Source organism: Buteo buteo, chromosome 11, assembly GCF_964188355.1.
Source record: "Buteo buteo chromosome 11, bButBut1.hap1.1, whole genome shotgun sequence".
NCBI classification, from domain to species: domain Eukaryota; kingdom Metazoa; phylum Chordata; class Aves; order Accipitriformes; family Accipitridae; genus Buteo; species Buteo buteo.
In genome coordinates this window covers 24,814,136-25,069,906 of record NC_134181.1, presented here as the reverse complement: position 1 = coordinate 25,069,906, position 255,771 = coordinate 24,814,136, and the positions used below count along the sequence as shown (strand labels likewise).

Here is a 255,771-nt window from a genome sequence, read left to right as displayed (position 1 = left end):
GATTGTAAATATCCCAGTGATGGTTTAACTCAGATTTCAGTTGTTCTCTTTGGTTTTATTAAATCACTGAGCATAGATAAGCCTTGCCCAGCTGCATGATGCGAAAGGCCGCCTTTAATATACGATCGATGCAACCGAGGGTTGGCACTGGTTCCTGTAGGTGACGTGTCCTCTTATCTCAGAGCAAATGCCAGATAGCAAGTCTTTCCCTTAAATTGCAGTAAATCTGACGTACTTTAACCCAGGGGCGAGAATATAAAGCACTGGTTAAGCCCTGCAGGCTCTCACCCTGGTTACCCTGCAGCAGTCTCTTGGTTCACCCCAAATATTAAGCCAAAATGTTTAGAAAAACAAACAAAACCCTCACTATAAGGGGGTCACTTGGTTTATATACCAGTTTCTGCCATTTCTTTTTCCTGTAACCGGAGCAGCAGCTTTATTTTGGTTTGGGGAGTATCCTTCCACTACTGCTGAAAGCGATAGGAGCGCCCCCCCCAACCAAAGAATATGGGCGCAGGAGGAGGGAAGGCAAAAGGTGATGCTTCACCAGCCATTCCTGGGTTTTTTGCGGGGGGGGGGGGGGATTTGTCTCTGTTTTGGTTAACTCCATCCTGCCACGGTGCCAAGCCAATGGATGCTGGAGGTTGCATTGTGGTGGGAAGCACCTGGCGCCGATTCTCGGACCCACTCTCTGGAGGGGGGGTTCCTTCCCGGCAATGAAGCACCACCAGGAAATCTTGGCTGTTCACACAGCAGAGGTTATGGGGAGCTTTGCTTTAATTTTGTAAACATGATGGAGTTGTGTGTAACACTGTCTTAGGGGAAAAAAAAAACAGGGAATGCCAGCAGCAGGTACCCCGTCCACGCATCCTCCTAGAAGAAAATCATCTCAAATCCCAAATTCCCAGAGATGCTGTCACTCTTCCTCCTCCTGAGGGTTTGTTTTTTTGGGTGGGAAAACAAGTTTTGCTTTGTGTTCTTACTAACAAAGCTTGAGTGTAGCGTGGTCCCTCTCTGAGGACTGGGTAAGCCCAGACGGCTGCACCGGGGTGGGGATGCCAACCTCTCCCCATCCCATGGGCACCTGGAAGGGAAATGAGAAGGGGGCTCGTGTGCCACCCCAGCACTGCAGTTAAGGAGGAAAATGGCAAAGTTATTCCCCAAAAAGTTGTTCTCCGGGTCTGGGGGGGGGGGGTGTTGGACAGGCAGCCCTGCAGCCTTGGCACCCGCAGGGTTCCCAGCATGGCGGGATTTTGCAGGATCTTTAGTGCCCTGCGTTGTCAGGTTTTATTGCAGTTAGTAGAATCTGTAGCTTTTTTTAAAATCCAAAGGAGGGGGGGGGGTGGAACCAACCAATCGAACTTAAGGCAAGGATGAAAAATCTTTGCAGAGTATTTTTGCTATGAAGGGTGGAGTTTTGGCTATTCCCCAAGCGCCCCATGAGCCCCAACCTCAGCTGGGTCGCACTGAACGGGCTGCATTTCTTCAGAACCACGAAGGATTTTTTCAGGTCATTTTTGTTTCCTTTATGATGAAACTAATTTTTTTTTCTTTTTTAAGGGACTGTTAAATGCAAATTATATTTATTGGAAGATGATATCTACCCTCCGCCAGGTCCTATTCATAAACACACTAAAGCCACGGCCCATGCAGTGGATATTTTTTCTATTTTTTTTAAAGTGGGAAGTGAGAGCAACTCATGCTCCAAAGTATCTTTCATGGAAGAAAAAGCACCAAACCTGCCCCCGGGAGGGTTTTTCTCCCATCGGCTGCAACGTGATCCTGAGGTCTTAAAATAAGTGCACTTAATAGTGTCGTTGGAAGAAACATTGCTGCCAGCAGGCCCTGGGTGCAGTAAAGATTTTCTTTAAGGGTGGGCAAAACCTATTAATGAGCATTTTATTTTGTCGAACGAGCATTTACCTTCATGTATGTTACCTGGCCCCTCCCTGGGGAAGGCTGATGGGATGCTTTGGTTATCACTAATCCTACAAGAAGTGACCTAAATTAATTCTGCAATTGTTTATTCACAAAAGACTTTTTTTTTTTTAATTAAATATTAGGTTGGTGATTTTTTTTACTCCCTGTGAGCACCGCTGTAGCCAGCACTAGATGGCGCGTTGCAATCGGGCTGTACACCGCATCCTTCGTTTATGCTACCATAGATTCACTGACAATAAACAACATTCAACTAATTAAGCCCTGGGCAGCGGCCGTGCCTCTTTCCTCCACTTCGCCCCGGGGATTCAGCCCCAATGAGGTCTGGGTGCCCTGACTCTTTGTGCCCCAAATTCCCTGCCTTCATTCCCTCCCACATCAAGTTAGGTTTTTTTTCTCTGCTGTGAAGCACAGCATCCTCCTTCCATCCTCCTTCCTGGGGATTGGGGAAGATTTCCTTCTATTTTGGTATCAAATTCAGGCTTTCATTTAAAAAAGAAACCACCTCCCTCCGCCTCCATCAGCATTTTTGTCCATCCTCGCTGATTTTGGAGGAACCTTTTCCCCAGCTGCATTTGAAGGCCAGCACCCAGGGATGCTTTGAGCAATTTAATACCCAAGTAAGGCTTTGCCCAGCATAAAGATAAAATCCATCTGCTTGCTGGCATGAGGTGTTTTGGATGCTGAAGCTTTAAATGGGTTCAGAAAGAGGAAAAAGTCACTCTGATGATGTTCATCAAGAGCTACAGCCCCATCGGTCCAGCCCTGGGCCTGCGAGTGGGGAAGGGCGGCTACATCCTCGCCCCGCGCTGCTGCGTTTGGGGCCTTTTGGGGCCAGTTGGAAGCCTGTATGGCGGGGAGATGGGAGCAGTTTCCCACAGGATTTCTTTGCATTGGGATTTTCTATTTCACCTCCCAGTGTTACTCCTTCCTCCCAGCATGGGTGAGTGGCTGCACCGTGCCCAGTGCCACGTCGGTGTGGGCTTGCCTGTGCCAGCCAATTTTCCTCCAGCTCTTGGGGTGGCCCGGGCTGACCCCAAGCTGGCGCAGACGCTACGCTCACCTTGGAGAGCAGTCCTGGGCTAAAGCCCTGCAGGAAATTCCTTCTATCTGCCAGGTGCCAGAGCCAAAGACTCGGCCGAGCTCCCCCAGGATGCTCCACCGGGTGATTTTCCTGCAGGAAGAAAATTGGGGTGCCTGAGCTTTGCAGCCACCAAAGCTGGACCTGCCCCCAAAATCTGGGGGCAAATACGCCAAAAATAAGATTTTTAGCTGGAGCGTGTGCTCCAACGGTGCTGGGTTTTTCTCTTGAGCCTGGTTTATGCCAGGGTTCATCCTGCCTTGTGCTGGCACCGGTGCCTCGGCCGCCCTGCTCCTGCCCCGGCAGGAGAAGCTGAGCCGAGGGGATTTGAGTTTCGGGGTCCCCAGAGGTTTTTTTGGCAGTGAGGAGGTGGCAAAGGTGGCGCCAGGGCCACCATCCACCTGCTGCTGGCAGCGAGGTCAGGGCCCCAGGTCCCTGGGCCGCCTCGGCGAGGTTGGGGCCGGCGGAAGCCAGGCTGGCTTGGCACGGGTACCGGCAGCCTGCTGGTTTTTCCGGGGTTGGGAGGCGAAGGCCGTGCTTTGGCGATGAGTCACGGAGCAGCTCGTCCTTCCCCGGCAGAGCCGTGTCCGGAGGAGAGGCCGTGGGGCTGTGCGGGGCCCCCGTGCCAGCCAGCGGAAAGGCGAGGGGATGGGCTGGGGGTCTGGGGGTACGCCCGCGCTGCGTGACCCTTGGCTGGCCAAGCCTCTACAGGGTGTCTGGAGTTGTTATGTGCACCCCCTCCAGCACCATCCGGCCCTTACGGGGTCCCTGCAGCTAGAGGTCCCCCTCCAACACCAATTGTTCCTTATGGGGTGCCTGCGGCTGGATGCCCCCCCCCCCCCGCCTCAGCACTGCCCATCCCTTACAGGGTCCCTGGAGCTATAGGTCCCCCTCCCGCAACGCCCATCCTTTACGGGGTGCCTGATGCCGCGCACCCCCCATCCGGCAACGGAGCTCCTGCCCGTGCCCCCGGGCTCTCCCCGCTAACCGAGGGGCGTGTGTGTGAGACGGGGGGGTGGGGGGGGGCCGCCGCCGGGGCGGAGGGCAGGCAGGGTGCGGGCAGCGCGGCCATCCTGCCTGCTGCCGCTCCGCCCCGCCGGGCCCGGGGCGGGGGGGGCCGGGATGCCGGGCCCGGGGGCCGGACCGGGCGGGGCGGGGCGGGCGGTGTTGCTCGGGGCTCCCGGGTTTCTCCGTTCCGGCTCCCGCCGCCGCCGGTCCGGGCCCGCCCGGTCAAAGTCCCTCCGCCATGAGCGGGGCCCCGGGCGGCCGCCGGCCGGCCTTCCCCGGCCTCCCAGGTAGGGCAGGTGCCGGGATGCTCCGGGGCCGCCCCGGGGGAGGGTTTGAGGGGGGGGTCGGGGCGCTCCTGGGACCCCCCCCGGACCCGGCGCCCGGTGCCCGCAGGGGAGCTGGTGCTGGAGGAGGCGGCCGGCGCCCGGCAGCGCTGCCGAGAGGGAGACGGCTCCGTCCCCGGGACGCTGCTCTGCACCAACCGGCGCGTCGCCTTCCTGCCCGCCCAGGTGGGACCGGGAACGGGAACAGGGAACCGGGACCGGCCGCGGGGCCCCGCGCTGCCCGCCGGCCTCCCGGCCCCCGCCCGCCGCACCCCCCCAACCCCCGCTCCGGCCCCAGCCCCAGCCCGGCTGCATCCTGATCCCACTGCGGCTGCATCCCGGCCCCGGCCCAGCCCCATCCTGACCCCATCCCATCCTCATCCCGACCCCATCCCATCCCAGCTCCATCCTGACCCCATCCCAGCTCCAGCCCCATCCCAGCCCCATCCTGGCTGCATCCTAATCCCATCCCAGCTCCAGCCCCATCCCAGCCCCATCCCGGCTGCATCCTAATCCCACTGCGGCTGCATCCTGGCCCTATCCTGACCCCATCGCAGCTCCAGCCCCATCCCGGTGACATTCCAGCCCCATCCCAGCCTCGCTCTTGCTCATCAGCTGCAGACTCCCTGCATTCACCCGGGGAACTCCTCACTGCAGGACGCGGTGGGGGACAAGGGGCAGCCATGGGGCCCAGCGCCAGCCAGGCAAAGGCAGTGGGGTCCCAGATCCAGCCCCACTGCCTTTCCCAGGGCTGGGGGGGGGCACACACCGGGGGCAGCTTCCAGCTCTCTGCCCGGCTCCCACAGGCTCCCGGCTCCCGTGCCTTCCTCCACAGCGACTACGACGTGGCGCTGTCCTGCATCCGCAAGCTGGTGGCAGGTAAAAGTGACAACCCCGAGCCCCCGTGTGATGAGTTGGGCAGGTCTCAGCCAGCGCTGACGGCCACCCCCTCAACGCCCGCCGCAGCCAGCAGCTGCACCAAACCCAAGGTGCTGACGGCCGCCTCCACCCTCAAGTTCATCCCTGAGGAGTTGGCCGTTTTCTGCCGGGATTTCCGCCTGCTCCGCTTCCACTTCCAGGAGAACGGGTTGGCTTTGCAGGCGTTTCGGGTGAGCTGGAGGGGCTGGCAGTTACGGGGGACACAGGGAGGGTTTGTACCCAGTTCTGGGGTGCTCCATGGCTTTGGGGGAGGAACTTGCAGCGGGGGGGTCATACCCGGTCCTGGCTCATTTCTGCAGATCGCCAATGCCATCGCCCAAGCACGGGAGGCAGCCGCATGGCTGGGGGACGCTGGCGAGGGACACGATGGCTGGTGCTGCCCAGCTGAAGCCCCTTTGGAGGATGAGGATGAGGATGAGGAGGAAGGCTCGGCCGCCACACTGCTCTTTGAGAGCCTGCGTGACTGGGAGAAGGAGCTGAAGCGCCTGGGTGCTGTGGGCTGGAGGGTGAGCGCCGTCAACGAGCGCTTCGACATGGCCCCCAGGTATGGCCCAAATGGACACTGGGGTCCATGGGCCCCCCAGCACCCCATACTGGGGGGGAGGGGGGGGGAGCACAGCATGAACCACCCCCACCCCGAGGGGACCAGGGAGGGTGGTGAAGGGATGGGGAAGAAAAGCCTCCCCTCCGTTTGGGAAAACACCCTGTGAGCCACTCGAAATGGCACCCTGGGATTTGGGGGGTACTGGGGAGGGGGCACCTGCCCCATGCCCCCCCCGCCCACAGCCTCCCCCAGTACCTGTGGGTGCCCAGCGGGCTCCTGGACCACGACCTCAAGCGGACCTTCGCCCACTTTGAGGAGCGCCGGGTGCCTGTGAGTGCCCTGGGAGGGTGCTGGGGGGGGGAAGGGGATAGGGGATGTGGGGGGGGGTGTCACCCTGTCTTGCCCGCAGCGCCTGTGCTGGCACCACCCAGGCGGCGGAGACCTGCTGAGAGCTGCCAGCTTCCATGCGGCCTCTGAGCCAGGCAGTGAGGATGTGAGGTGAGTCCTGCTGGGGGTCCGGGGGAGGGGGGGGTGTCTGGGGGTGTTTCCCCAACCCAGCCCCACCTGGGGGTCCCTCTGCCCCCCACCCAGGTGCCTGGAGGCTCTGCTGCTGGGGGGCCGTGGGCCTTGTGTGCTGGCCGACACTGCTGAGTTGCCCACCCTCGCCGACATCCAGGTCGCCCACCTCAAGCTGCGGGCGCTCTGCCTGCCCGGTGAGCAGGGACTGGGATGGGGGGAGGGATCTGGTGGGGACCCCCCAGTCCCACCCCGGGCGTCCTTCTCCGCTGACCCTCCCCATCCTTTGCCCATGCGAGCCAGGTGCGGCGGCGGAAGAGAAGTGGCTCTCAGCCTTGGAGGGGACACGCTGGCTGGACCATGTCCGGTGAGTGGGCGATGCTGGGGAGGGGGCTTTTTTTGGGGTGCGGGGTGGTGGAGGAAAACCTCACCCTAAAACTACCCCTGTTATGGGGGGGTGGGTCCCCACCATGGCCCGCCTTGGTGATGGGGGTGTTGCAGCAGGCGTATGGTCCTCCCCCCACCACCATCATGAGCATCCCAGGGTGGGCTGCAGACCCCCAGGCAGGTGACTGTGGCATTTTGGGGTGCCCTGACCCCGCTCCCACCTTTTGCCCCCAGCACCTGCTTGAGAAAAGCTGTTGAGGTGGCATCGCTGCTGGCGGGGAGACGCTGCTCCGTCCTCCTGCAAGGTAGCACCAGGAGGGGAGAAGCAGGGGGGTACGTTTTGGGGGGGGGGGGGTGGTGACACGCTGGGGACACCCCCTCAATGCCTCATTCCCCCTCCCAGAGCCATCAGACCGGGACCTAAACTGCCTGCTGGCCTCGCTGGTGCAGCTCCTAGGGGACCCCCACACCCGCACCCTGCCCGGCTTCCAGAGCCTGGTGCAGCGGGAATGGGTGGCAGCTGGACACCCCTTTCCCCACCGACTGGGGCTCCTCCGTCGTGACAGCCCCCGGGAGGAGGTGAGAACCCACCCCATGCCGCCACTACCCTGTCCCCATCCTCAGTTGGTGACAGGCACGCGTGTCCTCCCACCCCAGGCTCCCGTTTTCCTGCTGTTCCTGGACTGCACGTGGCAGCTAGTGCAGCAATTCCCAGCGGCTTTTGGCTTTACCGAGGCCTATCTCCTCGCCCTCCACGACAGCAGCTTCGCCCCTTACTTCAGCACCTTCCTCTTCAGCTGCCAGCGGCAGCAGGGACGAGGCAGCCCGGTGAGCTTGGAGGGGGGGCACACACTCCTGGGTCCCTTGCCAGCAAGCGGGGTTTAGGGACGGATTTGGGGACAGAGATGAATCCTCTCCCATCCCGCTTGGCTGCATCCAGCTGCACCATGCCTCAGTTTCCCCATCCATATCCCCAATTGGGGATTGACGCCTCCCCAAAAGCTCCTGTTTCATCCCTTCTCCTCCCGGCAGCACCGGCCTCGTAGCCAGACCTACACGCCGGTGAATGGTTGGCGGGACCCCCAGCCAGGTGTGCCGCAGGCGGGCAGGACAGGCAGCCCTGCCTGCAGGCTGCCCACTGTCTGGGACTGGGGGCTGCGCTACAGCCGGCACCAGCGGGCCCGATTCAGGAACCCGGCGGGTGCTGCTGGCACTGTAGGACCTCCCAGCGCTGCAGACCCCCAGACCCCGAGCAGGGTGAGTCGGGGCTTGGCTTTGGCAGGGGGGCTGCAGTGCTGGGAAGGGAGCCAGGCGTCCAGGTTGTGCTGTATGAGACCCACCTGCCTGCTCACCTGTTCAATTTGGGGTGCTCTGCATGTTAAATCCCTTCCTGGTGCTGTGTGCCCCCCAAAAATCGTGCCCCATCGCTAGCTGTGGGGTTTTCCCCTCCCGCTGGCTTTTCCCCCCCTTTTTCCCTAATTCCTATTTTTCCCCCCACCATTTCCCAGCCCACTGATGCCTGGCCAGGGCCGGGGGCCGGCAACGTCTTCGTGCTGACCAAGGGGATGTTGTCACCCCAACCCTTTCCCTGGAGGAGCGGCCGTCCCCCCCAACGCCTGTCCCGCTGGGCCCCCTCCCTAGAGAGCCTTGGCGAGTGGGGGGGCAGCCCAGGGGGTAACCGGCCCCCTGCCCCCCCCCCGGGGCTGCTGCTGCCCTGCGCCGCAGGACCTTCCGTCCGGCTCTGGCAGCGCTGCTACCTGCGGGGTCTGCCTGAGGCACAGGTAACACCGGCACCGGTGCTTGGGGTCTCCCTGATGGGGTCTGTCTGGTGAAGTCAGGGGAAACTGAGGCACGGCGGGGCTGCACCGTGGTGGGGGTCCCAGGTGGGCCCAGACCCAAGGGGTTCCCGGTTCAGAGGGGATTTCTTTTTCCCCGGCTGTGTCCTGCAGCTGAGGACGTGGGTTGAGGCTGGTGTGGGTGGTCTGTGCGTGGCTGTCCTGACCCTGTGTCTATCCATGCCATCTTGCGTCCATCCATCCCGACCCCATATCCATCTGTCCATCCCGACCCCATGTCCATTCATCCTGACCTGTGTCCATCCATCCAACTCCGTATCCATCTATCCCACCCTGTGTCCATCCATTCTGACCCCGTGCCCATCCATCCCACCCCTGACCATGTCCCCCCCGACCCTGTATACATCACCCCTGGCCAGACACCACCTCTCCCCGCAGCGTGGGCGCTTCGCCCCATCTCCGGCTGGCCTGGCCGAGGAGCTGACGTTGCTGCAGGACCGGCTCAGCGCCTGGCAGCCAGCGGGACCCTGCACCGAGGCTGCTGGCAGCCCCCTCGCACCCTCCCGGTGAGGGTCCTGGGGATGGGATCCTCCCCCTCTGTGGGGACACACGGCTGCTGGGACAGCCCTGTCCCTCGGCAGGGCTCTGGGGTGTCCCACCCCCGGGGCTCCCTCCAGCTGCACAGATTTTGGGGACACCCACCCCCAAAAACTGCCCTGTGCCTTCTGCTGTTGCCTTTGAGCAGTTCCCCGCTGCAGGGTGCAGGGCTTTTTGGGGCCGGATCCTGCGGTGCCACTCAGCTGCCGGTGCCTGGGCTGGAGGAGGCAGAGCGGGGGGGTCCCCGAAGGTGCCCCCGACTCTCGCCATGTCTGGCAGTTTCTTCGTTTTTTATTAAATTCTTGCTACCTCCACAGAAGCTTTGAGGAGCTCAGGGCTGGGATGGTCCCATCCAGCCCAGGTGAGCAGGATCAGGCCCCACCGCTGGGCATTACTGGGGCGGTTTAATCCCACTGATGGTGCGGGAGCCCCCAGTGCTTTGCAGGGAGTCCGGCCCTCGGCTCTGGGGCTGTAACGTGGGTCCCCGAGGAGGATGGGGACAGCTGGATCCTGGCTCCTGCAGCGCCCTGGGCCCACCGCAGGGCTCAGCTGTGGCCGTGGTGAGGCTGACATCCGCGCTCCCATCTCTGCTGCCGTGGGATGGCATGAGGGACCCGCTCCAGTGCCCTGAAATGCCTCGGGATGGAGGGGGGACGGGAATGGGGATGAGGTGGGAGACTGGGGAGCCACGGGCAGACCCCCAGTCCTCCTCCTGGGGGCCTGGCGGAGGCAGGTGGGATCCTCGCCCTGCTGGGGGCTGTTGGCCAGCTCCTTTTCCATGAGGTCTGTATTTTGGAGACCATTAAAGCGCAGTTTTGCAGGTGATGCCGTGTGGCTGCGAGGGGGGAACTGGGCAGGGGGCGCGGGATGGGGGACACCCGGCATGTGAGGCTGAGGTGGGGGTCTGCGGACATGGAGGCCCCCCTGGCACTGGCATTCCCCTGGTACTGGGATCTCCCAGCACCGGGATCCTTACCTGGCACTGGGATTCCTCCACACTGGGATCTCCTGGCACCTGGACCTCCCAGCACTGGGATTCCCCCAGCACTGGGATCCTCAGCGCAGGGATTCCCTCGGCACTGGGATTCCCTCGGCACTGGGATTCCCCCGGCACTGGGATCCCTCAGCGCAGGGATCTCTCGGCACTGGGATTCCCTCGGCACTGGGATTCCCCCGGCACTGGGATCCCTCAGCGCAGGGATCTCTCGGCACTGGGATTCCCTCGGCACTGGGATTCCCCCAGCACTGGGATCCCTCAGCGCAGGGATCTCTCGGCACTGGGATTTCCCCGGCACCGGCATCCCTCCACACTGGGATCCGCCAGAACTCGGATCCCCGGGCACTGAGGACCCCTACCGCTGGGCCAGTGCTCCCGGCCGTGAGGGTGATGTCGTCGCCTGTCACGGCAGGGGATATCGCGACAGAAGGGTGGGCGGGGCCGGCTCGGTCACCCCGCCCGCCCACACTCAAGATGGCCGCCGCGCCTTCCCGGCGCTCATCCGAGACGCTACTTCCGGTCCATCCCCGCCTCGTCGGCGCGAGGGGGCGGGACTGGTGCCTGCGGCCGACGTCACGGCGCGCGCGGCGTTGTGTGACGGCGGCGCCGCGCGAGCGGGAGCGGGCGGCGGGGCAAGATGGCGGCGGGGCCCATCTCCGAGCGGAACCAGGGTGATCGGCGGGGCCGGGCCGGGGCCTGCCGCGGGGGCGGGGAGGGGCTGCGGGGCGGACTGGGGCCGGGGGGGGCCGGGCTCCCCGGGGACGTGGGGGGGGCAGGGGTCCCCGGAGACGTGGTGGAGCTGGGGGGGGGGTGTCCCGGGCTCCCTGGAGATGTTTAGGGGTTTGGGGGTTGGCGTGGGCTCCCTGGGGATGGGGGGTGCTTCGGGACGACGACGACCGGGATCTCTGGGAACGCGGGGAGGGGGGGCAGGGGTCCCCGGGGACGTGGTGGAGCTGGGGGGGGTGTGTGTCCTGGGCTCCCTGGAGATGTTTGGGGGGTGTCCTGGGCTCCCTGGGGATGTGGCGGGGGGGGGCGGGGGCTGGGCTCCCTGGGGTCATATTGGAGCTGGGCGGAGGGAGTGGGTCCCAGACTCCCTGGAGATGGTTTGGGGTGGGGGCCTAGGCTCCCTGGGAACATGGGGAGTCCCTGGGGACCTCTGTGGGTGGACCCTGGGGACATGGGGTGCCTTGTGGGGTGGTCAGAGTGACCTGGAGATGTTTAGGGGTTTGGGGGGGGCAGCATGGGCTCCCTGGAGACATGGGGTGCTATGGGGGGGGCAGGGTGAGCTGGAGGCTAAGGGGGCTGTGGAGAGGACCTGGGCTCCTGAGAGATGGTGGGGGGGTGTCAGCTGGGGGGTCCTGGCCTTACTGGGCACAAGGGGGGGCAGTAGGCTTCCTGGGCACACAGGAGCTGGAATGGAGGGTTTCTGGTCTCCCTAGAGAAAAGTGGGGGGGAGGGTTTGGGGGCCTCCCCAATGGTTGAGGGCATAATTATGGGGGATCTGGTTAAAAGTTTAAGGGGGATCTCTGCCTCAGGCCGGAGCAATTTCAGCGTCAAGCCCTGAAGTTCTCACACGGCTGAGACTTCCAGCTTCCTGGGCTCACGGGTCTAAATTGGCTTTTCTTTTTACCTCTGCTCAAGATGCAACGGTGTACGTCGGGGGGTTGGACGAGAAAGTCAGTGAGCCACTGCTGTGGGAGCTCTTTCTCCAAGCGGGACCGGTCGTCAATACCCACATGCCCAAGGATCGAGTCACAGGCCAGCACCAAGGTGAGATATTTATCGTTGTCTCTCAAAAGCTGCCAGTTGAATAAAATACTTCAGCTGGGGACAGCCAGAGAGAGATTACTGCGGGAAGAGAGGTGAGGGATGGATGATCCCTAGGGGAAATCATCTTCCTTCCCGTGAGGGGAGCCTGGGGCGCTCTGGTTTTAAATCAAGTGGTGTTGGACGAGCTGTGGGAGGCCATGGGTCTGCCCTCTCCTAAAGCTCTATTTGGGGGCTCGTTGCAGGCTATGGGTTTGTGGAGTTCCTCAGCGAGGAGGATGCAGATTATGCCATTAAGATCATGAACATGATCAAATTATACGGGAAGCCAATTCGAGTGAACAAAGCCTCGGCCCACAACAAAAACCTGGACGTGGGGGCCAACATCTTCATTGGCAACCTGGACCCTGAAATCGATGAGAAGCTGTTGTACGACACCTTCAGCGCCTTCGGGGTTATCCTGCAAACGCCCAAGATCATGCGAGACCCCGACACGGGCAACTCAAAGGGTTACGCCTTCATCAACTTTGCCAGCTTCGATGCCTCGGATGCTGCCATCGAGGCCATGAACGGACAGTACCTCTGCAACAGACCCATCACCGTTTCCTACGCCTTCAAAAAAGATTCTAAAGGCGAGCGGCATGGCTCAGCCGCCGAGCGTCTCCTGGCAGCCCAGAACCCTCTCTCACAGGCGGATCGGCCCCATCAGCTGTTTGCCGATGCTCCTCCTCCTCCGTCTGTCCCTACCCCTGTTGTTACCACCCTGGGACCTGGTGTCACTCCTCCAGGTGGGTGAATCATGGCAGCGCCCGTCTCTGTGCCGCACTGGTTGACAGGAGGCTGTTGTGCCCGTCCACCACCGGTCCCGGGGGTGGCTGCATTCTGCTGTGCCTCATGTTGAGGCGCTCCTTGTCACGTGGGGAGGCTCAGGGCAGCGGTGCCACACTGCATGGGTGCTCTTTGGTGACAGTCGGTGCAAAACCCTCAGCAGAGCTGTAGGATCATGAACAGGCAGGACCTTAGGATGTCCCTGTCGCAGCTCAGCCTGCGGTGTCCCAGAGCTGAAAAGATCCTGCTTCCGTCTGCTGTTTTTTTGTTATGGTTCCTGTGGCTCTGCGTGCTTTCCCCTCCTTCCTGATTACCTGGGAGTTGTGTTTGGGTTTTTTTTTATGCTTTTGGTTTGTTTACTTTTTATACTTAACCAAATTCTCGCTGTCTCTCTTCCCAGGCCTCCCGCCTCCAGGATCATTCCCCCCGCCGGTGCCACCCCCCGGCGCGATGCCTCCCGGCATGCCTCCTGCCATGCCGCCCCCACCTATGCCGCCCGGTGCGGGTGCCCCTGGCCCCCCCTCCGGGGCTGCGCCTGCTGGGGGACACCCACCTCACCCGCACCCCTTCCCTCCGGGTGGGATGCACCATCCAGGTAAGCAGCAATCAGGTATTGAGCTCAGGAAACGTAGTTTGTCTTCTCCTTTGGGGGGCTGGGCTTGGGTAAATCGCCCCCTTCTTTGTCTTCCCTGAGGTTCCCCTTCTGTAAAATGGGGAGAAAACTGTTGCCATCCTCTGTAGGGGACTGAACGCAGCAGCTTTCCCCAGGATGTTGCTCTCTGCAGCACAGGGCAGCCTGGTGAAGAAACGGGAGGGTCTGCGTAGGAACGAGTATGTCACGTCAGCGGCACTGCGCCTAGTTTCTGGGTTTCTCTCATGGATGTTCTAAAATGTGTTAAAAAATAGCCTGGAGCAGGGCCCAGTGGGATTGATGAAGCACTTTGGTGATTTAGGAAGTAGTGCCCTTCTGGGAGGCATCCAGTTGGGTCAAGACAGTAGTTTCCTCAAGGTGTGAATGTGTGGGACATGGGAAAGCAGGGTCCGTCATGGCGCAAGCTTTTAAGGTCTCGGGTGCTGTTCTGGCTGGGAGGATGTTAATGAGACTCCAAGTCTTCGTCATTTTTCTCTAGTGTAAACTAATATGTTAAGTGTGAACCTTCTAGCACAGTCTGCAGCTCTGCCAGGCAGGAGCTAATTCAAGACATGAGAACAAAATGTTTCTTTGATTTCCTTCCATTTTTAGCCCTGTAGTACTGGGGAATGAGCAACATATACATCTAGGCTCTGGTTTCAAATGCAAAAATTAAGTGAAATTTGCAATTTAATTTTTTTGGTTTTGTTTTTGTTTAATCCTGCTTGCTCTAAAATGATCCCTGCACTGAGATGCTCTCCCACGCTGGCTGATTAGGGTGCTTTGTGTGATCGTGGCTCTGGCCGTGTGAGTGACCAGATGGCTGCTGCTTGTCCCTGATTACAAGCTGGCTTTTCAGGCGTTAGAGTAGCCAATTACACACAGCAAAGGGAAAGCCTGACTGAGCGCTTCTGCACCGCATACCCTGTGAAGCCACGCTGGGCTCTTGCGTTTCTGATGAGGAGAAAAGAATCTCTGTGTGTTTGGTTTTTTTAAAGGGATAAAATAAGAGAATAATAGAAAAAAGTAGATTTGGAGGGACCCAGGCCACTCCTGCTCAGAGCAGGGCAAGCTTCAAAGTCAGGTTGCTCAGGGAGCTTGTCCAAAATCTCCAAGGGTGATGATTTCTCCAAGCCCCTGTCCCAGGGCTGCACAATGCTTGCTGTCACATCTTTCTCAACCTTGCCCTTTACATCCAAGCAGCATTTCCTATGCTGCAGCCTGTTCCTGTTGCCTCTTGTCAGAGAACTTTGCACTTTCTCCTCATTAACCTCCCTTTTGGTAGCAGAAACCCCTTTGCAGACCTTGCTTCTGTACCTGAGGTAACTGTACTGCTGGAATTAGTGCCCCTCTGGGCTGTGGGGGCCCGGAGCCGCTGTGCCAAGCGGCTGCCCTTGTTGCGAATGTCCCTCGACTCGTTATTCCCTCAGGAATGCCTCCCATGCAAGTGCACCATGGGCCACCTGGGATGGGCCAGCATCACCCAGGACCACCAGGCTCCGGAGGCCAGCCTCCCCCTCGGCCCCCACCTGGCATGCCACACCCTGGACCCCCACCCATGGGTATGCCACCCCGAGGACCTCATTTCGGGTCGCCCATGGGTAAGTGGGTGCCTGCAAGAGGCGGTATGTGTTCTTTTCTATCGATCGTACACACTCCGTTGAGTTTAGCACTTGCTTCGGCCCTGCCGCCCTCCCTCGTTCCTAGCTTAACGGGGACGGGGAGGAGGTGATATCATGGCCTCCCTGCGGAGAGATGTCTTGGAGCAAGACCTGGCAGCTGCGAGCTGCTAAACCAGGGTCTCCTGGGGCTTTCCTCGTGTTCGTCGTGACGTGGGGCTCTGCGATTTCTGGTGATTTCCCCCTGCCATCTCTCACGTCAGGATATCGACTGGGCTTTGCCAGCAGGGAGGGTTCCTGAGACCTGTCGTGTCCACCAGCTGTGGTGGGGTCCTAGGAGAGACTCATTTCTCCAGGACCTGCTGGTAGGGGGGGAGGAACGAGGGAGAGTGTTGGCCCAAACCATGGGCACCTGCTAGAGCTGGCACCCAAGGGTGGGGGATTGTCTGTTGCTGCTTCTCTGCGCAGAGGTTGTTAATGTCTGTGCTCTGTCCCCACAGGTCACCCAGGCCCCATGCCGCACCACGGGATGCGCGGCCCTCCTCCACTGATGCCTCCTCACGGGTACAATGGTCCCCCTCGCCCCCCACCATATGGCTATCAGAGAGTCCCCCTGCCACCCCGGCCTGCACAGAGGCCCCCTGGGGTGCCACCTCGTGGCCCCTTGAGGGGCCCCCTGCCCTAAACACAGTAGTGGCAAAACCTCCTCCCTGCTGGGGATCCTTCTCTCTCTGCCCTCAGACTTTCCTTTCCCCTTGGACTAACGTACCTGCACCCAAGAGTGGTGGTTGGGTCCAGCCCTGTCACAGCTCCCCCCTCTATCTTTACCTCTCCCCATCTTTTTCCCCATTTCTTTTTATAGTGTTCATTTTCGTTACTTTTCCCCTCCTCTTTCCATTTACCTTGGCCTTGAAGATTTTTCAAGGTACTTTTAACAGGATTTGTTTTTCTATGTAAAGCAGTGATTGCCCATTTACAAATAAAGTCTTTTAAGAACCAGGGGTTGTCCCTCTGAGATCAGGATGAGGCTCTGCCTGTTTGCGATCGAGACGCTGATCAGCTGCTGACTGCTCTCGCCTTGGCGTGCAGCCACGGGGACGCCTGTGATGGAGTTCATCGGTACGTGAAAGCTCTCTGCCTCTGCTGATACCAATGCCACCCATGTATCTGTCTTGGTGAGGTGCTGAATTAGGGTGGATGCTACCGGTCTCTTGCTTTATCCAGGCTGTTTGTTGGTGGCCGATAGGCTCCATCTAATCTGGTACGCGTGTGTTGAAGAAAATGTATGATCAAGCCTTAAAGTCCATCACATCCTTGGACGCTGTTGTCCCAGAGAACACAAGTAAGTGGGCAGGACATTTGGAGGAGTATTTGGCAGTGAAACCTGCTCTCCTAAGTCCCTGCCTAGTCCCTCTCCACACAGAGAAGGGACTTCTTTAGAAATGAGATCTCATTTTGATGTTGCTTGCAGCCACAGGAAGCCGTTATAGCTGTGGTTCTGGTGATATTGTTAACTGGGAGGGTTGGGCAATAAAATTTGGGTGAAGCTGTCCAGTTGGGAGAGGAGGTAGAGCAGATCTGGTCCATGTGTTGTCTCCACACTTCCTGGGGCTGTCGCCAGAACTGTCCTGCTTCTCCTAATGAATTCAGCGTCTTTGCACCAACGAGACTGATAATTGGGGAAGTGTAAAAGTAGAGTCTGTGGATGGAAAGTTTCACACCTTCCCCAGCAGCTGGGAAGGTGTGAGGAAGGAGGGGGCTTGGCTTTCTGCAGAGCTCCCTACGGGAAGGCAGAAGAGCCTGCAGTTGGAGATAGGGAGAGAGGTGTTGGCTTTCTACATATGAAGCTTTAAATCCAGGTGATTTAAAGACAAAAAAATCAAAGTGTCTCCAGATATTTGGCCACCTGGAGTTGTTTTGTGGCTTTGTAGGGGGTTATGAATGGGGGACCATTGTGCTTTTTTGGCTGTTGTGACTCCTCTTGGAAGGCTGCTGTGGCTCTTCAGTGCTCTGCAGAGGAGAAGCCGCTTTGCTTTCAGCCTTGGTTTTACTCTTTGCTGGTTTATTTCTGTTTTATTTTAACATCCTAGGGCTAAACCTGACCTTTAGCTCCAATCTCTGTTCACCCTTGTGGGCCAGAGGGAAAGAATGGTGCTGTGCTTCCCCTCTCGTCGTCACAGGGTTGTTTGGTAAGTGAGATCTGGAGAAATTCAGAGCCTGCTTGTGGAAGGTTGGGGAAATAGCACAGCTGATTTATGAGCTTTATTTCTCTGCTCATGTTGCCTTTGGCACACGAGTACCTACTGAAGGATCTGCGAGACAAACTGGAAGAGCTCTGCGCTTACTTCAACTGCTCTAAAATTATAATTTATCAGAGGCTGTAATAAAAGTAACATTTAGGCTGTCGTTAGCTTTTGCCACTGATGTAGTCTCCTGCTACTCCTTGAATAGATGTTCCTGCTCAAATCCAGCCTTCCTGGGGTCAGTTCAGGACTGTTAGAGGAGATTTGGGGCTTGCTGTGTTGTGAACAGTTTCCAGGATTGCTCCTTGGTCGAAGTGGTTGTGGGGGGCTGATCCTGACCAGGCTGAGCACCCAGTCCTCCCACTGAAGTGGGCTGTTGATGCTCTCAGCCTGACATTAACCCCAGATGCTTAAGAGCAGTGAAGGTTCCCAATTTTATATAGGGTACACTGAAGTCCAGAGGAAGACATGTAACTTGCACAGGGTCTTCCAGCAGACCTGGAGGTACTGGGGTGCTCACTGAACCTCTGTGATTTCATTAAACCACGCACGGGCCTTGGCTGTCTCTGCTCTGGGCCTCCTCCAGAGCCAGCACAATTCCGTCAGTTGAGTCTCCCTTGCACGTGCCTTGCAATTACTGCTGGATTGTGTCCAGGCTGGAGCCATTCCACCGCATGCTGCTCCGATGGTTAAATTATGGAAAGAGCCCAATGCAGACCTCATTGTCTCACTGTGGGTAGTGGGGAGGTGGGGAAGTAGGACTCCTGGGTCTCTCTGTACCGGCTGTGGCTGATGGACGAAGTGATGGGTTGAAGTCATTGCACTGTTTGGCTCTGGTTCCTCCACCTGTGCTAGGAGGCAAATGAAGAGCGGCTTCACAGCTGCTGCTTTTAAGGAGCAGAGCTGAAGCCAGAGGAGAAAACTGGGCTCAGGTGTAAATTAACAGTAAATCGTTGCTGGTTAAGAGGCCAGAAGCTGCGAGGGGCTCTGCTGGCTGCTCCTGAGCAGACAGCAGCTGGGTTGTAGGTGTTTTTCTTAAGAGATGCCTGGTGAGTGCGTTTTAAAACATATCTAATGTTTGTGCTAATCTTCCCATGCATGGGGTTGCAGTTTGCCTTTCTCTGCTGCGGTTGTCTGCATGTTGGGAGTGTTTGTGTATGCCTGGACGCAGTTCAAGGCAATAACGCTCTTGCCTTTCATTAGGTGCAGATGAGGTAGATACTTAAATCCCCAGTTGCAGGTGATGGGAAGGGCTTTGTAACGCAGCAGAGAAAAGCACCTCTGAAGCTGAACAAATCTTAAAGCAGCAGCAGTGCTGTGGGGTTTAATCTGTGATGGATGGGGAGCGAGCTGGAGAGAGCTGAGCTGGACTCTGGTTTTGGAAGCACCAAACGGGTGCTTTAACTGTACGTAGCATGTTGGTCTTAAAGCTGGGCTGGAGACATGATGGAAGATTTTGGTGCCAAGGTTTGACCAAAGTCAAACAGTCCCATGAAAAATCCATGACAGCTACAGTAATTAAAAGCATTCCTGGAGTGGAAATACTTATGTCAAGGGAGAGGCAAATTGCCATCCATCGATCGGGTCTAAATGCCTGCCAGAAGTGAGATGTCTTGGTCTCTGCAGCCTCACTGCAACTCCGGCTGGGTGACCTTGTTAGCTTGTGTGTCTGAGCTCCTGCTAGGCGGGAAGCGTGCAGCTCTCCGAGTTGCGAGGGAGGCGATGGAGAGGTGCGTGTGTGTCCCCCATGTCACAGTGAGTTGGATTAAGCTGCTGCTGATGTTTTGTGTTCAGAGGCTGAGATACACAAACCCCTTCTGCCCTGGGCAGTGTCGGACCCTCCGAGTGAGCCTGGAGCTTGCGGTGAGATGTAAAAGTTGGGAACGTGCTGCCTCCTTATTCATCCCAGTGTCTTAATCTGTAGTGGGGCTGTGCTCAGCAGCTTCTTCATCCTCTTCCCCAATCCCGCCTTCTTCCAGCTGCTCCCTGGATGCTTTTCCCCAAAGGCAAAATGCTCCTGCCTCCGCAGGAGCTCCAGCCCCAGGACAGTCGTAGCCTGTAATTCAGTGCTGTTTGCTGTACAGCTTTGGTTTTAATTTCACAGCAACCTTAGCCTGTCACTCTGGTTAAGATTTCTGAAAGCCTCTGTGATACTTGTGTGTGCAGGGAGGGAACAACTGCTGGTTTAATAGCAAAAAAAAAAAAAATGACTCCTCTTCTTCCAGTGGGCTGTCAGGGTGGGGAATACCCATGGTCCAGACAGGCTGGGAAGGGAGTGACAAGATCTGTAACCCCCATCCCAATCGTTTGCAGTCAGAAATTTGGGGAGAGTCCAGCTTGGACTACTGGAATGGGTAGATTTAGGTATGGGAGGGGTGGGATGTGTGCTTGTGGGGACAGAGGTTATCTTGCAATGACTCTGATGCTGAGATCTGAGATGCTTTGAGATCTCGAGTGTCCAAAGAAATCAGTGCCTTCTGTCTGTAGCCGGCAAGCCCCGGCGTGGCGTTTCTGTGCTCTTCGCTCAAGGAAGCCACCGTGACCCACCCAGAGCAGCTGATCTCCCTGCCACGGATTGATCCACCTCTGATTTTATCCCATCACCCCTGGTTTTTAGGCCCTGGCGAATGTGACGTGATCCAAGACACTCAGGACAGGAAAGAGCCATTCCCTTGTCCTTGCTGCAATGCATTTTGCTCTGGTTATATGCGTTAAAGCCTTAGGGCTGAGCATGAGCTCCCGGATGCTCAGACTTAGAGACAGAAGAGAAAAGGGACAATGAGATTTGCCGGTGACAGTGTGGCACATGAGTCATAGCTTGACAGGACTTGGCGGCCCTGAGGAAGCAGTGCTCACCAGTCCGGCCCAGGCCGATGAGGCTCCGTGCTGGGGCTCGTTCCACACGTGATTAGCCCCGCAGCCCGGATGCAACGCTGTCAGAGCGGGTGCCCAGCCGTGGGTGCTGCCACCCACGCAGAGGGGGAAGATGGGGTTGGGTTTTCAGCTCGCATCCTCAGCCTCCCGCACCCCTGTCCCAGCCCAGCCTCTTTCAGCTGAGTTAAAGACCCCGATAGCTCGTCTGTGTTCGCCCTTTTGTGGTTATTTCCAACAAGATATCAATTATTTCTCAGCTTCCAGTTTCTGAAATCCTTCCCTGTGCTGGTACCACTGGTGTGGACTGGTCCCTGATCCTGTTTGCCTGGTCTGAGAGCTGAAGTCCCACTGTGTGGCTGTTAACGTGTCAGTCCGGGCGCTCATTCCTACCCTCGCTCTGCTCATTTTGGCCTTGAGCATGCTTCCCTGCTCCTCTGCCTCCTCTGGTTAAAGGATAGTCTCCCACTGGGGTCTGGTTCATGCCTGAGCTACTGTGAGCTCAGCACAACCAGGGCACAGGAAGCCTGGCCCCATACCTGGCTCTGCTGATGGCTTTGGGGCTAATGTCCTGGAAGCTGAGACCAGCTCAACTCATTGCAAGTGAGTTGCAAGAGGAGGTGGCTCAGGAAAGGTCCTGCTTGTGCGAGTTCTCCCAGCCCTGCTCATCGTGGGGACGCCCCTCTCACTCCAAACCTGGCCCCACGGGTGCTGGGAGTGCTCTGTGCCCCATGTCCCCCAGGAGGTAGCTGGGCTGGAGCACTTGAGGTCCTGATTTCCCACTGTTGGTGAGCGACCTGGGGCAAACAGGGTTTTGGTTTGGGTGCTCCGGACCTTGGTTTGCCTCCCTGCAATAACCACATTCCTCCCTGCACCCCCTCCCTGCAAAAAGATGTCGGAGGTGTTTGTGGCCTGTTGCAACGGAGGGGCCGGGTCTGGCCAGCCCAGACGGAGACGATTTGATCCAAAGAAATCCAAATTCACCCCCGAGGAGGCCGTGACTCAGATTTGCCAGGCTGCGTTCCCATTCGCCGCGCTGCCTGCGGCTGTGGTGGGCGGCAGGAGAAGAGGTTGCCATAGAGGGTCTGAACGCCACCGCCAAATCCTCACGGCTTCGCCTTTACACCGCTGCAGATCCCCGGGGAGGGTGACCAGAGGGGTGGGGGGGCTGGCTGCTCGTGCTCCCCGTTAGCCACGGTCACCTCCGCAGTCACCGGAGCACGTTCAACCCAGCAGCTCCGGCGTGGGAACCCTGCTCCCGAGGGAGCTCCCCACAAGCGTGGGCAGCCCGGAGGAGGCATCGCCCTCCCTTTGCCTTCATTAATAAGCAAAGGCGAGGGGCTAGCCCCCCTCCTCTTGCCAGTCCCCCCCCCTCTTCTCTGCCGCCCCCGGCTCGTTGTTTGCTGTAGCACAGCCCTCCCCGCCACCTCCCTTCCCTGGGTTGTTGCAATGGACTCTCCCAATGCTCAGCGTGTGTGTCGGAGGCTGCGGCGTTAACCAGGCTGGGTCTGGTACCCGTGAGCTGTTTTCCTGCCCTATCCTTGCCGGAGCATCCTTCCTCGCAGCGCAGGAGGCAGACGCCGAAAGGACGGCTGGAGCAGAGCGAGGGTTGAAACAGGTAAGGAGAGAAGGAAATGCCTTTTATATGGCAGATCCCCCTCCTCTCCCCGCTGCTTTTAATTAGCATCCTCGGAGCTGCCGTTTGATGGATTAGGGGTTCGGCTTCTTTCCACTCGGTGTGGCCATTTTGTCCTGGAAAACCTTGCCTCTAGCCTTGCTCTGTCTTTTTATGTGCGTGTTTAGTAGCCTCTTGTCATCCCTCCCGTGCCGTCGTAGGGCCGGGGAATCTCCGCTGATGGGGATTGGGATTTCGTTGCAGGGATAGGTATTTATCATGGTGGTACCGGCAGGTTTTGGGGAGGGAGAGCGGCGTAGCTCTCTGGGGGTGGCAAAGGGGGTTGTTGGAAGATGACCTTGGACACAGGCGATTTAAAACTCTTCTCCCTTGTCGCCATGTTCTTACAGTTCTGCAAAAAGGCTGGGGGCTGCGGTGGCGGGGACACGGACTCAGACGAGCCCTAATGTGGGACCTCCCGGGGAGGGGTTCAGGGTGTGTGGCGAGGAAGGGCTGCAGCAATTGCTGGCTCTGGTCGGACACATGGCAGGAAGAAACAGGTCCAGAGTCCAATAACCTTGTCTAGGGCTGGCAGTGACTACTCCGGCTAATGCCAGGATGGGGCTGGCAGGGCCAGCAGTGTGGTTTTGCAACGAGAAGAGCGTTTTTGGGACAGCCCCCAGGCTTTTGCCTATAGGGTGGCTGTACAGTCGATGAGATTTCTGACTTCCTTGTGAAATCAAACCCTTGATCTCAAAAGCATCTGTCACTGACCATTGGCTTGGCTGCTCGAGGCCCCCTGGCTCGTGCAGAGCAGCCTCTCTGTCACGGAGCTGAGCTGTGACCTTGCTTGCTGGCCTGTCCTCTTCCTCAGCAGGTATTTGGCCTTTCTCTGCTCCCCTCTTCCTTTTGCCAGTTCCCTATACGTCATGGTCCGTATAACGGCATCCCGTGGCATGGCCGCATTGGGAGGCACTGCGGGGAGCTGCCAGCCTGGCTGGAGCAAAATGACCTTGGCTGTGAATAGGCTCCTTCCAGGGGCCTCAGGTGCCAACAGATTTAATCCAAGGAGGGGGGCGGGGGGTTCCCCAGGATGGGCACAGGGCTGGGGTTGCTCCCAACCAGCCAAGGAAGAGAGGGCAATGGGTGAATTCGTGATTTTATGCTGTTTAAAAGCACCTGCCTGGCTTCATGCAGAAATTTGGGGGGCCACGCTGTGCTGCAGCACTGTCCCCAGGTTCCTGCTGGCTGCGCAGAGCCAGTGTGGGCTCCTGCCCCGGCGGGAGCACTGCCGACAGCCCTGGCTATTTTGGAAGGTCTAATTTTAGCCTCCCTGCTGTGCCCCATCCCCTCGCTTGGGGAAGGGGGGACATGGTGCCGGCTGTGTCCCTCTCCCTGCGGCTCAACTCCTGCCTCGCCATCCATGCCTGGCCACTACCAGAGATAAAAATAGCCTTTTGGGGGGTGGGGGTGGTCGCACCGGCCCCCATGGCTGGGTCAGCAGCGCCTGTGGCTGCTGCCCATCCCTGTCACGAGCTGAGCTGGGCTCTGCAAGGCTCAGGGGGTATGCTGCCTGCCCTTGGCCTTCGCAGCCTGTGGAGGGGGGGATGCTGGGCTGGGGAAGGGGGGTGCAGGATGCCTGGGATATGTGGGGACAGGGAGATGCCACCCGCAGGTTAAAGCCTCTGGGATGTATCTGGACGCCCCCTCTCCTCCCCAAAAGCCAGACACCAGGGGTGCTCAGGGTGCCCCCAGCACCCGCTGGCTCTGCCCCAGGCGACTGGTTCAGCTTCTGCCGACGCCAGCGTCTCTCACCAAACACAACCCACAGCCCAATCCCTTCTGGAAGTCTCCCCAGGGAGAGCGGCCTGGCACATGTTGTCCCCAGCGCCTGCTCCGCCACTGCAGCCAGCCTTGGGTTGCTGGATCGGAGCCGGGGACACAGCCGGGCCACTGTCGGTCAGTCTGGGACCCCTCCGAGGGACCCCCCCGTCCCAAACCTGCCTCCTCGAGTCCCCTTGGCCCAGGGTACCAACACACAGCACTGTGGCTGCCCTGGAAGGCTTTTGGGGGGGACCCCTGTGCCCTTGGGGGGCCTGGTCCCCTCGCCGTCCCTCCAGGGTTGGTGTCACTCCATCCTGCGGTCCCTGAGAAAATGGGGGGGGGGGCTTTGGTCAGGCCTAGTTTTTGGTGGTGACTTGCAGTTGTGGGTGGATGGACTGGGAAGCAGTGATGTCCCTGGTGCCCCCCACACGGCTCCCTTGTCCTCTGGCCTTTGTGGGGACGTACAGAGAAGGGTCAGAGTTGGGCTGCAGCCCAGCCTGGGGGGTGCTGCAGTGTGTCCCCCTCCCACCGGTGATGGGCAGGGGTGTCCCCTGACCTGCACTGTCATTGGGGACCCACCACCCTTGGGGTCACCTTGTTCCCTGCTGATGTCAGCTGAGCCACCTTAGAGGGGTCCCCAGGGTCCCACCCCAGCACCGTGACCCCCCTCTGCCCAGGGGTACCCTAAGATGGGGGGGGGGATGCAGCTCTATGGCCACACCCCCTGGAGCTCACTGGCTGAACAGCTGGGCCGTGCCTCCATGGCCCCATTGATGCTGGTGGGGTGGCCACACCCCCCACAGCTCATTGGTCCTTGGCCCGGCCACACCTTCCTGGCCCCATTGAGAAGATGGTGCGGCCTTTTCCCTCAATGGGTTGGGTGGACTGGTGGGGGGATATTGGGGGGTCCCCATGGCCTGGGCGGGGCCTGGCCTGCCGGGGGTGGGGGATGGAGGGGCTGTGGGACCCTCCTGCTCCCTGCTGGGATCTGTCACTGCTGGGACCCCCTGTGGGGGTCCAAGCTCAGGGGCATTACGGCCCTGCAGAGCTCTGGGCTTGGACCTCCCTGTCTCCAAGGGACACCGGGGTCCCCAGAGGGGCAGATGGGGCAGGTGGCCTTGCAATGGCAGGGGAGACGTGGGCCAACCCCCTCATCTTTCAGCTTGTCTTGTTTGTCCGTGCAGATCCGTCCTCTCTCTCACCGTATCGAACCTGTGGGTGCCGTGCTCCCTTCTCCCGCAAATTTATTTATTTAGGAAGTGCCGCTGGGTTTTGGTTCAAATAAGCAGCTGGGGAAAAGAGACAGAGGGAGGCAAACACATGCCTTGGCTTGTGCTCAGCCGCATTATCAGACATTGGAGAATACACCTTGGATCCTACCCTGAGGTCAATGGGTTTCTAAATCCTACAGAAATGTCGGCACCCATGAGAACTTTGATCCTCCAAGTGAGGGGAGAGGGCACCTGAGCAGGGGGAGCTGGCATGGACCCGGTGTCCCCCAGAGCTGTCCCCATCCCAGCCCCCGCTGCGGGTGCCTGCCCCCGAGCTGGGCTCACTGCGCCTGCATGCCTGCCCTGGGGTGAGCCCCCCTGCCACCACACTGTGGAGTGGGGGTGCCCCAAATCCTCCTCTTTCCATCTGAGATGGGAAAAAAGTGCCACGGGTGCTGGTGGGGGGAGCTCAATGTGGAGCAAACCCCGGGGTGGGGTGGGATGCGGAGCCGTTTCCACCCTAAAATGGCCCCTGCTTGTCTCTGGGCTCCTCAGGTCCGGGCCGGCATCCAGGGTCCTCCCACGTCCTCTGCCAGGTGGTGCCACGCGGATGGGTAGTGCCGTTGCCCGTCTCCCCGCATCCCACCACGGCCCCCGGGTGTGAGGGTGCAGCCCCCGACGCAGAGACACACCATCCCCCCCCTCCCCCCCAAATCCCGGTGTCCCGGACGATCCCACCGGCACCATGGATGAGAGCTTCCGAGACCGGACGGCGTTCATCCGAGGCGCCAAGGACATCGCCAAGGAGGTGAAGAAACATGCAGCCAAGAAGGTGAGCAAGGGCATGGACCGCATGCAGGATGAGTACACCAAGCGCTCCTACTCCCGCTTCGAGGAAGAGGAGGATGACGAAGACTACCCACCCCAGGATGGCTACTACCGAGGGGGCGAGGGGGCCAACGAAGAGGAGGGGGCTTCCAGCGATGCCACCGAGGGTCACGACGAGGAGGACGAGATCTACGAGGGCGAGTACCAGGGCATCCCCCGGCATGACTCACTGAAGACCGGGGAGCGGTTGGGGGCTGAGGCGGCCGTCGGCGCCTTTGATGACAGCGAGGGACAGCGACGGAAGGACAAGGAGGAGCTGGCGCAGCAGTACGAGCTCATCCTGCAGGAGTGCGGCCATGGCCGCTTCCAGTGGACCCTCTACTTCGTCCTGGGACTGGCCCTCATGGCTGACGGTGTGGAGGTCTTCGTGGTGGGCTTCGTCCTGCCCAGCGCAGAGAAGGACATGTGCCTCTCCGACTCCAACAAGGGCATGCTGGGTGAGGAGGGGACGGGGTGGGGTGCTGGGACATGTGGGGGGACAGGAGCAGGTAGAGGGATGGGGGAGGCATGAGTGGATGGGGGGACATGGGGGGACATGGAGGGGTGCTGGGAGAGGGGGATGTGGAAAGATATGGGGGGACACGGAGGGACATGGGATATGGGGGCATATGAGTAAATGGGGAGTTGAAGGGACACCAAGGGTATGGGGGACAAGAGCAGATGGGGGATATGGGGTGACAGGAGCAGATATGGGGACATAGAGGGACACAGGAGGGACACGGGGAGATGTGGGGAGGGACGAGCAGATGGGAACATGGAAGGACATAGGGGATATGGGGGGACATGAGCAGCTGAGGAGATGGAGGGACATGGAGGGTATAGGGGATGAGGGCAGATGGAGACATGGAGGGACACGGAGATGGGGACACACAAGCAGATGGGGATATGGAGGGACATGTGATGTGGGAGCACATGAGGCCCCACAGGGGGGACATGGTGGGTATGGGGGACATGGGACAAAATGACCAGATGGGGATATGGAAGGATGTAGAGGGACACGAGTATGAGGAACGTTAGCGGGTATGGGGTGACACAAGCAGATAGGGGATATGGGGGGACATGAGGGATGGGGGGACACAGGGAGAGGTGGGGAGATACGAGCAGGTGGGTACATGGGGAAACATGAGCAGACAGAGGGATGTGGAGGGACATGGAGGGTCCTGGGAGCTATGGGGATGTGGAGGGACATGAGGGCATACAGGGATGTGAGAGGACATGGGGGGACATGGGGACGCCGGGGAGCATGGGGACATGTGGGGATCAGAGATGCACAGGTGGACGTGGGGGGCATGGGAAGTGTGGGGATGGGGAAGGACAAGGGGGACTCAGGGAGATGTGGGGGGACGTGGGAGATATGGAGGGTCACAGCAGGTATGGGGGGAGAGTGGGACATGAGAAAATATGGGGGAGATGTCAGGACAGGGGGAGATTGGCGGCCACAGGGAGGTGTGGGGGGACACAGGAGATGTGGGGCTATGGGGGGACAGAGGCAACATGGGGGGACATAGATGTGGAGGGACGCAAGGAGGTACGGGGGGATGTGGGAGGACATGGGGGCACAATCCAGGGGGTATGGAGGGACAGGGGGTATGGGGGGAAACCACAAGATGGGGGAGGGACATGAGAAGATATGGGGGGCCATAAGGCTGGGGGAGGGGGGCATGGAGGTGCAGAGTGAGATGTGGGGGGCCAGGAAGAGATGTGGGGACAAGGACGGACATGGGGGTAGTGATGGGAACCCTCCCCGGGGTGTAGGGCTCCCATCATCCTCCTTCTCCCAGTCCCACACTGAGCTCCCACCTGAGCAAAGGGAGGAGGGGGGTCGGGGGGGGGTGTGTGTGAACGCCACTGCACAGTCAGGCTGTGATTCATGGCCCCCCCAGCCCTGCAGCCCCCCCAGCCCCTCCAGGTTTATCTCCCTGCTGCAGTCAGGCATGGCAGCAGGGGGGCCGAGGCAGAGTCCCCTCATCCCTCCTGCCCAGGGCTGATAAGGGGATGCTGAGAGTGGGTTTGGGGGGACTGCAGGCGGCTGCGCTGGCTGCACTGCAGTGTGCTCCCCGCTTCTCCGTGGTGCCTGCTGCAGCCTGAGCACCCTCCCCATCCCAGGTGTTACCGGTCCGTCCCTCCCTCCCTGAGACCTGGCAAACTTGGGGCAGGAGTAGGGGCTGGATGCGGAGGATATGGGAGGTGCTGGGGAGCCGTCTGGGGCTGGGGACATCTCTGCACCCCCCATCCCATGGTCCCCAAGCAGAGCAGGGAGTACAGTGCAGATGTCCGCCCTCCACCCCCCCACTTATACGTGGGGGTCGGTCCCCCCCTCCCTGCGAGGGGACCCAGGCATCCTGGCTGTGCTCAGTTCAGGGTGGGGGGTGTCACTGAGACCCCCATGGCCCCCCAGCACCGAGCCCCTGCCCCGATCACCATCGCCCTCCACCGGGTGACTTGGGGTGTGGGTCCCTGTGTGCCCCAGGACTGATGGCACTGTGTCCCCCGGTCCACCCCCCAGGGCTCATCGTGTACCTGGGCATGATGGTGGGCGCCTTCCTGTGGGGCGGGCTGGCCGACCGCCTGGGCCGAAGGCAGTGCCTCCTCATCTCCCTCTCCGTCAACAGCGTCTTTGCCTTCTTCTCCTCCTTCGTCCAAGGCTACGGCACCTTCCTCTTCTGCCGCCTCCTCTCAGGCGTGGGGTAAGGGCAGGGCACGGTGTCGTGTAGGGGACCCAGGTGTCCGGGCCCCCCATGTTGGGGGCTGAGCTCCATCCAGCTCCCTTGCTGTGCCAAAACCTCCCATTTGTTGTGGCGGTGGGGATGCCGGCGTGGGCGGTGATGCTGTTCTGCCCTCTGCCCCCCAGCATCGGCGGCTCCATCCCCATCGTCTTCTCCTACTTCTCGGAGTTCCTGGCGCAGGAGAAGCGCGGGGAGCACCTGAGCTGGCTCTGCATGTTCTGGATGATCGGGGGCATCTACGCCTCCGCCATGGCTTGGGCCATCATCCCCCACTACGGTAAGAGCCTCCTGGTACTGGAATGTGCAGCGAGTTTGGTGGGTCTCAGCACCACCACTATGTCCTGTCCCATCTCCATAGGCTGGAGCTTCCAGATGGGCTCGGCGTACCAGTTCCACAGCTGGAGGGTCTTCGTTCTGGTCTGCGCCTTCCCCGCAGTCTTTGCCATCGGGGCACTCACCACCATGCCCGAGAGCCCCCGCTTCTTCCTGGAGGTGAGTGGACCTGGGGGGATGCAGGGCCGTATCCTGCTGGGGGGGTGGTGATGGTGTTGTGGGTGCAAGCAGGGACCCTGAGAGGGTGGTGGGATGGTGGGAAGCTGGGCAGGGACCCTGAGCTGGTGGCAGAGATGGGGGGACCCAGGCAGGGACCCCAAATGCATGATGGAGATTGGGTCCCCTACACAGGGACCCCCAAGTGGGTGGCAGGACCCAAGCAGGGACCCCAAGTGGGTGGTGGGACTGGGGCAGGATTGGTCCTGGGGTGAGCCCGGGCTCTGCCTTGCAGAATGGCAAGCATGACGAGGCTTGGATGGTGCTGAAGCAAGTCCACGACACCAACATGCGGGCCAAGGGCCACCCCGAGAGGGTCTTCTCGGTAAGGTCCCCCCCACCCCAGGGCTGAGCCTCCAGGCACCTGGCAGCCTGGGGTGGGGTCCTCAAGGAGCAGGGGGCTGCAAATTCCCACCTCTGGGAAAAGCACCTCCCGGAGGGGGTCAGCCCTGCTTTAACAGATGGCGAGACTGAGGCACGAGGTGGGGGCGGGTCTCACCTGGGAGCCTTGGACAAGGCTGGTGCTTCCCAGTATCCCCAAACCATCCCCCTCTCTGCCACCCCGCAGGTCACCCACATCAAGACCATCAAGCGGGAGGATGAACTCATCGAGATCCAGTCAGACACCGGCACGTGGTACCGGCGCTGGCTCGTCAGATTCCTCAACCTCTCGCAGCAGGTGAGGCCAGATCCTGCCCCAGGGTGGACCCACTCCCGCGCCGTGTCCACTTGTCACCTCTCGTGTCCCCCCCCTCCACAGGTCTGGAGCAACTTCCAGCAGTGCTTTGCGCCCGAGTACCGCCGCGTCACGCTGATGATGATGGCCGTGTGGTTCACCATGTCCTTCAGGTGGGGCTGGGGGGACCTGCCAGCTGCGCTGGGGTGGGACGCTGGGGTCAGCCCCAGAGGCGGGGGGGCATCCAGGGGTGCTGTCAGCCCACAGCATGGCCAGAGCCGGGCAGTGCCAGGATGGGACTGGGATGGGACTGGCTGCACTGGGATGGGACTGGGAGTGCCGGGATGGGACTGGGATGGGATGGACAGCACTGGGATGGGAGTGGGATGGGACGGGCAGCACTGGTATGGGACTGGCAGCGTTGGGATTGGATGGGCAGCACTGGGATTGGACTGGGATGGGACTGGCAATGCTGGGATGGGACTGGCAATGCTGGGATGGGACTGGGACAGGATGGACAGTGCTGGGATGGGACAGGCAGCACTGAGACAGGACTGGAATGGGACGGGCAGCACTGGGATGGAGCCGGACAGCACTGGGATGGGAGTGGGATGGGATGGGCAGCACTGGGATGGGACTGGCACGGGGACAGACAGCACTGGGACCGGATGGACAGTACTGGAATGGGACTGGCAGTGGGATGGACAACACTGGGATGGGACTGGCAGTGGGTCAGACAGCACTGGGACAGGACAGGCAGCACTGGGACGGGACGGGCATCGTGGTGCCCGGGTTCAGCCCCTCTCTCCCCGCAGCTACTACGGGCTGACGGTCTGGTTCCCTGACATGATAAAGCACCTGCAGAACATCGAGTACGCCTCACGCACCAAGCTCTTCACCCACGAGAAGGTCCGGCATTTCACCTTCAACTTCACCCTGGAGAACCAGATCCACAAAGGCGGGGAGTACTTCAATGACAAGTGTGTCCTGGGGGGTGCTGAGGCTGGGCCTGCTCGTTGCATGAGTGGAGGTGATGAGCCGGGCTCTTTCCCCCCCGCATTCCAACCCCACCAGGTTCATTGGCCTGAGGATGAAATCGGTGACGTTCGAGGACTCGCTCTTTGAGGAGTGCTACTTCGAGGACATCACCTCCAGCAACACCTTCTTCAAGAACTGCACCTTCATCTCCACCGTCTTCTACAACACGGGTAGGAGAGGGGGGGGGTCAGGATGGTCCCCAAGGGGGTGACAGAGATGGAGGGGGGGTGACCCCACCAAACCCCTTCTCCATCCCCACAGATCTCTTTGAGTACAAGTTCATCAACAGCGAGGTGGTGAACAGCACCTTCCTGCACAACAAGGAGGGCTGCCAGCTGGACTTCAGCGATGACAACAACGCCTACATGATCTACTTCGTCAGCTTCTTGGGCACCTTGGCCGTCCTCCCTGGGAACATCGTCTCGGCCCTCCTCATGGACAAGATTGGCCGCCTTCGCATGCTGGGTGGGCATTGAGGAAGAAATGTTTTACGCTGCAGGTGGTGAGACACTGGCCCAGGTTGCCCAGAGAGGTGGTCGATGCCCCATCGCTGGAGACGTTCGAGGTCGGGTTGGACGGGGCTCTGAGCAACCTGATCGAGTGGGAGATGTCCCCGCTCATGGCAGGGGGGTTGGACTAGGTGACCTTTAAAGGTCCCTTCCAACCCAAACCAGTCTATCATCTCCTGCCTCAGTTTCCCCTCCCCGATGCGGCAGGCGGGAAGGATGCTCATCCCCTTTCCCAACCCTGACCTGTCCCCATGTCCCACCACAGCCGGCTCCAGTGTGATGTCCTGCGTCAGCTGCTTCTTCCTCTCCTTCGGCAACAGTGAGTCGGCCATGATTGCACTGCTCTGCCTCTTCGGCGGTGTCAGCATTGCCTCCTGGAACGCCCTTGATGTGCTCACCGTGGAGCTCTACCCCTCCGACAAGAGGTGTGGGCAGCCCCCGCAAGGGTGCTGGGGGCGAGGTGTGGGGTGCTGGGTGCAAGATGTGGGATGCCAAGTGGGAGAGTTTGGGTGCCAGTTGGGAGGTTTTGGGTGCTGGTTGCAAGATGTGGGGTGCCAGGTGTGAGGTTTTGGATGCTGGATGCCAGATTCAGGTCCTGGGGGTGAGGTTTTGGTTGCCAGGTGCAAAGCACGGGGGGTAGATGCAGGGTTTTGGGTGCTGGTTTGAAGATGCAGAGTGCCAGGTTTGAGGTTTTTGGATGTCAGGTGTGAGGGCTTGGGTGCTGGGTGCAACAAGGTTTTGGGTGCTCGGTGCAAGGCATGGGGTGCTAGGTGCAAGGTTTTGGGTGCTGGTTGCAAGATGTGGGGTGCTGGGTGCAAGGTTTTGGTTGCCAGGTTGCCAGGTGTGGGGTGCTGGCTGCAAGGCATGGGGTGGAAGGTGCTGGGTGTGGGGTGCCAGGTGCAATGTTTTGGGTGCCAGGTGTGAGGTTGTGGGTGCCAGGTGTGAGGTTTGGAGTGCTGTGTGCCAGCTGCCAGATCTGGGGTGCTGGGTGTGGGGTACCGGCTGCTGGATATAAGGTGTTGGGTACCAGCTGCAAAACATGGGCTGCCAGCTGTGAATTTTGGGGTACCACCTGCACGCCATGGGTGCAACCCTACAGGATGCGGGCCAGAAGCGATCCCTTGGGGCCACCGGCTGCCATGTCACCCCCACCTCTGCTTTGTCCCCATTCCCCCCCCAGGACGACGGCCTTTGGCTTCCTCAATGCCCTCTGCAAGCTGGCGGCCGTGCTGGGCATCAGCATCTTCACCTCCTTCGTGGGCATCACCAAGGCGGTGCCCATCTTCCTGGCCTCCGCCGCCCTGGCCCTCGGTAGCTCCCTCGCCTTGAAATTGCCGGAAACTCGGGGGCAAGTCTTGCAGTGATGGGGGGGGGGGGGAAGGCTGAGGGAGAGGGATCCCCCCCCCCACAACTGCCACCACCACCACCACCTCCCTGTGCCAACTGCCCCCCCCCCCCCCCCCCCCCAAATCCCAGCTCCCCTCCTTGCCCTCCCACCCTGGGGGATTAGTCTCGTTAGACACTGTGAAACGTCTTCTTGGAGCATTTGGGATCTTTTTCATTTGCACTTGGAACCCCCCCAAAACCCCCTGTCCCCCCCTTTAAGCCCCCCCATTTCTTTTCTTGGTGTCATCCCCTCTGTGAATAGCTGCTCGCTCCTGGGGGGCTGCGGGGGGCTAAGGGTGGGGGGTTGGGGGTGCCTTGGCCTCACAGGGTGGGGGGGACAGGCCCTCTGTCCCTGCTCCCGGCCAGGCCTGGGGAGGAGGAGGAGGAGGAGGAGGAAGGCTCCATCCTCAGCCCCATGGCAGGGATGGGGCGGTGGTGGCTCCGTGACTCAGTTTCCCCATCCAGAAGGATGGTGTCCAGCGCTGGCCAGGGTGAGGTCAGCGGGTGATGGGGTCTCCATCTGCACCCCAGGAGGATTTGGGGGGGGAGGGCACCTTGGGGTGCACTGCCTTTTGGGTTGCAGGACCCCTTGAGGCACACAGCACCTGGGCATGCACAATGCCTCGGGGTGCACGGCACATTGGGGTGCTCGAGCCTTCGGGGTGCACAACCTTTTTGGGTGCATGGCACTTCGAGATGCATTGCATGTTGGGGTGCAGATCCTTTTGGGGTGCATGGTTTGTTGGGTTGAACTGCACGTTGGGGTGCAAAACCCCTTGGGGTGCACGGCACCTTGGGGTGCACAATGCCTTGGTTTGTGTGGCGTTTTAGGGTGCATGCTGCCTTGGGGTGCATGGTGCCTTGGGGGAGTGCAAAGCCCCTTGGGGTGCACGGTGCTTCAGCACGCACAGCACCCCAGGGTGCCCAGCACTTTGGGGTGCACAAACCTTGGGGTGCAGAGTCCCTCACTGAGCACAGCTCCCTGGGGTGCCGCTGGCCCGTTGCACCTCAGGGTGCAGCAAGCCCTGACCACAGCCCCTCATTTAATTTTGGGGTGCAGAGCCCCTCCCCACACCTTCACCAGGCACTGCCTGGCTATGGCTGGGTGCCCTGAGGCATCACCCATGGGTGCTGCCGGCCTTCGCGTGATGCTTCCCAGCTCACCGATTCGGGTGCATGGTGGGGCGCAAGGGCTGCCCCAGACACACCCCCCTTGGATGGGGCGGGGCGGCATAGCTGCGTTTTGGGGTGCAGTGGCGTGAGGACTCCCAAAACTGCCTTTTTTTTTTTTTAAACTCGTTTTTAAAGGATTTTCTTTCTTAGGGGTGCTGGGGGGGGGCGTGGGGTGCTCCCTGCACCCCCTTTCCCCCCCGCGCCCCCTTTCTCCCTAGCCCAGAGCACAAAACCACCAGTGGTTTGCAAAGCACAAAGCAGCGCCCGGATGCAGCACCGGGGACATCCCCCCCCCCCCCCCCAAAAGGTGGCGTATGGGGGGGGTCCCAGGGCTGTGCCCCCCCCGGATCGGTCCCCAGCAAGAGATGGGAAGTGTTGGTCTATGCAAAAGCACTTCGGAGGCCCCAGCAGCCCCTCAACATCACAGGCAGCCCCCCAATATTTAGGGCAGCCCCCACCCCCCCAGCATCACGAGCAGCCCCCCCTCTAAGCGATCGAGCGGCGTGTGCTTCTCCTCCTCCTCCCCCTCCCCATCCTTCGGTGTAGCTGGTCCTTTGGGGAGTACCCCTGTAGTTCTGTCCGTATGCAGTCGTGCCGTGCTGTAGTTTTTAGATGTTTGTAAATTAATTAAACAAAAACAATCAAAAAAACAAACAAAAAACAACCCACCCCCACCAGAAAAAAAAAAATCCCCCCCAAATGACTGAAAATACCCCATCCCACGCGGAAGGATTATCCAGCTGCCATTTCCAAGTTGCTCCTGAGGGAGCATTTATTTTTTGGGGTGCAAGAGATTGGCAATCTACTTAAAAATTAAGGTAATCTGGGGGGGACACGGACACGATACACACCCCTGAAATCCTCCCCCAAGGTGGGAGCGGGTGGGGGGGGAGAGGCTGCGTGGTTGATGGGGTCAGGGTGGGATCCATGGGGTGGCTGGGGTGATGCGGGGTGGGGGGTCACCCCAATATTTTTGCCCCCCCTCCCAAATTTGGGCTCTGTCCCCACCGTGGAGTCACCGAAGGAGGGGACAGACACAACACCTGGTGCTGCCGTCACTGATTCCTGGGTGACTCCCTGTCCCCACCAGCCGCATCGCCATGGCGCTCGTGCTTGGAGCCCCCCAAACACGGGGGTCGGGGGGGGACATGGGGGTCATTTTCCCATTGCTGGGGGGTCTTGGCGACGATGGCGAGAGCGTGCAGGGGTCCGGCCAGTTCAGCGTGAAGGGCGGCATGGATCAGGCGATGCCGCTGCAGCGGGGGCAACCCGGCGAAACGCCCCGCTCACCACCACCACCGCAAAATGGGTTTCAGCACCGGGGGGGCCACCGTGCGGGAACTTTCATCCAGGACCTGGAGGTGGGTGGGCTGCAGGGCTGCATCCAGCTTGGTACGGATGGTGCGGGCCAGAGGGCCGTCCCCCATGGCCCACAGCCCCCGGCCAGCAGCCGCCAGGAGGGGACCCCGCATCCGGAGGGGTGGGCTGCAAGGGAGAGAGAGAGAAAGGGGAGGTTTGGGGGAGCGCTGGGGGACCTGTAAGGAGGGGGTGGGGGGCTCTGCAGGATCAGACGTTGTAAAATGGGGGTGAGAGGAATGGGGGGATGGGGGGGGTGTCCATGGGAGGGGTGGTTAAGGGTGATGCTTTTGGGGGGGGTCTGTGGACCCGACCCCATTTATGGGGGGGGGGTTGTATGGGGGAGGTGAGTCTGGGGGGGCTTTGCAGGACCAGACCTTGTACATGGGGGCAAGAGGAAGCAGGGGGATAGGGGGGTCCCATGGGGGGGTGGTTAAGGGTGATGATTCTGGGGGGGACTCTGTAGGACCAGACCCCATTTATGGGGGTGGCAGGAAGGGGGATCTGGGATTGTATGGGGGGGGGTTAGAGGAGGGAAGGGAATCTGACGGGGGGGGGGGCTTTGCAGGACCAGACCCCATTCATAGGGGTGGAGGAGGGAGGGGGTGGGGTTGTATGTGGGGGGTGAGTTTGGGGGGGCTCTGCAGGACCAGACCCTGTAAATGGGGGTGAGAGGAAGGGGGGGGGTGGTGGTGAAGGGTGATGATTTGGGGGGGGGGGCTCCGTAGGACCAGACCCCATTTATGGGGGTGCCAGGAGCAGAGGGGTGTGGGGTTGTATGGGGCGGGGAGTCTGGGGGGGTCTGCAGGAGCTGAGGCTGTAAGGAGGGGGGGTTTGGGGGGCTTTGCAGGATCAGACGTTGTAAATGAGGGTGAGAGGAAGGGGGGGATGGGGTGGTCTATTGGGGGGTGGTGGTTAAGGGTGGGGGTCCTGTAGGACCTGACACCATTTATGGGGGTGGCAGAGGGGTTGTATGGGGAAGGTGAGTTGGGGGTGCTGCAGGATCAGACCTTGTAAATGGGGGTGGCAGGAGGAGGAGGACATGGGGTTGCATGGTGGGGGTTTAATGTAGGGTAAGTTTGGGAGGGGGCCTGTAGGATTAGACCCCCATAAGTGGGGGTGGCAGGAAGGGGGGAAATGGGGTTGTATGGCAGGGGGAGTTTGGGGGAGCTCTGCAGGACCAGATCCTATAAATGGGGGGTTGTTGCATTGGGGGGGGTGAGTTTGGGGGGCTCTGCAGGATCAGACCCTGAAACTAGGGGGGGGTGGTAGCAGGATGGGGGGATAAGGGGCGGTGAGCTTGGGGAAGCTGTGCAGAAAAGGGGGGTGGGGGGACACAGGGCAGTGCAAGGCCCGGAGATGAGTTCTGGCTTTTGGGGGGGGGGGGGGGGGGGAGCCTCGTCGGCCCTCAGCCCCCCCACCAGAGAGGAGGAGCACGGAAAGAAGGGCCCCCCTGCCCCCCTCGGTGTGTGCAGTGCAGGACTGCACCCCCGACACCCCCCCCCCCCCCCCCCATGCAATGCAGGGGAGCACCCCCGTCGTCCCCGTGTCCCCCCCCCCCAACCCGTCCCTCACCCGAGCGCCGCTCCGGCTCCGGCTCCGCCGCTGAGCACGCTGGGAGATGGAGTCCTGCCCAGCCCCGCCCCGTCACGTGACCCCGACAGAACTACAGCTCCCAGAAGGCCTTGCGGCCCCTTCCCGCCTGCCGGGCCTGCGGGGCGCGTGCGGGGAGCAGGGTGCAAGGTCCAGCGTGTGGGGTGCTGGGCGCGCAGTCTGGGGTGCTGGGTGAACCGGAGAGGCCCCACAGGGTGCCGTGCCCAGCTGGGAGGTGGGTGAAGGGACAAAACCCCCGCCTTGGGGCGGGGGTCCCCGAGCCCTGTGTCACAGTGCCGCGGGACACCCCGTGTCACACCCCGTGTCTCACCCGTGTCGCCCCGTGGAACGCTGCCTTACACCTACTGCAGCGCCTGGGGGGGATGGTGTGCCTTGTCACCCCGCGTGGGGCCACCTGGGTGCTGGGGTCCCCCGTGGGTGCTGTCACCCATCTGCAGTCCTCTGTGTCCCCGTACCCCCCCACTGTGGAGGAGCCCCCACCCCAGAACCATGTCCCCACAGGGTGCGTGTCCCCATGGGATGGAGGAAAGTGCCCCCACCCACCGGTGAGGTGGTCACCCTTGTGTCCCACTGGTGGGGAGATGACACCAGTGGGGATGTCACACCAAGGGCGATGTGATCGGACCCGTGACTGCCACCCCTGTCCTTCCCGCCTGGCCTGTCCCCAAGGTGGTGGCCAGTGCCGGCTCCTGGGGGGCCCACGACCCTCCAGCCCCCACCAAGCCACCCCCTGGCACGGCCCACTCCACTGTGACCCCCATTGCCCACCCCAGCACCCACCTCGCTGGCCCCATCCATCACCTGTCCTGAGTTTGGGGGGGTCTCAGCATGGCTTGTGGGTTTCCTGCTGATGCCCCCCCCCGCCCCCAGATTTGGGCTGCACACACCCCCCTCTCCAAGTCAGGGGATGCTGGAGCTGCACCCATGGGAGGAATGGCCCCATAAATGCCCCCCAGCCCCATAAATCCCCCCCCAGTCCCATAAATACCTCTGCCCATCCCATAAATCCCCCCCAACCCCATAAATACCGCCCCCCAGCCATGCCAACTTCAGCCCAAGGATTTTTGCTCTCAGGTGGTAAAAGTTGATGAATTTCCCCCCAAAAAGGGTCCCGGGGGATTTATGAGGATGGTGTGTGTGTCCCCTTGTCTCCCCCCAGGAACGACTAATGAAATTGGGGGGTTTATGAGCAATTCCAGGAGCCAGGTTATTTACGGCGTCCCGCATGTTGGGCTGCAGATTAAGGGAAAATGAATTAATCTTGGGGTGGAAATTAATTGATCTTTTTTCTCTCTCAGCCCCTTCAAGGCGCCATGGCCTGGCAGCTGCCGCAGTAGCACTGGCATGGCACAGGTCACCACTTGGCTTTTTGGGAAGCACGTGCTCGGCAGCCACCCTGGTTATGGCCACCTGGGTGCCATTGGCTGTCCCCATCTTGTCCCCTCCCCTGTCCCCTGTCCTCACTGATCTCCCCAGTGACACGGCCCTGGACCCCCCTGTCCCCATCCTTGACCCTGGGGACCCGGCGCTGGACCCCCTGTCCCCATCCCTGTCCCCATCCTCATTCCTGTCCCTGGGGACATGGCCCTGGACCCCCTGTCCCCGTCCCTGTCCCCATCCTCATCCCTGTCCCTGGGGACACAGCTGTCCCTGTTTCCATCCCCGTCCCCTGGGGGACCCGCCTGGCCCTAAACCCACGGACCAGCCAAGCCCCGCCCCTTTCCTCAGAAGGCCACGCCCCTTCTTTAGCCCCACCGCTTTACCCCGCCCCGCCTCTCCCTGATTGGCTGCAAGCCCTCCACCCCTCCGCGGCGGGGAGGGAGGGGGTGACTGCGGCACGCCCCGCCCTACATACCCTTATATGGCACAGCGGGACTTCTACGGGCGGGGCGGGGTTGGCGGCACCGCCGCCACGTGACCCTCGAAAAACTCACGCGCACACACCCCCGTTGCACACTCCGGTCCCTGCACACTACCCCCCCCCCCCCCCCCACTGCACACACCCCCCCGCACACACGGACCCACGTGCACACCCCCCATTGCACACTCAGATCCCTGCACACACCCCCGTTGCACACCCAGGTCCCTGCTACCCCCCTCCCCCCCGCTGCGCGGAGGTCCCTGCACCACCCCCCCCCACGCACGGGGGGTGCCCAGGGCTCCGTGCACCCCCCGCGCCCGGTTCCTCTCCCGTGGCGGCGGGGGCGGCGGGCCGGTTCCCCGCGGGGGGCGGCCGGGGCTGGGACAGGGACAGCGCCAGCAGCCCCGGGGCTGCCGGTGCCCCCCCCATCCCCCGCCCCCCGGAGCCGCCCCCCCCCCCCCCCCGCCGCTGCCAGCCCGGCCCCCCCGGACCCTCCCGCGGCGCCGGGCAGCCCCCGCGGGGAGGAGAATTAACTTTTCTCTTCCTCCTCCTCCGCCGCCGCCGCCGCCGCCAGTCCTTCCCCGTCCCTCTCCCGGAGCCCGGGCGTCCCTCCCAGGCCGGAGGGTCCTTTCGGGGAGGGGCTTTTCCCCCAGCCCGGGGCTCCGCTCCCCCAGCCCGGACACTCCCTGCTCCGGGGCTCCTTTCTCCACCCCGCCATCCCGGGGCTCCCATCTCCATCCCGGGGCTCCTTTCCCACCCCTCCATCCCAGACTCCCTTCTCCATTCCCGGACCCCCTCCAAATCTCCACCCGGGACCCCCTTTCCCACCCTTCCACTCCGGACACCCCTCTCCATCCCGGACACCCCCCTTTCCCATCCCGGCTCTCCCCCCCCCCCCGCCCAACCCAGCTCTCCCCCTCCATCCCTTACTTCCCCTCCAACCCCATCCCTCCCCCCCAAAGACACCCCATTTCACCCGGGGGGGGTGGGGGCTCCCCCCCCAAGCATGGCCCTGACTGCGGGGCCGTGGCCGGAGCCTCCCCTTCCTCCTCCTCCTCCTCCTCCTCCTCCTCCCGGTGGCCCGGAGGTGGCGGGGAAGGCGGGGGGGGACTGCCTGGTGTGCGGGGACAAGGCGAGCGGGAAGCACTACGGGCAGGTGACCTGCGAGGGCTGCAAAAGCTTCTTCAAACGCTCCGTTCGTCGCAATCTTTCCTACAGCTGCCGGGGGGGTCGGGATTGCCCCGTGGATCAACCCCACCGCAACCAGTGCCAGTACTGCCGGCTCCGCAAGTGTCTGCGTGTGGGGATGCGGAGGGAAGGTGGGGGTCTGGGGGGGTCTGCGAGGGGAGGTGGGGGGTCCGGGAGGAAAGGGGAGGGAAAGGGAAGGGAGGGTGAGTGGGGAGAAGTCGGAGAGGGAGAAGGGATGGAGAAGGGGAGAGGGGCTGGAAAAGGAGGTGAGGGGCTGGAAAAAGAGGGAGAGAAGGTGGAAGAGGAGGAGAGGGGCTGGAAAAGGCCACAGGGTGAAAAAGTGGGAGAGGGGCTGGAAAAAGGGAAGGAATAGAAAAGAACAAGACAGGATGGAAAAGAACAGATGCAAAAGGAAAGAAGGTGCAAAAGAAGGACAAAGCGTGGAAAAGAGGGAGAAGGGCTAGAAAAGAAGGGGAGAGGGTGGAAAAGGGGAGAGGGTGGAAAAGAGGGACAGAGGGTGGAAAAGGCGAAGGGATAGAAACGAAGAAGAGATAGAAAAGAAGGAGAGGGGATGGTAAAGAGGGAGAGAATGTGGAAAAGGAGGAGAGGGGCTGGGAAAGGACAGAGGGTGGAAAAGAGGGAGAGGGGACAGAAAAGGAGAAGGGGTAGAAAAGGAGGAGAAAGGATGGAAAAGGAGGAGAGAGGATGAAAAAGAAGGAGAGAGGGTGCAAAAGAGGGACACAGGTTGGAAAAGAAGGAGAGGGGCTGGAAAAGGGGAATGCATAGAAAAGGAGAGGGGATGGAAAAGGAGAGAGGGTGCAAAAGAAGGACAGAGGGTGCAAAAGAGGGAGAAGGGATAGAAAAGAAGGAGAGAGGGTAGAAAAGGGGAGAGGATGGAAAAGAGGGGCAGAGTGGAAAAGAAGGGATAGAAAAGAAGGAGAGGGGGTGGTAAAGAGGGAGAGAGGGTGGAAGAGGAGGAGAGGGGCTGGGAAAGAAGATGGGATTAAAAAAGGAGAGAGAATGGAAAAGGAGGAGAGAGGATGCAAAAGAATGACAGAGGTTGGAAAAGAGGGACAGGGTGGAAAAGAAGGAGAGGGGATAGAAAAGGAGAAGGGATAGAAAAGAAGGAGAAGGGATAGAAAAGAAGAAGGGATGGAAAAGGAGAACAGATGCAAAAGGAGAGAGGGTGCAAAGGAAGGGCAAAGGGTGGAAAAGAGGGAGATGGGATGCAAAAGGAGAAGGGATGGAAAAGGAGAGAGGGTGGCAAAGAGGGAGAGGGGATGGAAAAGAGGGAGTGAAGGTGGAGAAGGGGGAGAGGGGATGCAAGAAAGAGGATGCAAAGGGAGAGACAGTGCAAAAGAGGGACTGGGGGTGGAAAAAAGGGAGAGAGGATGGAAAAGGAGAGAGGGTGGCAAAGAAGAAGAGAGAGTGAGTGCCAAAGAAGAGGGGACGGAAAAGAAGGTGAGAGGCTGGAAAAGGACGGAGGATGCAAAAGAGGGAGCGGGTGCTAAAAAGGGAACAGCGAGAGTGAGGAAGAGTGAGAGTGAAGGCAGAAAAGAAAGGGAGAGGAAAAGTGGAAAAGAGCAAGAGGGAGCAAAAAAAGAAAAGAAAAAGGGGAAAGGGAGGAAAAAAGATGAGGAAAAAGTGCAGGAACAAAAAAGCGAAAGTGGAGAAGGGAAGAGGGGGGAGCAGAGCAAGCCTGAATGGTAAAGACAAAAGAGAAAGAGAAAGGTGAGAACGGGAGAGAGCAAAAAAGAGAAACCAGAAGGAAAAAGAGAAAGAAAAAGGGAAGGGAGAGAAAGAGAAAGGAGTGCCTGGAGAAAGAGAAAGTAAAAGAAAGGAAGTGAAAGAGGGTGAGAAAGGGCTGGCAGAGAAGGAAAGAGAAAGAAAAAGGAGGAAAAGAGAAAGAGAAAACTCCTCTCCCTCTTCTCTTTCATTTTTCTTTCGCTCTTCATCTTCCCTCTGTCCCTCAGCCCCATCATTTTGGGGCGAGCATCCCCAAATCCCGGCAAAACTTCCCTCGGCGGTGACCGAGCATCTCCCAACGCCACCAACCCCCCCGCACCTGTCTCCGTCCTCCTCCAGGGCTTCAGCTCGTGCCTTCTTTTTGCGACCTCAAATTCAGCATCACTCCCCCCACCTCCGGTTAGAGATTTTGGGGCTCCCCCTCTCCCTGACTTTGCCTTTGAGGGGATAAATCCCCACATCGTTATTTTTTTGGCTTTTCCTATGGGAAAGGCTCTGAAAAGGGAACCCGTTTCTTATTCCGCTTAATTATATCATCATAGAAACTCCTCGTTTCAACTTTAAATTTCTTTTGGGTTTAGCTTAGGCTCAGTTTATAGGTCCAGGTCTATGCCGAGATGGGGACAATTTACTTTTCCCCTCCATTATATGTAGCCCAGGGATGTGGCTGTTAAAAATCCTAGGGATTTGAGGGAAATAATACAGATATTCTTCAAAAGATTGCGAATTTGGCTTTTTGGGATGAGTGTCTGGTAAATCTGAAGTTAATTAGTCTGAATATTTAGCGTGACCGGGATTAAAATCACATTTCAAGCTCCCAGCGATACACCATGTGCCTGTGCCTCTGCCTTCAACCAGCCGATCATCACATTTTTGGATCGATTTTATCCCCCCCTCCCCAAAAGCAGCAGTGTTAAAGCAGATTTGGGGGGGTTTAAGCCCAAAATGGGGTGTTGGGGCATCAGCTTTGCCACGATGCCGAAACCTCAGTTCCAAATCTCTGCCATGCAGCATCCTCCCTGCTTGAAAAAGGACCTGGGGGGGTTCTTATTTATATTCAAGGTCCTTATTTATAAATTTAGTATTTCTAAATAATTATAGTGAGGGCCCAGGCTGGGCTCAGCCAAATGGGGGATTTATTCTGCAACCCCTTGAGTCAGCATTGATGAGCTTGTCCTTCGGCAACAGAGACGGCAGCGATGCTCCCACCCGGAAAGTCACTTTTTTTAGCATTAAAAAAAAAATCACAAAAATTCAGCAGTTGCCTTTTCTAGCAGAGAAAAAATCCTGAAAATTCAGAAGTCACCTTTTCTGGCATTAAAAAAAAAAAAAAAAAAAAAACCAACACAAAAATTCAGATAAGGTGGAAAATTGTGGTGGGAGGTGGGAAAGGCACCCCCCCAGTGTCCCGGCACAGCTGCAGTGGCGTACCATGGCTTGCACAAATAAATGTGAATTAGGTGGGACCGGGCTCAGGGACAAAATCAGCTCAAGCCTAACCCTCAATTTTCCCTTTTCTTCCCCCCAAAAAGGCCAGTTGGATGTCTGGAGGCTGGGGAGGGGATTTTTGCAGAGGTCCTGGGCGCAGCGAGACCCCCTCATAGCAAATCTCTGCCCGCTTCATGCAGCTAGAGCTGGGGATTAATTCCGTGGGTTAAAAAAAAAAAAAATCCAGGCGAATTCCCATTTCCCTGCCCTGGAGAACCCCTGCTTAGCGGGATCGTTTGGGGTCAGATTGGGGCTTTTTGGAGTGGTTGTTCGGTTTTGGTTTTGGTTTTGGGTTTTTTTTAATTTTTGTTTTAATTCAGAATTGCCACAAGCTGCTGCTGCTGCTGCTTAACGCCAGGATTTGGCGCGATGGGCCCGGTCGCAGTGGATCCCCTGGCGTGGTGTTAATCCCCAGGCAGGATTCCCCATTTCCTGTATGCACCCCCTCTTGGCTCTGATTTTTGGGGGGCTCCCAGCTGTCCTGAGATGTGCGTGAAGCCATTGCGGGATGCGGCACCTCCAGGCATGGGAAATGTTGAAAAGCATCCGGGCATTCAGCCTCTCCGGGGATTTAATTTACTGGGTCTGGCTGCTCCATGCCTCGGTTTCCCTGTCTGATCTTGGCATTGCTGGCCGTGCCAGAGCAGGGATGCTCCAGCTCAAATTAGGGTGTCCCAAACCCGCCGGCTTATGCTCCTTGTGATGCTTCTTATCCCGGCGTTCCCAGCCGGGAACCAGCACTGAGTCCAGCACCGAAGCCAGCACTGAAACCAGCAGCTCAGGAGCCGAGCGCTGCTTTGGGCTGAGTTTATTCCCTAAGGATGTTGGGGGTGCAAACACTGGGAGCAGGATTTAGCTGGGAAAGGTGGATTAAATTTTGGTTTCCCCAAAATCGTCCGGGATGAGACACGGGGAACGTGAGGCCTGATCCTGTGGCGGGGCCAAGGGAGCGGGTGTTGGGGGTTATTGGCTTGTTTAGCTCCTGGATCCGGCCCGGTCAGAGGTGGGGTGAGCCAGGGGGGGCGGATGGAGCTGGGGGGAGGAAGCCATCCACGGCTGCTCCTGTGTCTTTTTTTGGGCTAAAAAAAGCTCGTTTCCTTCAAGGACACACCAGTGGGTTGAAGGAATTGTTTTGCCCAAAAAGGAGGAAAAAAGGGGTTGGGGGGGGTCATGGTGATGCAAAGGGGGGGTCGTGGTGATGCAAAGTTGGGGGAGCGTGGTGATGCAAAGAGGGTTTGGGTTCATGGAGGAACAAAGAGGGTTTGGGGGTACATGGTGATGAAAAGGGGGGTTGGGGTGATGCAAAGGGGGGGTTAGTGGGAGCGGTTGTAGTATTGCAAAGGAGGTTTGGAGGTTCGTGGTGCAAAGAGAAGGGATGTGGGCGGCGAGGAGGGGGCCGCACCTGGCAAATGCTGTTGGGGTGATGCTGAGCAGAGGGAGGGTTTGGGGGGAGCCGGGGCCACACACTGCACCCCCAGGGCTGGGTGAGAGCAGGAGGAGGCCCCCAGCACCCCCGATCCTGGGGGACCCCCCGATCCTGGAGGACGCCCATTCCTTGGGGACCCCCGTTCCCACGGCCCCCGATCCCGACCGCTGGCTGACACTTGGGACTGTCACGCTGCATTAGGCTAAGCCTGGCTCAGAGCCTGCCCTCGCCACGGGGGGCGGCGATGCTGGGGGTGGGGGCCGGTGAGCTGGAGGCGCTGGGGAGGAGGAGGCTGGACCCCCCACCCACTGCACAGCATCACCAAGAGAAAAAAAAAAAAAAACCAACCAAACACCAATTTGGAGTTTTTTAAGGCAAAAAACCCCAGGGGTGGGACCCAGAGGGGAGCTCCTGCCCCCTCCCCCCCAGCATCTCCTTGGGGACCCCTGTTAGCACCGTCCCCTTGCAAGAAGGGGGTGACCCTAAAAGTTTGGGGGGGGGGTGTGCAAATCCAGTGTGCCTGTGAAAAGCTGGGTGGGAGCTGGCAGACGGGAGCCCCAGTGCATTGCGCTGGGGGGGGCCAACAAGGGGGGGGGTTAGTGGTAAATTTGTCCCCTTCCTGGGTGGCATGTCCCCCCTCTAACATGGGTGGGGGGCACACCATGCCCTGGGGACCCTCTAACAGCCACCCTGCACCCCAGCCTCTGTATTTAATCCCTGGGGAATGGCCGGGGGGGGGTGTTGGCCAACACAGAGGGGTGATGGCGCGGGGGGGGGTGGGTTGGGGTGCTGACCTCCTGCTCCCCTCCACAGCCGTGCAGCGAGGCCGCATGGCGCACGCCCCGAGCAGTCCCGGCCAATATCCCGTGGTCCCCGGGGATCCCTATGGCGGTCACAGCTATTTAAGCGGCTTCATCTCCTTGCTGCTCCGTGCCGAACCGTACCCCCCGGCTCGCTACGGCTCCCAGTGCCTGCAACCCAGCGGTGTGGTCGGCATCGAGAGCATCTGCGAGCTGGCCGCTCGCCTCCTCTTCAGCGCCATCGAATGGGCCAAGGGCATCCCTTTCTTCCCGGATTTGCAACTTTCCGATCAAGTCGCTTTGCTCCGGTTGGGTTGGAGCGAGCTCTTTGTGTTGAACGCGGCGCAGTCGGCTTTACCGTTGCACGCCGCCCCGTTGTTGGCCGCCGCCGGGCTCCACGCCGCTCCGATGGCTGCCGACCGCGTGGTGGCTTTCATGGATCACATCCGCCTCTTCCAGGAGCAGGTGGAGAAGCTGAAGGCGCTGCGCGTCGACGCCGCTGAGTACGCCTGCCTCAAGGCCGTGGCCCTCTTCTCCCCCGGTGAGGAGGGGCGAGGCCGCAAGGGGGGAGGGGCTTAAGGGGGTGGTGTCGTGGGTGGGGCTTATTGGGGTGGGGGGGTCCAATGGGGTGGCATTTCAATGGGGTGGGTGTCAAGGAGTGGGCAGGGAATGAATGGGCTGGGGATGGCTGGGTGTGGCTAAATGGGGTGTGGCTGAATGGGGTGTGGCTAAATGAAGGGGGGCTTGGTGAGGTAGGGGGGTGGGCTTCCAATGGGGTGGGGCTTAATGGAGTGGGGTTGCAAGGGGGTGGGCATCAATGGGTGTGCAGGGAATGAATTGGCTGGGAATGACTGGGTGGGGCTAAGTGGGGTGGAGCTTTGGGCGGAGTTTAATGGGGTGTGTCTTAGGGTGGGGCTTAATGGGGTGGGGCTCCAATGGTGTAAGCCTAAGGGGGCGGGCTTGATGGGGCAGGTCTGGGTGTCAAGGGAACGAACGGGCTGGGAAATAATGGGTGGAGCTAAAGGGGTAGGGTCTCCGCGGGGCGGGGCCGTGCCTCAGTTTCCCCTTGCCCCCGGGGCAGACGCAGTGGGGCTGTCGGACCCGGGGCAGGTGGCCGGCCTGCAGGAGAAGTCGCAGTGCGCACTGGAGGAGCACGTGCGGCGGCAGCACCCCAGCCAGCCCAGCCGGTTCGGGCGCCTGCTCCTGCGCCTGCCGGCCCTCCGCAGCGTCTCCGCCCCTGGCATCCAGCAGCTCTTCTTCAGCCGCCTGGTCGGCAAGACCCCCATCGAGACCCTCATCCGCGACATGCTGCTTGCCGGTGCCACCCTCAACTGGCCCTACGGCCCCATGCAGTGACACCCTGTCCCGGGATGGGGACCCCAAGGAGGAGACCCCAAAGATGGGGACACCAAGGACAGGGATCCCGAGATTGAGACCCCAAGGATGGGATGCCAAAGATAGGATCCCAATGATGGGACCCCAAAGACGGGGACATGAAGGATGGGGACCCCAAGGATGGGTTCCCAAAGATGGGGACCCCCAAGGATTGGCCCCCAAGGAGGGAACTCCAAAGATGGGGACACCGAGGTTGGGGACCCCAACAATGGGGACCCAGGGACAGGGATGCTGCTGGGGGGGGATTTTTTTTTTTTCCCCTATTTAAGGGAGAAAAGCAGGTTTTGGGGCGCTAAACCATGAGTGCTGGGGGAAGCAGCCCCCAGCTGGCGCCTCCCCCTGCGGGGCACGGGGAGAGGGGGGACTATTTATAAAGAGAAAATAAAATAAAAGCCTATATTATATCCTCATTCCCTCCAGTGGGCAAGGCAAATGTATATTATTATTAATTTTTTTATTCCATGGTTTTTTTTCTTTATTAGCTGTGTGCTTCCCCCCTGCTGCTCGTGGGCTGGGTTGGGTTTTTTTATTATTATTATTTTTTATTTATCTTCTTTAAAAAAATGGAATTTGACAACTTCCACACCTTTTTTTTTTTAAATCTTTTTTGGCTGCAGTTGGGATTAGAAGGAAAAGTGGCAGCGGCTGAGCCCAGTGGGCTCCGTCCTCTCCCAGTATGGGCATGGGGTGGTCCCAGGCTCATCCCAGTTAAGCCCCATCCACCCCCAGTGTGGTCCCTGTGCACTCCCAGTATAAGCCTCTCCTGGTCCCACCAGTATGAGCCCCCAATGAAAGCCCAGTGCAGCCCCAGTCAGATCCCAGTGTGGCCTCCAGGTTTATCCTGGTGTGCAGCCTCAGTCTCATCCCTGTATGCCCTCCCAGTCTGATCCCAGTATCATCCCAGTATGCTCCCCAGTCTGATACCAGTCTCATGCCAGTATGTGCCCCAATATGAGCCCTATATGGTCCCAGTAGCATCCCAGTATGCTCCCCCGTCTTATCCCAGTATGGTCTCAGAATAACCCCAGTATGCTCCACCACTTTGATCCCAGTATAGTCCCGCCATCACCCCAGTATGACCGCCCAGTAGCTCTCCCCTCCCAGTCTGATCCCAGTGTGCTCCCCAGTCTGATCCCTGTATGGCCCAGTGGCAGAGGCTGGGTCCCCCTCAGCTCTCAGCCTGGGGCTGAGGGGGAGGGCTGTTTTATTGCACATTTTTAACAGCCCATTAAAGAAAAGTCAGAAATGGCCTTTTCAAAGCAGCGGCACGAGCCCAGCGCCATTTCACCCCCCTATAAATAACCTCCACTGGGAATATTTTAAATAAACACCAAGCGGGACACGAGGCCTTAATTCAAGGACAAGCTGGAAAAGGCCACAGGGAAAAGTTATTGTCCTGGGGGGGAGCGCTGGGACCCCCATGGGAGGAGGGGCTTAAACCCTCCCAGACGGATGCAGATTCCTTATAAAAATCCCAATTATATTGATAAAGGGAGTGGGAGCTGCAAATCCAGCAGTGACTCCCGTTGAAAATGATGGGCAGCACTGTCAGTCACAGTCAATCAGAGCTAGGGAGCCAAGCTGGTGGGGGGAGAATTAAAAATAATAACAACAAAAACAACAAAAAAAAATTAAAATTTTTGAGTGCTGCTGGAGCAGCGTGGGGGGTTGGCACAGCCGTCAAGCTGCAGTCTTTCTTTTTTATGTTATTCCTTCTTTTCTTTTCTTAATAGTGGAGAATATGTCCAGGGAAAATATAAAATTCCCGCCTCGTGTTCCCATTTCAATTCCCTTTTCCCTGTTGAGTTGCAGCTAAAAGCAGCAAGTCTGGCCCCTCTGTGTCAGCCCAGGGAAACTTCATGTCCCTCTGGCCCCAAACTGTCACCTTAGGGGGTGACCCGGGGTATAAAATTAAAATATATCAGTTGAAGCACTTAAAAAGTCCTTCTTTGATTCCAAGGGGCAAATAAATGAGGGGAAAAGCAGCATTTACCCCCCCCTTCCCCCCCAGGGAGCTCCCAGGTTGTCCCTGCGGTGCCACCACCCCCTGGTGGGTTGTCCCCAGGGCTAGTTACAACCTGCCAGCCTTTAGCTGCCACGGGGATGGGGTTTATCCTTCTTTTTCCCCCAGTTTGGAGTTGCTCACGGCTGGCTGGGTCTGCCCGAGAGGGAGCTGGTGGGGGGACAAGCAGGGGCCCGGCTGCGTCTCTCTCTGCTGCGTCCCTGTGTGTGCTTCCAACCCCATCCCTGGTGCCTCCAAGCCCATCCTTGGTGCATCTGATGCTGCTTCTGGTCCATCCAACACCATTTCTGGTCCCTCCAACCCCATTCCTGGTGCAGCTGCTGCTGTCCCCATCCCTCCTACATCCCTGTGCAGGCACCTAACATCAAGGTGCACCCTCCAGCCCTCATCCCACCAACCCACGCCACCATCCTCGATGCTCCTCAAACAGACACCCTCAACCCCTCTTCCCGCTGTGCTTCCCCCTCCCAGCGCGGCCATCGCTGCTTTGACGGCTTCTAATTTTAGCGACCTGGAGGCGATCCAACAGCAATGGGTGGTGGGAGGGAGGCAGATAAATGTCTCAATCGATCGATTAAGTAGCTGTTTGGCTGCCATGAGCTCAGCGCCTGGCAGTTGGGCGAGCGATGGCCAAACATCCCAGCCCTGGGATGCGCTGAGATGATGATGGGGGGGGGGGGGGTGTCCTTCCCCACCCCAGGGCTGGTTCCTCCTGGGGAAGGGCAAGGAGACCCCCAAAAAGAGGATGGGAAAGGGATGGGGGTGCACAGGATATGGCCACCCAGCACCCACTGGGGTGCTCGCCCAGTTCACAGCGGGATTTGCACTGCAAACGAGCCCCGTGCAGTGTGTGCACACCTGAATGTGCATGCATGTGCATGAATGCACGTGCGTGCACATATGCATGTGTACCTCTGTGTGTGCACATAAGTGCTTGCCTGAATGTGCATATATGTGTATGCGTGTGTACATGTATATGCGTTCATGAAGGTGCATATACATGTGTGCATGCACGTCTGCCTATGTACCTGGGTATGCATGCAAGCACCTGTGTGTATGTAGACGCACACATGCGTGTGGCGGTGCTGGGGAGGTAATCGATAACTGGGAGGTAACTTTGCAGTCAGTAGGTAGATGTTAAGCGAAGGTGCTGCCCTGGCTCCTTCACCTATTGTGTGCTGGAGGTGGGTCAGAGCAGAGATCCCCGCCAGGAGGGTTTGACTGTGGCCGTGACCCAGGTGAAGCTGCTCCCGGGGGTTATGGATGGGCCTTCTCCAGTCCCCATCTCCTTGGGATCCCAAAGGTTGCTTGGGATCTGCCAGGATCAGGGGTCTTTTGGGGACCTGAGGGTTGGTAGCGGCCACACCGGCTCTCAGAGTTGTCGCTCCTAATGCCGACATGGAGGTGACCGTCCCCACAGATTTTGGGGGATTGCAGTGGTGATGGGGGCTCTGGCAGGACCTGGGGCTGCAGCAGCCGGCAGGTTCAAGTTCAGAGTGCACTAACCTCCGCCAGCACAGCAGCATCCCTCCCTGCACTGGCAAAACTGAGGCACGGCTGGGCATGGGGCACCCACATGTGTCCTCCCCCCCCCCCAGCTCCACTCCCCCCGATGCTAAACCCTGCAGAGAACTCCTCAAGGTCGCCTCGGTGCTGGGAGCTAATTTACAGTCCTGACATTAAGGCATCAGACAAAATCTGGCAACCTGGCGCTGGGGTGGCTTATATACGATGGGAGGATTTATCAGGCAGCACGCGGGCAGCAGACGGGCAGCAGTGCTCACCAGGGCCGGCAGCACCCTCCCGAGCATCGCCTGGGGCACCCGCGCCCCTTGCCGGTGTCCCTCTGCCTGTCCCCTGCCCCACTCTGCTGTCCAGACCCAGTGTCCCCCTGGCCCTGCCAAGCTCTGGGAGAGGGTCTGTCCCCTCTGGACCCTCCGCCCGAGGAGGGCCTGCAGTGCCCCTGCACAGCTCCTTTCCCTGCTCCCTGTGGCCGCTGCATGGGGCTGCCCAGGCCAGCTGCTCCCATCCCCAATCCCGTCCCGTCCCCATCCTTATTCTCATCCTCAACGCTTTCCCATTCTGATTCCCATCCACATCCTCGTCCCCATCCCATCTCCACCTTCATCCCTGCCCTCAACCCTGTCCCCATTTTCAACTCCATCCCTGTTGCTGTCCCTGCCCATCCCCATCTCCATCCTCACTCCAATCCCATTTCCATCCCTGAACCTTTTCCCAGCCCCATCCTTATCTGAATCATCTTCACCCTTTTCCCAATCTCATCCTCACCCCTAGCGTCATCCTTCTCCCCATCCCAAATTCTCATCCTTATCCTCAGCACTTCCCCATTCCCATTCCATCCCTAACCCCATCTTCATCTCCATCCCCATCCTCACCCCAAACCCATCCCCATTCCTGTCTCTCTCTCCACCCCGCAACACAGCCCTGCCACGTCACCACCAGCCCCTTGGGGTGCAGAAGAGGGGGACTCTATCCTGCCCCACTGGGGAAACTGAGGCATGCACCGTTCCGAGCCCTGGTAAATCACCGGCAGCTCTGAACCCGCTCAGCAGGGGAACAGCTGGTTTTTTGTGGTGGGCTCCGGCACTGGTGGAGGATCTGGGAGGTGTAATTGCACGGGGGGTGTTCCCAGGCCTCTGCAAAATATGAAGACTTTGGGAAAAAATCAAACTGACAAGAGAATAATAAGGGTTTGATGCCAAGCTGCGAATGAGGGAGCAGCAGACTCTTGGAAGTCTCTGGCGAGGGAGATGCCAACACAAAGGGAAGAAGCCTGTGTTGGTGGCACGCTGGCAAGGCTCAGCTGACAGCAGCGAAGGCGTGAGGGCTGCAAGGGGAAGGGTGGCTGGGGCTGGCTGCAGGCGGGGGTCAGCGGGGAGGGGGGACAGTGGTGGCCTTGGGACAGGCCATCAGGGGAGACTCAACCCTTGTATTAGACACTAGAGAATCCACCCGGACACAAACCCATCACCACCAAACAACCCCAGGGGCAATAATCCCCCGGTGCTGATGACCCCCCCAGCTGGGGTGAATAACCCCCCTCCCCACCGGGACCTCCTGCCCTGGGGTCTCTCCCCCACTGGGCCCCAGGAAGTTTCTAATGAGCTTAATTCCCTGTTGAGTCAACACCATGGTCCAGCACTCCCAGCCCCAAAGAGCCCTGGACCCCCCCCATGCCAGGATGGCCCGTCCGTTTCTGCTGCGGTGAAGAAATCACCCCTTCCCACCTCCCTGCCTGTCTGCCTCCGTGCCTCAGTTTCCCCACCAGCCCTGCCCAGGAGAAGACCAATACGGGCCGGGGAAAGGGAGGTGGGAGTGAAAATGAGAGGTCCCACAGCACCCATGTCCCCTCCCTCACTGGCTGGGTGCTTTGTTAGGCTCAACGTGCCCTCGGGACCCCACTCCTGGCACAGGACGGGATGTCCCCCGGCACTGGCGTGTCCCCATGCATGCTCCGGAGGTAATCCATCTTCTGGAAAAGCGCAGTGCTAACTCCGGCAGCCGACCCTTCCCGTAAGCACTCGTTAATTAATGCCAAATCGCCGCACGATTACAGGACGTGGAAATCAAATGACTTCATTGTGATTAAGGTTTATTGCTGCCGGGGAGCGACAGGACGAAGAATCATTTGCCGCTTATTGGAAAGGGCCGTGGGGAGCATTCGCCGGTGCCGTGCTGGCGTGATGGAGCCGCCCACGCCGGCACCAAGGGACCTGCCAGGCATCCGTCGCCTTCGTCCCAAGGCCGTCATCCCCCAGCTGGGGAGGTGGGACATCAGGGTCACCGGCGGCATGGATGGGACAGTGATGCCGGTGCTGTGGATGGGATGGCGATGCTGGCTCTGCTCGAAACATCCTCATGGGGCAAGGTGGTCTCCATCCCCAGCAGATGTGGTGACATCGAGCACCCTCACGGTGATGAAGTGCCCATGTTTTGTGGCTAGGGGGGACCTCAGGCACGTCCCCGTCACCTCCGCAGCATGGAGGACGGTGGGGTTTTTTGTGGCAATCACCAAAAAGCACTCCCTGGGACCTGGCACTTCGCGGGTGGGGCGCACCAGGCAGAGAGTGGTGATGGGTAACACTGTGGGGGGCGGAGGCCGCCCCTTCCCCAGTGTGGGGACAGGAAACCCTCAGCCCTGTCCACTCTCATTAAACGCCTTTTCATCCTACTTTGATCTCCCTCCTGCGCCTGGGGTCAGCACAGGCGATGATGATGACGGCACCCAGGACTGGCACCGGTGGTGGTGGTGGTGGTGTGTGTGTGGGAGACCCTTCTCTGAAACTGGTGCCCCCCCCCCCCCCAACCCTCTCAAGCTCAATGAATCGTGCCTGAAAAGCCGGGAACTGGTCAGGTTAGGGGAGGAAAAAGGATACTGGGCTTTACAGTAACGCGGACTATAGAGCCACTGTTTCGGCAGTGACCCCCTCGGTCAGAGGTGAAGGGTTTCCCAGGAGTGTCTTTGAAGAGAGCCATCTTTGATGAGAAAAGAGCCTCTATACAGATGTCTCATAATTACCATGAGAATGTGGAGCACATGGCTGCCGTGCCAGCCCCAAAGGGAGCTTTAATGGAATGTCATTAAAACGCCCCGTTCGGGAGGTTTCTCTTCCCCCTTGCTTTGCCCCACTTTAACCTCTTTCAGGCTCAAATCCTGCCCCCACCTCCTCGATGTGCCTCGTTGCATTGATGCCGGGCATCCCAGCATCCACCTGAGCCCCCTTGGGTTTGGGTACTCTGGTGCTGCACAGGGATGCTCAGTGTTCGAAGGCATCTGTTTGGGTCGAACGAGGCAAATTCCTCCAGCCCAGGGGAGGTTTTGTGTGGCATGAGGAGGGATGCACCCAGGCAGGACAGGACTGGCATCTCCATCCCCAGCAGAAGCTGTCTCAGTGCCTCCCAAAGGGGATTGATTTATTTTTGAATCAAATCTCTCTAAACCCAGCCCGGGGTGGTGCACAGGGGCAGCCCTGCCTGCAGTGAGGCCAAAGTCTTCCCTTCTCCCTCGCTGTGGGCACCGCAGGCATCACCCATCAGCACCACAAATCTTAGGGAGTTGTACCGGGGCCAGGCAGAAAACACTGACCCCAGCCCAGGTCTCCTCCCAAAAATTCAATTAAGGCCTCTCTGTGATGCTCTGGGTCCCTGGAGGGTGGCTGGGCTCCTCCGTCCCCTGCCCTTGGCTGACCCCCTCCACGTGATAAACCGCCACTAATAAAACCAGTGGCGGGGCTAATATATCTGTAATCCACCTTTGATACATGGGGGACCCAGTGTCAAGGGCAGCAGCAGCCCCAGCGCAGCGCGTGAGGTTAATCTCCGTGAAATCGTCCCTTCATCCCGGCTTTTATCCGCGTGTCAAGACGTCGGGGCAGGGAGGGTGAATGCAGCTGGGGGCACCACTCGGCACAGCCGGGGCAGCACGCACTGAGACGTCCATCCCCGCTCCTGGAAGATTTTACTCCCTTTTACCCTTAACTCTGGTCGTCGGCACATCTCTCTGGTGTCTCTCCAGGCCGCAGCGAGACAGCAATGTCCCTCCCGGCCAGGGAAATCTTTGGATGCAGCGACATCAACACACACATCTGAAACAGGACCCAAAAAACCAAACCTGTGTAAAGAGTGCCAATGGGAAAAATCTGAGCTGAGCAGTGAAACCTGAGCCTGGAGGTGGTCAGGGGCTTCATTTCAATGGTTGTGGGTTTTATTTAGGTCAAGCAGAGGAGGCAAAAAGTGTTTTAAAGCAGAAAACGCCATTTTTTATCATTTCATATACCCCCACCATGGCTTGGCAGGGAGACACTAGGCTGTTGCCCTCCACAGTGTGGTGGGGAGGTGGGGATGAACAGTGAAAGAGATGGAGGAGAATAGAGAGAGGTGGAGAGAGGGAGGGAGGGACGGGTGGATCTGAGGAAGGATGGACAGACAATACAGCATCCCTGGAAAACCAGGACATTTCAGGCTTGAGGGCTCCTGTGCAGCCCCCCAGGACCCTGTTCAGCTTGGCTATGGGTGAGATTTCTCACTGGAAACATATTTCAAGTCCTCCCCAGATAAAAAACATCAGACCCACTTGCTTTGGCCCTCCTGGTCATGGTACCACGGGCTCAGGCACTCGGGTCCCTCCTGGGCCATGGTACCCGACTGTGGTCATGCCGATGCAGCCCCAGCTGATGGAGCCCAGAAAGGCGACGTGCAGCGGGGGCGAGACCCTGGGGTGTGCAGGGATGTGGCGTCCTGCTTCTTCTGTACGCGGGGCCAGCTGGGAAACCATTTCTAAGGGGAAAAAAAGAGAGTGATATTAAAAAAAAGAGTGGTGTCTTGGCTGAAGAAACATCCCCATTAGACACCCCGCAGCAGCGTGGCTCCCGGCCCCCTTCCATTGTCAGAGAAAGGTCAGCCCCTGACTAGTTAGTTATCATTAGCTAAGGCCAATTTAATCACAGTGATTGTGTATAAATCACTGTGGACAGACAGGGCACTTTCCTCCCTCCCCGCCTCCCTGGCTCAAAGGTTGACAAATCTCCTGGCCGTCTCCCCCCCACCCAGCTCTGTCGGCTGCCCGGGGCTTTTGGCCACTTTGCCAAATATTAAAGGACGTCGTAAATCACTGGGGCACTGCCCATCCATCAGCCTGTCAGCCTGAAGATCAGGGTCACGGGTATGAAAGATCAAGGGCCGAGCGGGAATGGCAGTGGGGCAAGAGTGGGGTGGACAGGCAACGTCGGAGGCCGGGAGGTAGCGAGGACGGGGGATGCAGGGATGAGCTGGGAGGGATGGAGCCGCCCGAAAACAGCTCCCCTGCACCCAGGTCCTGCTTGCAGCGACTTTTCCCACCTCCCTTGTGTACCAGCAACCCGATGTGGCACACGGGAATCAAAGCCGGGGTTAGAAACTGGTGTCTGGCAGGGAAAAAGAGAGCTCCTGCCCATCCCAAGGCTGCCTGGACCGTGCCGGCAGGATGCTCAGGGCTCAAGGGATGCTCGGGACTCAAGGATCTGCTTTCATCCACAACACCCCTAATGATGCCTCTTGCCCTGCTGCAGCGGTTGGCTTCTGTACCCTGCCAAGTCAGTGACCGCAGCTGGCTGCCCCCACCGCCAGTACAGCTGAGGGAAACTGAGGCACGGAGAAAACCTCCTCACCCCGGCAGCAGCCACAAAGCAGGACGGTGCCAGCAACCAGCAACCAGCATCCCCCATCCACAGGGACCAGGACGCGGCCCAGAAAGATGAAGCCGGACAAGGCGTCCAACTTTCTCTCGCCTCCCTCCCTCCCCACCTTCCTTTTCATCCCTTTTTATTTCCCCCCACTTTTCTTGCTTTTTTTTTTTTTTTTTATTTCAATCTAATTGAAGGGGGGGGTTGGAAGATAAGAGCTGCCAGGGCTAATTACACCTCATTATTCCAAAGGATCTCTCACGCCTCACTTCTCCTCAAATGCCGGCAAAAGCGAGGGGGAGGGGGACGGCTATTAAGGGAAAAGCCTTGGTGGAAAACAAAGTTGGTTAATTCACACGGCGTGGCCCCTCAGTGGCTGCGTGGGGGCTCCCCTTCGCCTCCTGAGGCACCATGTCTGGCTTGTCCCCACCATGGGGCCGCTGCCGGTGGGGCTGAACTGGGCTTGGGGGTCCTTGGGGTGGATGGAGACCACCCTGGGGTGATGGGGCTGGTTTGGGGTGCTCTGAAGGCATCAAGGCCATGGCCTTGGGTGGCCCCATGTCCTTAGGCATCCCCACGTCCCTGGGTGTCCCCACCTGGAGATGGTCGACTTTGGCAGGTGGGCTTTGCACCAGGTGCCAAGGATGTCACCACCTCACTCCCTGTCTCCATTTCCCCTGCTCTGTGCGTGGGTAAAATTCCCCATAACCGCCTAAAGACCCTGCAAAAAACCATGCACAGCCCCAGGAGCCAGGATCCTGGCTGGGGTTGCAGCCTCCCCATGATTCAGAGGGAGGGTTTTAACCCCCAAATTTTGGGGGGGACCTGTTAGAGCAGGATGGATACAGGGGCTGATTTTTTTTAAGCATTCCCCTCTACAGCCAGAAATTTCCCTGCCTATTTTCCAGCTCTTAACTTGCTTCCCAGGAGCACTTTGGGGAGAAATCCCACCTGCTCCAAGCCCCAGCACCCCAAAATAAGAGAAGGGGAAGCTTTGGGCCCCGGCAGACATGAGGATGGGAGCATCCCTCCCAGTGTCAACACCGGGGCAAGAGCACAGCTGATGCTGACCTTTCCCTCTTGCATTAGGAAAAGTTACAGCAGTGACTGTTTTCCACAGACACGCATCAAAGGTCTGGACCAGCATCGCTGCAGCCTCTTCCACAAACCCAGTTTGCTTTCTCTGCACCATAAAATCCTATTTTTACTACCTCTAAAATGCATTTCCTCCATAAAACCACACACTGCAAATTTGCTCAGCTCTCCAGGACAGTTACTTATTTATATTAAAAAGGAGGGATTTGATCATAAAGCAAGAAATTTCCCATTTGGCTTTGCCAGTGAAGGCTTCAGCCCTGCCTGCACGGAGTAAACCACAAATCTTTCCATGAAGCTGAGGATGGTCCTAAAAAGTTTTTGTACATGGGATAATTAATAGTGGTAATATCTGAAGGATGAAGCTGAGGGTTGTTAAACTCAACTGATGGAGAGAAATAGGGATTTTATGAGGCATTTTGGGAATACTGTCCCTCGGCAGCTCCCGGCCGCGTCTGTAGTGCAGGCGTTTCGGCAGAGAGAGGTTGAGACCTTCCTCTGCCCACATGCACAGCCGGATCCAGGAGACGGAGAGAAAACTCCATCCCTGAGTGCCCATCAGGTACCACATCCCCTGAGAGACATTAAAACAACTATTGATAACATCCCTGTTTTCCGTTGCTGAATCCTTACCCCGTTTCTCCCATCGGTTGCATTTTCTCTCACCTCCCCGTGCAATTTTGGTGGTCCCTGCTCAGCCTTTCTAGCTGGGTATCTTGTCCCGTGGGAGACATGAGGATAATTCAGATAATTCAGGCAATTTAGATAATTGCAGCTGCAAACCCGCTTTCTCATTCTCCTGTTTTTTGCCCCAAAAGTCCTGACACCTTTTATTTGAATCCAGGAGGGCTAAATCAATTTCTTTCTTCTGTTTAAAAATCAAAAAGTAACCTTTAGCAAAAGCCAGAGAAGTTGATTATAGGAAATCTATAAAATTTCTATAAAATAAGGCCAGGAATACATCACTTCCTTGGGCTTGGAGGGATGAACTCTGAATTTACAAAGAGGAGCCGTGGCTTAGAGCAGGCTGTTAGAGGATGCCACCAGCTTTCGGTCATGGCTCTTACCAGGTATTTCAAGATAACAACAGATGAAAAAAAAAAGATATTTATCTGGAGCTTGCACATCACCCCGAACAGCCACTGAGCTGCAGGACTGTTGATTCACCCTTATTTTTCTAAGCGCAAAAGCAGGGAGAAGGGGAAAAAGGAATTAAACCTGATAATCCTCCCCAGCAATGGGAACGAGTCCTCCCCCCCCGCCCCCGAAAAGCCCCCAAACGAGCAGCTCCCTTCTTCGTTCTACCCGTAAGTGCCTGCCGATGCCGATGGATTTTTCCCAGATAAATGATATGTTGGTAAGAAATTATTTCAAACCCACCTTGCTGGACCGTAACCTTTCCCCTTTAAGCTGGTGCAGAGCGAGGAACCCTTGTCAGATCCAGCAAGCACTGAGCAGGAAAACGAATGAACAAGTAAGCGAATTAAAAAGGAAAGATTACCATCAATATTGCGTCGGTCTGAAGTTCATTAATTTGTGGTTTAAAAGGCTCAGAGGAGTGTTAAACAAATCTCAGCTATGCCGTGTTGCCGACACCTTTGTGCTTCTAATACCGCGGCAGAGAGCTGCTTTTATCCCAAGGAATTTGTTTTTCTTCTGTGTTGCTCCAGCACAAGCCAAAAGCAAATGTTGATTAAGCAAATGCAGGGTTGCCTTTAAAAAAATTAAAAAATTAAATCACTCTTATCACTTTTAGATTCCAAACTTATTTCTAAAAACATAAATGGTTTGGCTTGAACATTTTGTTTTTTCCCAAACCCAAGGATGGGGTAGTGCTCATAAAGCTGGCTTTTATGGCTTTATAGCTCACCGTGTCTAGCGGCAGCTGAAGTTTTGCAGGCTGCACATTCCCCGCTCGCTCCCAGCTCCCTCCGCTGCTCCCAGCCTTTAACTTTTCCCTTTGCAATAGTTAACAGCATTTTCTGCAAATATTGAGGCCACTTTGCCTATTCCTCGAAGGAAAAAAACAGTGAGTTCTCCAGCCCGGCGTGCCTGTGCAGCTATGTTGGAAAAGAACAGAAAAGATACTTGCAGATTAATACTATTAAGTAGGATTTAAAAAAAATGAAAGCAATTGAGGTTGGATAATGCCTTCCATAACAAACCAGCTCTATTCTCCAGCGCCTGGCAGGTCCTTGTGTGCTCAGGGGTATTTAGCATGTCTTTAATGAAGCTGAAAGCTTTGTATTGAAATTGTACTTTAGGACTCTCCACGCTGTGTGCACTCATTGCCACCTGAGGAACAAGCAGTGGTGTAAAACCCACGGCAATTGGCTTCGTAGGCAAAGTAAACGGCCACACAGGGTGCAAATCAGTGCAGCACAAGGATAAAAACTGTGAAAAAGAGCCTTCAGCCAGCCCAGAATGGGCATGGGTTTTGGGCGAGCTCCTCTGCCGTGCTTGGGTCTCTTATCCAGCTCAAATCCGGCATAAATTCACCCTCCATGACCTGCTGCCGGGTGTCCTCCACCAGTGGGAATGGGGGACTGGGGGAGATAGAAAGGGGATGGAGGTGGATTTAGTGGATCCAATATGCTCACCAAGCAGACAAGGTGATTTTTCCTAAAAGGAACATGCTTACTAAATTTTCAAGTATCTTTAAAAAAGCATTTATTTTCCTTCCAGTAAGTAGCTAAGGCTTTAGCTGAGGCTTTTATAATTTGTTAGAAAAGCTTTTATAATTTGTTAGAAAAGCTGAGACTTTTATAACTGCTGCTTAAGCTTCCCTGAACCCTATGCAAACAACGGATCAGTATTGCTGCAAATAAATTTAGTTTAAAACACCAGAAAGCTTCTGGATATAATCAGTGTAAAGGACATTTCAAGTCAGTATTTTTTGCTATGATATCTCTGGAATAAGGATCTTCTGCGCCCACAGCGTTTGTATCATCCTTATGAGCTACAAGCCATTGAACATTCAATCCCACCGCCCCGTTTGCTGAACACCGGGTTTAATTCAGGTCCCTGAGAAGGCGACACAAAAAGGGCTTTTGGCAAAAGGAAAAAAAAAAAAAAAAAATTGGAAGCTGAGGGAGGGTCTTTGTGGGGCGTAAAACAGCTCCTGGGAACGGCAAGTGAGGGATGTTATCGGAGGGAAATCGTCCCCGGAAAGTGCAAGGATCTGCTAAGGGGGAGACAGAAGGAAGTGAGGGAGCAGGATTCCCTGGGAAAGATGGGTCCTATCCTGGGAAAAACAGCCAAGAGACCAAAAGCAGAGGAATTAAAAATGCACATGGCAGCATCAGAGGATGTTGAACATATTTTGCAATACTTTCTTGCGGGGAATGAAGATATATTCATGGCCACCCCAAAATAAAACCCCTGTATGTCCCTTCATGGTGATTTGGGACTCAATTATTTGTTTCATTTTAGAAGGCAACTTCCCAAATATTTTCAGTGGCAAAAGCTCCAGCCAGCAAAGTCAGCCCAAATTCAAACTTTCCAAGGGACTTCTTCTCTGTCCTCAAGCAGTCCTAAGGAAGACTCACTTCCCTCGCTCCGTGAAAACAATGCTGGTTTTGATGCCAGCTCAATATTCCCTTCTGAAATCCCATTTTTCAAGCCTTCATTCCATTTTCTTGACAGCATTTGTTTTGTGGTCATCGGACAATATATTTACCGTGCTTTCTTATCGTCCATTTTCTGGCAGACCTGATTGCATTAAAAATCTCTCACAAAGGCAAAACCAAGCAGATGATTAATTCAAATCCAACACAACCTATTTGGGGGTGTTTCTTTTACAAGATCCCTTGGCCCAGAGCAGCTGTTGCACAGCAAAGCTGGTTGAAATGCAGTCGGAAAGCCTTCAGCATGGCTAAGGACACTATATAGCTCTATAAAATCTAACTTATTTAATTAACTTATTCCCCCCTCTGTAGAAATGAAAAACCAACAGGGTCTAACCTCAAGGTTAGCAATAGCGGGGAATGAGAAAATAAGCTGCAATGCAATGGGAGGATGCTTTCCCAACCTGCTGCTGCGAATGCCGGGCACAGCGGTGAAGCACCATGTTCGTAGACACAGGGTTGTCCCCCCTCTGCCTTTTTACCATATTATTTTCATTTTAAAAAGGCAGTAGGATAATGTTAGCCAAAAAGCTTAGTAGAACAGTGTAAATCTGGGGGTGGCTCCTTTGATGCTGGCAGGTTAGCCCCAGTGCAGCTGTGCATCTGGGGAGCCCTGGGGATGTGTCGAGGCCACAATCCTGGCAGAGGATGAACCTTCCCGGGACTCAAGATGGTCCCGTTTCTCTGCACCACTGCAGGATGACCTTTGGGATTTGCCTAGAGTGTCTTGGAGGCAAAAACATAAAGCACCCTAATGACAGCTCCCAGGCCTTTCCTGTCGTAACAGCTTTGGCATGCTTTTATTTAATATTTTTAATTCCTCCTCCAAACTTGCAAAGACCCAGGTGAAGAGATGTGTAGGAAGGGCAGGTGGGTGCCAAGCACAGAGGAAGTTTATAGGGTTACCCTACATGCATCCCACGCTGCCTGGCATCCTTGGCCCAGGGACCTGCATCCCACTAAAGTGCTTTAGTCCCCGGTTTGACATCCCCAGGAGCATCACAGCAGCGATGAGGGTGACCTGGGATGCTGCTGCTGCCCAGTCCCTGCCCACACCCAGCTCCGGCTGACAGCATCCCAGCACATCTCCCTTTCCCAGCCTGTTGCTTTTGTATCCGCAGCTCTCTTCTTAGAAAGTCCTCTTTCCGAGGGCTCCCGTTCCCATTGGCGCCTGTTTCTATCCCAGCACTTGCAGCCTCTGAGACCCATTTTAATTCCTTTCACAAAGAGCCTTGTGGCTTTTTTTTTTTTCTCTCTTTCACTTGTTTTCCTTTGTGGGGGCATCAACGCAGCCTCCTCCAGCCTCTCAAGAGCTGACTTAAACATCCCTTAAACCACTATTTTTTTCCTCTGGTTAGGAAAAGCCACACAAAACACGAGTCCCAGGAAAGACAACCAACAGATACAAACCGAGAAGTTGTCATGCTCTCCCCACCTCTTCCCCACTTGCACTTTTCCTGCCAGTGATCATATTAATATTATTATTATTAATAATAATTTCTGGGCTGAGGTGGATTTTTGCTGCCTGCCAGTTGACACTCCAGCCTTGGCCAAAGTGAGACGTGGTGGGCTGGCAGGCCAGCAAGTGGGCGCTGATTGACAAGTCTCTTAAATTAAAAATAACCAACCAGCCTAAGGTCCATCAGGGTGGATCCTGACGGATGGGCCACGTCTATTCCATCTTTTCCATATTAACCCCTTGCTGTCCTGCCCTAGGGAAGTACAAAGGAAACACGTTCTCGTGCGGGGACACTCTCCCCCTACTCTTGTGCCCGGAAAACCAGCAAGGATGCTTTCACCAAAACAATAAATTGCCACAGTTTCCCTCCTCTTGATTTTTTTAATGGAAAAACAAGAAATGCCAGAAAATTGTGACTGAGAATTTCCATGGAGGGAATGGATGAAAAGTTTGCAAGGGAAGTCGTGGCGAGCACAAAGAGGCTACAGCCGCTTCCCACTGCTGGCCAGGACAGCAATTTGCCACTGGCACTGAATTTGCTGCCGGAGGTGGGATAGCTCCTGGTAGGATCCTGTTAGGATTTCTCATGTGAAAGCAAAGCAGCTGTGCTCTACCTCTCACACCGGAGCTGCACAGGTTTGCCTGCCAGCTAATGCAACAGCATTTGAAGCTTTTCTTTCCCATGCGGCTGGACACACTCGTTTCCCTCCCCAGGCTAAAAATCAGCTAGAGATTAATGACTTTCTCGCTGGAAGTATTCAGGGACAGAAAAAGAAACACTCCCTCCCCAACCACTGTTTAAAAATAAATAATTCCCCACTGCAAAAACCAAGGAGAGTAAACCCAAGACTACTGCGCTGACAAACTCTTAGTTAATCACAGAAATCAATTAACCATCCCTCCCTCATTTTACCTCGCTTAAAATAGCCCCACAAACCCCCAGCCAGTGTCTTACCCCCCGGGGAGCTCCTGCTCATCCGAGTTCTAACGTTGCCTGCAAAAGCACTGACCAATTTGCATAGCCGTGCTGGAGAGCTGGACTGGGTCGAGGTGACAGGGACAGCCTTTCCAGGCCCTGAATGACATTGTGGAAAAAACAAAAAAACAAAACAAAAAAACCCCACCAAAACCCAACCCTCTAATCTCCAGGGATTCACGCCTTTCAGTGCTACAGGCCCGGATTCAGAGCCCTGTTTGCTGCTGGCGAGCTCCAATGTCACAAAGGAAGCCGCCCGAGACACCCTGCCTGATTTTTACAGCAAATTGCAAACCCCTGCAAGGGTGAAGCAGGTTCAAGCCCAAGAGACATTTAGACATGTCTGCAAGAGAGACAGGGCTTTTAATCTGCTAACATGGAACAGAAACCTCAAGGACTTTGGTCTGGACAACACCCCCCCCCTTCAAAATGGCCAGGTGACGGATGCTGCAAGGTGGGTGATGGAGAGCAGCGTCTCCACTGCAGCCATGAAGTTGAACCCACGTGCCGAAGGTTTAGCAGGAGCGAGGTCCATGCTGCAGGCATCTGCAACGTGTGTGGGGCTGTGTTTTTCCCCCGTGGCCTTTGCTGCAGTCCCCACATTACCTGGGAGAGGAGAGGAGGTGGCGAAAGCTGCAGGAGCATCTCCCAGTGAGGCAGCCGTGTCAGATTCCTCCTGCTGGTGAGCCTGGCCGACGGTTTTGGTTGCCTTGGCAGGAACCTGGTTTGCAAAGTGAAGTTCAACAGGTCAGTGGGGGCACCCGGAACCCCCCGATTTCTTCCACTCTTCCCAGCCACCCCCCCGCCTCCTTGGGGAGGAAGGCCTCTCGACTCCTGTGTCACAGCCACACACTTACACCAAATTCGAAAAGTCTCTGGCTGATTTACTCCATTTTCCAATCCCCCACGTATTGCAAGGGATATTTCTCTATTTCCCTGTGTAAAGAAGCCCATAAATTGAAGATTAGTTTTTCCCCCTTTGGAACCCAACCATTTCCAGGTATTCTTGGGCTGAGCTGGCACAGGCAGGAGCTCAGCTGGGAGTTCATTTCCTTCTGCTTGGGAGCAAGGAAAAATCATTCCCTGAAGGTGACCCCCCTCTCCAGCCCATCTTCTCCCCAGACCTCTGCTAAAGGCAACAAAAAGGTCATTTAAAATCCCCCGCCGGAGCATTTTGGAGGCCTGGAGATGGACAGGGTGACTCCTGGGAAAGGGTGTTATTCCCATTTATGGGAGCACACCCATAGAAGCGATTCCCCAGCTCTTTACTAATTCATCTGTGCCAAGCCAAAGCCTCTCCATCTCACAGCTGTGGAAGCAATGCTTCCCAATTGGAGGGTAGAGGAAGCCCAAATTTGCCACCATCTCAGAGCTGGTGAGGGAGTTTGGTGAGGCAACGCGGCTGCCCCAGGGTTTGGAGAGGGGGGGGAACTCTCCAAGGGACACCTGGGGTTGGTTTTTCCAAGTCCCTTGCTCTCATTTGACCTGTTAGATGGGCCGCAGCATGATGGAGCGAGCTCAGCCTGGGGGACCCCCTAGGTGATGTAAAAGCAGGAGTGGAGAAACTGAGGCACAGAGTGGAAACCGAGGGTCCTTTGATGTCCTTTTGGACATCAAACCCGCTGCTCCCCGGACGGCTCTGACGCTGAGCTTGGGACCAATCCGTCCCGCAACCCCCGGGCCACCTTTCCTCCCCTCCTTTCAGGCAGGTGGGCAGCAGAGCAGGCAGGGGAAGGGGGCCGGGGCAGGCAGGGATGGCCCTGGCAGCCCCCTCCTCCTCGCAAGCCCCACTGCCACTCGCAAAGTGCTGCTGCCACCTCGTGGTACCGTGTCCCCACTCGCCTGCTGTCCCCGCGTCCCCAAAGCCCCCCCCCGCCCCGGCAGCTCCAAGCTCCGGGCCGCATCCTGCACTCGGTGGGGCTGGGGGTCGAGGGTAGGGGGGGCTGGGGTCTCACCAGTGTCCGGAGGGTCCATACGCACCCAGTGACAACCTTGCACTGAAGCCACGCAGAGCCCAGACCTTCCTCTCCCACCACTCTACGTGGACACCAGGACGCTGCATTTTAGCTGCTGGGGAAACTGAGGCACGCCTGAGCTTGCTGGTAGTCCCCAGCACCCCAGCTGCGTGCGCTGGGCACTGCCACCATCACTCACGGGGCTGGCATTCGGCAGAGACCGAACAGGGCAGGGGACAACTCCTGGTTCCTCTGCAAAGCAGTGGCTGTGTCCAGCCCCATCTGCTCCCATCTTTTTTTAGCCTCAGTGCTTCCCGGCCCTGCAGCTGCCCGGCCTCGGAGCAGGTGCTTGGGGCTGGTGATTTATCTGCATGTCAGCATCTCAGGAGCGTCTCCACACAGCATCCAGGGGAGTGGGATGGACAGTTTTGCTCCAGAGGCAGCTGAGGGATGCCAGCCCCACATGGATGTGCTGTACCATGGTGGAGAGGACCATGCGACTTGGGTTATACCTTCAAGCAAGGCGGTTAAAGGATGCAGCTCCTTGATTCTTCCCCGATCTTCTCAAGATCTTCCCTCTCCAGAGGTAGCATTGAGATTTCTGGTCCTCCCAGCACCTGCCCTTCTCCGGGACCTCCTGAGCTCTCCAAGCAAGGGAGAGGGAAAGCTCTGGGCTGGAGAAATCTGGAGGAAGAGTTTAACTTGACTCCAGACTTGCATCTTCATTGGTTTTTCCATCTCCTTCCTTGGAGAGCTGGGAGAAGAGCAGTTGCTTGCAGGCACAGGTTCTTCACTCCCAGCCCTGCTGTGGCAGGGGAAGGCACCCAGGCCGAGTGCTCCCGTGCTCAAGGAGGCAGGTGCTGCTGAAAGAAGAGCCTGCCTTGAATTTCCAGCAGTGCTTTGCATTCCCAACCTGCTCGTTTTTCCCAGAGCTTGGAGAAACCTGTGAGATCAGCAGCTCTGAGTAGTCCAGCCAGGACCCCGTGTCCATCTCACACGCAGTTTGCTCTGCCCACAGATTTGAAGTGCGCAGTTGGGAAGCCTTTGGCTCTCCCTCCTTTTCCCTTCCCCTCCCCACTGGAATCTGGCTTTCGGGATCAAAAATACTACTGGCTATTTTTAAAGCATCGACTTAGCCCCCTCTCCTCCAGCTCGCGGTGACGGATCGGGCTGTCGTAAAGTTCAGCTGTTTTCTGCTCCCTCTGCACTGAGCCCAGGGCGTTAACAGCCGTGATTCCCTCCTCACTCCTGCCCGGAGCCAAACCCACGCCGGGTACCAGGACTCACGTCTGGAAGGTCTGGGGGCATTCAGTGGCCTGTCCTGTGGCTGGTCAGAGTGGCATTTGCTGGGGTAAGTGGAGCACTGGGATCCTCGGCAGAGGTTTGGGGAGGGAGGGATGGGAGTTTTATGCCAAGCACGTTGTGGAAAGAAGGGTGGATGCTTTGAGTTCGAGCAGGCACTGTGCAAACAACCCGTCCGCTGCTGCGCCTGTACCTGGAGAGAAGCGAGATCCTCTCTTCCAACTCTCCAGCAAATCCTGCCTTCCCCAGGCCCCTCTTCCAACTCCGATCCCAGCCCTGCAGCTTGGCTCAGCTCTCCCCTGCATCTCCCAGGGGATGCTGGCTGCTGTGCTGTGGTCCAGGGAGTGCAGGGATGACATTCACAGCTTGGCTCATCCCCTGCCTCCAACCTGAGGAGCCTGTCTGATCCCACTTGTCCAGGGATGCTCAGGAAAGGCTGGCAGAGCTCTCCAGGACAGTGGCTTAAACGAGCTGCGTTCAGGAGCAGCGTGGATGTGCTGTGCACAGGCTGTACGCTCTCACCTTGCAATGCTGGTGGGTGGCAGGAGGGTTTGCTCGTGTCCACAGCTCTGATGGAGGCAGCCAAGCTCCTGATGCCTCTTTAGGTATGTTTTGCCATGTTTCCCCATCCACACAGGCCATTTTGGGTGCAAATCCACCTCCGCTCGGACCAGGGCTCCTGGCAGCAGTGGGTTTGCAGACAGGGCTGATGCCAGCTCAGAACCAAGCTGGGGCTGGTCTCCCTCAGCAAATTAAATCTCCAAAGCACTTGGGTTAAACCAAACTCTTGCTAAACTCATTGTGTTAGTGATTGGGCTAGATAGGGGCTGGAGCTGAGCTGTGACCATGCTGTTCCAACCTTTGGAGGGATGGCATTGCTCCAGACAACAATCCATGTGGCTGATGCTCACAGGCAGAGCTGCACACTACCTGCTTTGCACCAAAAATTACACAGCTGCCACGATCAAGGTCTCTTCCCCTCTTCTGGGGCATTGCAGTGCTTGGGAAAGCCTCATCTTTTTGGGCAGGAGGATCTGGGTGAGGCCAGCTGCTCTGCAGCCCCCTCAGTGGCAGGATCCAGTGCTTTGTGCCTCCTAGATCTCCAGATGATTTTGCTGGTGGGAAGGAGGGGGGAGTTGGCTTTCGGAAGCAGTTTGATCACAGATGCTTTTGTCTTGGTACCGTGACTCCCTGCCAGCTTGGGAGAGATTCCCAGCCTCCTCAGTCCAACATATGCCTGCAGCCCCCAGCTTGGAGAGCTGCTGTGCACTGATGGCGTTAAAGCAACGGATGGCCCTGTTTCATCGCATGGCTGGGATCCAGCACATCGCCAGGGACGTGCACCCATAACACTGAGTCTCAGGGCTGTGAGGACAGCCCCACAATCTGGCCTCCGGGCTGCAGCAACCTGGATATCCCATTTTGGTTTCGCTATTCCAAGTTTCCCCTCCCCTGTCCAAATGAAGCGGGTGGGTGGGATGCCGAGAGGCCTCTGCTCTCAACAAGCCCAGATGGTACCGTCTGCTGTTCCAGAAGAATTCCCACCTGCCCACCCCTGCTCCCACCCTGCATGTAACCGATTCCCTCGGTGGGTGTCTGTGCCTCCCTGCGCTGGGGGCTTGCTGTGGGGAAACCTACGGCAGCAGATGGGGAGAATACCAGGCGTCCAAGGCATGGCCAGGGTGGACCTTGGGAGGCTACACTGAGATATGGGTCTTATTTTTTAAACAACATTTTTTCCACTCCCTGGTTATCCCTTGTTACCAGGTAACAGAGAGCCAGTGCATAAATACTGGGCAGGGAAAAGAGCTGCAAAGCCTCCATGCACCCCAGGAGCAAAAAAAAAAAACCAAACGGGCATCTAAAGCCTTCCTCCTCCAGTGGCTGCTGATGTAAATCCCAGCTGGGATTTGAACCCAAGCTGGTATTTATTGTTTGCTTTCCTTTCTTCTATCCATTGCGCCCAAGATGTACTGTTACACTTAAAACAAGAGTCTGGCTATAGATTAAAGCTTGTTCTGCAGTAAGCAGCAGTGATCCCTCCTTTTCTCCCCAATTCCCTGGGTGAAGAGCAGTTCAGCAGCTGCGATGACCCACACCAGTGCTGGCTGCTTGGTTCATGCAGCTGGAGAGCTTGTGCCAGGGTCAGAGCAGAAGAGGAGAGGGTCAGAGGGGGAAACCCCTTTCCCTCCCATCCCTAAACAAACCAAACTGGTCTCAAGATGCACTGCAGAAATCGGGAGTGATTCCCCCAGGAGGAGCATGGCGGTACCTGGGGGGATTTGGTTAAGTTCCATCAGCTCTCCTGGGCTCAGTTAACCATGAGGCTCCTGGTGCGAAGGCATCAAGGGCACTGTGAGTCTGGGAGGCTTCGGTCCCTGCTGTGAGGAGCAAGACCTGGAAAACAGCAGGAATTTGGTTTAGGAGGCAGGAGGCTTTTCTGAATGGGTTCCCAAAGGGGTTTGTGGGTGCTGGGAGCACTACAGGACCTGCTTTCAATCCTTGCCCTCCAGCTATAACTGCCAGGGATCCTAAATGGACAGGCCACCCCTGCAAAAGCCTGACCTGGACATTTCCCCACCATTTCTCCTCCCCACAGGGACAGGGGTTTGCACAGCTGCTTTCTGCACCCAAGCCCTTGCAGGTGGGCTTTCCGGAACCCAGCCAGCACGGCCCAGCATTCATCGACCCCAGGGGACACCGGCCACCTTTGGCCCATGCTGTTTGCGTTCAGGACTCAGCTGTGCCCCAGGAGGGGACGCTATGAGAGATACAGCTGAAAAAGTATTCCCTGTGGGGTTACACCCCATGGGGAAAAGTACAGTGCTTTTCCATGTGGACTCACTCCACAGGGGTGCAGGCAGGTCGTTACAATATCACCCAAGGAAGGAAAACCAGGTAGCTCCAAGAAAGCCAGCTCCTGCAGCCTGTGCTGCACCCCACAAGTGACGTGACCCCATACCACCAAGTAGGGGGTCTGGGGCCTCCCACCTCCTCCTCAAGCTCCTCTGCCCCCCACCCTTGCCGCACACCATCTCTCTCTGCCCCCTCTGCTTGTTGTTCTTGGCTGGGATTTAGCCTATCTAAATTTAGGCAGATCTATTTCAACACCCATCCTCTGCCCTGCAGGGGGAAGAGGACAGAGCAAAGGTAGCTGGGGAGGAAGAGCAGGGACTGCAGTGCCCTGTGGTGGGGTCTGCTCCCCGTGCCCCTGGCCAGGCTTTCCCCACCAGCACCCTGGATTTTATCTGACTGCAAGGCCATGGAGGTGCCCAGGACTGAGGTTGGCATTTTCCCAGCTGTCATCCCATGGATTTCTCTGAGTGTCACTTGGGGTAGAGCTGGGTGACAAGGACAAGCCAGCCCATGTGTCCAGGCAAGGAGCTCCCTGCACTGGGAGCCAGCTCATCTCCAGAGGAAGCTGATGCAGGTGAGTGGGGCTGCAGCAAAGCAAGCATGAGGGTCCGAGGCACAGGACATCGGCACTGGCACCCACGGGTGCTCCAGGGTCCGGTCCCATGGGCAGGTGGCCCCAAACAGAGGGAGAACTGGGGTGCCCAAGTACCCCTCGCTGCCCTGCCTGGCACAGCCAGAAACCATCCATCTCCCCGCACAGGTGGCATCACCTTGGGCTTGTGGAGCATCTCTAACTGCTGCTACTGCCTTTCTCCTAATGCCACTGGGGTCAGGACATCCCAAAGAAAGTCCTGCTGCCTGCACGACCCATGGCAGGGCCTCTCCTTGCCCCTGCCATAGCCACACTTCTCTGCTACACATTAACCAGCTGTTTATCTGCTAAGCGTTGCGCCAGGGACAGGTCACCTCCGCGTCATCACCTCCAGGGGATTGGGGGGGGTAGTGCTGAGGGGTCACTAGCTCCTGTGAGCCCCAAGAAAGATGCTCAGCCTGGTCAAACAGGGTCAGACCAGGTAGGGTGGGACATGACAGAGCAAGTGCCAGGCATCGGAGGACGATCGGAGCAGACAGTCAGTCTGCTTTTACCTCGCTCACCAGTATACATCCAACACGAGCCTAGTTCCCAATTCCCAGTACTGGGTCTCGTGTCCCCATGCCCCAGGGCTGCAGAGACCACTCTCCCCCTTCCAGCATGGTCAGCTCAGCTTGTCCTCACTGCCAAGAGCAGCTGGTGGTCAGAGCATTGCCAGCAGGTCTGAATCATGTTTTCACTCCAGACATCTGCCCTGTTAGCCATTAATCCAGCTGGCAGAGGAACGGGGGGCCGCCAGCATTCAGCTATGTCACCATGCCAGCCAGTACAACTAATGGCGGTTGTTCGACAGCTGCAGCCATGGCAAAGGGAGCTGAAAGGTGCTAGACAGAGCTGGTAGAGCTGTGATTTCTCCTTTTCTGAGAAAAAGATGAGAATTCCACCTCTTCTCCCCAACAGTTGCAGTTTACACTTACTAGCAATCACAGTGTCAGTAATATCGACTCCTTGGGCTGCTCAGGGTACCAGGCACAGGCATATCACCGTGAGTGTCAGCCTCTGGCAACCAGCACCTCACACAAGCTAAAGGGAGAAAAAAAAAATACTGATTTCACATACAGCAGTTTCAAAAGGACCTTTGCAAAAGGCTATTTAACTAACAAGTGACTAATAACTGGCTGTTAAAATAAGCCACCAAGGACTCAAATCCCCAGCACTGATGAAGCACAACAGCAGTTCAATTTTTTCCGTAGCTACACTTCCTCCTGCTGCAGCCCACTGTCTGGATGTGTGCAGCTTCTTGCACTCCCCCTCCAGCCAACTCAAGCCCCCCAGCACCCAGGGAGCAGCCAGAGCTGGCACAGCAAGGGGGAAAGGTGGAGTGTGGCTGAAAGCATGTTTCCCAGCTTTGAGGGGAACCTGGACACAGGTTTTTTGAGGGAGCAGGAGGTGCTGTTATCACCCAGTGGTGCTGGCTGTGGATGTCATGACAGTCGCACTTATAATTTGGCTTTTCAACTCCTATCCCCTTGGATGCTGTGCACCAAACCTTCATTTTGGTGGGGGCAGCAGCAGGCCAGAGGCAACCCACACTGCACCTAACATGTAGGACAGTTTGGGTCTTCTCTGCACTCATTGGCTGCTCACATCCCTGCTGTGCAGTTTCTCCAAGCCCCTGGAGCTCACTGATCCTCTCCAAGGGCAGCTGGAAGCTTTAACTTTTTGACACACTGAACTACACAGCACAGCTGCCTCAGGGTGGAAGATGAGAGCTGCAGTGGTTGAAAGCAGTGAAAAACCCAAACCCTCCGGGATTTTCTTCAAAAGCTTGCCTCCCCCCCGACAGCCAGTAGTGCAGCCAAGCCCTGCAGGGCTACCTTTGGCAGCTGCCTGGATGCTGGCAGCTCCATACCTGCAGCAGCTCACATTTAGTGGCACCTCTCAGATCCCACCTCTGCTTTCCTTCTAGGGGACCTGCTGAATGAAGCTGAGACAAGCCAGTGGGTGAGCAACTTCCCAGGCGCTGCATGGACTGGAATGGGGAAACCTGCCTGCAGTGAGAGCCCAGGGCAGCTAGAAAACCCCAGCTTCTTCCTTCGAGCTCTCTTCCTCCTCCTGTTCTGCAGGCATGGTAAGGAACTGCATGGGCAGAGCCATGCCAGAGTCACATCCCTGGCAAGGATATCCGTGGGAGCTGCAGCCCCAGGGTGCAGGGAGGGTACAGGCTCCTGGGACGTAACTGGAGTAAGCAGAAGCTCCTCTCATGGCAGCCGTAAGGCTCAGGCAGTATCAGAGTGCCCTTGGCCCACCACAGCCAAAGGGAAGGGCAGGCAGCATTCTCACCAACATCACCTGCCCCTACCAGGGTAGCCTCCCCAACAAGAGCATCCCCCTGCTCTCCTGCAGCAGGCACTTTCCCTGGGAAAGCCCTTAAAGCCTCTATTACCTCCCAAGATAAGACAGGGACAACAGGGTACCAGGACCAGCCAAAGTCCAAGGTCTTCTAGCAAAAGGCACCAGCCATATCCATCACTCGGTCTCTCACTTTCCTTCCTTCATCCCAAGCACTCTGCTAGGGGGACTGAGACCCACATCCTGCAACACCTAAATTCACTTCCCAGCACCTTGCCCAACCCAGCTTATGTTCATCTACTGTAAGGGCAGCTATCCCTTATAACCCCTCTGCTTAATGAGCTAAATCATCCCTGCTGGAGTGAGTTTGTTAGCTCTCCTGGAGCTGTGGTACATGGCACTGCCTTCTGCAGCATGGAGAAATCACGTCTGAGGGGTGCAGGCAGTCAAGCCTCTTGTGAAAGAGCGATTGCATGGCCCAGCCAAGGTTGAAATGGGAAGAAGGGATTTCCCAGCTCAGAAATTCCTGTTTGTCCCCTGGCAAGCCCTGGGGTGAAGAATCTCCATCTGAGCCACGTCCTAGGGCCACAGTCACAACTGCTGCCCTGTTTCTTGGCCACGCTCCTGCCCCAGGTACGATCTCACATCCCAGTTGCTTCAGGACACCCCTTTGTTCCTATGACTTCCCACACACTGTCCTCTGCGCTGGGCTCCAGCCTGCTTCTGCAGCAGGCAACCCTGGACTCATTCCTCTCAGGCACATAAGAAGCAGGTCATTTAAACCGGCCACTGAGTTTGTTAAAACAGGGAGATAAATGCTTCCAGAAACTGTCTCCACCATGAGATCTGGAGTGGTCCAGATGATGGGAGGTGGTGGGAGGAGAAGGGGCTGCCCTTCCCCACCCCTACAGCTCTACTGGGATGCCCTGAGCCATCCCGTCTCTCCCAGTTTCTTCCCAGTGCAAGATCCTGCGCTGCAATTCCGAGTACGTGGCTGCCACCCTCAACCTACGTGGCTCCAACAGGAATGCAGCGTACTGCAACGCTCTCCGCTCCTACTCCCACTGCACCCGCAAGACGGCTCGCACGTGCCGGGGCGACCTGGCCTACCACTCCGCCGTCCACGGCATCGAGGACCTCATGATCCAAAACAACTGCTCCAAGGAGGGTCCCACATCACCGCCCCGACCCCGGCCCCCGGCCCCCAACCATCAGGGCTTTGAGTCTCTCGATATCTGCAACTATGAGAAGAGTTTTCTCTACAAGCATGGCCAGCCCCCCAGCTACCAGCACTGCGCAGCTTTCGGGGACCCCCATATCCGCACTTTCCATGATGACTTCCACACTTGCCGAGTGGAGGGGTCCTGGCCTCTCTTGGACAATGACTACTTGTTTGTGCAAGCAACCAGCTCTCCGGTGGCAAAGGGGTCCAACGCTACGGTCACTAGCAAGGTAACACTCATGCATAGGGCTTGGCAGCAAAGCCACACACCTCTGGGATGCAGCAACAGCTTAGGGCACTCCCTAAAATATCTGGGGAGGGCAGCAATAACTTCAGCTAAACCCACATGGAATCAGGAACGAACGTCTGCAGGAACAAGTGGGATGAAGGTCCCCAAGGGGACCAGAGAGGCTTGCAAACGCTCCCATTGCTGCCTGGGGATGGGTTACAGTGTGGTTCATGGGTTACCTGCATGCAGCCCAGCCAGGCTTGGCTCCATCTCAGTTTTCAGTTGCTTACATGGTATTAAAGAAAGCAGGGAAGGTGCTGCTTTCCCAAAAGGACTGCAGCAATGTGGGAGAGATGGTTTGGGGCAGAGGGGGATGCATTGGTGAGGCAGACGTGTGTGATCTGCTTTGCCCTCCCCTAGATAGCTGTTACTTGGGGTGGGGACATGGCTGCCACTCTGACACCCGGCAAGAGAAATCAAACCCCCTTTGATCTGCCCTCTGCAGCTCACCATCATCTTCAAGAACATGAAGGAATGCATCGACCAGAAGGTCTACCAGGCTGAGATAGACAACCTCCCAGCAGCCTTTGAGGATGGCTCAGTGAATGGGGGCGAGAGGCCGGGTGGGAGCAGCTTGGTTATCCGGGAGCGCAGTCCCGGGCAGCATGTAGAAATCCAGGCAGAGTACATCGGCACCACCATTGCTGTCCGTCAGGCCGGCCGTCAGCTCTCCTTCTCCATCCGGGCAGCCGAGGAGGTGGCACGCGCCTTCACGGAGGAGCAAGACCTGCAGCTCTGCGTGGGAGGCTGCCCCCGCAGTCAGCGCATCTCCCGCAGCGAGTGTTGCCGCGGCCGCATGGCAACTGAGGCGGCCCGGGCACTCTGCAAGGAATTGTTGCCTGTGGAGGATGTCTACTTCCAGTCATGTGTCTTTGATGTGGTGACCTCGGGGGATGCCAACTTCACCATGGCAGCTCACGGGGCCCTGGAGGATGCCAGGGTCTTCCTTCCCAATGCTGAGAAACTGCACATCTTCCAGGCTGGGGCAGGCTGCCCACACATCTCTTCTTCCTTCCTCCTCCTCCTCCTCACCTCTGGTCTTTGGGCTGTTTTGTTGCACTTTTAACTCTCACTGGCATTGCATAGAGCCAGTCCACAGGGGTAACGCGAGAGAGCTGCTGACTCAAGTCCCATGCCTTGCAGATCAAGAGGGTTGCCTTACCTAGGATCAAGTGTCTCTGTGGCAATAAGGAATCAGAGACCCAGACCTTTGGAGACGGGAGTGCTGCAGATGAAAGACTGCGAGACACTGGCTTGCATCCACTGTTCTCGCACGTACGGCACCAATTGAACCTGGTTCCTCTCCTGAAGGCAGATCACAATTTTTTCTGTTGAATTTGGATGCATTTCTTCTTTCTAAAGATGAGGACATTGCTGCTGTATCAAAGAAAAAGAAACACCAAGGGTGAAGATACATTTACAAAAACCTCTCTGCCCTTCAAAGCCTTTCCATAAACTTGCTTTACACCTTTCTTCCAGTGTTACTGCAGCAGACTTTTACTCAGGAACCTTACAGATTCAGAAATAACTGGCTCAAAGCCTGGATCCCAGTTTTTAGCAGTGAAAACAATGTTGTTTGGTGGATTTGGGGCCCCTTGACCCAGCTGCTACCAAAACAATGCAAGAGCAAAGCAAGGCAACAAGTTGGTTATCGGAGTGTTGTGACCAATGTTTGAGATTTTTGACCTAGAAATCAACCATTTTGTACTGTATTCTCCTCTCTCTGGATTAGTAATGTGCTCATTTCCAGTGTTGGGAGCTGCGGAGCATCAGGTCTCTGACATTTCAGGCTATCGTTGCTATTTTTCCTTGTTGTCTTGGCACCTGTCTAGGACTCAATATAGCCAGTTCTGGACTTTGGACCAGCGTTGAGTTTCAGTGGGGAAAAATACCCCTTGGTATTCCTCTCCCTTGGGCCCAACTTTCTCTGTCACTGTCACAACCCCGTTCAAATCCAACCCAGACTGTGGGTTTCACTTGCAAAAGAGAATTAATAATGAAGACATGGAGCTGGCAAAAAGCCATATGACTGTATCAATGGGCAGGGGAACTGCTAGCAGATGTACATAAATACAGAGGTAAGGCCAAATTAGATTTTTAGTATATTTAAGAGGTTTTAAGTAAAGCACCTAGAGTTCTATATGATAAGAAATATTTTGCATATTGAAATACTTTTTTTTTAATAAAGAGGGCTCACATTAAAAACTTTGCCATTCCTGTCCCATGGAGCCATAAGAAGAGCCTTGTAAAGCCTTGTGGAGGCAAAGTGAGCTGGCAGACATGGGCAGGATTTGGGCATGCAGCTCGGGGAAAGAGAACTGCAGATCATCCAGGTACAGAGGATCTGTCACGATGTAAAGCAAGGTTTTACAATTCATTTTTCAGTGTATCTGCAGTTTCTTTGGTCATTTTTTTTTTCTCTTGCTCTTCTGCCAAGGGCACAAAGAGTAATTACGGAAACGTTTCTTAGATATCGCAGCATATTTCCTCCTCCAACATGCACTCAAAGCACATGGTGACTAGCATGAGAGTTTCTCTGTTTCTTGTATGGTGCTCTCGCTAATCCCCGAACGTTTTGACATTAAAGGTGTCTATTTTTGAAGTCCTCATTTCCTGTCATCTGTCTCTTTATTTCTTTGGTCGGCAGCAGCAGGTGAAGATAATAATATCTCGCCTTCCACCCACTGCTCCTTTTACTCTGGAGCACTTTGTGGTCTATATATACATGCACTGAATGAGGAGAGGAAGCCAGCCTGCCTTGCTGCTCTGCTCCACCACTTTGCAGGAGACTATAAGTCCCCCTCATAGCAATGTTCCCCATAGGGGTAAAATCCTCAGGAGCTCTGAAGAGCTGCAGGGTTGATAGATGCTGGACCTACTTAGAGAAACAGGAGTGACTTGATCTAGTAACAAAAGGTAGCCACTCCCAGGGTGTGAAACAGCAGCTCTTCAACAGCATGCAGCGATGCTATGCAACTGCCAGAAACAGCGTCACAGTCAGATGTTATGATGCAGAATATAATTACCCGTTAGATTATAACCAATGGAGTCAATCAACAAGAATGCCATGAGGAAAAGGGGGCTTCCCTAAGGGAGAGATGAGGATCTCGCTGGCTGATGACCATTGCAGGTGAGCAGGGCCACACTCACCACCCAGACCCAGCCTCTTGGTATCTCCACAGTCATAAAAGGAGGACAGAAGAGTCCCCAGGATCCACCAGCAACGTGAAGGTGGTTGGAGAGGTGATCCTGCGCGAGCCCTGGGCACATGGGTATGGCAGGGAAGTGGCACAGCAGAGCCTGGCCCACCACGTCTCTCGTAGCATTGTGCTAGCTCTGTCCTGACCGAGGAGCGTGTCGAGTGCTAACCCAGAGCTTTGCAGGAAAGCTGTTATTCAGACTCACTCTTCCCAACCTGCTCATGAACGTCCCACCTGGGAAGGAGGCAATGAATTGGGCTCCAAGGGCTTTGCTCCCATTGAAAAGAAAAGCAGAGTTTCCTGGGTCCTGTAAAAGGTGGATTCAAGACCCCGCACACATCATTCACCTGACAAACCCCAAAGCCCATGAGAACCATAGAATATCTCAAGTTGGAAGGGACCCATAAGGACTATCGAGTCCAACTCCCCACAACTAAAACTAAACCATATGGCTAAAAGCATCATCCAGATGCTCCTTGAAGAGAGGACTTTGGCCAGTGCTCTCTGGAAAAGGTGAGCTGCACCATCCTGAGCAGCTCATGGAGGTCTGAAGCTCTAATTCTGGTTGGAGCAGGTATTGGGGAGTCACAGCACATCACATCACAGCCAAGGCCTCCACCTCCCTTACATGCAATGCAGATGCTTAAACCTGAGCTGCAGCCTAGCTAGGGTCCAGCAACGCAGAAGGAACATGCACAGCGTTGAATGGGTTTGCGCCTGTTCTCCAAATTGTTCTGTAGTCTGCATCCTCAACGTAATGATTGCCGAGGAAGCAAGACCTTTCAAAGACGTGCTAAAGTCTGTAAGTAGAAAAGAGACCTTTCCACCCCTGACAGATTGCAGTCTGAAATGAAGAAGTGGAACGTAGGCGTGGATCCAAGCCCCACTGATGTCAACAAGAGTAATTCCATTGACGTCAGTAGACTTTGGATCGAGCCCTTAAATTTCCTAGTATGTGTCACCTGCTAAAAAAGACTCTGGCAACACTGCCCAGCATTTTCAAAAGCAAGCCCAGCTTGGGCCATTCTGCATCCAGATGCCCAACCTGGGCAACTGGAGCAAGGGAATTCCCAGTCTGGATCAGACCTGGGGTTTGCCTACCCTGGTAGGCGGTTGTCAACAGCAGCCAGCACTGGATCTCGCAGGAAGGTGTGAGAAGTCTGGGACAATCTGCTTCTCTTGCATCCCGCCTCACTCTGATTTCTAGTAGTTAGAGAAATGCCAAGGCCTTGGGGCATGAGGTGTAGTAGCCAAACCTGAATCTTCATTAGCAGCTGCTTCTACATATCATAAACCAGCCTGATCATCAGAGGTGGCCAGGTTTGCCACCTCCCAGTGTAGCAGTGAGAGCACATAGCTGTGTCAGTTGAAGCTGCCAAGCCTCCAACCTGCAAACCAGAGCTCTCCAGATCAGAAGCATGTCTTCAAAACAGCAGTGATGGTTTAAAAGCCACCCAAACGTGTTTCCTGCTAAACTCCAGCATGTTTTGTCAGCAAGAAGTTAAGGCCAAGGCGAGAACTTCCTCCACAATGTTTAGGGTTAGATTCGGCTTCCTCATGTTCCTAATGGCCAACGCCTTGAGCAGCATCACCAGCAGAGAATAGGAACGGGGACAGCGGCTGAAACGGGCGTGTCTCGGTGTGGGATGCTTCCTCATGTTCCTCCTCATTTGGCATGAAAAATAATCTCAAATCACAGAAAAAAAATTAAAAAGATATAAGCTGCCACTGGCATTTGGGCAGCAGATGCACAGAAGCCAGATGTCTGGAGGTCCAATCTCCCCTTGCCCTCATGAAGTGGCAAACGCCACAGTGTTCAGCCTCTTACAGCCATTCCTCCTCCTTCTTGTAAACACAGAAAGTAAAGATTAACACTCGTTCTCACTTTTACAAATACACAAGCAGCATGCTCAAAACACGAGGAATTGGCTCATAGCAGCCAAATCTAAAAGCAGCTTCACTCGCCTCCTCTTAAGCTTTGTACCTAGGACTGGGCAGGTGAAAAACACCAATATCCTTAGTCTGTCGTGTCTGTAATCCAATTAACCGGCCCGCACCGGTGGAGGGAGGAAAATCACTCCTGTGCCATTCCTGGCAAGGCCTCTAGATGTCCACACAACCCAAAGTATGAGAAGGACTTCGGAGGAGTCGGCAGCTCCACAGGCGAGGGGATGTCCATACTCACCCCAAACACCACGAAACGCTCCCCAGAAGGTTCCATCGTTTGGCCTTGCTGCCTGTGAGATCGGTGAAAGAGGTCTAGGAGGGGATTGCCACCCCCCGTCCCCCAATTATAGCCACCCAACCTGGTTCTCTAAATTAGGGAGCTTGATGTTTGGGGTGAGCATGTCCAGTGAGGATTCCCGTGCTCCCAAGCATGCACACACAGGCTGGCAGCCTCAGAGTAGCTTTGGCTGCTGAAAAGTAAGAAAAGCTCCTTATTTCTTTGCTCTCTCCGGCATCTGCAGAACCTGCTGAGGCCCTTCAAAGGACAAACAGACAAAGGAGAGATGGAAGCTCAGGAAATCAGGATACTTTTTCCTCCCTTCGTAACAACATATTTAAAACCCAACTGACACCAAAGGCAAAAAGGACCTAGCACACTGGTCTGGCAAAGAGATGAGCTGGATTTGTTCTTTTAGAAGAGGAAGGCTTGGCCAGCGGAGCCAAGAGCAGTGGGTTTAACCAGCCCTGCCGTGCGCTGGGAGCCCGGGAGAGGTCATGCTCTCCCAGTCGGAGGAAAGAGCTGATGCAACTGAGTCTTCCTGCCCAGACCAGATGATAGACATGGGACTTCCCAAACTCTGAATTCAAATTCCTCCTTGTTTATGGACAACTGAGCTCAGTCTCTTGTCACAGGGTGGTGACACTTAGCTCTGGCTTTCCCCTTCCTCTGTTGCAAAAACACAATCTGGCCAGAAAAGAAATTAAGAAATCCCACCACAGCAAAGAACCATCTGTCAGGGAGAGCTTTTGCATCGCACTCCATGGCAGGAGCTGGAAACCTGGGGCTCTGGGGGAAAATTCCTCACACCTGAGCCCTGAGAGGACTTCTCCCCGTTCAGCAGGGATGGGTAAGGGGGAAAAGGGATCCTGCTCCGCGATATGTGTGCCACAAAGCATTTCAAAATGGTACGCAGCCTGCACAGCGCTAGCAAGCACAGCCAGTGGTAACACAAGCCACTGCTATGGATGAAAGCAGCAAAAAAAATGCTGATTTTGGAAGCCCCTAATGGGGATCTGCCCTAAGAGTTTTCCAACCCGTTTCTGGTAGATCCCTCAAGAGCTGTCAAGCAAACACCAGCCCTGTTCACCTCTATTCCAGCAAACCAGCAGTGCTGTGCCACCCCCGCCCCGCCTCAAGCCAGGCCCCACAAACCTACATCCTCACCAAAACTGCTGGTTTTATTTAGAAACTGAAACGGAGATGCTACCCTTGCTTCACTGCCTGCTTTCAAACCTAGAAATCTCAGGCGGCCCTTTTGCTGTTGAATGACTGCCTTGGCCACAGACAAATGTGAGCAGTGAGAAGCCGAGCGTGGGACAAGCAGTGGCTTTCCAGGAGCCACTCAAGTCCCATGGTCCCTCGTTTTCCAGCTGCAGTGACACACCCCCGATGCAATCAGCATGGGATTTATTTATTATGTTCCCTGTACATAAACAATCTCACCAAAGGAAATGCCTTTTCCGCCCTGGCTCCCGCTCTCAACCGCATAGCAGGCACACTCTGTCCCTTCGCTCGGGCCACTGTGAATCCCTTGGCGTCCCTCTCTTCCCCCTCCCTTCCCCGTCTCGAATTTGCTGGAAGCAGCCATATATGGTGAAAAAACCAGAGAAAACAGCACTGAGAAGCTCCAGGGCTGCAGCCTCCAGCAGGCACCCACCAGCTCTCCAAGCAATTCAGCCGGTTGTCTGATGGAGGGGACAAAGGACAGCCTGCCATGAGAGGAGTGTGGCTTCTCCAGGCAACGATGGATAGCAGCTCCCAATAATCTAGACCAGAAAAAAAAAAAGCTTTTATCAGCATCAGGCTTTTATTACAAGTGGGATTCAGATGGATGGTGGGAGTAAGGGTGGTTTCCAGCAAGGCACAATGTGGCCAGCACAGAGCGCGGCGCTGAAAGCTGTTGTACTGCCCAGTTTCTGCCTTACCCAATTCCTTCTCCATGACCCATGCAGCAGCCCCGGCTTTCAGTGAGTCACCTCAGGGCCTGGTTTCTCACTCAGCCCAACCCTGCTGCTTTTTGAACCGGGATATCCCCAGCATATAACATTAGTCATGCAGCTCTCCTTGCTGTCCCTCGCCCCCGGCCAGGCACACCGGGAGAGGACAAGGTTCTGGCCACTCTCCCCATCCAAGCTCAGCAGCAGCTTTGCTCTCAATTAAGGGTGGGGGGATCCTCCAAGCACCACAATCCCTGTGGGAAGTAAGCAGAAAGGGGGGGTGAATGTCTTAAAATAATTGCTTAGTGGGAGCAAGGAAGCCCTCAAGAGCTTGTCTCTGCCCAGAAATCCAACCAGCTTCTCTTCTGGTGCCCTTGTTTTCTGAAGGAGACGTGACATTTTGAAGCTTTCATTTTTACAAGCTAAAATGCCTAAGCATTTCTGAAGCCCTTGCTTAATCGAGGGTGCTGCTTGCGTGGGAAACCTTGTGAACCATGTCTCAGCCCTGAGGAAATTACAGCTGCTCCCTCTTCTGCAGAAGGACTGGGGAGGCATTTCCAGGCATATAGGGGTCAGGGGAGCAAAGGGCAAAAGCTGATTGACAGATAAAGAGAAATTTGGAGACGATTCAGGCTGTGGAACGTGCCTTGGATGGTATCTCTGGCAAACTCTTTGGCTCTAGAACTCATTTGTGCTTTGACATTGTTGGAATGCATTTTACTGTCCGAGAGCAAGAAGCCATGGGCTGCGAGAGCCAGGCTGGATACGTCTTCCTTGGAAAGATGGGCACCAAAGGAAACTGGAGAGGGAGAGTGTAAACACAGCTCCTAAGGGAATGCTGGGCACAGATCCAAGACAGGGTCTTTGGGATCAAATATCCCATAGCTGGCAAGGCTGGAAAGAGAGCTCTCCTCATTTTGCCAAATTAGAACAAATCCGCAATTCTTCTATAATCCAGCACCTTTTTTCCTAGCGTACAGAGGGAGACAATGGGGTGAGCTTGCTGGGACCAGAAGCGGCAGGAAAAAGGTGCAGTTCCTCCATTACGTACTTAATTGTGAAATAATTCTCTCACAGTAAGGAAATTCGTCCTGCAGTTTGGCAGGCGAACAGTTTATGCCCTACAGTTTATCTGGCCGGTTTATCGGTTTATACTAACAGGTGTGAATTAACTCTGGGGGAAGGAGAGGATGGCAGAGAAAGAAAAGCACAGTGCGTGCCAGAAACGCATGGACAAACAAGCTCCAAAGGACAACGGAGACAACTGCTAACAAAAACATATCCCTTTTCCTTGTTCGGGGTGGGGAGGTCTTGGAAGCCCCCATTTTCCATTCCTGCTTTGTTGGGTGGCTCCAAAAATATTGTTCTCCTGTTTCCTGCACTCCCTGTGTTTTCCTGAGCTGTAAAACCATTAACGGCTTTTAAAACCAAGGGCAAAATAAGCCCCTGCCTGTCAGGGAAGAATGTCTGCTCAGCAAAAATGATCTAGGAAGGAAAATTCGAGGGTTTCTCTGAGCCGAAAGCCTCCTGTGGGGGACAACACAACTCTCCCTGTTCCCCAAATCCCAGCTGGAAAACAGGGACAGGGGGCCTGCCCGGGCACAGTTTGTAGGAAGGATGTGGTTGTTTGCCTTCCCTTAGATCAAGGTAGACTTGTTGATGAAAAAAATCCCCCATTTTCTCTGGTGAACAGCAAGAAATATCTAGATGTTGCGATCTTAAAAATAGACATTTGCCTCAGATTTTCTCATTAGCTACGTTCTATGTTGTCGTCCCCCGTGCCCTCCCTCCCTCCCCCCGGCTTCAAGACACTGTCTCGAAGGATCCCGAAGCACAGGGGGGTGTGTGGGGGGGTCATGCTTCCCTTTTAGCGATATGATGGCATGTTGAGGGGGCTGTTTCTGGGAAGGATGCGTGGGAAGGCTCCCCAAAACATGGCAGGGCAGGGAGGGGGTACCGGTGTCCCGTCAGGCAGCTGTGGAAAGCAGGCAAAGCTGGGGGAAATACCCCCCCATGACACCCCAGAAGGGTGGAGAGAAGCCCCCAAGGTCAGGCTTCAATCCCCTAACCCAAACCCATCCTTATTTACCTCAAATAAGGGGGGCGGGGGGGGTACCACAGAAAGGGGCTGAGGAAACACTTCAGTTACCAGCTGAGGGGAGGTCAGGGGGGGCTGTGGAAATGCCCCCAGGCTGCCCTGGGCGGAGGGGACTGAGGAAGGGGGAAGAAAGCCTCCAGAAGGGTGAGGGGAGCACCAGAAAGCCTATCAAGCCTCTCCCAGTTCGCCCAGTACAGCAGGACCCGGCCCAGCCCAGGAGGGTCCCACACAAGGCACGGCACCCACCCTGAGGGGGACTCCCCCCTTCTTCATGCCTGAGAACATTACATCCTGTTCTCGGCTCGCCGTTGGCCACCGCCGCCGCTCGCCCTCTCTCCCCATTGGCCTGCCGGGCCGTCACTCCGTTCCCCCCCTCCCCCCCTCCTCTCCCTTGAACACGCTCGCCTCTCCTTCACACGCTGTCCACGCTCCGCACCCGGTGCTCTGATTGGACGGCGGGGCTGTAAACAAGGTGGCGGCGGCCAATGGGGGCGCTGATCACGCGAGCAGCACGCCTGGCCACGCGCCCTCGGCGTGGAGCTCCTGGCATCAACAGGCGCGGGCGGGGGGAGGGCGGGGAGGCGGAGTCTATAAAAGGCGGCGGCCGGCGGGGGCCGCTCTCAAAGCGTTGAGGGAAGCGGGCGGTGCGGCGCGTCTGTGCTGCGGAGCGGCCCCGCTTATTTCCCCCTTCTTCCCCAGCGCTGGGAGGCGAAGGCTTAGACTGCGCTTTTTGACTAAAATCGGCTTGTTTCAGGGTTGTTTTTTCCTCTTCAGGGGGAAAAAAAAAACCCGCGGTTCTTGCCCTTGCTGCTTTCTCAAGAGCTTTCCCCCACACTCACCTCAGCCATGGTGATGTTCAAGAAGGTGAAGGCCTTCGTGATGGCCTTCAGCGAGCCCGAGAAGGTCTACTGCAGCGGGGAAAAAGTGGCCGGGCGCGTGTTGGTGGAGGTGGCCGAGGTCACTCGCGTCAGCGCCGTCAGGGTGCTGGCCTGTGGGGTGGCCAAAGTCAACTGGGCCAAGGGCCCCCAGCAGTGCAAGCAGGAGATGGAGTACCTGCGCTTCGAGGATGTCCTCACCCTGGAGGAGCAGCCCACTGGTGAGGATTTGGGGCTGGGAGAAGGGAGTTGGGGGGCAAAAGGTGGTGGGGAGAAAAGGGCTAGAAAGCTGGCCATTGAGCGGCAGTTTTTCTGGCTGGTTGCTCTCTGACGAGGCTGGAGCAAGTCTCCTGGTTGCGTCCCCTTGGGGTACGCGTCGAGCGGGCTAGTTCTGCAGCGAGGAGTCGCGGTGTTCCGCTGGTGTCGGGGATCGTCACAGAGACGGAAGTGGGATTGGATGTTGGCTGAGTCTTGGGGGGAATGAGTGAATCAATTGAAGCCTGTGAACAAGCAGAGGACAGCAGGGCTTAGCTAAAGTCAAGTTCAAAGTTTGAAAGGCGAGGGACGAGCTGCCTGATGGAGCGTACAGAAGCCGTTGGGTGTTGGTGTGGCTCGCAGAACAGGCAGCAACGGTGTATGCCCGCAGGGAGCGAGTACTGGCATTGGCCTCGACTGGGTGTCAGGGCAGCAGGAGGTGCTGGTGCTGTGCCTGGGACGGGTGGTGGTTGGGGGATAGAAAGTGCAGATCTCACCTGAGACCAAGGGATCTCACCTGATCTTTTCTCCTGGGCATGGAGAACTCCCTTCAGCAGCCGCCTTGTTTGGCTGGCTCCAGGAAAGACAAGAGAGAGGGACTTGGCAAAGTGTCCAGGGTGATAACCGGGGTGCCGTGAAGTCTTGGAGATAGAGAGGTGGGGGGAGAAGTGGGTACTGGATACTCCCACAGAGTGGAAGCAGGGTGTGGTGAGGAGAGGTAACAGGAACTGAAGTGCATCAGGACACAGTGTTCTGGCTTCACGGGAGGATGTTGAAAGAAGAAGTGAGATGAAATGAGCAGCGCTTCCCTGCTTCGAGAAGACACAGGGTTCTTGGGCTGTTCTTGGGGGACAGGTGTAGGTGGCTCTTACCAAACAGCTAATGCGGCTCAAGCCCATGCAGTGCTTGGCTTCACCACCACCTGTGTAAGCAGAACAGAGGATAATGTTTAAGAACAAACCCATGGAGCTTCAGCTAATGTTTCCCTTCCCTTTTTCTTTTCCCAGATGAGGACGGCTCTGTAATCCTGAGACCCGGCAACAAATACGAGTACAAATTCGGATTCGAGCTTCCCCAGGGGTAAGTACAAGACAAATGGTGCCTCTGAAAAGAAAAATGAAGATGGATCGCTACGGGAAATTCTCCTCTTGCCTCAGATGTGTCTAACAACCGTCTCTTTCCACAGGCCTCTGGGTACCACCTTCAAGGGAAAGTATGGCTGCGTGGATTATTGGGTGAAGGCCTTCCTGGAGCGCCCATCCTTTCCCACTCAGGAGATAAAGAAGCGCTTCGAGGTTATGGATCCTGTCGATGTGAACACCCCAGAATTGCTGGTAAGTGCTGCTTTACTCCAAGAGGCGTGGGTGTCAGCAGGTAGCTAGGAGGGAGAAAAGCCCTTGGATAGGGTCAGTCCGACCTCTGTTATTAAGACTCTCCTAATAGGTTTTATTGCTGAGCGTGGATTAAATACTTAGTTCTTAGCAAGTCCTAGTTACTTCTAGAAATCTACACCAAGGCAGATAAAGTGAGGCGCTTGTTCTGCTTTCATTTAGCTGCAAGACACTCCAACCTCATGGGGAACTTGAAGCTGTTGTTGCAAAAATAAGAGGAAGGAAGGGAGAGTGGGATGGGAACAGTGGGCAGGTCTCACCTAGGTAACAATCATGTTTCTCTGCAGTCCCCAGTTGCTGCCAAGAAGGAGAAGAAGGTGTCTTGTATGTTCATTCCTGATGGACGTGTGTCAGTCAGCGCTCAAATCGACAGGAAAGGATTTTGTGAAGGTAAGAGCCTGTCCTCCCCTCATAGATGAGGGGAGAAAGGGGGCGGGGGGTGGTGGGGCGAGCTGTACCTGAGCAGCGGGGGAGCATCGGGGATGTTAAACAGCTAAAAGGGACATTCCACAAGGAAAAAGCTCCAACCTTCCTAAATGCCAAACACCATTCCCTCCTCAGGTGATGAGATCTGCATCAACGCCGACTTCGAGAACACTTGCTCCCGCATTGTGGTGCCCAAAGCGGCCATCATCGCCAAGCACACCTACCTGGCCAACGGGCAGACCAAGGTCTTCACCCAAAAACTCTCCTGTGTTCGAGGCAACCACATCATCTCGGGCATGTCCGAGTCCTGGCGGGGCAAGACCATCCGCGTCAAGAAGCTCAAACCATCCATCTTGGGCTGCAACATCCTGCGTGTGGAGTATTTTTTGCAGGTGAGTGTTTTGGATTGCTGTTACTCTTCCTTGCTTCACTAGCGGGATAAAGTTCGTCCCCTCTTGGTTCCCAACGTCCCTTAAAACTCTGGTTCTTGCCCTCACAGATCTACGTCAGCGTCCCAGGCTCCAAGAAGATCATCTTGGAGCTGCCCCTTGTCATCGGCAGCCGCTCGGGCATTGGTAGCCGCAGCTCCAGCATGGCTAGTCAGGCCAGCTCCGAAATGAGCTGGGTGGATTTGAACCTCCCTGATGCTCCAGAAGGTGAGGAGAATGCAGTTGACCGCGAGGGGGTCCTTGGTGGGCACCGCTGTGACAGCCCTGCCCCCCCCCTCAAGTTTAGGAGGGGCTAAAAGGGGGTTGTGGTGCGGTGGGGTGTAGGGGGAGAACACAGGCGATCTCAGAATACTCACCGGTTCCTCCATCCCTTGCAGCACCCCCGTGCTACCTGGACATCGTTCCTGAAGACCACCGCCTGGAGAGCCCCACCACTCCGCTCCTGGATGATCCCGACAGCTTTGACAGCCCCATTTTCATGTACGCTCCGGAATTCAAGTTCATGCCACCGCCCACCTACACAGAGGTGAGATGCCGTGCTGGCATGGTGGGGAGGATCTCTCCTGGGGGCCTGAACCCTGGGTGGGGGTGGCAGGATAGATGAGATGGCTCTGCAGAAACATTGGGGTGGGGTTTTTGGCTCGGGATTAAAATTGCTTCCCTCCTCCTCAGGTGGACCCCTGCATCGCGAACAACAACGTGCAGTGAGTGCCGAGTCAAAGGTTGTTAACTCTCCTGCTTTTTCTGGACTCGCATTCCGCTGTGGACACCTTGCAGCAGCACGGACCTCGGCTTGAAGAGCCCCGCTGCAGGAGGAGCGGCCGCTCGCACGGCAGACGCGGCTCCCGGCGAGGCTCTGCTCGGCGAGTGTGGCCGAGGTGATGAAGTGTATGAGTCTTTGTGTCCCCTCGTGTGCCAGCTGTACCGAGAAACCCCGGTGTGGCTCGGGTGCTTTGGGACCTTGCTTACAGCCAAAGTCTTCCAAAAAAACCAAACCCAAACTACCAAGGTGCTTATGTGAAAACAGGCAGGAGAATCTTGAGGTGGAGCAGGGGAGGTGGAAAGGCCTCACACACCTCCCTCACAAACCCTTAGGAGAGGCAGATTCCAGCCTAAAAAGACTTAAAGACATTCGTGTCCAAAATTGCCATCATGATGCCTTCAATCCCCTATGCCGTCCCTGGGGACGGATGCGACCTGTTCGTACATGTCGGTTCCGTGTCCAAGAAGGCACCTGTGCGTGCAAAGATTGTAATGAAACTCATTTCTCTGATGGTGGGTGGGGTTGTTGCTAGTGAGCTCTAAATGCCTTCAATCTCTGAGCTACCCTGCCGCTGCTCGAGTGCTCCCTCGCTCCGCATTCAGCCGTGCGCAGCAGCTCTGTCCAGCCTCTTCGGGAAAGCGCTGGTCCAGCTGGGAGAAGCTGACCTAGTGCGAGGAGCGCTGCTGCATGTCGTAGTCCAGCTCCTAGTCTGAGACACCCCGCTCCATGTCGGAGTCGGGTTTGCGTTCTGTGATTCTGTAACGTTGATTTTGGGTCTGTACTTTCCCAGCCTGCGGAAGCTGGTGTTCCCATGGGATGGGAGGAATGGCTTGACCGCACAGATTTCTGTCGGTAACCCCTGGTTGCTGCTTCCCAGTCCCGCTGGCCCCAGCAGGACTGCAGAAGCCGACGGGATCCCGTGGGACACAGGAGTTGAGGGTTCCTCCTGTCCCAGCGGAATTCCTTCCCCCGTTCCTTCTCGGCTCTCAATACCCAAGCTGTCCCTGACCAAAAGCTTCAACAAACCCCAGCCTTGGGTGATGGCTGGGGGGAATGGGGGCCGATCCCGGCAGAACCGAACCTCATTCCAGATGGGGGCTGGCTCTTCCTGGTGCCTTGGGTTCACTTGGAAAGAGAGAATCTTCAATCCTGCTGGCTGCTTCTGTTAAAGATGCTGACAAACTCATTTTGTACTGTTTTGTATTGGGATTTGGGGGAGAAGGAGGGGAAAAAGGGAAAAGTTTGTTTTGTACCATTGATGCTTGACATGCCCCTGGGGGGTGTCGTCTTAATAAAGAGAGACCTGAGATGGTGGCTTAGCCTCTTGGATGGTGGCTGGTGGGGAAGGTGGGATGAGGTCCCCACAGCTGTGAGGTCACTTTGGGGGTGGTACTGCCCTGGGGAGGGGATGGGTCTGCTTGTCCCCAAGGAGCTGGTGCTGGGGTGAGGGGGACACAAATGGTGATGGTACACATCCACTGGACCCCTTCCCACCACAAAGCTGGGTGCTCTGGCAGCTGCCTCCTTTGGATGCTGGCTCTTGTTAACCTAGCAGCTGCTAATTGCCCTGCCACCTCCTTCCAGCTGCAACGCAGCCACCAAAGTGGGTGGTTTTTGGATGCTGGTCACCAAAATTTAAGCCGTGCTCCCGGGATGTGGCAATTGCCACTCAGAGGAGGGGTTTTTTTCCCCATGTTTTCAGAGCCAGCCAGCAAAACACCTGCAACCTGGGCTAGGCAGAGCTTTCCCAAGTCTGTTTCTGTGGCATCACCAGGACTGGCCAAGGTGGGAGCAGACCTCGCTGCCAACCCACATCCCGGCACTGTGCCGGGGTAGGCACTGGCTCTTCAGGGCTCCCAATTGCTCCAGAGTGAGAAAGCAAAATCTGGCAGGGGAGGAAATACAGCACTTGGGGAGCAGGATCAGCACCTGAGAGGGGAAACTGAAGCATGCCGAGTAGGACCTCGGCAACTTCCTCGGCTTCCCATTGCCACCAGAGCTGTTGAGGCAATATCCCACCCTCCTCCAGCCCTATTTTGGGGGGATGTAGGTGAAAGTTAATGGCAAAGGGCTGGGGGGTTGATGCTACCTGCGTCCGCCAGCCGTATCAAGGAACGGGACCCTAGAGAGGAAAACAGCCCCGACCTTGGCCAAGAGCTCTGCTCCCTCACCCCTCGCCGACTTGGCAGCCGGCACCGGCACCCAGCCGCTCGCCCCTGGAGCCCCCAAGCAGCGACGGGGCTCCCAGTCCTCTCTGGCTGCACCCGCGTGCAAATCCACCGTGCTTCAGTTTCCCCGTCCTGCCAGAGCCACCGATGCCTCGTCCAACCTCACCGGGAGCCCTTTACCCCCCCCCGCCTGGCCTTATCTCCCCGCTGCCGGCATGGCACGGCACCGGCTCGGCACGTAGAGAGGCCTTATCATCGGGAAGCCAGCGGCTCTGGCCATGCCAGGCCCAGCGCAGTTTGTCCAGCCGCATGCCCCAGCCCGCACCTTTGGACCCAGCAAGCCCAACCCTGACTCCCCACAGGGTGAGCAGCATCCCCGTACGAGCCCTGCCACCGGTGACACCGGTGAAGGGATGCGATGCCGTGGCGGGTTTATCCCCACTCTCATCCATTTACTCCAACCACTACATTTCCCCCCCACCGCCACCCTTATCCCAGCTCTGTCCCGGGAAAGTCACCATGTCCCCAACCCAGCGCCGGCAACGTCCCCCATGACCACGCAAACACCACGGCTTGGCCCGGTGATCCTCCGTCCCCCACCTTGGCGCAGGCCACCCCAGATACTCCCATGGGTGCCAGGACCTCCCCCACACCCACATCCACAGGGGGGGAACCCTCCAGGCACCCATTGCTCCAGTTCCCCCTCCATGCCTCAGTTTCCCTTCCCAGGGGCACGCGCCAAGGCGCGGGGGCCCAGCCGCCATCCCCGTGCCCAGCTGGCACCGTCCCCGGCGTGCCCGGGCTGCCGTCCAAGCGGGCGAAGGGTCAGCCCCACTCCAGGCCAAGTATGGGCAGAAAGAGCCGAGCTTGGGGGGGGGGCTACAGCCAGCCGTTGGGGGCTACGGCCAGCCAGTGGGGGACCTGGTGGGCAGCCCGGGGCCGGACTCTGCAAACGCTCATCCCTCGGCAGCGGTGGGGTGAAGCCCCACCCCAGCCCAGGTCCCCATTTCCCACTTGCCCACCCTACCTTGGGAGCAGCCGCCCCGGAGACCCTACAATAACACCCCCCCCCAGTAAAAGGCCTGGGAGGGGACAGGACCCCCACCCCATCATCCCCCCCCCCCCCTTCCCGGGGTGGCTGCACGCCACACCCACCCCCCCACACCCCACTTTACAGCCTCAATTAAACAAATGCGTGCCATAAAACACCCCCCACCCGCCCCGATCAGCGGTCACAGCAGCCCGGACTTTGTGCTGGAGCGGGTTGGGAGCGTCCACGCCGGCCCAGCACCACGGGGCTGCGGCCTGACCCCCCTCCCTCAGCCTTCCCCCCCCCCCCCCGGGTATTTTCAGCCCGCTGCCTGTTTTCGCCTGGTTTTCTTCCTCCCTGCTCGGGGCGGGAGGGGGGGGGGGGTGTTATTTCCAGCAAGCTGGGGAAGCAGCAGCTGCAGCTAAATTGGGCCAAAAATGGTTTTCTGGGAAAAACAAAAAAGAGGATTTAAGCTGCTGCCCCCACTCTCGACTTCCTGGGAGGGGTGTGATGGTGTCTCTGCCCCCAGAGCCACCCCCCTATCTGGGTTCTGCTCCTCTGGTTCACCCATGTGTCCACCTGTCCTTGCATGAAGCCACCTGTCCATGTGTCCGTCCCTGCCCCCCCCCCCCCCAGCAGGATCCAGCCCCGGGTGGGGTGGGGGCATGGGGGGGGACTGGGGGTGCTGCTACCCCCCATGGCAGTGGGATCCCACCAGCCCCAGGGGGAAGCAGAAGGAGGAACGGAGGAGGTGAGAGTTGCAGGGTCCCAGCTGGGAGGCCAAGATAGTGGTCGACCCCGTGGAGTGGGGACCCTCCCAGTGCAACGCCTCCCCCCTCCCAGTGCCATGTCCGTGTCCCCCCCACCCAGTGCCATGCTCCCCCCCCCCCAGCCATGCCCCAGCCCTGGTGGGATGCCGGCCGCCCCACGGTGCTGGCTCCTGGCATGGGGCCTGTCCTGGCTCCGGCCCTGCTTCCCAGCTGCTCCCAACTCAGCCAAAGGTCCCGGGACGATCTGCGGCATCTGGGGCGCTGGGAAGGGGGTGGGTAGGATTGGGATGGGGGGGGGGCATTGGGGAGCAGCGAGCACCCCCAGCAGTTGGGACAGGTGTCCCCAAAAGGGATGTGGGGCAGCTGGGATCGGAGCATCCTGCAACTTTTGGCACAACTCGGTCCTCCCCATCCCCACGAACGCACCCTTGCTGCCCGCATCCCTGCCCGCACCCCTGCCCTCGTGGGTGCTTCTCCTGGGTGCCGCGGCTCTGCGGTTTTCCAGATCCGCTCGTCTGCGGCAGGGTGGGGGCTTGGCGACGGCTCCCCCCCGAGATCCCCTCATCCTCCAGCAGCTTCGCTGGAGAACCGTTCTCTCTTTTGGGGTGTGGGGGTGCTGGGCTGGGGGTGCCCCCGGTGGGGGCAAGGAGTGAAACAGCCCCATCTCACTCAGGGGGCAGTGGGACACCCCCCCACGCATGCTGGCAGGTCCCCCCTCCCCAGCCTGGCTCACTGGGGGACATCAGGTACAGGTTGGGGCTCTGGCCCCCCCAATGACACTTTGTGGGGCGCAGCGGGGAGCCAGGCCATGACCCAACCCCACTAGGGCTGGGGGGACAACCTGGATGGGGGGGGGGGGAACACAACACAACGATGACACTCAGGACACCTCAGCCCTCCCCAAACACTCTAAAACCCCCAGGATTGAACCATGGGTTGCCCCAACCCCGGGGGGACCCCAAAACCAGCCCCCTCACGGGGCCTCCGTGCCCCCCTCCCAGCGTGGGGGGGGTAAAAATAACCGCGGCAGCAATGGCTGGCGCAGGGCAGTGAGCACAAGGAGGCCCACGCGCCGTTCACGTGCACCACGCCAGGGAGGAAGAGGCCCCACGGCGCTGGGGAAACCGAGGCATGAAACCAGCCCGTGGCTGTGGGGGAGCACCCCCCCCCAGCTCTTTTTTCCTAGGGGATTTGGGGCAGGTCCCCCAAACCCACACTGAAATCCCTGCAGCTCTTCCTGGTCCCAGATTCCCCTTTCCAGCTTGTTTTATTCCGGCGGGGGGGGGGGGGGGGGCAGGGGGACAGATCCTTCCCTGGGGTGGGGTCCTGCTGCTGCCCCCCCCCGTGCAGGATTATTTCTTTGCCCCATGGGAGCACTGGGGGCTGCAGCTGGGAAATCACCACCTCCTGGAGTCCTGTGATGGCCCAGCCACCCTTGGGGACACCTCTGCTTTTGCGGGGGGGGGGGGGGCAGGACGAGGAGGGGGTGCAACCGAAACCAAACAAGTGTTGGATTTGCTGACCTACTGCTTTTGTTTGGGTTTGGTTTTTTGTTTGTTTTTTTTTTTATTACCCAGGAATTGAAAAACAACCATAAACAGGAACCCTGCCCCGGGGCGGGGGGGAGGGGGTGCTTCCTTATCACATTAGGTCCACATGAGTGGCCCCCACCCCAGCTCTGCCTTGTCCCCTCCGGCTGCACAAAACACCTTTCCCCCCCAAAAAAACCCTTTCCCCCCCTCCCAGTGCCGCCCCGGGGAACTGCTGGTGCATGCGATGAGTTTGGCAGGGCTCAGCCCAGCACCCTGAATCATCCCCAACTGGGGGGTTCAGGGGAACCCACGAGACATTCAGGGGTTGGCGGCAGGGGGGGGGGTTCAAACCCTGCTGCCCCTCCCCGCCCTGGGAAGGCACAAACCTTCCCCCACCGGGCTGGAGCGGGGGCCTGACCCTGCACCCAGTGTTGCGCCCAGCACCACAGGGGTTAATCCAGGCTGGGAAAACCCCGAGGGGAGTATTGGGGTGCCCCCCCCAACCTGCCTGGCCCCCCCGCCACGAGCTGCTGCCACAGCCCAAGGGGGAACAGGAACACGGCTCCGCTGCGTCCCCTGACTCCAGGAGCTGGGGATTTGCACCCCCCCACCCCATCCCTGTCCCCCCACCAGGTGCCACGTGCCCACCCCGCACATGGCCGGCGTGAGGGGGGTACCCGAGCGTGAACAGATGGGGTGCCGGGGCGGAAAACCGGGTGCCGCCGGGCACCTCTCCCACCCTGGCGATGCCAGGAGCCAGCCCTGCACGTGTGCAGGGTGAAGAGCTGGGGGGGGGGGGAGGCACCCCTAAACAGCTCCTCCCTGCACCCATGGGTGCACCCAGCGCCCCACCCCTAGGGCAGGACACCCCCCCCCCCCCTCACAACCCTACGGTAACAAACCTTATGTCCCCAGCGCAGGGGGTGGGAACAGCCCAGCAAGGCGGGGGGGGCAACTTGGGAACCCCATTATCCACACACCCCCCTCCAAAATCCCACGTGGGGTTTGAGGCCACAGGGCAAGATGAGCTGGAAATACAGAAATCAACTTTAATCCACCCAAAATGATTAAAAAACCACAAATGTTAAAAAGCTGCTGCAAAAGGGGGGGGGCCGGGGGAGTTTGGGGGGTGGGGGGGACCCCCCCCATCATCCCTAAAACCACCTTCAAAAGGAATTATCCCACCCACTGCTGGCTTGGGGACAAGACTGGGGGATTGTCCGACCCCCCCCCCCGACCCCCCAACCACAGTGGGGACCCCCCCAAGTCGGGGGGGGGGCCGCGGGGTGTCCCCACGTCCCATCTGTGGGTCGTGTGTGTCACCTCCCCCCGAAGCTGCCAGCACCCTGGGGTGCCCCAACCTTGGGTTGTGTTCCCCCCCCCGAGCCCGTCCCTGGAGCACAAGTGCCACCTGCAGGCTGGAGGGGGCTGGTGACAGGGGAACCCCGTGTCCTGCGGGGGGGGGGCTGGTGACAGGGGATCCCAGCATCCCGGGGCAGGGCTGGTGACAGGGGACCCTGATGTCCCGGAGGGGGGGAGGCTGGTGATGGGAGACCCCCATGTCCTGGGGGGGGTGGGGGCTGATGACAGGGGATGCCAGTGTCCCGGGGGGGCTGGTGACAGGGGACCCCAATGTCCTGGGGGTGGGGGGCTGGTGATGGGGGATCCTGGCATCCCAGGGTAGGGGGGCGGCTGGTGACAGGGGACCCCGATGTCCCGGGGGGTGGAGCTCAGTAGACCGCCTCATCCATGTTGTCATCGCTGTCGGCGCCGAAGTCCTCCCCGTTGTCGAAGTAGGACATGATGTAGTCAGTCTCCTGGGGGGGGTGGACAGACACAACACGGGGTGGGTGTCAGGGTGCCACCCGAGTCCCCCCAACATCCCCACCCTGGCACCCAGGGCCACCCCACGGCCAGGACGGCTGCACCCATCACCCCAACTGGGGGCCCACTGGGATGCATCATGTGTCCCCCCCACCCCACCTCTTCATGCTCCTCTTCATCATACTCCTCTTCCTCTTCTTCCTTCCCTTCTTCTTCCTCCTCCTTCTCCTCTTCCTCCTCCGACGTCACCTCCTCCTCCTTCTTCTCCAGGCTCTGGGGGTTCAGGGGAGCCCCCATGGCATTAACCGGGGGGGGGGGGAAACCCTAAAATCCAGCCAGGCCACCCCAGTAAGGACACACACCCCCCCCAGGATGGTGGCAGAGCCTTCGGCCTCATTACCTCCAGCTTCTTAATGGTCTCCTCCTTGTCGAGCGCAACCCGCTGCTTGCACTTGGGAATGAGGATGGTGGTCCCTGCATGGGGCAGAGGGGAGTGTTAACCCCCTCTCTGGGGTGGAGGGGGGCAGAATCCAGCCCCACAGCAGGGACAAGAAGGGGGGGACGAGGCGGGGGGGATACACTCACTGCCTTTCCGCAGCCGCCGCACCCGGATCTTCAGCTCCCGCGGCAGCCGCCTCCAGTCTGTGGGGCAAAGCGAGGGGCTGGATCAGCCCCCCCCCCACCCCCGAGCCCCCCTGGTTCCCCCTGTCCCACCCCCCCCACACCTGGGTTCCAGTCGATGGCGCTGTCGACGGGGCTGGAGATCTGGTACTTGTCCGAGTAGCGCTCAATATCTGGGGGGGGGCCCAACATGGGGGGTGTCAGTGCGTTGGGGGGGGTGTCACTGGGGGGGGGGGGGGGTCTGGGTGGGAACACCCAAGGCTGAGAGGCAGCCCAGTTGGAAACAGCTGCGATGGGGCCTGCGACAGCAGGGCTGGGGGGGTCACAACAGTGGGGCTGGGGGTTGGGGGGGTCACAATGCAGCGGGGCTGGCGGGCCATGGGGCTGGGGAGTGTCACAACACAGTGGGGCTGGGGAGTGTCACAACACAGTGGGGCTGGGGGTCAAGGGGCAGCAGGGTTGGGGGGGTCATAACAGTGGGGCTGGGGGCCATGGGGATCACAGTGCAGCGGGGCTGAGGGAGGTCACCACAGTGGGGCTGGGGGCCGTGGGGGTCACAATGCAGCGGGGCTGGGGGGCCGTGGGGCTGAGGTGCCCCGCAGCAGCAGGCTGGGTGCCATGGGGCAGGCACCCTCCCCCCCACCATTCCCTTCCACCCCTCTCCCCTCCCACGCTCAAAGATGGGGTGCAGGAGGACGGCGAGGGGGGGACACGCACACCCCAGCCCCCCCCCCTTTACCCCTCTCTACCTCTCCGGGGTGCCCCAGGTTTGATGAAGTAGGGGAGGTTCTTCATGGCGCCCCGCAGCTCCTGCTTCAGCGCCAGCATGTACTCCCCCTCCTCCCCACCCGGCAGCGGGGCCGCCCGGTGCTCCAGGGGCTGGGGGGGGGCACATGTGCAGTGAGTGTGTCAGTGCTCAGCCACGCTCAGCTCCCCTTGGGAGGGGGCCACCCCCCCCACGACACCAGGGATGGGACACACACACACACACACCCCCACCCCCCTTTAAAGACTTACCGGGAAGAGGGGGGAGGGCTGGAGGGTGGGGGGGGGCAGCGCGTCCCCTTTCCCGATGCCCACCGCCTCCACGTTGAAGGTCATCTGCCCGCGACCCCGGCCCCGGCCTCGGCCCGCCATGGCTGGGGGGGGGGCCGGGGGGAGGGCGCTGGGGGAGGGAACATGGGACAGAGGGGGGGGTGGGGATAAATGGGGGGCATGGTGCAGCCCCCTCCCTTGTTTTGGAGTGGGGCAGCCCCTCTGTGCTGGGGAGGGTTTAGGGGACACCCCAGGGATGAGAGGGGCAGCGGAGATGTGGGGCAGCGCCCCGGGTGGGGCCCAGGGAGCTGGGGGGGGGGCAGTCCCCCCCGGGACACGGGGGACACACGGAGCAGCCCCCCCGAGACACGCGTGGACACAAGGCAGCCCCCCCCACCCCCAGGACACGGGGGGGACACGGGGCAGCCCACCCAGCCTCCGGTGTCGTGTGCGTCGTGTGTGTCCCCCCCCGCTGCCAGTCCCTCCCGGTGCGCCCCCCAGCCTGGGCCCGGTACTCACGCCGCGCATGCGCAGCCACTTCACGTGCGTCCGGGGCGGCTGCGGCTCCGCACCGTTTCGAAAGGGGGCGGGGCGTTCGCGCCAGCGCCGCGTTGATTTGCTCGCGGCGGAGCCAGTCAGAGGGGAGGGGGGCGAGGGGCGGGGCGGAGGGAAGGTATAAATGAATGAAGGAATGAGTGAATGAATGAATGGGGCGGGAAAATGGGGTGGGGGGTCAGTACCGGGGGGCAATGGGGAGACGGAAGAGCGGGGAAACGGGGGGTGCAGAGGCTCCCCGGCCCCGCCTCTCTGCCGTGGAGCATCTCAGCCCCCCAGAACTGTGGTCCTGCTGCCCCATGGCCCCTGACATGGCTCTGCTGTGACCCCCTGCCCCATGGCCCCTAGCCCCACTGTGTTATAGCCCCCAGTGCTGCTGCCCCATAGCCTCCAGCCCTGCTGTGTTGTGACCCACAGCCCTGCTGCCCCAAGGCCCCCAGCCCTGCTGCGTTCTGAACAGCCCCAGGCCCGCTGCACTGTGACCCCTCAGCCCTGCTGCCCCATGGCCCCACTGTATTCTGTCCCCCAGCCCCGCTGCCTTGTGACCCCCCAGGCCTGCTACACTGTGACCCCTGTTATAAACGCGAATAAGGGAAATCCAAAAGCCAATCAGGATAACCAGTCCGTAATTTATTAGCAGGCTATGGCTAAGCAAACAGCGCTGGGCGAACAGGAGGAGTCTCGCTCCAAAGGCCTGTCGCGCCAAACAGTTAATGCGTCCGGTATTTATTTCAGTACATCATACATATTCATTACATCTTTTTTACATAGCTATTTCGGATAATTAGTTGGTTTTTGTTAACAATGACTTATGAGTTATAAATTCTTAACCTTTATCTATTAGGGGTTATAAATTCCAAGATTCCCCTGTCTAGGGAAGTAGGGGAGTCTGTGGTCTGTCTTATGTTATAAACTGCTGGTTTTTCTCATCCTTGAGGCTGTAATAGCCCATTTGTTTCTTCTCCGGTTATCTTATCTCTTGTGTCTGCATGTGTGCATTTCAAAGCTACAATTATCTCACAAGGCATGTTTCTAAGTTTCACACCATCAACTCTAACAAAGCAATCCCTGTTATGTTACAATGGGCCTTACACAACCAACTCTAACAGCACATTATTGGATTAGTTTAAAGAATTATTGCTTAGTCAACATATTAGTACCTTAACCATTACAATCCCCCTCCCTTTTTCTATACCACTAATTTACTTATCAATACCCTATTACCACCCTTCTGGCCGCCTCCAGGATGAAGTTTATACAATGAACAAACTCCAGGTTTTATTACAATTCCCCCCTCTTATTTATTCCATATTTTGTTCATTGAATCTCTTTAACACTTCCGATGCTTTAGCAAAAGTTGATATTTCTTCTCCTTCCTCAGGGTGTTCGCACTTGCTTTTCAGGAACAGTAGGTGGGCTGCCTCTAAGCGTCCTTTCACAATAGAAATCAGTTTGTTGAAAATACAAGGTCCAAAGGTTAGTCCCAATACTAGCAATAGTAAAGGTCCTGCGATTGTAGAAATCAAAGTAGTTAGCCAGGGAGAATAATTGAACATTGCTTCATACCAGTTCTGTCGGCTTTCTCTCTCCCGTTGTCGTTTCTCCAGTCCTTCTCTCAATTTTGTCATTGTATCTCTAACCACCCCAGTATGATCCGCATAGACACAGCACTCCTCTCTCAGAGCAGCACATAATCCCCCTTCTTTGAGAAACAGCAAATCCAAACCCCTTCGATTCTGCAGGACTACTTCAGAGAGTGAACGTATTGATGTTTCCAGAGCTGTTATAGACTGCTCTATCCTCATAAGGTCCTCGTCCACAGCTACCCTTAAAGATGTGAAGTCTTGGTTTTGTTTTACTAAAGAGGCTATTCCTGTGCCTGCACCTGCACTTCCTAATACCATAAGGGTGGCTAGGGTTAAGGCCGTGATAGGTTCTCTCTTTACTAGATAATGTTCAAGTGAAACGCGGTTCATTGCCTCTTTTAACTTAGAGGAATAGCTCTCTGAGTGGTATATTATCCTTGGAACAATCATTATCTGTACACAAAATTCTTTGGTACTCTGTAAATATTCGAGGGAGATACAAGACGTAATTCCAGTTTTAGAGCATACCCATTTAGCATTATTTGTGGGTATTAGCCACTGGGCTGGCCTTTGAATTCGTATTTGGCCATTAGGGTTTAGACAGAGATGTTGTTTCTCTATGGGTATTCTCCCAACACATTTCCCTTTTCCCATAATCTGCTGCATGGATATGCCTTGTGTGCCATTCTCCCAGTTACATTGTGGTGGATTTGACCCATTCATCAACTTAAAACTATTGCCAATTCCTATAGCTTCATAATAGGGCGGTTTTGTGTCAAAACATAACCAACAGTGGTCAGTCAAATTTGGATTTGTCTGATTTAATACTTGGTAGCTAACTTCCATTAACTTCCAAAGAGAGTTAGGCTCAATATCTCTTTGTCCATTCAGACTGTTGGTATTATCTGCTACATCTTGTGTTTCATTTACCACTAACTCTGTTTTAATCTGTTTTGTTCCCAATTCCCCGGTAAGTATTGTGTTAGGTCCCACGGGAGATAATTCCTCACTTGGAGCCATTTCTTTCTTGATTTGTATTAATGTACCCATTACCTTTCCCGTGGTCCATGACATCATTCCCCATGTTCGCCCCAGAACCCACCCAGGATCCTCCGGGTTCAATACACTGAGGTTGAAATATTTGCAAAGTCCAGTGTCCAAGCTGTCGCTAGTGTCCCACAACCCCAGTGTCCACAAAAATAGTATCCAGGATAGTTGCAATGAGGTCGCCCTGGATTTGAACTAGGGCACAGGTATACTTGTGTTGGGTAACACGGATCCTTCTGACGTCTGAAAATTCCACAGTAGGTTATATTAAACTGTGGAGCCCCCTGAACAGTTTTAGTTGGATTGTCTTAGATGATTCCAGCTGTATTAATGTCCATTTAAATGGTCGGTGCCCGTGGGAGTATACTGGATGGGAGTATATCACTATTACCAATACCATTCCCAAACAGATAGTTGTCAGCAGCCTCTGGGAAGGTGCAAATCTGCAATAGGTTCCAATTCCCCTTCTCTCCTTCCTCCTTTCTTTCACGTCTCCCTTATTCCCCTTACCTTCTGTACGCATGCCTCTGCCTCCTTCGCCTACTCTTTTGCAGAGAGCAGCGAGGTAATGGATCTTCTCGGCAGCAGGCGCGTTAGGGTTCTCTGGGAATACTGGCATGGCAACCTGGGAGGGATTTTTCTTGAGGAAAATGGAGAGAGTTTGTTAACCCCGACGGTCACCTTTCTCTTTTGTTAAAGTGAGTGGATTTAGCCGTCCCTTATGCTTTGATTCTCTATTCTATTTGGGGATGGATCGGTCTTCCCACTTCCAAGTGAATCGCTTTGCACACAGCTTTACAGACCATTCCCAATCCCACTCATATATCTTTCAAATTATAGGCACCAACAATTCCCATCCACAGAGCAACTTACACATTTCTACCTCAGTTTCCCATTCTTGGTTAGTTGAGGATCCTCCCCCACAATTCATGCAATGGAAATGTCTGGCTAATGATACACAATACCACTTCTTATCACAACTTACACATTTACATACCACCCACCCCACATGTCCCGAATCAGGGTGTTTAATACATGGTATTGCTCGAGATTGCCTTCTTGAAGCACCTGGTTCCTTAGTAGTGATTTCGCAGCAATGAGGAAGACATGTATGTGTCCCTGTTATTTTATATATATTCCCACACCCCTAGTTTGTGTAGGTAAATTACCACTATGCCACGGAGCACAGTTAGTCTTTCGTAGGATTTTTCCAGCGGGTACCTGAAACCAATTATACAAACTGGACTTTTACAGGTCCTTCGGTAGAGTTCATTGAGTCTTCCTGTTCTTTCTTTTTATTGTCATCTTTAGCGATCCAGGCTCTCTTATCAATTCCCACTCGTCCTCTGACAAAGGTCCTTTAACTCTCGAGGCATGGGTCCATCCTCTCTCGGCTGTTCGAATCGCTGTATCTGTAGTGAGTAAAACAAGAAAAGGTCCTTCCCACCGAGGGGTAAGGGACTGCTCTTTCCATGATTTTATTAATACTTTATCACCAGATGTAATAGAATGGATAGACATATTCAGTGGAGGTCTCTGTACTACCATTCCCTTTTTCCACAGCCCTTTCCTTCTTTTCATTAATTGGGTGATATAGGGTTCAATATTCCCTTCGCTTATTATTGGATTATCTGCAGGGCATTCCATATCGTATGGCATCCCGTATAACATTTCAAAAGGAGATAACCCGATATCTGTCCTTGGCTGGGTCCGTATATTTAAAAGTGCTAAGGGTAAACACTTAAGCCAGGACATTTTAGTTTCAATCATTAATTTAGTTAGCTGCCTTTTAATTTCTCCATTCATCCTTTCTACTCTCCCTGAACTCTGTGGGTGCCAGGGGTTATGGTACTCCCACTTTGTCCCAAAAGGAGCTAGGGCATCCCTCACTATCTTAGATACAAAGTGGGGGCCCTTGTCAGAATCAATAACTTCAGTTCTCCCATATCTGGGTATAATGTGTTCTAGAAGCACTTTTACCACACTGTTAGCTGTTGCCCGTGTTGTTGGAAAAGCCTCTACATAATGGGTTAAATGGTCTACCATTACCAGTAAATGTTTATATCTTCCCACCTTTGGAAGGTCTGTAAAGTCTATTTGTATTCTAGCAAACGGTCGTTGTGCTAATTCCCGTCCGCCCATTACCCTCTTACGAGCTTGCCGCTTGTTAATTTTCTGACAGGTTATACAACCCTGAACAATTCCTTTCGCAACATCGTAGATCCCAATACTCACATATTTGACTGCAAACTGATCTATAAGAGCTTGAGTTCCCCAGTGAGTCTTTGAGTGTATGCTTTTCATAATTTCAAAAGCTAATGCTTTAGGGACTACTCGCCGACCATCGGGCAACACCCAGTCATTTTCCTTTTCCTCAGCTCCCATCTGCTGAAGCTTTTTCTTTTCTGCTTCGGTAAATGAGAGTGTTAACCTCTCACGTTCTTTCTCACCCTCTCTGTCCTTCCTGGTTTCATTCCCTGATTCCCTCAGAGTTAGCAAAGCTGCTGTTCTCGCTTCCCTGTCCGCGATGTTATTTCCCCGGACCTGCGGTGTTAAACCCTTCTGATGGCCCCTGAGATGTACTACTGCTATCTGCTCAGGACCCCGTAATGCTTCCAATGTTTGAATTATTAATTCTCTGTGAATCAAATTCTTTCCCTTTGAATTCAACAATCCTCGCTCTTCCCATATTTTCCCAAAAGTATGCACTACTCCGAAAGCATATTTAGCCTTAACTGTATAATGCTCTCCTTCCACTATCGCATACCCAGATTTTCTTTTGCCTTCTACTACCCGAGAAGATCCATCTACATACAACCTTTCTCCAGTCTCCAACTCCACCTCCTCCAAATCCGGCCGAATCTTAGTCTGTTCTTCTATATTCTTTAAACAGTCATGTTCTAATCTTTCCCCCGGTACCCCATACAAAAACTGAGCCGGGTTTTGTATTGTTGTGGACTCAATTTCTAATTTAGGGGAATGAATTAATATTCCTTCGTACTTCAGGAGTCTGGCATCTGTAATCCATTTTTCTGCTTTTTGTTGTAAAACTCCCCTGATATCGTGAGGGGTGAAGACTTTAAGCTCCCCTCCAAATGTTATTTTATTAGTTTCTTCCACTAATAATGCCACCGCCACTATTGCTTGCAAACACGTTGGCCACCCCCGCGCCACCGGGTCTAACAGCTTCGATATATATATCCTACGGGCTTTCTCCTTCCTGCCCATTCCTGGGTAAGAACTCCGTACGCTGTTCCCTCATCAACAGCCACAAACAAATAAAAAGGTCTCCGTACATCTGGCAAATTCAAAACCGGAGCATTTACTAGATCAGTTTTGAGTTCTTCTAATCTTGCATCATCCTCCGGGCTCCATTTAAGAAGTCCGTCTTGTGTTAACTTATGATACAAGAATTTTACTTTTGCACTGTAATTTTCAATCCACTGCCGACAATATCCGAACAAACCGAGAAGCTGCCTCACTTGCCTCTTACTTCTAGGGGGTTTTAGCGACAGAATCCCATTAACCCTGTCAGGGTCAAGTTTCTTGGTTCCGTTATTTAACCAGTGTCCGAGGTATTTAACTTCATCCTCCACAAATTGCAGCTTAGCCTTAGACACCTTAAACCCCTGAAGACCGAGGAAATTCAATAGACGAATACTTTCCCGCTGAACTGCTTCCCTATCTCTTCCAGCGAGCAAAAGATCATCTACGTATTGTACAAGGGTCACCCCTTCCTGCAACCGATAACCTTGGAGTATTCGCTCCAAAGCCTGACCAAACAAATTAGGAGATTCAGTAAAACCTTGGGGAAGCACCGTCCACCTAAGTTGTTGTTTTCTGTGAGTATCTGGATCTTCCCATTCAAACGCAAAATAATCCCTACATTCCTCCTTTAGAGGACACGTCCAGAATGCGTCTTTAAAATCTATGACGCTGTACCACTGAGTATCAGGAGGAATTTGACTCAGCAAAGTATGTGGATTTGCTACCACCGGGAACCGACTTACAGTTCTCTTATTAATTTCCCGTAAATCGTGCACCAGCCGATAAGTTCCATCTGGCTTTTTAACTGGAAGTATCGGCGTGTTAAACGGTGACATGCAGGGCTCCAATAACCCCTGCTTTAATAATCTTTCTATTTCAGGTTTTAAACCTTCTCTCCCTTCCCGAGACACTGGGTATTGTTCGATTTTTACTGGCACCTCCGGATTTCGGATTACTACTTCAAAAGGCTCAATGTCTAACTTCCCCACTGTATCGGGGGAATACCACACCTCAGGATTTATTAACCCTTCATCTACCTCCGTAAGCGGACACAACTTCACTCTCAACTCTTTTTCCTCCACTCCCAGGGTTATCCCAAGTTCTATGATCAAATCTCTTCCCAACAAGTTATATTCTGCCTCAGGCACCAACAGCAAATTCCCTATACCGCACTTACAATCTGATTCCACCAATACGTTTTTGATCACCGGAACCTTAAACGGTTCCCCCTTTGCTCCAACCACGCTAACACTTTCTTTAGATATTTTACATCCTTCTGGTAAAGATTGGACGGTCGACCTCTCTGCTCCAGTATCCACCAGAAAAGTCACATTTTGTTGCTGGGGACCCACTTTCAGTGTTATCAAGGGCTCTGATTTACCTGGGGTCCCCAGCAAATAAAGCCCTTGACCCCTCTAATCCTCACTGAACGCCTTTTTATCCTGCTCTCGCTTTTTACAGTCCCGCTTCATATGTCTTTTCTTTCCGCAATAGAAACACTCAATTTCTCCAATATTTTTTCTTCCCTTATTCGGGGTTTTTTTTTTTTTTTTTTTTTTTTTTTTATCACCCTGCTCTCCCCTCTGCTGTCCGGCCTTCTGCACAACTCCTCTCTGCCCTTCCCGAACAGCAGCTACCAAAATCCTTGCTTTCCTTCTTTCAACTTCCTCTTCCCTTCTTACAAACGCTTTCTGAGCTTCCCTCAAAAGTTCATCCAGACCTCTATTCTGCCAATCTTCTATTTTCTCGAGCTTTTTCCGAATATCTACCCACGACTTCGCCACAAACTGAGTTTTTAGAAGTGCCTGACCGACCGGAGTGGCAGGATCCACTCCCGAATACAACTGAAAACTTTTCCGCAACCTCTCAAGCCATTCTGTTGGTGTCTCATCCTTTTTCTGCTGCTCATTAAATGTCTTATTAATGTTCTGCCCCCGAGGTACCGACTCCTGAATCCCCTGAATTATTATCATCCTAAGATCTGACATATTGTCTCTATGAACCGGGTCCTGATTGTTCCAGTTAGGTCTAGCCAACGGCCACTTTTGATCAGCCGCGGGACCGGCTTGGTGCTGCTGATCCCAGACTCGCATTCCAGCACCCCTAATCATATTTCTCTCCTCCGCCGTAAAAAGAATACCTAAAATTGATTGCAACTCCTCCCAAGTATAGAGATTGGGTCCTAAAAATTGATCCAATCTCTCTGCAACCCCTATAGGATCGTCCAACAAATTTCCCATCTCCTTTTTAAACTCGCGCACATCTCCCGTATTTAACGGGACCGCGACATAACCAGTCCCAGGTGCTCCCTGTCCACCTGCTCCTGGGATCAACATCTCTCTCAGAGGAAACAAACCACCTCCCCTCGCAGACTTCTGCCGACTAAGTCCCCGAGAAACCACATCATTCTCAGCCTCCTGGGATCTTTCCTCCTCCGTTTCAGAGTCTGACCCGGGACCCCCCACTAACATAGGGGCCCCTTCTCCTTCAAAGGCTCTACCACATTCCCGAAATGTCCCCCCCTTCTGATTATATGCAGACTTTAACTCCCTGCGAGATCGTGACCGAGTTTTAGGACCTTCACAGGGTTCATCCCGAAGCACAGATTGGGCTTCTAACGGGGCTTCGGGAGGCTGAGGTACATAGGGTGGGGGCCATGAGGGATCCTCCGTCCCTGACTTTTTCTTCTTTTCTTTCAAAGGATACAAATAAGCACCCTCCCCTAGTTGGGGAATCCACAACGCCGCGTATTCACTTTCCTCCGAACTCACAGGGGGTTTCTTTCCATTAACCCAAGCATTTAACTGTTGACACACCCAATCTTCGGAAGAACCGAAAATCGGCCACACTATATATGGATTAGTAAGGGGTTGACCTCCCCACACCTCCATACAATAATGTATCATTTTTGGTTTTGGACTTCTCCTGCCTCCGAGGAGAATCATCCCAAAATGTTAGCATCATCCCCAGCGGACTATCTGGGGGTATATCCGGTGACGGGTCCTTCCCGCCCATGGGTCCAAAAGGCCTACTTTTCCTTTGGCCCATCTTCCGAGGTGCCTTTATTCACAGTTACCGGGTGGGACTCGAACCCACAACCTGGTTTTTTCCTTCCGCTTCCCCTTGTTCGTGACTCGCTCCCTCACGGGCTACGAGAACTGCACTACTTAAGGGTCCACACTCGCTTGGCCTCTACGAGACCTCTCAAGCACTCGCACCTCAGGATCACCCACCCCAACCAAGCGGCTCACCGCGTACCCGGTGGGACTCGAACCCACAACCACGCAAATACTTACCCTGTCCAGGGTCCCCGCTTGGTCTTCGTGCACGAAACTTTAAGGGGTGCTGCAGGTTTTTTGCTTAGCCACAGAAATTTAGAGTTCGTCGGTACGGGGGTTGGTACGGGTAACCAACACAGGGCTATCCGTAGATAGGGCGCGCCTCCCTTCTCGTGGGGACCCGCACCAAACTCACCCGTATCCGAGTCACGGCACCAAATTGTTATAAACGCGAATAAGGGAAATCCAAAAGCCAATCAGGATAACCAGTCCGTAATTTATTAGCAGGCTATGGCTAAGCAAACAGCGCTGGGCGAACAGGAGGAGTCTCGCTCCAAAGGCCTGTCGCGCCAAACAGTTAATGCGTCCGGTATTTATTTCAGTACATCATACATATTCATTACATCTTTTTTACATAGCTATTTCGGATAATTAGTTGGTTTTTGTTAACAATGACTTATGAGTTATAAATTCTTAACCTTTATCTATTAGGGGTTATAAATTCCAAGATTCCCCTGTCTAGGGAAGTAGGGGAGTCTGTGGTCTGTCTTATGTTATAAACTGCTGGTTTTTCTCATCCTTGAGGCTGTAATAGCCCATTTGTTTCTTCTCCGGTTATCTTATCTCTTGTGTCTGCATGTGTGCATTTCAAAGCTACAATTATCTCACAAGGCATGTTTCTAAGTTTCACACCATCAACTCTAACAAAGCAATCCCTGTTATGTTACAATGGGCCTTACACAACCAACTCTAACAGCACATTATTGGATTAGTTTAAAGAATTATTGCTTAGTCAACATATTAGTACCTTAACCATTACAATCCCCCTCCCTTTTTCTATACCACTAATTTACTTATCAATACCCTATTACCACCCTTCTGGCCGCCTCCAGGATGAAGTTTATACAATGAACAAACTCCAGGTTTTATTACAACCCCCATCCCCAATGTGTTGCGACCCCCCAGTCCTGCTGCGTTCTGACCCACCCAGCCCCACTGCCTTGTGACCCCCCCAGCCCTGCTGCACTGTGACCCCCCCCGGCCCGGTGCACTGTAGCTCCCAGCCCTGATGTGTTGTGACCCCCAGCGCTGCTGCCCCATGGCCCCCCAGCCCCACTGCCTTGTGACCCCCCAGCCCTGCCACACTGTGACCCCCAGCCCAGCTGCCTCAGGCCCTATGGCCGCTCTGTCCCTCGCACCCCCGCGCAGGCAGCTCGCCGCAGCAGGTTCGTTGCCGGCTGCGCCGCCGGGTGATTCATACCTCTCCAGCCCTCCCCGCGCCAGCAGCTGCCAAAAATAGCGAAGCCGGGGGGGGGGGGAACCCTCCAAATAACCTCCCCTGCCTTCCCCCCCCTCCCCGCTACGCCGGCGGCAGGCCGGGATGGCGGCCACTGAACAATGTCCCCGACACCTCCATCCCCGGGGCATCTGGGACCAGGACCCGTCACCAGGGGATACCACCCTCCAGTTACCATGGTAACAGAAGAAGGGATGGAGGGATGGGGGAGAGAGGGGCTGGGGGGGGTCCCCTTTCTGGGGTGTCCCCCCTACCCGGGGGGGGGACGGTGCAGCCCCGAGCATCAGGCCCAGGCTCGGCGGCAGTTGACGTCTTGCTGGGGGGGGGGCAGCCACCAGCCAGGCTGGTGAACTGGGGGGGGAATGGGAGAGTTGGTGGTTTCTCCCCCATTTTCTCGGCTGGTCAGAGAGCGGAGGAGGAGGATGAGCTGCAGTCACCATGGGAACCGTGCAGGCAGGGATGCAGGAGGGGATGGGGGTACCGGCAGGGATGCAGGGGGGATGCAGGATGAGATGGGGGGTACAGGCAGGAATGGGGGTACAGGCAGGGGATGCAAAAGGGTTACAGGAAGGGGATACGGGCAGGGGGTACAGGCAGGGGGATGAGGAGTACAAGGAGGGGGTGCAGGACAGGGATTTGGGGGAGTACGGGAGGGGATAGAGGCCGGGGGGGCAGATAGGGTACGGGGGGATCCAGGCAGGGGATGCAGGAAGGGGGATGGGGATGCAGGAGGGGGCAACAGGCAGCGGGACAGGGATGTGGCAGGGCAACACAGGCAGGGGTTGGCGCAGTCAGGTGGGCACAGCCCAGAGGCAGCGGCAGAGGGGCCCAGGGGACCCGGTACCACGGGCTGTGCTGCCACGGCTGGTAGCATCCAGGGGAAGCATCCCCTCACAGGACCCAGCTGGGGAAACTGAGGCAGGGACCTGGGACTGCCCCATCGTGAGGGTTGAGGGGGGCTTCAACATGCGCCGTGTCCCCTTGCAGTGAGTGGGCAACACTCCCGGACCAGCACACCCATCCGCCATCCCCGCTGCCATAAGTGCCGCGATGCCCAGCCCCGTCCGCCGCCCTCCTGGTGCCGGCGGGCCACCCGGTTTAACCATGTTACCAGCGGATGGTTCGGCGCTGCTGCGAGCTGTGGCACAGGGCAAATTTCGTCTCACCCGGCTCTTGTTGGAAGGGGGAGCCTACATCAACGAGGGCAACGCCGCCGGGCAAACGCCGTTGATGGCCGCGTGCCGCGCTGGCTACGCTGACCCGCTGGAGCAGCCCCGTATGGTGAGGTACCTCCTGGAAAATGGCGCCGATCCCAACATCCCCGATAAGACGGGCAAGACGGCATTGATGCACGCCTGCGCTGAACGCGCCGGCCCGGCGGTAGCCGCCGTTTTGTTGGCTCACGGCGCTGATCCCAGCGCCCGCGATTATGCTGGAGCCTCCGCTTTGGTTTACGCCATTAACCGGGGGGACCGGGAGACGCTGCAGGTGCTGTTGGATGCCTGCAAAGCTCGAGGGAAGGAGGTGATCATCATCACCACCGACACCTCGCCCTCGGGTACCAAAACCACCCGGCAATACCTAAACTCGCCCCCTTCGCCCGGGCTGGAGGAGAAACGCTCGCCGGCGCTTTGCATGTCGCCCTCTGACATCGAGGTGCGGACGGCGGCTTCGCCGGCCGGCAGTGAGAAAGAAGAGGAGAGGGACGTCTTCTGCTTCCCCCCGCCACCACCACCGGCACCGGTCACCGCCGTACCGGAGCCATCCCGTGGCCGGGGGCGGCCGCTGAAGCGCCTCAATTCGGAGCCCTGGGGGTTGGTGGCCCCGGGGACGGAGGGAACGTGGGGACCCCCTGAGCGTTTGGTGGCGGGGATGGAGGGGCTGAGCCTGGGCGGGCGCCCGCGGCGGCACAGCGTGGAGGGCCGGGAGGCGGCGGGGCTACTGGGGGCCGCCTGGGCCGAGCGGGTGCCCCCCGCTTGCCCGCAGCCGCTGGCACGCCGGAACACGGCCCCTGAAACGGTGCGGGTCAAACCACCTCGCCGGGACCCCCCTGAAATGGAGGGGTGTCCCTGGGCTGGCTCACCGCCTCCATCACCGGGCCGTGGCCGGCACTGTGCCGTGTCGGCCATGCCGCTGCCAGCTGCCGAGTCCCCACCGGGTGCCCGCCGACGCCCACCTGGTTTGCTGGAGCGTCGTGGCTCTGGCACCCTCTTGCTGGAGCCCTTGGCTCCCGGGAGGGCTGGCTTCTTGCCCCCCCTGCACCCTGGCCCGCACCCCCCCGGCCCCCGCGGCCCCACGGCCCCCGGCTCACCCAAGGGACGCCGCAAGCTGCTGCGCCGGCACTCAATGCAGACAGAGGAGATGCGGCAGCTGGCCAACTTCCAGAGCAGCATGGTCCCGGAGCCAGGCAGTTAGGGATCCCCCCATGTCCCCCTGCAACCTGGAGCAGCACCCAGACACCTGGGTCCTGCTCCCAGCATCCTCATGGACCCCCCTGTGAAGGGAGGACCCCGGGCAGTCGCTCTGTCCCTGCCCAGCTGCTCTTGTGCCAGTGTGGGGCCTCCTCGTGCAGGTGGTGGCAACATTCACTCTGAACCCTACTGATGACTGCAGGCACATGACAATTCTTCCTTTGCTGCTGTTGACAGAAATTTTGCACGACCACAAATTCCTTCAGGAGCTGGCGTTCCCCCCTGCCTCCGTCTCCCCTACATCTTCCTCCTGCTCCCTCCTCATCCTCCCAGCAGCGCTTTTCCCTATGGACCTCATCAGCAGCCACCAACTGCCCAACCTGCCCCACGTTTGGGGGTCCCCACATCCCCGCCAGTACCAGGCGCTGCTTGGGGCTGTGTGCTGTGAGCAAGAACAGCTGACAGACCCTCCATGTCTCTGGACGGTCTCTCCCCAGGGGAGTTCCCCCCCAGTTTTGGGGTGCAGGGTCCCAGCGACGGGGGTGCCAGGGTGGGAGTGGGCAGGGGGTGGGGCACACGCTGTCAGCATCCTGGTGAATAAAGGCCCCAGCACAGCTCAGCCCGTCTCCATGTGTTGGGGGGCTGAGGGGGGCTGCTGGGCCTGGGCATGAGCAGGGCAGGGTCCAGCACATCTGGGCACACCTGGGTGGGTGAGGACTGGCACAGCTGGACACCAGCATATCTGGGTGCCAGCACATCTGGGCACCAGGGTGCATGGGGACTGGTGCAGCTGGGTGCCAGCACATCTGGGCAAGGCGGTGCATGAGGACTGGCACATTTAGGTCCCACCATACCTGGGTGCTAGCACATCTGGGCACCAGCATATCTGGGCCAGGGGACCCCGATGGCTCTTGCTGGCAGAGCAGGGGGGTCCCGAGCCGCGGTGTGGCCATGGGAGGGGGCAGCCCAGCCCCCACAGGACACCATGCTGTCCCCCCGTGGGGACACGGTGGGAGGGTCCCAGCGGGTGGGCGCAGGCTCAGCCCTGGTGCCGGTGGGGGGGCCCCCATCCCTGGTGGGAGAGGTGAGGGTGCTGGCAGGGCCCCCCCATGGGGTGGGGTGGGAGGGCACTGCAGGCCCTGCAGCGTTGTGCCAGGGGGGTGCGGGGAGCCCGTGGCCTCCCGGCGAGGCCGAGGCTGGCCCTGTGCCGCAGCGGGAGGTTGGGCTGTGCCGGGTGCTGGCAGCACCGGCTGCGGCAAGCGTGGCTGGGCAGCACTGCAGAGCGGTACCGCACCGGAGGGGCTGCCGGGGCTTGGGGACACTGCCGGGGCTTGGGGACAACGCCACGGGGTACTGCTGGGGCTAGGGACACTGCCGGGGCTTGGGGACAACGCCACGGGGCACTGCTGGGGCTTGGGGACACTGCCAGGACTTGGGGACGATGCCATGGGGCACTGCCGGGGCTTCGGGACACTGCTGGGGGGGCATTGCAAGGTCCGGTGGTGGGGAATGCTGAGGGCTGAGTTGGGGGGCACTGCCAGGGCTCGGGGGGACACTGCAGGGGCTTGGGACACCGGCTGGGGTGCTGCTGGGGGGGGCACTGCTGATGATGGGGTGGAGGATGCTGTCACAGGACATGGCTGGGGACGGGGGCAGCACCCATGGGACAGCTGGGCCCTCCCTCCATCCATGTGTGTGTGTGTGTTGTCGTCCCCCCCACTCCTCACCCACCGAGAGCTCAGCCCAGCTAAAAACACCCCGCGGGGGGAGGAGGAGGTAGCTGGGGGGGCCCGGGCACAAGGATGTGGCTCCAGCACGGATGCAAGGGCAGGGAGCAGGGCCAGCCATGGGACACCCCCCCCATCCCCTTCTCTTCAGCCTCAGTGACAAGAGGGATTTTCTAACCCCCACAGTGTTATTCCCTGGCAGAGGAGGAGGAAGGAGGAGGAAGGCCACCCCAGGCTGGCCAGGGGACACCGACAGGGGGTGATGCTGGGGGACACCAGTGACCAGCCTCGTCCTGCTGGGTGCTGAGGGGTCCTGGGGGTGAGCTGCACCCCCGGCTGCTCCCAGAGCCAGGAGGGTCCTCGGGGTGGGGGACGACGAGGCTGCTGTTCCCAGCCTGGGACCGGACTCCTTTATGCACCGCACCCCTGCCTCGGAAACGAGAGGGGACCCGGGCAGGCGCCATCGCTCTGGGTCCCCCCTGGGCTGAGACCTGACCAAACTCAGGGCAGAGGAGCAGGACTCCACCAGGAGAATCGGGGCAAACCCGAAACATGCTCAGCGTCACCACGTCCTGCTGGGGGGACAAGCCCGAGCGGGTCCCTGGGCTCCCACCCCCACAGCAGCCACCGCCAGCATGAACGTCACTGGGACAGCAGGGAACTGGAGCTGCGCCGGCAAGGAGCCCGTCCTGCTGCCCACCTTCTCCACCGCGGCCAAGGTGCGGGTGGCCGTCACGTGCCTCCTCTTTCTCTCCTCGGCTTGCTGCAACGGCGCCGTGCTCTGGTCAGCAGCCCGGGCGCCACGGCGGCGTCCACCCCGCGTCCGTGTCCTGATGGCCAACCTGGCGGTGGCCGATCTGCTGGTGACACTGGTGGTGATGCCGTTGGACGCCGCCTGGAACGTCACCGTGCAGTGGTACGGGGGGGATGCGGCGTGCCGGGTGCTCATGTTCCTCAAGTTGGCTGCCATGTACGCCTCAGCCTTTGTCACCGTCGTCATCGCCTTGGACCGTCACGCCGCCATCGTCAACCCATTGGCAGTGGGCTGCGCTGAGAGGAGGAACAAGGCGATGCTGTGTGCGGCGTGGGTGCTCAGCGCCGTGCTGGCTCTGCCCCAGGTGGGCGAACCCCAGCCCTGAGGTACAGGGAGGGGACACCTCGGAGGGGATGCCACCCACCACCCCGGGTGAGGTGGGATGATGACGATGACAATGGCGGGAGGGAGGAAGGATGCTAACGGCCCCGTGGCCCCTTGCAGGTGTTTATCTTCCGCACGGTGAGCCGGTTGCAGCCCCGCCGTTTTGTGCAGTGTGCAACGGTGGGCAGCTTCAGGGCACACTGGCAGGAGACGCTCTACAACATGTTCACCTTCACCTGCCTCTTCCTCCTGCCCCTGCTCGTCATGGTGCTCTGCTACGGCCGCATCCTCGCCGCCATCTCGGGCAGGATGAAGGACACCCGCGGTGAGAGCATGGGCCAGGGCCATGCCATTCCTCCACCCTTTCTCCATCGCCGCTTGGTTCTTCTCTTCCTTTTTCACCTCCCGATGCTCCTGCTGGGGTCCAGCCCCCAACTTGGGTCCCCTCTCCCCCGCTCATTAACCCACCGCTCTTAACCCCTGGGCAACACGTTCTTCCTCTCTCCTTCCTACCCCTCGGTCCATTTTCCCCCCGCAGTCTCCTCCCAGGAGATCCAGCTCCGTCGATCCTACGACAACATCCCCCGGGCCAGGATGCGCACACTCAAGATGTCCATCGTCATCGTCCTGACCTTCATTGTCTGCTGGACGCCCTACTACCTCCTGGGCCTCTGGTACTGGTTCTCCCCCGAGATGCTGACCCGGGAGAAGGTGCCGCCATCTCTCAGCCACATTCTCTTCCTCTTTGGCCTCTTCAATACATGCCTGGATCCGCTCATCTACGGGCTCTTCACGGTGCATTTCCGCAGGGAGATGTGGCGCACTTGCCGCTGCAGCTGCCGCCGGCACAAGCAGGAGGTTGCCTCCACCCTCAGCGGTTCCTTCCGCGTCTCCACCACGGCCGTGCCGGCCAGGAGAGCTGGCAACAGCCTGGGGGGATCCGGAAAGCACAAGCTGGAGGTGATGGCGGATGCAGCTCTGCCAGGACGGAGGTGTGAGCTGTGCCGGAGGAGGACAGTGGAGAGCTTCATGTGATGGGGGAGGCCAGGCTGGACCCGTGGCAGAGCAAGGGGAACCCCCCAAAAGTGGGCTGGGGGGAGACACAAGAGGTCTGTGCCACCACAAAGGCACTCAACAATAAACTTTGATTATTTTCTCAGCGGGACCCTGTCTTTGGGCCAAGGGATCGTTTAACCAGAGCTGGCACTGTGCCGGCATGTTTCTGTGCCGGGCAGGGTCTAATGGCACCACCAACGTGTGAGGAGCAATAAGCCAGAAGCCAGGCACCCCGTGTCAGGCAGAAAGCAAAATCTGGGGCAGAAATTCCTTTAAAAGATGCCACCGTGGCTCCTTGGGGAAAAAAAAAAAAAAAAAAAAGAATTTAAAATGTGCCCCTTCCTGTGCACTGGGGGCACGGGGAGAATTCAACACTCCCAGAGCCTGCCGGTCTGACAGAGAACAGCGCACGGTGCAATAAAGCTGTCGCTTGTAAATGCTACTTTAAGGAAAAATGGCTTTTTCAACTAGTAAGGTATTCTATTGCCAGCCCCAAGATCAACAGCCAATGACATCAACTGATTTTAGGCAAATCTAAAAGTAGCAGAGGCATGAAAGGAACTGGGGCTCAGTTACAGCTTCTCAGAACGTTTAATTAAGGACAAATAACGAGAGTACAATTTTACACAAAATCAGAGTTATTTAAAAGGCTGAGTTCACTCGCAAACGTAAAGTCCAAGAGAATAAACCCCTCAGGAGATGTAAGGAACATTTGCCTGGGGTATAGAAAACAACTTCTCTCTAAAAGAAGAGTGACCAAAATGCCAGGTCACTCACAGGCGTAACAAAATGCTTAAAAACGTCATAGTTTGGTACGTAACTGGGCTCAGGGGCTGTATTCACCACAAACACAAGTGAAAATAACCCCCAGAAACCTCAGGTGTTTGCTTCTTCACTCAAGTTTTCTTGTATGAAAACAATAAAATCTTGTAAGAAGCAAACCTGCTGAAGCAATGAACTGTTTTACTCCTCCAGCTGTTTCTCAAATGCCATGCCTCCAACATACAAATTCCCCCCGATTCCCCCCACCCAGTTCCCCCAGTTTGGACTTGGAACGCACAGGTAGAAATGAGGATCCATCATCGGCGTCTCCTGTCCGGACTCCTGCTCCGTCGGCGCCCACCCCTGGAAGAGAGGGGGCAGAGTGTCAGGGGTGGTTTATTGGCATTTCCAGCCCACGCCATGATTTCACTCTCTCTAATCTAGTGGCTTTCTACAATGGAGTGGTGTCATCACTGGACAACTGATGTCATCTACCCAGACTTCTGTAGGGCCCTGTATATGGTCTACGTCTACATCAGAGAGCTCTGGGTGTGGTGGATGGACTGGTGGGTGGACAAGGAGTTGCCTGGATGGCCACGTCTGAAGAGTTACAGTCAATGGCTCAACGTCCCAGCAGAAACCCGTAACAAGCGGTGTCCCTCAGGGGTTCATACTGGGACTATAATACCTTCATCAGTGGCATGGATAGGGGGATCAAACGCACCCTCAAGGAGGGTAGGCAGCTGATACGTGGCTGAGGGAGGATGGGATGGCATCCAGAAGGACCTGGACAGGCTGGAGGAGTGGGCTGGTGTGAAGCTCCTGAGGGTCATGTGCCTGGGGGGGAGGGGGGGGGCAGTTCCCAGTACCAGCAGACTGGGGGATGGATGGGTTGGGGGCAGCCCTGTGGAGAAAGACCTGGGGGTACAGGTGGGTGACAAACGGGACCTGAGTCAGCAATGTGTGCTGGCAGCCCAGCAAGCCAACTGTCTCCTGGGCTGTATCACCAGCAGCATGGCCAGCAGGCTGAGGGAGGGAATTCTGCCCCTCTGCTCCGCTCTGGTGAGACACCCCCTGGAGCTCTGCACCCAGCTCGGGGGGTCCTCAGTGCAGGAAAGACACGGAGCTGTCAGAGCAGGTCTGGAGGGGGGACACAAAAATGATGTGAGGGCTGAAACACCTCTGCTATGGAGAGAGGCTGAGAGAGTTGGGAGAAGAGAAGGCGCCAGGGAGACCTCACTGTGGCCTTTCAATATAGAAAGGGGCTTATAAGAAAGATGGAGAGACTTTACAAGGGCCTGTAGTGACAGGACAAGGGGCAGCAGTTTTAAACTGGGAGAGGGTAAGTTTAAACTGGACATAAGGAAGAAATTTTTTATGGCAAGGGTGGTGAGGCACCGGCACAGCGTGCCCAGAGAGGTGGTCAATGCCCCATCACTGAAGACATTCGAGGTCTGGTTGGACTGGACTCTGAGCAACCTGATCAAGTGGGAGATGTCCCTGCCATGGTCTAGATGGTCTTTCAAAGGTCCCTCCCAACCCAAACCCTTCTGTGATTCACCCCAGCATGGGTTCCAGAGTTTTCTTGACCAGGCAAATAAGCCAGTCCCCAGCACACCGAAGTCTCACTCGCTCACTGGCACACCTGCGGCTCAGCCCTTACCTTCTCTTTCCTTTCGGGGGCCCTCTCACGAAGCACCAATCCACGCTGATGGGCTGCCCCATCAGCTCCTGGCCATTCAGCCCCTCCATGGCCGCCTGTGCCTCTTTATAGGTTTCATACTCGACCAGAGTATATCCCTAAGGAGCAGGAGGGAGGGAGCGTGAGCCACAGCAGATCCTGGCAGAGGGGGAGCCCAGTGAAGCGCTGGACACGGGAATAATCCTTCCCTGTGCCCCCCAGAGCCAGGGAAGGGGAAGAATGAGCATGCGTTGCAGCCAGCCGCTGCCACGCGGACAGGCTCAAATGTCCCGTAAGCCAAGATGAAGGCGGTGAAGCAGCTGAGAGGTTCAAGGGGCAAGCGCAGCCCATACTGACCACCCCCGCCTACCTTCAGGTAGCCTGTCCGTCTGTCGAGGTTCAGGTGGATGTTTTTTATCTCGCCGTACTCCGCAAATTTGTCATGGATGTCTTCTTCTGTCGCCTCCTCATGAACCCCCGTGACAAAGAGAATCCAGCCCTCCACCGCTGTGGTGTGAAAGCGGTAAGAGTTATGCCAAGTACAGGGCGTGCTCCCACATCACCTGGGGGGTCTCAGGGAACGGGTCCCCCCCAAAAGCTGTGGTGAAGCACAGCACAAGCCATATGTGGGTGGGGAGATGGAGCCTCAGAAACCAAGGCTGTTGGCTTAGCCTGACATAAATCCTGGCAGGGTGGGGAAGGGCTCTATCCCAGCCAGGTCTGAACCCCAATACGGAGCCGAAGACCCCCACGTTCTCCCACTATCTCCCTTCCTTCTGGTAAAGCACCCGTGGTGAGTGCGGGGAAGGTGCCTCCCATGATACTCACACCTCTGTGGGCCCGGCTCATCTCCATCCTGCTCCACGCTGTCGTAGTCCTCACGCACGCGGGCCCGTGAGCCCTCCTCTGGGTGCAGCGAAGTGGGGAGAAAGAGAAATGGGTGACCAGTGCCATCACTCAGGAGAACAACAGGGCCCAGACAACGACCAACCCGTTTAAAACTCCCCAAAAGCACAAAGATAGGGGTGGTGTTTACACCAGACCGCTCTCCGAGCGACTCCAGGGCAAGGGTTTAACCCAAAACGGGAGACTGAGGCCCGGAGCAGTGGGGGACACCCCGGAGCCCGACGCAGGACAGACCGCAACGGGTGCGCCTCACCTGAGCCGAAGCCTCGGCCCTTCCGCTTCTTGGCTTTCTCCTTCAGCTTGTGGATGCTCTCTGCGGGCGAAAGGGGAGCGGGTCGGAACCGGGGAGGCGACCCAGACCACGGCCCCGAGCGCGGCTCGTCCCCCCCGGGCTAGGCTCGGTACTGCGGCTTGTGGGGAGAGGGGGGGGAGAACTGGACCGGGACTTGGGGGGCGGGGGGGGGGGGGGGGGGCGACGACACAGGAGCAGGGGTGACAGGGACGCGGCTGGGAGCTCGGCCCCGGGCGGGAGGAGGCGGGACACCCGGGCCGGCCCGAGGCGAGAAGGCGGCGGGCCAGAACCGGGCCAGGCCGGACGGTGAGGCCGGACCGTCAGGGGACAGCCCCAACACCGCCCTCACCGTCGCCATCCTCGTCCATGGCGAAGTCTTCGCCTCCCGCCTCATGTAGATCCAGTACGTCCGCCATCTTGCCACTCTCTCTGCCGCCGCAGTGCAGGGCGGGAAGCGCGCCGGAAGCAGTACCATACCGCGCGCCGCCATCTTGGAGAGGGCGGGTAGCGGAAGGGCCCGCGTCCCCATCTTAGGGAGGTCAGCACATGTCGTCCCGCCCCGTCCCGCCATGCTGGGAAGGGCAGGGGCGCCTCCTTCCCACCCCGGACTGGGGCCATATTGGGCACCACTGTCACCCCCCCGGGGGCGGCGGGGGGTGATACCAGCCCGGCTGCTCCCGGGGTACCAGTCCCTGCGCCGGGACGGTTCAATGAAGAGGCTGGGGGCACAATCCACCCCTTCTGCGCCAGAAGAAGAGAGAAGCCACCACAGCTACCCCAAAATCTAGTATTTTATTGTATAAAGTCATACATACAAACCGCAATGGCATATGGTGATTTATCCTTTCAGCTTTGCATTTAATTATGCGGCCCGAACAAGGAAAACAACCCATTTTGGATGCTGAGAAAACCTGGATTTGTTCATTTTATCACCTTCCACGTGGATCGGAGGCTGAAAAACGGTGCCTGAATTGCCAAAAACACAAGTCACGGAATATCAGATTTTCCTTTTCCCTTCCACCAGGAGGAATGGAAACACCCTAATCCTCCCCAATTCATATGAGAGCGGCTGTGGGCAGCAGCGAGGCATCCGAAAGAGCTCGTGTACGAGCTGGCGCTGCAGGACAGAGAGTCGTGGAGAGTTTTTCGCTGAAAAGCATTAAAATCCCGACATGGAAAACACTCGATGGTGCCCAAAAAAGCAAAAAGCACCAAGGAGTCCTCTACCAGGCAGGGCACAAAAAGGCAGTGGTGGAGGTGCCATGGGGTTTCTCGGGAGTTCCCTTATTTGCTGGATCAGGCCCTCGGATAAATCACCGTTTCACGCATTGGAACGCTACAGGCAGGTGTGGAAGTGCTGGTGGAGAGATGTTATTTCTAAAGCAAGTGATTAAATCCAAATACAAGGTCTAGATATTGCCAGCCAGTAAAAAAAAAACAAAACAACTCCACACCATTTACAATCACATTTATAAACTTGTTAAACATTAATACTGTTGTGTAAAGAGGCTGCATATAAAAAAATATATAAAAAAAACCAAAATAGGCTTGTTAGGACAAGAATACAAAACTAGAATACCTACAGATAATGCAATTTTTTAAAATCTCCATCTCAAAACAAAGATTATTGCTCGAATATCCGCCTGCCTCTGTGGTCAAACATACTGTGCGAGAGGCTGCTGCAGAGAAAGGAGAGGGTGCAAGGGGTGGCTGCCGGTGGAAACAGCAGAATCCCGAAGGCTTTGTACCTCCACTCGGGGGAAAAAAATGGAGAAAGCTCAAAGCTGCGCTGAAGAAAGAAGTCTGTCTTCAATACATATTCCCGCCGAGACACTGCTGGCGCTTTTGGGCTACGTATTGGAAAAGTAGGAAGGGATATAAGGGAATTACTTTGAACAAGTCGCTACTTTCTTGACTGAAGTTGAGCTGCAGGAACACTTTAAAGTCAGAAAGGGTGTTTTTAAAAATCTAAACGTCATACAGATTTAGTACTGACACGTGTACAAAGAATAGGGAACTATTCGCCTCAAAAAATAGTGCATAGAGATATTTTTGTTTCAGCAATGTTTTGTTCCACCACCACTATGACAAAGAAGGGACCACGCTCCGAAGCGGGTGCTCCCAGCTCCGCCAGCAGCACAGCTCTCACCATCACCCTCTCTCCTCGTTCAAGGCTACGCTGTGTAAACGTTCCGGGCCAGGGGGGCCAAAACCCGCAGCCCACACCTTCGTTTCGTCCAGCCTGGCAGTCACGCTATTCCTTTCCTCCTGTGCCAAGTTCTCACTGAGGAATGGTAAGCTCTGCGTGATCTGCTGACCTTGAAGAACTACTCAGTCCTCTGCTCTACCAGAAATCCTAAGAACTGTCCCCAATAACTGTTTCTTGGGGGGGGGGGGGGGGGGGGATGTGTTACAGCTGCGGAGGGAGCTGGGCAGCGTAAATTAGGCACAGTGAAGGGTCAGGCCCCTTTACCTGGCTGACAGAAGCAAAGCAGAGTTGAAGCCAAACCCTAGTCTGAGCTTTTGCTGCTTGGGGCTGGATCTGTGCTCTGGTTCAAAGGATTAAACACACTTCTAGTTAACAAAGACTTAAACACAGTTCTAGTTAATAAAGACTTGTATTCACAGAGCTCTTTGGGGAGAGGAGCTAAGCCCTTTCCCCTCTTATTGCTAGCAAGTTCTGAAACTCTGGCAAGGTTTTTTAAACCTTCCTTGAAAAGGCCAAGTCTGACATTTGGTTTGGAAGCTGCTCTGGAGAGAACAGCATGTCCATCTCTCATTTCTTGCAAGATTTTCAAAATTCCGCATCTTCTCCAACTTGGCTGGAGAAGCCAAAAAACACCCAACCCTCCATTTCCAGGGAAATAAACTGGCCACTTCACCCCCGCCACACTGACTGCTGGTGCTTGGGACAGGAGTTCAGCATCTCCAGCCTGCCAGGCTGGGCTAAGCACTGTAAGAACCCGAAGAGGACTGAAAAGGAGCAAAGCAGGAAGCTCTGTTTGGTGCAGACTTAATTAAACTGTCAAGTCCAATCCCTTAAGTACCAGGGCCTTGTAGTTTGTTATTAGGTGTATTATTTAGAGAATGAACTATGTCCTACCCCACAAGCAAAAAGCCAGAGCAGGAACAGATAGAGCCACCTGACAGTCGTAGGGGTAACTGCAAATCCTGCCTGAGCTTGGAGCTGGAATGCTGTAAGACTGATCCCCAGACTTAAGTCTGGCCAAAACAAAATCCCAGTTTTAAATCCCTTTTACGTGCTTGGGAGCATTCCCCCACACAGCTTGCATTGTAGTGTTAGAGAGAATGTGTTGGTGGTTTGGTTTTGTTGTTGTTTTTTTTTTTAAATTAGTGTGCTTATCAAGAAGGAGTTTTGATAGACACCCCCTCCCTACTATAGAAGCAAAATAAAAAAAAAAGCAGGTCTGCATGACATGCATCAGCTCCAAAGAACAGAAGCTTTCTGGAAGAAGTGCTACATTTCATGGAATACTGCTGACTACATAGTACCAACGTACAGCAGAGGTCTTCAGTGTTAATACTGAAAGGCTGCATTTTTGATGCCGACTTTAAAAAAAAGTGACAGAAGGAATTCTCTAGCAGATAGGGGGCTGAGGAGCAGGTCTAGAAGCAAGTATTAAAAGGTTTAAAAATCTGTACAGGACCTTTTTAAAAAAAAAAAAAAAATTCTTTATAATGTGCAAATGGGCCACAATTCTGGAAGAGGCATTACATGCTTTACGTGACACGGGATGGATCCCGTCAGCGTGGAGGTGTTAGCAGGCCTGAGGGAGTGGAACAACTTGCACGCCAGAGTCTAGCAGTTGGAGGAGTGCATGCTCCCCAGCTGGCCAGCTGCCAGCATCAGGATGTCTTTCTTCTCCTTATGGAAACGCAGCTCCTTCCCAGCCAGGCGGGCTTCGTCCAGCTCTCTCTCCGTCGAAGCCAGCTCTCTGGAAAGGGCCCCTGGGCTATTCTGCTCCCTGTTCACCCAGTCCATGGCCATCTGGTTCCTTATGTCATCATCCAGGGCGCGGTGGGAGTAGTGAGCCAGGACCTCCTGGTGGTAACGGACAGATGGAGGGGAGCTTAGGAAAGACAAGTCACTACACAGGACACACATCACTTAGTAGCATCTGGCTTCCTTGCCAGCTAAGGGAGCTTAAGCAGAAGGTTGTTGCGACCCTAACCCACCTAGAGTACAACTGCTCGAGACACCCAGAGCCCAGACTCACCTGCCGCGAGCACTGCCTCTCACGCATGGCTTTGAGGCTGCCGTTCCAATGCAACAGCTGGAAGACGGTCATCAACTCCTGCAACGGCAAGAGGCAGTCAGGCTGTGAGCAAATGTGGGGATGAGGATTCAGCGTTACCAGCAGTCAAGCTAGTTTCTAGCGATGGCAACAAGAAGCCGAGGACTTTGCAATATCATGCCCAGTACTTTGCAATTGCAAGGATCACGGAGTATGTTTGCAACCTCAGAGTTCATGAACAAAAGAATTCCAGCATTAACGAGTTAAGATTTATCAAAAAGACAAGAAAACCAGAGAAGCGGGGGAGGCAGAAGGCATCACCAATGTCCTAGGAGCCAGGATGCAAGGACAAAGCCTGTCTTACCCCACTAGACAACAATCCCCCGACCAGATGAGTGGATTACAGAGGAGACAAAGACGCTGACGCTTCACTCTGCCCCAGGGATCTCAGGATTCTGCAAGTAAGACTCTGCTATCTCCCAACCTCCAAGCTAAACCATCAGCTAGAGCGGGTGACAATCCAACGTTTTCAAGCAAACATTTCTCTCTGAAGGCCACACAAAATTTCTTTCATAAACTTGCAGCAACTAATTAGGCTTCCCAAGCACAAACACAGCCTAAGGAATATACATAACAGAGTCACCCTGTGTAAACAGGCCCATTAATATAAACACTTCTGTCTTCCGCCTACTGAGTTATTTCCATTCAAGGGAAATGAGCCAGGCAAGAAGTCGGCTTTGGGAAAAGTTTGCCTGCAGCAAAGAACCCCAAATACAGCAACACTACAGACTTAAGGCGCCTACTTTGAGATGCCTCCAAAGCCTGCTTCACCGTCTGGAGCAGAGTTACAGTCTAATTTCCCCTCTTCTAAAAATCCAGTTCCAGTTGGTGCGCTTACAGTCAACTCATCTGCACAAGAATCATTTTGAGTTACTTTTGAAGCCCAAGTTTAAATTAAAAGGATTCACGAATCTCAAAGCATTGTCATAACGATATATCTGTACATGCGGGGATAGACATCCTGCTTGACAACAAGGAGCATGCTCAAAGGCTATCAAGTCACATGTGGAATTCAGAGTGCTCTAAACAGTCTTCGTTACCTGGCTGCTCTGCTCCACTCATAGGAGCGGTTTCCTCAGAAAGGCTGGAATAAAGCCCAGAAGAATCTCAGTTCTCAGTCATCTGTTCTGCACGGACTCCTTCTGCCCCATTAACCAGAACTGATAAGTGTTATAGCAGTTTCCCTCAGCAGTTTGTACTTTTCATTTCACAGATGTTTTGTCGTAACGAGAGACAGACTGAGCATATTTCAGTAGGATATGAAGACTGCTCAGATAATGCTGTGGTTTGAGGGCATGTAACGACAGTAATCAAGACTCCTAATTCCACAATCAAAATGTCTTTGGATGAAAGATCTTCACCAGCTTTCCTAAGGGAAGCCAGATCTCTCCCATTTTACAGGGAGAGGATAAACACCACAAATGAAATGGCTCGCTTAATGCCATGAGTTAAGGTACCTGGAGATATCGCCTGGACCTCCAGCACCAGTTATCTAAATACTATGGCACTGAAAACACTGGATCAGAAGAATGCACGACCCTTTCACAATACTGAGCCATGCAAACATCAAAGAGCGTTTACAGAGAGAAGCCCAATTCAAAGTATTTTGTGGCTATACCAGCACCTGAAAGTGCCACAAATCCTGAATTGTGTTCTAAGAGGAAAGCCCCACTTTTATTTTGAACACAAAGCACTATGAATGTAGCTGAAAGATCAAACCACCCACCGCCTGAACTGTGTAATTAAATTATGAACAGTACCTGGAACTCCAGCATCGATTTTCCCTTGTTGGATTCCAGCATGAAGCGGAAAGCACCGATCCCAGTGTTGGGATTATCAGCTTCTTCTCGATTGCCCTGCAACAGACATTTCATTTAAGAGCTGCAATTCCCGAGCAAGTGCAGCTCACCTGGTACCTTCAAATTCTGCTACATCAGCTCCACTCCAGTAATTCCAGGTCAGATTAAGGAGGACAGCCTTACGCACCTCAGCCTTGTGCCTGCAGACACCTTACTGGTCTAATTCAGCCTTGAATACTTGCATCGTTCATTACAGCTCTCACGGAGCAACAGAGCCCGCTCTGCTTTTGGCAGTGCTGCTTGAAACAGGATTTTTTCTGCAGCTCATTATGGTGATTTCAAAGTTCTTACCATACTCTGGGTACCATCAAGTGCCATGTGACTGCACAGCAAGAACTCCCTCCAGGATAAGGTATAAGTGGGACAGTAAGAGAAGAATGCAAAGCTCCCACCGCTAGAAACTAAAGTTTCTGGAAAATATTTGGTTTAAAGAAAACTAGCCAATGTGACAAGCTGGTCACAGAAGGGCCACATGAATCAACATCTCAGTCTTATTATCCTGTCCTGCCTGATATGAGGGCAGCACAATCAAACTCGAGTAGAGTGTGAGACTGTGGGAGGAGAAGCAGGAGAACAAGAATTAGAGCTACAGTTAAAGTTTTAATACTCAGAAGTTACTGAAAAAAAACCTGCCATAAAGAGTTCCAGATGTAAAAGAAAACTTCTCTTCCCATGTTTTGAGGTTTTTTCCCCAGTCAATCCATCCCCATCAACTGCAGCCGTCTGGGCATTGAAAAACCTTACATTGAAAGATGCCAGGGCCTCTGACACACTCTTCTCAATGAACTCATCTGTGATCCTCCGGGAGGGATGCTCATTAAAGACTGAGTTCATTAGTGCAATCTTCGCAGCGCTCCTTCGGGCTTCAGCCTTGGTTGGACAGAACTGAGGAGAGACAAGAAAGAGGACTTCTCAGGACAGAAAGACAGCGAGATGACCGAGATCCCTTTGGCCTCATGCTCCAAACTTCTCCCCCCAACACACGAAATAGGAATTAGGTGGCAGTGTTGTGTAGTTTTGGAAAGTTGTGCTCTCAGACATCCTGAAATCATTAGGAGCTAGTTTTAAACCACAGCTATCCCAACCATGCTAAACACAAAAATTAGGCAGGCAGCTGAACTCAGCACATAGTATCTGCATCAGGAAATGCCACCAGTCAGATCATCAACAGAATTAATTAGCTTAAAACCAAAACGTAACAAAATTACTCTTAAGCACAAGGACCGCTCTTCAGGATGGGTAGACCATGTAGCTGCTAGAACTGTTTCTTTTGGATACGTTCTTCAAACCAAGACTAGAGAGTAACTGCCTAAAGCCACTGCAGCAAAGGAATCTGAAATGCAGTCAGGACCCATTGTGATTTTTGGACCTTAATCTTTCCGATGAAGTATTTGGGTTGGACATTTTCCTTTTAAACAGAATGAGGGGAGAAACTATTGATCCAATGTTATGATTTGATTTCTAGAGTCTTTTGGCACCTTGAGAAGAGGTTCGGGGTCAAATCCAGAGCCCTTGCAAGGAAATACTACGCTACCAGTTTGTCCGAGCTGCATCATGTAAATACATCCCAGTGCTTAATCCTGGGAAGGAGAACAAAGTATCAAAACCAGCCAATCTAACGGTTTTCTCTGATACCACATATCTTACCTCAGCTCTGCTAAGGTCCAAGTCAGTCATGTGTAGGGAATACAGTACATACAGCAAAGTAAAATTTACAGCTCAGCCTTCCCAGATTGAATTTGGGTGGGGTTTTATAGGCAATTAGGAATGCTTACTAGCCAGCTTGAAATTAAAGAGGGTTACAGTCAGACCCATGTCATTCACATGCTTCAAATCGGCAGGAAAATGTTAATGCTGTGCCCAGTGCAGAAAGGTATTTGAGCACTAATTCTGGTAGGGAAAGATTCTAAGGGCACCCGAGTTAGACTGCTTTAAAGAGTGAGCTACGCAGCAGGGACAGCCTCCAACCAAGCCACCATACCTGGAAACTGCCAAAGCAGCTCCCTCCCGGCAAGGTGACATAGCAGACATAAGGGGGGCTGTTGGAAGGGACCATCTCATACACCACGAGGGCTCCGTTTTTCAGATCAGCTCCACGTGACTGCTTCATCTGCCAGAACTCCTGAAGGGCCTCCACAACATTCACTGAGGAGACAGAAATAGAATCGAGTTCAGACACAGAAAACAAGAGCCTGGGAAGCTGGTTTCCTCAGGTATCACCTGCCAGGAACGGCCACATCCAGAAACAGCACGGCATAAATGTTCAGTGTATTCCCACCTACGCAAGCAGGGCCCTGCCCAGGGAGCTCAGTTATATCTTGTATTAAAAACCATCAGCTTCAAGGGAAGCTGTAGGTGCATGATGTCAACACAAGCACACCTCTCCCAGCAAGAGGAACATAAGGAGAACCACTGAGTTATAAAACAAAGCTTCCTACAGAAAAGCTCTTCTCATTCCAACAAACTTAGGGAAAAGCTTTCAGAAGAGGACTTGAAAAAGGCTGCAGAGCAGCAGGGCAGCGAGGCGTTTTTTCCTCCATGAGAGGGCTGTCAACAGGCTCAGCAGGTTCGCTCACCTGCCTCAGCTGATCCTCAATACTGACATTCTTACATTTAAGACAAAAATAAAGCAGCTGACCTGCGTGTGCACTGTTAGACCTGTAGAAACCACCTGCCTTTACACTGAACATCATGTACCTAGCTCAAAACAACGTGATGAAGACACAAGAAGTGACCCAAGGCATAAAGCTACCCAGCTGAGGCCTTCTGGCAGAACTCCCTGTAATTTGGGTGGGAACACGACACAGAGAGTGTGTAACAGAACAGAGGAGAATAGAAACATCTAACTGGAGAATCTCGTTTGTGCCATTCGCCGTGGGAGGATGTATAACCAAACAGTGAATCACAGGCTAAGACCAGGATTAGCATTGTTATAGTAAGTGGTTTTTCCATCCCAGTTAGGAAACCAGAGCCTAAAATGTTAGCCCTCATTGACATTGGTAATTACAGTCTTTTCAGGAGAAGTTGTTTTTAAGCAGGCACCTCTTCTGGAGCACCAAATTTGTTAGACAGAGTTTGAGCACTTGCTCAAATTTAACGACCCAGCAGCCAGTCCACACCATGCACAGCCGACCAATGCACACAGCCCTTGCGGCAATCGGCGTGCAGCCTAAATCCATGAGATTAAATTCTTATTTTAATATGCATGCAAGAACTAGAAGTGTTTGCTGTAACAATGAGCCAGCTGTCCTGCCACTCTCCTCATTTTTGAATCCCCAGTGCTGCGAGGACTTCCTTTGCTTACCCACCCTTTATTTTGTCAAGGTTTGGGCAAGAAAAATGACCCTCATATTGTCCAATGCTCTAAGTCCCAACGAATTTGCTCTAACCTTCTTTCTGTGCTGAAGAGTTTGACAGGTAGCTGTAGGAAAAGCCTGCCCTCAGCTCTTTCTCAGCACTACTTCTCTAAGCCTTTTTAATCTCAGCAATCGCTTTGAAGCAAGGCAATCTGCAAAATAGATTACAACAACTCCTCACTAATGCAAAAGCTGTTAAAAGGACTCCACTCCAGAGTTCTCCTTTTAAGCAAAACAAGAAAAATATCTCCAAATCCCCACGCAAGCTCTCCTGTGAGGAGCTGTATGCAATGCAGCAAGCACCGAGGCAGAGCACCAAGTGAGACGGGGCTGCTGTTCTCAAAGTCTCCCAGGGTAAGATGTAAAAGGGAGGTTAATTTGAGGCCACGCGTGAAACCTGAGGTGCCAAGACCATCACAAGCCACCCTGGCTTAGCTTTTTGGTTGCCCACACAGTGCTGTAACTTTTTAGGTCTTCAGCCAGGCAGCTTTCAGGAAGACAGTAAGCTTGAGCCTTTTGTTTTATTGCGTTCTGTAAGATGAAGCTAGGCGAGGAGTCACTAGCACAGTAGTTCCTCACTAAGCATTTCCCTTCTCTTTCAACCACAGGCTTTTCAGGGCATTTGTTCATAAAGCAGTTGCTTTGGATTATTTTCAAGTTTAATTTGGGGTTTGGTTTGGGTTTGGGTTTTGATGAAACATGCAAGACGGGCAATTTTCCACTGAAGACTAACAAAAAGCCATACAAACAATACACAGTTCACTGCCAGTTCTCCAGTGCACCAATACCCAGACAGAATTCCCATCCATCCAGGCAGATTCCCTTCCCATGGACAGTGTAAGTCATGCACATAATCCCCAACAGATTTGGAGACACAATGCCCAATTCAATAACGGCTTCAGGGACTCTTTGGCACAGGGCAACTGAGACTTCACAGCAGCGACCACACAAGAAACTGCAGAGAAAGCCGAGCTACATCAGGCAACGCAAATTCCCACGACACACAGAATTACTCTGAAAATTCAGAGAAATTATAGTTTGGTTTAATTTAGTGAAGTCTGAGAAGTTGGCATTAAGAGCAGGTTAATGAGGAAACGCCATGCAACACGTGCACGGGCACGGAATTTTGTTTTCAGCCCAAGACAAGGGTTCCTCTATGCCAGACGCTGGCTGGGTACTTCGTTAGCAACTGGAGCAATAGGTCAGGCAGCTGAGAAGCATCCAAAAGAGGTTTTCTTCACAGACTGGATTCAATACTTCCAGCTGCCGAAGGCAGGATGGTTTTAGGAGATGAGAGACTAAAATACCTAATTGAAACTCTACAAATGCTTCAGAACAATATGCTTTTATAAGGCTGGAAAGCAAACTGCGCCACTACACACAGAGGCCTGCCCATCTGCCCTCTCCTCCCCAGTGCAGCTCCAGCTACAACACTGCACATGTCGTATTTAGCAGACAAATACTGGCTGAGTGCTACAGTGTGCTGAATCCTAAGTGAAATCTTAGTCTGTATTTGCTCTGGATTGATGATTTTCAGCCTTGCTCATTCACCCCCCTCCTCCCATTAAATCACAAAATAGCAATGTGGGGGAAAGAAGCAGGAGACGTGAAGTTTGCTTTCATTTACAGAAAGCATCCTAAATCTTGTTGTGCCTCACAGTTGCAACAGGACAGTCCTCGAGAAGGCAGGGACACCTGCACCCTGAAGGATTTATCCCTTATGGAACACGAAACACAACAGCTCGGGCTAGGGAGAAAGAAGAACGACTGGATGGTTTGAACGCAGGTAAAGATGCTGAAGAGGTGATGTTATCTTTGCACCTTACACGAGGTCATGTTTAATGGGAAACCCAACCTGTAAAAGATATTTTAAATGCCTGCAAGTAGAGCAAGTCTCTCTACCAGCTTAAAACACTGGAACTCTTATTATCTGCATCAGTCGATACCTTTTAGTCTGTCTGTTTGCATTTCTGAGGGCAGGAACTGGAAATGCTGATCTTATAGAAAAACTTTGTCACCCACCTGTGGGAGACCCACAGATTTACAGAGCACAGCTTAACCCATATGGGGCGGCTCCTGTCAGAGGTTTACCCTTTAGATTTGCCACTCCGAGAAAAGACAAAGAGAAGCTGGGAGACACAAAGCAGAGCCTGCTCTGACCATCACTCATATCTGTTTATTGCTTTGGAGCATAACCCCGTATCCCAGCGTTGTGTATACGATAGCACATCTGACTTGCATATTAAATACAGAAAAGTAAGTGATTCCACATGGTGCTGAGTTGCTCCAGAGCCAGATGAGCAGCGGTCCCCCCGCATGCCGGTGGCGCCGACTGCCAAGCACTCACCATTTGGAAGCCTATGACCGCCTCTGTTGGACCTGCTGCCGTAGCCGGAAGAAGCCAGGAACTCAAAATAGTTGCAAAGTGTCTCCTTTCGGGTGGGGTGGAAGATTCTTTCCATCACAGGGCCAGTAAAATATGTGCTTTAACCTTTTTTCTTGCTTCCGTACTTTTTATTTTTTTTCTTTTCTAAACAAAAAGGAGTCTACAAGAAACCCAGATCTGAGCCTCCTCTGGGGGCTCTCGCACGACCGGGCGCCTCTGATGCAATACTTGGAGCCCCGTGGTGCCGGAGTGTGGTGGAGTACTTAACACCCCCGCAACAGCCTCTTCCAGCACCAGCAGCCTGCAGAGCCGATTTCTCCTCCCAGCCACGGGGTTTTTCATCAATAGGGTGCAGCTGTGCACAGCACAGAACTGAGGGGGATCCCAGGAAAACTGCGGCCACCAGGAACAGGCAAGGATTGCCCAACAGAGCCCTCTTCGCTGCTGCCTTCATTGAAAGAAATGAGCTTTTTTTTGTCATGACATCAAGTTGAAGTAAAGGAATTACATACAGAGGACTAAATCACTGCCACAGAAGAAGTGTCCTCCTTCTTAAAAACATAAAAAGCATCTAAAAAACATTAAAAAAAATAAACACTCTCCACTTTCTGTTAACTTTATCACACGTTTACCTGTTACAGGCACAGCACAAGCACAAAACCTCCTCAGCTTTAAACCACAAGCTAGGGAATTGTCTGCCCAGCTCAAGTTCCTACGCCTGCCTTCGGGGTCACCTATATACTTGCCTACCCCTACCCTGTCTTCTTTCCCTGATTTACAAAAGCAAAAAACCACGTCAAATCAGGTATCTGGAAACAGTTGATACCATAAATACAAATGTTTGCATTTAAGAGGCCACAGAGCTTTCTAAGAAAAAGAGATCTGTGAATGTTTCTCTAGTTTGACCCCTGAAACCATGAGACTCCTTAGGGAAAAGGCAGACTCAGAGAAGCCATGGACTCGGCAGTTTTACTTTACTCACTTTCACGTTTTTGGCACAAGCAGCCCCAAATAGATTGGGCTGGAGCAGGGATCCTCCTTTCCTCCTCACGCTCACCTTTAACATCACCCAAACCATATGAGCTCACTCTGCAGGGCTAGGAGATCCCAAGCACGAGGGTTGAGACAGCAGCAGACGCCGGAAAAGTCTCCACAAATGGCACAAAACACTTATTACTGACGTTGAACCTAATGACAACAGTCAAGGGTGCCTCCTCGGTCACTCTTATAGCCCATCGCATGGGCAAGCCACCAGCTGAACACCGCTGGGATAGGGAACATACAGCCACGGGAGAGGCTCCCAATTCACTTCTTTTCTCTACATCATAGATCTGCACGGAAAGGCTGCTCAAAGCTCGGTGGTGGGAAGCAAAGGGAAGCAGGGCTCTCGCCCAACAAGGCTGCCAGGCAAATTCCAGGAAAGGAAGAGGGTCTTAGAGAGGTCCACACCTTAAAGCTCATGCTGGAGAAGATAGAAGGGGGAAGGGTAGCATGGACCAGGGAAAATGGGTTACAACAGGAATCCCAGACACGGGAGAATTAATGGGGAAGGAGGACTGGGACAGGATAATCCCGGACACGAGGCTGGAAGGAAAAGGGGGAGCTGACAGGGAAACACCCTGAGAAGATGCCAGACCCTACAGCAATGGGATGGGACATGGGGCGCCTGGGCTCCAGAGCAGGGCCGGGGGGAAGGAAAAGGGGTAAAGAAGAGCCCCAGCCCTGGGGCACGGACTGCGTGGGAGAGGGGAGAGGATCCCATGCCCTGGGAGAAGGCGGTGGGGAATAAGATGGAGGAAGAAACCAGTTCAAGCTGCAGAGGAGCCAGCCCTGGGCGAGGGCAGCAGGAGGGCGGCCCCGGGGTGGGGTGTCCGACACGGAGGAAATGGGGCGAGAAGGGGCCAAGTACGGGAAAAGGGTCTCCCCCCGGGTCCCTCGCCCTCAGCCCCCCAGGCCCCCTCCTCCCCCGCCCGCCCCCGGCTCACCGCGGCCGTAGCCCTGCGTGTGCTTGGCGAAGCTCCTCACCACCGCCTCCACCGCCTCCCGAAGCACGGCGGGAGGCCCGGCGCCGGGCGGCGGCGGCGCGGCGGGTCCCTGCAGCCCCAGGGGGGGAGGCGGCGGCGGCAGCCCCAGCCCCAACCCCAACCCCAGCCCGGTCGGGGGCGGAACGGCGGGCAAGGGCGCCGCCACCGCGGCGGGCGGAGGTGCGGGAGGCGGCGGGGGAGCCGAGGCGGCGGCCGGAGCCCCGGTAACACCGGGCCGGAGGGAGCGCAGAGTCCCCACGCCGGGCTGCAGCCGCTGAGCCCGCACCGACTCCATCATCGCCGCCAGCCCGCTCCGAGAGAGACCCCCGCCGTGCAGCCGCTGTCACTCACCGCCCAAGGGCCCAATGGGCGTGGAGATCGCCTCAGGGAGGGGGCGGGACGACAGTGGGAGCTGGCCAATGGTAGCATGGAAAAGACTTTGGGGCGGGGCAGAAGGAGGGTGGTGGGAGGGCGGCAGCAGGCCAATCGCAGGACAGAGGATCGGGAAGGTGGGCGGGGAGAGGAGGGGAGCGGCCAATCAGAACTGGCTTGTAGGGCGCGGAGAGACAGGGGCGCGCCCTCCCTACTTACCCCAATCACAAGTGAGGGACACGGCGAGGGGGCGGGGCTTAGAAGATAGCTGTCCAGTCGTGCTGCAAGAATGATAATAATAACAGAGGAAAGAACGAATCAAAATGCAAAGCAGCGGAGGCGGAGGCAGGGAATTGTAACCGTCTTCTTATTGGTCGGGAGGAGGGGGCGGGAAATGGAAAAATTAACCAATCAAAGACTTCGATACAGGTTTAGAGAGGGAGACCGTTCCAATTGCCCATTCACGGCCTCTGTTTTGATGGAAAAGGGCGGGGTCTGGCGTATCTAGCCAATAGGGATAAGCTGTGCGGGCATGAAGAGGGTGGCCTGGCTCTTCTCTGTTGCCGCCAGCCACCAGGTGGCGCTAGGGCTCACCCTCCGCGCCCTTCTTTGACCTGCGGCGGCTTCCGTCGCGCTCCCGGAAGTCGTGGCGCGTCGCGTCGCGTCGCGTCGCGTCGCGTCGTGTCCTGCCGAGGCCCCGCACCGGGGAGCGACGCCTCGGGCCCGGCCCGGCCCCGCCATGGAGACCTGGGTCCGCTTCAGCGCCCAGAGCCAGGCTAAGGAGCGGCTTTTCAGGTATGGGGGGGCTGTTACTGTGCCGGTTCCGGTGTAGGGCTGCCTGGCCTCCCCTCACTGGGGCCCGGGGGAGGGCGGTCACGGAGGCCCCTGGGGAGGGTGTGGGGTGTGGGCCCCCCCCTCATGCTGTCTCTTGCAGGGCCGCGCAATACGCCTGTGCCTTGGCGGGGGATACGCTGCGGAGGAACGGGGCGAGCGCCGGGGTCTTGGCCAGCGTTCGGCAGCTGGAGGCTCACCTCAGCCTGGGCCGCAAGCGTGAGTGGGGCTGCCCCGGTGCTGGGGGGGGGGGCGGGGACCCTCCTTTATCCGCCCTCCTTCTTCTCCTTCGGTGACCATCCGTCTGTCCCGCAGTGATGCGCCTGGGTAGCTCGGCCGAAGCATTGGAGGCGGCAAAACGAGCTATTCACCTGTCGGACATGGTGCTGCGGTTCTGCGTCACCCTCAGCCACCTGAACAGGGCCATGTACTTCGCCTGCGACAATGTTCTCTGGGCGGGGAAGACGGGGCTCGTCCCCAGCGTGGACCAGGAGAAGTGGGGCCAGAGGTCCTTCAGGTGAGGGGATTGGACAGCTGTGAGCTGCCGGCAAGGAGTCAGTATGCTTCCTCAGGGAGAGAGCAGGTTTCTTGCTTCTTTGCTGCTGTCCCACAGAGTAGGGGTGGATGAAGGGGTCTGAGCTCCCTTCCCAAGCGCTGCATGCAGGGGCTTCTCTTCTCCTTGCACCGTACCGATGGCAAGAGAGCTGGCGGGTGCTTGGCCCGGCTCAGCCCCTCAGCTGTCAGTAGAACGTGGAGTTTTCTGCACAGGGTGGGTGTTTTAAGGCATTTCTTATTTTTGTGGCTGAAAAGGAAACAGTTAGAGGCTCCCAGCTTCACGGACAATGATCATCAGCACTGTTTTCCTGCTCTCTCTGCTCTCCTTGCCCCACCATTCCTCTTCCTCTTTTTTTAGATATTACCTCTTTGCCCTCATTGTGAACCTGAGCCGGGATGCCTACGAGATCCAGATCCTGATGGAGCGCGAGGCAAACGGGAAGCGAGCAAAAGGCAACGAGAACGGGTGCCAGGTCCGGGCTGACAATGGGCTCCAGCAGCTGGGGCTGAGGCTGCAGATCCAGCTCCAGCTTCTGATCCGTGTCCTTAGGAACAACCCTCCTCTGCTACTGGACGTGGTGAAAAATGCCTGCGACCTTTTTATCCCCCTGGACAAGCTGGGGCTGTACAAAACCAACCCGGGCTTTGTGGGGCTGTGCGGCCTCACCTCCTCCATCCTCTCCATCCTCACCATCCTTCATCCCTGGCTCAAACTGAAGCCTTAGTTGTTCTCAGAGCCTGCCTCCAGGCTCAAAGCCAGCACAGGCAGATATGTGGGGACCCTGGGGGGTTACTCCTAGGGCTGGGATACGACTAAAGCTGACTGGCTCAATCCCGTTGCCTGCGGCTGCGCGTTCACATCACGCTTGGCTGCCGTAATAAACGGGTTGTGGAGACGGGAGAAAGGTAGAGGGAGTTTGTGGCGTCGGAGCCTGCAGGGACCTGCTCCCGCTCCCTTGGTTCCCTGTGTCGCTGGTGGGGAGGGTGATACTCAATGGACCTAAATTTGGTTCTTCTCCCCATCAACTGTAGGGCCTGTCTGGCTGTTTTAGGGCTTTAATCTTTCCCCTCCCTCTTTGGGGGGGTCTCTTAACATGGAGCCGGCCAAGAGGGAAATATTTGGGGCCGGAGAAAGCTGCCTGGGTCACTGGGTGCTTCTCCCACATTGGGGGGGCGGGGTTTAAACCGCAGGGTGGGGGTGAGTCTAGCGCCGGCTGGTGCATCCAGCACCTGTTTTGACACTTTATCATCCTTTTAAGAAACTTTTTAAGTGCAGATAGAGAGGGTGAGTTGAAAGGACTTTGACTGCAGATGAGCCGTACTCAGCTGGGCATTCAGAGGTGAGCTTGGGGTAAGTCCGTGGGGTCTTGGCCAGTTCCGCTCTGCCGGCTGGTCATGGGTTTGAGGTGAGATGGGGCAGGGTATTTCCCTGTAGAAGAATATTTGCTTGCCTGCACCTTCCCTGCAATCCCAATGGGGAAGAAGTGACTGCAGTGAGTTGCACCAAGCCTTGGGGTCACTCCCAGCCCTTCCTGCTTGGATCTCTCTGTTTCTGAGAACAGAAAGGGGATTCAGGCAGCCCGAGCTCTTCCCTACAGCTGTGAAGAAGTTGAAATCTGTGTATCTGCCTCCCTCCCTCTGCCTGGTGGTGCACAGGTTCATCCTGCTGAGCATTCGCTGCAGTTTGCTTCTCAGATGTCCTTTTTGGTGGCTTTTCTGGGGATAAATCGGGGAGGAGATGGCTCGATGCTGTGATTCTCTGCGTCAGTTGTTCCCACCTGCTTTTCTCTCTGAGCTGGCACTGCTATCTCACTAAAATTGCCCAGTTTCCTTGGTTTCTGTGACACTGGATAATGCTGTTTATGCCAGGCAGTGGGTTTGACCTGTCTCTAAAGAGTGTTTTACTTAACCATGGATTGAAGGACACACTTGGAGCTGGTTATTTGTATCCAGAGGTGGGCTGTTCCTCGGTCCATCCCTGGGAGGGCAATACGGAGGGAGGGAGTGACCCCGTGTGCTTTTAAAACCCACTGGGGTGGGTTTTTTTTGAGCTTCAGCAGCTCCGTGCACAAACAGCTCAAGCTTCACCCACTTCCAAGCACGTCTGCGTGGTGGCAAAGGCTTGTCCCTGGACTGGAAAACCATGGTTCCCTCACTTGAGAGCGCTACCTCAGGTTTGTTAGTCCAGACCCAGCTCCAGGATCTCCCTGGCATTTTCCATTCAGCATCTCCCGGCTTTCTGTGGGCTCTGGGGTGATACAGGCAGGGGAAAGGCTGAGTCGCTGGGAGAGGGTGGGTGCGTGCAGCCTGAAACTGAGCTGAACTGCCCAGAGCTTTAGCAAGAGGGAGTTTAAGTCAGCTGGATAATGAAGGAGGTGGCAGTGGGGTGTAAGAACATGGGGTCTTTCTGCCTGCAAACCGATTCAGTCAGGGAAGGTGCAGGGTGAGGTACTCGGACCCAAGTATTTGGATGGCGAAAGCTGCGCCCCCCCCAGGTCCCCTCAGCAAATGGTAAAGAGCTGGAGCAAAATCTCAGCTTGGACTCAGCGACTTGGAACTCTTGGTGGAGAAGGTAAATCGGTTATGAGAGTGAAAGGCAGCTGACCCTAGCACGTCAGCAGCTTCCGCGTGCTGTTACCGCAGCAGTTTTAATGTGTTAGAGCAATATTTTACTTTGGCGGAGGTTGGGAAGGTATGGTGAAGGGCTGCGTGGCATCTTCTGCTCCTCACTCATGTGTAAATACTGTGTTATAAATAGGCGTCTGCGCTAATCACGGTCCTGTGGCGGTTTGCAGAGTTAATTATTAAAGCCCGGTTGCTGAGATGTCACTGTTTTCCTCTGTCTTCGTGATCCTGGATGGATGAACACGCAGCCCTGTGTGTCTGGCCTGTGTCGGGATGGGGTCTCGGACTCGGTCCTAATGTGCGTTTCCCAATATACCAGGCAGTGAGTGATGGGGACACCCTGGGGACCCATCCTCCCCCCCAGTATTTAGGGTCTTTGCTGCTGCCGTCGCTGGGGAATGCATCAACAGCCCTTTTCCACCCCCCTTTCCTTCCCACAGTGGTGGCAGTGAGCCGAGGTCTCCTGCCCCCAGCCCTTTTCGGAGCAGATCAAGGGCGTCGAGTCTTTTGTGCGTGCCTGGCTCGCTCTAGCATCTGCAGCAAATCCCCCCCGCTGTGCTTTTGAGCTGGCAAAGAATGTGCGGGAGAAGCTGGGAAGGCAAACAAGCTCATTTTGTCTTTTCCTTCAGCTCTTCTTCCCCATCTCCAGGCATTTTTTTGCTTAGCCGCTGTGGGCAAATGAGTTTGCTGGTGCTCAGAGCTGGCAGGGCAGGCTGTGTCTGGACTCCCAGCCTGCCAGAAGGGGATGGGACTAGTTTCCTTTGGCCAGGAGATGGGAACGGGAGGTCTCCGGCATCACAGCAGGGTGCTCCTGGCTTTCCCGGCACCCAAGTGGGACAAACGGCTCCTCTCGGCAGGGGCAGTTTAGCCACGGCCGGTTTATTGAGCAGTTCAGCAAAGCCCGCAGCAGGTCCCTGGCTATGGGAAACCTCCATCCATCACCTTGGCTCTGGGGAGGGACGGACAGATGGACATTCCCGTGCTCGGAGGGCTCTGCCGGCACCGCAGGCACCCAGCGCTGCTCCCGTTCACCCATGGTGAGACTGGGGAGGGACATACCCTGGATCAGGCAGGGCTCAGCGACTCCGGTTTGCCAGCTGTCCCCTCAAATCTGCTTCCACCTTCACAGCCGCCGTGGGGGAGGCTCACCCCATCTGGCAATGGCTGGAGGCAGCTGAGACTTTTTGGATGATGCCATGGATGCCGGTGGCTCTCCCTCCCGCCCCCCTCACCACCTCCAGCAGCTGGTGGAAAACCAGCAGAGCCCCGTGGTAGGTCTCAGCAGCCGAAACCTCTGTGAAAGCCGGTGCAGGAGCTGGCCCTCCTTGCCGGGCGCTGCCTGCCGGTGCTGCAAGGTCCCACATGTTGCCCACCAAGATGACAGGTACCGGCTGCTGGTACTGTGGCTGCTGAGGCCAGTGGGAGCTGGAGCAGTCACAGATGCTGTAGAGCAGGATGATGCTGTCCACCCAGTGCAGCAGCTTCTCGGTGGCCTGGGGATGGGCAGAGCCTGGTGTTGGCCCCAGCTGAGACCCAACAAACTCATTGTGGCTGAGGCATTGTGCTGGTGGGAGTATCACCTGGGCTTCCTTGAAACCTGGAGGCTTGGTCCTGCCCTGAGCTCCAGCTTCACCTGCTTTTAATGAACCATAAATTCCCTTAGATAGGGGAAAATCGTCACTGATTGGGCAAGGGTCTTCGTTAGCCAGTACTTAAGGCTGGTGCTGATGGGTGGGCTTGGGAGCAGGGGTGGCAGGGACAAGGGTGACCCTGCTGTGGAGGTCCAGGGGGTCCTCACAGTTCTGCCCTGCACCAGGACATGGAGGTCTGGGTCTCGGGGAATTTCTACAAAATTATATATAAATATTTTTATTAATAATAATGTGTTCTATCTGTTTATATAAATATATAAAAATATTTATTTTGTTTAGTTTTCATAATTTACCTGTTTATTTAATTTTCATCCTTAATTTTACTATCATATTAAATATGAAAGTGAAGGGGTTTAAGAATTTTTTGCAAAAATGGGACACCACCACCACCCCCAAATTCCTCAGAGCTGTTTTTTTATGCAGTGGCCTGGGTTAGGTGGCATCCATATGCTGATATTCCCCTAAATCTGGGTGGGGAAACTCTATTTCTTTGGGTTTCCCATCCCAGCCTTCTTCTTCAAACCTCTTGCCTTCATCTACTGGACACTGCCAGTCTGATGAAATCCCATCCCAGCCTTTCTCAAGGGCTTTGGAAATTGTTTTTGCCAGAGCACAGAGCTCTCCCCAGGTCTGTGATGGTCCCTTGGCCGCCTGGGAAAACCTTTAAAGGGTTTTTCCATCCCAGTACAACCATTTTCCATCTGTCCCCTGTGTCTGCTTTTCCTTTGGAAGCATCTTCATGGCAGTTAAAGGATGTGGGACCATTGTGTGTTGGGGGTCCGGAGCCCCCCAGCCTCCAATGCTCCTCTTACATGAACAATTTTCTATGAAAATATCCCAATTACTTAGCAGGATCATCTTTAATAATAATAAAAATTCCATTTATCCAAGTATTTATTGGGCTGTGGACTATAAAGAGAATACAGATCATACCTTGGGGGAGCAGGGTCTGGGTTTGAGCTGCTAATTCCAACTAATTAGCATTATTACTGATCTAATTACAAGTAATTCAGATTTATTTCCAAAGCCTGTTGCCAGATGCCCTCCTGCTGCTGCAATGGGGCTTTCCCAGACAACAGAAACTCTGAAACTGAAACCAGAGCCAGCAACAGAGTTTAATTAGCTGTTACTTGGCTGGGACTGGTCCCACCAGGCAGGAGATGCTGGGGATGCTCCCATGATGGCTGTGCCCATGGTGGGCTTGGTGGGACCTCCAGATCATCACGGCAGAGCCTGGAAACACCAATTTAGAGCATTTTCTACGTGGTTTTGTACATATTTTCTACTCTACAAAACCTCAGGTCCTTTGGATAAGGGAAAACTCATCACTAATTGGATGACAGTCTTCGTTAGTTGGTAATTAAGGAGAGGGGTCAAGGTTGGTCTTCTGGATGTGTCCCTGTTTCTGGCTGGTTCCTGGGCTCCTCCATGGGCACTTGGCTTTGTGGCCTGGCTGCACATGTCCATGGGGGGGGCTGGACCTGGCGGAGGGGACTCCCCTGGGACCCCCCCTCAGTGGGGAGGGATGGAGTCAGGGCATTGCCAAGCCTGGCGGGGGGGGGGGGTGACTGGGGATGCTGGGATGGGCTGGGGATGTTGGACTGGGGGCACTGGGATGGGCTGGGGATGCCGGATTAGGTGCACTGGGCTGAACTGGGAGTGCTGGGCTGGACAGGGGACTTTGAGCTGGCTTGGGGGTGCTGGGCTTGACTGGAGGCACTGAACTAAACTGGGGCCCCTGGGCTGGACTGGGAGTGCTGCGCTGGGGTCACTGGGACGGACTGGGGTGGGGGGGCTGAGCTGGGCTGGGCTGCATTGAGGGCACCAGGCTGGGCTGGGGGACTGGTGTGGACTGGGGGTACTGGGCTGAACTGGTGGTACTGAGCTGATTTGGGAGTGCTGGGCTGATCTGGGGACACTGGGATGGGCTGGGGGAACTGGGCTGGACTGGGGGTGCTGGGCTGGACAGGGGGCTTTGAGCTGGCTTGGAGGTGCTGGGCTTCACTGGAGGCACTGAGCTAAATTGGGCGGTCCTGGGCTGGACTGGGGGTGCTGCTCTGGGGTCACTGGGATAGACTGGGAAGGGCTGAGCTGGACTGGTGGTACTGAGCTGATTTGGGAGTGCTGGGCTGATTTGGGAACACTGGGGTAGGCTGGGGATGCTAGACCAGAGCAGCAGGTTGGACTGGGACCGCTGGGCTGGGGGCACTTGGCTGGACTGAGGGGCACTGGGCTGGGAGCGCTGGACCATGGCACGTGAGGTCACATAACTTTGGGGTGCGGGGCGACTTTGGGGACCCGAGCCCCGCTGCCAGCCAGGCCCTCGGCACAGCCCCTTGCTGCAAACCTCCGCGGGGACAAAGTGCAGCCAGGGCTGGCGGGGGGGGGCTTCCCCCAGCCAGGGACAAAAACCTGTCCTCCTCCCGTCCCGGCAACACCGCCTGCCGCCCCGGCCAGTTTGGCGTTGCCCCGGCGGTTCCTGGATGCGGCTGTTGCCGTTCCCGCCCCGGCTAAGACCTGCTGAACTCGCTGCATCCCAGGTGCCACGTGGGGTGAGTGGGGTCTGGCCGGGGGGGGGGCGAGGAGAGGGGAATATGGGGTTGTTTTGGGGTGACTGGTTGCGTTTGGGCTGGGCTGGTGTTGGGAATGAGGAAGAGTTTGGTGCTGGGAGGGTTTTGGCGGGGTAGGACGAGGGTCACCCATGCCTCAGTTTCCCCACGTGGGTGCAGCAGTGCTGTGGGGCGCAGGTGTTTCCTACAGGGGCTCACACGAAGGGACCCTGGGGGGGGGCAGCAGGGACCACACCAGCCCCCGCGGGTCCCCCACCACCTGCTCCCTCACCCAACCACCACCACTTTGGGGCATTTCCAGGTGTTTTTCCTCCTTTCCCTGAAAGCAAAGGGAGCACCATGGGGCGGGGGATGACGATGACAATTTTTAGGACGAAGCAGGGCGGCTCCCCCATGTCCCCCTCCCTGGGCTGGGGTCTAGCCCTAGACAACCCGGGCAGGACTGTGACCCCAGGGGGCAATACCTGGCCTGGCTTTGCTACTTCTGCCATCGGCATTGGGGCAGGACAGACGCCCGTCTGTTTTTCTCCTCCAGTTTCCTGGTTTGTTCCCCCCGCCCCCCCCCATAAAAATACCAAAACTCTTGGCTGCAACCACTCCACAGCCGAGGAGCGCAAGTTTGCCTCTGTGCAAAAAAGCTAATTTTTAAATTCTTTAATTTTTTAATCTTTTTTAATTGGAAAATAAAACCCACCCTAAAAATCAGCAGAAAGGCAAACCCGGGGTGGGGGACAGCTTGCTGGAGCCCCCCCCAGCCCCAGCCCAGGCTTGGAGGAGGAGGAGGAGGAGGAGGAGAAGGAGAAGGAGGAGGGGTTGGGTTGCGTGTTTGCACTGGGTTGGGCCCTCAGCCTGCGGAATCTGGTGTGCCAAATCCCACGGGATCTGGTCGCTGAGCTCCATTCTGGGATCTCGTCCCCAAGGAGCCCTGGATCTGGTGTTGGAGACCCCTGCAATTTGGTCCCTGACCCCCTGCTCTGGGATCCAATCCCCTTGGGATCCAGTCCCTGATTTCCCCCCCCCCCCCATTTGCTGATCCCCCTGGGATCCCATCCCCAGTACCCCCAGGATCCATTTCCTGATCTGTGGGATCCAGTCCCACACCTCCCACCCCCCAATCCACTCCCTGATCCCCAGGATCTGATCCCCCTGTGATCCAACACCCCCTGCCCCCACCCCCACCAAGATCCAGTCCCTGATCCCCCTGGGATCCAGTCCTTGAGCCCCCAAGGGAGGATTTACCTGTTCCCATCCTACCAGATCCAGGTGCCACCTCCCACCCCCCCCTTCCGATGCCTCCCCAGGGGTTGATCCCGGAGCTTCCTGGGGGGTCGGGGTCCTCCCCACATGGCACCACTGATCTCCCTTTCCTGCCTCAGGACAGCTCCGCCGGGATGCCCGGATACCCCTTCCAGCCCCGTCCCTGCTCCTGCCACTGGCAGTACCTCCCCAGCCACCCCACTGCCATGCCGGAGGCCATGCGGCGCCCCCCAGCTGCTGGCACCCGGGGGGTTTGGTGCCTGGTGCTGTTGGCCCTGGCAGGGGATGCGGCGTGGCAGCCGTGCCGCATTGACGCTGACAACCGGACGGGGCTGTGCAAGGGGCAGGACCTGGTGCGGGTGCCCCGTGGCCTCCCCAGTGGCCTCCACAGCCTCGACCTCTCATATAACAAGCTACAGGAGATCACGGCGGGTGACTTCGCCAGCATGACCCAGCTACGGCACTTGGATTTGGGCTACAACAACATCTCCCGCATTTCACCGAATGCTTTCCTCTCCAACCCCCTCTTGGAGCACCTCCGGCTCTTCAACAACTCTCTCAAACGCATCCCGGCACTGGCGTTGCAACCGTTGGTCAACCTCCGTTGGCTGGACATGTCCAACAACCTCTACCACAGCGTGGCATTGGATGGCATCTTTGGCAGGCTGCAGCACCTGCGGGAGCTGTCACTGGGTGGGCCGCTGCTGCAGGACATCTCCCGGGGGGACTTTGCCATCTTGAAGGACACGGCGCTGCAGAAGTTCGCCATCAAGTCGGCCTCCAGCCTGCGACGGTACGAAGCCGGGGCTTTCTCGTGGCTCAACACCACGGAGCTGTGGTGCGACATGGCCTTGGACGAGAGCGCAGCGGCTCTGCCGCTGATGTTGCGGGACCTGCGGGGCAAACCCCTCAACTACCTGCGTTTCCGTAACCTCTTTGAGTTCACCTACTACACTGGTGACGCCGATCCCTTTGACGGCTTGGCTGAGTTGCAGATCACCAAGTTGGTCTTCTACCGGGGCAAGTTCAACGAGAACCTCCTCCGCTTGGCCCTGCTCAACGTCCAACGTTCCCACGTCCGTGACTTGGCACTGGTGGCCATTGACTTCGCCCGCTCGCCGTGGCAGAACAGCTCCAGCATGGAGGCGCCCGCCCCACGGCTCGACCGCCTCTTGCTGCAAGACATCAGCAACCCTGATGTCCTGCGTTTCGACTGGACCTTCACTTGGTTCAGTGGCGTGGCCGCCCTCTCCATCATCAATGTTAACTTCAACTATGTCCCCTGCGATGCTTGGGGCGAGATGCGTAATGTGGAGGCCTTGGACATCTCCAGCAACCGCCTGGAAGACAGTTATATCTATAACCAACGCTGCCACTATGAGGGTGTCATGCCCAAGCTGGAGAGCTTTGTCTTGGCCACCAACCAGCTCCTGAGCCTGGCTGTGGTGGCCGCCTTGACGTGGACCTGGCCCCGGCTCACCCGCCTTGATGCCAGCCACAATGGCTTGGGCAGCCTGCAGGAGACGTGCCAATGGAGTCCTACCTTGCGTTGGCTGGCCCTCCACCACAACCGGGTGACGGCAGGCACCTTTGGGTGCCTGCCCACCACCCTTGAGTACCTGGACCTCTCCTACTCACAGCTTGACCGCTTGGACATGGACTACTTCACCCGAAGCCCCTGGCTGCAGGAGCTGCGGTTGAGTGGCAATAAGATCAAGTTCATCCCCTCTGAGTGGAGATGCCCCCGTTTGGAGGTGCTGGCCATTGATGGAAACTCCTTTGGTGTCATCAACCATGGCTCTTTCATCAATATGCCGCGGCTCATTAGCCTGGCAGCTGGCAACAACCCCTACCACTGCACCTGTGACCTCTACCTCTTCTTGGAGGAGACGTGGCGACGGGGACGACCCACCTTGACCGACTGGCCCCACAACTGGACCTGCTACCATCCCGAACCACTGCTGGATACGGCCGTGGCCGCTTATGCCCCACGTCCCTTGGAATGCAATGTGCCGGCGCTCGTGGCCGTGGCGGTGGCCAGCACGGCGGTGGCAGTGGTGGCGTGTGCCGTGCTCTGCTGGAAACTGGATGCCGGTTGGTACCTGCGAGCCACATACCAGTTGGTGCGTGCCAAGTATGGCAGACGGCAGACAGGTGCCACACGGCGATGCTCCTACCACGCCTTCATCTCCTACAGCTGTGCCGATGCCGGCTGGGTTCGCCAGGAGCTTCTGCACCGGCTGGAGAGCACCACACCACCATACAGGCTCTGTATCCACGAGCGGGACTTCACGCCGGGCCGTTGGATCATCGATAACATCGTGGAGAACATCGAGAGGAGCGCCAAGGTCATCTTCGTCCTCTCCCGCAGCTTTGTCGACAGTGAGTGGTGCAACTATGAGCTCTACTTTGCCCACCAACGTGCCGTGGGGCTGGGCAGTGAGGATGTCATCTTGGTGGTGAAGGAACCCATTGATGCTCAGGGTTTGCCCCGGCGGTTCTCCCGGCTCCGGAAGATGTTGGGCACCAAGACCTACCTGGAGTGGCCCCATGAACCCGGGAGACGACCCTTCTTCTGGCTTCAGCTTCGTAGCCTCTTGGGCAGCCCTGGGGGGCTCGGTCCTGCTGTCGGCGAGGAAGAGACAGCCGTGGATGCCACCACGTAGCAGTGGCCTCTCTTGCCCTGTGTCCTTCAGTAGCTGGAAGGTGGTCTTGGGGTGCTACTGCATGCTGGGCATCCCACCTGCCTCGGTTTCCCCTGCCAGGGGCGTCTCGACGAGCTGGTGTTTGGTTGGGGGGGGATCCTCACCAAGGTCACCCCGTCTCCTCAGCCTTCTCCAAGGGATGGGAGATGGGGACAGTGTCCAGGAGGTGGCACTGTCACCCGGAGGACGTGGTGACCCTAAATCCACCGAGAACCAAGGATAGCAGCGGGCACCCCAAAACTCCCTATCCCTACGCCCCCAGCCTGAAGTCAAGGTCCCCGGGGAGAAGAGCCGGGTGTCCCGGCCACAGCTGTGGGGTTCAAGCCTTCCTGGGGTTGGGGACACCATGGGACATGCTTCCCACCCCATGCAGGGACTGCTTTGCCAGGAGAAGGGGGAAAACCCCTTCAGGAGCACCCTGAGCATGCCATTGTCCCCCAAAACCCTGCACGTCCCTGCCCCCTTCTTCCCTCTCCTCTTTTTTTTTTTTTCCATGTTTTTCTCCACTTTGCCTTTTTTTCCTAACTCCGTCCCTCAAAAAAAACCAAAAAAACCCCACTCCAGCTGTTTATTTTTAGCAGCCAATTGAAGATGAAGGAGGAGGAAAAAAAAATATTTAAAAAAAAAAAAAAAGAGGAAAAAAAAAATATCCTGTATGGAGACAGAGTAACCTTTGAGCTGCTCACAGCCCATGCTGGCGGCTCCAGCGACGGTGGGGCGATGGAGGGTGGTAGGTGCCGATGGCTTCTTCCCGTGCTGCTCCTGCTCCCAGGTAATGTCCCCCAAAAATCCATCCAGATTTGGGAAAAAAGGTTTTTTTTGGGGGGGGAAGGATGTGTGAATCGGAGGCGTTTGGGGATGCTGGGGGGTTGGGGGGGGCTGGTGCTGAGCTGGGTACCCATTAACCCAGAGCTCAGCGATGTGGAGATGCCTCCGCTGAGCTGGTCAGGGGGGTTTTGCAGGAAAAGCACCTGGTTTTGGTCCTGATCCCACCTCCTCAATATATTTTTTACTTTTTCCTGCTGGAGGGGGGATCCCAAAACCTCCCCTGGGTTTGGGGATGGGGCCAGGAAGGGGTCGGTGCCAGCATGGAAGGAAGCCAAACCCCGCTAAGAGGAACTAAAAAAAAAAACCTTCAATGGAAAATCTACTTTTTTGGGGGAAAAAAAGACAAAAAAGCTTCCCCCCCCCCCCGCCAAGGGAGAGGTTGGTGGCTGGGCCCCCAGCCGATCTCCGTCCCATCTGGGCACGTCCACACTCTCCCACCGTGCCTTGCCGGTGGAGAAACTGAGGCATGCAGCCAGCGCAGTGGCCCTTGGCCTCCCTGTGCCTCGGTTTCCCCATCCAGAGCTGGGAGAGGAGGAGAGGGGATGGGGGGGGGTGCAGCACTTTGTGACTCTTTTCAAGTTTGGAGGCAAACGCAAACCCCTTGGGCCCCCCAAAATGGAAACCCCCAAGTTGCCCTGTCCACCCCAGAGCCTGCTGGGGTGCTGGGTGCTGCATTTGGGGTGCTGGGTGCTATATGCGGGGTGCTTGATGCTGCATTTGGGGTGCTGGGTGCTATTGTGGGGTACTCGGTGCTGCCTGTGCGGTGCTTGGTGCTGTATTTGGGGTGCTGGGTGCTATATGTAGGGTGCTTGGTGCTACATTTGGGGTGCTCGGTGCTGCCTGTGGGGTGCTTGGAGCCACAGACGGGGTGCTCAGCACCCAACACTCAGGACCTCTTCCCCCCTCCTCGAGACACCCACTACCCCCCGGCCCGGCTACCCCCCTTTCCCCGCACAGTTTCACCCCAGCAGAGCGATGGGCACCCCAAGCACCTATGGGTGCCAGGGCCATGCCACGACTCCCCAGCCAGCCTCTTCATTCTCCCACCCAAAACCTGCCGAGGGGGGAGCTGGGGTGGGGGGGCATCGCCCTGCCTAATTACGGGGTTGTGGCTGGCAAACGAGGCAGCTGTGGCATGGCCGTTGCAGGTCGCACCCATCCCCATGTCCTCCCCGTCCTCTCCCCCCCGTTTTAATTCCTCACTGGGTGGGAGACGGGTGCTCCCAGCAGCACCCGAAAAAATGGGGGGGGGGGGGGGGTGCTTTGCATGCCCCCCCGCAGTGCCGAGGCTGTCGTGGTTTGGGGGTTGCGCCGAAGCAGTCCCGTCCCTATAGATGGGTGTACGGTGGCGGGGGGCCTCAGGATGCCTGGGTCCGTGGGTGCCCCCACCCTCAGGTCTCGCCATCCTGCCCACGCCCCCCCAGGTCTGTGCGTGGGGTTCAATGTCGATGTGAGGCGCCCGCGGCTCTTCCACGGACCGGCCGAGGCCCAGTTCGGCTACAAGGTGCTGCAGCGGGTGGGCGGCGGGGAGAAGTGGTGAGTGGCACCCATGGGTGGGGGGGGACAACGGGACACCCGTGGGGCTTTCATCCCCCCCCAGCACAACCCATGGGGCGGATATGTGGGGCAGGGCTAAGGGATGGGGGGGATGCGTGGCTTGCGATGCCCTGAAGAGGGGAAACTGAGGCAGGGAGCCGGGCAGCAAAGCCCCCTCGGTGTTTTCTGGGGGCAGAAATGGGATTTTAAGGTTCATTGTGCTTTGCCCTGACACAGCTTGGGAGCGGGGGGGGGACATGAAAATAAGGGTCCCGTCAGTAAACCCGGGGGGCCCCAGCGGCTGTGCTGGCGGTTGGGATGCCGATCAAAGGGAGGACGGACAGCCAGCCAGCCAGACAGACAGACGGAAACCGCCGGCAGTCTGGTGGCGGAAGCACCGTGGCACGATGCCGGTGGCGGGGGTGGGCAGGGTTTGGCACCGTGCCCCGAAATGCTGCGGCCGAGCTGGAGCGGGGTGTTGCCGGTGACCCAGCCAGTGTCCCCTCACGCTGCCACGTCCCCGCAGGCTGCTGGTGGGGGCCCCTTGGGACAGCGACCGCCAAGGTGACGTCTACAAGTGCCGCGTGGGACCCCCCAACACCAACTGCACCAAAGCCAACCTCGGTACCACCATGCCCCATGGGGATGGGTGGCCATCTCTGTACCCGGCTTTGCCCTTTCCAGGCTGGCATTCACCCCGGTGAGACCGCCAGCGGGGTTTGGCGGGGGGGGGGTCTCACCCCGCTGCTGACCCCTGGCATCTCTTTCCCTGGCGCCGAGGATCCGCAGCCCCGTGGCTCTCCCCGACCCCAGGCCACAACGTGCACTTTGGGATGACCCTCCTGGACTCCAAGGATGGCGGCTTTGTGGTGAGAGGAGCCTCCCCCAGAGAGAAACTGAGGCACGGCCGGGTGCAGGGGCCGGGTGCCAGCCCATGCTCTGTGTCCCCGTGTCACCCCCTTCCCCCCCGGCCAGGCTTGCGCCCCGCTTTGGTCCCAGGCATGCGGCACCTCTGTCTTCAGCACCGGCATCTGCGCCCGGCTGGACGGTGACCTCCGGCCGGTGGGGACCATTGCCCCTACGGCACAGCGTGAGTGGGGGGATGGCTGCGGTGTGCGGAGCCCCATGCTGGGACGTCGCCACGCCGTGCCGGTGTCAGCTGCGTCCCTCCTTTGGCAGGCTGTTCCACCTACATGGACATCGTCATTGTCCTGGACGGCTCCAACAGCATCTACCCCTGGTACGAGGTGCAGAACTTCCTCAGCAACATCCTCAGCAAGTTCTTCATCGGGCCTGGACAGATCCAGGTGAGGTGGCATCCCCAGGGCTGCGCCAGCGTCCCCAGGACTGTGCCAGCATCCCTAGGGCTGTGCCGGTGTCCCCGGGGCAATGTCATGCCCAGGGTAATGTCATTGTCCCCGGGGCAATGCCATCCCCTGGGTACTGCCATCATACACAGGGCAATGCCGTCATCCCTGGGGGGATGCCATTGTCCCCAGCGTAATGGTGTTGTCCCTGTGGCAATGCCACCTTTGGGGTGATGCCATTGTGCCCAGAGCAGTGCTGTTGTCCCCAGGGCAATGCTGTCTTCCCTGGGGTGATGCCAGCCTTGGGGTAATGCTACCCCTGGGGTGATACCACTGTCCCTGGGATGATGCCAGTATCCCCAGGGCGATGCCATTGTCCCCAGGATGATGTTGTCATCCCTGTGGCAGTGCCACCCCTGGGGTGATGTCACTCCTAGGGCAATGCCGTCATCCCTGGGGCGATGCCACCCTTGGGGCAATGCCATCTCTGGGGTGATGCTGTTGTCCCTAAGCCATGCCATCGCCCCTAGGGTGATGCGATTGTCCCCACGGTGATGCCATCATCCCCGCGTTGATGCCACCCCTGGGACGATGCCAGCTGGGGTTGCTTTCAGGGTGGTCAAGGGTGCACTTTGCCAGCTGGGGCTGTGTTGCGGGGGGGGGGGGCACGCTGCACATTTTGGGGGGGACATTTTGGGGTGGTGGGGGTCTGAGCCCACGCGCTGAGCACCCCGTCTCTGTGGCAGGTGGGGGTGCTGCAGTACGGGGAGCGGGCGGTGCATGAGTGGGTGCTGGGGCAGTACCAGACAGCAGAGGAGGTGGTGGAGGCGGCCAAGAACATCAGCCGGCAGGAGGGGCGGGAGACACGCACGGCCTTCGCCATCCACCAGGCTTGGTGTGCACCAGCATCGGGAGTGGGATCAGGGTCGGGATTGGGATCGGGGTCGGGGTTGGGGTTGGGATGAGGATTTGGATCAGGATCAAGATCAGGGTTGGGGCCGGGATTGAGGTCAGGGTCAAGGTTGGGGTCGGGATCAGGGTCAGGAGTGGGATCAGGACTGGGATAGGGGTCAGGATTGGGATCAAGATGGGTTGGGGTTGGGATCAAGATTTGGATCAGCATCAGGGTCAGGATTGAGGTTGGGGTTGGGATTGGGGTCAGGATCGGGGTCAGGATTGGGATTGGGGTCAGCATTGGGAGCGGGATCAGGACTGGGATCGGGATCGGGGTCAGGACTGGGATCAAGACTGGGGTTGGGGTTGGGATTGGGATTTGGATCAGCATCAGGGTCGGGATGGGTGTTGGGGTCGAGATTGGGATCAGGATCAGGGTCAGGATTGAGGTCAGGGTCAAGACTGGAGTTGGGATCAGGGTCAGCATGGGGAGCAGGATCAGGATTGGGGTTGGGATCGGGGTCAGGACCAGGGTCGGGATTGGGATCGGGATCGGCTTCACAGCACCCATCCTTTCTGGCAGCACCGAAGCCTTCAGCCCCGAGCGGGGCGGGCGGGCAGATGCCACCCGGCTGATGATTGTGGTGACAGATGGGGAGTCCCACGATGGCGAGGAGCTGCCCGAGGCACTGGCGGAATGTGAGAAGCGCAATGTCACCCGCTATGCCATCGCGGTGAGCGCCCCGGCCACCTCCCTGCCTGCCGGTCAGGAGCAGGCACCGTGCCTTGGTTTCCCCATTCCCCCTTTATGCCATGCTGGGGTGGGGGACCCCCATCCTGCCTGCGTTGGGGTCAGGATCTGGCCTCCAGCCGATGCTGGACCCCCCTCTCCCCAGGTGCTGGGGCACTACCTCCGCCGGCAGCAGGACCCTGAGGATTTCATCCGTGAGATCAAGTACATTGCCAGCGACCCGGACGAGAAGTATTTCTTCAACGTCACTGACGAGGCCGCCCTCAACGACATTGTGGACGCCTTGGGCGACCGCATCTTCAGCCTGGAAGGTGATGTGGGGCCAGATCTGGGCCTGGAGCCCGGGGAGGGCTGCAGAAAAAAACAGCTGGAACCACATCTGGAGGAATACCATCTCCTTCCCCTACCCCAGGCACCCACGGGTACAACGAGAGCTCCTTCGAGCTGGAGATGTCCCAGATCGGCTTCTCCCTCCATCTCCTGGAGGTGAGGCTGCTGGAACGGGCAGGATCCAGCCCGGGGAAGGGCTGGAGGGAGGGGGAGGGCAGCAACCGCCTGCCCTGGGGGCTTTGCAGAAGTGGAAAATAATCCTCAGCCCATCCTGGGCTTGTGCATCCCCGTCATGCTGGGCACTGAGTGTCCCAGATGGCATTTTTGGGGAGGGTTTGGGGACAGTGAGGCATCGCCATGCACGTGATGTCCTCGAGGCATGACACGTGCTTCCCCCCAAAGCTCCCATCCTCCTGAAGCATCGCGTAACCCTCTCCTTCGCTTCCCTGCCAGGACGGGATCCTCTTCGGCACAGTGGGAGCCTACGACTGGGACGGGGCTGTGCTGGAGGAGAGCCGGCGCGGCCGCATCATCCCACCCCGGAAAGCCTTCGAGAAGGAGTTCCCACTGGAGCTGAAGAATCATGCGGCTTATTTGGGTATGGGGGGGATGTCCCGAGGGATGTGGGGTGAACTGGGGATGCTCCGTGTCCCAGAGATGTGGGGCAAATGGGCGATCATCAGCAACTGAGGGATGCTCGATGTCCCAAGGATGCTGGGTACCCCTGGGATGCTCAGGGCCCTGAGGATGCTCAGTGCCCCAGGAATTGTGGGCAAACCAGGGATACTCAGCACCCGAAGGATGCTTGGTACGCTGGGAATGCTCGGTACCCCAGGGATGCTCAGTGCCCCAGGGATGCCAGGCAAACCAGGGATGCTTAGTGCCCTGGGGATGCAGGGCAAACCAGGGATACTCAGCACCCGAAGGATGCTTGGTGCCCTGGGGATTCAGGGGGGACTGAGGATACTGAGCACCCTGGGGATGTGGAGCAAATGGGATGCTCAGTGTCCTAGGCATGGCGGGGAAACAGGGGATGGTGGGTGCCCCAGGGATGGTGGGTGCCCCAGGGATTCTCAATACCCTGGGGACACCGGGTGGCCGAGGAACGGCCCCACCAGCACAAGGGCTTTTCCCTGCTGCTGACGCCCAGGGTCTCCCACCTCAGGGTATGCCATCTCCTCGCTGCGGTTGCCCGGCGGGCAGCGCCTGTACGTGGCCGGAGCCCCTCGCTTCCAGCACAAGGGCAAGGTGATCCTCTTCGAGATGGGCACCACGGGGACCATGACAGTGGCCCAGGCACTGACAGGGGAGCAGGTAGGTGCTGCTGGCGGGGGGAGAGGGCGGGCAGCCATGGGAAGGGGCTGCCGGCAGCCCCCAGCCTCACACGACCCTGCTGCGACCCACAGATCGGCTCCTACTTCGGCAGCGAGGTGTGCGCCCTGGATGTGGATGGTGACGGGGTCACTGACGTGCTGCTGGTGGCAGCTCCCATGTACCTGGGTGCCCAGAGCAGGGAGACGGGGCGGGTGTACCTCTACAGAGTGGGGCAGGTGAGGGGTTGGGGGGGGATGCAGGGGCATCACAGCGGGTGCAGGGGGATTGGGATGCACAGTGGGGCTGGGGGATGCAATGGGATTGGGGGGGACACAGCAGGGTTGGGGGAACAATGTAAGGTCAGGTGGATGCAGCAGGGTCAGGGGGATGCGGTGGGATTTGGGGGGACTTGGCAGGACTGGAGGGACACAGCAGGGTTTGGGGGGGGTCACAGCAGGGTCGGGGAGATGCAGCAGGGCCGGGGAGGACACACAGCCCAGGGGATCCCCCTGCACTCCTCCCTCCACCTCCCGAGCCTCACATATGGAGCACACGGGGCCGGACCTGGCACCGTGGGGTACAGAGGGCTGCCTTGTGCCCCTTCAGAGGCTGCTGGCCCCTGCCGGCACCCTGCACGCCGACAAGAAGCCGCAGGACTCTCGGTTCGGCTACGCCCTGGCTGCCGTGCCGGACCTCAACCATGATGGCTTCAATGACGTGGTGGTGGGGGCTCCGCTGGAGGATGGGCACCGTGGTGCTGTCTATGTCTACCACGGTGCCCCGGGCACCCTCCTGCCCAATTACAAGCAGGTGAGATGGGGCTGGGGGCTCTCGCTGCCATCTGGGTGGGGGCTCCATTAGGTTGAGCACAACCTTATACAAGCCAGCAATGAAGCCACTGCTCGGCCTGCTCTCACCTCCCCAGCGCATCGAGGCGGCGGCGCTGGGTCCAACCCTCAGCTATTTTGGGCGCAGCGTGGACGGGCAGCTGGACCTGGATGGGGATGGGCTGGTGGACCTGGCCGTGGGGGCGCAGGGGGTGGCTGTGCTGCTGCGGTGAGTCCTGGGGACAGGGACGTGTGGAGGGGACAGCTCTGGGCCACCGCGCTCTGCAGGGCCGCTCGGCTCAGTCCTGCCTGGCGGGACACTTCCAGGCATCTCCTGGGCTCCCCTGTGCCTCAGTTTCCCCTTGCAATAGGAGGAGGAGAGCCTGGGGATGGGGCAGGGATGGATGTCACAGTCCCCATGAGTATCCTGGTGGGATTCGGGGGACAGTGCTGACCCTCCCTGGGGTGTGACACTGTCCCCTCGCTGCCAGCTCCCGCCAGATTGTCCAGATCAACACATCGCTGACCGTGGAGCCACCGGCCATCAACGTCATCCAGAAGAACTGCCAACGTGGCGGCACCGGAGCTGTCTGCCTCCGGGCCAGGGTCTGCTTCCGTGCCGGGACCCGTGCCCGGGGCCAGCAGGACAGGGAGATCGGTGAGCGCTGGGGACTGGGGGGATGTGCCAGGCGCCAACCCCGGAGCATCCCCACAGCATGCCCAGGGTGTCCCCTGGGCTTCTCCAGGAGCATCCCTGGAGTGTCCCCAGAGCATCCCCAGGGTGTTCCCAGCCCCGAGGGTGTCCCCAAGCACTGAACCCCATCCTCATCCCCACACAGAGCTCCGGTACAACGTGTCCCTGGAGGAGAGGACACCAGGAGCCCGGGCTGCCTTCAACTCCGGTGCCCGGCGGCTGCTGCAGCGCCGCCTTGAGCTCTCCCTGGGGAGGCAGAGCTGCCTCCGCTTCCCCTTCCATGTCCTGGTGAGCCACGGTGGGACCCCTCCCTGGGACACCAGTGCCTTTTTTCAGCTCCCCCAGGAGCATAAGGGGCTAACAGGGACCCCTCCACCCTCCCCAGGACACCACAGACTATCTGCGACCCCTCAGCTTCACGGTGAGGTTGGCCATGGCCGAATCCACTGGGCCAGTGCTGGATGAGAGGTCCCCCACCACCATCCGGAAACTGGTGGGTACTGGAGGGGGTGGCCGGATCCAGGATCAACCCTGGTGCTTCCAGCACCAGGATCACACCTGGCTCCTTCCAGATCCCCTTCTTCAAGGACTGCGGGGAGGATGACGAGTGTGTCACGGACCTGGTGCTCAGGGCCACCATGGACATCGTGGGCTCCAGGTATGGGGTGTCCCTAAGGTGTCCCCAGGGCTGAGCCATGTCCTGGGAGCCCCTGGGGCTGTAACCTCCCTCGCTGCTGCAGGCAGAGCCCCCATGTCCTGCGCAAGGGCAGGAGGAAGGTGGTGGTGGACGTGGTCCTGGAGAACAAGAAGGAGAACGCCTACAACGCCAGCCTGCTCCTCCGCTTCTCCAACAACCTCCACTTCTCCAGCCTTGCGCTCCAAGTACGGGGCCATGGGGGGATCCCCCAGACCTATATGGCCCCCCCAGTCCATCCAAGACATCATAGTCCTTCTAGCCCTATACAGACCCTCCGGCCCATCCCAGGACAAAGATTGGGGTCTCTCCAGTCTTTTATAGACCCTCCAGCCCATTCTTATCCCGAACCCATCCCAGGTGGGAGTCCATTGGGTCCCCCAACTGATCCCAGGTGGGGTCCGTGTAGCCCCCTCACTCCTGTGCTCATCCTGAGCCCCCCAGTTCCAGCCCCCTGTGCTCCCGTCCCCGTTTGGCTGTAGGTGATGTCCCCCTCTCCGCAGGACACCAGCCCGGTGAAGCTGGAGTGCACGGCACTGCCGGGTCACCGCCGGCTCTGCAGTGTTGGCTACCCTGTCTTCCGCTCACTGGCCAAGGTAGGCGACCGGGACACCCCCTGGGCCACCCCCCGGGACGCTATGCACCCATCCCACCTCGCTGACGGCCCCACTTTCCCCCAGGTCTCCTTCACCCTGGAGCTGGAGTTCAGCTGCTCCATCCTCCTTGATCGAGCTGAGGTCACCCTCGAGGCCAGCAGGTAGGAGCAGGGCTGGGGCAGGAGGGGGGGGCTGTACCCCATAGGTTGGCCGAGGCGGTGGGTATGGGGGGGTCTCAGGGTCCTCCTGAGCTCCCCACAGCTGCATCTTCCCCCTCCAGTGACAGCACGGAGGCGACACTGGAGGACAACGTGGTCCAGCTTTCTGCCCCCATCCGCTACGAGCCCGACCTCTTCCTCTCCAGGTAGGGCTGGGGGGGGGAGCAGGGCAGAGCTGCGGGGCGGCTGCGTGGTGCTGGGGATGGAGGCAGCAGAGAGTCAGGATCCGACTGCGCTCTCATCCTGGCAGCGATGCCAACCTGCACCGGTACGAGGTTCACCCACTTGGCACCTTCCCCCATGGCCCCGGCCCTGAATTCAAGACCACGGTGAAGGTGAGGACATATGGGGGGTGGGGGGTCCTGGGGGGTCCTGGCTCACCCAGCTCTCCCCCCAGGTGCAGAATTTTGGGTGCTACCTGGTCCGAAACGTCACCCTCCACATGGCCCTACCAGCCCTGGGCTACCGCCATACCACCTTCCTCTCAGTCACGCGTGTCCTGGCCGACAATGTGAGTCCATCACCTGAGCTGGGGGTTCTGTGGGGTCCCTGCACCCTCCCGGTGCTAAGCCCAGCTCCTCTCCCCCCACCCAGGCTACCTGCATGCTGCGGACCCCCCCTGAGGAGCCACGGCAGTGGGGAACGGCCACGGTGGTCCCCGTGCACCCCGAAGACCTCCTGCATGTGGACAGGCTGGTGAGCATCACTGTGATTACCCCCCTGCCCAAGCTGGGGTTTGGGGGTGGCTGGGGGGGGTGTGCCCTGCCACATCACTCAACATTTTTTTCCCCATAGGACTGCAGCAACGCCTGGTGCCAGGAGCTGAGCTGCCGCCTGGGACGGCTGGACCGTGGTGGGGAGGTCTCTATCCACATCCTCCGCACCATCCACAACGACTTCTTCCGTGGGGTGAGGAGGGGAGGGGGCAATGAGGAAGGGTGACACTCCCCCCACGCCCTGGCCGGGGACAGAGTGAAGAGCCCAGGGTGGGAAACGCAGCTTGATGCCCCACCTCTCCACCTTTCCCCATGCCCAGGCTAAATTCAGGAGTGTGAAAGTCATCAGCACGATCTGGCTGGGGGTCCCAGAGAGCAGCGTGCTGCTGCTGGAGGAGGGGGCACATCAGAGGGAGGTAGGAGCCCCCCCAGACCCTTGCTGCCCCCCAAACCTGGGGCACAGGACTGTAGACACCCCCCATCCCTGTTTCCTCCTTTCTTTTTCCGCAGATGGTGCTTGAAATCATCCAGGGGAAACGGGTGCCCATCTCCCTCTGGATCCTGGTGGGCAGCATCCTGGGGGGGCTGCTCCTCCTGGCACTGATCATCTTCTGCCTGTGGAAGGTGAGAGCGGGGTTGGGCTCAGCTTTGGGGAGGGGGAAGGGGGGGGACAGGGGGACTCTGCCCACTCCCCTTCCTCCCATCCATCCTCTCCCTCTTGCCCCAGCTGGGCTTCTTCACCCGCAAGAAGCTCCCCGAGGAGGAGGAGGAGAAGGAGGAGCAGTGAGGGCAGGTGGTGGCCCCTCGAGCCCAGCACCATCGAGAGGGGACGCATCCCTTTCTCATCTTTGGGGACAACCAGGGGCTCGGGACTCTGCCACCCCCTCTGCCTCAGCTCCATCCTTGCGGAGGGCAATGCCTCCGTGGGGGCTGGATTGTGCTGGCACACGGATACAGCCAGGTGAGGTCGGGGGTCCAGCGTCGGGGCAAAGGAGCCCCCCAAGGTTTGACCCAAAGGACTTGGGGGTGGTTGTGGAAAAGGGAAATCAACTGGGCTGAAACAAGCAGCTCCACCAATAAAGCTCAGCCCTGCGGAGATGCTCAAGCATGTGGTACCCACTGCTGTGCTCTGCCTGCATCCCTGATGCGCCCTGGCCTTGGGGATGCTCCAGTAGAAACACTTCCCATTCCCAGAAAAAACACCAAACCCCTCTGGAGTGACACCAGCCAGGGCCAGGAAATATAAAGGGATGGAGGGGAAGGAGGGGGGAAGACACGCATGGCCCCTGGATCCCCCAAAGGGCTCCAAGTTCCCTTCAGCCCTACACCTCTCCCTGCTCTTGCAGGGTCCTGCCCAGCAGAGCCGTATCTCCTCAGGGCCCAGCAAGACTCCCGGCAAAGAGATAGGCTTAAATTCTGCCCCAGAGGGGAGAAATCCCTGATTTCAGGCACTTCAGGGCTGAGCTGAAGGGGGAATTAGGAGCAGAAACCTGGCACGATCCCAAATAACCCTAGGAGGTGTGCAGCCCCCCCAGCACCCCCAAATCTCACCCTGAAACACTGAATAACAGGGAAAAGCAATGAGAGAAACCCAGCAAAGAAAACACTTAACCAGATCTAGCTGCAGTTAAAGCGTTTTCCCTTTTGTTGTCACCACCCAACATGGCCAAGAGCCATTTAGCAACTCTTAAATCCCAGCCCAGCCCTCAAAAGTACAAGATGAGCAGGTCTTCATGCTTTAAATGGAGGCCAGCTGAGCAGGGAGAGGGGGGCCAGAGGATGCAACAGCAGAGCACAAGCTGCTTTTCTAGGAATGAGCCCGGCAGGTTGCAGGGAGATGGCTCATGGCTGCGTATGGGGCAGAAGTCAGCACACCAATCTCTCTGCTTTGCTCCCCCCCAAAACACACTCCCACTGCTTAAAAAAAAAAAAAAGGTACAGGCAGCAGCACGCAGCTGGAAGGGGCATCCAGCTGAACCCCCATCCCCACCCACTCTCACCAGAAAAGCCCTTTACAGCCACCCCATGAGGTTTATTTCCATCCCTGTTAGTCCTCCGACCGTTCCCCGAGTTCCTCAGGCACCTCTCCCAGCCCCAGCAATCCTTCTCCACACCTGATCTTCTTTATAAAGGCCTTTATTTGACTTAATAGCAAACAAAACACTAGTTTAAATCAAGTGTACGTAGTACACTGTTTACAGCAATGAAGCGGCAACATGTTTAGATGCGACCTACCTCTCCCTCCTGCCCGCTGCCAGGCCGAGCCAGGGGTTTGACATTGCCATGTGGTGGTTTAGTGGGTGCCATAAGCACAGAGGTTATTCAGAAGATAAAAACAAGAAGTCAAACGTGGATGAAATGTTACAGAAGTGAGAAAAAAACCCAACCAACCAAAAAAACCAAAAATTCCGCAAAAATAAAGAGACTCTCTTAAAGTTATCGGACTAAGGGAGAATTAAGATTGTGTGTTAAACACTGAGGAATCGGCCGTTAAAATGGCTATGCACAGTTAGGTCTGTTTTCCTAAAGGATGCCTTTAATGTGGTCCATATGATACAAGCCAGCTAAGGATCCTAAATGACTCACTGTGGGTGGGGGACAGGTTGGGACAGACCTGGGGACACAGGCACATGGCGAAGGGCCAGAAAAAAAACCCAAACAAACAAAAATAGTCCACAACAAGACAGAAAATCCTGCTTGGTGCATTCCTGTTCCCAGAACTTGGGGGTTCCTGAGAATCCCGAGCACACTTCTCTCCACCAGCATGCCTGGGGAAGAACTCCAGAAACCCTCCAATGCCTCCATCTTCACCCCTGCCTCTCCCTTGAGAAAACCTAGAACACTATTTTATAGACACAGTCACCTGAATTCAAGAGAAGAGGGGGGAAAAAAAAAAAAACAAAAAACACAACAACAAAAAAACCTCCTGGATTTGATTCCGCCCAGCTGGTTTGAGGGGCAGGGAAAGGGGTCAGAGGAGAGAAGTCAAAAATCTCCATTCCACTCCCTCCTTTACTACAAGGAGCAACGCAAGTGGGACACCTTCCCCACCCAAATTTGCCATCTCTTTGCTGGGGAGGGGGGAGGACAGGGAGCGAGGACAGGGGGGAGCTGAACCTGTGCTGGGGAGGCTGCACAAGACATGTCAGGACCCCGACGGGGTCTCCCCAACCCTCCCTGCACCAACTCACTCCCCCTCAGATGGGGCCACATTTGAAGTAAAGGTTTCACAAGTATAAAATCAAGTCAAATCACTCAAAAGACTCTGAATTTAGGACTAAAGAGGCGATTCCAATGGAGACGCGATTCGCTCGGAGATGCTAAGTTTCAGGAAAAAGACAGCACTCATTGCAGTAATACCACAGGGTGGGTTCCCTCCCCTGCCCTATATTTCCTGCTACTCTTTTTTTTGTTGTTTGAATTATAATACAATGTACATCCGTAGTAACGATACTCTGTCCCGAGCCCCCAGGGAAGCCCTCAAGCGTCAGAAAGTCCATCGATCATGTAGTTGGCTTTCACTACTAAAGCTGTTACTCGCTGAGGCCTCAGGGTTTTGTGTTTGCCGAGTCGAATCTTCACCTTTTAAGCTCTTCCTGCACACTGGACACGTGTCATGCTGCAAGAGAAATGTGGGAACTTCAGGGAAGTGCCACTCAGATGGCTGCTTTACCCAGATGGTTTCATCCCATCAGACATGCAGGGCTTGGCTCAGAGACGGGGCATCTCTCAGAGCCCCCAGACCCATGGTCGCAGGCTCTTACCAGCTCTAACCACGGCACGATGCAGTTGCTGTGGAAGAAGTGATTGCACGGTAACTGCCGAACTTGCTCCGCTACTGTGTAGTCCTCTTTGCACACAGGACACTCCAAACCTGTGTCTGGAAGAGATGCAGAGTGAGGAGGGTGAAGCAGGCAGCTTTAGCTCTCTGGGAACACAAACTCTGGTCTTTACAAGGCAGGGTCTGTTTGCATGCAACCTACTGGGCATGGCAGCATTCAGCAGCCAGGTACCAAAGAAATTCCTTACGTTCTCTGCATATGACTGGCAACAACAACAACAAAAATCAAACTAAGGGTATTTTAGCCAAATCCTGCCAAAACTTCCTCGCCCAGAATAAAGGCGGTTTTGCAAGGCTGGTGGGGGATGCTTCCATTGCACATCCTCCCCTTGCAAGAGCCCAGCAGGCTGCTGTGCACCATCGACCACAAGAGATGGCAAAACACCTATCCCTCTTTCTTTGTACCAAGCCCATAATGCTAACGCAGATGTCCCAGCCACATGCAGTGGGGAGACCAAGCTCCCAGCCTCTGTCAACTGCCAGGCTGCATGGCCTGAGCTCTGTCAATTCAAACAGGCGAGACTGAGCATTACAACATGGAAATTCTTGGCTTCCCAGACAAGAAGAGGAGACATGGGTATATAAAAAGCACCAGACAAAAATATCTGTTGTGGAGACGGCTTTTCTAATCAAACAGTTTGTCTTAATGGAGCATTTTAGTTTCCAGTAATAGAGCAGCTCGGAGGGAAAGGGATCCTCTGAGCAGCCTTCAGAGACAGCCTTCTGCAAACACGGGGAGAAAAATCCCTGGGGTGAGCTAATTGCAAAACCATAAACGTTATGAGAAACCCACAGGTCTTTGCTGCCAGCTGCACTGCAAGAACCTGTGAGTTTTACATGACATTTCCAGAGTAGTTCGGCAGGAATACATTCAGAGCCTCAACTACCAGCCCTGCTGCGAGCCAATTTGAAAGGGAAGAAAGCAACTCACCAAGACCAGCTCTAACGAGACCACAAACAACAGCACAAACAGATTTTCGAGGAAGGTAAAGCAATCAGGGGTTTGGTAGGCCAAAAAGGCAGCACTTTGGGACTGCGCAAACACTCTGCGGAACGAGGAAGGTCTTTGCTGATGGCCTGAATTGGCAGAGATCTGAGAGTCCCAGGAGAACTGAACACCAGAGATGACAGCAGGAGCAAAGCTCAGGATCTCCTGAGCTGGAAGACACGAGTGTTTCCAGCCTGAGTCTAGGCAGTAGTTCAGGAGGATGGAGCAGCACTGCCTTCTATCCTCCCACATCAGCCAGGGAAGCACAAGGACACAGCAAAGAGGCTGATCCTTAGCAGAGGGAGTGGGGGAAGCTCAGGACATGTACATCAAAGCATCAGGAGATGAGTGACATTGGACGCTGATGCCTGATTTCACCTACCGACTTGTTCCTGAGTTACTGTCACTGTCGGGAGAGATGAGATCTTCTCTTTGTCAGCTGGAGGTGGTCCCGTGTTTTCCAACTGCCCCAAGAGCTGTGGAGAAGAAAACATGCTGTGCTCAGGAGTAGGGACACTACTTTGCTGTGCAAAGCATTGTCCTACAAACATGGAGCACACTACGTCCCAAAACCGGACAGCCAGGCACAAGCAGCTCAGCACAGGCTGTCCCTGGGGGGATGTCTATGACCTGGTCCTAACGCTCCTGAAGTGACAGACTTCCCAGGCAGGCTGTGTCACAGCTGCCCCACCAGAAACATTCCTGTTGCCCAACCCTAGAAGCAAGTTCAGGTCATTTCATCCTAGTTTAGATATTCAGTGCACAGGTGACCATTCCATCCTCTGCAGCAACGTTTTCAGTGTTGAAACCTTACTTTCATGCCTCCAATCCTGACAATCCCCCTTCTAACATTGCTGCCCTCCAGATATTTCCTCTTGCACCAACAGCTGGGAGACTGAAGAGCTTGGGTGGGAAGGGACACATTGCCACAGACATGGAAGAGGGTGCTAAGCTACCCCTGGAGAATTTTGAACTGAAAGGGAATCGATAGAGATGTTTCGAGATGAGGAAGAACCTCATACTGCAGAAACAAGGCAGACTGAGCACCTTCTGCCTCTCCCAAGGCTTGACCCGGGTTTTAGGAGGGAAGAGGAGACCTCCCAGGGCCATAAAGAGAAGCTGCTTTAGTCTAGTACTGCCACCAAACCAAGGAGCAGCCATACCAAAGCCTGTTCTCCTGTGGGTCTGTATCTCCTGCAGGGAGCCTCCAACGTTAACACAGAGTGAGCTCAAGCTGCAGAGATGGTGCTGACTGCACCTCTTTTCCTAGCATTATAGTTTCATGACTCATAGAAATTTTATACTGTTAAGACCCAGATTCACCTGGCAATCAGCTCAAATGGGTTCAAACACAGTCAGGGAGAGCACAGAGAAGCATTTGCAGGAGTCTCATTTAACTTTGAGGGCCACATTAAGATGCCTGGGATGACACGAAACCCTGGGATGGGCAGGGCTGCTGCTCCAGATGCAGACAACAGCTGAGCAGAGCCTGCATATCCAGCCTGAATCTGAACTACAACACCAACTCCACTGCACTGCGCTTGCCGGGGCTTGCTCTGCTCTGCTGGGTGTGGGGTGGGAGGAGGAAGGTGCTGTCTCCGAGCAGCCGTGTGGGCTGCAGACTCATTTTAGAAAGAGGTGGTGAGTAAGGCAGGCAAGACGGGTGTGTGATGCAGCCTGGGAAGCCAGGGGCTACTTATGAATGGCAGCAGATGGCTTTGCCAGGCACTTTCAGGAGGTGTCAGCACGAAAACAGCAGCCAAATTAGCTCTCAGTAAAGCATCCGTCTGCTCTTCCCACCCCAGTGATGCCAACACCCTGGAAGAGACGGTTTGTGGATGGAGGCTGGACACCCCCGATCCTCAAAGGAGCCAGACAACGCTTCCAGAGAACAGGAGCAGACTCGGCTCATCCCTCCACAAACCACAGGGGGAAATGGCTCACAGCTGCAAATTGCTGAATTTGGCAAGAGATCCAGGGCTGATGCTGGGAGATTTTCATCCTCAGCCTCTGCTGAGCCCACTGCAAGGCACCTGCAAGCCTTGCACCACACATGGGTTGACAGACGTGAACTCAGACACTGTATTTCCACAGGAATAAGGTCTGAGCCCCTGTTCCTAGACCCTCTGAAGATGCAGGGCACAAGCAACCACCAAGCCAGAAACCTATGGTCTGTTCATAGTCCTCATCCGAAACCCAGGGCTCATCTCTAGCAGCGGGACTGACCAGAGAGGAGCACAAAAACTTAGAGGCACAGATCAAAGCCCAAGCCAGCCAGCTTGGGACTTTCTCCACCCAGGCAATTATGAGGGTCTTACCTGGGTGACAATAGCATCAAGGCCGCTCTGTCCCCACGCATAGTCCCCAGGATTTGAATGCAGCATCCCACTCCTGCAGATGGGAGCAGAGAGTCAAGGAAGCTGTTTCAACCACCCCAAATGTGCCCCAAGGTTTGAACAATCCTCCCAGAGAAGCCACACTGGGGAGACGGAGCTCCCCAGCACCAGACCACAGCTCTTTACTGGTGTGGACAGCCGTGATCAAAGCCACAGTCTAAACCACGCTTGCTACTCACCAGGAAAAAGGGTGTTGTGAGCCAGGAATCGCTGAGTTTGCAAAAAACCCTGCAAATATCTGCTGTATTATTCTAAAGAGGGAGGAATCAAAAGAGAAAAAAAAAAGAACAATTTGAGCAAACAAATACATGGCAGCAGCAACAGTTTAGCAAGAATGGGCAGCAAAACACGAAATACTGCTCCGATCGATCATAGCCATGTTGTTGCAAGACTCATGCCTAAGTAAATCCCTTTGCAGAAAGGCGAGCCCTCAGACAGAGGGACGGCACAAAGAAACAAGGGATGCTAACTCATCAGAGTGTGGGAGGGTTGGGAGAGGAAATGACTGAGTTTCCCAAGCACTGACTCGTTTCCCTGTGGCGAGGGTTGGCACGGTTACAGGCAAAACCCACCTTTCCCACCATGCAGCTTCAATTCGTGCTGAGGGGGATGAACAGTAGAGCATCTGATGTGAAAACCTGTGTTTTCTGGGTCCAAGGGTCACCTACCGTTAAGTGCCAGGATCTCATTTCATCAGGTTTCTCCCCATGATCCCACATTTCTTCCACTGATGGGGGAAGGAGACAATTCCAGGGGGTAATTTAGGCACTTACCCTTCGATAGCAGGAGACCTGTCAGGGCGCGAGCTGCCCCGGGATCTGTACCTCCGTGTCATGGGCAGTCGTGGGGGTCGGCTTGGTCCCCAGAGGTCAGCATGGGCTTGGTGGCCCCTCTCGTTGTCCCTGCTGTCTTGATCCAGTGAGCTGCTACTCAGAAAGGGTCTGAAGTCAGGAAAGAACATTGTGTGGTCCAAATGGTCCCAAAGCTGAGGGAAGAAAAGGGGAGACACAAACCACGCACAGCTCTGTCACTAATCCCGGTGACTCCACTGCTAACATGGAGGCAGGGAAGTCCACCTCAACAGAAGCAATTGAGCAAATTCATATGGTTGCCATGGCTCCCTGAAAAAAGTCTGGCAAACAGACTTAATTATAGTCCAAACTAATCAGAAGTACCACCCCTGGGAAGACCAACATGTTGTCTCTTTCCTGCTATGTACAGATCCCAACAACATATTTTGTTAAGCCACCCCAGGGCACTGTGAGGGTTGGTCTCTCTCTCCAAGGGCTGGGATTTAAGGGGATATTTGAGCCTCAATTGCCACGGGCTCATTGATTGTTCTGGGTCCTCACAGCCACAGGCAGCAAACAGATGTGGTCGAGGGAACCAAAGCACGGCCCGAGAAAGAGGGTTTGTGTCTCCGGTTGTGTCCTCCAGTTCAGCAAACCCAACACTGCAGAACAGAGCAGCATGAAATAGCCGATAATGAAAGGTCTCACACACGTCACGCTGTTTTGTGGGGTCCATCCACACAAGTAAAGCTGTCTCCTGGCCCTACAGCAGATCTACCTGCTGCTGGTGGTGCAAAAACCCACCTGCTCCTTGACCAAGTCAAACTGCCAGCCCTGAGCCCCTCCAAGGGCAAGGAGGGACACAAATCAAGAGCTGCTGGGGGTAATCAATGGATCTCTGCAAAGCTCCTGGCTATGCTCCCCGCTGCAGGCTGCCAGCCTGCAGAGAAACTGGGGGGTGCACAAAAACACCCAGGAACCCAGAGCAAGGCATCCCCATCCTGACCCACAGTTTGAAGCAGAGAGCTCCCTCAACGACCCTCTCCTGCAAAAGCCATTTGGTTTTATTCCTTCCATGATTCAGATCACCCATGGAATAAAATAACAGCTGAGGGCACTGAAGATTTATGATGTGGGTTTAGGAAAAAAAAAATTCATAGAGGACAACAAAACAAGGAGCATCAGACAAGAAACCCTGCATGTAGCACGTGAGAGCAAGCTGCTGCTCATGCTTGATATGCCCAGGCCAAGCTCCATGCTGCAAAGGTCATATTCGAAGGAGCAGTGCCCTTGCCACAGAGCGTAACATGAGGGCTGTTCTTTTCTTATTTGTACTAGACCCTCATCATGTGTTATGACATGATGAGAGCAGCTTAATTTCCATTTCACACTGAATTAGCTCACTTTAAAAGTCTCTTGCATTGCCTGGTTCAATCTGGTATTGGAGGAAAGGGAGAAGTCAAGTTTATGACCTGTTCTCTGAATTAATACCCTGCAGATGAGAGTTTTGCTTGTTCTCCTGCTGATTATGATCAAGATAGAGCTCTGCCTGCAGCCACCCTGCTGAGAGAAGACTTTCATTTATTATTAATTCTAAAAGCCATTTAAACTTACATAGTGCCTTTCATGCAGAGGCATCCCAAAGCTCTTTGTAAACTGACATGTGGGCTATAAGACAAGATCACTTTATCTTGCTGAAACATGGGCATTTCTGGGATACGGTGCTGGGGAGGAGCAAATATAAAGGCAACAGTTTTGTTCAGAAGACAAATGGATCCAGCTGAAGATTAGGGTAGGAGAGGCAAACCAGCTATATGCAGGGAACGTGGAAGCAAACAGGAGGGATCCAGATCCAAAACTCAAAGCTGTAGAGGAATTTCAGTTATTTGGTGACCCTGTTTCTGGCACTGAATTGAGTGGCTTTGCTGCAACATGCAAAGGAGGGCTCAGCAACAACACAGACCCCCAAATCTACCCAAGGATAACCCTGGCCGATGAGGTGTGACTCAAGACATCGGGGAGCTCTCCTGGCAGGACTGATAAACAGTTAAAACTCCTCAATAACTGAGCAAACAAAATAACTTGATCTTTGAGCAAGGTCTGCTGGCAGAGGAGACGCATAGAAATTTTATTTCCATCTGTTCTACACAGATCAGCTGAACTGCTGAAGGGAAATAGAGAGCCCTGAGGAATGGAGCCTGCAATCAGAGTCTAAAGCCACCCTGCCTTCCCCAGCTTGGGAAGAGGAGCTGCTGCCGCAGCCACGAGCCCAAGGTGACTCAGGCGAGGCCACAGCATGAGTTCAGGGTGCGTATTCATGGAGCTCAACTCAGGCTGTCGGCACGTGCCTGGCTGTTTGAGACTTTAGGTAATGGGGTAAGAAAAGCCACTTCCAGCACTCGCTGCCCAACACCCCCTGCTCTGAGGTGCACGCAACTGAATTACAAGACACGGACTTTATTATGAGTTTGGACTTTTAGACAGTTGCATTTCTGGTAAAACTCAGAGCAGAAATGAGCAAGGAGGAAAGGGCAGTCAGGCAACACCCTCCCTGGCTGGCTGAGCGTCACCGACACACATCCCAGCATCTGCCAGCACTAGGGGCCAGTGAGTCTTTCCAGCATCCTTCTTTTCCTGCCCTGCCCAGTGAGCAAATCTCTGGCAGGTCTCAACCCTGGCAATGTCAACAGTCTCCTCAAAATTTGCCAAGTTCCTGAAAACTCTTAGGAAGATCAGTTGTCCTTTTTGCGTGAAGATTCCTTGACATGCTGCAGCCGGAGCTGAGACTGAAAACCTCTTCATCGCTACAGGTTTTGTTTTGTTGTTGTTTTGGGTTTTTTTTTTGTTTGTCTGTTTTTAAAAAAAGCAAGACAGCAAAACTCACCTCTGCAAACTGTGTGGATGGGCTGTCATCTATGCCACTGCCATCTAGAAAACTGGAGAAAAACAGGTGAGTGAGAGGAGCTCACCCCTCCAGAAATCAGCTCCTCTTCCAGGGTTAAACAGAGACAGGAGCTCGTGTGAGCAAGACAGTCCCCATGTGGTCTGAGAGAGAAAGGGATGAGCAAACAGAGCCTGCCTGTGTGAACACAGTGGAATAATTCCTAGGGACAGAAAAAGACTATTAAAGTTAAAAGGCTTGTTTATGTGCTAGCACGCTGTGCACAACCTGACCATGGAAGAAGCCTAGTTTCTAACTATCCAGACTCTGGAAAAGCCTCCTAAGAGGAGGCATTTGAGATGGAGCTTCATCATTCTGCAAATGGGATTGTGTGCCGAGTGCCCCAGAGGACCCCTCCAGTCTTGCCTTAAGTGACAGGTATACACTCATATTTAAGAAGACGACATAGTGTGACATTAAGTCATCTCCTCAGTGACACCCAGCCCCAGATTCCTGCTGTGGCAAGTCTCAGATAGCAAAGGTTCACGTAATCACTGCTGCCCTTTCATCTCACTTACCCCCAACCCAAATAAAGCAGTTTTCTCAGCAATGAGAGACCAAACATAGTAAGTGGATCATATATAACAGACATCATTTGGGATCCCTAATTTGCTGGCACCGTGTTCTGCTGGGTGACCAATGACCAAACTGGTGCTCCTGGAGAGAAAAGGTATTTCTTTCTCTCTTGGCCTGAGCTGTGAGATTGGAGAGGCAGTTGGGAGACTGAGCTGGGGCCAATACAGGAAAAAAGAAAATAAAGGTACTGTGAGTCACTGAGATTCAAGCTTGATTCCTAAAAAAAAAGAAAATAATGCTTTTTGCTCTAATAGACCAAAGAAACAGGTGTCCAAAACCTGTAAACACTTTTGTTCACAGGACCTTGTACAGCCTTAACTCACAAATCCCATCTTCTTGGAAGTCTGCCCCAAACCCCTCCACGTGGCTCTAGCATGAGACCGATAGCCACTTGTATTTTCAGTCTCATCCGGTATTAAGTCCAAATTCACACTAATATATAAGCTTTTCTTTTGCATTCCTTATTTTATCCTTGTTGTCCACAGTTTTTAGAGGCTTTACACCACACATCTTACAAACCCAGAAGAAATGTAAGCATGTGGTAAAACAAGTGGTGCATCAATGTGTACGTTACCTGGAATCATCTGTGACTTCTTCGATAAAGCCAGATTCACATCTTGGGCAAGTGTACTCCTGTAAAGACAGAGGAAGCCAGTTTTAGCCACCAAGTGCTTAGGTTGTGATTTCAGGAAAAAGACAGAGCTCAAAGTTACACAAATCTAACAGGACTCTAACCAGAGTTACAGGAGTCTAACATGGATTCCTGATCTCCACCTGCCTGTAAAGGCACTCTGGAAGACCAGAGTTTCAGTTTCATTAAGAGGATTTCAAAGCCCAGTGGTTACAGCAGATATTATTAACCTCAACTGACAATTGTGGAACAAAAAAACGCACCCATATCAAGATCACACAAGGTTAGTGGTGGACCGAAGAAAAATAAATTTAAAAAACCAACACACCTACAGACAATGACATTTAAGAAAAGAGCCATTTACAAGCCTGCTGCAAAGCACCAGGACAAGGCCAGTTCCCAGCCACGACAACGGAAAGCAAGTCACTTGAATTAAACTGGTGTCAGAAAGCCGACGAGCTGCTGGCAACGCAGCGCCAACAGGCAGCTGGATTTGCTGCTGCTTGCACTGTGAGGAAGACGGCTCTCGCAGGGAACTTACAGACATGCTCTGCAATTACTAGAGTTAGAAAATAAATATTTTTTACTTTTTTCCACCAAACCATTTTCATAAAAGGGAACTCCATATGTAAGCCAGGCTTGCCAGCTGTTGATCACCGATACTACCTCTGCCTGTTGCTCTGTCCTCCCACCGAGCACGCCATCCCCTTACCAAGCGAATGATTTGGGCCGCAGAAGAGGGAACACACAGCCCCAGGGCTGCTTTCCCTGGCACATCACCTGGATAAAAAGCAGCTCCTCCCAAGGCCACAAAATTCTAATCCAAAAGGCTCAAACATGCACCTTTCCCACTGCTGGCTCCCTCTGAGCCTGCCCTGCCAGCTGAGGCGCTGCCGGATCAGTAGCAAGGTGCTGGTCACCAGTAAAGCAGGAGGTGGATGGGTTTGCTCTGTGGTTGCAAAGCTTTTAAGGATGGGAGAGAGGGAACTGGATAATCCAGAGGCTTCCCTGCTCTGGAATATGCTGCCAGGGCCATCAAAGCAGGATCTGCTGCAGGGAAAGACAATAAGAAGCCAGGCTGGGCAGATGCACAGACAGACACGCACAGCCAGAGCACAAGGCATGGAGAAGAGGCACCTCTGGGTCCACCTTGCAGCAGTTCCCTGAACTCAGGGCCCTATGGGCAGCCCCCATCACCTCCCTATCCATAAGCAGAGAGAAAACCTCCTGTAGCCCCTCTGGACTCCTCAGCCCATGCTCATCTGGTGCTACAGAAGTGCAAGTTCTGTGTAAAAGGTGGGGAAAAGCCATTATCCGGCGTCCCCACCTCCAGCCCTCCTGAAAACCAGCCAAAGGAGAAAAAAATCAGATTCTCCCTGTGGTTCCTCACCCCTCCCCACAGCATTACCAAGCAGGGACACCCCACCCAGGGGCAAACACACACACAAGGAATATCAACCAAGGCTTGCACCAGCAGGGAAAGGGCAGAAGGGCTCCATCCTCACAACCACATCAGCACAGCAACACCCCTTTACCAGCTATTTATCCACCAAGAGAAATACAAGGACTGCTCCCCAAAAGGAGAGCATCCTTGTCAGCCTTCACCTGAGAGAAGGGCACATCCAGCTGCATGACCACACGGCAATCCTGGGTTCAGCACCAGGAATCAGAAGAGCTGCTCACAGAGAACCACGGAGGCAGCTGAGCTTTTAGGTGCAGTGGGGAAGATTTCTTTAGAAGAGAAAAGTTTTCTGTTTCCATTACAAGCCCTCATTTTGTCCCAGAGCCGTGGGTCAGCTTCAATTTAGGGCAAAACATTGCCAAAACCAAAAAGCACCCCCAGATCCTCCCTCCCCAGCCCATCCCGCTGCAGGAGACAGAGCACTCCCAAAACCCACGCTCTGGGCAGTGACTTTCCAACCCATGATTTGTGGAGTCTCTGTCCAAAAACCAACCCTCCTGATAAGTCTTGCTTTCTTTACTCACGCTTCCCAGACAGCAGATAAAAACCCTGCCAGCATCCTGTGAGCCACAGCCTTAAGCCCTCGGTGTCAAATCCTGCTACCTAGACCTGGAGCCTGACAAGGAAGAGGAAAGATAAGACACCCATGCCAGTGGTACACCAGTTGCTCCAGCTCCTTCCTTTGAACTCCCAAAACGCCACTGAGCTCAAGGACTGATCAAATTCCTGGCGCAGCGTTACCGGAGCTGGGGCACAGGTGAGACATCTCCCAGCCCTGTAACACAACGCCTTTGCGAAGGCAGCTCCAAATTCACCCACGTCTTTTTTTGCCTTCATGAAATGCAAGCTTCGTCTTCCCATCCCCTGTCACCATACAGCTCAGTCTCATTTTCCCACTGAGTCTGTGTTTCCCTGGGAATGGCACATAAGCCCTCTAGACACCTCAATTAATCTCATTTTGCTTTCCCCCCCCAAGCAAAGCATTAGCTGGCAATATTTACCAGGTGCTGTGCTTATGCAGGGGCACCTCGCTTGCCAGCTGGAGCAGCTTCAAAGATGGACGAGTGTGCGGCAGGGGGCTGCCCACAACAGCTTCGCTCCCAAAACATGCATGACACCCCAGCCTGCGACAGGAGAGGTTGAGCACAGGTTTTCACAAAGACCCATTTAGGCAGCCAAACATGTGGTATATTTTCAAAAGAGCTCCAGCCTTGAGTATAATGGGAACTGATGGATGATGAGCTCTTAGAAAGGAAAAAAAAAAAAAAAAAAAAAAATCTGCCTGGGGCTTTCAGCTTTGCATCTGTGAATTGCAAGGCTAACGAGAATAGATGCGTGCATTTGAAAGGGGAATGTGCATTGCTCGGTTCTGCATAGGAGCAAATTGTGGGGCTAAATGCCACCACGGAGAGCAAGTCCAGCTGCACAGCCGGGAAGGCTGGGGGGTATAGCATGGACCCACCTCTGAACCAAAATTACAATACAGGAGGGGAAAAAAAAAAAAAAAAAAGCCTCCTCTTTTTGGGAAGGTTCTGCAAAATGCAGAGTACTCTCAGGTGTCCCTCTTCAGAGATGTTGGATCTGAGCTGCAAATTAGAAGCAAGGAGCAGTGAACGCCTGGTATTTCTTAAAACTAATGAATACATACCAAATCTAAAGCTAGGCACTAAAATACTGGGGTCAAAAATGCTCATTTCATACTATGCCACCTCATTTCATACTATGCCACCAGGCTTCAGAGCAATACCGAACCAGGAAGATGTTCTGCGCTGTCTAAAAATCCTTCACCTAATTCATTTCCAGCATTTTCCCTGTCAAAATGACCATGTTGGAAAGATTTTTTTAAATTATTTTTTTTCCTTCCTAAACTTAGCAGCAGGCCATGCCATCAGGGACACTGCAGGTCTGATGTGTCTCTGGAAGCTTTTGAATGTTTCTTTTTATGTTATAATCTGTATGGAAATTACCAGCACCTTGCCCAGCAGCTCAAATCTATAGTCAGAGCATGAAGAGAGATAAAAATGGCATTTGGGATAAATAGCAACAGGGGGGAGGGAGAAGGGAAACCAGAACAGACAACGGGAGGCGGGTGGGATACTGCAGAGCCGTTGCATGCACGGAGAGGCACGGGCCCTTCATCTTACCTACCTGCTTTCTGTGAGAGGTTTAGGGATGTATCGGACAGCCCCAGTCTCTGCCAGAGCCTCCTGCTTGCACAGAGGGAACTCCATGGGTGCCCCATGTCCTGAGAACTGCCACCGCAACCATTTCGATGAGCACAGGGACCTCATTCCCCAAGCAGGATCCAGCCACAGTGCAAAGAAAAAGACTTTCCAGGGAAGCCGGCAGCATCCTATCACTCTGACTCCCCTTCAGCCTGGTGGTCTGTGTTTCCCAGAAGGAAAATAAACCAAAATCCCATCAGAAGCCCTCGCTGCCTGCAGCTCTGTCTGACAGGAGCCCAGTGTGCCCTGGTCACAAGAGATGCAGGCTCATTAGCTAGAGGAAAGCAGCCAGCTGATTTCTTTAGCAGCCAGAACTGGGTGGCACATACACAGCTAGCCTAAGCACGTCTGTCAGGAGCGATGTTGCTAGATTTGATCCTACATCAGGCCAGAAAGGATGGACTAGAAGGTTTTTCAGCATCTGGTTTGTGGATCCATTTACCCAGGCGGTCCCCCAGTCCCCCTTCACCCCCAAAACAGAGGGAAAGATGCAAATTCAATTCCAATTAAGAAGCAAGCAAAGGCGCATGGCAGAAAACCAGTCTAAGATTTGAGGTCCCCGCAGAAAACTGAATTTAAAGACTAAAACACCAGGAAAAGCAACACGCAGGTTGCTTTGGTCCATCTGTTGTGCCATTTGGGTTCTTGGGCTGAGGAGGCAAAGCAAGGCACGTGGCCAGGCTCTGGCAGAGGCACCGTTTGTGCCTTTGCCCTGTTCATCATCCCACCCAGATGCACAGCAAGCCAGGAACCACCAATTCCCCCCCATCAGTGTCACATCCCACTCAGGGGACTCTACACCACCCAAGCACCCTTTGCCATACTGACAAGGCCATCATGGCACGGCACATCCCCTCTGCAGTCCAGCCTGTCCTGCCAGCTCAGCCCTCTGTTGCGGTGCTTTCAGCGCCGTCAGCATTTTTCTGGCTGAGGCACCAAACCTGAGCTGCTCCCAGCCACTGCGGCCAAAGGCCCACAGGTAACTAACAGGTGTTAGTTTGTCACCCTCACTTGCAAGGCAGGGCTCAAACCGTCCCCTTCTCATGTTCTCCTGGCTATTCCAGGCACTGGCAACTTGGAGAGGAGACCTCAAAGCAAGCTCCCTGATCAGCAAGGCACAGGCTCTGATGAAGGAGAAAGCATAAGGCAAGCTGAGAAGTTTTCCCAACTCTTGCTCCATCCAGCAGCTGTGCACACTTCTACTCTGGTCGCTTGTCCTCCCTTCAATGGCCATGAGCCCATCCCACGGCTCTAACCCCAGACATAACTTAACTACCTTCCCGTCTCTTCACCAGGCAGCTACAGGCAGGATAACTCAGCTCCATCACCCCGGGCTTGGGTTGACTCATTTGTCTTTGCCGAATTAAATAGCCCTCCTGTAATCCCCACAGCTGCAACGATATTTACTCCTCTTTTTTAAGTACTGGGCAACGTCACTCTGCACTGTCCAAACCGGCTTCACCCAAGGGGCAGCTGCTCCTTGCATTAAATAAACTGTATAGTTTATATTTGACATGGGTAAAAAGACTTGATCTGCCCAGAGAAGAGACGCTAAATCAACACTTCAGAGCCACACAAGTTGCAGCTCACAGAAAGACTGAGCCTCACACGCCTTAAACATCAGTTAGGAAAAGACGGCTTTTGCATTCTCACGAAGAAGCAGCAGCAAAAAAAACCTCCATGGCATCTCTTCCCCCGGCGGGATGCTGGAGCACGCATGAACTCCTGAGATCTGCTCCTGATCTCTGCTGTCATGCTGGCACATGAGCCAGGACCGTGGCTCTCACCCTTGAAGCTCAACAGCTTTTCCCCAGACCTCTGCTCCTCAAGGCAGCTTATCACCTTGACACATGTTTTTTACCATCCGAGGACTTTCCTCATGCTACACATTGGCTGTGGAGGCCACAGCTAGAGGGTGTTGGGAATCCAGAAGCATAAAAATGTCTTTAAAAGGTCACTAGATGAATTCTTGGAGGATTGTGATTCTTAAACCCAAGAGCGCAGGTACAGTCTCCAGCTCAGGAGATGCTTCAGCACACGGAGGTCTAGAAGAAAGACTGCTCAATAACCCCTCGTTTTCCACTACCTTGTCCCTAATCCATTCCCTAGTCACTGTCAGAAAGGAGATCCAAAGCTCAAAGGACCCAAGACAGCTAATTTTATGCAAAAAAGGTGTTTGGTTTTTGTTTTGTTTTTTAATAAAAAACATATTGCCAAGAGAAGACAAAGCAGTTGTCACACCAGACAGCAGGTGACATCAAATGCTCTGGGACAACATCTCCCTCAGCTCCTCACTACCATACAAAGCCACAAGCCGTCTCCTCTGCCCCAAGACCTGACCTCAGAAATCGCTGCTTCTTCTTCCCCCCGGAGCAAGGACAGGGTCCTCGTGAGACACAGACGGACCCTTCATCAAAAATATTAAACATGCTGTCACTGGTGTTACAGATGGGGACTATTGTATCCTAACCTTGACTCCGTTTTAGCATCATCACACAGTTCATCAGCCAATTCAAGCATTCCTTTGAGCTGCACCGTGCCGAGTGCAAGGGAAACTCCACCACCAAAACACCAGACACCCGGGTGACAGCTTTTAACCGTGCGTGGCACCAGGTGGACAGTTTGTCATCCTCAGCATTCATCCAGAGCTCTTCAAGGGTAAGGAAACTTGAAGCGAGAACAGCTCCTCTCCTGGCTTGCTCCCAGCTGAGACCGCCTGGCTTCACAACGAAGGAGAAGGGGGGTCAGGCCATTTCAGCAGGGACAGGAGCCTAGCATGGATGAAGCCAGCCAGCCACAGAAGGGTTGAGCAGGGGGATTGCTCCAGCCTCCTCCTACCACCTCTGGGGAGGGGAGCACCAGGCCGAAACAAGCACACATGGCAGCGGTCAGCACTGCAGGACCTGTGTCACTGGGAGAGCCGAAATCCCTGCTCAGCTTTGCATCTCATCCAGCCACATGTTCTCTTTCTCTCTCTTGGGTTTTTCCTCCCCGCTTTAAAATACAAACAGATCCACAGGGCTGCAGCCCCATCAGGGCAAGCACCTGCCACGCACAGCAAATTGAAATAGCCGGCAGGGGATATCGTTAAACATCAGCCAGCTTCTCAGCATCAAACCCACGCTGCAATCCAGCTGTTCGGGCAGCAATCAACCCAACGAAGTCCCATCAAAGACCCAACGCAGCCTCCCATTAACACTACAGGCTCCTGCTGACATGGAGGCAGCCCCCATCTGTGCCGAAAGGGCCAGAGGTGACCCGTCAAGGCACTGCCCCTGCTCGGGGCACCCACATGTTGACGTGGGCAGTCAGGGAGCAAAGTCTATGCCACCTCTGCCCACTCTCTGGGAGGTTCCAGCTTACTGCTGAAGTGAGAAGACACAGCAGCTCCACTGAGGATGACTGCTGCATCTAAAACCAATGTGCTGGGAGTCCTCACCAGGTCCTGGCAATGGCAATAGACACCATGGCGGATGTGTGCTGGCTTTGAAAGGAGGCAGCGGACCCACACCTCTAAATCTTGCCTGATGAGAAGCAGATCCTTTTGCTCAGAGGGGGTCAGTACAAAGAAAAACCTCCTGGACAAACAATCTGCAGCCGGGGTTTTAGTTTAGGTTGCCATTATCCTGGTGAGAGCAGTTAAAAAAAAAAAAAAAAAAACAACAAAAAAAACCAAACCAGTGCACTCAGCATTTGTTTTGTTTTTGCAAAGACAGAGAGAGAAGTTACTTGTCTGGGGTGAGAAAAAAAGATGTTGGGGGCGTGGGACCGCATCCTGGTCCTGGCAAATGGGTCCAGCTTCTCGCAATTTATCACTTTCAGTTTTGCAGATCCACCCCCATGGAGGCAGTAATTGCTCTGCTGATAGTAAACTGAGGCACGGAGAGTTACTGGCCAAAAGAAATCAGTGTTGGGTCAGATTGGGGTGCACACAACCAGCACTCCTCCTGCAAGGCAGGGTGATGGTCACCCAGCCTGGAGGGACAAGGGGATCCCCCCCGAGGACAGACCAAAGGGAAGCAGCGAAAGCAGCTCCCCAAGGTCAGCCTGTTGCAAGCACCGTCAGAGCAGCCCCATGGCTCACATCCTCCCCAGCCGGGGGTTCAGCTGACACCCCTACGCCAGCTGTCCCCAAGCCATGGGGACAGCACCAACCCAACGCAGCGACTGGTCATGCCACGCTCCTTAAAGCGCGTCTGGGCACTGAGTAAAGATTGCAAAAGTCTCTCCCAGTCAAGCTGACCAGCTGGGGAAGGCCGTAAGGAAGTTCTGGCTACTTTTTCCTTCAAAGGGATGATGTGATGGAACAGGTTTGGGGATGACTGACAGTCCCCAGCAGGTCACAGGGAACCTGTCCGTCCCTGTCCCCACCCCAGGGTCAGGCCAGAAGACTGGAGATCTCAAAAGAGCAAAACGATTCATTACTTTGGCAGGCACAAGCTCCAAATAAATGTTTTTATAAAGCCAGGACTGTAACAACCTGTATTTCTAGACCCACCAAAAGCTCTACAATGCTTATCCCTAGAGAAATCCAGCTGTCTCCAGAGGGGAACAAGAGCGGAGCCCAGCGGGAGAGGCAAAACAACAGCCTCCACTGAGGCCTCAACCCTGAGCTGGGTTTCTGGGTGCTCTCGAAATAGAAACTGGAGCAAGACACGCTGGGAGAGCTGGGCAAGCCATCCTCCAGGCAGAGGATTCGGCGACCTCTTTAATGCCCACGCAAAGCAGAAAGGACTTTGGTCCGCCTGGGCTCCTGATTTAGTAGCGAAGGAAACCGCTCGTGGCACGCCGGATCCAAGGAAATGAAAAACCATCAGAGGTTTGATGTAAAGGTGTTTCATGGAGCAGGCCTGGAGTTTTACTCCCAGGTCAAGCAAGAAAGACTATTGAGGCACCAGACAAGCCTGAGTCTCGTGGATGGATGGGGTTTGAGCAGGTTTTGGACAGTAATTCTTTCTAACACAGTAGATTTTGAAACACTGGAGGGTGAAGTGCTGAAGTCAGCAACAGATGGAAATGGTGTAAAAAGAGAGTGGAGCAAAATTTGAGAGACAGGAAGGAAAAGAAACACCCAAAGGTAAAGCTACTGGGTCCAGAAGAGTTGGGATGGATCTGGATGCAGATATCCGACTTCCGCACCATCAGATGAGGATAAGATTTGGGGGCTGCTCGTGCCTGCAGAAGCCCCTGCTGGAGGCTATGTCGGGGCCCCTTGACCAGGCTGGGTACAAGCGCTTTCGGAGCCTGCATTCACCCCTCTTGCTGCCGAGAGGCCCCATCACTCCATTTGCCTGGATTTTACAGAAATCAGGGAAAGGGTCTCGGTGCCCAACGGGTCTGTGCACGGCCTCATTCCCATCTTGCCAACAGACAAGGACAGGGCGGGCTCCAGCACCCTTGGACAGTAAAGGAGCAGAGAAAACCCACAACTCACAGCTCAGAAATGAACTTCGTGGGTAAATGAAGCTGATAACTTCCTGCCTGCAGATCCCAGGGCGCCTGCAGGTCACAGGAGATATGGCCCCTGACCAGCAGCAAAGCAAGGACAGCTCGTAAATTGGACTTGGATATAGATGCAGCCCATGGGTAACGGCTGCCAACACATCTCCCCTCTGTCCCACACTGCTCAGCTGGGGAAGGATGCAGGCAGCCAGATGAAGGTGGCTGCCCAGTTCACCTCCTCCTTCTGCTGCTCCAGACACCAGCCCTGTCTGTATCCCCCCAGCCCTGCCCCTACCCCTTCCCAGGCCGGGCACTGGGATTATACCCAGCGCCATGGGGAACAGGAGCATCAGCTCAGTCCTGTCCCCTCTCCCCAAATGTCTCCCAACTTCAGCAACCACGGGTCAAACCTGCCACCCCCAAAGCCCCCAAAATGGAGGGGGGGGCCCAGAATATTAAGGTCACACCAGCCCAGACCCACTTTGAGCTGCCTTGCTGAGGGGCCACAGGGATTTGTCACCTCCCTGCTCACCCTTTTGGGGGTGTTAGGCTCCCCAGATATGGGGGACTCGGTCCCACTGGGTTGGGACTCAAGCTCTCCTCTCCTCCTCATCCACAGGGACAGCAGCAATGAAGAACCCCTCATGGGCTTGGTTAGGGGGTGAGAGCTGGGGGTCACCCCTGGGAGGGGGCCACATACAGCCCACCCAGGCGCTCTCTGCAGTCTTCAGCAGGGACATCAGCGCTTCCCAAAAGGACTCATCCTCTCCTACAGCCCTATGGATGTTGCGGTGTGGGTCAACCTGTCCTCAAGAGGTTTTTTTGGGGGGGGTCACTGCAGTCAGCAGCCAGCAGGGTTGGGGGGGCCACCTTGCCCCCACAAGGTTCAGCAGGATTTGAGAGCTCACCCCTTTCTACACGGCCTAGGGCGTGGGGGGGGAGGGGGCGCCCCTAACCACTGAGTTTCTGGAAAACCACCCCTTCCCCACGGGATTTTGGGGGTGAGCCCCTCCCTGTAGGCATCAGGAAAGTTTGGGGGGATCACAGCAGTCTCTGAGGATTTGCAGGGCAGTCCTGTTTCAGGGGGCACCCCTTCCCCACAGGATGGGGGGCGGGGGGGTACCCCTTCCCTGCAGGGGTCAACAAGGTGATTTCGTAGAGGGAGGAGGGGGCGGGTCTCCCCTGTCTGTAACGGTTGAAGGGAACACCCCTTCCCAAAAGGGTCGGGGGAAGATGACGACTTGGGGGGGGGTCACCCCTGCCTGCAGAGCTTGGGGGACTTCCCTTCCTCACAGGGGTCAGGAATGGGATGGGGGAGGGTCACCCCTGTCTGCAAGGCTTGAGGGGGGGATAGCCCCCCCAGGCTGGACCCCGGGCAGGGATCCCCGCCCCAATGGGAGATCTTGGGGGGGGAGCGCCTCACCCCCGGGCCTGGCCCGCCCCCGCCGGGGGGCGGGGGGGGGCCGCGGCGCTGAGAGGCGTCGGCCTCCCCGCACACACACACACACAGCGCGGCCCCAACCCCCGGCGCTTACCGGCAGCTTGGGGCTGACCTCCCCCTTGCAGCTATGGCAGAAGAAGCGGTGCTGGGACACGGTGGCCGCCGCCGCCGCCGAGGCCTCCGCCATCTTCTCTCTCCCCCGCCTCCACCGCCTCCCTGCCGTCAGTCCTCCGCCGAGGCAGCGAGGCCGCGGCCCCACCGGGTAGAGCGTCGGCGGAATAACCCGCTAGCCTTTAAGCTTCCGGCTCGCTCGTCTGCTCCGGGCCGAAGCAAGCGAGCTCGTGTGGGTAGAGCGTCACCTCGGCCCGACAAGACGGCACGGCAGAACATCCCCTGGCCCGGTCCTCCAGAGCGGCCAACGGGGCGCGGCGGCGTCGAGCGCGACCGGAAATAGCGGGGCGGGAACCGGAAGTGCCAGTTGCCATGGTGGCCGCATGGGCCTAGGCCGGGCCTGGGTGAGTGAGACCCTGAGGGGTCCCCTTCGACTGGGCTGGTGTTCCCCGGGAGGGGACACAGGGACCCTGACCCTTCTGACAGGACCCCAGCCCTCTGTGGGGGCCATCTCACCTGGGAGGGGGACACAAGGGACCCCTCTGACATGGCTGGCCTTTGGGAGGAGAACCTATGGATCTAGGCCCCCTCAGACAGGACTGCCATCCCCCCTGGGAAAAGACATAGGGACACCTCTGACAGGACTGCCATCCCCTGGGGAGGGACCCAGGGACCCCTGTGACAGGGCTGCCATCCCCTGGGAGGGGACACAGGGATCCACACACATCTGACATGGGTGCCCCTTGGGACGGTGGGGACCCATGGACCCAGGCCCCCTTTGACAAGGCTGTCATCCCCCGGAAGAGGACACAGGGACCAGCCATGTGCCAGAGCGTCTGTCCCCAATCTGTCTCACCCCCGCTACAGCACCAGGGGCTGGTTTCACTCAAGATTTGGTCTCCCACCACACGTCCATTTTGGGACGGAGCGCAGATGGGTTTCCTTGGACGGCAGCAGCATGGCCCCCACCCTCCTGTTCCCCCGTAACAGTCATAATAACATCAGCACTCTTCCACAGCACTGCCGGGTGTTTTAATCTGCCATCAAGATGACTCAGGCGGAAATAAAGCTGTGTTCCCTCCTGCTGCAAGAACATTTTGGGGAGATTGTGGAGAAGATAGGGACTTATCTTATCAGGACGGGCACCCAGCCACTGCGGATGATCGTCAATGACACAGGGCTGTTGCTGGATCAGGTACGTCTCAAACCCGCCTCTGTCGGCTTTAGCCTGGATGCAATTGGAGGTGTTAGATAACACAGCCTGGACCGCTCTGATATCAGCCCGAGCTGTCAGTCCCCACCGCTGCTGCTCCTGAAGGAGAAACTGGTAGAAAAACCTTGAGAAGGACAAATGAGCGCTTTGCTGCTTATTAAAAAAAATAAAAATCAGGTGGGTTTTCTTAAGTGGGAGAGGTGGTTCGTTACCTCACTGAAAAAGTGGTCTGGGAAGGAGGAGAGTAACTCTGACTTCTCCTTAGGGAGCAAAGGCAGGGAACAGAGTCCAGAGCAATGGGGATGATGCACAGGGGACAAAACGGTGACACAAACACTGGCAGCTCAGCACCAGGGAGGACCACAGCGGAGGGAAAAGGGTGGCTGTGCAGGGAGGAAATGCTCCGCGACTGCTGTGCAGCGGAGTGAGCACAGCGTGGGCTTCTCTGTCACCTAACCAAGCCCTGCTCTGCCTCGGGCAGGTTAAGAAAGCCCTTTGTGTCCTCATCCAACACAACTTGGTGACATACCAGCTGCAGAAGCGAGGTTTCGTGGAGTATGAGGCCCAGTGCAAGCGGGTCCTGAGGATCCTTCGCTACCCGCGTTACATCTACACTGCCAAGACCCTCTACAATGACACTGGCGAGCTCATTGTGGAGGAGCTGCTTCTCAACGGCAAAATGACAATGAGCGCAGTGGTGAGGAAGGTGGCAGACAGGCTGACTGAAACAATGGAAGGTGAGAAGCTTCTCTCCTTAAAAAAAAAAGGGATCCAGGAGCAGGAGGAGGTGCAGCAGCTACCGGAGGCCAGTTTTGCTCGGTGAATGTGGTACCAGAGGCTCTCTGGGCTGCATTATATGGGAAAGCTGGCCAGGAACTTGGAGAAGGAGCCACCCAAAGTGGCCTCACTGCCAGAGGGGTTATAAATGGAGCCCCCCACCCCAAACCGGCCTCCAAGTAGCCTGTTCGTGGTGGTTCTTTGAGGACCACAGCATTACCCTGTCCTCTGGAACTGCAGGAACAGGGGGTGGCAGAGCTTGACACCGCTGTCTCTCTCCTCTGGCCTAGACGGGAAGACCATGGATTACACTGATGTCTCCAACACATTTGTGCGCCTGGCGGACACACACTTTGTACAGAGGTGCCCACTGATCCCCGAAACCCCCGAGACCCCTGATGCGCCCCCTCCCCCTGCACCCATATTGGTGATCAATGAGAAGGACATGTATGTCGTGCCCAGGCTGAACCTCATAGGTAATAAGGCCCTCAGAGTAACTCTGGGTGCTACCAGATGGTTAGTGGGGTGTTTGGGGAGCACTCAGCCACACACTGTTCACCTGAGACCATAACAATAGTTTTTAAAAGGAAATGCTATCTTCTGTGTTTGACAGGGAAAGGGAAGCGGAGACGATCATGTGACGAGGAAGAAAACGGTGAACACAAGGCTAAAAAGCAGAAGCAAGATGGAGAAAGCTCAGAGGTACTGGTAATGCTGAAGCAATGTCGTCCTCAGCTCTCTGGGCCTGTAAATCAGAGCTCGGTCTGCAGCACCTGGGAAGGGTGGAGGCAGCTGCCTGTTGGGCAGGACGCTGCCTGTTTCCCGCATGTAACCCTTGCTGGGGATGTGCCTCTGTCGCTGTCCTGCCAAGGGTTGAGCTCCTTCCTCCTCCTCTGAGCTTACAGGCTGAAGGGATCCAGCATCTTCCCAAACACATTCTTCTGGGGAAACCAAATGAGCAGTTTTGTGGCTCCTCTCCCCTCAGGTTTTGTGGCTCCTCTCCCCTCAGGTTTTGTGGCTCCTCCCCCTCATCTTTGTGGCTCCTCTCCCTCAGTTTTTGTGGCCCCTCTCCCTCAGGTTTTGTGGCTCCTCTCTCTCTCACTGTTCCCCCACAGCCTCCGCCTGATGATGGCATTTACTGGCAAGTCAACATTGACCGGTTCCACCAGCATTTTCGAGACCAGGGGATCGTCAGTGCCGTGGCCAACCGCATGGATCAGGTTCGTGGATGTGCTCAGAACCTCCTGCAATCACTCTCCATGTTGGGGAGAGCTTGATGGTTGTGGTCATGGTGGGGAGGTTTTAAACCCTGCACCGGGGCAGGCAGGGGTGGCCCGCGTTCAATTGCTGCTGGCGGAAGAGCCCTGAACAGAGATTCTCCTACACCAAGAGCCGTTTCCTTCCCCAAAACCAGACCAGCAGTGAAATAGTGCGGACGATGCTGCGGATGAGTGAAGTCACCACGTCCTCCAGCGCACCGTACACCCAGCCACTCTCTTCCAACGAGGTCAGTTCCTGCCCCTGAGAAGTCGGGGTGTAGCCAAGACCTTTCTCCACTGGCATGGCTCTGGCACCGGGTTTGGATCAGGCAGGAAAAGTCTAAAGCACCTGCAGATTTAGGCAAGCTCCTTATTCCATTTTACTCCCATTTATATTCTGCCTGTTCTTTCTCCTGCAGATATTCAGATCTCTTCCAGCCGGATACAACATTGCGAAGCAAGTTTTGGACCAGTATCTCACCCTGTTAGCAGATGACCCGGTAAGAAATGTGTGATTATTTTTACTGTCCAAATGCAAGAACTCAGTTGCATAAAGAAATTAAATGCTGCTCAATGGTGGCTCCTCGCCAAGCTCCCTGCACCCCAAGTCTGTGCCACTTGCTGCCTCCCTTTAGCCACGTGCTGGGGAGATCTCGGACCAAGGGAAAAGCAGTTTTTACTGATATTTAAAAGATGCTGAAAGTGTTAAAAAAATGTGGTTTATGTTCTTAAGCTGTCAAGATCACAGATTTTTTTTTTTTTATAAAATCTATGTAGTACTTTCTACAATCAAGATTTTAAGAAAATCAGTATTTTTATTACTTTGGGATGTACTGAACTTTTTTTTTTTTTTCCTCTTCTTGTAGCTCGAGTTTGTGGGTAAATCCGGGGACAGCGGCGGGGGCATGTACACTGTCAGTATCCTTTGTGGGTAAACTACCTGCCCCAGCGTTTTCTGGTGCATAAAGCGATTCCTGAGCAGTGGTGTTATCTCTTGACCTCGATCTTGTACAGACCTTCACAAGGCCCTGGCATCTCTGGCAACGGCAACCCTGGAGTCCATCGTGGAGGAGAGGTAAAGCAGCGATTTGAAGATTTCTTGACCCTTTCTCGCTTCCATCCACTGATTTATTTTCCTCTCCCGCTCAGATTTGGTTCCCGCTGTGCCAGGATATTCCGCTTGCTCCTGCGAAAGAAGCATTTGGAGCAGAAGCAAGTGGAGGATTTTGCCATGATCCCAGCCAAGGAAGCCAAGGACATGCTCTACAAAATGCTGTCGGAGAATGTTGTGTCCCTGCAGGTGAGTGTGCCCACCCTGTCACCGGAGCGAAGGTAACGCAAGGGGCGCGTGGACAAAGAACGAGGTTTGGGGGCTGGAGAGCAATGGATGTCGAGGCCTCTGAGATCTCAGAGAATTCCCCAAGCGAGAGCGGATGTCGCTCTCCTGCTCCTCACAAAATGACTCTCCAGGTGACAGGCATTTCCAAGCCTCACTCCTGTGAGCAAGGGACACAGCGCCCTGCACGGGACCCCAGCAAAACCCCGGCTCAGTCCCCAACCCCATGTAGCTCACCGCAGGGACGTGCTGCATGGTGAAGTCCTCCCCCTTTCTCTTGCCCACCGGTAGGAGATTCCCAAGACTCCTGACCATGCGCCATCCCGCACCTTCTACCTCTACACCGTGAACATACTGTCCTCCGCACGGATGCTGCTGCACAGATGCTACAAGGTAAATCCCAGTCACCGACGTGGATGCTCCCGCAGACCTGCCAGTGGTTCTGCTTGGTCTGCCCGTCCCCAAAGCCAGTGGCACCAGCCTGATCCCTGTTGGGTCCCCACATGGCCTCCATCCGCACAAATATTTCCAAGCAGGGGGAGAAATCCAGGCCCCCCAAGCGTGCTCCTGCTCCGGGTGGTAGAGCCCAGTCGCTCTCCACCACCACCACCACGCATGGTTCTCCACCACCACGCATGGTTCTCCACCACCACACGTGGTTCTCCACCACCACCACCATGCGTAGCTCTCCACCACCACTGTGTGTGGTTCTCCACCACCACCACCACACATGAGCGAGGGTGACTGTTAGGCCACCCTGACATTTCCCCACCCGTTTTGGTTCTGCTGTCGGAGCATGGGTATCTCCCCCCCACCGTGCCCCACCCCATGGCGTGTGGGGTGGAGGCTCACCTTGTCCCCGTTTCTCTTTCCTCTTCCCAGAGTGTGGCCAACCTGATCGAACGGCGTCAATATGAGACCAAGGAGAACAAGTGAGCGCTGGTGATTAGGCATCGTGAGGACGGGGTGGTGGATTTGGCCAGGGTGGGGGGGGTCTGAAGCCACCATTTTCTTGTCCATCACCCCCCTCCCCTCTAGGAGGCTGCTGGAGAAGTCGCAGCGGGTGGAAGCCATCTTGGCATCCATGCAGGCCACTGGCGCCGAGGACGCGCAGCTGCAGGAGATTGAGGAGATGATCACCGTCCCAGAGCGTCAGCAGCTGGAGAACCTCAAACGCAACGTCAACAAGTGAGCACCGGCGGGAGGGGAGGACTGGGGCCTGGGGTGGGGGGACAGCAGGCTGGGGGACCCCCTCGTTGGCCTTCCCAGGCACTCCCACCCCTCCCTCTGCCGCCCAGGATTGACGCCAGCGAGAACCAGGTGGACGAGACCATCTTTGTGCTGGAGTCGTTCATCGAGAGCACCATGAAGAAGCCCTGAGGGTGCTCGGGGAGGCGGCGGGGTGGGGGGGGGGACACAGACACACACGGGCCCGTGTCCGCCCTGGCACTTGTGCTGCTGTTGAGGGAAATAAAGCAAAAGCCGCTGACGCTGCCTGAGTGTCCCGGGGGGGGGACACTGGACCGGGCACGACAGGGACGGTGTCCCCGCAGCCCCCCGGGGGTGACACCGCCCCCCGCCCCCCGCCTGCCTTGGGCTGGTGCGGCCTCAGCGGCCGCCGGCAGGGGGCGCGCTGGTTGGCCAGGGTAGGCTCCGCCCCCACCACCCCACCCCGGCAGGCCCCGCCCCTCTGCGGCGCCCATGGCGGGGCTGGCGCGCGTACTGGTGCACGTGCGGTGCGGCGGGGCGGGGGGACCCGCGCGCTTCGGGCAGGTACCGGGGGGGGGGGGGGGGAGGGGCGCGAGCAAAGCGTGCAGAGGGCGGGGAGTTGGGGGGGGTGGTGTGCCAGGGGCGCGCACAGCGGGGCGAGGGGTGCCTGCGTGGGAAGGGGGGGGGGAGCGTGAGCCTGCAGGGCCCTGCGTGGGGCAAGGAGGGGGGGGGGTGTGGGGGCGTGTGTGTGGGGGTGCCCCCCAGCGCGGTGCCGTGGCCGTCGTGGTGCCACAACGGTGGCCGTCACGGCGCCGTGGCGTTGTGGTGCCGTGGCAATGGCCACGCCGCCACCGTGCCCCCCCCCCCCCCCCGGCGCTGCCCTCGCCGTCCCCCGCCCGCAGAGCGTCACCGGCGCCTTCTGCCCGGCACACGAGGACGCGGCCGTGGTGAGCTGCGGCCTGGACCGCGGCCGCTTCCTCCTCTCGGACGTGGCCTTCCCCGGCTCCACCACCGCCCTCCTCAAGGTGGGTGGGGGCCGAGGGACCCCCGCGTTCCCCCCAAGCGCCACTCCCCGCCGTCGCCCTGTCCCCTCAGGTCACCTTCCCCCCCACCCCCCCAGAGACCCTCCTTCTGCCCGGCCAAGCGCCTGGGGGAGCAGCCGGAGCTCGCCCTCCCCGCCGAGCTGCGAGGCCGGGGGGTGGCCGCAGGGGTGGCCGTGCTGCTACAGACCAGCACCGGCCGCATCCTGCTCACCCGCCGCGCCGGCACCCTCAGCATCTTCCCCAACGTCTGGGTGCCACCCGGTGAGTCCGGCTGGGGTGGGGAGTGGAAATACAAGGTGCTGGTTACTTTGAGGTGCCCCTAACCTGCTGTCCCTCCTCCCAGGTGGGCATGTGGAGCCGGATGAAGAGGTGAGGGGACAACATGTGGACCATACGGTCTCCGCCTGGGAGAGGAGAGGGGCAGTGGGCGTTGCGGGATGCTGGTGCACCCTGACATGCCCCTCTGCCCCCTCCATTTTCTCCTTGGCCACAGCTGCTGGACGTGGGGCTGCAGGAGCTGGAGGAGGAGACAGGACTGCATCTGGAAGTGGGAACCTTCTCCTGGAGGATGCTTGGCCTCTGGGAGGTAACATCCTGCTCAGCTGGGGGAGGGTGGCCTCAGCACCACCAACCACCCCCATGGAGCTGAGCACCCCTGGGTGGGGGGACAGCACCCAGTTGACGCATCCCCCTACCCACTGACCACATCCCCTGCTCGGGGCCCCAGGGTCCCCTCCCATCTGCAAGTACACCCCACCCGTGTCCCCCTGCCAGTCCATCTACCCACCCATGCTGAGCCAGGGACTGCCGCGCCGTCACCACATCGTCACCTACCTGCTGCTCCTCTCCACCGAGTCCCATGAGCAGCTGGAGGTGAGCACCTGGACTAGGGCCATTGCGGTTTGTCCCTGGGCCGGAGCGGGGTGTGTGGGCCAATTCCTCGCCTGAGCGCTGCCTCGGGGTTCAGGCCAGGATGTGTCCCAGCGAGAGCGAGGTGAGCGCCTACGCCTGGCTGGAGCCCCCCGTCCTGGAGGCCATCGCAGCCACCGAGGACGGAGCGGAGAGTTTGGGAAATGGTCCCAGCGCGCTGCCAGCCACCATCGGGTGAGGACACACCTGTGCGCCTCGGGGTCAGGGACACTAGGGCAGTAAGAAACAGGGGTGCAGAGCCCCAGGACCCATGTTGCCTTGTCCCTAATGGCTTTCCCTCTCTCAGCATCACAGAGCTGAGCAACGGCTCCTCCAGCACCACCCAGCTCCCGACCTCAACCTTCCTGAACACAGCTCCGGCCAAAGGGGAGGACGTGGAACGGGTCAGCACCGGCACCAAATTCGCCCTCCAGCTCTGGCTGGAGTCCCTCAGGGAGCAGGGACGAGTCCAGCCCTAGGGCAGCATCATGCTGCTCCTGCAGCCGCCGGCGAAGAGAATAAAGTTACTGCCCACAGGGACCGGAGTCTGTGCTGGAGCGGGACAGGGATCTCAAGTGGCAGGGAAGCAAGGGGGGGAGTGTGACAGGCAGGTAGGGACCCTGCCTGCCACAGGAAGGGCAAGGAGAGGACAGCAAGGTCGCCCAGAGGGGTCATGGCTTAGTAGGGTGGCAGGATCAGCACCCATCAGCTAACCAAGACTGGGGTCCCCCAATAATGTGCGCAAGCTGGGCTGGGTGGGCTTCTGTTGGGTTAAGGTGGACCCTGCACCATACAGAAACTGCTCCGAGGGCTCATGCAGCTCGGGATCGAGCTGGGTACATGCCCCAGCACAGCTGCCAGCTGCTCCTGGTGTGTCTGACAGGGCTGGGTTTATAAAAGACATGTTGTCACCCTGGCAGTACCTGGAGCAGAACCGCTGTGCTTGCTGGGGGACTGGGGTCCCACGCTGGGCACATCCCATCATGGCTTGGCTGCAGGGAAAGCAGAGCAGAGTTAGGGTACATCGGTGAGCTAAGCCCATGGCGAGCCAGCCAGGTACCTCGGTGCGATCTGGTTCAGAACAACTGCCCTCCAGCAGGGGATTTCAGGAATGCGCAAGTTCAGAAACTCCAAAAACGCATTCAAAGGGGTTTGGGAACACATGCAGGCGAGCCAGGGCCAAGAGCCCCGCACTCTTTTGTCCCCCAACTCCTGCTCTTCACACTAGAGCAGAAGCAGCAGCAGTTTGGCTCCTGCTAAACCAAAGCAGCTCCACACGCCCAGTCACCATACAAATCAGCAGATCTTCAAGATTTAACGGCTTTATTGCATTGAAATATTTACCACGGTTACGATACAAAGAATAGGAAATCGTCCAAGCAGAATACTGTGCGCTGCTCCCCCGTCCCGACCCGCCAGCACGGACACTGCTTTGAATTTCAAGGAAGGAGCAGTTTAAAAAAAAAAAAAAGTGCTAAAAAAATTGCTACATGTGATACCTCTCCACACTCAGCCTCACTGTGAGCCACACCACCCATCTGCCTGTCGCTGCAGGAATTCGGAGATGAGCTTGGCGGCAGGCAGCAAGCCTGTTTGGACACTCACAAAGCAGCAGGTACATTGCTGTAGAGGTTACAAACTACAGAATACATTTAAATACATAAATAATTTGTGCAACGGGTGATGCGTCATCCCTGGAGACGACACAACCTTCATTTAGTCCTCACGTAGATAGACAGGGAAGTCTTTGGAGTCTTATATGTACAAAAGCTGCAACTGAAAATATAGATCATCTATTTGTTCTCTGTACAGGTCTGCACTGGAAATATTTAAAAGGAGGAAAACAAATCTACATTTTTTTAAAAAAATACATCGTAATTACAACTGAGACAGTACTGTCACTAGAGGGACAGGCAGGAGGCAGCAGCGTGGTCAGGGCGCCCGCGCCGCCTCCCTCCCGGGTTGCTCACCTCACCCCATCCTCATCCAAGGCAGCCCCGTTTGCATCTGCTCGCCCCACTCCCCGCCGTCTTCCCTTAAAAACAAGGATTAATTTCCGGGGGCGGGGGGGGGGCGGGCTTGGGAGGCAGCCGCAGCCAGCCCCAGCCTCACTTGTGAGGATCCACGGGGGGTTTGGGCGGGTGCAGCACTTGCTGCTTTTGGGCAGCGGGTGCTGCTCCCATGGCAGAGGGGTGGTTGAATTATCTTCCTCAGCTCTTTGATATCTGTAGCAGAATCCTACATTATATAAATGGTTTTAAAATACTTCTTTAAAGTCATGGGGTTTGGTTAACCCTTGGAAACAGGCCCTCCCCAGAACATCCCAACAGAGCACATGCATGCACTGATACAGCCGTGGGACGTATCCTTCCTAACAGAGGAGGACTGGAAACCACCAGCGCAAGGCCTGGGGGCACTGGTTGCACTGAGGGGAGATGGCTTCAGTCAAGAGAGGAGAGACACAACCGAAGGGTTCTTGGTCAGGTCCTTCCAGCCCCAGAGAGGGAAGCCAATCCCTAAGGCAGCTACTGGAAACCTGCCCTTGTCTCCCATCCCCAGTAGAGGGAATACCAGCCATCAGTGTGGGCTTAGTCCAGGGAAATGATGTCTGGCCTGCAGCCCGGGAGCACCGCGTTGCTACTTATTGTCCCGTTGTGTCCGTGGCTCTCTCGCAGCGCGCTGGTGGAGACAATGCTGCTGATGCGGCCACCGGCAGGGCTGATGGTGCTGTGAGATCCTGCCATCACGGGCGCCAGGGGATTCATGTTTATGAAGTGGCTAGACGTGCCTCTGTACTGGAAGAAATGGCCGAGTGTGTCCTGCTCATCCAGGGAGGTGATCACGGAAGGGCTGTAATGCTGCCAAGCAAAGGAAAAACCCTGATCAGCTCACAGTACCCACAAAACCCCGGCCCAGGCAGCCCTTCAGAGAGGGCACGCGCCCACAGCGAGGACAGGTCGCACAGGGATCGCTCCCAGAGCTCCCCAGATCAATGTACCAGTTTACCAAGACTGGCCCTGAACCATTGACACCCGCTGCCTCCTGTCAGCACAACCCAGTGCAAGCGCAGGCTTCAGATGTGAGAATGGCAGAGAAAAGACACGCGGCAGCAGCAAGAAATAAAGCCCAGCACAGCGAAAGAAGATGGAGCCTACAGTGACCACCCTGAAAAGCCACGTGTGTGTGGATCCGTGCCCTACACCGAGCCACCTCTGCACAACACAGACAGGACAAATCAACTCTTGGCAACTGTCGCCAAATCCCACTGCTTTCTACCCTCACTCTCCAACATCTGCATGGATTCAGCCCCAGAGAAGCAAAACACTTCCACCTCCAAGCCCTTGGCAATTCTGAATTTGCCCTAGTGAGGCAGACTCAAGAAAGCAGATACTGTGAAAGAGGAGAGGTGCTGGGCAGACACTAAGTGTCTCCCTGTGGTGTCAGGCGATGCCTGTGCAACCGCAAAGCTGGCACCCCCACCGCTGTCCTACAACAGTTCTCACAGAGGAAGAGGATGGAGGAGGAGGAAGGTTGGCTGAGCGAAGAGGGATGCGTTTGCCAGTCTGCAGATTTGGCGAGAAAAGAAAAACAAAAACGAAACAAAAAAAAACACCAAAAACCCAACTTACCTGATTTTCAGTTTGAAGGAAGGAAAACAAATCCAGACCTAGAAAAATAAAAAGGGGAAAAATAAATCTCTTGATGGTAAATAAACTTCTTGGCAGGAAGGGGAGCCAAACCATGCTAACGGACAGTCAGAATCAGATGGGTTCAGGCTGCTTCCAAGTACTAGATACCACAATATTGTCAGCTCCAACTCCATCACAAACTCCAGCTCTGTTCCTACAGCCCCCCTGTAACTCATCGTGTGGCCTCAGCAATGAAACAGCACAGGGCCAATTAAATTTCACTTCTCTAGAGCTGTCGCGGGGCCTGGCACCAAAACCAAGTTCCAGCAAAGCTCAGCAAATCACAAAGGGCTGGGTCAGCACAGCCCCAACCAGGCTGACAACACCACGACACTTTGAACTGCTCTGCTTCAGGGTCTTGACCAAACTCACTCCATCAGACAGCAACCGCACACGCATCAAATCGGGCACAAGGGACACGTGAACTGCACGCAGGACAGAGAGTATTTTCAGGTCTCTACTGCTGACCTGATGGGTGGACTCAAGCCCATCGCTTCATCTCTCTGGATAGCAGCCTCCCTGCCTGTAAAACCAGGCTTTACACACAAGTGAGGCATAAATAACTCCTGTAAAGCACATGGGGATCCCCAGACCAGGCCATTCCTGGGAATGATTTATTATTCCCCTCTAAGCAGGAAGGGAGAGTCTACTTCTCAGTCATGGACATGAGCCCCTCTCTTTCCTTCTGCTGGGTTAGGACACACAACCTGTATCACACCCTGCCAGCCAGGAACAACAAGAGCCCACGAAAAGAAGTCACAGCCTCATTCCCTGGTGGCCCTGGGACACGCTAACCAGCCAAAACCTGGGTCGTTCCTACCTGTGATCTGTAATTAACAACCCGATTTCAAGCTCTTCTGCCAGTCAAGATCTCACCTGCAGGCCCCTAGAGAAATCTCTCCGGAGTTGTGCCCCAGGAGGGAGGTACTCTAGTTTCCTTCTTCCTTCTTCTGTGTTGGGCCAGTGAACTCTGTCACTCAAAAATACTTGCTCTGTTCTGCAGTAGCTGCCAGGCCAAGAAAGACGAAGTGTGTGCGTGACCCAAAGGCCTCCATAGCTCAGTGGAATAGAAGGCCAGGGCACCAGCTGTTACAGCCAGCTGCTTAGTCTGGTAAACTGGTACAATTGTGTGTATTTGGTAAATGCTGCCAGAGGTCTTGGTTGTTACCTTGAAGCTCTGAGGGCACCTGGTAGGAAGGATGGTAGTCAGGAACGGGGAGGTTGGAGAGATAGTCGCTGCCAAGAGCTGCCATGGGAGGACTTCGAAGCACAGAAGACGGCTGGTGATCAATACTTAATACCCTGAAAGAGAATACAGACCCCATGAACCTTAACAAAAGCAGAACGGCATGCTGAGGGCAAAATTCCTGTTGCTTATCGCCAAAATAAACCCCTGATGCTACCGTACCTACAGCAAAAACAAGCCCTCCCTCCTCCCCCATCCCGTGGTCAATGAGCTGTGTCACCTCACCCTGGCCAGATGTGGAAAGCAGCAGCAATGCTTCCCAGGGACAGAGCAGACTCGGATCCGGTTACTGCGACGGCATCAGCATTCAGGAAAGGAAGCAAGCAGAGAGCAGGAAGCAAAACAAGCCAAAGCCCAGCAAAGCGGGGGGGTCAGGTTCCTGCGCTGCCTTACCCCTTGGGCCCGGCTGCTGTCGGAAGAGCCACGCTGGAGACCGGGCACTGTTTCTTGGCAGGCGGCTCCTCCTCATCCGACGAGCTGTCCAGAGTGAGATCAATAACCTCCACTTTTTTTTTGCCCTCCGACGAGTTCTTGCCCTCAGAGCTCACAGTGTAAAGGGAGCTGGCTGCAGAGGAAAATCAGGCATCAGCTTCAGCTGCTGAAATGGAGACGAGTGAAACACCGCTGCCTCTACAAGCACGACAACCCTGCCATATACTCGGGACTTCGAAACAGCTTGTAGCAAATCCACACCCCATCCCAGAACAGAAGCATCACCCCCACACTAACGGCCAGGTCTCCATAGCCCACCTGGAATTAATGCTGCAGATTCAAGAGGAACCTGCATTTTTCGTGCTTTTTGTAGCACTTACTCCACAGTGGTTTGCTAAGTGCCTGTCATGCTCTTGGTATTTCAGTGTGATCCCAAATACCGGCTCCCAGATGGGATCTGAAACACTCCAAATGTTGCTTTGTAAATGTAAAAATTGTAAGTGTAAACATTGCTTTGGCAAAAAAAGACATCCAAAACCAGAATTGGTGACCAAAGCTCCCATACCCTCAGTCCCACTGAACGCAGACGTCTGGCACACCTCCTGGTTCTCCTTCTTCGGCTTCATGGGGCACCAGGAGCCATCCTCCATGAACTGTATCTCATCACAGTCTGTGCAGGAGTTCAGGATTTCCATGAACAACCTGCCGGGTGAAAGCACAAGCTGGGGAGAGCAAACGCTACAAGGACTCACACAAACACACGCACACGGACGGCAGAAATGACGCGGGACTGATGGTGCTCAGGAGATGGGTGAAAAGGGGTACGAAGAATTACTGTTCTAAAATCTGTGCCGTATCACCTGCCAGTTTAGTTTTACGATGGGCTGATGTACACAGGAGGGCTCTGTTCAAACCCCGGTAAGCAGGTTCCCTCATTACTGCCTCTGCAGAGACTGCCAGCAAGGAAGCCAAGATTTTGACAAAGGCTTCTTGTTCTTCGGGAGAAATCTCTCCAGATGGGCATCAAAGCAGTTTAGGGAATGAAAATCAGATTTTAAGTTATTCAAAGCTGTAACTTGTCTATATATGCTAGTATTAGAGGATAAGCCTTAAAAGAAAAATATTATCCAGGCTAAAGACTGTGTAAGAAGCCTGCTCAGCTCACCCGTCGATTATCAGGTTGTCATACGGGGCTTTCTTATCACACACAGGACAAGTCCATGTGGGTTTCTTCTCATTCATTTGAAGGTAGAGCGCTGCGTCGAAGCACTGGAGGTGGGTGCACGTGGTGGCTCGGCAGGGCACAATCAGCCTCATCTTACCCAGCTAGGGGACAAGAAAGAGGAAATGAAGCTGGTTTCGTACTAACCACCTCTCACAGCATGAAGTAAAGCCAGCAGTGTTATTCCCTGCTTATTCCCTTTTCTCCCCTGCCCAGCACTCTAGCATGTTTAACAAGAGGTTAAACTAAATGTCAATGAAGAATTAACATGCGAGAGAAAACAAGCTTTCCTGAGGGTATTTTTTCGTTTTGTTTTGTTTTTAAGCTCACTTCCACCTCAAACACATGCTAATAGCAAAGGTGAAAGACAAGGATCAGGTCAACAGAAGACATTTTTTGGCTAGGCAGTTTAGGCCAACAAACTTAGCAATTTTTTTATGCGTGAAAGAAAGCAGTTCTGCTTTTATTTAGGAGTCAAAGCTGACTTTTCAACAAAAGCAGGGCTGCAGCAGCATTAGCTCTCGCCTCACTCCAAAGCATTCCTACGCAATGGTAAGGTAAAGTGGGAAGCTGTTCACAAAGGCCTGTCCAAGAAAAATGAACAAAAATGTAGAAACCTACTGGACACATCAGGGAAACTCGTAAGCTCGTTGTAGCTATCTCACTGTCAGGATCAGCTGTTAGTTTTTCTTTGACTGAAAGAAGAGGAGGGGAAAAAAGGTCTCCTGTCAACATCCTCCTTCTTTTACATGCATAAATACGTACAGACATGATTTCTAATTTGCACCATGACACTTATTATGCAAACTACAGGCAGGTAATGCTTACAGCAGCAGACACTATTACTACTACTAGGTTAACAGCTCCGGCAAGTCTCCTTAGCTGGACCAAAGAGACAGTCCCTACCTTAAAAGATTTTACACCCTTCCTGTAAAATGACAGCCCAGGGGAAACATTTGGTTGTAGGGCAACAGCGTACAATTTGAGCGCAAGCAGCAATGGCACCACTGCTGCTCACAGGACATGTTTTAGAAGTATCACAACCGAGATGGGCAGCAATCTAAAGGACAGTTTGATTTAGAGCTTTGTTGAATGGTATCACTGAAAAATAATCCATTATCTTTACAGTCCTTACCTTCCCATCAGGTTCTCATCAACAGGACTCGACAAGTGTGGGCAGGTTTGCAAGAAGGGGTGCACACAAAGACCTGCAACTGCCCTTGCTTGCTAATTCAGACCTGCTCTGTCTGCCCAGACTTAGCACAGGATCAGATCAAGCACAGTTACACCTTCACAAGGGGATACCTACTCAGGGCTCGCGAATGGTCTGGATTTCGGATGCCCTTGGCTCTTAGCTTCTGTAGCAGTGTTACTGACGTCAGCTGCTTCACCAGGTACACCGACAGAGAGTAGTTCTGTGGAAAAGAAGTTGACACTGCTCAGACCTAGAAAAAAAACACCAGAAAAGGAGAGGGCCCTCCGGGATCTGCACAGCTTGATGCTACTGCAAAAATGACCCGAAGCTGCAAACAACTGGTAGTTAAGGAACAGCAGCAAATGGAAAACGGCCTTCACCTCACTCACCCTGCCAAACTCTGAGGACCAGTTCACTACAATTGTGTTCGGGACAGTTGCCGAAAGTCGTGCCAATGGAGTGATATTGACAGGGCGGCTGGGTCGTTTTGGCTCTGCGCCATTTTTTGTGGGTGGGAGATAACCCTGCAAAGAAAGAAAGATTACGTGATATAAAATTCTCTCCAAGGTGTAAGGCCATGTACAAGAATCTAAAACCCAATTACTTCATGGCACATTGCACCTCCAGATATTTCATGTCACACCTTAGAGCTTGTATGAGAATTCCTCCACAAATTTCAAAGCAGTACATTATTATTCCTCAACGTCAAGAAATTAAGAATAAAGGTTCCCTTTAATATCCTTATGCTGACAAGCACACTAGAATCCCATCATGAGCTGAACCCCTCCACCAACACAGAACTGTCAGTCCAGGATGTGTTGGGCACAAATGGCATTGAATTAAAAACCAAATCCTACCCAGATCAATGAGGCTGGGAAGCTAAAAAATTACATCCTGTGAGAAATGTCACGTTGATCTCATTTTTGCTTCATTATATCCACATTCCAACTTGATTAGAAACCCATCCCCATTACTCAGCCCAAGAGTGCCTTTTCTGTAATTCAGAGAGATTTACACCACCCTTTTTTCATCGCCCTCAGTTAGACTGGGCAGCTTGAGACTGATTCAGCAGCCACTCATCACGGTTTAAGCAGAAGTAAAACAAAAAAAGTGTTCCCGTTGAGCTGCTGTGCTGCACACAGCCTGTACAAACAGCTTCTCAGCTGCAGATGACTCATCCAAATGAACGAAAGAAACCTTATCTGTGAGCAGAAGCTGGGGGGGACCCTTTAGCCATCTTGCATCTCATATGCACTTCCCTCTTTCTGTCCCATGAGGCTGGAAACGACCTCTCTCTATTTTTATTTTTTAAAGCAGGTTATTAATTTTCTCGGCCCAAACCAGAGAGAATATCTGAGGCAAAAAATGCAAATCCCTAAAAATATTAAGGGAGCAGCTCAGGCAGGGCATTAGAGGCTGTTCTGCAGGTTTGATTGCAAAAGGTGCCAACTATAATGGAGCTAAGCCAGCATGCGACAGTTGACAGGGAACTGGCCTAAGACTGTCAAACCTCTGATGCCTTTCCTAGCTGTGACACTGAATCACATCCCTTTTTGGACTGTAAACTGGGGCAAGCACTATTTCTTATTATGTTTTTACACATTACCCAGCACAAAGGACCCCAGCCTTGACTGGAACATCCAGGTCTTCCTGCAACGCAATAAACTAAAGGCAGTGCCATTATTCCATTTATCTCAGATTTTACTCTGCATTTTTATTATCAAGTTTCTTGTCAAAAGAGGCACGCAAAAAAACCAGAGAGGGAATCTGCTGGTTTAAAAACCAACCAAACAAACAAAAAAATCAGGCCCAAAGTTTGCATATTCTTCTACTTAAAGACCACACTCCTTGAATCAAAGAGCAGCTTTCATCACCAATCCACAGCCCTGTAATATGAAATCAGTTTTGCGCTCTAACCACACCATTTCTTCAAGTCAGTCTTTAATTTCCAGAAAATACACTCCCACTGCACTCACTGGAAGCTGCAGCTGTGTAAAAGGGCAGACTTTAGTCTACAACATATTAAGAAGAAATAAGATTTACTCACAGGCAGGGGACAGAGTTTTCCATTGACCTTGACAAATAAGTTAGGAGGGAAGTAATCTTCTTGGGGACAGCTGGTTTCACACAAGCAAAACCTAAGAAGCAGGAAGGAGAAACTGGCAAGTGAGTGGTGACACTTGCAAAAAATGGCAGCCAAACTTCCCTTTAAAAAGGGAAAAACATTTTCCAAGCAGAACAGACCAATGGCTGGAAAACACTTAAGCAGATGAACAGCCCTACACGTGTTTCAAACCCTATGCGCAGCAAAAGCGATACAAGAAACAAGACAGAAAAACGCCAGCGACTTAAAACAACTGCAAACGTGCATGCTGTGAAGTGTGCAGGGACAGGGCTAATTTTTTTCAGCCCAGATGACAATTTAGGCTATCCAGAATCGATGTTTCAAAGGCAAAGTGTATTCCTCTGGCCTAACATCATTCCAAGAATAACACAAACCGAGCTCCGGGTTCAAGCAGTACAGACAGCTAACCCGGGTGCCATTTAGGATGAAGAAGGACTGCCATTCACTCTGGCCACCCTGATATAATTCCCACACCAGCAGCGTTGTATCAGATGGTTTAATCCAGGTTTGGGTGCAATTACGTGCAACTTCACCTATAGATTCTGCAGCGCTTCAAGATGCAAGGAACTACATCTGTTTAAGTTACCCAACACAAGCACCTGAGGAACTAAAAAGTTGTATTTGACCCAAAGTGAATCTTGCAGTAGGACAGACTGGTTACTGTTTGGAGTCTCTCAAACATCATCCACCACCACTCGATATCCTACCATTGCCTCCCTCATCATAGAATCAGAGAGTCATTTAGGTTGGAAAAGACCTTTAAGATCATCAAGTCCAACCATCAGCACCAGCAACCCAGAACGGGCTCTGCTTCAAATCCTAATCCCATTTAATCAGATGGCCGTGTGCTCTATTTTCTCTCAAAGGAGGGTGCTCCGCCAGAGACGACTCCCCATGCTGAAACCACAGTCCTGCTGCATAGTCATGAGTCAGACTGTGACCTCGGCCGGCTTTTTCTGAGCTGCAAGATCAAGCCCTGGCATGTCACGCCGACGCAGAGCCACACCACCAATGTTCTCAAAAAACAAATCTGATCTTATTGTTCTTTAACCTCTCTCTGCTTGCCAAATGAAACAAAGAATAAAATTGAGAGTTAATCTTTTTCTTGCTTGGCAACATGAGAATACTGCATAGCATATCAGCAGGAGAGAAGAAATGGTCCCACCGTCATTTTTAACTCCTGCACTAAAGTTTGCTGAATAAAGGTTCACTTCTTTAGGTGAAGGGATGCACTCTGGACACCCAGGAGACTCCTGAAAGTTTGGTAAACTCTGTTTCATCTCCAGTATCCAAAACATAGTAAGAGACATATATATACACTGAAACCGGTCCTTCAAAAACACACATGGTCTTTTTCTGTGCTACAGAAGAGACATTTCCAAGCATCGACCTCCTGATGCATTTCAGGGAACAGGATGCCCGTAAGCTTCGCTCTACCAGCTCTGCGCGCAAGAGCGGAACAGATGGACACAGCAGGAAAACTGTGACTGTAAAGCCCCATATCAGAAAGACATTGTCACAGAATCATAATTAATATGGAACGCCCTCCTGAAAACCAAAAGGCTCTCTTTTGAATTAAATTAAAGACTTCAATTTCAAATAACTGCTTTTCTTCAGACTTCTAGATATCACAACTAAAGCCCTAAACTCCTCATCACTTTTTTCTGAGAGTACAGTGGTGATTCTCTGTCTCTTTGCCAAGTTCAAACCCCTGATAATAAAATTTAATGTTTTTTAACCCTGCCAAGGGTTGAATGTTGGGCAGGAACCTCCTCAGTTCCTGTTCAGTGCCGCAAGACAGCGTGGGTAGGCACTTAAATAACCACCCTGGTGCTGACTGCAAGAATCAGAGGGTAATCCGTGAGGCACTTTCAAGTATTTTTCTACTCACGCTCTCCAACATGTCTTGCATTTTCCTGAGTAATAACTAGGTGGATATCAAAAAACGTTCAAATTGTAAGGTAATGTAGTTTTTGCCTTTTATTCTGCCTTTTGCAATGAATCTGCAATAAGGCAAATAATTAAAATGGAGAAGAGAAAGAAATGCGTTCTATATAAGTGCGCAAAGCTCTGAAAAAGATTAGCTTTTACTACACTTAAAATTGAAAAAACTCATGCGCGAGGCCATGTCACCTGTGCCAGCAAAGTGCCACCCAGAGAGAGAAGACAACACGAACACTCGCTCAGCCTCGCTGAGTTCAGAAAGACCCTCTTAGTTTGGTGTTTCACATATAGAAACTCCCATATAGAAACCTCATATTGGTTTCTATATGGGAGTGAATAGAAAACCTGAGTTCAGAACGCAGCACCAAACGTTTAAAATTTCCTCTGAGCAAACTGACACACAATTGCAAACAAAATCAAGTGCTACAAGCATGATTCAGCAAAATCAAGGACAAATTAATACCGGTGCACTAGCTCAGGGAACAGGACTTAATGCATTCATCAAAAAGACATTACCTTACCTTAATTGCACCTGTATAGTGTAATCACATTTGGCACCTGGTAAGATATCTCTGCAACAGAAAAGTTCTTAAGACTGTCAGCAGCACTTAACAGAGAATTACAACTACAACAGCCTAAAATTTTATTAAGTTATATTAATATTGATACATGCTAGTTGTACTATGAATAAAATCAGTGCAGCTGAATTGTAAAAACAAGTAATACCTGTCTGAACTAGCAGGCATAGTCCAAACAAGGACATAAAGCAAAAGCCCATCGAACAGAAGAGAGAGTGGTGGGAAAAGCAGAAAATCAACCTCAAAGGTTCTTCCTACTGCTGAGTTTTAAGAATATAATGCCAACTACAGGCTTGCCAGTGCAAACAAATGATCATGTTTGTAAGCACAGGTGGAGGGTAGTCCTAAATTTTGGGATTAACTAGCAAGTTTTTACCCTAATTACCACATTGTCTTTCTTCCATACAAGAATTCCACTCTGCAACCTTTGAGGCAGGTCCTCAACAGCTGTAAGCAGCACAGCACCACTGACATCAAGGAACTCCCCTTTCCACACCCAGCTTGGCATTTTATTCTCCCATACTGCACTGGAGCACAGAAACGTGAATTGTTTAAGATTCAGCGCTTCCTCCTATTCTGACTGTCCCTGACCTCCTCATCTGCCAGGCTCAGCTCATCCAAACTCTGCCCATTTTTCCTCCTGACTCCACTCCCCTTTCTGCCGGGGAAGAACATGCAGCCACAGCAGGGAAGCATCCAGAGAGACACCATTTCACTTACCGGGAGGTGAGGATCTGTTGAACTTGCTGGGGGGTTAGAGCAAAGGTAAAGTGAGCTTCTTCAAACCGTTGACTGTTTGTTGAGGCTGAAAAAGAGAATTTAAGACAAATTACATCATCATTAAGTCAACCTTACCCCTGCAGGCGCCAAGGCTTGTCATAAACACAGGACAGCATCCACTAAAAGCAGAACACAATCTGTCATCAAAATGAACTGCAGTTCCCATGCAGGGGCCCTCCAAGTCCTTGACCATGTAACCAAGCGTCAGGTCTGTCTTTCAAGGTAGACATTCAGTTTCCATCATTTTATTTACAAGGAAAACTGAGGCCTGGAAAGTAAGGTGGCTTGCACAGATAGCAAATGGTGAGGAAATCAGGAAAACTGCCCGCTCACTCTCCTGGGTCTGCAACAGCCTCCCGAGTCCATGAAGAGCTGCACAGTGCTTCCCAGGGATCAGCGGACAGGTTGGGAAGAGTGAGATCAAATGTGGAGCAAAAGGAATGCCAGGGGTCATCCATTGCCTTAGAAATTATAATAATTACTGTGGTTATGGAGTAAGTACAGTTGCCGAACAATAATCAGGCATTGCCATTTTCTCCTCGAGCACATGGTCAGAGTCATGGCAAATTTCCAGAAAACCAGCCATGCCCTTGATTAAAAATAAACAGATGCGGAGAAACCCACATAATGGGAGAATCAAGAATTTTATGCGAGGGTTAGTGATGAGCACAGTAAAAACATTCTTTGCAAAATACATGTAAAAATAAACCAGGATTTCCCCCTCTCTTACCCCGACCTTAACCAAATTACTACTTCTTTTATGCCTGAGCTTCTCCCTCAGTAAAACTGGCAGGTGTCTGCCTCCCTCACAACCACCATGAACTATTTTATTAATATTTGCAGAGTATCAGTATCCTAGAATGAAGACCACTGACATTGTAAGCCAATGTAATTTGCAAAGAGCTGATTTGGCCTCTTCTGCACTCATTTTTACACCCATCAGGAGAAGTCCTGAGCAACAACAGCTCCCACCGGTGCTCTCTGGGACATAGAGCATCCCTGGGTCAGGAGACAACGAAGCTGAGGACTTTATCACAGTGGCATGTGTTAGTGTAAATCTCATATTTTGATCTTTTATTTATTTCAATCAGTTTGGTAACACTTGTGATGAGCTGGCCACAGCATGACCATCCACAGCGACTATGGATCCACAGAGGAGAAGGTTAGCTTCATCCTCTGTGCCACCTGCCTTCAGAGAGGGACACCCTTACGCTGGCCTCCCCAAAAAGCACATTCAAGCACAGATTCCTCAGTGGGGCGAGGGGTTTTGCTTCTCCAGCCTCCTGCAGCTCAGGAATGTGAGGAATGAGAGGCCCTGAGTTTCCTGGCAGATGACCTGCCAGATCTTCCCCAGGACCTGCAGCAGTGGCAACGGGCTGGCATACAGGACTGGAGACATTCAGAGGAATTTTGACCATCTTAGGACTTTCTGCCTAAGCCTTTCACTCCTCAATGACAAAATCAGATCCTGATTCTGTTCCAAACAGTGCCAGGGTAAAGCTGCTCAAAATTTGCAGCTTTCTCTGTTCTCTGCTGCCTTCATTTATAACTGATAACCAGCCTCTACCTAACGAGCAATTTATAACCAGTGTTATTGCTCAGCTGACAGCCTTCATCCAACCCAGAGAGAAACACCGACCTCTCCGAGATTCAGACATCTCCAAGATTCACAGTAACACAGCTAGAGGTTTCGTATAGAATGGGGAGTGGGAAAGCCAAAGCCTAGATATTCCTCACTTGCAGCAAAGCACACGGTCCAGAAGGCTTTATCATTAACCCCCGTGACACTGTCTCCACCCATCACCACCTTCTCCATCCTGTTTTCATTTTTCCTTCCCACATATTGCTTATTTCTGACATTTTTCTGATACCACAACCTTCATATCTGGACACTTGTAACAAAATTGCCCCAAGTAATTAAAATAAATGAATGGGAAGGGGACATTTACACAGCTAAAGGGAGAAGAAAGACACAAACCACCAGAAGGCAAAAATAAAAGTCCATGATCCCCTAGGAATTACATAAAAACTCTTTCAAGTTCAAGCACCAACACATAAGGAAGGGAGTTTTATCAAGGGAGAGGAAAAAAAAAAAAAAATCATTTCTTTTGCAAGGCACGTATCCCATTTCAGGGAAGAAGCTTAACCACAGGTTTTCTGAGAGATTGAACAAAGCCAAACCTAAGAAAGGGCAATTTTTAGCAAAACAGTAACAAAACCAAATCCCCCCCCGAAAAGCACATGGGTTTTGGTTGGAGTACAGACACACTTATCTTCACTTTAGCAAACATTACTATGTTTATATGAAAGGAAAACCACCCTGAATCCAAGTAAAAACCATTTAAAAGGCATAAGATGGGTGGATCTAGTCCAAAGAGGCCAGAAGGGCTCAATCTAAAGTAAAAATAAAACTTATTCTAAAAACCAGAAGAAATCTCCCTTCTTCATGGGCCCAAATCACCCCAAGTGCAGCAGTGCTTCCAAAACCACCAGCAATTACTGGGCTAACTCTGTACCATACATCTCCCCACCAGCATTTTAAAGATTACAGCAAACACACAACTTTTCTGGAATTAAGCAAAACCCAACATTTTCTCTTCCCTATTTTACAAATGAGGAAGCATCGGAGCGCTCGGCCTCCACATCATGTCGAGAAACAAGCAGCTTTGCCCTTTTGCCATACCCCATTTCAGCTCTTATTTAAGATCCCCGTTTGCTTCCTGCCTGACGTCAAGTTTTCTCATCACAACAGAGCCGACCTCTTCTCATCTTTGCAACCTTCAAGCTGGATCATTATGCATAAAACAGCTCATTAATTTTAGATATTGGAAGATTTTAGGACTACATGTTTGTTAACAATTAAAGCAGAATTAAGACTTAAAGGTGGCGGAGGATTTTGCTGGAAGTTGTAACACCAGTTGTTTGCAAAAATAACAAACCACTTTTTATAATTAACTCTCCTGGCATTCACTGATTTGTTCAGAAAGGGAGCCCATGCCAATTTATCCTTGTTTTTATTCTCTTGGGATTAGGACCCAAATGCTGACATACCACAGACCAGAGAAAGCTTCACAATTCAGAACGCAAAGAAAACCCCAGGCTCTATCAAGTGAAAACAGTAAATAATCCAAAACTTACATATACTTATAAAATATACACTTAACAGAAAAGGTGTCAGCTGGGAGAGAAATAGCCTTTTTCACGTAAATAAATTTGGAACAAGACTGACAAGCAACTAAAAGCTTCCACTTCTGGCAGCCCAGAGTTGGAAATTATCGGTTCAAATGATTCGAGGGCTGGAACACCTCTGCTACGAGGACAGGCTGACAGAGCTGGGGTTGTTCAGCCTGGAGAAGAGAAGGCTCCAGGGAGACCTCACTGTGGCCTTTCAATAGTTATAAGAAAGATGGGGACAGACTTTTTAGTAGGGCCTGTAGCGACAGGACAAGGGGCGATGGTTTTAAACTAAAAGAGGAGAGATCCAGACCAGATGTCAGGAAGAAATGTTTTACACTGGGGGTGGTGAGGCACTGGCCCAGGTTGCCCAGAGAGGTGGTCAATGCCCCATTACTGCAGACATTCAAGGTCGGGTTGGACGGGGCTCTGAGCAACCTGATTGAGTGGGAGATGTTCCCACTCAAGCACGGGGGTCGGACTAGGTGACCTTTAAAGGTCTCTTCCAACCCAAACCATTCCATGAGTCTATGAAATCCCACTTTCACGTGGATATCAGCCTTTTGAATCCACTCACACTACTCCTTGCTGAAAGGTCTCTAGCTCAAATCCTTCTATCTGACCGAACAAAAGGAGCGTCCAAAGAACAAGAGGACTGAGCATTTTTGAACGTACCTAACGTGGTGGGTTTTATCAACTCATCATAAACATCGTAGAAGGGCAGCCTCTTCATCTTGACATCCGGATGGACAGGATGGATGGGTGGCGATAGGTGCTGAACATCTGTCTCGTGCTTGGGTCCCAGCACAGGCACCGGCGGCAGCAGAGCTGCTGGCACGGCAGCAGCAGCAGAGCTGTGGTCATAGGGCAGGTGACACACGGTGCCCTGTGTCAGCGCGGTGGCCGAAGGCAGTTGCCCTGCCTGAATGTGGAGCATTGACAAGTCCGAAGGGGTTAAGATCTTTCTCGGGAACCTCCGCCGGTACAGTTCTTTAATTTTCATCTGGACAGCCGGGCTGCAGCCAGATTTCAGCAGCTGTAAGGCCTTTGTGAGAAGTTCGTGCTTCCTTCCACTTTTGTTCCTTCCAGCAAAGCCCAAGAGAACTTGTAATTCTGATACCCTAAAGCTCATAACCATATGCTGCAAGAAAATAAAACAACCACCATTACAATCGCTGTGTGACAGACACAATCAAAAAACAAGCCATGGGTTCATTAAGGAAGATGGTGGAGGCCTTAAAAGAGACACTGTCAAGTTTGAAGTTCCCCTTGTCATCAATAACTTGTTAGTAGCGGAACTGTAAATATTTAGATTTGGGTTTACTTTTAGATACTTTGCTTGGATCTGGAAATGCAAAAGGTAGCATTCACTTCCTGATTCAATGGAGCCCTGAGCAGTTCCTGACACCCAAATGGTTGTTAAATCACCTTCTCTTCGAATAAATGCTGACAATTTCTTGTAGGGTCAACCTTGCATTTAAACTAAAGCTTTTGTACCTCTCTGGGCTTAAAGCTCTCGCTTTAAGTCTCCTTCAGGCTGGCTTAGAAAAGCCAAGCCCCAGTGTGACTGCAGAGGTTTTCAGCCATTGCTTTTATTCTTTTATTTCTAAAATATACTTTGGGAATGCCCAGTTTTGGCCCAATGTTCCTCTAAAGAGACACATCAGACATCGAATCCAAAACCAGACATCAGTCATTAATGAGAAAGGCTGCAATTAAGCAAGAACATGTATCAGGCGCCACCCCTATACCTTGGCTGGCATCATTTATCAACCTGCCTCACTGACAGGAGTCTCCCCAACAGCAACCTCCTAATTCTCACCATGAGTCCAACAAGCCTGACAGGGTTAAGTTGAAAGATGCCCGAAGCAGAGAAAATAGAGAATTATTCCCATTTCACAGAAGGAAAAATAAAAAGGGTCTCAGAGACCTCTGCGCAGTCACACCAGGCAAGAGACCTAGAAACTCAGCTCAATCCTGCAGTCGTTCACAAAATCATCCTTCTCCTGAACTCGTAATATGATTTTGGAATAACTTGTTTAAGCAGAAACACCCATGGGATGACAAAGAGTGCTGTGGAAGCATATATATACTTCTATGTGTATATATATACACACAAATTATAGCACACTCTTTTCTTTCATGCAAGTAAAAGAGTTAAACCTGGGATAGGAGCAACTCCCAACACTCTCCCTTTTAAATAAAAAAAGGCACACAGAGTTTCACCACCACTCTGCATCTAGAAAGACATTTCCCTTTAGGCTCCCAAAATGCAACTGATTCAACAGTAGTAGAATTGTTCTCAAATTAGTTATAACTTTGTGGGATTTAAATCCACTATTTCAGTTCCATGGAGGGACTTCATCCGGCTGCAGTGAAGTACCAGTGGGGTAGAGGGGAAAGGTTGGCTTCTGTGAGTTCAGAAATGCCAAAAAACTGCAACCCCTTTGATAAAAGAAATGCAAAATAAAAGCTGAAACCTCGTCAGTTTAACAGGAGGCGTATTTTGCATTTGGATTGATTCTCAAACCCATCAGAGCTAATTTTCCTTCAAGAAGAGCTGATGGGAACATCTCAACTTCACATCTTACAGACCAAGTATTCTAGAGTCACTTATAAATACCGAATTAAGAGGCATGCCTCCATAATCTACAGGTCAAGCTTATTAGATAGTTAATTGATTCTGGTCTATGTGCCAAGGGGTTTTAAGGCAGTGTAATTCGCTGTATGAGGATTTTGTTACCCACGCGACGAAAACACAGCATCTCAGGAGGACAACGTGACAGATGTTCCACTTCCCAGTGGGGAAAAAAACAGGGAAGTATTTGGTAAAGCTATCAAAGCCAGCTCTGTCATTACAAAAAGTGCCATGTGGTCCCCAATGCAGAACAGACAGTGTCAGATTAACGTTTCATGTAGAAAAAAGCACATCAAACCCTGTAGGTTGCGTGGGATTTGCTTATTACCTTTGCTGGGCATTCAAGAGAAGAATGATTAACTCCCCCCCCCCCCCCCCCTCCTTTTTGGAGCCAGGAGAATTTGTTAGAAGCAGGAAGCCTCTGTCCTTTAAGAGGAAAAAGCTCAACTTGGGGTCTCTCAACTTTGATAGTGCCTGTTTTAAATACCTCTTGGAAAAGACACATTAGGGATGCACATTTATCAAATATTCCTCTTACCAACTCCCTCCCCTTTTGCAACAATCACTGTAAAAGAACCGACCTCTTCCCACACCTATTCCTCCTAAAAATTCTCCAGAGTCCTTCAACCAGCAGAAGATTAGTGTAGCATGGCTCACCAGCACGAGATTCACATTTATTATTAAAAAACACTCACATTCGTGACATAGGATGGCTGTGTCACCACCGCTGCAGCAGCTGTGGACTCTTATCTACCCCTGAAGCCTCTCCGATTCCCGCTCAGAGCATCAGAGCAGCGGAAAAAAACTCTCTTTGTTGCCGTAAGAGTTGGCAATCGAGAGCTCTCAGAGGGCACCTGAGGCTTGGGTAGCGGCTGGATCTGCAGCAGACTCAAGTCTGATCGTGCTGCTGTTGAACAAGGCACATCCACAAACTTCTTCTCTGTCCAGGGGAGTCACCGTTCGGTCTTTTAAATAAAGGAAAGTGTCTTAAGCCAACTACAGGCTTTATAAGGAGAAATCATTTCGTTTTCAACTGGCTCGTCTTGCTTTTACAATGAGACACAGATGGTAAAAAGCTTAAACAAACTCCTGGCGAGGAAACCAGAAAGGGGGTTAGGGGAGATGGACAAGGGAAAGGGAGCAGAAATTCAAAAGTAAACTGGAGAAGCCTCAAAGGGCTGGCGCCCGGGGGCAGGGACCAAACCCCAGAGATGTAAACCTGTGCACTAAGCTACACCTAGTCTTAAACCACAATTCCTCTGCAGGGATTTATCCACAGAGGGAGTGGAGCAGAAAACATTACAGACACTTCGCCCTGGGTCACGCTCAGCTTTACTGTTTGCTAAACTATGTCCCCAAATTGCAGGATTACGGACACGGTTGCTGGAGCTCAACTTCTGCGCAGTCCCAAGTCACCCAATTACAATTATCGGAACCAAATTCTCCGCTAATACTGTTAATATTTTGCCACTTGATAGGGCTCCTGTTGTAGCCAGGCTTAAGTTTTAGGGGAGGGAGAAAGATCACACCATAAAGCTGTATCAAAATTTGGACAGGGCACTGCTGGAAAGATTACAGATAAATATTACTCCGGAGAATTGTGTTCTTGCTATGGCTGGCTGCCAAAAAGGTGCCAGTTCCCAAATGTCTTACTGTTCCCAGCACGGGGAAGGGGGCAGGACTCCTAGGCCACTTCAGCCAGCTAAGATCTATATTCTAGCCTGCGGGGGAAAAAATATTAAACCACCAACAAGGAGAGAAAAAAAAAAAAAAAATCAGCTTTGGAATTAGTTACCAGGGGCAATTTCATATTCCACAGTCTGGTGGGCAAAGGTGGTGACACACTCTGACTCCTAAAAAAACGAGAAGAAGAGAGTGGAGGGAGATGAAACCCCATCCAGCTGTGAGCACTGGTGCAGCACTACCATGTTACACATTCTCTGCTCCCTCCTCCCATACTGCACCCCAAACCTGCCTCCGCATAGTCCCCTCTCCAGCCTGCGGTCCTTTTGTGCTCCCCTACCTTCCCCCTGGCATCCTTCAAGGCTCTGAACCACTCTGGCTCTTAGCTCTCCCATCCTTTGGGTTTCTACCTCTCTCTCCACAGCTCTACACTTCCAAAGCCCCCCAAGGTCTTTCAGACCCTCTTCTCATAGACAAGCCCACCAGGCTCGCTACCATACTCGCCAGCTTCACCCGTCGCTCAGTGCACAATGGTTCCGACCCTGGCACCCTCGCTACGGCCCCTTTGCCCTGGTGGTCCCTGTACCTTTCCCCCATGGTTCTGCCCCCAAGTTAGGATCCCCTGGCTCACCTCAGCTCCCCTGTGCACTCCAACCCCAGAATCCCCATCCCTCCTCACCTCTGCACCCCACACCAGCTGTCCCCACAGCCCCACACCTCGCTCCCCCCACCCCACAGCTCCCCAGCTGGCTCCCACCCCTCTTCGTCCACCACTGCCCCACACCCCAGTACAGCCCTGACCTCTGTCTCTGCCACCCCACAGCCCCCTGTCCCACAGCCCGACACGGCCACCCCATCTGTCTGCAAAACATCCCCAGCCCCACACCCCTCCTTGGGCCCACTGCAGAGTCCCCCAGCCCCACACATCCCCCTGGCACCATGCATCCTCTCAGTCCCCCACATCCCTTCAGCCCCAGGCTGCCTGATCCCCAGCCCCAGACATCCCCTCAGCCCCACACTGCTTGGCCCCATCCCCACAGACCCCTCAACCCCACACTGCCTGGCTCCATCCCCACAGAACCCCTCAGCCCCACAGACCCCCTCAGCCCCACGCTGCCTCACTCCATCCCCACAGACGCCCTCAGCCTCACAATACCTCACTCCATCCAGCCCCACAGACCCCCTCAGCCCCACACTGCCTCACTCCATCCCCACAGACCGCCTCGGCCCCACACTGCCTCACTCCATCCCCACAGACCGCCTCGGCCCCACACTGCCTCACTCCATCCCCACAGACCGCCTCGGCCCCACACTGCCTCACTCCATCCCCACAGACCGCCTCGGCCCCACACTGCCTCACTCCATCCCCACACCCCCCTCAGCCCCCGCCCCAGCCCCGCACTGCCGGGTCCCCGGCCGCCGGCGCCGCTCGGCTCCCGCCCGCCCCGCCGCACCTTCAGCTCCGCCGCCTCCGCCATCTTGGGACATGGCAGCCGCCGCGCAGGGACCGAGGCAAACTCCGCGCCCCGCCGCGGCCGCACGGCGCAGGGGACGGGGAGAGGGAGCGGGGGCGGGGCGCAGGCAGGGAGCGTCGCGCAACTCCGCGCCAGCCGCGCAGCCTCAGCGCCACGCCCACTTTTCCTTCGCCACGCCCACTCCGCCTCGCCCTGCCCCGCCCCCGGGACGGGATGGGAGGGGCCTGCGCCGAGGGGTAACGGGTCCTGTATGGACTGGGCGGGGGACTGGTCCAGAATGGGACTGGTGCTATATGGGACTGGTCCAGTATGGGGCCGGTGCTATATGGGACTGGTGCTACATGGTACTTGTCCAGTATGGGGCTGGTGCTATATGGGACTGGTGCGATATGGGACTGGTCCAGTATGGGGCCGGTGCTATATGGGACTGGTGCTACATGGTACTTGTCCAGTACGGGGCTGGTGCTATATGGGACTGGTGCGATATGGGACTGGTCCAGTATGGGGCCAGTGCTACATGGTACTTGTCCAGTATGGGGCTGGTGCTATATGGGACTGGTCCAGTATGGGGCCGGTGCTATATGGGACTGTTGCTACATGGTATCTGTCCAGTATGGGACTGGTGCTGTACAGTCCTGGCCCGCAGTCTGTCCAGCACCACTCCCTAGTCCTGGCCTGGAACGCGGGGACTGACCGGGCCTGTGAGCCCTTCTGGGGTGTCACACCCCATCTCCCACCAACCCCCCAGCTGGGATCCCCCACCTCACCCCTCCCCGCGGTAAATCCAGCACACCCGGATGCAGACGGGGACACGGGATGGGGGGGACACGTGGCTTTTCCAGTTTAATGGCTTGAGGGGGGGCGATGGGACTGGCACCGATCCTGCCCCTCACTTGTCCATCCGCAGGATCCGCAGCAGCATGGCGTGGACCCCCTCATCCATGAACCCCTGTGGGGAGGAGAGCTTTGCTGTGAGCCCAGATCTGGCCTCCCCTAGGTGACCTAAATTTGGTGCCAGACTCCAAATTTGTATTTTTCAGCATTGCATCCAAAATTGTCCTCCCCCGCCCCATGTCACCCCAAAATGAGGGGGACATGGGATCCCACCTGGGCAGCGTTGAGCAGGTGGGTCCTATAGACTGCTACAATGTCCCGGTGGTTTTTCTGCTGGACCTGGGGAGGAGAAGAAGAAGGTGGGAAGGGTGACAAGGTGACAGTGGGTGACACCAGGTGCTGGCACCCACCTCCAGCTGGAGCTGGAGCCGGGCGCTCTGACCACGAAGCCCCAGCACCTCCGCCGACAGCTTCTCAGTCTCTGCCAGCAGCTTCTTCATCTGGGGATGGGTACCGGGGGGGGGGGGGGGGGGGGCAAAGTCAGGGTGCTGATGGGGACCAGCCGCTCCCCGTCACACCCCAGAGTTGTCCCTTTGGTTCCCATCTGCTCCCCTCCCAGATTTGGCTGGGAGATGGACTGAAGTGGGAAGAATCTCACGGTTGCCCCAGAGGTCCTGGGCAGCCCCCAGCCCCCCAAACCCAGCTCCCCCGGGGACATCGGGCTGGTGAAACGCTGGGGTGGGGGTGAGGGGTGATGGGGGGGACTGATGGGAGGGAGACAGTGATGGGAAGGGGATGGTGATGGGGATGGTGATGGGGACAGTGATGGGAAGGAGATGGCAACAGGGACAGCAACAGGAAGGGATGATGATGGGAAGAGGATGGTGATGGGGACAGCAACGGGAAGGCAACAGTGATGGGGACAGTGATGAGAAGGGAACAGTGATGGGAACAGTGACAGGAAGAGGATGTCGATGGGAAGGGGATGGTGATGATGGGGACGGTGATGGGGACAGCAACAGGGATGGTGATGGGAAGGAGATGGCGATGGGAGGGAAATGCCAATGGGGACAGCAATGGGAAGGGGATGGTGATGATGGGGACAGCGATGGGAAGAGGACATCAACAAGAAGGGTACAGTGATGATGGGGATGGTGATGGGAAGGGGCCCCTGTCCCCGCCAGCCCATGTCCCAGGCCCTCCTGGTCCTTACCTTCCCCTCCTTGTCCCGGCAGGCCCTGGAGAGCTCGCCCACCCTCGCCCGCAGGCTCCCCACGCTCCGCTCCAGCCCCTCGGCCTTCTCCCGCAGCTCCCGTGCCTCCCGCTCCCGCTCGGCTGCCTGGGCCACCGCTGCCTCCTTTGCTCGCTTCTCCTCTGCCGCCGCCACCTGCCAGCGCTCGGCCTCGGCCCCCGGCTGCTCCCGCTGCTCCCCGAGGAATGCCCAGCCGCGCAGGGTGGCGGTGGTGCCGGCGAGCCGCTCCAGCAGCTGCGGCACGCGGGGACCTGACGCCGTCCCCAGCTCCTCGACCAGTTCACCCAGTGCATCCTCCATCTCGGCCAGTAGCCCAGCCCCACCATCCCCATCGCTATGGGGAGCTCCTTCACCCGGGGTACCCTCACCCTCCATCTCTGCAACGAGTTGCAAGGCCTCATGCTGGGACCTCACCAGCCCATCCAGCTTGAGGTGCAGCTCCCGCAGGATGCCGGCACTGGCATCACCGGCTGCCTCCTGCACCCGCTTGCCCACCCCATCCCGCAGCGCCGCCAGCTCCCGCCGCTGCCCTGCCAACCTCCGCCGCAGCCTCACCACCTCCTCCCTCTTGGCCGCCAGCGCCCGGGCCAGGGCGGCTGCTCCGGCACCTTCCGCCACCGGTTCAGCATCGGGGTCCTGCTCCCGCAGCCCCCGCAGCTCCTCCTGCAGCCGCTCCCGCTCACGGCCCAGCCGGGCCAGCTCCCCCAGGAGCATCCCGTTGCTCTCCTTCAGCTCCAGCATCTCCTTCTCCAAGTTCCCACCCTCCCTCGGCAGCTCCTCTTGGCTCTTCCCACCCACAGCCGGCTCCGTGCCGTTCACCGGGCACTGGCAAGGTGCCGTTCCGGCAAGCGGCCGCACCGGCTCCCGCTGGAGATTTTCCAGGAGGATGCGGGATCCCTGAAGCATCTTGGTGTGGGTCTCATCGGCGCGGCTCAGGGTCTGCTCCAGCCCCACCACCATTTTCTCCCAAGCTGCCAAGCTCCTCCGGACGGCGTCGGCCGACACCACCTCGTAGTGCAGTTTGCTCCGCAGGGCTTCCTCCACCTCCTTCCGCAGCCCCTTGCTCCGGGTGAAAGCACTCGCCTTCGCCGCCTGCATCTTGGTACACTCGTCCCCCAGCCAGGTCAGGAACGGGGCCAGCGCTGGCACCCCATCATCACCATCAAGCTGTGCCATGGTTTGGTGTCCTCCATCCCCCTCGGCCAGCATCCTCTTCCTCAGCTCCCCCACGTGCTGGGCCAGGAGAGTCAGGCAGGCACCATCCTCATCCTCCGTCCCGTCCCTGGCTTTGTACCCGGGCAGGAGCCGTGCCAGCTCCCGCACCTGCTGCCGGATGCTGGCGGTGGTGGCCGCCAGCCGCTGGCATTCCCGCGTCTTCCTCGCCAGACGTGCCTGCAGCCGTTGCACCCGCCAGGCATCGGACCTGTCCTGCTGCTCTTCACCCTCCTCATCCTCCTCCTCACTGTCGCTGCCCAGGGTCCCCTCTCCCTGGCTTCCCACCTGCGGCGCAGGGTCCCCGGCACAGCCAGCACCGTTCTCTGCCAGGAGGAAAAGAAACAATCCCCTTTTTCCCTTTTTTCGCCCTAAAACAAGCAACCAGGCAAGGCCATATGGGTGATGGTGGGTGGGAGCGATAGCGGGTGGGGGCTCACCTCTCCCCTCACCGCGGGCGCTGCGCAGGAGCCGCCGGAGCACACGGCTGGGGGTCTGTCCGCCGTAGTGCCAGCAGTCCTCATCCCCCACGACGGCCCCATGGCTCAGCAGCAGCTCGGCCGACTCCAGGCTGTGGTGCTCGCAGGCCAGCATCAGGGCGGTCCTGTGGGAACGGTGGCATGGTGGCACGGTGCATGACGGCATGGTGTGGCGCAGTGGCACGGTGCCACGGGTGCACAGAGACACAGTGACATGATGGCACGGTGACACAATGGCACAGATCCTTCCCCACCCCATTCCCCCCTCTCCCTGGAGACCGCTCTCCACAGCCATGACTTTCCATGGACACCTGGGTCCCTTGGGGGCAGGGGACAGCACAGGAGCTGCCTTTGCATGGGGCATCTCCAGCATCCCCATGGAGCAGAGCCATCGAGCCATCGCCCCGGGCATGGGGGCAGAGCAGAGAGCCCCTTCCCATCACCCCCAATTGTCCTACAAGTGTCCCCCTGTCCCCACGGCCACTCACTTCTTGTCCTTGTCAGCCAGGTTGGGGTCGGCCCCTCGCTGCAGGAGCTGGGCGCAGATGGCAGCGTGGTTCCCCCGCGCCGCCAGCATCAGGGGGGTCTGCCCATGCTGGGGGGGGGGACGTGAGATGCCCGTCAGCCCCCACCGTCCCCTGCCACCCCCTGCCACCCCCCACCATGGTCCCCACTCACAGCGTCAGTGGCATCCAGGAGGGCCTCATGGTCACAGAGCAGCAGCACGCTGGAGGCACAGCCCGAGGAGGCTGCGGGGGGGCCGTGTCAACACAGGGGGATGGCTCTCTTGGGGGGGGGGTCAGGTGGGCCTCCCCCATATAAGCCTTCAGTGCTACCCCGCCCATCCCAGCCTGGTTTGGGGACCCCCAGCACTCACCAGCCCAGTGCAGGGGGGTTCGGTTCTGCCCATCCACATGGCTCTCGTTGGCACCATACTGGGGGGGCATGACAGTGGGCAGAGACCCTCGCCGAGCTGGGGACAGGACCTGGAGTCCTGCCCTGCCCCTCCCCAGCCCTATTCCCATCCTCATCCTCACCCCTGCCTCCACCCCTGTCCCCATCCCCATGCCTCTCCTTGTCCCCATCCTTATTCCTATCACCATCCCTAGCTCCATCCCCAGCTCCATCCGCATCCCCCTCTGCACCCCTCTCCTCATCCCTGTCCTCATCCCCAGCTCCATCCTCATCTTCCTCTGCATCACCATCCCCATCCTTGTCCCTGTCCCTGTCCCTGTCCCCATCCCCAGCAGGGCTCGTACCTGCAGCAGGACCTTGACGCACTGGGGCTGGCAGGCGATGGTGGCCAGATGCAGAGCGGTGCTGCCTGCAAGAGACCTGCGGGCTGGGCACCGGCAGCCGAGGGGGACACGGGGGACCCGGCCAGCAGGGATACCCCCCCTCCCAGGGGACATCTCGCCTTGGGGACCTCTTGCCCCAGCACGGCAGGACAGGCTGTTGCCCTGGGGCTCGGTGCCTTGGGGTGCGGGTCTATGCTCAGCCCTTTGCCATCACCCGAAGGGGACACAGGGACCGGACCCTGTCCTGGCTCAGACTTGGCTGTGTCCCCCCCTCCCGTACGCCAGGAGGTGTCCCCATGGTGTCCGCCACTTACCGTCATCATTTTTCTCGTTAATGGGGGCCCCGTGGGCCAGCAGCAGCGTCAGGCACTCAGTGAGACCCTTGGATGCAGCCAGGTGGAAGCTGGATGAGGGTGAGAGGTGGCTGCCACCGAGGTCCCCATCCGCCACCCCACCTCCCCGGGGACCCCCGTGTGTCCCCCCCCACCCGGGGTTGACATACGCAGATTGCCCCATGGCGTTGAGCTTGGCGGGCCGGGCTGTTTTGCGGGAGGCGAGGGCGGACACCCTGCCCACGTCGCCCTTCTCCACCGCTTCCAAAAGCTTCTGGTCCTGCTTGTTCCAGCTCTCAACCTGGGGGGGGGGGGGCAAGCAGCTCCGGGGGGAAGCTGCAGGGATGGGACCCCCCACCCTGCCCCACCGAGCAGCAAGGGGAAACTGAGGCACAGGTTCTCCAGGCAGAAGGGCCATGGCAGAGGCTGTGCTGTGGGGCTGACCCCTCTTTTGGGACGTGCCCCCGCACCAAGTGCCTCCCCCTGCAACGGTGCAGAGCCGTGCCTCAGTTTCCCTACTTGTTGGAGTGCTCCATCAGGGATGGGGCGCTGGGGACCCCAAATCCTCACAGAGCCCGGCCCTGGTCACCAGCCGGGGAAGGTGAGGCAAGGCAGGCGAGCGTGTACCTGCCTGTGCCTGCCCGGCTGGTTTGTCGGGCTGCCGCCGTGCCGGGCTCCACCATGGTGCGGGGCGTGGGTGGGCACCGGGACCAAGCACTGGGACCAAGCACTGGGACCAGGACCAGGGCCCGGGCTGGGTGTCGGGACCCGCAGCGGGGCCAGGTCTGGGGTTAAGCGCTGGGGCCAGGATCGCAGCCGAGCATCGGGGCGTCAGGGTCGGGATTGCAGCCGCCATCGGAGCCGAGACTGGGGTTGGGACTGGGGTTGGGATTGCAGCCAGCATCGGGGTTGGGACTGGGGTCGGGATTGGGGTTGGGATTGCAGCCGGCATCGGGGTTGGGATTAGGGTCAGGACTGCAGCCGGCATCGTGGTCAGGATTGCAGACGGCATCTGGGACGGCATCGGAGCCGAGACTGGGGTTGGGATTGGGGTCAGGTTTGCAGCTGGCATCGGGGTTGGGATTGGGGTCGGGATTGCAGCTGGCATTGGAGCAGGACCAGCACTGAGCACCATGGCTGGATGGGGTTTGGGACCGGGCACACAGGGCCGGCTGGCAGCAGGGGGGTCACAGCATCCCTTCACCCCAAATGTGGCTGCAGCCCCCACCCAGACCCACCCGGGCACCATGACAGCGCTCGTGGGTGCTTGCAGGGCACCAAGGCTGGGTGTTATCCCCATCCACGGGGGTGGGAAGGGGGTGCCCAACCCTCGGACAGGCTGGGGTCCCCCCCCGGCATGGGGGGGGGGGCCAGGACTCACCGCCACCTGCGAGCTGGAGCAGGAGAACATCCGCTTCATGGTGGCAGGGGGGAGGACTCCCCAGGACCCCCTACCCCCCGCCAGGCCGGGGCGGGTGCGGGTGCTGGAGCGTCAGAGGCGTGTGGGTGCGGGCGCCTTGGGTGCGCGTCCTCCGCCCCGTCGCCTCCCCACGCCCGGGGCTGGCTCGCACCCAGCCCGGGCTTGTCCCGTCACCTCCCCGGGGACCTCCTGCTCACCGTCTTCCCCGTGAGAGGTGGGAAACCCATCCCCGCCACCCCCTTCCCCAGCCCCGGGCACCCCAGTGGTGGGCGCCCATCACCCTGGCGTCAGGCACCGTGCAAAGAGCAGCCGGCTGACAACGGACACGGTCAGCTCACCCCAAGGGGACAACACAGGGACAGGCGGGGGGACAGACACCCGCCACTGTTCTCCCACCACGGGGCAGGGGCACACTGATGGATGCAGGTGCGGCCTTGAGACCTGACGCACTCGCTGCACGGCTGAGACCCCACGCACTCACTGCACGCCACGACTGCAGCACTCCGGCCTCTCGCTTCATGTCCCTGCTGTCCCCACGTCGGGTGCCTGGATCCGGCCCTGCCCGCAGCCCACCTCCTCCCCTCTGGGCTCTGCCCCCTGCCCCCCCCCCCCCAGCCCCCCACCTACACACTTTGGGTCCAAACTGGTCTTTTTAATTATTTTCCAATTTTTTTTTTTCTTTCTCCTTTTTTTTTTTTTTCCTTCTTTTTTTTTACAGTTAAACCGAGGGGAACCAACCAACCGATTAAAACTGTCCCAGCACCCTCCCTGGGCAGCCCCCCAAAGCCGGGGTGGGGGGCGAGCTTTGGTAGAGACAGGCTCACCCCCACTGGGGACATCACTGCTGTCCCAGGGGGCTGCACGCTGCCCAGCCCTGGGACAGACCAGGACCCCCCTGCCCCAGCTGCCTCCTCCCACCCCAAGACAACAAAATAAATAAATAAATCCAGGCAGAGAAGGGGGGGAACACCAGTCCCAAACCACTGCCCACCCCCCCACCCCCACCAGCTTGGAGGAGGGGAGGGGGCAACCGGACCCACCCAGCCCCATAAGGCTCCCATGGGAATAGCAGCTCCCCACACCACCCCCAGGTGCCCCCCATCTCGCTGTCCCCAACCCCCCCACAGCCGGATCCTGCCCCCAGCATCTCCTTTGGGGGGGGGCATAATTATGAGGTGCTGGGGGGGCCGGGAGGGGCTGGAGCCATTCCCTAACTGTCCGATGAGCCCCCATCGCCCTCCTTCAGCTCCTGGCTGCTCTCCACCTCCTCGGGAATATCCTGCATCCTCAGGAAATCTATGGGAAAACACCAGATTAAACCCCCCCTTCCCAGGAACAGCGGGTGCCCAGGACCAGCTCCTGCACCCCCTCCCCAATCCCGGGGACCCACCTCGGGGGCTGGCGGGGGGGGAGTGGCGGCTCCCCAAACCCTCATCCTCCAGGAGCGCATCCAGGGCGTCCTCGCCTTCCCGCAGCTGGTCGGGATCGACCCCCCGGTAATCCAGCTCCTCCTGAGGGCAGGGGGCGAAGGCAGGGTGGTGGTAGGAGAGGCTGGCAGGGTGGGGGCCGTGGCTCAGCTGCTGAGAGGGAGGTGTGGGGGGGTGGTCAGGTCTGAGCCCCCGTGCCCCCCCCCCCCAAACATGCGGGGGCTGAGGCTGAACACGCTCATGTCATGCATGAGTGCATCTTTCACACATGCCAAACACCCCACACCCCTGCCCACTGCCTCCCCTCACCCCCCCAAACCCAGGTCCGCTGGGGTTGGACCAGCTCCTATCATGCATGAGTGCATCCACCCCCCTCCCCACCACCTCCTGAGGCCCCAAAGCCCGATCAGCTGAGGCTGAACACACTCATGTCATGCATAAGTGCATCTTCCCCCTACCCTAGGCCCCAAACCCAGGTGGGCTGAGGCTGGATGCACTCATGCCATGCATGAACACATCTTTAACCCCCACCACTGCTGGCTTCCTGCACCCCAAACCCAGGTGGGCTGAGGCCAGATGCCCTCATGTCATGCATGAGTGCATCTTCCCCCCTTCCCTGCCTCCCCAGACCCCAGAGCTGGATGAGCTGAGGCCAGATGCACTCGTGCCATGCATGAGCACATCTTTTTTCTCCTGCTACCCCCTCCCTGCACCCCTAACCAGACGGGCTGAGGCCAGACACACTCATGCCACGCATGAGCCCATCCTCCTTTACTACCTGGGGTGGCGTGAAGCTGAGATAGAGCGCATCTCCGGCCGGGAGACTCCTCCGCCGCGGATCGGCCCCGCGACGTCCCCGCGTGCCACCCTCCTGCCGCAGGACACCCAGCTGCCGCCGGGCCTCGTCCAGCTCGCGCTCCAGCCGGGCACGCTCCTGCTCGCTGTCCCGCAGCCTCGTCTCCAGGGCTGCCGCTTCCTGCGCCCGCTCCTGGCAGAGCTGCCGGCAGCGGCCCAGCTCCTCCTGCAGCAGCCCGTGTTGCCGCTGCAGCAGTGCCAGCTCCGTGGTACCTGGTTTCTCGCCCGTTCGTGCTGCCGGCTCGGCCGGGGCCGGTTGGGAACCGCGGCGGGATGGCTTCTCCGGACCCTCCTGCAGCTGCAGCTCCAGCAGCGTGTCCTGCTGGCTCACCACCGCCTGCGGGGAGGCGGGCAGGGGTGTGGGCAGGGGGACATAGGCAGGGGGTTGTACGTAGGCAGGAGGATGTAGGATGTAAGTAGGCAGGGGGATACATGTAGGCAGGGGCATGCAGGCAGGGGGATGGATGTAGGCGGGGGGATGTATGTAGGCACAGGGATGTACGTAGGCAGAGGGCTGCAGGCAGGGTGATGTAGGCAGGGGCATGCAGGGAGGGGATGTAGGCAGGGGGAATGCAGGCAGGGAGGTGCAGGCAGGGGGATGGATGTGGGCAGGGGGATGCATGTTGGCAGATGTAAGCAGGGGAGTGCAGGGAGGGGGATGCAGGCAGGGGGATGCAGGCAGGGGGACGTAGGCAGGGGAGTGCAGGGAGGGGGATGTAAGCAGGGGGGATGCAGGCAGGGAGGTGCGGGCAGGGAGGATGCCGGCTTGTCCCCGGCTATCCCCGTCCTCCTCCTCCCTGCAGCATGGTGCCACCAACCTGGAGCCCATGCAGGAGGGTGTAGAGGTTCACCAGCCGCTGGTTGATCTCCTGGGGAGGAGAGGATGGGATGGTGAACCCCTGGTGAACCGGGGTGGGGAAACTGAGGCACACTGGCACCGCAGGGAGGGAGCCGGGTCTCTCCCCCATCCCATCCCCCCTTACCTCCTGGGGTACCTTCTGCAGGAGCTGGTTGCCATTCCCATCCTACAGAGAGAGAACAGTGACACCACAGTGGCCCTGGCACAGGGTGGGGGTGTCCCGCCTGTGTCCCCCGCCACCGCACTCACCCGCTGCCCGGCATCTGAATCCGCCCTGCAAAACTCCAGGGAGCCGTTGAAGCTGCCAGCATCACCGTCTGCAGGGAGAAGCAGGGGGTGAGCCCCACTGCGGTCTCTGGGGACCCCAAGCCAGGCGCAGCCCCCTTCCCTGGCCGGCATGCATCCCCCGTCCCCCATCTTACTGCTGGCGCCAGGGCTAGGGCAGCTCTCGGCCTCGGCGAGGTTATTCTGGTCCCGGTCACGTCCAGCACCAGTGAATATCTCCTTCAGGCACTCCACTGTGGGGAAGTGCAGGATGAGCCCCACACTGCTGGGGGGACCCCAGCCCAGCCCCGTGCCCCATCTGGAGCATCGCCATCCTGGAGCAACCGTACCTTCCCGGATGGCGTCATGCATCAGCTTTTCCCCTCGGGAACCCTCAACCGAGTCGGAGTGGAAGAGGGTACGGGGGGCCAGGGTAGGCGAGGGCTCCTCACAGCCACTGGCCAGGGCGAGCATGTCGGCGAAGAGCCCCACCTTCTCCTCCAGCAGCGCCGTGATCTTCCGATCGTGTTGCAGGATACGGTCTGCGGAGCAGGGAGAGGATGAGCAGAGGTGGGGGGCGACAAGCAGGGATGGGGGGGATGGGGACTCCTGTGACAGCAGCACCCACCTTTCAGCTTGCGTAAGGATGCTTCGATCTCTGTCTCGATCAGGGGAAAGTCCTGGCGGCTGGGGCAGCTGGAAGGGATGGGAGGACATGGTCAGAGCCAGGACCCCCCAACCCCATCACACCACGTCCACCCTTCCCACCACCCACATTCTGCCACGGCTCAGGGGACCCAACCCAGAGCTGCGCCCACCTTCCCTCTCCCCATCGTCCACCCTGTGGCCATAAGGACCCCCCAAAAATCCGTCCCCCCCCTCCCCAGGGCTGACACTCACAGGCTGACCGTCTGCTGGATGACCTTCATCCAGTTGTTGCGGTCGTCGCGGGACGCAGCGTGGACCTCGTACATCTCCGGTGGCGCCGCGCTGATCAGGAACATCCCCTTCTCCTGGTTGGCAATATCCCGCACAATAAGGTTTTGCAGGGAGATGACAGCCGGCTTGTCCTGCAAGATAGGTGATGGGGTAGGAACGCTGTCCCGGTGCCGCTGCAGCCATCCCAGCTGTGGTGAGGGGCCGGGATGTGGGGGGGGGCGGGCGGCATCAGCTCACCAGCATGGGGAAGGTGTATTTCTGGTCCTTCTCTTGCAGGAAGATGAGGACATCTGTCATCAGCAGCACCAGGACATCTGGGAGGGAGCACAGGGATGTGAGATGCTGGGGTGGGTGCAAGGCAGTGGCATGTCCCACCCCACAGAGCCCCAGGGCCCCCATCATCCCTGGGCTGCTCCCAAATTTGTCCATGGAGGGTGAGGGCCTCCTGGCACCCCTGTGCCCTGGCACCCTGCTCCACAGACACCCTCATACTCTAGTACCTCAAGCCCCTGTCACCCTGGTCCCTAGCATCTCCATCCCCAGGGACCTCCAATCCCTTGGTTCCCCCATCTCCTGGCACCCTGGTACCCTGCCATTGTCATAGCCAGGTACCCTCATCCCCTGGCACGCCAGTCCCCCAGCATCCCCAAACGCAGATACCCTCATCCTCTGCCATCTTCCATCCCTTGGCATCGTGGTCCCTGGCAGCCCCATCCTCAGGTACCTCCAATCCCCTGGTACCCCCATCTCCTGGCACCCTCCTCCCTGAGCATCCCCATGCCCTGGTTCCCCATGCCCTAGCATTCCCATTCCCTGGCACCCTGGTCCCTGGGCATCCCCATGCCCTGTGTCCTGGTTTCAGCTGGGATAGAATTAACTGTCTTCCTAGTAGCTGGTATAGTGCTATGTTTTGAGTTCAGTATGCGAAGAATGTTGATAACACTGATGTTTTCAGTTGTTGCTAAGTAGTGTTTAGACTATAGTCAAGGATTTTTCAGCTTCTCATGCCCAGCCCGCGAGAAAGCTGGAGGGGCACAAGAAGTTGGCACAGGACATAGCCAGGGCACCTGACCCAAACTGGCCAACAGTGTATTCCATACCATGGGACGTCCCATCTAGTTTAGGAACTGGGAAGTGGGGGCGGGGAATCGCCGCTCGGGGACTGGCTGGGTGTTGGTCGGCGGGTGGTGAGCAATTGCCCTGTGCATCATTTGTACATTCCAATCCTTTTATTACTACTGTTGTCATTTTATTAGTGTTATTGTTATCATTATTAGTTTCTTCTTTTCTGTTCTATTAAACCGTTCTTATCTCAACCCACGAGTTTTACTTCTTTTTCCCGATTTTCTCCCCCATCCCACTGGATGGGGGGGAGTGAGTGAGCGGCTGCATGGTGCTTAGTTGCTGGCTGGGGTTAAACCACGACACCCTAGTACCCCCATCCCATAGCACCATGGTCCCCCACTATCCCCATGCTCCAGTATCTCCATCCCATAGCAACCTGGTCCCTGGGCATCCCCAGTCCCTGGTATCCCACTCCTTGGCACCCTGGTCTCCCAGTATCCCCATCCCCTGGCATCTCCATCCCCAGCATCCTGGTCCCCACCTTTGAAGCGCCCAGCCGCCGTCTTCCAGAGCATGCAGCCGCTGTGCACCAGCTTACGCCGCAAGAGCTCATCCTTGCCGAAAACGCCGGCGCGACTCTCCCATGGCAGCTGCACTTTGGCACGGCCATCCACACGCCTGTAGACGTCCCACAGCCGTGCGTTCATCTCGCACGTGTGCACCTCCTCGTTGATGGAGGAGATCAGCTCCTTCACCAGCTTCAGCGCTCGTGACAAGTCCACAGAGTCACCCTCATTGTCTGGGATGAAGGGTTGGGGGGACACCGTCAGGGCTGGAAACCTCCCTCCTGCCACCAGCATGGGCAGCCCCACCCCATGTTGCCCCCTTGCCCCCAGCCCCGTTACCTTTGGAGTTCTTCAGAATGCGCTCGATGAGCACCGGGTACTTGGTGATCCTCTGCGTCACCAGCAAGATGCACTCAGGCACCCCATGACGTCGGAGCAGTGGGGATCGCGTCATCCTCTGGCCGGTCGGAGGGAGGGAGGAAGGAGAGAAGGAAGCACAGGACACCCCATTAGCAGTGGCTGCCCCCCCCCCCCGGCTGTTAACCACACTAAGAGGCATTAACCATGCTAAGAGGCATTAGGGAGACACACAGTTCGGGAAACTGAGGCACAGAGCTGACAGAAGAGTCTTTCAGCAGGGCACGAAGCCCAGACCCCGCAGGGAGACCCCGACACCCATCCTGGGGGTGCCTCTGGAGCCGTGCAGGGATGGGCGCTCACCCGGATGAACTGCTGGAAGCGCTTGTCGCGGGCGAGCAGGTCCTTGTACTCCTTCACGGCTTTGGTGTGCTTGCTGCAGAACTCAGAGTAGGCTTTCTTCAGCTGCTCCGCGCTGGCACCCGAAAACTTGGCAGGGGGAGACAAGGGGATGTCAGCGAGCCCGTACGGTGGGGGAGTACAGCACCCACTGCCTCTGGTGGCCCCACGCCGTCCTCACCTGGTTGACAAGGATGTCTCCCAGGCGGTTGATGACGAAGTTCTTGTTGCTGTCGTGGGCCAGGGACTCCCTGCGACGCTCCAGGAGCTGCGCCAGGAACCGCTCGTGGATCTGGCTCAGCTCGTCCACGCAGGGGAAGATCTTCTGCACCGTGGCCGGATCCACCTGCAGATCCTCCAGCATGGCCTTGCGGAACATGTTGGCCATGATCTTCAGGGTGCGGACGTGGTGCATCTCCGTCTGGATCAGCTCTGCAGTGGGGTGGAATGGGTGAGGGGGGCCAGCCACCGCAGCAGGTCCCAGCCTGGCTCTGCGCTGGGGCGACAGCACCTCGCCCTGTCCCCATTGCCTCCGGGTGTCCCTCATCTCTTCATCCCCATCCCTGGCCCCATGTCCCCATCCCTGCATCCCCATCTCTGTGTCCCCTACCCTGACCCTGTGTCCCCTACCCCTGCATCTCAGACCCATCCCTGCATCCCCACCCTCATTCCCATGTCTCTCATCCCTGCATCCCCATCTCTGTGTCACTGACACATCACTGTGTCCCTTCCCCTGTCCTTGTGTCCCCCATCTCTGACCTGTCCCTGTGTCCCCATGTCCCCATCTCTGCATTCCCCTCCCTGCATCTCTGACGTGTCTTTGTTCCCTTCCCTGTCCCCGTGACCCCATCTCTTCATCCCTGTCCCTGCATCTCTGACCCATCCCTGTGTTCCCTACACCACCCCCATGTCCTCCATCTCTGCATCCCCATGCCTGCAGCTCTGACCCATCCCTGCACCCCCTAACCTGTCCCTCACAACTCACAGTTGTACCCCGTCCCCCCGTATCCCACCGGCCCAGGCCATCCCCACATGGCCGCTCACCATAGATGACGTCCTGGCGCTTCATGACGTCCATCTTGTGCTGCTGCAGGTAGCTGTTGTCTACGGCCAAGCTCCAGGAGTCCGCCTCAAAGTCCTTCCCGTCCGTCTCGAAGTCACTCATCAGCTGGTTGAGGATGACATCGGGGCCTGCGCGGGAGGGCGGTGAGAGCCGGGGGCTGGCCCTGCACCCTGTGTCATCCCCCCCCAGCCCCATGTCCCCCACCCCGGTGGGTCCCCACCTTCGTCGATGAGCGACTCCACGGACAGCGTGCGGTTGCGCATGTTGAGGGAATCTGTGGACTGGGACAGGATCCGCCGAATCCCCAGGGGAGACTCATCGTTGAATGTCCTGGAGGAGTGGGACATGATGGTGACTCTGAGGATGCCCCCAGACACCCCCCCCCGTTCCACCCCCACCCCAGCCTACCCTGCGATGTTGGTGGTAGAGACGCTCTTGGAGAGGGAGAGGGAGGGTCGGCCACGGCGGGGACCCAGCAGTGTCTGGCGGAAGCTCTCCGAGGGGTAGATAGCCGAATTGGGGCGCTCCCGGATGGCAGCTGAGGTGGAGGGACACTGGGAAGTCAATGCCACGACCCCCCCCGTCACCCCTCAGGCTGCGCACGGCATCCCCACCACCCACGGGGGACACCCCGATACAGCATCCCTCCCAGCATCCCCCCCCCAGGGACACATCCCCCAGCCCTCCCGGGGGATGTCCCGAGAGCCAGGAGAGGGACCCAGCCCTATCCCAACACCTCGGTGACAGGCAGCATGGAGGGGGGGGGGGGCCCATCCTCCCCCACCCCCCGACACATCGCACCCCACTCACTTTTATTGCGCAACGAGACCGACTGCAACGCCGAGCTGTTCTTCAGCAGCGCGGCTTTCTGTTGCTGGGGGAGGGAGCGGAGGCATCATGGCGGGTGTCACCATCCCCGTGTCCCCCCCTCCCCCACCCCCCAAAAAAATCTGGAGTGGCTGAGACCGGCCAGCTCGTGTCACTTGTCACAGCCAGGCGGGTGCTTACCTTCTGCTTCACCTTAGTGCAGTTGGGCAGCGTGTCCTTGCAGCGGTTGTGGATGGTGACGTTGCAGGCTGGAGGGGGGTGGATGGAGACAGGGAGAGGTGACGGCACGGCCACCGCCGGAGACATCGGGGGACCCTCCCGCCACCCCCATCCCAGGGGAGCAGCCAGTGGCGGAGCGACAGGAGCAGATGCCGGGGGAATCCAGGCGGATGCGGATTACACCAGGCGCTGCAGGAGCCGCAGCTGCCAGGGAGCAGCTGAGCTGCCATGGTGCCACTGAGATCCCCCCCAACCCTGGAGGACACAACACTCCACACCAGCCCGGTGCCAAAGGCACACTGGCTCCATCCGGCACTGCAGCATCGCCTGGACCGGGGGAGCTGGAAGAAGCTAGCAGTGCCGGCTGCCTTGCTGGGACGTGCCAGGGTGGCACGCCGGCATTTGCCAGGATGCCTTGGAGAAATCATCTCCGTGAGCATCCTTCCTGCTCCGCGGCACAAATCCGCACACGCCAAACCGGGAGCAACCAGCCTCTTGCAATGGGATTGCCGTGCCCACCCGGCAAAGCCGCCCTGGCAAAGCCACCCCGGCAAAGCCACTGCACCCGTTTTGGCTACTCACTGGGGCAGATAAGAGCCTCCTTGGCCGTGATGCTCTTGTTGCAGGCGAAGCACATGGTCATGCCGGAGACGGTGATGGTGGTGAAGAGGTGGCCATTGGTGTAGCGGGCATCCTTCTCCTTGCCCTCCTTCATCTTCTCCTTTTCCTTGCTCTGCCCGGAGAGATGCGACGGGCGCCTGATGGGGCTGCGGCACGGTGGGCGCCCGGCAGCACCACCCAGCACGGCTCCCGGTTGCTTCGGGATGCGGCTCATGGTTGTGGGAAGCCGGGGGTGGCGTGGGACCACCCGGTCCCTGGTGATGCTCGGGGGGTCCTGCCACCCTGGGGTGGGGAGGATGGGGAGCCGAGCGGCTGGGGAGAAGCCACCCCGATCGCTCCGCTCGCCCGTGCTTCCCATCATCCAATAACCATGACAACCGGGTGGCTGCGGGAGAAATCCCCCCCGCCCCAGCACATGTTCCCCCCCCAGCACCGCAGCCGCCAGCCCCAATGGGGACGAGATGCGGGGGCCGCAGTGGGGGGGAGGTGACAATGCTCCCCGGCACCCATGGGGGCTGGGGGCATCACCAGAGCATGGCAGCCAGCAGCCCTGCACCTTCCCACCTCCTTTTTTTATCCAAAGTGGATATTTTCACCCTGTTTCCCCCAAAACGGGGGTTTGGAGGCCAGCTGCCCCCCACGGGGATGGTTTTGGGGTCCCCAGTGCTGCTGGTGGCTCGCCATGGTTTTCCCCTCCCAGAAAAGAGGAGCGAGCCGGCGTTATCCCGAGCATCTCAAGGGTGGCCGCTCCTGCCTCGGACCCCCCCCATGCCCTGACCAGCACACAGCCGCCTTTGTCCCGTGTCCGTCCCCCCGCCCCGGCCGTGGCACCCAGCCGTGCCTGGCACCAGGGCACCCGCCAAACAGACCCTCTCCACGCCAGCCCCCCCCAAAATGATGGCGCTTTGGGTCCCCAATCCCCCTTCCCACAGCTCAGTGATGCCAAAGGGGGTCCTGGTTTCCATCCCGGCTCCCGAACACCCCTCCCCCCCCAGAAGGTGGGTGAGAGGCTGAGGGCCTCCCCAGGAGATGCCAGGCAGGTGGGGAAGAAAGTGAGGAAGACCATGGGAGCCAATGGGACACGAGTGGGGCTAAGCAGAGCATCCCACCACCCCATGGTCCCCAGGGAGAGGAGACCCTGGCGGGGGACACACAGCCACTGTCCCTGCTCTGCACTGGGGGGGGACACGACAGGGTTCAGTCCGGAGCCGGAGGGGGATATTGGGCGCTCACCCGCTTTCCGCAGAGGGGTCTCTCCACCTCCCCATCCGCCGGGAATGGGGCGCAGGAGCAGCAGCACATCCCGGCCCCCCGGCCCCCCCCGGCCTCAGCCCCTAGCCCAGCTGGGAGGGAGCAGTGCCCGCCGAGCCTCCAGCCACAACATCTGCCCTGCTCCGCGCCGTGATTGTTCCCGGGCCTTTTTTTTTTTTTTTTTTTTGCTTTGCTTTTTTCTTTGCTTTGCTGCGTTTCGCCCCCCCCTTCTGCTTTTTTCTATTTTTTTCTGGTTTGTTTTGTTGGGGTTTTTTTTAACTTTTTTGGCCTTTTTTTTGCTTCCCTTTCTTTTTTCCTTTTTTCTTTCCTTTTTTCTTTCCTTTTTTCTTTCCCTTTTTCCTTTCCTCTTTGTTTTTTTCTTTCCTTTTTTCTTTCTTTTTTTCTTTGCTTTCCTTTTTTTCGACCTTTTTTCCCTCCTTTTCTCTTCATTCTTCTTTGATTTTGCCCCCCCCCTTTTTTTTTTGCTTTTGTTTCCTCCGCTTTTCTTTCCCTTTCACGGCTTTTCTTTCCTTTTTTTTCCTGCTTTCTTTCCCTTTTCCTCCGCTTTCTTTATTTTTTCCCTTTCCTTTTTCTAATTTTGCTTTTTTTCTTCCTTCTGTCTTGTTTTGCCTCCCCGCCTCCGCCCCGGAGGGACCCCGGCCCCGCCGTTCCTCCAGCCCCGGCCGCAGGAAACCGAACCGCCGCCAGACAAAGGCGGGAGGCGACTCCTCTTCCTGCAGCCGCGGCCCCCCCCCAGCAGCCCGCCTGGATTTGCTCCCCGACATCGGGTCCCACCCGCCCCGGACCCCCCCCCGCCTGGGTCCCCCCACCCTGCCTAGGTCCCCCCACCCCGACCCCCACCCTGCAGCACACCTGGGTCCCCCCTAACCCGGCCTAGGTCCCCCCACCCCGGAGCACGCCGGGTCCCCCCCACCCCACAAATGCCACACTGGGGGGGAACGACGGGTACAACCGGTGACGGCACCAATAAAACCCCACAAGGCTTCAGCATCGCCCCTGGATGCCCTGGAAATATTGGGGGGGGGCACACGCAGCCCCTTGCCCGTATAGGGAAGGGAGGGTGCATAGGGGTTGGAGGGGGGGCTTTGGGGGCTTGGAGCCCCTCAGGGGTCCAGCTGCCCACCGGGGATGGGAGCAGGGGGCATTGCAGAGTGGGACCCTCCAATGGCAGCCCCAAATCCAGCCCGGTGGGGGACAAAGGCCCCCCCCTGTGCCCGGCAGGGGGGGCCACATAGGGTCCCTGCTGCCAGTGGGACACCGAGGACATGGCCTGGCATGGCAAGGGGTGACCGGGGGGGGGGGTGTGTGTGACCCCCACCCAGCCCAGACACCTGGATCTGACAGGGGGTTTGGGGGTGTCAAGCTGCACCCCATGGCTGGGGCGGGGGGGGGTATTGGAGGCAGCAGGACACAAGCCACCGCGTGGCTATAAATACCCTGGGGGGGGGAAACCAGCAGCCGTGCCACCAGCCCCATCCCCACGCCCCCCAAAACACACAGGGTGGCTGGGGGTCCCCCCACCCAGCAGTGGATACTCCAATGCAAACACGCCCCCAGCATCACCCCCAAACGCAGCAGCAGCCGACACCAAACCCCCAAATTCAGCCAACCCCGCCGGCACAAAAACGGGTTGTTGAGCCAAATCCCGAACACGGGGCACCGTGGCTTCCCTGGGCCGGGGGTTTTGGAGGGTACCCCCGCATCCGACCTCCCTGGCGCTAATGGGGAGCAGAAAGTTTCTCCACTTTAAATAGAAATTGGGGTGGATTTTTTTGGTTTTAGGGTGGTGGTTTTTTTTCCGGCATCGCGGTGCAACGCCTACGGCGGGTGTATTTCTGCTGGCACCGACACGACTTCGCCCAAGATAGCCGATTTCTCTTCCTGTGTGAGAACACACCCGCGCCAATCTCCGGAGCCAAAAAAGTCCAGCCAGCCCCGGGGGGAGTGATTTTGGGGCGATGACAACCCCAGCTGCCCCATAGTCGTGTCCTGTCCCCCCCGCCAAAAAGCCACCTGTGGCATCACTGCCTCCATGCCGGGTGCAAAGAGCCGGGAAGGGGGGCAGCCCCCCGAAAAAGCAAAGGTCTGACCTGGGTGACGGATCCAATCCCCGAAACAGCGCCATGGAGCTGCGTCGGTCCTCTCCTTGTTGGGGACGGTCCCCCCGCCTCATCGGGGACGGTGTGTGTGTCCCCCCGCCTGCCACCCCGGTGTTGAACAAAGCCAGCGCCGCGCGTGGCAACAAAAGATGCCGCTGCGCCAGGGCCGAAACCGCACAGAGATGCCTTTCCCCCCACGAAAAAAGGGGGGCTCGTCCCCCCCAGCGCACAAAAGTCCCGTTTTGGCCCCAGATTTGCCCCCTCTGAGGTTTCAAGCCACCGGAGGAGTGAGGCTGCGGGTTTGGAGGGGGGGTTCAGCCGGGGGGGTGCAGTGTGGAAGCAGTAGGGTCCCCCCCTTCCACTGTTTTGGGGGGCTCCAAGGTAGACAGCAATGGGGGGGGGGTGTCCTGCCCTGCCAGGAGTCCCCCCAAATGTAGGTCCCACTACAGGATACAGAGTCCCCACGGTTGTAAAGCCGCGGCGGGATGGCGAGGGGGGGTCCCTCACAGCCCATATGCCACCAGCACATCCCAGCCGGGGGGGGGCCCCGCGGCTGTGTGTGTGTGACCCCCGGCTGCCTTTGACGGGGGGGGGGGGGCATTTCTAAAGCGGTGACAGCTGGCAGCAGGGACGGTGGCTGCTCTCCAAGTGCCTGGGAGCCATCCTCTCCTTGGGGGGGGGGACACAAACACCGACAGCCCCCCCCCCGGCCCAGTGCACGGCCGTGGGTGGGGCAAAACGGGATTTGATGAAACTTTCTTTAAACAAAAACCGCCATTTCCCCCCCTCCGTCTGGCGCAGGAACCAACAACCACTTCCCACCCCCCCACCCCGCCCCATCACCACCTCTACCGGCCCCCCCAAAACCCAGACCTCAGGGCCGAACACCCCCCCCCCAAACCTCCAACTGCTCCCCAGCCGGCTCAGACCTGACAAACTCGGTGCATGCAAAACCAGTCCATGCCACGTGAGCCAGGGGAGTGCCGGCATTGGGTTCCCCCCTCCCCCGCCACCGAAAATCCCCAGTTCGGGGTAAACTGAGGCAGGGAGAAGGAGCGGAGCCTTGCACGCCTGCCTTGCACACCCACCTGCCTCGCACGCCCGCCTTGCACACCCGCAGCAGCCGGCAGCGGGAACACAAAGCCCTGCCAAGCGCAGGCAGCGCCCGGCACCAGCTGGGCTCCCCCCCCCCCGCCGCCTTGACGCCCCCCCCATCGTTTCGCCACGCCGGCAATTGCCACATGCCCTGGGCGGCACGACGGCACCCGGGTGTCCCCCCTCCCTGCTCCTTCCTCACACCCTCGTCAAGTCACGGGCAACGGGGAAACGCTCCCACGGGATGAGAGCACCCCGGCTCTCCGTGCCTCAGTTTCCCCATCATCCAAATGACTGCAGGCCTTTTGTCTCTACCGGGCTGTGGACAATAAAAGCGGCGGGGGGGGGGGGGGTCCCACCTCGCTCCCACCCCCTCGGCAGGAGGAGACGGCGACTTCCTCACCCGCCGGGCTGGAGCTGGAGGGTTTCCACGCCACCAAAAGGCCTTCGGCTTCGGCAGAAACAAGGCTGACGGGCGAGAGCGATGGAGGAAGTTTGGCGGTTGCTTCGCCGAAGAAGTTGCCGGTGGGATGTTCGGGGGGTCGCGGTGGTCCCTGCCTGGCGGCAGGGCGAGGGCGGCGGGCAGGAGTGCAGGCAGCGGTGCAGGCAGGAGGGTTATTATTGTCTTCCCAGGAGACCCCACTGCACAATGGGGAGCGGCTGCGCCGAGGCTTGTGGAGGATCCTCGCCCACCTCCCTGCGTCCCCCCCCCCTTTGCTACGGACCCCCCCCTCCAAGGTACATAAACCTCCCCCTCCCCTTCCTCTGAGCGCCGGTCTGAGCGATCGCCCCATCTCCACGACCCCCCTCCAGCACTCCCTTCCCCCTGGCAGGACCCCAAAAACTGCTCCCCCCAACCCAAGCTGGGTGGGGAAGGGAAGAGCCCCCCCCCCCCAATTTGCGAGGATGGGGGGGGCAGCGACCTCCGCGAAGGCCCCCCCGGGGGGTGGGCTGAACCCCCCAGTGTTAGATGGGGGTGTTCCCCCCCCCAGCAGAAGCAGGGAAGAGAAAAGCCCCCCCCTAAGGGAGAGGGGCTGGGGGGGGGACCCCCCACCCCGGGGGGGGCTGCACCGCTCCGCCGGGACCCACCTTGGCACGACCGCTCCTCACCCGGGCCAGGGACTCGATGCGGGACATAATCCGCGGAGCCGCTCCGCTCCTGCCCGCTCCTGCCCGCCCCTGCCTGCAGCTGGGCCCCGCCCCCCCCGGGGGGGGCGGGTCGCGCTGCCGGTCCCGGCCTCGTGCTGCCCGCGGGCCTTTGTTCGAAACGGGACCGGTTACCCCCAGGATCGGGCCCCGGGCGGGGACCGGCAGCCTGGGAAGGGTCACTCCGGAGTCACTCCGGATCCAGTCACAGCTGCTGGGAATGGGCAAACCCAGCATCGCTCCGGGGCCGGCCCGTCGGAACTGCTCTGGATCACACCGGAGCATCCCTGGATCGGTGTCCCAATGTCCAGCCCTTGCTCTCCTGCCTCAGTTTCCCCTTCCCACGCCTTTGGGGAGCAGGACCCATCCAGTGCCCGCAGCCTTCCTGGGGCGACACCAGGGCCGGAAGCCCCAAAAGAAGAAGAAAATCCCATGGGATTCCAATCCCCCATCACCCGGCCACCATGGGACTACCCACCCCACCCCGAACCCTAAACACCCCTAAAGCGCAGTTTTGGGATGAAGCACAAATCCTGTCCCCAGTCATGGGCCCAGCGCAACCTTTTTCCTCCATTTTGGGGCTTTTATCTCCCAAATGGAGCAAATCGATGCCAGATCCTGCCCCTGGCAAGGTGCTCTGGTGATGCTGACACTTCCCGACAGCTTTTGGGATGGGGGGGGGACAGAGAAAGCCGCTTTCCCAACCAGATCCTCAGCGACAGAAAGTTGGGCTGAAGGCAATATTTCAGAAAAATTTTGCTTTTTTCCCTTAAAACGCCAGCTTCAGAGAGAATCCCAGCACCAGGAGCTGGGCTAACCTCAACCTGGCTAAATACCAACTCGCTGGTTGGGAGAAGCCAGCATTTATCAGATTTATCCCTTTCACTGCCAGAGATAACACTACCAAGGTTGCCAGGAGAACCAAGGCACCGAGACGGCTCCAAGTCCCGGCAGAGCGCAGGGCTGCAGCCAAGGGGAGGCTTTTCGAGGACCCCGTCCCCCAAGCATCACCTGGCGAGCCCTGGGGCAAAGCCACCCACTCCGTTGCTGGGTCCCATGGGTGCAAACAACTTAAGCAAATAAATGTCCCTTTTTCGCCCTGCTTCTGAGCCTGGCTGCGTTTGACGCTTACCAAGGGGATGTGGGGACAAAGCCGCGTGGGCAACCAGGAGAGATGCCAGCGGCTTTTGGCTTAATGAATAACCACGAAAAGTTACTAATGTTGCCGAGAGGTGACACTGCTCTCTATGAGCTGCCTCGACTTCCATGCAGAAATCATTCCCAGCAGCAAAGGAAACGGCACGGCGCTGCCGAATCTGGCCCTGCCAAATCCGGCCCTGCCGAACCCTGCGGGAAATGGGTGGGATGTACCCACGCAGGGTGGGATGCACCCACACGGGTAGAAGAAAAGTCGGGAGCTGGAGCGGAGCCGTCGGGAAAATACAGCCAATGACCCCAAAGCAGGCGGCAGCTCCAGCCGGAACAGTTTATTGAAGGGCAGCCGCGGCCGTTAACCCAGTGCAGGCTCGTTCCTGGGCAGGGGCCCCGCTGCCAAGGCTGGGGTTTAATTAAATTGCGGTCCCAAAAGCAGAAGCAAACCTTTGCAAGGTGACCCCCAGCATCAGGGCAGGGGAGAGTCATGGTCGTGCTCCTCCTTTCACCCAGAGCCTAATTCCTTGTTTCTTATTTCCTCCCTGGGTGCAAACTCCTCCGGCCGGGGTTTGCTTCTGCTTCCCCCTCCCTGGCTGTAACCCTAAAACAGCCCCAAAAGTGACGGAAGGAAACCCCAAACAGGCACCCGGCCACCCCGGCACAGGATGTGGATGGCGGGGAGGCTCCGCTGGCACCCATGGGGGGGTCTGGTGCTTTTGGGGGGGGGTCTGGTGCCTCTCCCCACGTGGCAGGGCCGGATCCAAGCACTGGAAAGCCCCGCGGTGCTGCAAGCATCACGTGGGGGAAAAGGGTGAAGGGGGAAGCGGCAGCGATTCAGCCATAAAAAGTCAGGAAGGGAAGTGATGGGGGTGCTCCGGTTGCAGAGAGCACCCTCGCAGCCCGTGGGAGGCGGGGAAGCCGCATGGTTCCCCGGCCACAAGGCCAGACTCACGCCAGCACCAGCCCCTCGCCAAAACCGCCGACGGGCATCGCCACGGGGACACGACCACCCCACAGCATTGCGGGTTCCTGTTCCTGGGGTCCCCCCTCTCGCCGTGCCCCGCAGGCCCCCAAAATCACCCAGTCCATCCACGGCAAGGGCAGGAGCCAAGCCAGTGACGTCGGGTGCTGGGGCGAGACCCGCAACAACAGCAACGCCCCGGGACCCCCGCGGGACCCCCGTGCCTGAGCCGTTCCCATGACTCACCCTGGGCCCAGGACGGCCGTACATGGCTGGGGCTCCCCAGGGAAGGGACAGCGCCGAGTCCCCAAGGCGACGGCGAACTCGGCCTCAGCGGCTGGGATTATTATTTCTTCCTGAAATAGCACGGTCCCTCCCCTCCGCGGCCTCCCCGCTCCCCACAGCCGCTTCCCGGCCAGCGCCCAGCGCTCCAAAACCCCCACATGGCTCCAGCTTGTCCCCCCTCAAAGTGGCACTGGGTGCTCTCTGCTGCCCGCAGACCTCTCAGGGTCCCCTCTATCGGGGTGCCCTCTGTTGGGGTCTCCTCTATCGGGGCCACCCCCAACCGACATGGCCAATCGAGCCCCAGCGCCTCCCTCCCGCAGTGCCCCAGGACCCCAGGGACCCATCCCTGCCGCAGCCTCTGCTTGGGACCCCCCGCAAGCTACGAGCACCCACATGACCCAGGACCTGTTCCCCCGCCACCATGGGGATGGCGCTGCCTTGGCCGGCACCATCCCTGTGCCACCAGCACCGTAGAGACCATGTTGGGGCACCTCTGCCATGTAGCCCCCTGCAGCGATGCTGGGGTAGGTGCCCCACGCCGCCCACACCCCAATCCCCCCTATCTGCCTGATGCATTCGCCACATACACGGCTTGGCGTCCCACTGCCTCGGCCGGGATCAACCCCCTTTCCCCATCCATCCACCCATGGATCCGGACCACCACCAGTGCTCCCAGCCTTCAAAGACCCTTCTCCCTTCCCGGAGATTTTATAGGACAAACTTTGCTAAGCCGAGACTTGGCAAGAGCCCGGCCTTGAGCAGCGTTTTCCTCCTGCTAAATAAAAAAAATAATAACAAATCCTGGATTTAAAACCATTTGCAGCCCCAGTTGGGCACCCAGCAGGGTGGGACAAGGACGGAGCCATCCCGACCACGGGGTCCGGACCGTGCCGCTATGCCAGGGCGGGTTTTGGCCCATCAACTGCAGCACTGGGGGGGGGGGAGGGGAGCGTGGCCCCCGTGATGATGTTAACAGCTGGCCGCTAATCCGGCTGGTCGCTGCCCGGCAGGGAGGAGGCAGGATGAGATCAGGGGCTGGGGCGGATTAATGGCTTCGCATGGCGGTAAATCACAACCTTGGGGGGCCACCTTGGGGGGGGTGAGGTGGGCTTCGCCCCCGCAGAAGTGGGTAGCAGGGGGTGGACGACAATGCCACGAGGACATAAAGCCATCAGTCGCCCCTGTGTCCCCAAGATGCCGCGTGCACTGCTGTGCCTCAGTTTCCCCTTAAGCTCCTGGTACCATGGGAGGGAGCAGTCGTGGCTGGGGAGGACCTCCCCCATGCCCCCTCGCTGCCCCATGGCCACCCAGAGTCAACCAAAGCATCCTGGCACCCTAAGAGCAGGCATCACCTCCCAGTTGAAATGGGGAAACTGAGGCACAGGAGGGCTCAGCAGGGTCCTGGCGCCTTCTGAGCTGGGAAGGAGCTGGAGAAAAATATCCTAAATGAAGAAATCACTCCAGGAAACCGCTGAGATGGAGCAGAGGGGCCTGGGGGAGGGCATGCGGTCAGTGAGCTCAGCACACAAACAAGCACGCCTGCCGCCAGGAAAAGCCTCATTTCCTCGGCCACGGCGAGGGCCGAGCCCAGTGAGCCCCGGCGAGGACCGTCCCCCACTCCGTGGTGGGCAGGGGTCCCCGTATGGCCCCCCACCTCGCTGGCAGGGGAGAGCGGCTTTGCCACTGGTGCCCACCGCCATCCTGGGCACACTGTTGGCACTCGCCATCCGGCGCTCTCCCCAGGGGCTCCAGATGTACCGTAACAGTGTGAACATGGGGACAGGGACAGGGGGGCGATGGCAGCGCCACCGAAACCGCATCGCCAGTGCCTGGGCAGGATCCGGTACCTGCTGGGCAAGTGCCTCCTTCCTTGGTCTCCTTTCCCAAGATTTTGGGGTTTTTTTCCCCCTCTTTAGATCCCAAAGTATGAAAACTAATGACGGACGGTGCCAGGCAGGAGAGGGGAAACTGAGGCACGGCTTCCCCAAAGGGCAAAGCATCAAACGAACTGCCCCCCCCCGTCCCACCCCAACCCCATCGTCACGTTTCGGGGAAGGAATCGCCCCGTCACTCCCCTCTGCTCCCCCCCTCCCTACCTTCGTCTTCCCGGTCATCCTCTTGATGAAGCTGAGGGTCCGGCCCAGGGGGGTCTCTTCCCAGCTCTGGCTCCCCGCCTCCCCCGCCAGCTGCCCGCAGCTCCCGGCACCGAAGCTGCAGGAGACAGAGGATCCAGCCTGGACAATCCCTCTCTGTCCCTGGCCTCTGCGGGGCCGGGAAATAGGGAGGAGCGAGCTCAGCCGCCCCGGCCCCCCGGCTTCTCCGGGGTGGCTGCTCCGCTCCCAGCTGGGATGAGCACAGAGCCCTTTCTGTTCGCCCCGAGGCCTGTGGGGTGCGGAGATGACACCCCCCACCCCCACCCAGGCTGGTGGCTATGTCCCCTCCTTGGTGACCGCCCCCCCAACACCGTGTCACCTGTCCCATAATTTGGGGAGCAGGGTGGTGGTCCTGGTTTGCATGGTTGCAGCTGTGGGTGCAACCCCAAGGTTGTGGGGTGCTACAGGCATGGACCCCCCACTTTCCTGGGTGATCCCACTCAGGACTGGCCCTGGTTCCTTGGGGACACACTCAGTGGGTGACAAGCCACCCACAGTGGGGCACAAGCCCTGCTACCAACCTGTCCCTGGGGGCACGGGCAGGGGGGCGGCTGCAGGGTGCATGGGCCATGCAGCACCATCCTTTTTGGCAAGGTGGTTCAGGGCCAGCTTGTCCCTATCCTTGTCCCTGTCCCTGTCCTCGCTCGTCCCCCGTGGGGCTCCCAGCCAGCCCTGGGCACGATGATGCCCAGAACAACGGCCCTAATGAAGATGGGAATGGGCTGTGACAGGCGCCGGGGACAGAGGGGGCCCCGTGCTGCCAGCACAATGCCCTGCCAGGAGGGGGGCCTGGCACCCCGGGGACAGGGAGGGGGACACTGACCCCTCCAGCCTGTTAGTCCCTGGGGGTTTGCTCCTGCTGACCCCGATGCTGGGAGTGAGTGAAGTGTATCAGGTCTCAGCCTGACCCCGTTGCATGTAGCTGCCCCATTCCCCCTCTGCAGCCACAAGCAAAAAAAAAAAAAAAAAAAAAAATCCCTATTTGGGCCAATATTTTCATCTCTAAATCTCCCCTCGGGGCTCTCTGGTCCCTGAGCTGCCTTATTCAGCACAGGGGTACAACGTGCCCCCCCAGCCCTGTGGCCTGTCCCCCCCACCCCGACTCACCCATTGACCAGGCTCTGCTGGGAGGCGAAGGGGGAAATTTCTGCAACAGCAAAAGAAAGATGAATTAAAAGAGGGGCTGAAGCACAGCAAGAGAAGGCAGCTCTTTTGGTTGGTGAAGCATCTGCCGTGGTCCGGGGCTGCCATGGAGGCAGGGAGATGAGAAATAATTAACTTTGGCGGCAGTGCCATCGATTTTAGGTTGTTATTAGGGAGGTTTGAGCAGGCATGGGGATGCAGCGCCGGGGGGGTGCGACGTGGGGGCCATCACCCCGGTCCTGCCCAGGGGGACGTGGGTGCTGCTACTCACCATCTGCGTCGGGGAAGCTGTCGATGACACTGAGCGATGCCGATTTGGAGAGGGCACAGCCGCCGGCGTTCTGCCTGGCCCAGCGCGCCGGCAGCCTCCGTGCATCCTCCTGCCAGCAGTGACAGGGTTGGCACCAGGGCCACTGGCTCCTGTCGCTGAGACCCTCTACCTGGCTTTTAGCAGGGCCCGGCGCATGGCACAGGGCAGCTGCTGGTCCCCAGGATGGCACACCCAGGCTCATACCGGTGCTGGAGGGTCCCTGGGCTTGTGGCCCATCTGTTTTCCCCTCCCCACCACTGATCCCCAAAATGAAGCTGCTCCCAGAGGATAACACACACAGCTTGGGCAGGAGCATCCCAGTCTCAGGATGATGGCAAAGCCACCTGGGGCTTTCCTGGGGACCCATCGTGATCCCCTCTCCCGGGTTCCCCTGCCCTCACCCAGGCCCAGCCCGAGTCCATCCCCCGGCTGCAGGTGGGTGCTGGGTGACAGGACACCCGGGGGTGGCAAGAAGAAGAGGAGGAGGAGGAGGAGGGGGCTCCTACCTGCGCCCGCTGCACATCGGCCTCATCTTCCTCGTCCTGGGAGAGCAGGGACTCCAGGTCGTCGTTGCTGTGGATGAGGGGGTTTCGCCGGGGGTCCCGCCGGTGCCGCCCCAGCCCGTCCAGCTGCTCCGTGCTGGAGTCGATGTCGACAGGGCTCAGCCCTTTGAGACTCACGCTGCGATGGGGACAGGGGGGACCCTGAGCTGAGGGTGGGGGGGACCACCAAACCGGGACCCCCATCCCCGTGGCGTAGGCCTTGCTCTAGCACCTGGCTTTCGGGGCATCCCCACTGGGTCGGAGCAAGGGATGCTCATCCCTGGGGGGCACCCAGGGATGCCGCATGGAGGACCCCGATCCCTGGATCAGGGGGGCTCGGGAGCAGCGGTGTGAGATCACAGAAGAGGGGACGGCTGCGGGGCTGGGATGGGGACACAGGGCAGGTCACCGCTACCTGAGCTGGTCGTAGCCAGGGACCCCACGCAGCTCCTTGCCCGGCTCCCAGCTGTGCCGGCGGAAGGGGTCCCGGGAGCGGATGGAGGTCCGGAGGGCACAGGATCGCCGCAGTGGCACCCCCCGAAAGTGGTCTTCATCCTCATCCTCCTCCTCCCAGCCAACCTCGGTGCTGGCCCTGGGTGCGGTGACAGGCGCCAGGGCCGACATGCAGCGACGTTTCTGACCCGGGACGCCGCAGAGGGCACCTTCGCAGGGACCCAGGAAGATGTCGGGACCATCCATGCTGCGCTCAGGGCCGGATGCTGCAGCAGAGAGGAGCGGAGGCGTCGGGGGTGGCCAGCCCAGCCTTGGCGCAGGGCATGAAACGAGTTAGGGGGGTCTCAGCTGAGCTCTGCAGACCCCCCCCAGCTCCCCCAGATTGCTTTTACGGCCACTTTTGAAGCTTTAAACAGCCAGTAAAGCTTATGATGGCCATAAAGAGGAGCTGCCCTTCCTGGCCGAGTCCCCCCCACCCTGGCACTGACCTTGCTGAGCCCCATGCACTGCGCGGGGCCCCCGACCCTGCAGCGGCGGCGCCTAGATGGAGAGGGTTGCCGGCCCCCCTGGCCCCCAGCCCTGCACAAACACGGCCGGGGGGGGCTGCGGCTGGCAGGAACACACAGAAACACCCACTCGAGGCCGAGCACAGCCCCGCACCTCGCTGCCGGTTACTCATTAAGCGCCCAGGAATTTGGCTGGGATGAGAGTGGCTCCTCGCCAGCTTGGCCAGGGGGGCCTGAGCAGTGATGGGGTCCCAGCACCCCAGGGTGATCCCGCAAGGATGCAGCCAGTCTGCCAGGGCACAAAACCCCCAAATTTCCACCTTCCTGGGGTGATACAACTCCCCTGCAGCAGCCATCCCTTGGGGGAGGATGTTCAGGTTGCTTTGCAGTCGCTTAGGGACCTGGATTTAGTCTGATGGCATCTGGTCCCTGCATGTGCTGGTCCCAGCGTTGCAGCAGGATGGGACCTGAGGAGGTTTCAGGATGGGACCTGGCGACGTTTTAGCCTGGCTGTGCCCCCCCCCAAAAAGCCACACCAGGCTGGGGAAGCCCCCGAGCATCCTGACACCCCCTGAGCATCCCGACGTGCCGAGATGCCCAGGCTGCCTGCACCAAGCAGCTACAAAAGCTCTTAAAGAAAGGCTAATGTGGGGTGCAACTTTTAGCCCCCCACCAAACCCGGCTCCCCATCATGCCTGGTCCCTCCATCTTGCAGCAGCATCAGTACAGTGTTGCTAGCCCTGTCTGGACCGCATTACCCCCCTGTTAAGCAAAAAACCCTTCTCCTGCTGCTGTTAGCGAGATGAAGCCAGGGCTGCAAACCACAGTGGAGCCCCCCGGTCTCTGTGATCCAGCCCATTGCGACGGTCCATGCTGCCCACACCTGCCCATAATCCCAAAATCCTGACACCAATGGCCATGCCGGTGCCCAAGGCATGTCCCAGGGCTGGCACATCCTCCCCTGGCAATGCCCAGCCCCGACTCACCCTGCTGCGCCTGAGCCCCATGGGCAGCTCTCCCCCCCACAGCCAGCCCCGGTTGGGACAGGGAGGGAAATGGGATGAGCTCAGCCGCTTTCCTGTTTTTACATTCCCGGCCTAGTCAGCTGATTAAAAAAAACCACTTTCCTCCATGTCTGCCCATCATCTGCCCTTCGATCTGCCCAGGACCGGACCAGAACAAGTGAGCAGCTTTGCCGTAAATACAGAAGAATAAATAAATAGCAAAGATAGTGTCCATTGCTCAGTGGCACTTCCGCCACCAGTAAGGACAGCTCTCCCCGAAAGCACACAAGGCAACCTGGAGATTTATGGGCTCCCAGACTCGTACAGGTGTCAGTGCCCAGAAAAGCAATCTGGATGCCCAGGAGCTTCCCGGTTTAGTGCCAGAAAACAGCTGGGGATCTTAGGGTGTAAACCCAATCTCCTGAACAGGGAGCTGGCAGGACAATGGACGGGATCCTGAAGCAGCATCACAGCGGAGCAGCATCCCCCAAATCAAATCCCGACCCTGCGGGTAACCCTCCAGTCTCAGCACTCCCTGCCATCGCTTGTCCCCCTCCAGTCTACCCCAGTGCCCCAGGGTGCACCCCGCCACCCCCAACAAGTCAAATCAACCCCATTTACTGCCCATTGGCACTGGGACACTGGCAGCAGCTTCCCACCAGTACGGGTCTCCCTGGCAGAGCACCATGGCGTTACCCTGCTGGGTGCCCAGATGCATCGGTGAGAGGTGGGCTCCTCCGGCCAGGAGTCACTAACTCCCCGCAGCGCTAGAAGCCGGGCAGCAACCTGGCCTTAAGGTCCGTGTTTGTATTTCAACTCCCCCCAAAATGTCGGTGAGCACCAGCTGGAGAGCAGCAGCGAGGAGCCTGGGGATCATGTTACCCGAGGGCTGTGCTCAGCTCCATGGGCTTCGGGGGACCGTGGCACGATGGCTCAGCCCAGCCAGGGAAGAGGGACCTGGGGGAGATACCCCCACCCAGCCCCTCTGCTCCAGGCTGAGAACGGCCAACATTCATCACTGGAGTGCATGGACAGGAGTCAGGACTGCACCAGGCTCCTCCAGCCCCACCGCCTGTTCCAGGCCAGCACTGGGTCCTGGGGACGTGTCCCCAGTCACCCTGGGCATCAGGCAGACTGGAGGCGAATGGGTGCCACTGTGTACCCAGCCTGCACTTCCAGGTGGCTCTGCCAGCACTTTGGACCCAGCCGGAGCAGGAAATGCCAGATCGGAGTCGTGGCTCCCAGGGAAAGAAGCAAGAAGCAAGGTCTTCCTCCTAAAAGCCATTCCAACCTGATGCCATGGAGGGGTCTGTCCTCTGCCAAGGATCCACAGGAGCAGGCAGAGGGCGAACCCATCCCTGCACCAGGCAGGACACGGATATAAGCATGTTGACCCCAATTTCTTTCCAGGCAGAGCTGGATTCCCCAGCACTGGCGAGCATTAACTGCCAGCCACCAGTTTTCTAGGCAGCTGGAGGATGCTTGTGCCGGCCACCACTGCTGGATGGGGAAACTGAGGACCACAGGGATGAGGGACCGGCTCAAGGGGCACAACAGCGACCTTTGGGTCAAACCCTGTCAGCACCCCGGAGGGAGCACGGAAGGTGGGACCCAGGCCTCCTGTCCCTGCAGTCCCACAGGAGCAGCCATAGCCCAGGGCGCAGGGCAGGGAAGATGCTGGCGAGTGGCTCGGAGTGGGGGACGACACAAAGGGGTGGCAGTGGCCGAGACGGGTGCTACAGCACCCATGAGGGGGGACGGTGGCTGCTGGGTGGGTCAGGTCACCCCCCAGGTCACCCCAGGGCTGCAAGGGACATACCTGTCGGTGATGGGGCGGGTGGGCCCCATGGGACCCCTGTCCTGGCAGCAATGCCCGATGCCTGCTGGGTACCAGCCCTGCTCCAGCTCCCCAGCTGGGTGCTCTCCTCCTCCTCCCCCTCCTCCCCCTTAGTCCCTGCCTCTTTCACACACAAAATAAACCAGGAACCACTTGGCAAATCAGATCCTTTTCCCTGTTAACCCTTTGCCCTGCATCAACACAGATCCTCGGCACCGTCCTCGCCAGCGGACAGATGGACACATACCCCCATTGTCATGGGGCACCCCAAATTCAGCCTTGCTCCCCATTTCTCTCCTCCCTTACCCATCAGCTGCAGCTCCACGCTGGGCTGTGGGTGCCCTCAGCACAGAGCAGCCCTCTTATTTCCCACTCTGTCACTTTTTAGGGTCCAAGAACAGCCTTAGGGTCCCCCTCAGGGTCTGAATTGCCCCTTCCTGACTCCTGGGAGTCCTTCCCGCAGCAGCCGGTGGGAGTTATAGACAATCCATCACCGGTTGTAGCAACAGGCACGAGCTGGGAAAGCCCAAGGCACCACAGGGCAAGAAGCATTACTCTGTGCCTCAGTTTCCCCATCTCCCAAAGGTGAGGATTTCTTTCCCCCAGGTAGCTTTGGCACAGCGCAGTCACACTTTTCCAACCCCACGCAACTTGCTGGCAGCTCAGGGCTAAGATTTAAGCAACCGATACGGGTGCAGAGAGCCGGTCAGGGGGCAGAGCAGGGCGCCCACAAGCTGCGATAAGGGCAGGGCAAGAGGAGGTGACTCAGGCTCACCGCAGTGTCACGCTGCCCACACAGCACTGTCTGTCGTGGGGCTGAACCCCATCCGCTCCCCACTGCCACGGGGCTGAACCCCGTCCACACCAGCTCCACGTTAGCCCTTTGCACAGGACTCCGGGTGCAGCGAGCCGCCAAGAGATGCCGTAAGGATTACGCACCTTGGACAAACCCAGCACATCCGGATGCAGGAGGGATTTCTTTTCCTGAGAAAAACCACCATGAAATGAAGCAGCCACAGACAGAGCAAACTGTTCCTGCGCGCGAAGCACCTGTGAGCAATAAACACCCCAGTGCGTTTAATCCCCATCTGCCAGAAGTGGCCTGGAGGTTTTGAAAAGCTCTGGCACCTTTTGTTGGAGGTGTCCTGGCGCCACTGTCACATGAAGCACCCGTTCAACAGAAAATAAAGGAAAATAAATAAATGTCCTCTCACCGTGCATGGGCTAGGCTGTGTCCCTGGTCCCCCACCCTGGAGCCAGCCTGCCCCTTGGCACCGGCTCTCTGCTTGATATTCCTCAGGCTACAGATTTAGCCTGCGAGGAACATGTTTGTTTTAAATAAACAGGTGGCACCGGGGACCTTTGTGCAGCTTTCGGGAGAGTGGTGCCAGGAGGTGATGCCTACCTGGAGCACCCAGGTCCAGATCTGGCACAGCTCGGTTGTGTCCTGCCCTGCCCCACAGAGAGAGAAACTGCAGTGGCCAGGCTGCAGAACAAATTTTTTTCTGAAACCATCAGGATTTTAGTTGGATTACTATCCTGGGCTCAGGATTAGGGAACAAGCCCCTTCCCAGCTCATGCACTGTTTTTGGGGCTGTCCGGAAGCTCAGCAGCCATTTCAGCTCCTGGTTTTCAAGCACCTGAGTCTCTGCAGGCAAGGAGGCACCTGAGACACCAAAATGCAAAATGCTGTCAATATTCCCAAGGGTTTTCTGGAACTGGCCCCTCTTCACCAGGGTGCTGGGGTGCAGGAGGACCAGGCACAAGTGTCCTCAGGGGTTTCATCCTGGCTAATACTGTGGGGCTTGTTCACAGCTCCAGCTCTGAAGCTCTACCAACATCACATAAGTCCGTGGCCAGTATTTCCAGCGCTAGCACAATTCAAAGCTCAAAGAAGAGCACTACTATTAGGGATTCAACACAGACAACTCATTACACCAGTCTCCCATCAACACCTCCCCAGCCCACCCTGAAAAGCCCAAACCTGAGCGCTGCTGGTAACAGGCATTAGTTACCTTCACCCTTTTCTGCCTGCAGATCCTGAGGGCGCAGCCGGGGCTGCCGCCAAAACAGGCAGGAACCGTTTTGCAGGGGGAACAGCCTTACCTCTCAGCCTGGCGAGGAAATCTCTGCTGCTGGGCACATCTGAGTGGGCTGCATGAGTCTGACCTGCTAGCACAAAGCCCCTGCACCCTTCAGAGAGCATTTCTTGAGCATCAAACAGTGACTATCCCCCTAATCCTGCCGGTTGCGACACTCGCCAGGCGAAACAAAGGGTGCAACCGGTGGCAGCCAAGGTTGGGGCGAGGGGGTGAGGAATCCCAGCTTGGAAACATTGTTCTGGTAACAAAGGCACAGTGTTCGCTCCGGCATGGCCCAGGATTTCTATCCACCAACACGAAATTCTCAGCTGCCACCACCATGCTGGTGAGCAGGGTCCAACATGCGGCCAGACATAGGGTGCCAGAGGAGCCCAGCCCAGCCAGAGCCAGGAGCCACCACAGAGCCCCTGCCCAAATCCCAGAGCAAAAATCAACCACCTCTCACCATGCGTGGGTCCCCTGAGCCAAGTCATCGCTGTGCCACTACCTCCTCCGGAGAAAAAGCACAAATTCATGCCCAACAGGCAGCTGCACTATGATTTATTTACAGTGGTGAGAAGAAACCTTATACTAGTGCTTGGGGCTGTCAGGAAAGCCGCTGTGAGGTACCAGCCCTTCGGAGAACAGAGGAATGAACCCAGTAAAGCAATTTCTGCTCCCCACATGTTCCCTATGCTTTCATTCTTCCATTTATTTTACTGATGGAGTAACGTATGGATTTATTTTCCTGACTGTACACCCTTTAGCTGCTTCTGGAGGCAGCCAGGTGCCTCCAGGACCTCCTGGTAAAAGAGAAGCAGGCTTCTTTTGTGGTGTTTGTTTTATTACAAAGCCTCAACAGAGCAACCAGGGAGAAAAAAAAACCAAACCCAAACAACCAGACACACAGCAATTAACTGCTCACTGAAATACAACGGGGCTTCCCATGCCCTACCTAGCAAAGAAAGAGCTCTAACAAGCCTCTATCAAAAGGAGGTCTGTTATCAGCACTCGGTAAAACTCCTTCCCACAGGTGTTTTAGCAAGATGGGCAGCACCTGGAGGAGGGGGGGCCCCCCAAGATTTACAGGGTTTGAGAAGACTGCAGCAGGCAGAGGTCCACTTGGCTGAACGGAGTCTGGGAGGCAGCACAGATGCCAGAAGTGCTGCAGAGCTGCACCCCCACAAATAAGCTCTGCTGGGTGTTAACATGTTCGTGTCACAGCTTCACCAGCACTTATCTGCAACAGTGAGGGGACTCTGCTCTGAATACGCAGACGACAGGGTTTGGTTGCAGGCTTTTCAGTGTTTTTTCTTCTTTTTTTTAAGGGAGAAGGCAACACACCATTACCGTTGAAGTGACAGGGCTGAAGCACAGCCCAGGCGGTGCTTTTGCAGACTGTTGCTGATCCAAACACACCTGCAGTTCTGGGTGGGTTAATGTTTGCTCTCTTCTGAGCTCTGGGGTGCTGGTAGCATTTGGCTTTGCTCACTTCCTTTTGGTCTCAGGGGTGTCATACTTTCTCTTGCTCAAGTATCACAGCAGCACCATCCTGATGGAGGGCAGGGTCATCACGCCAAAAGCTGCCCAGTCCAGCTAAGAGAAATTATTAGACAGAATTCAGAACAAATCACACACAGTTGAGTTATAACCATCAGACCTTCCACCCGCAAAGCTTCTGGCACTAAATGCCACAGTGCCAGCTCCTTCACAGAGGTAGCTGGAATGGAAACCACTATTTCTGTGATATTTTCTTCCAGACAACAGACACAGGTTAACTACAATCCACACTGGAGTTTTTCAGGTGACTCTAGTGCAAACCCAACACACCACAAACAGGCACTGTGCTGGTTTGCATGATCGCTGCAGTGTAATTTCAATTATTAATTGAAAGATGCTTACAAAGTGAGGCGAGAACCTCCCATCAAACTCACACTGAGCCAGGATTCCTCCCTGCCCAGGAGCACTCATGAAGCCAACCTAAAAAAGGGAAGGAGAAGGATAGTATTTGCCACCTTTCCTTCTTGCAACAGAGCATGTGCAGTGTAAGAGTTCAGGGACATGCATCATCCCTTAACAAGCTCAAAGAGCACAGTCAAGTGTACCTGTTGTCCAACGTGGGCTACAACTGCATAAAAAGTCAAATCAAATCACTCACAATCACCTCTCCACCCTCCTGTGCCAGGTATGCAATGGTGGCAGAGGTGAAGTAAGCAGCTTCAAGAGGCCACAGAACCACAGTGTGGGACATTACTCACTCCGAGATCTGAAACTTAAGGAAAATAGTTGCATTTCATCAAAGGAAAGCAAGAAGATGGGTAAAGAAGAGAATTGAACCAGGTAGCAAAGTCAGTCCTGTCAACAGATCCCAGGATCTGTAGTTACAGACATCCAGACCCATCCAAGGTGGATCCAGCCACTCCTCCTTCCCCACAACACCCTGCCCAAGGTCTGGCATACTGGAATCTCAGTGACAATGAATGAGGACAGCAGAGCGCCAGGACACTTAGGGATAAGAACGAGCGTTGGGAGGGGAGAAATTTCAAAACATGAGAAGATACCGAGCAACCTGGAGCCAATTGACATCGAACATCACAAAGACAGTGCCAAAATCCTCAGGCCGGGGGGTGGGGGTGGGGTGGAAAGAATCATCCGACAGCTCCATATCTAAGGCAGCACTAAGCACAATGAAGAAAGGGATAGGAGGAAAGTCTCAACTTCGGTGTTCTACTTACTGGGGGACTGTGTCACAGATTTAACAGCTGGAAGAACTGATTTTTGAAACATGAAAAGGGACCAAGATGGGGAGGAGAGTCAAGGTGTATTACAAGGAGATTGCAGGAAGAGGAAGGCAAAGCTGAGAGAAGCTGCAAAAAAGACAGGAAACTGGATGTCGGAAAAGCTCACAAAGCCAAGAAAGAGCGTCTGTGTGCACAGGGAGGGGAACGTCACAAGATGAAACACGAGGAACTGCACCATGCTGGACAGACGGCTAGGGCAGCCATGAGGTGAAAGCAGGAAACAGCGAAAGCAGGGACAATGCAACGGGAAGGAACAGGCAAATCGCCGGGTCAGACCTTCAAGCACTGGTGGAAAGCCCAGACTTAGGGGGAACAAAGATAACAGCACACCATGGAGCCTAGAAACAGTCTCAAACCCTGCAGACACACATACATCAAGGTTTGCTCCTAGAAAGTATGAGACAAGCCTCACCTGGAGTCAGCAGTGTAGATGATGTACTGCAGAGTCCAGTCCTCCACAGCATATCCATTTAATAGTGATTTGGAGGCCAGGAGCCTGGCCCCTTCCTCACAGTGGGCCATGTAGAATAGGGCAAACAGCAAGAATTGGGAGCCTCATCTAGAAGCAAAAAGAAAATGGATTTGATGTCTTTATTGGAAAGAGAATGCGACTGGGACAACTAAATGAGACAATTCAGGCCTTCACGTGCAGCAAGAAATGAACAGCTATGTACTTTGCAGCAATATTGGTAAGGGATATCCCAGTGGGAGAAAGGGCTCTGGCACAACACAGATCTGCAGCTGCCCCTCAGATACTTACATTTTTGCTAGAAAGTGTGCAGGTAACAGCATGGCAATGGCTTAGGTTGGCAGGCATGGCAGAACAGAAGATGGCTGTCTCCCTTTTCAAAGCCCCAACAGGTATCTCTCCTATCACTGAAGTGGCATGGTAAAGGATGGCAGCTTTCCACCACCGCCTGTGCCACCTCTGACAAAATGGACCTGGTTCTTCTCCCCACCAAATTCCCTGTTCTTCTCAGAAAGCACTAGCTCTTATTCCCAGCCACCAAGGTACTACCAACTCTCACCAGTGGCCTTTCTCTCCCCAGAACTCCCTGCTTCAGGCCATGTCCCCATTTTCTTAAGTCCAGCATCTCTGGAACTGCCTCACAGAGAGGACGAAGAGACCCCACTCTCATTATATAGGCGACCTATATACACTGAGGTGTTGGAGCCCCCGCTCTCTATGCCAGGGGACCCTTCCTTCCCCTCAATATTCCCCTGCCACAGGCTTCACACCAGCATTTCCACCCCAGGCTACTCCTGCACACCCACGCAGTCCAGCGGGCTCCCTGCAAACCAGAGAACCCCTCCAGCTTCACTGACTGCTGCCTGCAGGAGACCCAGGACCCGGACACCAGCACTGCCCCCAGCTCAGTGACCTCCCCAAGCTCCAGCAGCAGATCCTGCCTGGTCCCCCTCATCCCCAAAAGGCCCATTCCCAAGAGAACTGCCTGCCCCAGGGACCTCTCTGACCCCCACAGACCCCTCCCAGGGCTCCCCTCTCCCCCCACCAAATTCTCCACTATTCCAGACCCCCCCACCTCAGACCCATCACAGCCCTCCCCTGCCCCCCAGACCCCCCCAGTTCTCCCCCCTTCCACGGGCCCTCCCTCACCCCACAGACCACACTCCCCTCCCTATGGACCCCCACGGCCCACAATCACCCCAAGACCCCGCCGCAGGCCTGCCCTGCCCCCCCCCCGTCGCTCCCCCGTTGCCCGGCAACACTCAGCGGAACACCGAGTCAAGGGCACGGCCACCGGAAGTGGTCACTGGGGCGGCCCGGGCCCCTCCCGCGGCCCGCTGGGAAATGTAGTTCTTCGCCGCCCGCCGAGGAACTCCGCGCATGCGCAGAGCACGACCCCGCCCTCCCCTCCTTCCCGCCCCGGGCCTTCGCTGAGGGGCAAGAGGGGTTTACCTGCAGGAGAGGTGTCTGCAAGCAGCACCTTTAATTAAAAAATATAGTACTCTTTTGGGGCCCATAAGGGGCCCTGCTGCCCTCCAGAGAGCCCCGGGATCTTTGCCTGGCTTTGCTGTGGCCTTTCGAATGGTTAGGGTTAGGTTTGGGGTTTTGGGGAGAGAAAGTGGAAGAGCCACAGTGTTTGGCAGCTGAGAAGGGGTTTGCCAAGGAAAGTTGACTGCTGCAAAAAGCTTTCAGTCCTGGCCACGCTTGTGTGGGAGCCATAGCTGGGGGTTGGTGTTGGTCCTGACTCTGTTTTGGACTGGGGTTAAAAGTTCTAGAGGGGCTCAAAGACCAAAACGGGGGTCCTGGACAGAATAAAAGGCACACGAGTCCTCTGGCGCACAGGGAAAGCCAGAGAATGAGCTGTGAGGGAACTGAAAGTGTCCCAAAGCTGCTACAGAGACAAAAGAAAGCTTGGGGAGGAAATGAGGAGTGTGAGATAGGATCTGAGCAGAGAACATGAGTTCTTAGAGGGTGAGGGACTGCATAGAAACATCCTAATTAGCACAGAGAACAAAAAGAGTCCTCTGAGATACAAAGACAGTCTGAGGAGGGACCCACCCAGCTCCATCCAGTACCCACCCAAACTCCCAGGACACTTCTAGTGCCCCCAGTACCTTCCCAGATCCCCACTACCCTAAAAAGTCCCCCCAATACCCTCCCAGAGCCCCTAGTATATCACAGAGCCACCCAGGATGCTCCAACTTTCTCTAGCACCCTCATCAGAGCTGCCCCCCAGACCCTCCCAGCGCCCCTCAGTGTCCTCTAAGATCCTCCCAGAGCCTCCCAGTACCCACCAGAGCCCCCAAGGCCCTCTCAATATCCTGAATACACTCCCAGTTCCCCCCACCCCTGCTGTAACCTCCAAAGCCCCCAAGGACCCTCCCAAGTGCCCCCCATATGCACCCCCAAGCCCTCCCCAAAGCTTCCAGAACACCCCAGAGCTCCCAAGTCTACCCCAGAACCTCCCAGTAACCTGAGCACCCAAGTACACCCTAAAGCTCTTCAGGACCCCCAAGAGCCACTCAAGACCCACCCAGTACCTACAAGAACCCTCCCCACACTCCCACTACCCTCCCAGACCCCCCCAGTTTGTATTTTTACTTTAAGACAAAGTATTTATTTTTTTTTACTTCTTTGCATGAGGGTCTTGGCCCACCAGCTCTTTGCCAGTTGATGTTTTTGCTGAAGACACGATGGGTTTTGAGCCCCTTCCAAGGACGGAGCTGGAGCTGTAAGTGCTCAGTGGTCTACGGAGATCTCCATGCTTGGAAAGGAGATGTCTTCAGTCGATAGGGTTTTAAGAGTGAGCAACGCTTTGCCAAAAGGGTTAAAAAACCCCAACACAATAACCTTGATAGGTTAATAACCTTTTGATAGGTAATGTGAACATTCTCAAACGTCACCTTGCGGATGGAGACTTGTTCAATTCCCCCACCTCCCCCAAGGTGGCAGTGGCACCTCAGGCCAGCACAGTGCCCAAGTGTCCTGGTTTCAGCTGGGATAGAGTTAACTGTCTTCCTAGTAGCTGGTGCAGTGCTATGTTTTGAGTTCAGTATGTGAAGAATGTTGATAACACTGATGTTTTCAGTTGTTGCTCAGTAGTGTTTAGACTATAGTCAAGGATTTTTCAGCTTCTCATGCCCAGCCAGGGCACCTGACCCAAACTGGCGAACGGTGTATTCCATACCATGGGATGTCCCATCTAGTTTAGGAACTGGGAAGGGGGGGCAGGGAATCGCTGCTCGGGGACTGGCTGGGTGTCGGTCGGCGGGTGGTGAGCAATTGCCCTGCGCATCATTTGTACATTTCAATCCTTTTATTACTACTGTTGTCATTTTATTAGTGTTATCATTATCATTATTAGTTTCTTCTTTTCTGTTCTATTAAACTGTACTTATCTCAACCCAGGGGTTTTACTTCTTTTCCTGATTTTCTCCCCCATCCCACTGGGTGGGGGGGGAGTGAGTGAGCGGCTGCGTGGTGTTTAGTTGCTGGCTGGGGTTAAACCACTACAGTCCTTTTTGGCGCCCAGTGTGGGGTTGTGCTTCCACCCCTGGGGCAATCGATTCCAAGTGTACTGGACACCCCTCCAAGTAAAGGCAAATTGTGGACGACACTCTGCTGCCAGAGGGATTGAGAAAAACGCATTAGCAATGTCAATTGTGGCATACCACTTGGCTGCCTTTGACTCTAGTTCTTATTGAAGTTCTAGCATATCTGGAACGGCAGCACTCAGCGGTGGTGTAACTTCATTCAGGCCACGATAGTCAACTGTTAGTCTCCACTCCCCATTAGACTTCCGCACTGGCCCTATGGGACTATTAAAGGGTGAGCGAGTTTTGCTGATCACTCCTTGGCTCTCCAGTTGGCGAATCAACTTGTGGATGGGAATCAGAGAGTCTCGGTTGGTGCGATATTGCCGCCGGTGCACCGTCATGGTAGCAATTGGCACTTGTTCTTCAACTTTGAGCAACCCCACAATCGAAGGGTCTTGAGAGAGACCAGGCAGGGTAGACAGCTGTTCAGTGCCCTCCGTCTCCAAGGCAGCTATACCAAAAGCCCATCGATACCCCTTCGGGTCCTTAAAATACCCCCTCCTGAGATAGTCTATGCCGAGGATACACGGAGCCTCTGGACCAGTCACAATGGGGTGTTTCTGCCATTCATTTCCAGTTAGGCTTACTTCAGCTTCCAATACAGTTAACTCTTGGGATCCCCCTGTCACACCAGAAATACAAATGGATTCTGTCCCTTTATAACTTGATGGCATTAGAGTGCACTGTGCGCCAGCGTCTACTAGAGCCTTATACTCCTGTGGGTCTGACGTGCCAGGCCATCGAATCCACACAGTCCAATAGACCAGGTTATCCCTTTCCTCCACCTGGCTGGAGGCAGGGCCCCTCTAATTCTGGTCAGAGTATTCAGTATTCACTTCTCGTAAAACTGGCTCAGAAGTCCCTTCAAGAGGATCAGAAATAAAATCAGCCCTTCTACTCTGTTTGGAAACTGGAGCGGCATTCTTCCTGGTAGAATCCCCTTTTGTGGTGGTTTTTCCTCGCAGTTCACGTACCCGTGCATTTAGGACCGAGGTAGGTTTTCCGTCCCATTTCCTCATGTCCTCTCCCTGATCACATAGGTAAAACCACAGGGCACCTCGCGGTGTGTACCTTCTGTATTCTCTCTCTTGGGCAGAGAGACATTGGTCCTTACATGTGTGGAGTAGGACATATCCTCTTTGATTTGTTGGACATCCTGGGACAGCTTCTCCACAGCCACAATGCAAGCTTGTAGGGAGGAGGAGAGATTTTCTTCGTATTGATGGAGTTGGCGAGCCACTTCCTCCACTGTCGGTGCCTCTTCATCCTTTCAGGCCATTATTGCCAATGCGTTGGCATACGATGATGGTGCGCTCCGTACAAACTTCCGCCACATGGGTCGTGTGCATTGGACTTCGTCTGGATCTTTGGGTAATTGTGGGTTGTCCGGGTCATGATGAATCGTCTCTAGCACAGCTAATTCCCTCAGATATTGAATACCTTTTTCCATGGTGGTCCACTTGCTTGATTGACATATAACGTCTTCCTTAAAGGGGTACCTTTCCTTCACACTTGACAGGAGTCTCCTCCAGAGGCTGATGGCTTGTGTCCCTCTTCCAATTGCCTTGTCAATGCCACCTTCCCTGGCAAGCGATCCCAGCTGCTTGGCTACCCTACCTTCTAATTCCAAGCTATTAGCCCCATTGTCCCAGCACTGGAGGAGCCAGGTGATAATATGCTCACCTATACGGCAGCCAAAGTCTTTTCGCAAATCCCGCAGCTCACTCAAGGATAGGGACCGGGTTATTACCTCTGGTTCTGCCTCTTCTTCTGGTTCCCATGATGACCCTGGTTCATCTTCATCCTTCGCTAAGCGAACTGATTTTTTTGTATATTTCTTTTTCTGTACGGGGGCAACTGATGCTGGTGCAGGTTGGTCCGCTGGTTCAGTTGCAGTATCGCTCACCGGGTTTTGGATAACCACAGTGTCTGTTGCCGAGGCTTGGGTAGCAGCAGTACTCGTCGCTGGGGCTGAAGGGACCGCAGTGCCCATTGCCGAGGTTTGGGTAGCTGCTGTGCTTATTGCCGGGGCTGGAGGGGCTGCAGTGCCTGTTGTTGAGGTTTGGGTAGCCCGAGTTCTCATCGCCGGGGCTGGAGGGGTCATGGTGCCTGTCGCCAAGGTCTGGGTGCCTGCAATGCTCCTTGCCGGGGCTGGAGGGACTGCAGTGCCCGTTGCCAAGGTTTGGGTGGCCGCGGTGCTCATAATTTTGTTGTTAGGTCCGGAGACTTTCTCTTCCCCTTGAGGGTACTGAATGGTGTCGAACAAGGCTCGATAGGCATGGGCCAGGCCCCAGCACGTTGGAGTGATTTGTATCTCTCTGGAGCTGCTGGGGTGACAGCATACCTTTTCCAAATATTTTACTAGTTCTTCTGGATCCCGCACTTGTTCAGGGGTGAATTTCCAAAACACTGGAGGTGCCCACTTTTCTAGGTACTTGCCCATACTACCCCACACACCCTGCCACTCATAATTATCCAGCCTTGGGGCACACCTCTGGATGATCTTCTTAAATAGCTGTTTAACCTTAAACGAGAGCTGAACCACATTCAGAAGTATGCTAATTCCTAGCAGTAGGGCTAGGACCATGCTAGTCCCAACATTCCAGGAGTATTCAAATTTCTCAAAATTCTCAAACACCATTGTAACTGGACTGAAGGAGAAAGGAGAGGGGAAGAAAGGTACCCCACCCATAGACTGGTTTTCCATGGAGGAAAGGTAAATGGTATAGTTGTTAATAGTTTCCCACAAACGGCTCCTGCAGTATAAAGGTGACAATGCTAAGTGCAAATACCGGATTAATCCCACAGCCGATGACTTTATCATACCATAAACCAGAGTTATACCATACATCAAAGCGAAAACCTTAATCCACCTCCCACGGATGATAAGCAGTAGAAGAGGAACTACATACAGCAAGCGAGGAGATACATAACAGAGCCTTAAAAACCAGAGCAACATCTCTAATACATAAATCAACATAATGAATGCTTAGAACAAATTTGTTTTAACAAGCTTTGGTCAGGTTAGTCATTATCTCAACCCTTCGTGCCCCACGTTGGGCGCCAAAAAGGACTGTCGTGGTTTAACCCCAGCCAGCAACTAAACACCACGCAGCCGCTCACTCACTTCGCCCCCATCCAGTGGGATGGGGGAGAAAATCAGGAAAAGAAGTAAAACCCCTGGGTTGAGATAAGAACAGTTTAATAGAACAGAAAAGAAGAAACTAATAATGATAATGATAACACTAATAAAATGACAACAGTAGTAATAAAAGGATTGAAATGTACAAATGATGCGCAGGGCAATTGCTCACCACCCGCCGACCGACACCCAGCCAGTCCCCGAGCAGCGATTCCCTGCCCCCCCTTCCCAGTTCCTAAACTAGATGGGACATCCCATGGTATGGAATACACCGTTGGCTAGTTTGGGTCAGGTGCCCTGGCTGGGCATGAGAAGCTGAAAAATCCTTGACTATAGTCTAAACACTACTGAGCAACAACTGAAAACATCAGTGTTATCAACATTCTTCACATACTGAACTCAAAACATAGCACTGCACCAGCTACTAGGAAGACAGTTAACTCTATCCCAGCTGAAACCAGGACACCAACTAAATATAAAAGTGATTCTCAGCGGAAGTTTTTCTGATGCAACAAACTATAAGGCATTTTGTTTTAAAGCCTATAGTAAATACATACATTTGAAAAAAAAGGGCTGGTGAATTTGCAGTCTCAGCCCAAAGGTTTAACATGAAAACCTTTTTCCTTCAGAATTGGTTTTGCCACCCCTGTTGCAAACAAGCGCTGTGTTTGATGGGTTGTGTTGCGTGGGTGCAATTGCAGCTGAAGTGCCAGTGATAGCATTTATGTTTCAATATCGTCATCATGAGAACCTACATCAACGTGAAACCATGGATATCAGCTACGTTCTCTCTCCACACTTTCAGCAGCAGTGCAATGGTCCATATCCTCCATCCCCAAATCATATACGTTGTTTGGAGAGAAACATCATTTGTGGAGAGGTTTTGTGAGAAGTTCTTACACGGGGGAGCAGTGCCAGATGAGAAAGTACCAGCTAGAATGCCCTCTGCAACCCATTCCTGCCTCCAGAGGCCAAATACTGGATTTTTGGACAGTGAAACTCATCTTTTATTTTTCAAAGAATATCTGCAATTTCATCAATAGCACACAGAGATAAAATTATATCCGTGTCATTGTAGCAGTACTCAATGCTAAACTGGAGAGAGGAAAACATGATCTCTGTTATAACTGTAGGTGATCTCTGTTATAACTGTAGGTATTGCAATTTTACTCTGAAAAAAACCCAACTTTTTTCCTCAAAAAGAAACAAGTAGGTGCCTGTAAATCATATTCCAAAATCCTCCCATGCAAAGGACTCCCTCCCAGCCTGTAATACAGGATGATCTAACAGAAGGATGTTGCCCACAGAGCCAGAAAGTTATTCTTGAAGTCAGTAGATCCATGCAAGCATAGCACCAGTGGTTTAACTGAAGCCTTAGGAGTCCTCTCTGAAGCACAGGGTCCGTCTATATGAGCGGGTAAGAGGCATAACTGGCGATCCCGCAATGGTTCGCGTGGTTTCTTGACATGCGGATATAGCCTTTGTCACCAAAATGCACACCCCAACTTTTGCGAGAGGAAACAAACAGACAGACATGAGAAAAATTAAATTCCTTTTTCTGTAAGTGAAGTGGCAGCTTTATCAACATCACAGCATTGGAGTGTTTTCATTAACTGCTTCATGGGATTTCTAATCCTGTATTAAGTTATGACAACACTCATCAACATAAAGGGAACTTAAGGTGGGTGTAAGTGTATTTTAAATGTATTTAAAATTCCTTCACACTGCTAGGATGGCATAAAGGTGCTTTGACATGGCTAAGCTTGAATCCCTAGGGAATAGTTCAGGGACCAATCCCAACTTTCAACTCTACAACAACCCCCATTGCACAAGCACCCAACTGATCTCCCTCTCATCTGTATGAATGTCAGTTTGAGCAGTGGGAGGTTACCTAGGAGAAGCCTATTCCTATAGATAGTGAGCATATAGACAACAGGAGTTCAGTGATGCACGGTTGTGCCTTTACCTGTTTTTCACAAGCCAGTAATCCTTATCATTCAGGGTGCCATAGCCGATCACGAGCACTCCGTGATTCACCTGCTGTGTGCACCGGGGGTCATCGTACACACCTGGAAAAAAAAGGAGTTTGGAAGCATGTCATCAGACCACAAGACTTTGTCTCTGAGTCAAAGTCAACCTTCAGCATCGTCACTAACACTGCTGTCTTAGGTTTTGCCACATTGATGCCTTCATCCAGGAATTAAGCCCCAATTTGCCAAATTCCACCAAATTTCATAAGTTTTATGTGCAAAAGACACAGAAGACTGTGAAGAAGGTCTTCAGGGCAAAAGGACATACCTGACCTGTACAAGAAGAAGGTGGGCTGGGTGGCGTCAATGGCAACAGAGACCGGTCCGATGTTGGCTACAGCATCTTTCAGGGCTGCTTCATCTGCGTATGGGAGCTCAATGTACTTGGAGCAAGTGGCGGCTCGTGTGGAAGCATTGTATTGACATGTCCCATTCTGGTAGGAACAAGGGGAAGTTGAGAAGAGGAGCATGAGGAATCCACATCTCAAGACTTTCAGGTACGTGTTTTCTATCAGCTCTCTTTGACTTTGTGCTACCCCATTCTTCACCTTTCTTTGACCACCATTTTTCTATACACAGGACTACAGAAAAGATGGCTGGAAGGACCTGAAGAGACCATCTTGTCCATCTCACTTCCCCACACTAAGAGCAGCCAAACTGTTTCAACAGAATTCTCTGCCTTTTTTCTAGAAAACTCTGGTGACAATACTTCCACCACTTCCCTAGAGAAACTATTGTTGCTTCCTCATTCTTCCCATCTGAAGGCTCATGTTTAACCTAAATTTCTTTCATTGTACATTAAGCCCAGGGCTTCTCATTCTCCCTCTGGACACAGAGAACAGCATCTTTTGTCTCTGTAGCTGCCTTATGCATATTTGAAGACTCATATTCCACTTTTCTTTCTTGGAGTGAGCTGCTGTCACTTTGACCTGTTTCCATAGGCCATGTTTTTAAGACACCAGGTCATTTCAGGGTATCCCTTGTCTCTAGCCATCAAGACTGTGAGCATCAGGATCTTTATTTTCTTATGGCTTTTTTTTTTATGACCTTGCAGCACTCATATAGCATCTGTTACAGGCAACTTTTAAAAAAACAATTGTATGAACACTGTTCACCGGAAACCTCTGCCCACTGAAATGGTAGAAATATCAATATCCCATTTTTGAGCTACAGAAGATGGAATAATACGGAGAGTTGAGAACAGGATCCAGGACTCCTGTCCCATTTTTCCCTTCTGTGTAGTATGTTGCCTCATAATTTATGTAGGACAGAAATAAACATGTAGAAATTCTGGCTCCTAGTCCAGTCACTCACCTATGAGAAAAAATAAAGTCTAAATGTCCCTTCCCTGGGTCTGAAAGAATCAGCTGCAAAGGCTGAGATGACACAAGACTGGTAGAAACCAGGACAGAGGGAAATCAGTGGGAGAGGAGAAGGCTTTGCATGCAGGAGAGCAGAATGAATGGCCATGTTGCTTCCATGCTCATGTGTTTTTCTGCAGATTTCACATGCTGTCTAGGTCTGATGCCTACCTGAGCCGTATAGGGGTAGGACGCATCTGAGTCAATCCCTTGGTTGTCGATGATGTACTGGAAAGCACTGGTCATGAAACCTCCACTGCAGCCTTTGTTCCCATACATCATGGAGCAGTCAACGAGGTTCTGGGCACTCAGGGACACCAGCTTCCCCGTCTTCAGCTTCACCTGGGCTTCAAGGGCTCCCACAGCACTGAACGCCCAGCACGACCCGCAAGCACCCTGCAAAACCCACAGAGATGCTTAGATGCTGCCCCGTGGGACCGAGACGTGTGGAGGCACAAAGAGAGCTTCAAACCTGGTACTTCACGTCCGTGACGCATCCCTTCTCCCTCCAGTCCACCGTGTCAGGGACTTTGCTGCCAGGCTGCAGTCGGTATGTGGAGGTCAGGTTTGGCCGAGGAGCAATGTTCAGCCCAGTTAACAAAGCCACCACTTCCTCACTGGTCTGGTGGGAAAAGAAAACACTGACTCATGATGTCCTTGTCTCTGCTAAGTCTTAAACTACATACATTGAAGGTGGAGGGGGGTTTCCCTTAAACAGTCGGAGCAGGAAGAGTTAGGTTTGTGGAGCCCTTGGCTTTTTATTTTTTACATTTAATTTCTAGCTGTTCATTGGAAAGGGCAAGAAAAAGAAAATACAAAGCTGAACTCCAGCACCAAAAATCCCTAGAAGCTGGTATGTTTCATTAAACAACACTACAACCTGGGGATATTGAAGAGGGATTATTTGCAAATATATATATAATGACCAGGATCAAGTCCACACACCCCAAATGCTGCATTAAGGAGTTATTTC

General features: G+C 56.1%; 22 protein-coding genes and 4 long non-coding RNA genes across 64 annotated transcripts in view; 14 read left to right on the top strand and 12 right to left on the bottom strand.

The window, feature by feature from the left end:
- The first annotated feature begins 4,034 nt into the window (after positions 1-4,034).
- On the top strand, positions 4,035-10,457 carry MTMR11 (myotubularin related protein 11). Of its 4 annotated transcripts, XM_075039448.1 has the most exons (15): positions 4,084-4,314; positions 4,421-4,536; positions 5,157-5,229; positions 5,317-5,459; positions 5,589-5,833; positions 6,076-6,163; positions 6,243-6,331; positions 6,425-6,546; positions 6,653-6,716; positions 6,971-7,041; positions 7,140-7,315; positions 7,394-7,564; positions 7,769-7,993; positions 8,245-8,517; positions 8,971-10,457. In XM_075039448.1, exons 1-15 carry the CDS (start codon positions 4,266-4,268, stop codon positions 9,100-9,102), a joined length of 2,037 nt encoding a protein of 678 aa, XP_074895549.1. In that variant the 5' UTR covers positions 4,084-4,265; the 3' UTR covers positions 9,103-10,457. The 4 variants fall into 4 exon arrangements, with proteins under 4 accessions (XP_074895545.1, XP_074895549.1, XP_074895546.1 ...); XM_075039444.1 differs by lacking the exon at positions 4,421-4,536 and having other exon boundaries at positions 4,035-4,314; positions 5,367-5,459; XM_075039445.1 differs by lacking the exon at positions 6,076-6,163 and having other exon boundaries at positions 4,150-4,314; positions 5,589-5,795.
- A 216-nt stretch (positions 10,458-10,673) lies between these two features.
- SF3B4 (splicing factor 3b subunit 4) lies at positions 10,674-15,970 on the top strand. Of its 2 annotated transcripts, none has more exons than XM_075040801.1 (6): positions 10,674-10,797; positions 11,768-11,896; positions 12,139-12,681; positions 13,122-13,316; positions 14,783-14,953; positions 15,472-15,970. In XM_075040801.1, exons 1-6 carry the CDS (start codon positions 10,764-10,766, stop codon positions 15,654-15,656), a joined length of 1,257 nt encoding a protein of 418 aa, XP_074896902.1. In that variant the 5' UTR covers positions 10,674-10,763; the 3' UTR covers positions 15,657-15,970. The 2 variants fall into 2 exon arrangements, with proteins under 2 accessions (XP_074896902.1, XP_074896901.1); XM_075040800.1 differs by having other exon boundaries at positions 14,783-14,977.
- SV2A (synaptic vesicle glycoprotein 2A) lies at positions 15,913-34,318 on the top strand. 6 transcript variants are annotated; one of them, XM_075040797.1, is made up of 14 exons: positions 15,913-16,090; positions 17,062-17,160; positions 25,291-26,060; positions 28,130-28,310; positions 28,475-28,626; positions 28,708-28,841; positions 29,134-29,223; positions 29,467-29,577; positions 29,659-29,747; positions 30,390-30,554; positions 30,649-30,782; positions 30,874-31,077; positions 31,387-31,546; positions 32,302-34,318. In XM_075040797.1, the coding sequence occupies exons 3-14, from the start codon at positions 25,481-25,483 to the stop codon at positions 32,483-32,485; spliced, it is 2,184 nt and encodes a 727-aa protein (XP_074896898.1). In that variant the 5' UTR covers positions 15,913-16,090; positions 17,062-17,160; positions 25,291-25,480; the 3' UTR covers positions 32,486-34,318. The 6 variants fall into 6 exon arrangements, with proteins under 6 accessions (XP_074896898.1, XP_074896899.1, XP_074896897.1 ...); XM_075040794.1 differs by lacking the exon at positions 15,913-16,090 and adding an exon at positions 16,201-16,313; XM_075040798.1 differs by lacking the exon at positions 17,062-17,160 and having other exon boundaries at positions 16,008-16,090.
- Positions 34,319-34,426: 108 nt separating this feature from the next.
- BOLA1 (bolA family member 1) lies at positions 34,427-36,679 on the bottom strand. The gene is given in 4 exon segments (XM_075040804.1): positions 34,427-34,963; positions 34,965-35,017; positions 35,020-35,165; positions 36,612-36,679. Coding segments are annotated over 3 exon segments (414 nt in total). The 5' UTR covers positions 35,153-35,165; positions 36,612-36,679; the 3' UTR covers positions 34,427-34,735.
- A 2,431-nt stretch (positions 36,680-39,110) lies between these two features.
- On the top strand, positions 39,111-46,964 carry LOC142036975 (nuclear receptor subfamily 2 group F member 5-like). The gene is made up of 3 exons (XM_075040803.1): positions 39,111-39,830; positions 45,173-45,700; positions 46,241-46,964. The coding sequence occupies exons 1-3, from the start codon at positions 39,518-39,520 to the stop codon at positions 46,513-46,515; spliced, it is 1,116 nt and encodes a 371-aa protein (XP_074896904.1). The 5' UTR covers positions 39,111-39,517; the 3' UTR covers positions 46,516-46,964.
- Positions 46,965-52,185: 5,221 nt separating this feature from the next.
- On the bottom strand, positions 52,186-65,436 carry LOC142036970 (uncharacterized). Of its 4 annotated transcripts, XR_012652261.1 has the most exons (6): positions 64,895-65,257; positions 63,521-63,635; positions 58,724-58,913; positions 58,355-58,566; positions 54,672-54,874; positions 52,186-54,183 (listed from the first exon to the last, which is right to left on the bottom strand). It is a non-coding gene; the product is annotated as an uncharacterized LOC142036970 (long non-coding RNA). The 4 variants fall into 4 exon arrangements; XR_012652260.1 differs by lacking the exons at positions 52,186-54,183; positions 64,895-65,257 and adding an exon at positions 65,382-65,436 and having other exon boundaries at positions 54,218-54,874; XR_012652259.1 differs by lacking the exon at positions 52,186-54,183 and having other exon boundaries at positions 54,218-54,874; positions 64,895-65,256.
- Positions 65,437-66,075: 639 nt separating this feature from the next.
- HJV (hemojuvelin BMP co-receptor) lies at positions 66,076-76,085 on the top strand. Of its 2 annotated transcripts, XM_075040792.1 has the most exons (5): positions 66,143-66,220; positions 69,301-69,601; positions 71,589-71,750; positions 72,921-73,423; positions 73,928-76,085. In XM_075040792.1, exons 2-5 carry the CDS (start codon positions 69,538-69,540, stop codon positions 74,546-74,548), a joined length of 1,350 nt encoding a protein of 449 aa, XP_074896893.1. In that variant the 5' UTR covers positions 66,143-66,220; positions 69,301-69,537; the 3' UTR covers positions 74,549-76,085. The 2 variants fall into 2 exon arrangements, with proteins under 2 accessions (XP_074896894.1, XP_074896893.1); XM_075040793.1 differs by lacking the exon at positions 69,301-69,601 and having other exon boundaries at positions 66,076-66,220.
- LOC142036971 (uncharacterized) lies at positions 68,448-74,054 on the bottom strand. Its single transcript, XR_012652263.1, has 3 exons — positions 73,933-74,054; positions 70,597-70,702; positions 68,448-68,568 (listed from the first exon to the last, which is right to left on the bottom strand). It is a non-coding gene; the product is annotated as an uncharacterized LOC142036971 (long non-coding RNA).
- Positions 76,086-83,559: 7,474 nt separating the features above from the next.
- On the top strand, positions 83,560-88,410 carry TXNIP (thioredoxin interacting protein). Its single transcript, XM_075040790.1, has 8 exons — positions 83,560-84,040; positions 85,082-85,154; positions 85,261-85,408; positions 85,753-85,855; positions 86,027-86,283; positions 86,391-86,547; positions 86,718-86,866; positions 87,013-88,410. The coding sequence occupies exons 1-8, from the start codon at positions 83,791-83,793 to the stop codon at positions 87,046-87,048; spliced, it is 1,173 nt and encodes a 390-aa protein (XP_074896891.1). The 5' UTR covers positions 83,560-83,790; the 3' UTR covers positions 87,049-88,410.
- Positions 88,411-93,632: 5,222 nt separating this feature from the next.
- Positions 93,633-96,672, bottom strand: POLR3GL (RNA polymerase III subunit GL). 2 transcript variants are annotated; one of them, XM_075039442.1, is made up of 8 exons: positions 96,603-96,672; positions 96,066-96,213; positions 95,798-95,927; positions 95,153-95,221; positions 95,013-95,069; positions 94,828-94,901; positions 94,587-94,700; positions 93,633-94,420 (listed from the first exon to the last, which is right to left on the bottom strand). In XM_075039442.1, the coding sequence occupies exons 2-8, from the start codon at positions 96,183-96,185 to the stop codon at positions 94,334-94,336; spliced, it is 651 nt and encodes a 216-aa protein (XP_074895543.1). In that variant the 5' UTR covers positions 96,186-96,213; positions 96,603-96,672; the 3' UTR covers positions 93,633-94,333. The 2 variants fall into 2 exon arrangements, with proteins under 2 accessions (XP_074895543.1, XP_074895544.1); XM_075039443.1 differs by lacking the exon at positions 96,603-96,672 and adding an exon at positions 96,515-96,576.
- Positions 96,673-108,163: 11,491 nt separating this feature from the next.
- Positions 108,164-109,528, top strand: ANKRD34A (ankyrin repeat domain 34A). Its single transcript, XM_075039440.1, has one exon. It carries the CDS (start codon positions 108,164-108,166, stop codon positions 109,526-109,528), a length of 1,365 nt encoding a protein of 454 aa, XP_074895541.1.
- Positions 109,529-111,886: 2,358 nt separating this feature from the next.
- LOC142036966 (gonadotropin-releasing hormone II receptor-like) lies at positions 111,887-113,590 on the top strand. Its single transcript, XM_075040788.1, has 3 exons — positions 111,887-112,369; positions 112,510-112,714; positions 112,928-113,590. The coding sequence occupies exons 1-3, from the start codon at positions 111,887-111,889 to the stop codon at positions 113,422-113,424; spliced, it is 1,185 nt and encodes a 394-aa protein (XP_074896889.1). The 3' UTR covers positions 113,425-113,590.
- Positions 113,591-114,017: 427 nt separating this feature from the next.
- RBM8A (RNA binding motif protein 8A) lies at positions 114,018-117,527 on the bottom strand. The gene is made up of 6 exons (XM_075040789.1): positions 117,436-117,527; positions 117,048-117,107; positions 116,717-116,794; positions 116,259-116,395; positions 115,871-116,007; positions 114,018-114,570 (listed from the first exon to the last, which is right to left on the bottom strand). Exons 1-6 carry the CDS (start codon positions 117,500-117,502, stop codon positions 114,525-114,527), a joined length of 525 nt encoding a protein of 174 aa, XP_074896890.1. The 5' UTR covers positions 117,503-117,527; the 3' UTR covers positions 114,018-114,524.
- Positions 117,528-117,861: 334 nt separating this feature from the next.
- LIX1L (limb and CNS expressed 1 like) lies at positions 117,862-131,378 on the bottom strand. The gene is made up of 6 exons (XM_075040787.1): positions 130,989-131,378; positions 125,243-125,406; positions 124,006-124,146; positions 123,163-123,258; positions 121,325-121,402; positions 117,862-121,149 (listed from the first exon to the last, which is right to left on the bottom strand). Exons 1-6 carry the CDS (start codon positions 131,323-131,325, stop codon positions 120,907-120,909), a joined length of 1,059 nt encoding a protein of 352 aa, XP_074896888.1. The 5' UTR covers positions 131,326-131,378; the 3' UTR covers positions 117,862-120,906.
- A 684-nt stretch (positions 131,379-132,062) lies between these two features.
- On the top strand, positions 132,063-135,609 carry PEX11B (peroxisomal biogenesis factor 11 beta). The gene is made up of 4 exons (XM_075040786.1): positions 132,063-132,194; positions 132,334-132,449; positions 132,546-132,747; positions 133,144-135,609. The coding sequence occupies exons 1-4, from the start codon at positions 132,139-132,141 to the stop codon at positions 133,508-133,510; spliced, it is 741 nt and encodes a 246-aa protein (XP_074896887.1). The 5' UTR covers positions 132,063-132,138; the 3' UTR covers positions 133,511-135,609.
- Positions 135,610-139,545: 3,936 nt separating this feature from the next.
- LOC142036957 (toll-like receptor 2) lies at positions 139,546-144,147 on the top strand. Its single transcript, XM_075040773.1, has 2 exons — positions 139,546-139,614; positions 141,009-144,147. Exons 1-2 carry the CDS (start codon positions 139,546-139,548, stop codon positions 143,553-143,555), a joined length of 2,616 nt encoding a protein of 871 aa, XP_074896874.1. The 3' UTR covers positions 143,556-144,147.
- A 49-nt stretch (positions 144,148-144,196) lies between these two features.
- ITGA10 (integrin subunit alpha 10) lies at positions 144,197-156,506 on the top strand. 5 transcript variants are annotated; one of them, XM_075040768.1, is made up of 30 exons: positions 144,197-144,366; positions 145,847-145,958; positions 146,485-146,582; positions 146,739-146,827; positions 146,934-147,048; positions 147,138-147,265; positions 148,012-148,160; positions 148,743-148,893; positions 149,056-149,221; positions 149,323-149,396; positions 149,694-149,838; positions 150,406-150,554; positions 150,647-150,790; positions 151,161-151,364; positions 151,480-151,610; positions 151,873-152,039; positions 152,221-152,363; positions 152,461-152,568; positions 152,648-152,733; positions 152,816-152,957; positions 153,273-153,365; positions 153,450-153,526; positions 153,646-153,729; positions 153,834-153,918; positions 153,981-154,094; positions 154,178-154,279; positions 154,379-154,492; positions 154,620-154,715; positions 154,810-154,923; positions 155,027-156,506. In XM_075040768.1, exons 1-30 carry the CDS (start codon positions 144,315-144,317, stop codon positions 155,084-155,086), a joined length of 3,492 nt encoding a protein of 1,163 aa, XP_074896869.1. In that variant the 5' UTR covers positions 144,197-144,314; the 3' UTR covers positions 155,087-156,506. The 5 variants fall into 5 exon arrangements, with proteins under 5 accessions (XP_074896869.1, XP_074896870.1, XP_074896871.1 ...); XM_075040769.1 differs by having other exon boundaries at positions 144,314-144,366; positions 145,847-145,926; XM_075040770.1 differs by lacking the exon at positions 146,934-147,048 and having other exon boundaries at positions 144,314-144,366; positions 145,847-145,926.
- A 1,141-nt stretch (positions 156,507-157,647) lies between these two features.
- Positions 157,648-177,264, bottom strand: RNF115 (ring finger protein 115). Its single transcript, XM_075040785.1, has 9 exons — positions 177,128-177,264; positions 166,407-166,465; positions 165,200-165,251; positions 162,298-162,509; positions 161,704-161,775; positions 161,447-161,519; positions 159,511-159,604; positions 158,064-158,179; positions 157,648-157,918 (listed from the first exon to the last, which is right to left on the bottom strand). The coding sequence occupies exons 1-9, from the start codon at positions 177,218-177,220 to the stop codon at positions 157,787-157,789; spliced, it is 903 nt and encodes a 300-aa protein (XP_074896886.1). The 5' UTR covers positions 177,221-177,264; the 3' UTR covers positions 157,648-157,786.
- A 120-nt stretch (positions 177,265-177,384) lies between these two features.
- Positions 177,385-183,215, top strand: POLR3C (RNA polymerase III subunit C). Of its 3 annotated transcripts, none has more exons than XM_075040780.1 (15): positions 177,385-177,548; positions 178,163-178,339; positions 178,839-179,094; positions 179,425-179,610; positions 179,748-179,836; positions 180,250-180,354; positions 180,549-180,641; positions 180,813-180,893; positions 181,260-181,311; positions 181,408-181,468; positions 181,543-181,693; positions 182,021-182,122; positions 182,612-182,661; positions 182,768-182,917; positions 183,028-183,215. In XM_075040780.1, exons 2-15 carry the CDS (start codon positions 178,193-178,195, stop codon positions 183,107-183,109), a joined length of 1,605 nt encoding a protein of 534 aa, XP_074896881.1. In that variant the 5' UTR covers positions 177,385-177,548; positions 178,163-178,192; the 3' UTR covers positions 183,110-183,215. The 3 variants fall into 3 exon arrangements, 2 of the variants coding, with proteins under 2 accessions (XP_074896881.1, XP_074896879.1); XM_075040778.1 differs by having other exon boundaries at positions 180,040-180,354; XR_012652258.1 differs by lacking the exon at positions 183,028-183,215 and having other exon boundaries at positions 180,040-180,354; positions 181,260-181,307; positions 182,768-182,791.
- Positions 183,216-183,297: 82 nt separating this feature from the next.
- NUDT17 (nudix hydrolase 17) lies at positions 183,298-186,101 on the top strand. 4 transcript variants are annotated; one of them, XM_075040781.1, is made up of 8 exons: positions 183,298-183,502; positions 183,841-183,963; positions 184,059-184,242; positions 184,325-184,350; positions 184,475-184,567; positions 184,756-184,854; positions 184,949-185,085; positions 185,198-185,454. In XM_075040781.1, exons 1-8 carry the CDS (start codon positions 183,431-183,433, stop codon positions 185,367-185,369), a joined length of 906 nt encoding a protein of 301 aa, XP_074896882.1. In that variant the 5' UTR covers positions 183,298-183,430; the 3' UTR covers positions 185,370-185,454. The 4 variants fall into 4 exon arrangements, with proteins under 4 accessions (XP_074896882.1, XP_074896885.1, XP_074896883.1 ...); XM_075040784.1 differs by lacking the exon at positions 183,841-183,963; XM_075040782.1 differs by lacking the exon at positions 184,756-184,854.
- A 95-nt stretch (positions 186,102-186,196) lies between these two features.
- Positions 186,197-207,189, bottom strand: PIAS3 (protein inhibitor of activated STAT 3). Of its 7 annotated transcripts, XM_075040777.1 has the most exons (16): positions 207,051-207,079; positions 205,709-205,766; positions 204,609-204,878; positions 201,951-202,416; positions 198,042-198,126; positions 197,265-197,315; positions 194,722-194,812; positions 193,064-193,198; positions 192,789-192,894; positions 192,101-192,174; positions 191,423-191,583; positions 190,823-190,959; positions 190,219-190,390; positions 189,748-189,881; positions 188,520-188,557; positions 186,197-187,748 (listed from the first exon to the last, which is right to left on the bottom strand). In XM_075040777.1, the coding sequence occupies exons 4-16, from the start codon at positions 202,411-202,413 to the stop codon at positions 187,479-187,481; spliced, it is 1,917 nt and encodes a 638-aa protein (XP_074896878.1). In that variant the 5' UTR covers positions 202,414-202,416; positions 204,609-204,878; positions 205,709-205,766; positions 207,051-207,079; the 3' UTR covers positions 186,197-187,478. The 7 variants fall into 7 exon arrangements, 4 of the variants coding, with proteins under 4 accessions (XP_074896878.1, XP_074896877.1, XP_074896876.1 ...); XM_075040776.1 differs by lacking the exon at positions 204,609-204,878 and having other exon boundaries at positions 207,051-207,183; XR_012652257.1 differs by lacking the exons at positions 204,609-204,878; positions 207,051-207,079 and adding an exon at positions 189,456-189,585 and having other exon boundaries at positions 187,655-187,748; positions 205,709-206,317.
- A 699-nt stretch (positions 207,190-207,888) lies between these two features.
- On the bottom strand, positions 207,889-214,393 carry ANKRD35 (ankyrin repeat domain 35). 2 transcript variants are annotated; one of them, XM_075040766.1, is made up of 12 exons: positions 213,860-214,393; positions 212,649-212,779; positions 212,461-212,549; positions 212,108-212,172; positions 211,726-211,783; positions 211,527-211,597; positions 211,337-211,443; positions 210,810-210,973; positions 209,119-210,695; positions 208,316-208,405; positions 208,179-208,244; positions 207,889-208,020 (listed from the first exon to the last, which is right to left on the bottom strand). In XM_075040766.1, exons 1-12 carry the CDS (start codon positions 213,896-213,898, stop codon positions 207,961-207,963), a joined length of 2,517 nt encoding a protein of 838 aa, XP_074896867.1. In that variant the 5' UTR covers positions 213,899-214,393; the 3' UTR covers positions 207,889-207,960. The 2 variants fall into 2 exon arrangements, with proteins under 2 accessions (XP_074896867.1, XP_074896866.1); XM_075040765.1 differs by having other exon boundaries at positions 212,649-214,393.
- Positions 214,394-214,564: 171 nt separating this feature from the next.
- Positions 214,565-233,619, bottom strand: ARHGEF2 (Rho/Rac guanine nucleotide exchange factor 2). 6 transcript variants are annotated; one of them, XM_075040762.1, is made up of 22 exons: positions 233,467-233,619; positions 223,322-223,472; positions 222,701-222,768; positions 222,503-222,566; positions 222,101-222,230; positions 221,913-222,022; positions 221,674-221,820; positions 220,811-221,061; positions 220,594-220,719; positions 220,213-220,330; positions 219,849-220,106; positions 218,480-218,556; positions 218,204-218,373; positions 217,932-217,999; positions 217,654-217,845; positions 217,462-217,557; positions 217,289-217,356; positions 217,164-217,205; positions 216,999-217,049; positions 216,104-216,517; positions 215,289-215,478; positions 214,565-215,194 (listed from the first exon to the last, which is right to left on the bottom strand). In XM_075040762.1, the coding sequence occupies exons 1-22, from the start codon at positions 233,482-233,484 to the stop codon at positions 215,109-215,111; spliced, it is 2,895 nt and encodes a 964-aa protein (XP_074896863.1). In that variant the 5' UTR covers positions 233,485-233,619; the 3' UTR covers positions 214,565-215,108. The 6 variants fall into 6 exon arrangements, with proteins under 6 accessions (XP_074896863.1, XP_074896862.1, XP_074896861.1 ...); XM_075040761.1 differs by lacking the exon at positions 233,467-233,619 and adding an exon at positions 231,332-231,470; XM_075040760.1 differs by lacking the exon at positions 233,467-233,619 and adding an exon at positions 228,916-229,010.
- Positions 228,206-230,163, top strand: LOC142036955 (uncharacterized). Its single transcript, XR_012652254.1, has 3 exons — positions 228,206-228,351; positions 228,460-228,564; positions 229,865-230,163. It is a non-coding gene; the product is annotated as an uncharacterized LOC142036955 (long non-coding RNA).
- An 8,334-nt stretch (positions 233,620-241,953) lies between the features above and the next one.
- On the bottom strand, positions 241,954-245,736 carry LOC142036308 (uncharacterized). Of its 2 annotated transcripts, none has more exons than XR_012652135.1 (5): positions 244,961-245,736; positions 244,613-244,759; positions 243,505-243,665; positions 243,302-243,379; positions 241,954-242,995 (listed from the first exon to the last, which is right to left on the bottom strand). It is a non-coding gene; the product is annotated as an uncharacterized LOC142036308 (long non-coding RNA). The 2 variants fall into 2 exon arrangements; XR_012652134.1 differs by having other exon boundaries at positions 241,955-242,995; positions 243,505-243,671.
- Positions 245,737-251,044: 5,308 nt separating this feature from the next.
- LOC142036949 (cathepsin S-like) overlaps positions 251,045-255,771 on the bottom strand; it is a 6,775-nt gene continuing 2,048 nt past the window's right edge. For all 3 annotated transcript variants that reach the window (XM_075040751.1, XM_075040752.1, XM_075040755.1), the window contains 5 exons: positions 255,271-255,420; positions 254,970-255,194; positions 253,706-253,871; positions 253,374-253,476; positions 251,045-252,912 (listed from right to left, as the gene is read on the bottom strand). In XM_075040751.1, coding sequence (XP_074896852.1) covers positions 252,813-252,912; positions 253,374-253,476; positions 253,706-253,871; positions 254,970-255,194; positions 255,271-255,420 — 744 coding nt within the window. In that variant the 3' untranslated portion in view covers positions 251,045-252,812. The remainder of the gene's footprint in view (positions 252,913-253,373; positions 253,477-253,705; positions 253,872-254,969; positions 255,195-255,270; positions 255,421-255,771) is intronic.

What these genes read in the sequence shown, in the direction of transcription:
- HJV (XM_075040792.1), top strand. Translation starts at nt 69,538, where the DNA reads ATGTGTCCAGGCAAGGAGCTCCCTGCACTGGGAGCCAGCTCATCTCCA. An exon ending in TCCAGAGGAAGCTGATGCAG is followed by an intron (nt 69,602 to 71,588) that starts GTGAGTGGGGCT and finishes CTTTCCTTCTAG; the next exon opens with GGGACCTGCTGAATGAAGCT. An exon ending in ACGCTACGGTCACTAGCAAG is followed by an intron (nt 73,424 to 73,927) that starts GTAACACTCATG and finishes TGCCCTCTGCAG; the next exon opens with CTCACCATCATCTTCAAGAA.
- RNF115 (XM_075040785.1), bottom strand. Translation starts at nt 177,220, where the DNA reads ATGGCGGAGGCCTCGGCGGCGGCGGCGGCCACCGTGTCCCAGCACCGC. An exon ending in GAAGTCACAGATGATTCCAG is followed by an intron (nt 165,252 to 166,406) that starts GTAACGTACACA and finishes GTTTTTCTCCAG; the next exon opens with TTTTCTAGATGGCAGTGGCA. An exon ending in AGTAACTCAGGAACAAGTCG is followed by an intron (nt 158,180 to 159,510) that starts GTAGGTGAAATC and finishes CATCTCTTCCAG; the next exon opens with ACACAGGTTTGGAGTGTCCT.
- SF3B4 (XM_075040800.1), top strand. Translation starts at nt 10,764, where the DNA reads ATGGCGGCGGGGCCCATCTCCGAGCGGAACCAGG. An exon ending in ACCTGGTGTCACTCCTCCAG is followed by an intron (nt 12,682 to 13,121) that starts GTGGGTGAATCA and finishes CTCTCTTCCCAG; the next exon opens with GCCTCCCGCCTCCAGGATCA. An exon ending in GTGGGTGCCTGCAAGAGGCG is followed by an intron (nt 14,978 to 15,471) that starts GTATGTGTTCTT and finishes CTGTCCCCACAG; the next exon opens with GTCACCCAGGCCCCATGCCG.
- NUDT17 (XM_075040781.1), top strand. Translation starts at nt 183,431, where the DNA reads ATGGCGGGGCTGGCGCGCGTACTGGTGCACGTGCGGTGCGGCGGGGCG. An exon ending in GACCCGCGCGCTTCGGGCAG is followed by an intron (nt 183,503 to 183,840) that starts GTACCGGGGGGG and finishes CCCCGCCCGCAG; the next exon opens with AGCGTCACCGGCGCCTTCTG. An exon ending in CAACGTCTGGGTGCCACCCG is followed by an intron (nt 184,243 to 184,324) that starts GTGAGTCCGGCT and finishes CCCTCCTCCCAG; the next exon opens with GTGGGCATGTGGAGCCGGAT.
- POLR3GL (XM_075039442.1), bottom strand. Translation starts at nt 96,185, where the DNA reads ATGGCGGGCCGAGGCCGGGGCCGGGGTCGCGGGCAGATGACCTTCAAC. An exon ending in AGCCCTCCCCCCTCTTCCCG is followed by an intron (nt 95,928 to 96,065) that starts GTAAGTCTTTAA and finishes GCCCCCCCCCAG; the next exon opens with CCCCTGGAGCACCGGGCGGC. An exon ending in ACCTGGGGCACCCCGGAGAG is followed by an intron (nt 95,222 to 95,797) that starts GTAGAGAGGGGT and finishes GCCCCCCCCCAG; the next exon opens with ATATTGAGCGCTACTCGGAC.
- PIAS3 (XM_075040774.1), bottom strand. Translation starts at nt 205,810, where the DNA reads ATGGGGTTTCATCTCCCTCCACTCTCTTCTTCTCGTTTTTTTAGGAGT. An exon ending in GGAATATGAAATTGCCCCTG is followed by an intron (nt 202,417 to 205,708) that starts GTAACTAATTCC and finishes ATTTTCTTGCAG; the next exon opens with CATATGGTTATGAGCTTTAG. An exon ending in TCCTTCAAACTGAAAATCAG is followed by an intron (nt 187,749 to 188,519) that starts GTAAGTTGGGTT and finishes TTTGCTTGGCAG; the next exon opens with CATTACAGCCCTTCCGTGAT.
- MTMR11 (XM_075039448.1), top strand. Translation starts at nt 4,266, where the DNA reads ATGAGCGGGGCCCCGGGCGGCCGCCGGCCGGCCTTCCCCGGCCTCCCA. An exon ending in TCGCCTTCCTGCCCGCCCAG is followed by an intron (nt 4,537 to 5,156) that starts GTGGGACCGGGA and finishes CGGCTCCCACAG; the next exon opens with GCTCCCGGCTCCCGTGCCTT. An exon ending in CATCCGCAAGCTGGTGGCAG is followed by an intron (nt 5,230 to 5,316) that starts GTAAAAGTGACA and finishes CGCCCGCCGCAG; the next exon opens with CCAGCAGCTGCACCAAACCC.
- LOC142036975 (XM_075040803.1), top strand. Translation starts at nt 39,518, where the DNA reads ATGGCCCTGACTGCGGGGCCGTGGCCGGAGCCTCCCCTTCCTCCTCCT. An exon ending in TGTGGGGATGCGGAGGGAAG is followed by an intron (nt 39,831 to 45,172) that starts GTGGGGGTCTGG and finishes TCCCCTCCACAG; the next exon opens with CCGTGCAGCGAGGCCGCATG. An exon ending in CGTGGCCCTCTTCTCCCCCG is followed by an intron (nt 45,701 to 46,240) that starts GTGAGGAGGGGC and finishes CCCCCGGGGCAG; the next exon opens with ACGCAGTGGGGCTGTCGGAC.
- ANKRD34A (XM_075039440.1), top strand. Translation starts at nt 108,164, where the DNA reads ATGCCCAGCCCCGTCCGCCGCCCTCCTGGTGCCGGCGGGCCACCCGGT.
- ARHGEF2 (XM_075040760.1), bottom strand. Translation starts at nt 228,963, where the DNA reads ATGTCCCGCATCGAGTCCCTGGCCCGGGTGAGGAGCGGTCGTGCCAAG. An exon ending in GCGCCAGGACGTCATCTATG is followed by an intron (nt 221,062 to 221,673) that starts GTGAGCGGCCAT and finishes ACCCCACTGCAG; the next exon opens with AGCTGATCCAGACGGAGATG. An exon ending in GAGACATCCTTGTCAACCAG is followed by an intron (nt 220,720 to 220,810) that starts GTGAGGACGGCG and finishes CCCCCTGCCAAG; the next exon opens with TTTTCGGGTGCCAGCGCGGA.
- ANKRD35 (XM_075040765.1), bottom strand. Translation starts at nt 212,896, where the DNA reads ATGGCCCTTCTGCCTGGAGAACCTGTGCCTCAGTTTCCCCTTGCTGCT. An exon ending in TCCTGGATGCCACTGACGCT is followed by an intron (nt 211,444 to 211,526) that starts GTGAGTGGGGAC and finishes CCCCCCCCCCAG; the next exon opens with CATGGGCAGACCCCCCTGAT. An exon ending in CGCCCGCGGTGAGGGGAGAG is followed by an intron (nt 210,696 to 210,809) that starts GTGAGCCCCCAC and finishes TCCTCCTGGCAG; the next exon opens with AGAACGGTGCTGGCTGTGCC.
- TXNIP (XM_075040790.1), top strand. Translation starts at nt 83,791, where the DNA reads ATGGTGATGTTCAAGAAGGTGAAGGCCTTCGTGATGGCCTTCAGCGAG. An exon ending in CCTGGAGGAGCAGCCCACTG is followed by an intron (nt 84,041 to 85,081) that starts GTGAGGATTTGG and finishes TTCTTTTCCCAG; the next exon opens with ATGAGGACGGCTCTGTAATC. An exon ending in CACCGCCCACCTACACAGAG is followed by an intron (nt 86,867 to 87,012) that starts GTGAGATGCCGT and finishes CCTCCTCCTCAG; the next exon opens with GTGGACCCCTGCATCGCGAA.
- POLR3C (XM_075040778.1), top strand. Translation starts at nt 178,193, where the DNA reads ATGACTCAGGCGGAAATAAAGCTGTGTTCCCTCCTGCTGCAAGAACAT. An exon ending in TGGCCAACCGCATGGATCAG is followed by an intron (nt 180,355 to 180,548) that starts GTTCGTGGATGT and finishes CCCCAAAACCAG; the next exon opens with ACCAGCAGTGAAATAGTGCG. An exon ending in TATGAGACCAAGGAGAACAA is followed by an intron (nt 182,662 to 182,767) that starts GTGAGCGCTGGT and finishes CCTCCCCTCTAG; the next exon opens with GAGGCTGCTGGAGAAGTCGC.
- ITGA10 (XM_075040768.1), top strand. Translation starts at nt 144,315, where the DNA reads ATGGAGGGTGGTAGGTGCCGATGGCTTCTTCCCGTGCTGCTCCTGCTC. An exon ending in CGTGCTGCTCCTGCTCCCAG is followed by an intron (nt 144,367 to 145,846) that starts GTAATGTCCCCC and finishes ACGCCCCCCCAG; the next exon opens with GTCTGTGCGTGGGGTTCAAT. An exon ending in GGGGTGGCTGTGCTGCTGCG is followed by an intron (nt 151,611 to 151,872) that starts GTGAGTCCTGGG and finishes CCTCGCTGCCAG; the next exon opens with CTCCCGCCAGATTGTCCAGA.
- RBM8A (XM_075040789.1), bottom strand. Translation starts at nt 117,502, where the DNA reads ATGGCGGACGTACTGGATCTACATGAGGCGGGAGGCGAAGACTTCGCC. An exon ending in GGGCCGAGGCTTCGGCTCAG is followed by an intron (nt 116,795 to 117,047) that starts GTGAGGCGCACC and finishes CGCTGCACCCAG; the next exon opens with AGGAGGGCTCACGGGCCCGC. An exon ending in GACGGACAGGCTACCTGAAG is followed by an intron (nt 116,008 to 116,258) that starts GTAGGCGGGGGT and finishes CCTGCTCCTTAG; the next exon opens with GGATATACTCTGGTCGAGTA.
- LOC142036966 (XM_075040788.1), top strand. Translation starts at nt 111,887, where the DNA reads ATGAACGTCACTGGGACAGCAGGGAACTGGAGCTGCGCCGGCAAGGAG. An exon ending in CCGTGCTGGCTCTGCCCCAG is followed by an intron (nt 112,370 to 112,509) that starts GTGGGCGAACCC and finishes GGCCCCTTGCAG; the next exon opens with GTGTTTATCTTCCGCACGGT. An exon ending in CAGGATGAAGGACACCCGCG is followed by an intron (nt 112,715 to 112,927) that starts GTGAGAGCATGG and finishes TTCCCCCCGCAG; the next exon opens with TCTCCTCCCAGGAGATCCAG.
- LOC142036957 (XM_075040773.1), top strand. Translation starts at nt 139,546, where the DNA reads ATGCGGCTGTTGCCGTTCCCGCCCCGGCTAAGACCTGCTGAACTCGCT. An exon ending in CATCCCAGGTGCCACGTGGG is followed by an intron (nt 139,615 to 141,008) that starts GTGAGTGGGGTC and finishes TTCCTGCCTCAG; the next exon opens with GACAGCTCCGCCGGGATGCC.
- PEX11B (XM_075040786.1), top strand. Translation starts at nt 132,139, where the DNA reads ATGGAGACCTGGGTCCGCTTCAGCGCCCAGAGCCAGGCTAAGGAGCGG. An exon ending in GCTAAGGAGCGGCTTTTCAG is followed by an intron (nt 132,195 to 132,333) that starts GTATGGGGGGGC and finishes TGTCTCTTGCAG; the next exon opens with GGCCGCGCAATACGCCTGTG. An exon ending in TGGGGCCAGAGGTCCTTCAG is followed by an intron (nt 132,748 to 133,143) that starts GTGAGGGGATTG and finishes CTCTTTTTTTAG; the next exon opens with ATATTACCTCTTTGCCCTCA.
- SV2A (XM_075040797.1), top strand. Translation starts at nt 25,481, where the DNA reads ATGGATGAGAGCTTCCGAGACCGGACGGCGTTCATCCGAGGCGCCAAG. An exon ending in GCCCCCGCTTCTTCCTGGAG is followed by an intron (nt 28,842 to 29,133) that starts GTGAGTGGACCT and finishes TCTGCCTTGCAG; the next exon opens with AATGGCAAGCATGACGAGGC. An exon ending in CACCGTCTTCTACAACACGG is followed by an intron (nt 30,783 to 30,873) that starts GTAGGAGAGGGG and finishes CCATCCCCACAG; the next exon opens with ATCTCTTTGAGTACAAGTTC.
- LIX1L (XM_075040787.1), bottom strand. Translation starts at nt 131,325, where the DNA reads ATGATGGAGTCGGTGCGGGCTCAGCGGCTGCAGCCCGGCGTGGGGACT. An exon ending in AGGCCCTGGCATCTTTCAAT is followed by an intron (nt 123,259 to 124,005) that starts GTAAGGTTTTTC and finishes TGTCTGTTGCAG; the next exon opens with GGCAATCGAGAAGAAGCTGA. An exon ending in AGAGGCAGTGCTCGCGGCAG is followed by an intron (nt 121,150 to 121,324) that starts GTGAGTCTGGGC and finishes CGTTACCACCAG; the next exon opens with GAGGTCCTGGCTCACTACTC.